The sequence below is a fragment of the Thermobia domestica genome, chromosome 5, assembly GCF_964235325.1.
Source record: "Thermobia domestica chromosome 5, izTheDome1.hap1.1, whole genome shotgun sequence".
NCBI lineage: Eukaryota > Metazoa > Arthropoda > Insecta > Zygentoma > Lepismatidae > Thermobia > Thermobia domestica.
The window spans coordinates 28,076,352-28,364,709 of NC_137458.1; the positions used below are offsets into that span (position 1 = coordinate 28,076,352).

At 36.1% G+C, this 288,358-nt stretch overlaps 5 protein-coding genes, 1 long non-coding RNA gene and 1 other non-coding gene across 9 annotated transcripts; 5 read left to right on the forward strand and 2 right to left on the reverse strand.

Annotated features, from left to right (window-relative positions):
- Window positions 1-6,476: 6,476 nt before the first annotated feature.
- mago (mago, exon junction complex subunit) lies at window positions 6,477-8,171 on the reverse strand. The gene has a single exon (XM_081758384.1). It carries the CDS (start codon window positions 7,759-7,761, stop codon window positions 7,318-7,320), a length of 444 nt encoding a protein of 147 aa, XP_081614510.1. The 5' UTR covers window positions 7,762-8,171; the 3' UTR covers window positions 6,477-7,317.
- A 10,684-nt stretch (window positions 8,172-18,855) lies between these two features.
- LOC145685016 (uncharacterized) lies at window positions 18,856-19,555 on the forward strand. Its single transcript, XR_014131443.1, has 2 exons — window positions 18,856-19,322; window positions 19,464-19,555. It is a non-coding gene; the product is annotated as an uncharacterized LOC145685016 (long non-coding RNA).
- Window positions 19,556-31,138: 11,583 nt separating this feature from the next.
- On the forward strand, window positions 31,139-197,461 carry LOC145685815 (endoribonuclease Dcr-1-like). 3 transcript variants are annotated; one of them, XM_081758387.1, is made up of 25 exons: window positions 31,139-31,287; window positions 81,753-81,818; window positions 86,932-87,047; window positions 91,809-91,986; window positions 94,116-94,241; window positions 98,020-98,189; window positions 100,337-100,572; window positions 104,256-104,382; window positions 111,338-112,373; window positions 113,304-113,434; window positions 115,852-116,083; window positions 119,959-120,110; window positions 124,847-124,988; window positions 141,501-141,722; window positions 142,828-143,007; window positions 144,483-144,696; window positions 150,050-150,222; window positions 152,321-152,499; window positions 154,816-155,069; window positions 162,472-164,351; window positions 166,790-167,021; window positions 168,593-168,813; window positions 173,687-173,852; window positions 177,998-178,073; window positions 182,511-197,461. In XM_081758387.1, exons 2-25 carry the CDS (start codon window positions 81,759-81,761, stop codon window positions 182,677-182,679), a joined length of 6,672 nt encoding a protein of 2,223 aa, XP_081614513.1. In that variant the 5' UTR covers window positions 31,139-31,287; window positions 81,753-81,758; the 3' UTR covers window positions 182,680-197,461. The 3 variants fall into 3 exon arrangements, with proteins under 3 accessions (XP_081614513.1, XP_081614512.1, XP_081614511.1); XM_081758386.1 differs by lacking the exon at window positions 31,139-31,287 and adding an exon at window positions 76,369-76,617; XM_081758385.1 differs by lacking the exon at window positions 31,139-31,287 and adding an exon at window positions 76,369-76,612.
- Window positions 197,462-220,069: 22,608 nt separating this feature from the next.
- On the reverse strand, window positions 220,070-220,149 carry TRNAL-UAG (transfer RNA leucine (anticodon UAG)). Its single transcript has one exon. It is a non-coding gene; the product is annotated as a tRNA-Leu (tRNA).
- A 48,378-nt stretch (window positions 220,150-268,527) lies between these two features.
- LOC145685017 (uncharacterized) lies at window positions 268,528-271,317 on the forward strand. Its single transcript, XM_081757357.1, has one exon. The coding sequence runs from the start codon at window positions 268,528-268,530 to the stop codon at window positions 271,315-271,317; it is 2,790 nt and encodes a 929-aa protein (XP_081613483.1).
- Window positions 271,318-271,431: 114 nt separating this feature from the next.
- Window positions 271,432-272,355, forward strand: LOC145685018 (uncharacterized). The gene has a single exon (XM_081757358.1). The coding sequence runs from the start codon at window positions 271,432-271,434 to the stop codon at window positions 272,353-272,355; it is 924 nt and encodes a 307-aa protein (XP_081613484.1).
- Window positions 272,356-272,451: 96 nt separating this feature from the next.
- On the forward strand, window positions 272,452-273,141 carry LOC145685019 (uncharacterized). Its single transcript, XM_081757359.1, has one exon. It carries the CDS (start codon window positions 272,452-272,454, stop codon window positions 273,139-273,141), a length of 690 nt encoding a protein of 229 aa, XP_081613485.1.
- The last annotated feature ends 15,217 nt before the right edge of the window (window positions 273,142-288,358 follow it).

The following is a 288,358-nucleotide window of genomic DNA, read 5'->3' on the forward strand; positions in this document are numbered from 1 at the left end:
GAAGATTCAATCAGCTCTTTCTCTTCCTAATGCAATAATCCATTATAATAGTAAATAATAAAATGAGAACGTGTGTGTGTGTCAGCAGCTTATCGCATAGGAAGGAATCAATGGAGCCAACAAATTTTATACACAGATAGAGGCAAAAGTGCACTTTGAGCAGAACATTCATTGGAACCGATTCTTCGGAACAGTTCCCAAGAACGATTCCATCGATCGGAACAATCAAAAAATAAAGTCGGGACGAGTTTGGGACACCACCTAATAAGCAATCTTAGTTGAGTTTAGTTGATTTTAGTTTAGCGTCCCTTTCAGCAGCGAGGCTATATGAGACGTGGACCTACTAACGTGGAATCCGAAACATATGAGCTCCCACCGGGAATCGAACCCGGGTCTCCCACGCCTATAAGCAATCTTAATCCAAGTTTGGGCCTGTAATGCAACCACATAATATAAAATTAATACACTCAAGTACATCATAACACCGACAAGTCGGTTATGATTGCTATGCTAACGAAATGATCTCCCACACTCACCCAGAATTTACTCTTCAATTACCTAAACTATTCCGAGAAAACAATTTACGTGAAACAGTAACTATCAATTTTCATATCTAAATGGGAGGCAGTAGCACAAAAAATAATTAATATCTGTAGCAGAAAACTCCAGAAACAGTCTGTTTAACTCCTGCACAATATCAAAGGAACGAACCAGCATCGAAACTAGTAACAGCACACTTGACCAATACAACATAGCACAGCACATAATATCAGTGCCACCTACCGCTATACTTCGAAACAATATTAACACCAGAAGCGAAAACACGATTCCGTACCTATGACGTACAGTCACGTCCAAAATCATTATGGCATATCTATAACTGTCTTGTTGTAGGAATATAATTTGATAATGATTTTGCAGGGTACTTTTAAAACTGATATTACGTGTGTAATCGGGAAATGTATATCTGAGATAAATTTCATAAAAAAAGAATTATAAATACGAAAATTAGAGTGAGTAAAACAAAATGTTGCTAAATGGACTAGAGAGTTTCATTTTCGTTTCATTGTCCTTATTTACATTTCTTTTGACATCAAATTTGCCACAAACATGTCTTTGCCAATTATATGCATACTAAAATTATAAGAAATACCGAGCGAATTCGTTATCAAATTATATTTGAACAACATATTTAAAGACATGCGACAGTAATTTTGGACACGAGTGTACAAATAACAGTGATTCTCTACCTCCAGAGCGACATCCTGTGACAAAATCACTTGTTTTGATCAAAGTACACTCTTACTCAGATAGATCTCCACCACATGAAATCATACGAACCAGTGTTTTCGACTTTCGGCTTGCCAAACTGAAGTTTAGAGGGTGAAAATGTACGTACGTTTCTACAGGTTTCCAAGAAGGCCGCCTCTGTGTCTAACGAACATTACGTCTTGGTTGTGCGGGATTACATAACAGCAGGGGATGAACATCCAGGAATACAATGAAGACGATCTTTTCCTTCCCTTTATTTTATCTAGGTTCTGAATTAAGATCCGGCAACAATGGGTGCTTTCAGCTAATTACACATATTGAACTTATCAGGGTTTGCCCAAGTCGGCCCAGCCCGACAAAAAAAAACGGTTTTTTTGGGGGTTGGACCCACCTGGGTTTTTGATCTTTCTGTTAGTATATTATTGGTACAACTAAGGTGATCACATTGAAAGTTATTTTTATCAGATTTTGAACTTTCTTTGGGCGAAATATATGCTTTCATGTTAAGGTAGTCAACAACATTCAACATAAGACCTTTATAAAGTTCTGAATGCACTGAATGAATGAATTTTAAAAACTCAGCTTGAGATAATTAGAGAACAAATTAATGTGTGGATTATGCTTATAGCCTATTTGAAGTAACATGAGCAATTTTGTATTTTAGAAAATACTTTCCGTGAATAATGTGCTTCCTGAATCTGCGCCGCCAAGGGACGTTATCCCTCATACGTTGACGGGTTTAAGGTCATAGGTGCCGGCACTAACAGTAAATATGTAAACACATTAGTAAAACTATTAGTATTATTTCTTACCTTTTACGGTAACAAAAATATTCAGTAAAATTAGGTTTTCCAACAACAGTTCAGTTGTTGCTACCCTTCAACTAAGCATTCTGTAGAATCAACACCAGCAATAGCGTAAAAATTCTTGTCAAAATTAAGAAACTTAATGCTCGGAGCTCCGAAGACTAGGTAACGCTTACTATTTTAAGTGCTGAATTCAAACTTCAGTATTAATGGAAGTTTCGATGTACAGTAAAGCAAGCTGCATTTTCAAGGAAAACCCCTCGTGAAAGAAGTGTTCGGGAAATTCCCGCAATTGAACCCACAAGGCATCGGAAGTGAATACTTCAACAATAAAACTATTTATTTTACGCTGGAAGATATTTAATTTCATTTGATATTTTGAAACATTTACTTTAATAAAATATGAATTATAGGTCTATCTTTGTTAATTGTTTTAAATTAATTTTCAGCGTCGAAAGTGAACTTCAACAATAAAACCATTTATTTTACGTTGAAAAATATTTATTTCATATAAGACATTTGGTGAATTATGTCTTAAATTAATATAGCTATTTGGTATTCATATTTGGCGAACGTCACAGGCTCCTGGGATGACTCGATCTACATTTGTTCGTTTGTGTGCCTGTGCCACACACTGTTCAACTTTTGGTCTTTTAAAATTCAGGATACAAGCTGGAGGCACTAAATTTTCTGTATAGATTTTTACGGCATACCAACGTAAAATTACAAAATGGCGCGCTTTCTTTCTTTCTTTTTTTTTTTTTTCCAAAATATCGGATATCCACACTACAAAGGGCAGTTTTCGATCTTTCAAGTTAAAATTTTCAAAGTAGAAGCAGAGAGATTAAATCAGCTGTATATATTTTGGCGGCATAAAATTTTAAAATGACGGCCATTATTCAAAATAGCGGGTATCCATGATACAGGGTGCAACTTTCGGACTTTATAAGTCGAAATTTTGAGGGTAGAAGCACAAGACATTCTAAATTTGCTTTATAGATTTTTTCGGCTATCAAATATAAAATTTCAAAATGGCGGACATTTTTTCAAAACAGCAGTGAATAGAAAATTGTTGCAAGTTGTGACAATGACAATCTTGAAATGTAAATCATATTTTAACATTTTTACCCCAAAGACATGGAAATATTTCGAAAAAAAAACAATTAAACCCGAAAAAACCCACATGAGCCCAGGTAGGTTGGGTTTCTTCAAAAATACCCGTTTTTCTTCAAATCCTGGAACTCATCCTTTCCGCTGGTATAGTAACCAGCGTGTCTCTCTATGGTGCACGTGGTCTCGGGTTCGATTTCCGATGGAAGAGCACAAGAAAATGAATTTCACAATCATGTTTCCTTAGTCTAAAGAACATAATCATGGGATGTTAAATCGAAGAAATAAAACATTTCAGTTACATATTGAACTTATTCGAATCCATTTAAATATACCGATGTATTGCATCTTCTTTAATGGAACTGTAAGGAACACCACCAAACTTACTACAACTCATTAGAAACTCCTCTCCTTACGTTGAACACCGATGCGTTACTAAAGAAACCAAAATTTTTGTCTATTAAGTTTGGTTACAGTTTCTTACAGTTCTATTGAAAACGATGTAACATGCTGGATATTTAAAGGAATTAAGGTGACTCCAATATGCGTAACGGATGATTGCATTGAGGACAAATGGCTCAACTGATGTTAGATTATTTTATTTTTAAAAATCTAAAAAATGTCACATATACTTTGAACTAGCTATCTCTGAAAGTGATACATCAGCTGTGTAACAGAAAAAGTCGTGAAGTTGAAGGTATTATATTTGCTACAAACTATTCTTCATGGTATGGTTTATGTATTTTGTTTTAAGAATGTTAAAGGTAAGGTTTAGGACCGAAAATGAAATGTTTTAATTATGTAATGGGAAATATGAGACGTGATTTCGCTAACAACGGTGAGGCTTTCCATTGAAAATTTCAGTATTATTAAATATTTTGACACATTCCTGGATTTAATTTGCTAGTTGTGGTCATGGATCAGATAGCATTAATTCCTTCAGTAGCTATAGCATTAATAGTTTAACACGTTAGCTGCCATGTGGGTCCGATCGGACCTACTGGAGTGATCTAAGAAAATGTCTTCGTAGATCCGATCGGACCCACGATTTTTAATTTGTCGAGTTGTCCTTACAGTACTTGTATTTTAAAGTGCTGCCTCTAGTGTTAATGATCTGTAGTGTTTCTATCACATACAATATAGGAGATATTTATGCTGTAATTTTTTTTTTTTTTGTTAGATGTTGCTGATTAACGCCGCTAGAGGCGCTGAATATCAATTAACAAGCATTTGCTGTTTCTGTAGGGCCGATCAGACCTACGTGTTGCTTTTTGAATGACTTACTCTAATTTATTTTAACAAGATGCCAGTATTGTGAAGTCCCCGTCAATTTGTTGAATTTTCAGAAAGGTCTAGATCACTATATTGTTACTTCAAATGACATTAAGTTCTGCACATATTTCTTCGTTTTTCATTACACAAAGAAACTACTTATTAGCACTAAAAGCAGCAGGAACTCACCAACTTCTTATACAAAGCTAGCTAGCTCCTTTATATAATAATGATCAAATGGCTATCAAACAGAGTTGCCAATTCAACTGTAATTTATCCCCTAGCTCATAAACAAAAAAATACACAAGTAGGTTCGATCGGACCCCCAAGTTTCACGCGCGCGAATTCAATACATCGCCTTAGGTTATATTTCAGGAGTACCATTATGTTTAAAAAATATGAACAAAACAAATATAATGTAAGTACGTACGTTTGGCACACTACCGGTAAACAACAAAATTCACCCCTGGCAGCTAACGTGTTAAACTCACACAAACGAACATATTATCCATTTCTCCCCGGTAAATTTTCAAAATTTTGCTAAAAACAGACGACCAACTTAGGAACTTAAAATGCTTGTAGGTGCACAACCGAAATCACTGTCCAGAAGGAATTAAATTACTACCGTACGTAAACAGGTAATTCTTCATACAAAGTAACAGTTACTCTTGTTTACAGCTAGTTATTTATGCATAAAAAGCCACGTTGGAGAAGAGTTGAATTGCAGGGTTGGCAAAAACCATGGTTTTTATTAAAAAAACCAAAAAAAACGGTTTTTTTGGTTTAAACCAGGTTTATTTGGTTTAAATAATTTGCTCTATATATTCATATCCTATATGGACAGAAATAAGTTTGTTTCGCCTTGATGTTATTATGCAACAGCCGGGTTATGCTGGAAGGGGTCACATAAGCTTAGAGCGGAATAGAAACTGCTTCTCGAGTTACATCCGAGAGAAATTGTCCTCCATTTGAACTCGGAACCAGGACTAATTGGCCACAAATGCGATATGTCTGCCGACTCACTCACGAAGGAATCCTGATAAAAATACGTCGTACTGATCTTTACATGCTTCTTAATATAGCTCTCAAGAGTCATTTCAGAAGGACAAAAAGATAAACAGTTGCACAAGTGAAACCATTATACTGAATTACATATGGACAATTTCAAAGTACTACGGAGTACAGAAGAACTAATTTAATTCAAGTTAGTTAACAACGACTTTTATTGGTCCAAATTAAAGAAATACAACGACTTAATTTGCATATCACAAAGATACGAATTATTTGAGTCTACTTTGGCTCAGACTCATTTATACATAAATAGATATCGAAAATACTTCTCATTTCACTAAATGCCTCTCGTGGGGTCTGTATGACCCTCTCCCCCACACACAAAGTACGGCATTTCGATGTATTTTATCAATAGTAAATATTGAAACAAAACAATATTTAGAATGTTTCTTTGATTGCAATTACATAACAATAATAACTACAAAAAAAAAATCACAAAACAAATATTTATAAACTTACATAAAAAAAAGTTGCTTCTGTAGTATAATCTTTTTGAGTAATGAATGGGGAATTTAGGTCCGAATATAATACGAATAATATGCGGGAGTGAAACGTGATAACCCACAAATGTGTGTTCATCAAGATTTTACAAACACTTACACTTTTACGAACATTTTCGTTTTTTGGTTTAAACCAGTTGGTTTTTTTGAAAAAACCAGCTGGTTTAAACCTTGGTTTAAACCATGGTTTAAACCAGCCAACCCTGTTGAATTGATTTTAAGTTTAACGTCCCGTTCAGCAGCGAGGCTATATGTGACGTGGACCTATTGATTAACGTGGAATCCGAACCACCTGAGCTCCACCGGGAATCGAACCCGGGTCTCCCACGCCAGACGTTGGAGAAGAATACAGTATAGCTAATTCATTCAAAAGAATAAGTTCATTAGAACCAGCTACTTAGGATAAAGACGTTGTTGTATCAGGGTAGTTCCGAAAATAAATGTATTTTTTAAATGAAATGGCTATACTTTATTGTGTTGGCAAAAATACAACTTATTGAATCGACACTTTATAGTGCTCCCTTTTCACGTAAAAATGAACATTTTCAATACATGCGTGTGTCCTAGAGAACCATACTGAGTGGAAGAATATAAACCACATCAGAACGTGACATACATTTTAACCACTACATTCACAAATCAAAGGTATACTTATAATCATTCCAAAATAAAAAATAAATAAATGTTACGAGTTAAACTGAACCTCTTCCCTCCCTCCTCCCCCCAAAAAAAGTTACATCAGCAAATAAACCGGTATCTTCATTGCATTCTATAGCGCAACTACGACGACAAAAAGTTAAATATACCAGCAAGATGATGATCGTTAGTATGCTGCCTTTATCTTATATTATATTTAAAACAAGTCAAACTTAAGATGTGGTGTTGAAAAGAGTGTATTATAAGCAATTCATTCAAATCAAGGAAGTAATCGAGTACTAGTTGTTTTAGACGATATAAGTTTTAATCCTATACGAAAAATATATTGTTCTGAAAATAAAATGGTTGAGTTACATTGTCTTAAAATACTAGTAAATAAACAGAATTAACAGGCAAATAGTATCACCTTTAAAAACACACTCAGGACAGAGCTCCTACAGTTTATTTCCGTGATAGTAATACCATTTCTGTAAACTAAAAAGTAACGCCAATACTCTTGAGTCAATCACTGTTAACCTTCGTTCTTTGCTTATATTTGTATGTCAGGAATCTAAACACGTAATTACAATTTCAATGATAATTTCAAGATACTCCTTAGTTCCAAAATTACTCACTCTGTCCTTTGACACTTAGATTGGCTTGATCTTAAAATGCAACCCAATCAGCGAGAACACTAAACATTTTAAATCTTGTACCAAATAGTAAAAGCACCGCAGGCCTTCTGGATCCCTCGACTGGTTAACATCAACAAGAGAACCAATTTTGGAAGTAGTAAAAGATATATGCTCATCCCCAATAACGATCTCCAATTCCTGTCTTCCAACTCGATCCGGTTGCGGCCAAACTGAGTCATCTTCTTGCATGATTTCTGAATCTTCAATTATTCGCTTCAACTCATCCATTACACACCTATGAACATATGCTTCCTTCCTGATCATAGTGTCGTTCTTGTAGTTGGAGTTGTTAGCATAACGCAACTTGCCATCGGGCCTGAATTCGAACTCCAAAAATTCATGTCCAAACTTGCCTTTATGGCCCACATAATATCGTATATAAAAATCACCAGAACTCATCTCGGTCGTCCTTTAAAGAAGTCAAGGAGGTTACAATTATAGGTCGCACTATCACTTAACAGTTCCACGCTCTATTTCACCGAATTTGTCTTCCTCACAACAACCACATAAATACAAAATAACGATCCAATAATGTGCACAGAATCTGTATTTCACATATGCAATGCCTCCACAAATGTTTTCAGAATAGAAAAGTTCTATATTTTGAAATTACACGTAAACAATCTTCCACTAGCTCAAAACGACTTCAGTGCAACTCGCCGTCCCGCATATATTCAAGTGGTTATTCATTAGCAATTCACTTTCTCAATCTTCTCAGAAACGTTATTCCCAGCAGGCAAATTTACAGACCACATTTCGTACCTGTCATCAGAAAATTGTAAGGACCGCAATGTAGCTGGAGAAAACAACACCACATGCTATAATGATTATCACATAGCTGGAGAAAACAATTCCACATGTTATAATGATTATCACAAACTAAAGAGCACATTTTGTGTTGCGATGAAATAAACTGCCAGGAATGAGGCAATACAGCTGAGATTCTCTAGAAGAAACAAATTTTGATGTAGCCCCTAAAATTTGTTTTTATTTCCCGTCCCGTGAGGAATTTCTCTAAGGCCGCACCTCCATTGCATCCGAATGCGTCTGCGAACGCGAAAGCGAACGCGAACTGCGAATTCATGTGTCTTTACAACATCCGAAGTTTTGTGAATGCGAATCAAGTTGCAATGTTTCTTTCAAACCTTCAATGTGATATATTTTTGCTTTAAAATTCATATCTTAATGTTTTCAGAGCAATAATAATAATAATAATAATAATAATAATAATAATAATAATAATAATAATAATAATAATAATAATAATAATAATAATAATAATAAAATTTCCTTTGTGTGCAAAATAGAGTGAATGTCGCTCCTATTATTATTATGCTTCTGTGGTAACCGCTATCTTCACTTTAAAATAAATTAATTAAATAAAATTAGAGATTGCAAAATCAACCAACTTTCTAAGAAAATTTTCTCCAGGAGTAAAAAACCCATTTTTGCTGTTTCACACATATTAGTGAATAATTACATGTATTCGTAAAATAATTATTTAAGAAACGAAGAGAAAATATAAATTGAATAAAAAGTTGCGGTTCGTGTATTAACTAAATCTTCATATTTTAAACAGAAAACAAAGAAAATTATATATATACATTGCAAACCAAGTTCTTTACTTACATCTACCCATAATTTGTTCACGATTTGTCGTTTTTGATAATCTGGATCAGCTTGGTTCACAATGGAACTTTCTCAAATACACAATTTGTTAAAGCATCAATATCTATTTCCATTTTTAGTTTTATTTTTTTCTCCGCACCTCGCAACGTCGTCTGCTTTCACCCAAAACAAACTTTCTTCTCTCACGTAGCGCTCAATTTCCCTCCAGACGACTCTCCGTTCGCAGGAGTTCGGTCGAACAATCCCAACATGTTGGGATCGTTCGCATTCGCATCTTTTCGTCGGTTTTCGCAATTCGCAGGTCGGAACTAGTCGAGGCACTCCTATTTATTTATACGTGCTGGGAAATTCGCATTCGCATTAGCAATCGCATTCGGAAGCAATGGAGGTGCGGCCTAAAGGTTAGATTCAACCGAACGCTAAATTTGCGATTTAGTTTGCGATTATTCCTATAGCAGTTATCAGTGGTGTATTTACGATTTTGTTTCGGTTGGGGCTTTGCTAACTTTAGTCCTGGAAATGTGAAAATTCTGCAAGATATTTCATTTACTTTAATATAGTATATAAAATTTCGAGAGGGCTTAAGCCCGGAATCCCCCTTAAATACGCCACTGGCGCTAATAATTTTATTCTTTTTTTTTTTTTTTTTAGTTGCAGTGCTGAGCGTAGAATAAAGCGAAGACTGGTACGGAATGTTGCACCTGGAGGAAAATTCTCTGTACAATAACGAAACGCCATAAATGCAAATAATCATTAGAACTGGTATGCCGTATAATTGCAAACTAAATTGTGTATTTCGAGTTTTATTGAAGCAAGGTATTACGTAATGTGTCCTAAGATGACAATTACTGGCCATTGAAAAGTAGTCCATTTAGATAAATACCCGATTTACAGAAAAATAACAAATTTTCGAATAAAGACTTCTTAGGCTATGATATATTTAGCATTAATGCGGTTATATATCGATTAAGAACATAGATAATCTTTATATTAAAGCAAGAAATGTTTTGAAAGACTCATGCCACGGCGTACATCATTTGTATTTTAGTAAGTGATATTTGATACCACATCTTGATTTAGTGAAATAGTTACAATAACGTCAATTTTGCATTTTGGAATCTACTCCGCAAATTTTTGCATCAGCACATTACTAAAAAGAATATTGCGTATTTTGCGTTGTCTTGTGGTAGCAAATTATGCTAAGACTAATACGGAACTAATAGTCCAGGAAAATTAGACAAAAAAAAAAGATCCAACCCGGATATTTTGATAAACAAGCTGAAAATTGGTGGAGATGTTCAGAATGTTATCCTATTCAACTCACTCAAAATTCCCAAATTCACTCAATTCCCAAAAAATCCCGCTTGGGGAAACCGAGATATAACGTCATCAATATGGCAACCAACCGAATTCATCTCTTAAACTTTAAAACGTATATCTACTTTGCATTTTAAGATAGGGACTTCGTTATTGCTTTATTTTGCAGAAAACACATTGAAAATTGTTATTTATAACGGCTACTTGTCTTACATCGGCATTGCTTTCAAATAGAGGACCTCAAAGTAAAAATAAAATAAATTCTTCTTCTGATTTTTGAGATTTAACTGTAAATAACTTGGAAAAGGGTACTACGAGAAAATATGTTCAAGTAATTGCTATTTGCCGCTTCAAGAGATTTACAACGAGTCCACTTACGTTCTTGTATCTCTAACGGAGATATTCAATTTTATGTCCAGCAAGCCGTAATCTCTTATTAAATTTATTGTGACGCTGTAGGGTTAAAGACGAGTCTGTAGGTGTAAAACTTTAGTGAAATATACAAAAAATTAATAAATTTTTGAAACTTGGTAGATAAGACCTTAACCAACATCCGTCAAAAGTCGTGGCAGCTCCAACGTTTGCACCATCCAATATGGCGGCCATTTCTAATATGGCTGCCGCATCTAAAGCTTCATAAATTAGGCCTTGATCCGTTCATTTCGAAAAAACATGTTGAAAGTTGGTGGAAATATCCTGAGAAGTGTTCTAATTAACATACTTAAGGTTCCAAGCATCCATTTTGGGGACAAGCTGCAATTTTGAAAAACTGACGCCATCTTGGCTATTAGCGTTTTGGAGTGTAGCTTTGAAAGTTGAAGTCCGATAAAGCTATTTCTCGGGCAAGTTATAATTTTTAGACGAGATTACATAACTGGAAGGTTAACTTAAAATAAAAGCATAATTTAGTTCTTCTTGTCCACTTAAATTGAATTATGTGCTATGATAGTGAGGTTAAAAGCAAAATTACAAGTTTTTGCAAACATCTTTACAGTAGAATAATTATAATTAAATATGTAGTTTGGATATACTAACTAAAACGGAGTTTACTGAAACTATATATTAGTAATGTCCTAAATTTGAGTCACACCATGACAGCCGAAAAACACACTGATAGTACATAGTATTTTGTTATAGAAATCAGAGCATTCACAACTACTGTTATTCTATAACATTGTTTTAAATATTTACATATTACACCAGCGTCTATTGTTTCATTGTCTATGTAGTTTGAACAATGAATATGTTCGGTTCTTGTATCCGTGGCTGGTTTCAGTATCCACACATATTAGTACAGCGTAGACTACTTCTCAGACAATTCAGTCTCCTTCGCATCCAGATTTACAAGTGTAGATGATAGGTAAGACATTATCTGTTGTTTCGTGTAGCTCGCTTGGGACGGGTTTGTAACAGCCGTTCTTCAGCATCCAACCCCATGTTTCCTTTACGCATTGCTAAACCATCGAAAAGTGAAGGTGGTCTAGCAGCCAGCTCGTACTTTAAGCAACCTGCTAGTTCCACTTCACTCCGTACAACGCACAAAAAACGATAGAAAAGCTGAAAAAATGAAAAATGAAATTTTTGAGTTTTACGTCCCATGATTATGCCGGATAAGCTAAAGGAAACGGTGATGAAGAGAAATGAATGAAACAGTGGAACGAAGAATGTGAGAGGAAACGGAAGAACCCCGAGGAAATCCACTCACGGTGTTTGTAGTAGTATTGGCCCCACTTTGCCTAACTTTTTGGCCCCTGGGTCCCTGCCTCAGGACCCATGGTCCCTGGCCGGGGTCAATGACCTAGGGGTACCTAGGACCACCCCCTAAATTTTGGCAGGGGTACATAGGACCACCCCCCAGGACCCATGGTCCCTGGCCCGTGTCAATGACCTAGGGGTACTTAGGACCACCCCTCTAGATTTTGGCAGGGGTACATAGGACCACCCCTTAAATTTTGGAAATTGCCAAATCTAAAAATTGGGTGTGGTAGCCTAGGACCACAGTATGTACCTCTATCAGTATTGGGTGTCTATGTCGTTCCCTTTTATGAGTAAAAAATTGCCAAAAATTCAAATTTCGGGGGTTTTTGACCTAATTTATCCCCTTTGATGAGGTATTATTATCCTATATGGTTATATGGGCATATACAGGGATTCATTACCTTTCATAAGACATGGGTATATTGGTGCACCCCTTGAAATTTTTGGGAGGTGTACCTTGGCCCACCCCTTCAATTTTTGGAAATTGCCCAATTTAAACATTTTGGTACAATAGTATAGAACCCTAGTATGTATTACTGTAAATTTGGGTGGTCCACTTCGTTCCCTTTTTAGGGGTACAAAATTGCCAAAATTTTAGTACAACCACATGTTTGGGTTTTGGCTCATTTTATTCCCTTGGATGAGGTCCTATTACCTTATATAGTTATATGGGTGTATACAGGTGTTTATTTTCTATTGTAAGACATAGGTACATTTGTGCACCCCTTTAAAAATTTGGCAGGAGTGCCTTGGCCCACCCCTTAAATTTTGGAAATTGACCAATTTAAACATTTGGTATAATAGTATAAAACCCTAATATAGATCACTATAAATTTCGGTGGTCCACTTCGTTCCCTTTTAGGGGTACAAAATTGTCAAAATTTTAGTACAACCACATGTTTGGGTTTTTGGCTCATTTTATTCCCTTGGATGAGGTCCTATTACCTTATATAGTTATATGGGTGTATACAGGTGTTTATTTTCTATTGTAAGACATAGGTACATTTGTGCACCCCGGCAGGAGTGCCTTGGCCCACCCCTTAAATTTTGGAAATTGCCCAATTTAAACATTTGGTATAATAGTATAAAACCCTAATATATATTACTACAAAATTTCGGTGGTCTATCTCGTTTCCTTCCAGGGGTACAAAATTGCCAAAATATAAACGTAAGCAATACGTTGTATCACGTGTTTGGGTTTTGACCTAATTCATTTCCTTGGATGAGATCCTATTACCTTATATGGTTATATGGCCATGTATAGGAGTCCATTCCCTATTATGAAACATGAGTACATATGTGCAACCCCGGGAATGGTACCTTGGCCCGCCCATTAAGTTTTAGAAATTGCCAAATTTAAACATTTGGTATCATAGTACTGGACCCTAATATATATATATATTACTACAAAATTTGGGTGGTCCACCTCGTTCCCTTTTAGGGGGCATTTTGTTCCGCTTTAGGAGTGAACCTTGCAATCGTCCCGAGTTTGATTCTTGGAAATGTTGAGTTTAACGTCCCCGCGAAAACGGTGAGAAATGATAGGACGAAACATGAACTTACTTGACTGAGGATTGAAGCAGTGACCTCATACACTAGAGACAATCGCTGAGCCATCGTACACGTGTGTTGATTACTATGCAATGGTCCCGAGTTTGATTCTTGGTGTTAGTTTCAGGAAATGTTATCGTCCCACTTGAAACGATGATGAGAAATGAGAAAACATCATAAACTTACTTGCTTGCGGATTGAAGCAGAGACCTCACACATCAGAAAAAAAAAACGCTGAGGCACCATGCCAATTTCAGTGCAAGCAATTTTTGCGTATGAAAAAGAACATGAACAGATTATGTTACATTACTACACATTTCTGCTCGTTGTTACGCATAGAAGCTTGTTATTGTGAAATTGCAGAATCTGCTTATACTACATCAGCATTTTTTTCTCAGCTGACGGACTTTTAAAGCTCAACTTTACATTTATGTCAAAGACAGTTTCGTAACATATCGATGAGTGTTACATTTTTTCAATCAAGTTTAAGAAAAATGAATCACATTTTAGATGTGGTAATTTGAATGTCGTAAGAAACTAACGAGTCAACGGTATGATGTCATTATCAAAATTGCGATACTAGATGTCGTAACGATTGATGTGTAAGGAGAAAAAACGTGAATAATGTCACAACCAATCAGATTGCTTCTTACATCACGTTTCGGCTCATGATACATGATGAAAGCTGTGTTTTCATTGGTTCTCCGTGATGTCATTGATTCATTTTCCTCGTTTCTGATTGGCTGATAGTGTTGTCACTTTATAGTTGAACCGTTTCAGACCTAAATAAAATTCTTAATTTCATTTTTGAAGTTCTACTTCCACGAAGATCTTGAATGAACGTAGGTGTACCTCTTGTGTCAGCGTGACTTTACTCCGTTCCTTGAATTTGAGGTAAGTATCAACCGCGTTTTCTTAATATCAATGGAGTGCTTTTGCATAAGGATAACATTGTTATCACTGTTTTTATTTTAACATGAAATATTTAGCAAATGGAAGAATAACTTGACCGGGGATCGAATTAGGAATCCCGCACATTAGAAGTAGGCGCGAGAAAATTGTTGATTTTGGTTTAGCGTCCCTTCAGTAGTGGGGTGCTAGGAATACAGCTTAATGTTGAATTTGAGCGCATACTGGGTGTTGAACCCGGGCCAGAGTTGCGTAACGCTAACCACTTAGCTCAGTTTCTGAAAGTAAACAAAGAAACTACGCACGAATTTGTTCCCTACAACGTGAGACGTGGACTTGCAGTTTAATGTGGGATCTGATCTCCCGCCGAGAAACGAATTCGAGTCTTTCTTGCCTTAGCTCGAGAAAAGCAAGCGCATGAGATTTTGTTTTCGTTTCATGTTCGTCATATGTTTTAAAGTTCAGTGTCAGAGGAAAAATGCTTACTACAATGATTCTTTCAGCACAGTTAGAAAAACAATTTCATTCATTCTTTGTTATCACTACAGAAACTTAGGTCATTTACATGTTAGTCCCGGGTTTGATTTCCAGTATGACGACAATAAAAATTTTAACAGTAAAACTATTTGAGATATGATAATTCTTTTAGGATTAATCGTGTAGTCATTTTGATAACGTAGTGATCTCTGAATTCATTTTTAATTCGTGCTTTTTTTTCTCTCTCGTTTTAGATATTTGTTTTCTTTGCCTATTCCTTTTTTGCTTACCTTACCTTTTTTCCCTATTTGAATATGGCTACTTCTGGCTTTACTGTCTTGCGAGAAATCAATAGACATTATCGGCGTTTTAATCTTGAAGGACGAATGCTGGAAATTCAAATTAATGCTCCGACCAGTGGCACCGATATTGTGGAGTGGGTTCAGGCCTCCTTTCAACAGATGTTGGATTACTTATTGGAAAACGTCGACGAATCATCGATGGTTGGATTATCGATTTTATCCCACGATGAGAAGAACAAGCCATTTTATTTATCTTTCCGGCATGCAAGTAATTTGACACTGGAGACTTTATGGGCTTCCTTTGATCGCATCCTTCAAAGTAACGATAGTTTTCTCATGAACGAACCGTTCATTGTCCATTTTCATCATGTGGATGTGCCCCGTGGATTTGGAAGAATGCGTCGAGGTCTTTTATCAAACGACGAATTATTAAAGTGCAAGAAAGGCATTCTACGAGTAAAAAACACCGACAAGAAATGTTTAGCGTATGCAATTGTGATTGCTATTGGCCTAAAGAAATATAAGGATACGAACAAGAAACTGTACAGACAATATCACAACCAGAGCAAGTGTGTTGTTATTCCAGCCGTACATGAACTTTTGTCCAGATCATCAGTGAATCTAGATCATGGGGGATCCGTGGAAGAATTACGACAATTGCAACGCTACTTGACAAATTATAAACTTACCGTATACACCAGCTTTTCCGGAGAAGATATTCTGTATGAAGGACCGGGTGGCGAAGACAAGATTCCAATCCTATTTAATGTGCATCAATTCACATTATGACATCATCACGTCATTAACAGCCGTTTTTTCTACTAAGTACTATTGTGCTGCATGCCACAAAAAATATGATCATCTTAATAGACACGTCAAGAACTGTTCGGCCATGTGCGAGAAATGTTTGCAGAAACCGCCATGCAGTAAGATCAATACGGAGAAGCAGTGCCTAGAATGCAATCGTGAATTTTATGGTGAAACATGTTATACAAATCATCTAACTGTACCATATCATAAAGGCCAGCCAATATGCAAGATGGTGAAACAGTGTGCCAAATGTCTACGCATTTATTCGTTTGTCCATACAGGGGAAAGAAAACATGATTGTAGAGATTATTTTTGTAATGTGTGCCGTAAACACGTTACGTCTACCCACCAATGCTACATGAAGCCTGATACGACTCAATTAAAACCTGGAGTTCCATCAGTGTTACATGCCAAGAAAGCTATGATTGTCTTCTATGATATCGAAGCCACACAGGATACTTTCTTCGATGAAGACACGTTCATTCATAAGCCCAATTTACTGGTGGCCCAACAAGTATGTTACAACTGTGTTCAAGATGAAGATATACATCATCCGTGTGAAGTTTGTGGACAGCGAGAACATATTTTTCAAGATGATCCGATCAATGCCTTTCTTGCGTATTTACGTCAACCAAGACCCAACATCAAACTTATTGTATCTTTGGCACATAACTGTAAGGGATATGATGGTCATTTTATTCTTAAATCTTTAGTGGAAGAACATGAATTGAAACCTACTTTGATCTTGAACGGAGCAAAAATTTTAAGCATGAAAGTGAATCACTTATCGTTTATTGACTCCTTAAATTTCATGCCAATGGCTTTAAGTAAATTATCCAAGGCATTTCATTTACCAGCGACCAAAGGATATTTTCCACACTTTTTTAATACTGCTGCAAATCAAACGTATGTGGGAAAATTACCGGACATCCATTAATATGGTGCAGATGAAATGAAAGTGGATGAACGAGAAAAATTCATGACATGGTATAACGAACACCAGAACGATACGTTTATTTTCCAAAAAGAATTGGTGAACTATTGTATCCAGGACGTCAACGTACTTCGATTGGCTTGTATATCTTTCATGACCACTTTTGAACAAGAAACTCACGTCAATCCTTTCCTGGAGGCTATCACTTTGGCGAGTGCGTGCAATTTAGTATTTCGACGAAATTTCTTAAAACCTAATACTATTAGCATTCTCCCTGCACGTGGATACCGTCACAGAAACAATCAGTCACGGATTGCTTTGCAGTGGCTTGCCTACATGGAGGAAAAAGAGGGTCATTCAATTCAACATGCTGCGAGAGGAAAAGAAGTTTATGTTGCTGGTTTTCATCTGGACGGTTACTACAAAGATCCTGACACTAAAGAGAAACACGTGTATGAATTTGAAGGGTGCAGATTCCACGGCTGTCCTCTATGTGTCCCTACAGGCCGTGATCAACCCATTTATGAGAACTCCGAAGAAACAATGAACTATCGCTACGAGAGAACACAGCGTAAAATGAAGTTATTACGATCCATGGGATATAAAGTACATGAAATGTGGGAATGTGAATTTCGTCAAGTGTTAAAATCCAATCCAGCATTGGCCTCTTCTTTAAGCACACATCCTTATACTAATAAGACACCATTAAATCCAAGAGACAGCTTCTATGGTGGCCGTGTTAATGCCATTAAATTGTACCACGTCGCAAATGAAAATGAAGGCGAAGAAATAAAATTCTTGGATATCGTCTCCCTGTATCCTTATGTGAATAAATGTGGACGGTATCCAATAGGGCATCCACGAATATATCTACAGGGAGATCCAGAAATGCCCGACATTCAAACTGTCAACGGATTGGTCAAGTTGAAGATCTTGCCTAGCAGAAATGTGTTTCATCCAGTGCTGCCATTTCGTTCAAATAAGAAGTTGTTGTTTCCACTTTGTGCTGCCTGTGCCACAGCATTAAATCAAGATTCTGAATGTACACATTCGGACAGTGAACGAAGCCTAACAGGAACATGGGTGTCCTATGAAATTCAAAAAGCCATTGAACTTGGGTATCAAGTCATTGAAATTTACGAAATTTGGGATTACGACATCACCGTATATGATCCAGAAACCAAGACTGGCGGATTATTCAGCGAATACATTAACACATTTTTGAAATCTAAGCTGGAAGCTTCTGGATGGCCTGCCAATTGCGTCACCGAAGAAGAAAAGCAGCAGTATATTCAAGTGGTACAACAACGGGAAGGCATAACTTTAGATGCAGCAAATATAATGACAAATTCAGCACGTCGTAGTCTTGCAAAACTCTGTTTGAATGCCTTCTGGGGACGACTCGCTATAAGAGACAATTTCAGCCAAACGACCATCATTAACGACCCCAAAGAACTGTATCAGAAATTAACTGCTCCAGATATAAAAGTCAACCAAATTTTACCTGTTAACGATTCGATGTTATACCTTTATTGGCAGTATGAAGATGATGTTCCAGTACAAAATCACAATGCTAATGTTGTCCTTGGGGCATTTACAACGTGTCAAGCTCGTCTGGAACTCTACAAATATTTAGAACTGCTGCAAGAAAGAGTACTATATTTCGATACAGATTCCGTAATATTCACGCAGCGACCATCACAGCCCACAATAGAACCAGAAGTATTTCTTGGTTCAATGTCAAATGAACTGGAATCAATTGGACCAAAAGCATACATTAAAAAATTCGTGTCTGGTGGCCCAAAACAGTACGCCTTGGAAATCTACAACCCCGACACGAAATCAACCAGTTATGTATGCAAAATTCGTGGATTCACACTCAATTATACTGCAAGTCTAAAGCTAAATTTTAACAGTCTGGAGCAAATGATCATAAATCAATCGAGTGAAAAAATCTCCATTAGCACGCCGCACAAAATTTACAGAACCCACGATCATCATCTTGTCACAAAACCTGAAGAAAAGAAGTACAGTTTCAACTATAAAAAACGCCGATTAATACCAGACACATACGAGACATTGCCCTATGGGTATAAAAAAGCCAGAACAGAATAACAGCCATATTTTTCCCTAATCCCACCAACATCACCTCCCAAAGACGGGGCAAAGAATCAACGCAACACGGGACATGCTTCAACGAGGCCACAGCGGAAACAAAAACTCAGATGACATCACCTTGCAGAAACCCGTGGAGAAAAAAAAAAGGAATTCAGGTACGTCACATTTGCGTTTCTTTTCTCACCTCACTCTCTCTTGATCAGTTAGTTCGATGTTAATAATCTGTTTTTCTTCTTTCACAGGAAACAAAATAAATATTACCATGTATATTCATATGTTTTATTTTCTCTTTACAGAATTTGTACCCGTCACGGACACGTCTTCCTTTGAAGAAAAAGAAATTCTGTATTCTACTTCACATGCTAAAAATAAATGTACAAAAACATGATTCTGTGTTTTTATTTCACATCCTAAAATCAAATTCTTTTTCCTGTACTGCGATTTCAATTTCTTTTTCTGAATCAGTTTACCGGTAAAATAAATCAATGTTTTGCGGGAAAAAAAAATCAAACTAAATTTTTGTTTCAGAAAATTTTTAGTGTACGAAAAAAAAACTGATTCAGAAAATTTTTGTGTACGAAAAAAAAATGTTTTCAGAAAAAATTTTTGTGTACGAAAACAAAATTCTTTCAGAAATTTTTTGTGTGTACAAAACAAAAACTGTTTCAGAAAAATTTTTATGTACAAACAAAATTCTGTTTCAGAAAAATTTTTATGTACAAACAAAATTCTGTTTCAGAAAAATTTTTGTGTGCAAAACAAAAATCAGTTTTCGTCACGAAACTGCTCCGACTAAATGAATCGATTCATTCTGATAGTGTTGGCAACACTGGAAAAATTTCGGTAAGTATCGCTCAGGCACTGAGTTACAGCGAACACAACTAGATTCGAACCAGCAACCTTACATGTCTGATTCATCTCTAAATACAGCCAACTAAACAATAAGATTATGTGTATACGTCAATGCTTTGCACTGAGTCAACAAGGTTTTCTTCAAGGTCAAAGTTGCACACGAAGTAAAAAGATGACAACGCAGATCTTCTATCTTTCTATATGAAACATAAACCTAGTATAAACTGCTCGCACTGAAATGTGTAATGTAACATAATCTGCTCGTCTTCTTTTCATACGCGAAACTGTTCGCACTGAATGGAGTACGGCGGCTCAGCGCTTCAATCCACAACGAAGTAAGTTCATGTTTCCTCCTATCATTTTTTCATCATCGTTTCAAGGGGACGTTAAACTCAACATTTCTTAAACTAACACAAAAATCGAACTCGGGACCATGACATAGTAATCAACAAACTGAACTTCTCAATGGGCCATGGTGACTCAGCTCTTATTTCTGATGTGTGAGATCTCTGCTTCAATCCGCAAGCAAGTAAGTTTATGATGTTTTCTCATTTCTCATCATCGTTTCAAGTGGGACGATAACATTTCCTGAAACTAACACCAAGAATCAAACTCGGGACCATTGCATAGTAATCAACACACGTGTACGATGGCTCAGCGATTGTCTCTAGTGTATGAGGTCACTGCTTCAATCCTCAGTCAAGTAAGTTCATGTTTCGTCCTATCATTTCTCACCGTTTTCGCGGGGACGTTAAACTCAACATTTCCAAGAATCAAACTCGGGACGATTGCAAGGTTCACTCCTAAAGCGGAACAAAATGCCCCCTAAAAGGGAACGAGGTGGACCACCCAAATTTTGTAGTAATATATATATATTAGGGTCCAGTACTATGATACCAAATGTTTAAATTTGGCAATTTCTAAAACTTAAGGGGCGGGCCAAGGTACCATTCCCGGGGTTGCACATATGTACTCATGTTTCATAATAGGGAATGGACTCCTATACATGGCCATATAACCATATAAGGTAATAGGATCTCATCCAAGGAAATGAATTAGGTCAAAACCCAAACACGTGATACAACGTATTGCTTACGTTTATATTTTGGCAATTTTGTACCCCTGGAAGGGAACGAGATAGACCACCGAAATTTTGTAGTAATATATATTAGGGTTCTATACTATTATACCAAATGTTTAAATTGGGCAATTTCCAAAATTTAAGGGGTGGGCCAAGGCACTCCTGCCGGGGTGCACAAATGTACCTATGTCTTACAATAGAAAATAAACACCTGTATACACCCATATAACTATATAAGGTAATAGGACCTCATCCAAGGGAATAAAATGAGCCAAAAACCCAAACATGTGGTTGTACTAAAATTTTGACAATTTTGTACCCCTAAAAGGGAACGAAGTGGACCACCGAAATTTATAGTGATCTATATTAGGGTTTTATACTATTATACCAAATGTTTAAATTGGTCAATTTCCAAAATTTAAGGGGTGGGCCAAGGCACTCCTGCCAAATTTTTAAAGGGGTGCACAAATGTACCTATGTCTTACAATAGAAAATAAACACCTGTATACACCCATATAACTATATAAGGTAATAGGACCTCATCCAAGGGAATAAAATGAGCCAAAACCCAAACATGTGGTTGTACTAAAATTTTGGCAATTTTGTACCCCTAAAAAGGGAACGAAGTGGACCACCCAAATTTACAGTAATACATACTAGGGTTCTATACTATTGTACCAAAATGTTTAAATTGGGCAATTTCCAAAAATTGAAGGGGTGGGCCAAGGTACACCTCCCAAAAATTTCAAGGGGTGCACCAATATACCCATGTCTTATGAAAGGTAATGAATCCCTGTATATGCCCATATAACCATATAGGATAATAATACCTCATCAAAGGGGATAAATTAGGTCAAAAACCCCCGAAATTTGAATTTTTGGCAATTTTTTACTCATAAAAGGGAACGACATAGACACCCAATACTGATAGAGGTACATACTGTGGTCCTAGGCTACCACACCCAATTTTTAGATTTGGCAATTTCCAAAATTTAAGGGGTGGTCCTATGTACCCCTGCCAAAATCTAGAGGGGTGGTCCTAAGTACCCCTAGGTCATTGACACGGGCCAGGGACCATGGGTCCTGGGGGGGGTCCTATGTACCCCTGCCAAAATTTAGGGGGTGGTCCTAGGTACCCCTAGGTCATTGACCCCGGCCAGGGACCATGGGTCTTGAGGCAGGGACCCAGGGGCCAAAAAGTTAGGCAAAGTGGGGCCAATACTACTGCCAAATTTTTAAAGGGGTGCACAAATGTACCTATGTCTTACAATAGAAAATAAACACCTGTATACACCCATATAACTATATAAGGTAATAGGACCTCATCCAAGGGAATAAAATGAGCCAAAACCCAAACATGTGGTTGTACTAAAATTTTGGCAATTTTGTACCCCTAAAAAGGGAACGAAGTGGACCACCCAAATTTACAGTAATACATACTAGGGTTCTATACTATTGTACCAAAATGTTTAAATTGGGCAATTTCCAAAAATTGAAGGGGTGGGCCAAGGTACACCTCCCAAAAATTTCAAGGGGTGCACCAATATACCCATGTCTTATGAAAGGTAATGAATCCCTGTATATGCCCATATAACCATATAGGATAATAATACCTCATCAAAGGGGATAAATTAGGTCAAAAACCCCCGAAATTTGAATTTTTGGCAATTTTTTACTCATAAAAGGGAACGACATAGACACCCAATACTGATAGAGGTACATACTGTGGTCCTAGGCTACCACACCCAATTTTTAGATTTGGCAATTTCCAAAATTTAAGGGGTGGTCCTATGTACCCCTGCCAAAATCTAGAGGGGTGGTCCTAAGTACCCCTAGGTCATTGACACGGGCCAGGGACCATGGGTCCTGGGGGGTGGTCCTATGTACCCCTGCCAAAATTTAGGGGGTGGTCCTAGGTACCCCTAGGTCATTGACCCCGGCCAGGGACCATGGGTCCTGAGGCAGGGACCCAGGGGCCAAAAAGTTAGGCAAAGTGGGGCCAATACTACTTTTGTCCACCACAAAGTTCACTTGGCGTGACCAGGGTTTGAACCCAGGACCCATGCAGGTTCGCATTTACTTCAACGGATGCGTCTTTTATGTTAATCGTTCTGGCTTCACTTGTAAATGACTGTACTTATCTCTTCGCTTAAGAAAAAAGTCACTGAAGCGCTAACCCACAATTGACTTCAATGCGCGTATACCACACTCATGGGTATCATCACAGTTGACGGTTTCATTAGCAACCAATCCAGTAGATAATGAAACACGATCTGATTGTCGTTTGAATGGACTATGAGTTACAATGCAACGTACTAGCTTTTCGACGTGCTTTTTGTTTTAGGCCCGTCGATATTCGCTAAGTTCTATATGTTGCCCGGACGTTTCGGAATAGATGCCACTAAAATCTTCAATTGCCTGAATAATGTTCAATGTGTAACAGACCGATTGATGGTCGTTACATTCTATTTGAATTGGCTCCCGGATTGTAATGTTTACCCGTATTGAAATGTTTACCGGTTGCTTATGCAGCGTTAAAGTTGGTTCGTGTATTTTAATACTGCACCTGAGTGCCTCCAAAGGTTCGTTTTGATGTTAATTTGTACAAAAGGGTTATTAGTTTTATATGCGATACGCAAAACACACGTAAACACACCAATAGTTTATCACAAAATTTCGAATTATTTTCTTTCTACAATGTTTTCGCGTTACTGTAATAATTCCATTTAGGTTATAGCTGGATATATTGAAAATTTGATTTATATTTTTTTTACTTTACTTCAATTTGCCTTAATTTACTTTACCTCATAATAATATCAATCCGAAACTTCGATCATAAGACAATTTTACTGATCAGGTCATTTTCCGCTGTTGCTTTTTGTCATTCTTTTGTTAAGAGCATAGCGATTATTCCGATTATGGCCACAAGAGGGCCTACGAATCGCTATACACGTAAAGCTAACATCGCCAAGATGGCGATGACTATTACAGAGCGGAAACGATAGTTGTCATAGTGATATCAACTAACTGCAAGAACTAACTAAGTGAATTGTAACACCTTTATTACAGGAGTAATTCTAATACCCGGGAGATATTATTTAAGAGGTAAAACGATTGCTTATTTATTTAGGGTTTTGTATAATAACAGAAATAATATAAATTTGTTGTTTGTTCGTAGTCGACTAGGCAATATTAAATCGCTATTGTTAAGGTCTGGTGACGCGATGATGAGGGCGCAGTGAAACGCCGTTTTACAACATAGAAAGAACGATGGCTTAAGTCGGTTCCTTAAAAAACAGAAATTTTGTAATCAAAAGTGTAAATTTTGGACGTTAACCTATTATAAATTATTTATTGGAAAACCTAACTTAGTTTGGGAGGAAAAGAAACACTGAGGAACCGACAGAAGTGAAAATTCATTGAAACAATTTTTGGCCAAAGCCATCGAATATCACTTCCGCCATTACAAGTAATATGAAGTAATGGGGCAGGAAGTGTAGCAGTCGGAGTTCATCTCGTCGAGTAAAGGGACCAAGTCCCATATTCAATAGGACGTGGAACGATTATCCGAAGAGATAAATTGCGACGTGTAATAAATAGGTTTGATAACCTATTCTGTCCTGTGAAGCCAAGGATCCAGGTGACAAGGACTGAGAGGAATATCTTATAGGAACCCCATCAATTTGGTAATCTTTATCCAATTTATCTTATTTCCTTCTTGTACCGAGCATAAACAGACTCACTAATTCACCAAATGGAGTGCTTTGACATAAATATGTGTAATTAAAGTAAAAGGCGTTACGCGTTTAGACAGCTCATCTCGTTACCACTCAATAGAATGATATTATAAGAATATGTGATCAACATCGAAATTTGTTGGTGAACTTTACTTTAAGCACACCGCTCGATATTAATATTTTCCATGTGAGAATTGATACGGTTTTCCTTTATTGTTAGATTAAGTAATATCTCCGCCCTGAAATGTTATTTTAATGTGTACCTTATTAAATAATGTGCTTAGGTTAGGTAAAATTCAGATTTTACGTGTCCGATAAGATACATTTATTTTGACTGTTAGGTTAGGAAATCAGATTGTGTGCTTACTGCCAGATAATGTATTTTTGCGGGGTCTTGTGATATATTTCAGGAAAATTTATATTTCAATTGCTTGTTTAGGTTAGTTAGATTGAACTTGTGTGCTGATGATTAAATAATGTGCTATTATTTTGTTTTGCGATATTGCGGGAAATACATGTTTTGATCGTTTGCTTAGGTTACGTAAATTGAACTTATGTGCTCACCGTGAATAATGTCCTGTTATTTTGTTTCGCGATATATTTTTTTCTCTCATGTATTTCAAATTGCGTAGGTTAGGGTTTTATGTAAGTTAAGGAATTATATTTTGAAATGATTTCGTCCATCGTTGTTTCGTGATATGAAAGTGCATACTTGATCTATGCAGATTTCAGATATATTTAAAATTCTGTTCGAATATGCTTCCGTGCAAGACTCTGTCTTGGGCATATATTCAGTTTAATGGTGCCAGTCACACGTTACGGGATTTCTTACATATTTGCCTCATCGAAAGTCGACGTGGTTAACTGATGTTCAACGTCACTGACGAGTAAATACGTATTTAAATTTATACAATTTGTCGATCTTAAACACAATTCTGAATTATGTTATGTGTCCATGGCTCTTGAAAATTAATGACATGATATTGTGAACTTAAGAGTGATAATAATGTTGATAATGACGTTCAACTTTAAATATTACGTAAACCCTGGCGTAGAGAAGTAGAAGTAGAGCATTTTTTTTTTCCTCATTCGTAAATATATCATTTCAGCAATAGTAGAAGTTTTTTTTGTAGATATATTATGTACGATTGATACATGCTACTTACCTGTGCTAGAGTGCAATGATAATGTAGTAGCAGTCGTGTAGACTTATGTTGTTGCCTAATTTCAGTAATATGGACAGGGTTATGAATAATGAACGTCTATTTAGTAATAATTTTAGTAATGATAATGTCATTTCGTTGAGTGAATATTTAGAGCATATGGACTGTTATATTTTTTTTTAAGTGATCACGAACTGAATATATATATACATTGTATAAATATGGAAATGTGAAAATCGATACAAGGTTGAAGTTAAGCCAATGTAATAACATAATATCGTAATTGTTTGAATGCACTGCGATGTAGGCAAATATTTAACAGACTTTATTCTGTTGCTCTTGTTAATTACAATGTAACTGTTGACTGATTGGCACAAATAAACAATCACGACCAAATCTCAATTTTATAATTTCGAATACTGCTCATAGAGTCAAGCATATGTAAGATTTAAATTTTTTTTCTCATTTAATGTAAGTTAATAACGTCGAGTCGTCTTTCATTTTGATTAGCCACTTAACAAGAATTTGGGATCTTTTGATAAAATTTGTTGCGCATGCTTGAACTGAAATTTTTTTTTTAGCTAACATAACCAAAGAAAACGGTTTGTTATAAATTATTTTATTTTTGATTTTTATGACCGTAAAACGGGATGTTTCAAATTGGCGACCTCAGCTTTAGGATTTTTGTTTATTTGATAATTTGTGTTAATATGTGAAGCTGATGTGTTATAAATTGGTGACTTAAGCTTCAGGATATTTGTTTACTTGATAGAGTATTCTGTTTTGTGTGCTAACCGAGATGAAAGTTAAATAATGAGTGGAGATAACGATGATGAGTTGCTAAACGCGTGACCCAATTAATATGATGTAAATAGATGATGTTAAGTGATTCTGTCAGTGACGATCAGGAATTTCAAGTTTGTGTTTATTGTAAAGAAAACCTAGATCGAAGTAACGTAAAAACGATGGCATGTGCGAATTGTAGCAAAGAAGTTCACTTTGACTGTTTGAAACTATCACAGCCCGGAGTTGAACAAAGTATTAAAGTAGATTCATGCTGGGTTTGTGTTCCATGCCAACAACGCATAGTCAGTACTATGGATGAGTTATTCGGTGAAGTAATTTCTGAGGTGAAAGCTCTTAAGCATGAATATTCATATGAGATGAAAGTGCTGAAAAATGAATTATCGTCTAATATGTTAGTTTTTCGAACAGAAATGTCACCAGTATCAACGGTTAAGAATGATGAAGTAATGGAACTCGCTACTACTAAACTAGAAATCAGAGCCATGGGGTTACGTGAACCTGATAGTGTTGAAGGCACAGATTTACAATTAGCACATAATAATTGTTATGATGTCTTAGATAAGATAAATAATAATTCACAAAATGATATGGCTGCATTAGAAGCGCCTGAACTTAGTTCTCATTTAAATGTTATTAATGATGATGTAACTAATGAGACTGAGGATTATGATGAAGTAGATGTAGACGTAGATTTAGATTTAGATTTAGTATTTAGTAGTAGGTATAGGATATGTGCCAATAAATATTTGTTATGTGAGCCCCAGATAATGCATGATAAGGCTAATGATAGCTCTTTCGGTTATGTTTATTGTGAAAGAAAGAAGTATGATAGGATAGCGAATAGTAGTCGAGTGAAGAATATAAAGCTTCATATGCTAAGTAGTGACAATGTTGATACTCCTTTTGATATTGATGACGAAAGAATGGATAGATTTCGAAAAGGGAGAAAAGAAATAAGAAACCTTAATGGGATACCTAGCGCAGATGCTAATGTAAACAAATCAAAGCTGTTTAGGTGGTTAATAGGGAATTGCTCTAGCCAGGGGCGGAGACATACGTTAATCGGAAAATACTGTTGCAAGTGGCTAGAAGCACTCCGTAGGATAAGACAGGCAAAGATATCACCGCCTGTATTAGCTCCTCCTACAACTGAATTTGTAACCCTTACTTTTGTTTTCTTTTCCTTTTGTTGTCTTTCTAGTAGTTTAATTTGTGTTCATGATGTTTTGTGAATAATGTAGGAGGTAAAAGATTATATAGATATTCAATAACAAAATGGGAATTTAGAATCTTGATCTATAAACTTCTCTTTTAGTCACTTTATTGAACCTAAGAACTGAAATTGTGTAAAAGAACGGCAAGTTGAGTCAAATTCGTTTAGTCAGTGGGAATGATGATTTCAGCTTAAAAAAAAATGGTTAAACTCGCGGAAAAGGATTTTTTTTTTTTTGAAAAGGGATTATTCGGACTAACTTTGAACATTCAGGATTTGTTTACGTATCAGTATAGTATGCAGTATCAGAAATGTATAATCTAACAGTATAACCTACCTGTCAATTAATTCCTTTTGGGTCCAGTGATTCCTCTGTTTTTTTTTCAAACGTACTAATAGGGACTACGATCACATATTCGTATATCGCCGTATTCTTTTGTTGCAGCGAAGCTGGTTAGTAACAATAATGATAATAACAACAAAGTTTCCCATTTTGTTAGCTATTTTGGTCGTAATGCGGGAAAGCAGATTAAGCAGTTGGTATTAAATGAAAGCGATAATTGCTTGACTGAACTTCTCTCCTCGAAATAATATTTTGAATGTAAAATGAATTCGTTTCGAGATGAAGTGAGTTGTACTGTCTTCCTTAAAAGTTTACTGACGTATTTTGGTCTGAAGGAAGAAGGAGGAAGTACAGCGAATCGAAATATAAGTAAAATGTATCTTGAACACAGGAGTCGAGCTGAACTTTCTAAATTATAATATTTGGAAAAAAACCTTTTTCAAAAAATTCTTTTCGTTCGGTTAAGATCGACCTGTGCTTAGTAATTGTACATTTAAAATGCGATTTCGGGAAAATGATAGTCTTCCTCTAGTATACCAGTATTTATAGTTAGAAATGAAAACTGAATTAAATAAGATGAGTAGTGAAATTTCGTCCTTGAAAGAATCTTTTGTGTCAGTAAAAGGGGAATTAAAAACCGAAATATCTAAGTTAAGAATGGAAATTGATGAGACAAAAACTAATTTAGGACAAACCGTAGAAAATGTACGCGATAGTTGTATGATGGAAGTAAATAATGTAAAACAGGATATGACTAGTCTTAGGTTAGATTTAGATAAAGTAACTGTAGATGTTAGTGAGTTTAATGAAAATGTGAATTGTAAATTAGAAGCTACTACTAAAGAAGTGTCAGTGTTGACAACCCAAATCGGGAATATAACTTCCAAATTTGAATCTGAATTGAAAGGTGTCAAAGAGCGACAAATTGATGACTATAGGAAATTCCGGGATGTAAACGAACATACCGTGAATATGATAAAGATGTTAGAACGTGACATGGTGGACGCATATCGTCAAAATCGGGAACGATGTGAGCGGAACACCGATACTTTAAAAAAAAAATACTCGAGTCGGGTGATATAAATGTAAATAATGAAAACTTTCCTCTTGAAGAGAATTTGATGGCTAGTAACCGAGGTCATCAAGATGATAGGGAACCTTCAGTTCCAAAATTAGATGAAAGTCGATTTAAAGAAATTATAAATATGACTGAGATGTCCTCCTCGTCCGATGTGGAAGAAATTAGGAATAAACCCCCACACAAACATAAGAAAATGAGACAAAGAAAGAAAGAATCGCGTTGTGAAACATGCACTGAGCGGTGTCCTCCGTTAGATCTTGTTATTAATAATCATGAAACCGAGGGTATACCTAAATTAGATTGTGAATATAGAAAAGATGACAACGGTCCTTCATATAAAAGGAGTGCAGGAACCTATCTGAAGGAATTGCATCATTTCCCAAAATTTGATGGGCAACTGACCCAGGGAATGGCAAAAATCTTCCTAAATGATCTTTTACATACAATGAACATGTATGTTCTCACGGATAGGGATAGGATGTATATAGTGGGACGAGTTTTAGAGAAATCTGCAAAGATCTGGTATCATAGTGTTGCTTCGCAGATAAAATCTTTCCCTGACTTTTTGCGGCTTTTCAAACTGCAATACATATCGGAGCGATTAGAGAGGGCACAGAAGCGCCACCTCTACTCGCTACGATATGACAAATCGAAACATTCTTCCTTGCTAGGGTTTGTGCGGCATATTGTCGAAAGATATAATTCAATAGTAACTTCACCTTCAGATCAGGAGTTGAAGGATCTGATTTTAGATTGCCTTCCTAAGGAAGAAGCGAAAATTTTGAAGTTAGGTTCAGTCAGCACAGTGCAAGACCTGATGCTACAAAAACCCATTTTCAATCGGATGCGTTTAAGAAAATCACACATAAGTATATGCCTGTATTCACAGGGCCCTTTGTTGCGACTCGAGTGCATCACAACTCTTGTTTCTTTAAAAGATTTGGAGGGGAGAGAAGTGCCAACTCAAAATCTATCGAATGTAAAATTGTTCAATTGCTCTCCAGAGAAGAGAGAAGAGTTGTTAAAAGACTTTAAGTAGTCATATATATATATAAAAAAAAATTTTTTTGAAAAAAAAATAAAAAAAATAAAAATAAAAAAAAGAGAAAAATATAATGTTGATGTTTTAAGTAGTTAAAAAAAAATTTTTTTTTCTAAAGCCGCCGGGAAAAATGTAACAGACCGATTGATGGTCGTTACATTCTATTTGAATTGGCTCCCGGATTGTAATGTTTACCCGTATTGAAATGTTTACCGGTTGCTTATGCAGCGTTAAAGTTGGTTCGTGTATTTTAATACTGCACCTGAGTGCCTCCAAAGGTTCGTTTTGATGTTAATTTGTACAAAAGGGTTATTAGTTTTATATGCGATACGCAAAACACACGTAAACACACCAATAGTTTATCACAAAATTTCGAATTATTTTCTTTCTACAATGTTTTCGCGTTACTGTAATAATTCCATTTAGGTTATAGCTGGATATATTGAAAATTTGATTTATATTTTTTTTACTTTACTTCAATTTGCCTTAATTTACTTTACCTCATAATAATATCAATCCGAAACTTCGATCATAAGACAATTTTACTGATCAGGTCATTTTCCGCTGTTGCTTTTTGTCATTCTTTTGTTAAGAGCATAGCGATTATTCCGATTATGGCCACAAGAGGGCCTACGAATCGCTATACACGTAAAGCTAACATCGCCAAGATGGCGATGACTATTACAGAGCGGAAACGATAGTTGTCATAGTGATATCAACTAACTGCAAGAACTAACTAAGTGAATTGTAACACCTTTATTACAGGAGTAATTCTAATACCCGGGAGATATTATTTAAGAGGTAAAACGATTGCTTATTTATTTAGGGTTTTGTATAATAACAGAAATAATATAAATTTGTTGTTTGTTCGTAGTCGACTAGGCAATATTAAATCGCTATTGTTAAGGTCTGGTGACGCGATGATGAGGGCGCAGTGAAACGCCGTTTTACAACATAGAAAGAACGATGGCTTAAGTCGGTTCCTTAAAAACAGAAATTTTGTAATCAAAAGTGTAAATTTTGGACGTTAACCTATTATAAATTATTTATTGGAAAACCTAACTTAGTTTGGGAGGAAAAGAAACACTGAGGAACCGACAGAAGTGAAAATTCATTGAAACAATTTTTGGCCAAAGCCATCGAATATCACTTCCGCCATTACAAGTAATATGAAGTAATGGGGCAGGAAGTGTAGCAGTCGGAGTTCATCTCGTCGAGTAAAGGGACCAAGTCCCATATTCAATAGGACGTGGAACGATTATCCGAAGAGATAAATTGCGACGTGTAATAAATAGGTTTGATAACCTATTCTGTCCTGTGAAGCCAAGGATCCAGGTGACAAGGACTGAGAGGAATATCTTATAGGAACCCCATCAATTTGGTAATCTTTATCCAATTTATCTTATTTCCTTCTTGTACCGAGCATAAACAGACTCACTAATTCACCAAATGGAGTGCTTTGACATAAATATGTGTAATTAAAGTAAAAGGCGTTACGCGTTTAGACAGCTCATCTCGTTACCACTCAATAGAATGATATTATAAGAATATGTGATCAACATCGAAATTTGTTGGTGAACTTTACTTTAAGCGCACCGCTCGATATTAATATTTTCCATGTGAGAATTGATACGGTTTTCCTTTATTGTTAGATTAAGTAATATCTCCGCCCTGAAATGTTATTTTAATGTGTACCTTATTAAATAATGTGCTTAGGTTAGGTAAAATTCAGATTTTACGTGTCCGATAAGATACATTTATTTTGACTGTTAGGTTAGGAAATCAGATTGTGTGCTTACTGCCAGATAATGTATTTTTGCGGGGTCTTGTGATATATTTCAGGAAAATTTATATTTCAATTGCTTGTTTAGGTTAGTTAGATTGAACTTGTGTGCTGATGATTAAATAATGTGCTATTATTTTGTTTTGCGATATTGCGGGAAATACATGTTTTGATCGTTTGCTTAGGTTACGTAAATTGAACTTATGTGCTCACCGTGAATAATGTCCTGTTATTTTGTTTCGCGATATATTTTTTCTCTCATGTATTTCAAATTGCGTAGGTTAGGGTTTTATGTAAGTTAAGGAATTATATTTTGAAATGATTTCGTCCATCGTTGTTTCGTGATATGAAAGTGCATACTTGATCTATGCAGATTTCAGATATATTTAAAATTCTGTTCGAATATGCTTCCGTGCAAGACTCTGTCTTGGGCATATATTCAGTTTAATGGTGCCAGTCACACGTTACGGGATTTCTTACATATTTGCCTCATCGAAAGTCGACGTGGTTAACTGATGTTCAACGTCACTGACGAGTAAATACGTATTTAAATTTATACAATTTGTCGATCTTAAACACAATTCTGAATTATGTTATGTGTCCATGGCTCTTGAAAATTAATGACATGATATTGTGAACTTAAGAGTGATAATAATGTTGATAATGACGTTCAACTTTAAATATTACGTAAACCCTGGCGTAGAGAAGTAGAAGTAGAGCATTTTTTTTTTCCTCATTCGTAAATATATCATTTCAGCAATAGTAGAAGTTTTTTTTTGTAGATATATTATGTACGATTGATACATGCTACTTACCTGTGCTAGAGTGCAATGATAATGTAGTAGCAGTCGTGTAGACTTATGTTGTTGCCTAATTTCAGTAATATGGACAGGGTTATGAATAATGAACGTCTATTTAGTAATAATTTTAGTAATGATAATGTCATTTCGTTGAGTGAATATTTAGAGCATATGGACTGTTATATTTTTTTTTAAGTGATCACGAACTGAATATATATATACATTGTATAAATATGGAAATGTGAAAATCGATACAAGGTTGAAGTTAAGCCAATGTAATAACATAATATCGTAATTGTTTGAATGCACTGCGATGTAGGCAAATATTTAACAGACTTTATTCTGTTGCTCTTGTTAATTACAATGTAACTGTTGACTGATTGGCACAAATAAACAATCACGACCAAATCTCAATTTTATAATTTCGAATACTGCTCATAGAGTCAAGCATATGTAAGATTTAATTTTTTTTTCTCATTTAATGTAAGTTAATAACGTCGAGTCGTCTTTCATTTTGATTAGCCACTTAACAAGAATTTGGGATCTTTTGATAAAATTTGTTGCGCATGCTTGAACTGAAATTTTTTTTTAGCTAACATAACCAAAGAAAACGGTTTGTTATAAATTATTTTATTTTTGATTTTTATGACCGTAAAACGGGATGTTTCAAATGAAGTGGTATTGCCCACACCCAATGAGCAATTTCTTCTTCACACAGTCCCCGTTCGTGTGTCAGTCCTCCAACAGTTTTCATAATCCGCATAAGTACTTGCTCGATGACCATGTTTGGCCAACCCCCTGACAAAAATTTATCCGATCTTCTAATACTGAAATAGCCTTGGATGGTGAACCGTTCGAATGCTGAGGTTATCATGGTTTCTTCTAATTTCATCATTTGCTGAAGATAAATCTGAGCAAACTTTGCGTAATTTAAGTGCCTTGCGGTGCACAAATACGGAATCATACTTTTTACACAGTAAAAGTGAATTTCCCAATCGTCAGAACGTTCTGCTCTAATGAAAAGACCATTTGAGAGTACTGCACCTACAATTTGGCAGTATGACTATATAACGAAACTTTTTCCAGTTTGACATATATGTATAACAGCATGGAAGCTTCATTCAAGTATTCAGACATGCAAAACGTTTTCAGCGAAACTTTTCCTTCCAGCATATCATACAGTAATGTCTTCAGTTGTTGAGTGAAGTCGGAATCCTTTTTCAGATCTTCCAAAAGGATTTGCAAGGAAACTTGCGTCAAGAAATTCACCCGAAGGGCTCGAGTGTAAGTATGACCTGTCATATGAACCAAAGATTCCCATAGATTCCCAAAGTTCTTCTAAATTGCTTTTAGCCATAGTGTTTACCACAGAGCCATAAAAGACATGATCAGATAGAAACCTTGTAGACGCAAGACTACATGCATGATAGCGGACTGTCTTCTTCAGCAAATGAAACCATGTCCAATGCCTTCGCGTAAAGTGGTTGATTAAACATTACTACACACAGCTGTTGATTTCTTCGCTTGCACTGATCCACCGAATTGAGAAGGCAAGTGTCGATCGTGGCAGGATTTGTCGGTGCAAGGTTGACAAATGGAAGGGGCAGTAGAGTTGATGTCTCGTATTCTGGTTGCTTCTGAACTGTCACCCGTTTATGAATCCGCTCCATTCGCAAACTGGCGGATCTTGAAGGAGATAACCTGCAAGTTACGTCTTGCGATCTTGCTAGAATAAGTTACAAATATTAAAGGTAAAATTAAATATTGCTCAATTGAATAATTATGTTTATTTATAAGGTAGATATCCAGGCCTGGAGTACATTAATCCACTGGTATATATTTATTCATATAAATTAATAATGGTGTATAGTAATACACTCTGTAAATTAAAAATAGCGACACCTCAATTCTCAAGGTAACTTACACAGAAAAACATAGTTGCAGCCGGCTAGAAGAGGAATAGAAGGAAATTATGAGTATGATAGTTCATTTGGTTTATCTATGACACCTATGGTGTACAACGGCGCTTATTAATTATTTATGTATGAGTAATATTCCCTCCAGATGACACCTAAAAGCGTCTCATAAGTTATTGGAGTGAGAATTCTGGATTTCATTTGTGATGTGTAAACCCAGGTAATTAGCATTTTGTGATTGTTCTCTGCTTTGTCATTGTTTGAACAGTGTCAAGTGGGAATATTGTTGTTGTGGAGCATTGTTTTTGTATGAAATTGTTGCTACATGTGGACTGTAAACAAGTATGATGGGTAAGAAATGTGACTTGTCGCCACGTGAACAAGACATAATTCTTGCTTTGCACAGCTAAATTACATCTCTAAGAGAGATGGCTGGAATACTCAAAATCTCCCATTCGACGGCAGAAACAGTAATTCACAAGCAAAAATTGTATAAGAAATCATCCCTTCGTCAACAGTGTGATAGAAAAATGAAAGCATCACCCAGTGCAGATCATAGATGGCCATTTTCCATTGGGCTCGCTCGGGCTCGCGCTCACCTGTCTCAACTGGGCTCGCGCTCACTCGCGCTCGCGCTCACTTCTCTCAACTGAGCTCGCACTCACTCGGGCTCGCGCTCATCTCTCTGGATTGGGCTCGCACTCACTCGGGCTCGCGCTCACTTCTCCTAACTGGGCTCGCGCTCACTCGCGCTCGCGATCACTTCTCTGAACTGGGCTCGCGCTCATTCGCACTCGCGCTCATTTCTCTTAATTGGGCTCGCGATCACTCGGGCTCGCGATCACTTCCCTCAACTGGGCTCGCGCTCACTTGAGCTCGCGATCACTTCTCCCAACTGGGCTCGCGCTCACTCGGGCTCGCGATCACTTCTCTGAACTGGGCTCGCGCTCACTCGCGCTCGCGATCACTTCCCTCAACTGGGCTCGCGCTCACTCGGGCTCGCACTTACTTCTCTTGATTGGGTTCCCGCTCACTGGGGCTCGCGCTCACTAATCTCAAGTGGGCTCGCGCTCACTCGGGCTCGCGCTCACTAATTTCATTGGGGCTCGGGCTCACTCGGGCTCGCGCTCAATTATTGAGCCCGATCCCGGTTGAGCGTGAGTGCCGAGCTCACGAGTGTCGGGCTCGCGAGTTTGGACACCTATGATACAGACACGGACAATGACACGGAGAACCAGTCGTATTAACAAATGCTGAAACAAATATTCAATTATGCGCTTATTCACCTAAAAATCACCTTCACTAACATGTCTGCTCACTAGGAGCGAATCCCCAGCGTGTACGTTAACATATACTTACGAGAGAATACCTATATCTCAGATTTTGAGTACAGTTTCAAAAGTTAATTTCCGTAAGCTGTAAAGGCAGTAATTGTTGTGCTAATTATCACAAATTAAATGCAACTTTTGAGTTGCATACACACAAACTACCAGGGAATGAAGAGCATGTACTAACAAAGAGTACACTGGAAAATGAAATAACATGTTATAACAAAAATTAAAATAAGATGATAATCGATACAAATGTAGAGGATAAATATGGCATGTCCGAACTTCGCCAAGTATGGTGGAAGAAGCTATTTGTTTACTTCTTCTTGACCAACCGCTAAGAACATTTATAAATCCATATGTGGCTTTGTTATACGCAATTAGTACATTCAAATGCACGAACGATAACGAACTGAAGGGTACGAAGGTACAGTTGCAAGTAACAACCATAGTCATAATAATATAGTTCAACTAAACAACGTTGAAAATAGTGGATAATTAGGTTGTAAGTAGAAATGACTAAAACTGAATAGTTTGCATCGATCATTCCGAAGAAATTTGGAGTTACACTGAGCATAGTTTGGGGGGGAAGCGAGCATCCCCGGTGGGTATACTTCAGCTGACTTCTTTGGGGGGAAAGAAAATGTGATTGAGGGGGAAAATCCCCCTCATCTCCCCCGGTAATTCGCACCCTATATATATATATATATATATATATATATATAGATAGATAGATAGATAGATAGATAGATAGATAGATAGATAGATAGATAGATAGATAGATAAATAGATAGATAGATAGATAGATAATTGGCTTAGGGCAATATAGTGCTAAGCCGCATTTGTAAAAACAAAATCTACCCGTTGCTGTTGACAAATTTGCAAAAATTGAGATTAGATGTCAGTAAATATCGTAAATGGTGTTCTTGCCTTCATTAATTTGTATTGTAGTGCAGCGATAAATTTCGTTTTTTTTTTTCGGAACAATACGTATAAATGTGGCTTAAAGTTATATTACTCCAAGCCCTTTATATATATGCAAATTAGTTGGAAACCTAGGGCCCGTAAAATAGTGTTTCTAATCAAGTCCCACGTCTTGTAAGTCCATTAGGTTATCTTTTCTCTCTCACTTGAAGAAAGAAAACTATAATTTTTTAACAGTGACTTCCCTCCGGAGCAGCCTCTACTTTTAATTATGTGTTTGCTGTTTGAAGGCATATTGTCCTGTTACAATACAGTAAATATGAACATTTCTTAATTTAAGTCAAATTTAAGATTATTAAAACTGAATTTTTGAAATTGTGCGTTGATTATAGCCTGTAATTTGTTAAAACAACACCTATCAAAGAAAATTACAAGTTAATGAAAGGTCAAGCAAGATGTTTGTGAATATGAAACTTACGTCATAATATCACTTTGAGTCAAGAAGTTATATATGATAAGCATAATGATCATGATAATGATAAGCATAGTGTGGTTCTAGTTTTCGATTCATCTTTACATTTCTTTATGTATATAAATGCCAGTTTTTAAATCGCATAACATAACGGAAAAAATAGTAGCTACATTATATAAAATGAGGTAATTTTACGAACTGCATTAAAACAAGAAATACAATTATGTTTAAATATTGAGGTAGTTTGGGATCTCTTGCCTGTCAGATGTCAATTAACAGATTAATAATTTCCTTCTATAACAAGCAAGACTTTATTTTACATGAATTAAAGACCAAATACAAATTCAATTTATGCTCTTTCGCAGGAGACCAATCCGACAAGCTTGGAGCCTTATATAAATGACAGTGAGTTGGTACAAATGAAAAATACAATTTACGGTATAAATGTTAATTTTCGACCCATGTTGTGTAGATGCTGGTCGATTACTCGACGAGATGCTGGTTGGTTGCTGAGATGATCCTTGGTCCTCTCCCTTACCTTTTTATATTGTATAAATTTCGTCAGTCAGACCCTGAGGTTCTCCATAACAGCCTTGTTTGTTCACTTTATTACCTTTTACGCTGCGTGACTGCCGGAGAACCTCATTAGTCCCCGATAAGTGTGACTGTTTATCCAAAATTCTTTTGTGACCTAATTTAAGTACACATACACATTTTTTTTACATATAATTACTAGAAAACAATGTTAGTTGTGCGACAAAAAACTTTTTTTGACATATTCCTTTTTGCAATATGTTGAGCTTTTTTTTTCTCAACTCATGTCATAGTTTCATTACACAACTGTGAGTTGGAAAAAAAGTGACACACACTACGGTGATGTTCAGGAACAGTTCCTCATCAGTGGGGGACTGTAATGAAACTATGACATGAGTTGAAAAAAAAGTTAGCTCAACATATTGCAAAAAGGAATATATCAAAAAAGTTTAGTGAAATAACTAACATTGTTTTCTAGTAATTATATGTAAAAAAATGTATGTGTACATAAATTAGGTTACAAAAGAATTTTTGAATAAACAGTCACACTTATCGTGGACTAATGAGGTTCTCCGGCAGTCACGTAGCGTAAAAAGTAATAAAGTGAACAAACAAGGCTGTTATGGAGAACCTCAGGGTCTGACTGACGAAATTTATACAATATAAAAAGGTAAGGGAGAGGACCAAGGATCATCTCAGCAACCAACCAGCATCTCGTCGAGTAATCGACCAGCATCTACACAACATGGGTCGAAAATTAACATTTATACCGTAAATTGTATTTTTCATTTGTACCAACTCACTGTCATTTATATAAGGCTCCAAGCTTGTCGAATTGGTCTCCTGCGAAAGAGCATAAATTGAATTTGTATTTGGTCTTTAATTCATGTAAAATAAAGTCTTGCTTGTTGTAGAAAAAAATTATTAATCTGTTAATTGACATCTGACAGGCAAGAGATCCCTAACTACCTTACTATTTAAACAATTATGTCAATTGACGAAGCTATCGTGAAATTTAGGATGTTTTGTGTTCTCTCTCTCTCCTTTTTTTTTTTTTTTTTTTTTTTAGCAATTAGTATATGATACCTCATTTGTCCGAAAGACGAGACTACATACCACTTAATCACATTAAATCAATATGAATATAAATGCCTGGTAACCCTTAGCTGTTTCGTTAGGTATGTGCTAAACTTCACTGTAATATGATCTGATAAATCCGTATGAAAATATTGTGACAAACAACACCAAAATCGAGTAGTGGCAAACTGAATGCTATCGTTTCTCCTTAGATGATGAATTGCAATCTTTTTCCCCCCATTGATTTATATGAGGATAATATATATATATATATATATATATATATTTTAGGGTGGTCCTTAATTTTTGATTTCCAAATTTCTTTGGACTCACCCCCTAAAATGGTTCCATAGGACTAAATTAATCCAGGAGAAAAAAATAGCTTCATTGAACAATATTAAATGGTGCCCCAAGCGACCTACAATTTTGAATCCGATTACAGTACATAGTATATGGGAAAAATCTAGAATAAACTCATGTAATTTAGAAACGGCTAAAGGGGATGCGAAGATACCCTGGATAATAGAAATAGAGGAAGGAACATACCTAATTTTGTATAGTACTGTCATAGTGGCCATCTTGAAATCCGCCATCTTGGATTCAGGTCAAAATTTTTAAATAGGAAGAGGGTCATATGACATATCATTTTGATGTAGCGTTTTACCAGAAGCACAAATCTGGCACTATTTTAAAGATAGCTTTAGTAATGTAAGAATTATTACCTGTGAAAAGATTTCTCTTTTTCACAGGTAGTAATTTTTACACGACTAAAAGTAAAGACATGAATTTGGCGCGAAAAGAACTAAAGGGATATGCACGGCTTCGCTAAGGAATGCGAAAGAAAATGCACTTCTGAAAAGTATTTCTTTTAACTTTATACACCAAAAGATATGGAGCAATTCAAGTAATGAAGAGGAAAACCCAGTTGAGAATGTTAGACGAAATGTAAATTTGGATGCGTCTGTGCCCGGACCCTCCAAGAAATGTAAAAGGGGAAAAACTAATTTTATTACTCAGAGACTGGTGTTGTTCTTGATCGATAAAGGGTCACTGATAGAGCAGCAATACATATTCTGACAGCGACGGCAGAAGCATTCGGCCATAATGCAGAGGAACTAGTAAAAAATGGGTCTTGCATTCACCGATGCTGAGAGAAAATCCATAGCGAAGTTGTACAGAACCACAAAAAACAATTTCAGAGTGTATCAAGTGCGTTAGTTGTGCATTGGAATGGATAACTACTGCCTTATTTGACTGGCAGAGAGACTGCCGACAGGTTATCAATAATTATTATAGGAGATGGTCATGAGAAGCTAAATGGTGTTCTCATTTTGTCATCATAAAGAGAAGAACATATTACTTCTACTATAGTACATTCGCTTGAAGAATGGAACTTGGTAAAGTTCGTGCAGTCAGTTTATGGTGACACTACTCCCTGTAATATGGGTCATGTCAACGGTGCTTGCATTCTGCTAGAGCAGTAGCTCCAAAATAACCTTCTATACCTTCCTTGTAGACACCACGTTTATGGATTAGTTTTAAAATGTGTATTTGATAAGTGAGGCGTTGGATGGCAAAGTGGCGTAAGTCATTTTTTTTTTTTTTTTTTTTTTAAGAAAATTGAGATGTAGTCATTTCTGTGAACTTCAAACCATAATCTATTGGATGGCAACTCTGTGTATCTCAGAGTTAAAAGAACAGGCCATAGGCCAAAAGATGGCAGAACAAAGAACCGATTTTATCCGCTTTTACTATATCGATTCTAATAAAAGTCTCAACATCTCACAATGTCTCAAAACTGACTTGCGCCACTTGGCCACCCAATGCCTCAAGCAGTGGCGTATTCACGATTTTGTTTCGGGAGGGGCTTTGCTAACTTTCGGGGGGGGGCTTTGCCTGAAAATATGAAAATTCTGCAAGATATTTCATATACTTTACTATAGTAAGTAAGATTTCGGGGGGGGGCTTAAGCCCGGAAGCCCCCCCCTAAATACGCCACTGGCCTCAAGTGTTGTGTTTCGTTTGCATCTGGACCAGATATTCTCCTATTGAAGTGTTTTCAGAACGAGTGGTCTAAAATAGACTGCACTACCTTTATTCCAGGAATTGATGGTGATGATGTAATGAACAATATTTCCGATGTAAGAAATGAAGTGTTGAATTTTGCTATCAAACTTGTAGAAGTAGGACACCGCAGAGAAGATTACTGGGAATTCTTAGAACTGACCATCATATTCTTGGGTGGCATACCTCCTAAGGTGGATGGGTAAAGAAATCTACTATTTAAAAACATTTCTCTTTCGCCAACAATTTCGTTTAACGAAGCAAATAGAAACGGGTCTTCGGAGAGTATTGACTTCTCCAATCAGGCGTAGATACTTTAGTTGAGGCACTTATTTTTACACCTTTGAGTAACATAAATAAACTATGTCATTTTTGAAGAATTTAGATTTAAATATTTATTTATAAAATAGACATAAAATCGTCAGAACATTTTTGAAAAATCTACAATTTTCAACTTTACCCATCCAGTAACCTACATTTTTTTTTTTTTTTTTTTTTTTTGAAGTAGAAAATTCTAGGAGACATCCTCCAAAACAGCATAAAAACTTACGTTTTAAATTAAATGTCGATTGGTAGCGATGGTCACTTCGCTAAATCACACGAACGGACATCGAAAAACAAATTTCTCGTCATGTAAGGGGCATAAAATGTTAAAAATCCGTCGAAATCTAGAATTCAAATAATTTCAGTAACACAATTCAATATAAAGCAATATAAAGTAGACATTAAACAATAAAAATGACAGTAGACAGTAAAAGTACGTTCTACACAAAATTTGAACTTCAAACTAATACGCTCATTTATTCTCAAAGTTGAGTTTTTAATAAATCCTACAACGAATCTTTCTTTACACCTAACATTCCCCACACCGAATTTTCTTACACCGAATTTTCTTACACCGAATTTTCCTACACCGAATTTTCCTGCTCCCAGATTTAACATATGAGGTTTAAAAGCATTAAGTAGTTCTTAGCTATGTTCCTAGGCATTTCTTTGCATCTTACACATAATATGTTAAAAAAAAAATAAAATCTGCAATATAAAAACATCGCATGAAGAAATATCCTTCTTAGTTTGTCATTCGTACATTGTGGTGTGATGTTCAAACTTAGTTACAAAACGCTACAACACATTCTTTTGTCTCTTTCATATAATAAAAATAGATACAGATAATATCTCATTTCTAGGAATTCTCCAAACATCCACGTTGTTCCACCCTCAAGTAGGAAAGGAAAGGAAGAAGGAAAACAACTCTTTCCCGCAGCTTGGTGACCTAAATATGGATAAAAATTGCCGCCAGCGAAAGTGAGTGGGGGGTGCTCAACACTGGTTAGTAACGAGCATTTTGCTTCCTGAATCAGACGGTCATTTGTTAAAAATTTCCGGTAATTTCTGCAAATGGGAGATTTTATAAATACGCAACAAATGGAAAAGGAATGTATAGTTCCATCTTTCAACCAAATGTCTTTCTATGTAGAAAATGAATGTTAGTGGTAGTAGCGCCGACCTTTGCATAGACACCAAGGTCAACGGCAGAAAAAAGAAAACTGTAATTTTCGAGAGGTTACATTGAATGGATAGATTCTTTCCCCTCCACCGCCGCCTCCTTTCATCTCCTAGATTTTTTGACTCATGGATATACCGGTTGTATATTTCTGTGAAAAACAAGTTGTATATTTACGTCTTGACCAGCCAATATCAAACCCGGTCCAAGCAGTACACTGATTGAGTGGCCAAGTAAATAACGGAATTTGAGACAACATATGTGGTCATATATCAGTAGCGTAGCCAAGATGTGTGTTGGGGGGGGGGAAGTGCTGTTATAGGTACATATAGAAAAATTACAAACAAAAAAATATATAAACATAAACATGTATAAAAAATTACAAACATCAAAGTACCAAAGTACATTGTCGGACCTCTTGGGGGGGGCCCTCCGGGCCCCCCTTCCCTACGCCACTGTCATATATAGATGCCGAAAGTTTGGAAAGACAATTTCACGCCAGCTCCCAAATATCTGGACGTGGGGAGACAATGGATAGGCAACGTAGGAGGCTCGATCGATATGTTGAATCTCGGTCTAGTTTCGATTTACTAAAGTCTGTCTCGTCTCGAAATTTAAAGAGGAGAAACATGATACTTAGAGTAATCTCGGTCTCGGTATCATCATTAGAATATGTTACGTATGTTCAAGTTTAATTCTAGAACGCTTGGAACAATTTCAACGAAGCTTGATACACATATGACATACAATCACAATAATATTGTAGGGGCAAGATATCTCCGGTCTCCCTAGCGGTGGATAGAAGGGTGACGTATAAATAATCGAGAACGACCTACATTCATGTGGAATACACATTTTTAAGAGTCTCTATACTGATTGTTGAGAGTCCAGATGACATTTAAGCTCAAGTTTAGTCTAATAGAACAATAGATCTCCGTAGAACCTTATGCTAACTGTTAGAAATGAATAGAACTATTGAACCTACCAGAAATTTTGAAAACAAATAAATTGCACGTCAAATATACATTTCAAATATTTTGAATAAACTTTTATTCTTCCGTGTATACAGTTCAAAGACTAAACCATATTCGATTACCCATTAAAGAAAGAAAAAAAAAAACGAAAAAAATCATAATTTAACGTCAAACCATTAAGGTCTTTCGGCTGAAGGAGATGAATGATTAATGAAAGTGAATGATGTAAAATTAAACTTTCTGCTCTCCTACCCTGAATCAAACCTGGAACCACGTACAACAAAGAAAATACGCGCTAGCCACTACACTAGCAGAGAAAATTGTTTCTTGCACTCGTTCGAAGCATGCCTTTGAGTACAAAGGCTATATGACACGGTGACCTTCAATTTAAGGTAGAACCATAACCACCGCAATACGATCAAATTTCAAGGCTCTCTTCATCAGGACTCCAACCCAGGACACGGTGTAAGGAAGGCGCACATGCATGATTGTAAATATTTTGCCGTAATTTAAATGTGTTATACGGAGTATTCATATAGTTTTTGGCCAAGAAGAAGAAAAGAAAAGTTGTAAGCTGTTGTAGTTTTATTCATTGCTTATAGCATTGTTTCAAATTCTTTAAAAATAAATAATAATAAAAATAAAAAACTTCCACTGAAATCTAGTTACATACATTAATTCATACTATCCTTCGATATGGACAACAAACTCATGTGCAAAAATCCTGCTGCTCTGTAACAATAGATAGCAATTTCCAAGAATTGTCTCACTTCCCTCTATGCTCTGTACCTTTAACCATAAAATATAAGCATCATATGATCTTTGCATCTTTCGGAATGATGGGAGAATTTTGAAAACGCTACGTCTCATTCAGAGCTTACGAAGCAGAGATGGGCATTTTTGCTAACTCTCACTCACACTTACCTACCAAAATGAGGGTAAGCGAGGGTGAGGGTGGCCCCCTTGAGAGCAAAAATGAGTGAGGGTGCCAATCTCTGGCTCAGACATCGTCAAGAATATGCTTTTCCTTCGTTTTGTAAAGTTTCTTCAATCTTCCTTTTCAATGCTGCACATGGAATGAGTAGTAGGCCCCGACGTATGGCTCGCCGAGTCAGCAAAAATTTTAGTGACGTCATAGGTCAAAGGTCAATGACCTTGGTCGGGGTCAATGACCTAGGGGTACCTAGGACCACCCCCTCTAAATTTTGGCAGGGGTACCTTGGCCCACCCCCTAAATTTTGGCAGGGGTACATAGGACCACCCCCCTTAAATTTTGGAAATTGCCAAATCTAAAAATTTGGTGTGGTAGCCTAGGACCATAGTATGTACCTCTATTAGTATTGGGTGTCTATGTCGTTCCCTTTCATGGGTAAAAAATTGCCAAAAATTCAAATTTCGGGGTTTTTTGACCTAATTTATCCCCTTTGATGAGGTATTATTACCCTATATAGTTATATGGGCGTATACAGGGGTCCATTACCTTTCATAACATATGGGTATATTAATGCACCCCTTGAAAAATTTGGGAGGGGTACCTTGGCCCACCACTTAAATTTTGGAAATTGACCAATTTAAACATTGGGTATTATAGTACAGGACCCTAATATCTATTATGATAAATTTGGGTGGTCCACCTCATTTCCTTCTAGGGGTACAAAATTGCCAAAAATATAAACGTAAGCAATACGTTATACCACGTGTTTGGTTTTTGGCTCAATTTATCCCCTTTGATGAGGTGTTATTACCTTATATGGTTATATGGTCATGTATAGGGGTCCATTCCCTTTCATAAGATATGGGTATATTTGTGCACCCCTTGAAAAATTTGGGAGGGGCACCTTGGCCCACCCCTTAAATTTTGGAAATTGACCAATTTAAACATTTGGTATTATAGTACTGCACCCTAACATGTATTATGATAAATTTGGGTGGTCCACCTTGTTCCCTTCTAGGAGTACAAATTTGCCAAAATATAAACGTAAGCAATACGTTGTACCACGTGTTTGGTATTTTGGCCCAATTTATTTCCTTGGATGAAGTCCTATTACCTTATATGGTTATGTATAGGGGTCTATTCCCTATCATAAGACATAGGTACATTTGTGCACCCCGGGAGGGGTACCTTGGCCCACCCCTTAAATTTTGGAAATTGATCATTTTATATATTTGGTATTATAGTACTGGACCCTAACATGTATTATGATAAATTTGGGTGGTCCACCTCGTTTCCTTCTAGGGGTACAAAATTGCCAAAATATAAACGTAAGCAATACGTTATACCATGTGTTTGGTTTTTGGTCGATTTTATCCCCTTTGATGAGGTGTTATTATCCTATTTAGTTATATGGTCATGTATAGGGGTCCATTACCTTTCATAAGATATGGGTATATTTGTGCACCTCGGGAGGGGTACTTTGGCCCACCCCTTAAATTTTGGAAATTGCCCAATTTAAACATTTGGTATTATAGTACAAGACCCTAATATGTATTATGATAAATTTGGGTGGTCCACCTCGTTCCCTTTTAGGGGTACAAAATTGACAAAATATAAACGTAAGCAATACGTTGTACCACGTGTTTGGTTTTTGGCCTAATTTATTCCTTTGGATGAGGTCCTATTACCTTATATGGTAATGTATAGGTGTTCATTCCCTATCATAAGACATAGGTACATTGATGCACCCCGGGAGGGGATTCGGTATCATAGTACATGACTCAACATGTATCATGATAAATTTGGGTGGTCCACATCGTTCTCTTTTAGGGGTACAAAATTGCTAAAATATAAACATAAGCAATATGTTGTACCATGTGTTTGGTTTTTGGCCCAATTTCTCCCCTTTGATGAGGTTTTATTACCTTATATGGTTATATGGTCATGTATATAGGTTCATTTCCTATCATAAGATATGGGTACATTGATGCATCCTTTAAAAATTTGGGAGGGGTATCTTGGCTCATACACTCGGTTTTAGAAATTGTTTAATATAAGCATTTGGTATCATAGTACAGGTCTCCAATATGTACCACTATAAATTTGGATGGTCCACATCGTTCCCTTTTCATAGGTAAAGAACTACCAAAAATCAAATTTCGGAGGTTATTGACCCCTATTTAGCATGTTATATGGATATGTACAGAGGTTTATTACCTTTATATGTTTATGTTCCCTTTTAAATTTGGGAATTATCAAATAACAAAATTCGGTAAACGTTTTCTAGGACCCATTGTAGATGTTGATGTTCCTCTTATGGCCAAATATTCAAAATTTAAATGTTATTGACCGGCTTTATTATTGAATAAGTACAGGATTTATTACTTTTTTCATAAGACACAGGTGTATTTGTGTACCAATCTTAAATTTTGGAAGGGGTACATTTCTTATTGTCGTATCAATAATTGGTAATTGGATAGTATCTCATTCATTGGGTAAATCATTGTCAAATATGAGTATGATCACGTGATCAGTTATTAACCTATGATGGGATTAGGAGTCCAGAACATTGGTACATTGAAACTTTGTAGGATAATTTGAGAATTGTCAAATGAAATTACGTCATTGGTTTTGATTATTCCCGCCAAATATAAACGTAAGCAAGACGTTGTACCACGTGATTGTCCTTGATGCGGTAGTGTACAGGGATTCATTTCCTTTGTTGTGGTACTTCTTAAGTTTGAGTACACACACTTTTAGAAAACAGTTGGTTCTACTCAGGTAAACAATTGACGGACATTATTGACCTTATTGAACATATAATGATATGATTAATTCTAAGACTTAGGTATATCAAGAGAAGTATTCTTTAAATTTGGGAATGGTGATAAACAGAATTTTAACATAAGGTGCGAAATTTGAAACAATACATTGAACTTTAGTCACAGCTCATAGTCTAAGATCATTGGTGGTGATTGATTTGAAATCTGATACTTAACCTTATTGAATCTTATGACTCATAGACGAAAGGCAATACATGCTACAACAGTTTGAAATTTAATCATAAGGTGATGTAATCTGACACTAGCAAAGTTATTGTTAATGCAATTTGATTGGATGATCACTATCTTTCCTGCAATCTGATTGGTTGATCACTATCTTTCGTGCAATCTGATTGGTTGATGAGTTTCAAATCTTTGCTGCATTCAGTTTTAAGTTTTGTTTAACATTTAAAAATCTTGGTTTCGTTCAACATTTTGCACTCACTGATAAATATGATCAAAACCGTTTATTTGTTAATCGAATAGTTAAAAACCGGATAAAGTTTGACGGTTAACCGTGAAACGTAAAATTTTTTGAAACTTTTTGTTTGAAAATTCTTGCTTTCAAATTTTTGATTGAATTTTTTGTTTGAAATTTTTTTCTGACAACTTTTGTTTCAAATTTTTTTTGTTTAAAAATTTTTCGTTTGAAATTTTAAAAAATTTTTCGTTTCAAAATTTTGTTTAAAATTTTTTGTTTGAAATTTTTTCGTTTCCAAATTTTTTGTTTGAAATTTTTTCGTTTCAAAATTTTGTTTGATTTTTTTTCGTTTGAAATTCTTTTGTTTGAATTTTTTTCGTTTCCAATTTTTTTCGTTTCAAATTTTTTTTCAAACTTTTGTTTCAAAGATTTTTGTTCGAAATTTTTGTTTGAAAATTTTCGTTTCAAATTTTTGTTTGACATTTTTAAAAGTTTGTGCACTCATTAGTAAAGAACCGGAACTGTTTAGAACTAAAACCTCTGGCAACATTGTGGTGCAATAGTACACATCAGAATATGGGGTTGTACTTGAAATGAAAAAACACAATTCATTGAAATGGATCATTTTATTACACTCCACATACCGGAACTGTTTAGAACTAAAACCTCTGGCAACATTGTGGTGCAATAGTCATTTGAGCAAGTGCTTTTCAGGAGGAAAGATGTGTACTTCTAACGATAAAGAGTTCGTCTTCGCAAGCTATTATCCAATAAATATATTTCAAACAAAACATGTGATGATTGGTATCAGTGCTAGAACATTTGAACCAGTGATTCGATTGGGCAAAGCAGAACAATTTGGTGTACAACTGACCATTGAAGAATGGCAAATATTATGTTCACGAATCGACCAAATGAACGATTATTTTCATGATGAGCTAAATGTGACCATAGTCAAATCATTAGGCTCAAATCATGAAGTGGTGCTGCGTACAGTCCTCGAAGAGAAGAAGGTGCTGTTACGTAAAAAGAGTACATTTCATGTCCCTCGCAACATGGTGTATCTAACACAAACTGAATGGAACAAATTCATCAGCGTATTCCAGTGTGTGAAACATGCAGTGGAAGTGTGCAACAAAACAAGTATATTCCTGAAAAAGTACTATTTTGAAAAATGTGTTATGCATATTGTTCAACATGTATCTAGATATTGTGATGGTTGTCATCATCGTTCGTGGGTGCATAACTGTATTGATAAACAGTTTATTTGTGATCAAATGGACATTGAGTTTCCACCAATTGATATCGCAATAGACCTTAAAAGACTTCAATTGGAATTAAAATTATACGCTAAAGACAAACTAGTGCAAGAAGTTCAAAATACATTGTATCGACAATATCCGGAACCACTATCTGGTATGGATGTATGTGGAGTGTAATAAAATGATCCATTTCAATGAATTGTTTTTTCATTTCAAGTACAACCCCAGGTTCTGACGTGTACTATTGCACCACAATGTTGTCAAAGGTTTTTGTTCTAAACAGTTCCAGTTCTTTACTAATAAGTGCACAAACTTTTAAAAATGTCAAACCAAACTTTGAAACAAAAATTTAGAACAAAAATCTTTGAAACAAAATTTTGAAACGAAAAAAAATTCAAACAAAAAATTTCAAACGAAAAAAAATTTCAAACAAAATTTTGAAACAAAAAATTTCAAACAAAAAATTTGGAAACGAAAAATTTCAAACAAAAAATTTTAAACAAAATTTTCGAACAAAAATTTTCAAACAAAAAATTTCAAACGAAAAAATTTTCAAACAAAAATTTCAAACGAAAAAATCCCAAACAAAATTTTGAAAATTTTCAAACAAAAAATTTGGAAACGAAAAAATGTCAAACCAAAGTTTCAAACAAAAAAAATTCAAAAACTTTTTAAATGTTAAAACAAAACTGAATGCAGAAAAAGATATAAAACTCATCAACCTATCAGATTGCACGAAAGATAGTATTCAACCAATCAGATTGCAGGAAAGATAGTGATCATCCAATCAAATTGCATTAACAATAACTTTGCTAGTGTCAGATTACATCACCTTATGATTAAATTTCAAACTGTTGTAGCATGTATTGCCTTTCGTCTATGAGTCATAAGATTCAATAAGGTTAGCTATCAGATTTCAAATCAATCACCACCAATGATCTTAGACTATGAGCTGTGACTAAAGTTCAATGTATTGTTTCAAATTTCGCACCTTATGTTAAAATTCTGTTTATCACCATTCCCAAATTTAAAGAATACTTCTCTTGATATACCTAAGTCTTAGAGTTAATCATATCATTATATGTTCAATAAGGTCAATAATGTCCGTCAATTGTTTACCTGAGTAGAACCAACTGTTTTCTAGAAGTGTGTGTGTACTCAAACTTAAGAAGTACCACAACAAAGGAAATGAATCCCTGTACACTACCTCATCAAGGACAATCACGTGGTACAACATCTTGCTTACGTTTATATTTGGCGGGAATAATCAAAACCAATGACGCATTATCAAATTATCCTACAAAGTTTCAATGTACCAATGTCCTGGACTCCTAATCCCATCATAGGTCAATAACCGATCACGTGATCATAATGATTTACCCAATGAATGAGATACTATCCAATTACCAATTATTGATACGACAATAAGAAATGTACCCCTTCCAAAATTTAAGATTGGTACACAAATACACCTGTGTCTTATGAAAAAAGTAATAAATCCTGTACTTATTCAATAATAAAGCCGGTCAATAACATTTAAATTTTGAATATTTGGCCATAAGAGGAACATCAACATCTACAATGGGTCCTAGAAAACGTTTACCGAATTTTGTTATTTGATAATTCCCAAATTTAAAAGGGAACATAAACATATAAAGGTAATAAACCTCTGTACATATCCATATAACATGCTAAATAGGGGTCAATAACCTCCGAAATTTGATTTTTGGTAGTTCTTTACCTATGAAAAGGGAACGATGTGGACCATCCAAATTTATAGTGGTACATATTGGAGACCTGTACTATGATACCAAATGCTTATATTAAACAATTTCTAAAACCGAGTGGATGAGCCAAGATACCCCTCCCAAATTTTTAAAGGATGCATCAATGTACCCATATCTTATGATAGGAAATGAACCTATATACATGACCATATAACCATATAAGGTAATAAAACCTCATCAAAGGGGAGAAATTGGGCCAAAAACCAAACACATGGTACAACATATTGCTTATGTTTATATTTTAGCAATTTTGTACCCCTAAAAGTGAACGATGTGGACCACCCAAATTTATCATGATACATGTTGAGTCATGTACTATGATACCGAATCCCCTCCCGGGGTGCATCAATGTACCTATGTCTTATGATAGGGAATGAACACCTATACATTACCATATAAGGTAATAGGACCTCATCCAAAGGAATAAATTAGGCCAAAAACCAAACACGTGGTACAACGTAATGCTTACGTTTATATTTTGTCAATTTTGTACCCCTAAAAGGGAACGAGGTGGACCACCCAAATTTATCATAATACATATTAGGGTCTTGTACTATAATACCAAATGTTTAAATTGGGCAATTTCCAAAATTTAAGGGGTGGGCCAAAGTACCCCTCCCGAGGTGCACAAATATACCCATATCTTATGAAAGGTAATGGACCCCTATACATGACCATATAACTAAATAGGATAATAACACCTCATCAAAGGGGATAAAATCGACCAAAAACCAAACACATGGTATAACGTATTGCTTACGTTTATATTTTGGCAATTTTGTACCCCTAGAAGGAAACGAGGTGGACCACCCAAATTTATCATAATACATGTTAGGGTCCAGTACTATAATACCAAATATATAAAATGATCAATTTCCAAAATTTAAGGGGTGGGCCAAGGTACCCCTCTCGGGGTGCACAAATGTACCTATGTCTTATGATAGGGAATAGACCCCTATACATAACCATATAAGGTAATAGGACTTCATCCAAGGAAATAAATTGGGCCAAAATACCAAACACGTGGTACAACGTATTGCTTACATTTATATTTTGGCAAATTTGTACCCCTAGAAAGGAACAAGGTGGACCACCCAAATTTATCATAATACATGTTAGGGTGCAGTACTATAATACCAAATGTTTAAATTGGTCAATTTCCAAAATTTAAGGGGTGGGCCAAGGTGCCCCTCCCAAATTTTTCAAGGGGTGCACAAATATACCCATATCTTATGAAAGGGAATGGACCCCTATACATGACCATATAACCATATAAGGTAATAACACCTCATCAAAGGGGATAAATTGAGCCAAAAACCAAACACGTGGTATAACGTATTGCTTACGTTTATATTTTTGGCAATTTTGTACCCCTAGAAGGAAATGAGGTGGACCACCCAAATTTATCATAATAGATATTAGGGTCCTGTACTATAATACCCAATGTTTAAATTGGTCAATTTCCAAAATTTAAGTGGTGGGCCAAGGTACCCCTCCCAAATTTTTCAAGGGGTGCATTAATATATCCATATGTTATGAAAGGTAATGGACCCCTGTATACGCCCATATAACTATATAGGGTAATAATACCTCATCAAAGGGGATAAATTAGGTCAAAAAACCCCGAAATTTGAATTTTTGGCAATTTTTTACCCATGAAAGGGAACGACATAGACACCCAATACTAATAGAGGTACATACTATGGTCCTAGGCTACCACACCAAATTTTTAGATTTGGCAATTTCCAAAATTTAAGGGGGGTGGTCCTATGTACCCCTGCCAAAATTTAGGGGGTGGGCCAAGGTACCCCTGCCAAAATTTAGAGGGGGTGGTCCTAGGTACCCCTAGGTCATTGACCCCGACCAAGGTCATTGACCTTTGACCTATGACGTCACTAAAATTTTTGCTGACTCGGCGAGCCATACGTCGGGGCCTACTACTGAATGCATTTCTTATGTTCTTGTCTCTGAAGCAAATGAGTCCACGTAAGCGCGAAGCGAGTGCGGGCTCCCGATCACACTCACTTCTCTCAACTGTGATCGCGCTCACTTGGGCTCGCGCTCACTTCTCTCAACTGGGCTGGAGCTCACTCGGGCTCGCGCTCAGTAATCTTAACTGCACTCGCGCTCGGTCGCACTCGCGCTCACTAATCGTAACTGGGCTCGCGCTCACTCGGGCTCGCGGTCACTTCTCTCTACTGGACTCGCGCTCACTCGCGCTCGCGCTCAGTTTTCCCAACAGAGCTCGCGCTCACGTTTTTCAACTGGGCTCGCGCTCACTTGAGCTCGCGATCATTTTTTTCAACTGGGCTCGCGCTCACTCGGGCTCGCGCTCACTAATCTCAAGTGGGCTCGCGCTCACTCGGGCTGGCGCTCACTTTTTTCAACTGGGCTCGGGCTCACTCGGGCTCGGGCTCAATTATTGAGCGCGAGCCCGGTTGAGTGCGAGTGCCGAGCTCACGAGCGCCGGGCTCGCGAGTTTGGACACCTATGGTGCAGATCGCCAAATAAAATCAATAGGACTGCAGAATTAAGGAATGACTTCCCCAAAAATAGTTTCTATAATTTGAGATGATCTCGGAAATGCAGTTACTCGAACGACTGTATTGTCTTAACTGTATGAAGAGGATATTACGAAGAAAAAACTGCCTGGAAAGTCGAAACTGACAAAAAAAAAAAAAAAAAACAGAAGACTTCAACACGTAGGTTTCTGAGGCGATATGCCACTTGGACTTATGACAACTGGAAGCATGTTGTTTTCTCCATTGAAAAAAGTTTAGAATAGTGGGAAACGATAGTGGGTGTGAAGTTGTGGTTAAGAATGAGCGAGGAACTTGATAGGGATTTTGTTTAAGAGATGCAAATATTCAGTTACTGAGTGATGGTATGGGCTTGCTTCACCGCCACAAAGGTCAGAACAATGGATATATGTGAAGTCATTTGATGCATAAAAACATCTTCAAATTCTGGTAGTAGCTGTAAAATTCTTACAACAGCTAAAGACAACTTTCCTCAAGAAAATATGGACTACTTCGTTTTCCAGGACGTTAATGCTTCATGTCACCGAGCGAAAATCGTTAATACGTGGTGCAAGAATATGACTATTCAAAGACTCATGTGGCCTCCAAACTCACCTGACATGAATCTAATTGTAAAGTTTGGGTCAATACGAGAAGAAGACTCAGTAGACAACTACCTCGGATAGAATTAAACTCATGGAACGGATAATCCGGGAGTGATTCCATGAAATCAAGGTTGCATTTTGCAATAGCCTGGTCACCAAAAGGCCTCGACGATTCCCCGCACTTCCTAAAGCCCATGGTCCACATACGATATCTAGTTTGATGTATTGTACCTCTCAAACTTTGTACACAATATATCCTACTCTTAAGAAATTACATTTTTTGTTTTGTGCTATTATTGCTGATCTTTCATACTTTTATGTATAACTCTTCCCCAGCCGTTTTTGCTGAAAACACACACAGCTACTAATATATGCATATAAATTCATTATATGCATATAAAAAACCTGAAACTGCGTTGCAAGTATTAAGAATGAACTGCTCATTAAGAATATGCATTGTAATATTATCAGTAATTCATGTAAAAACTCATATTGGATAATGTATGTTGTGAAAACCATATCCGAGCAAGTGTCGCTATTTTTTCTTTACGGAGTGTATTTGCTTAATTTATATTGTACATATAAGAGTAGTTGGCGCAAAAAAATTTTAAAGGAGTTTTTGTAGGTATTTTTTAGCAGGCCAAAACATATAAAAAGCCAGCCTTTTCCATTTATCGTCGCTGTGCGTCGTAGGAGTCGTTGAGTATAGGATCTCAGCCAACCAATCCGCTGCACTGGAAGTGAATAGTGCAGTTTGGAAAGAATCCCCTCCAGTTAGTTACTATGTAGTCAGATTAGGGATTCTGCTACATTACAGATGTCCGCTAAAGCAAATGGGCTTTGGCCGTGATATAGCTTAAACAATGTTAGGGAATTAGGAATTAAGTTTGTTTTTTAGAAGTTTGATCCTTCGCCTATAACAGAGGCTACTTGGATCATATATTGATTGGTTAGAATGGAAGTATGTAAGCTTCCTATGGGTTCTATGTCGGCGGTGAGTAACGCTCGAATACAATTAGGAGTTGGTTCCGTAGTATTGGTGGACGAAACTTTTATTTTAATCCGAATGCGTTTGGGTTCCATCCCCTGTGTATTTATTAGCACATTTAGGTGCTGTGAATGATTAGATTTTTTCACTGCAAGTTTCATGCAGGAAAGTGTAAGAGTGAATGTTGACCTAATTCCTCATTCCTTGAGTGCAAGCAACTTTAATCAGAGCCGTGGAGTAAAGGCTGACAACCTATCCCAAGATCAACCTATCCTACATATATAATTAGATAGATTCCTTATTGTGGACTTAATTTGGAGTCTCAGAATCAGGGTTAGGTCAGACTGTGTCCTCTGAGTCAAAGCCCAGTCTTTAAAAGGAGTACGGGCCCGGATTAACTGATTACTGTAACCCGTATTTCCACATGTCCCTTCTAAATTAGAGATTAAATAATTAATGAATTAGGAAAATTAGAAGTTAACTTGAATTCTTCCTTTCTCCATTAGTTATTAGGGAAAGGCAAGCAGAAGATTTGGATGCATATAGGGACGGAGTAGCGTCCTGAGGTTATAACCATTATGCCACCTCTTAAATTAGAATATTTATTTGTAATAAATAATTAATCTACACATTAATTCCTCGAACTTTCATTTAATTTCTTTGATATGAACCAATCCTAGGCACAACAAGCAGGTATTTATAAGTGGACGTATAGATATATAATTATTGAGCAGGTAGTTGTTGTACAAAGTTTTCGTAATTTAATTTTATTTTATTTGGAAAAAAATAATAGTATAATTTCTTGAGGGAAGTGAAGGTTATTCAGTAACTTCATCTCAAACGAGGGCTAAGCCAGATATCAAATATATATTAATTTTAGTTTTATAGCTTAGAGCTGTAGAGAGTTTTGTCAATTGAGACCAGAGAGATAAGAATGTTTACCGTACGGACACACGGTCGGACAGCCAAGGATTTTTTTTTACTTTTTGCTTCCAAAATTGTGGGTTCTCATCAGTAGGAAGGGGGCTATTTTCTCTCCTTTTTAATCCGCACTACGTATGTTAGTGAGACTAAGCCCGGATTACTGCCCTGTATTATCTTAATTTGCCAGGGAGCAAAGGGATTAACGCGGGATTAATTCGGATTAACGCTGATTAAGGCAACATTTCATCATATAGCATGATGTACATAGGGTAATTACATTTTAATTGAAGTAATAAGTATTTTCAATTACATTCTCAGTTGAAGTAATGCGATTTTGCAATTACAGTGGATCGGTAAAACTTCTTGTGTATGACGTGTGTAAGATGTTTCCGATGGCGCCATTACTGTTTTGTTTCGTCGCGACTTTTTCCTTTATAGACTTCCACTTGCTTTGTAAGACCTACCGCCAGGCCCGCTGCGCCACGTGCTTAATGCCATTTGCCGGCTCTTTTATACTTTAGCTCAATTAAAAAGAAAAAATTATTACATATCTTTTCACTTACCTTTGATGATTTACTCCGGTGCTACTCCGCTGCCCGCACTCCGATGCTGCCTATTTTCCTGGTTGTTTGTTGTCGTTCACTGGTTCATTGATGTTGGCAATTTTCTTTATGACATAGTAGAACTTCCCGCGCGAACCGAAATCAAAGTAATATTGCGATGGCGCAATTGAAATTTATGGTTTTTAGGGTGTACTAATAACTTCGATCGAGTATTTTGATTCAGATCATTACTGAATTTAATAAATAATAATTAATCGCGTTAATATATGAATTTAATATTCTATTTTTATGAAAACTATAAATATTGTGCAATATTTATTGAAGGAAATTTTTTAAAGTACGAAAACTACATTATTGCAATATGGATATTACTATGATACGTGTCAGACCTTTAGTATCCGTAACTAGGTATGTTTACAAGCTGACTTTTGCATGCTGGTATATGTATGTCGCTTTTTTACCGGAAGTATGGCTCATTTGACACTGATTGCGGGCACAACATTTGATTGTACCATATTTGCTCCTCCTTGCAAGTTTGAACTATGTTCTTTATACACAGAACTTTGCATTGTTAATACAGTTTGTATTGGGATTTCCCTTTATTTCCATTTATTATTATTATTATTATTATTATTATTATTATTATTATTATTATTATTATTATTCGAATTATGAAAATAAGTATTATCTTACGTAAATAGGAACTTAAGCTCTCTGAATTACTAGTCTGTCATGATATTTACTATCATGATATATATGGCTGGGAAAGAGTTAGTTTTTGTATGTTACAGGAAATTATTATAAATATGTTATTACATTTTTAGTATATAAAACTGGATATAGAAATAACAATACTTAACATGTAGATGCGATCGTTTTTATTGCATGCCCTATTATTTAAATGTGAAATTACACGTTACAACTCATTGATATATACAATACAGTTAATAATTTTTATTACTAATTGCGGAGAGCATATGATTTTAGTTTATTTGAGATTGTGTTATTTAGATTTTTAATGTTTAGTGTGTGTGTGTGTGTATTCTAACAGTTATATAACCGATAACAACGAACAAACAATTTGAAACTATGTAGAAGACTTCTTTACCAATCTAATGCCGTGCTGTTTAGATTTCATGTTGCATATGTATAGGAACTGACATTCCATACATACAATGCATATATTTGAAACTGAAATTGTATTGTAGGTATTCTGGAGAGCGGGGATTTTTTAGAGATATACACTTTTTGTTTCTTCAGATACTTATTTTTTTACGATTTAGTATACAAAGAACGCTGCATTTTTTATTTACTACCTTAATGCATATACATTTAAGGTAGAAGAACCGAATTTAATATTTTTATAACTAATTTAATACAACTTGCATTAAAAGTAATGGCTACAATACGAATTATGTCATGTTAAGCGTCAATTTTACTAATCAAACTTTGTATTTACGGTTGGCACTACTTTATAGGATGTGTGAAAGATATAGGAACGCACAACTCTTTTACTAGAACTTACACTAGTTTCAAGTTGTTTTGCTTGTATGAAATTAACATTCGTAATCATGTATGGTTTGATTTACATTAGAGTTATTTGGATTATGCTCTGAAAAGAGAATTCTTTTCTTTATAGTGGGAAACTTTATATTTGTGATTACTTGGAAATGTTGTCTCTGCGTCTGAACGGAATAAACGTTTATTTCATTATAATTATTGTTCTTGTAGATGAAATAGATAACTGTACACTGAATAAAAATATGAATACAGATATTTTAGTTTTACCATTACTTTCATTAGAAATTGCAGTAAGAATCTCATGCACTAGAGATTCCAGCCGAACACTTAATAATGTTTTTAATTAAACGTTCTATGATTCTAGGGTAAAGGACACGCTGATGATGAGAAATGAAAGAAACAGTGGAATGAGAATATGGAAACAAACGGTAGAACTGAGAAAATCCTCTATGCACGATGTTTATCAATTACAAACATACATGGTCCAGAATTGAACCAAGAGTATTGACGCTACTAATTAGGCAGTGTGTTCCCTATAAGTAAGAATAGAGGATGTTCTTTTGTTTGAAAATGATCGTTGATACTAGCAGGGCTGAAAAGTTACCCACTTTAAGTGATAGACGGTGTTGCAAAACTACTTATATATTATGTGGATTTAACACTTACAATTGACTACAGTGCTAAGAAAAGTTATAGTCTTCATATCATAAACTAAACAAAATGTATCAACCTCAGTGACTCCAGTTCAATGGACAAACAGTTCATCATTCACTTACGTTGGTAATGTTTGAAGAAAATCTAAACTAAAGTATTAAATATTTTCAGTTTCCTACCATATTGTTCGAAAAGAATTATTTTGTTTTCTAATGCGTTGCCTCTTAAACACCAGTTCCTTCATACAGCATACAAACAACTTAGATTATATTTCCTAATATTAATTTATTTCTTTTAAAAGAGAACAATACATTACTCTCACTGAGAATTCAGTTGCCAGTAATTCAGTATTTTAGCTATAAACTATTATTTACATTTGTTCGTTCAAATGTTTGTAACGTATTGAATTCTTAATGTTACAATACTACGGATTAATCCATTTATAAAATAATATTTACAGTTGACAGATCAATTCTTTGTAACCCTTTGTAATTTCACAACTTACATCAAAGTATTTAGCCCTATATATGAGGACAAACTATGTTCTTCTACTCATACACAATCGATTGCATATGCTACAGTGTCTCACTGCTCATATACACCACTAAATAGTTTTTTATCTTTCTCCGAAAACATTTCTACTAATTCTTTGATGTAACAATCATACTGTAATGTACTCATATACCAGATTATTTTTTTCTCCAGAACATAAGTGTTCTTAATATTAGTCTTTAAAATGCTTCTTTAAATAAAGTTTATAGACTTTTCTCTCTCATTTCACATTTAATTACGATCGTCTACATTTTTGTAATAATTCGTAATCATACTGCAGCAAACAATTGCGTTCTTTTTCATTTTCATTATGTTCAGAACATGGTTCACATAATAATACTGAATTTGGTGAGTACTCTTTAAATAACTGAATAAAACAGTATCACTAATACTTTACTAGTTCACTCGCACTCATTAGCTTCCACTTCAAAACAGTTAATATTTTGAAGATTGTCATCATCACTTTCTGATAGTGTTTCATCATTATATCTATTATAGCGCCTGAAATAGTACACTTCTATTTCTTGAGATGGATATATTATTCTCACTTTATCACGTAATTCATCTGGCAAATTGGAAATGAAATGAAATGAATTCTTTGAGTTTTACGTCCCACTTTATGCCGTTTAGGCTAAGGAAGACGGTGGTGAGTAATAAAAGATTTGGTGGAATGAAGAAAGTGGGAAAAACGGGAGAACCCACGTACAGGGTATTTGTCCACCACATCTGACAAATTGGAGTCAGACGGGTGAATTAACACTATAGGTTTTTCTTTTTGACGTTGAATTTCTTTTTCTGTAGGTGAAACATAAGCAATCTCCCTGCTAGTCATTTTTCTGCTCTTCAACAAAAACAAATTAAATACATTAATTTTTAAGTGTGATACACCTATTTATACACCTACAATAGAAACTTCTGCGCATGTGTGAAACACACTTTTCCTTACATATAACAAAGTATTCTATGAGTTCTCCGTCTTATATTGCAATCAAATAATATTTTATTCGAATTTCCTGTTTAATAATATGTTTCAAGGCGATACAAAATAAATCTTTCCCAAGAAAAATTCGTTAGTGATATCACAAGATATGTTCTATTACTTTCCAAATATACTCCAGAACTTATATTCCATGATAATAAAATACATAAATGTATAATAGTAAAATATAAAATTACATACTTGTCTTATTATTGTTATTTTCAATATGTTCTATACATAATGTACAAACTCTAATTCAAGATAAAAATCTTTTACTCACAATAAGGTTACTTTTAACATACTTTCCTACATTGTTTTTGTACATTTTACACCATATCAGTATATTTCCCAGTCTTTCTCTAGTAAACTTTTAACTAATAAAGGTCTATACACACACAAGATCTTGAAAATCACACACAAGATCTTGGAAACGTTCAATAAAGTTCCATGTAGTCACAGATGTCCATGCTTTTTTCTATAATTTAATAATAATTCTTTACGAACCTCAACTTTTGTTACATCTATAGCTTTCCGTTCAAGCGATTACGTATCCAACATCAATCATGCTCTAACTGTTCACCTTCCATAAAACAGCAGGCAATACAGATACATACATCGTCTGGTTTCCAGTATATTATACACTCTTTTATACAATCCAATGATGTACGTTCTACAGTACACTCACATGGTAACTTCAAAAATTCTTCCAACTCCCAATTCTGCACTGGGGAATTACTCACTATTGGTGAAGATGTAGGGGATATTCTTCTTTTAAATGATCCGCGCACAATAAATCGTGACGGAGTAACTTCTGTTTCCAGTGGCGGAGGTTACGGGCTCATCAACGGTTGGGTTGCAAAATAGGTTTCATTCTACAGTGTTTTATTGATTACATCAGTTCCTATTTGCTTCAGCATCTAAAAAAGAATGAAAAAGAAAAATGCAGTAGTAACTTACCGTATTACGACTTTTCAAAATACAAAAACATAAAATATGATATTCAAAGTAGCACTAATGTTCCCAACCATATTGGCTTTGCATATGAGAGATACAAATTCGATTCCCAGTGTGGATTTCTGTTCCTGTTCAACGAAAGTTTGTTCTTACACAGTAAAGTTTATACCACTTATAACTGAAAAATCCACAGTGCAAGCAAAAGTTTTAGCGTACGGTTCTTTAGGTGGAAACCCCTGGTTCAAATAACGGCAGTGTCATGGCTCCCTATCCAGTATACGTTTGTTCTTCCACAATAAAGTTAATAAATACCAGTTATACGTCTTACAGAATTCATAGCTACATATAAGTAACAAAATGTGCTAGGCAAAAGGTTTATCGTACGGTTTTTCACGTGGGAGAGCCCTCGTTCGCTTCCTGGTGCAATGAACAATCTAGATTTCCTGTAGCCTCCATGTTAGATTACACTATATCTTAGTTAATTTATAATTACATATAAGTACACCGAATAATTGGTTTTCAATGTCGGAAAATCCGAAATCAATTCCCGGTAAAACAAACACTTCCTTTCCCTTATACTCCCGACAATTACGAGTGTTTTACAAGTATTTCGTTTCCAATGTCACTTCCCGTATAAAAAAAAGATGAACAAGTATAAAACAAAAATAGAAATACTACAAAGTTAGTAACTACCAATAGTTTTTTCTTCGAGTGCCTTCTACATGTCGATTCCTTCTTCCAACACTATACTTCCGCTTCTTATCTCGTATACGTTGTATGGTTTATGCAAATGAGTCGGTATTTATATAACTCTAATAACCTTCAGAGCAATCTCGAAACAGCAAGATTCTTCTTTCCTCCATTCCAACGATAATAACCTTGAGAGCAATCTCGAAACTTCCAGATTCTTCTTTTCCCCATTCCAACGATAATAACCTTGAGAGCAATCTCCAAAATTTAATATTCTTTCCTCCATTCCAATGACCAACATCCGCTGCCGTGTTAAATGTCATGCGTATAATGAAACAAAACATATATCAACTTGTTATACGTGTGTGATTTGCATATTTCATTTCTAAAGGTGAGTTATATCATGCTTGTCAACTTAGCATTTCACAAGAGACAAAAGCGGAAATCATTCATTATAGGTCATATTCTCCTTTCCCTCTAAAACAGCCATAACCTTCGTAATTCATAGCTGCATATATTATCGTAGTTTTTATAATATGTTTCTGTGTCATTTACATATACAAAGTGATTAATCAATATATGCGAAAAATATACGTTTCATTCAAATTGTCATAATATAATAATAGGACTACCCGTAAGTACAATTATTATATATCATTAAGAACTGTCAAATGTCAAGAATATCCACGTAATACACCGTATATCATTAGGAACTGTTACAATGTCAAAAATATAGCCTAACTGCCTCATTAATATGGGCGAAAAAATGCCAAGAATCTACTCACCTTCATCACAGGCCTCTATTAATTTTCTGTGAATTGTCCTAGCATTTCGCTCTCGTGTCACCCGGAATTTGATAAACACACGCTGTTCTGCACGCGTGAATATTGCGTTAGGAGGATATTTCACACAACAATCACTTTAACTATGTCTACTCGCCACACACACCGTAATATGGGACCTTCATCGTTGAACTGACTCAAACATATCCAAGGAACACACTACATTCGTTATTTGTCTCCTGTCCACACGACACTTCAATCGTAGCAGTGTTGCCAGTTCGAGTTAAATGACCCTCATATATATGCCGTATGTGTTCTGCTTAATCTTAGTGACTAGAGTATATCTTCTGCTTCAAGGTATATAGTACAGATGTACATATTCAATTGGGTCATGACTCTACGGATAAAGTTATTATATCACTTATCTTAATCTTAACTGCTCTTCAAGTATATGTCTCATGCAAAGTAATCCGTTTTCTCACCTTGCTCCTCGACCACAAAAGAAACTAGGTAGATACAATTAGAACCATTGTCTTTTTTAGTAGAACCATTTAATAGAGTCTGCATGGGACGTGGATCTACACCTTAAAGTGGAATCCAAACATGAGTTTCCACCAGGAATCGAATCTAGGTTTCGACTACCGAAGACACGTTAATGATATTGACACGAGGGTTAAATCAAAAAGGATAAGATGAGAAGAGAGAAAGAGAATGGAATGATTAGGTGAGCTCTATCTTGTTCAAATTCACGCTGTTTTCATCTGTGAATATCAGTACAGAAGCTTTATTTCACTGTGATATTGTATTTCTTCCCTTCCCCTCACCACAATTTTCTTTATGTCTTACTTTTCTATTGGACGCAATTTTCTTTGTTCCTTCTCGCAGTTGATCGGTGTATTCTGTGTCTGCCCCAATTGATGCTGATTTATCTAAAGAAGAGGTTGTCAGTCTCAGTGGCGGCGGTTGGACGTTAAAAGTGGGGGACAAGACATGATCTGAATATTTGTATAAATGTTAGTTTTCCTGATTGTTTCTAACACTTTCATGGACAAAAGGTTGTATAAATAATAGGATACTATTTTTTAGTTAAAATACCGTATATCGTATTTCATATTTTATTAAGTAAATTGACACCATACTGATATTCCGGAACGGTGACACGCGCGAACGGTGCATCTTACCACTCTGGTTCGTTCAGTGTCGTGTTTTCTGCATCGACGCTATCGCTTGCACTCAAGTTCGAACAAATTCATGGGGAGATGAAATTGGGACTAAAGGCTAATTTTGTTGGCCGTACTCTTTGGTAATTATGGAACTACTGTTCTTACTCAATAACCATGGTGTGTTTGTACGATATTCAATTTACCACCTCATTGTTACAACAATTAAAATATTTGTAAATTAAATAACCATAATAGAATCGTAATTTAGTATACATACTTGGGTCCCTGCAAATCTGTTATGAATTGCTTAAACGTCTCTTAATTTTTTAGTAGTTTTAAACACAACGACAACCCTTTCAACCAATAAATAATGTAATTGTTAACAACCAAAAAACTTTAAAAACAAGGAGTTGGGGATAATGTCTAAAGAGAGCAGAGCAGAATTTAACATTTACTTTTGGCACTGTTGGTGACAATTAATATACTAGAAGCCTAATACATTACTTAGTTTGAAACTGATTAGTGACCGATTGATCACGGGCTTTTTCTTGTTTCAACAGTATCGCTATTGTACTTCTGAATGATAAATTTTAACGCAAATTGTCTATATCTACAGTGCTGGAACCATTCACAAGATTTTTCTTTTCATTAATTTTTCAGCCCGGTGTTCTGAACTGAGAAGTTTATTTTGTAGTGTTGTGAATGCTGTATTAACTTTGTAATTTCTTGTTTGTGTTAGTATGTGTGTGTGTGTGTGAAGTAAAATGGCAGTTTTTAGTCCAAAGAGAAAATTTATACTAAAGATTACATCAGGTATGGTTTTACTTACGTTCATTGAAAAAGCTTGTATTCAACTACCACAATAAGTTGTGTGTCATGTTGTCCTTAGCAATAATGCTCTCTTCCCCTCCGATTGGAACGAGTACATAAAGACCTCAAGACAAATTTTTAAAAAAAATATTGTGAGAGGAAACTTGCTGAAAGGTATGAATTTGGACTCCTCTGGAAGTTTTCACCAGTAAAATGAGAAGGTGGTAGCAGCATCATATGAACTTTTTCTTTTAATAACCAAAGATAGAAGACCTCATACTATTGGTGAGACTTATCACACCTTACATACTTCAGACTACAAAAATTTTACTTGGGGTAAAAACAGTGGCGTAGGGAAGGGAGGGCCCAGAGAGGTCGCCCCCCAAAGAGGTCCGACAATGTACTTTGGTACTTTGATGTTAGTAATTTTTTATATATTTTTATGTTTACATGTTTTTTTGTTTGTAATTTTTCTATATGTACCTATAACAGCACTTGGACCCCCCAATCATACATCCTGGCTAAGCTAGGGTAAAAAGTTAGAAAAAATTAACAAAATATATCTTGCAGACAATACTGGGAAACGTAGAACTATATAAGAATACGAAATGGCCTAGGATTTAAAATATCAAATAGTGGGAAAGGTAAAAAAACTCTACATTATTTTCCCTGCAGTATGATGATTCTGCGGACATATCTCGGTGTTATCATTTAATAGTCAGGCCCGAATCCAGCCACAGAGGTTGGGGGGCATGAATATGTTAGGGGAGCCAAGTCATTAAAAATTCTTTTACAAATACCTAAATTGTGCATTTTGTATTGAGGTCTGGAGGGACCACGAAATGATTAGGGGGTCAGGACCCCTAGCCCCCTCTGATTGCGGGCCTGACTAGAGTACTGTCGGTTCGTAAGTTAAAAAATGGTTACTAGTAGAAATATTGTTCTCAAAAAGTTTGAAAACATCGTGCAAAGGTTACATTGTTTTTCTGCTATCATTTTTCTTTTTTGTTGAAAATGATTTGTCTTTTGACAGAGTTGTAGGAATATGTACTGATAAAGTTTCAGCAATTTTAGATTCATAGTCCGTATTTATAATGCTGACAAAGGGCAGGATTCGTACAATTATTGGTTCACACTTAATTCATAAGCAAGCTTCAGCTACAAAAACGTTACTAGAGAACTTGAAACAGGAACTATCATCGGCTATTAAGTGTGTTAATTTTGTATAGTCAAGTGTTCTGAATGCTCGATTCTTTGAGGCTTTGTGTTACGACCTCAAAGTGCTGAACATGAAACTTTAGTTTTCCTTACAGAAGTTAGTTGCTTGTCGAAAAGTAATATGTTAAGTAGGCTATAAAAGCTTAAGTCAGATGGGGAAAGTTTTCCCCTAAGTGTAAGAAAATATGAACTCTATACTTGTGTTACTGATGACACAGCTATTTGTATTTTCTCTTTCATATCTTGTTGATATTTTTGAAATGTAATAATCTCAATCTCAAACTCCAAGGTATGAACACGAGAACATACTAATTTCTTGTGATGCGATAAGAACATTCATGGAAAAGACTCTACTATGGAAAAGCCGCCTGAATGCTTCTACGCCCAGCTTTTAATCTTTTTCTCAGTTAAATTAACTTCTTGACAATAAAGAGTGTAATTCAACCATATGGAGAGACAACATCAACTCGCACCTAGACTCAGTCTACGTATGATGAATTCAAGCGATATTTTCCTGATTTGTGTGAAGAAGATTTGCGGAGCAAATTAGCAAGAACATCTTCATCATCGATGTGGAGTTACTTCCACATGAAATTCAGCAGGAACCAGCTGAATTAAAATGCAATTCAAGTGCCAAAGAGCTATTTCAGTTGTAACCACTTACCGGATCTGCCTACCCCCTCCCGCTGTCCCATCAACGAGTACTTTCAGGAGACCTGAACTTACCTGGTTAAGATATCAAAGAACTTTTCCAAAAAGGAATAACAGAACTTTTCCCGGATTGCCCTCAGGTCTCAACAATGAGATGAAGCACCGAGAGGTTCGGATGTCTCGTCTCGAAATCCTGACGCACATCCAGATCATCACTCAGACCACGACACACAAAAATATCATTCACACATGCAACGAAAACACATTAAATAGAATACTACTATGCTTATTTATTAAATGCTCTATGTGTAAAAAGATAGAAGGAAAACAATCCCAACACCAAAACACTGATATGGGTATAGAAACTTGACTATTTCCACAAACAAAATTACACTTCACATTTCACGCGATAATAGCCCTTTGTATCACGCATATAGATGAATAAAAGGTTATATTTGGGGATATACCACAAACACTTTTTTCACATCACTCACTAATGCACGTGGGGGTTAACACTGTGAAGTAACACTAAAATAATCCCACGACGCAAGTTCCTAGCTGCTGCGAAAAGAATAAGTAAAAAGTTGACGGTTGTATCCAGCAGGATGAACACAGACAGTCGCACTATGTAAATTACGACATTGGAGGACCCGTTCACTACTTACGCACACGGGGTCAGCGGACCCGGGACCACTAAGTGGGGGCTAGCCGCTATACCAGTCCTTGAGTGGTCACTAGACGTGTGCCCCTTTACTTAATTCTGTAGCGAATTCCACAAGCGTGTAGACTATCTCCACACGCGGAGAAAAACTCCGAAAGTCCAGGTGTTGTAGTTATAAGTAGGATTGACCAACTGGTCAATGTTGGCAGTTATTTTTAAAGCCACCTGTATGGATACGCAAATTAAATTTTAAAACAATCTTTGTTAATCACTAAAATTGTCTCACGGTGAAAAAAAAACGTTTCAGATATATGTATGAGTGAACGATGAAAGACTCTTTTATTCTTGATTCTTGGGAAAGAAATTGAATTATTAGCAGTTCCCACAGAAGAAAATAAAATATAAATTGAAGAAGGATTTCTGTCTTTCCAAAATATTGTAAGGATCCCCACATCACGACAAAGGCACGTGTCAACACGTACTATTGATTGTAAACAACATAGCAGAAGAGAAGCCGACACGAAAAACACCGAGGATCGCCGAAAGAAAACGGACCTCACGGAAGAACCTGAAGAGGACAGATAAAAGCCAGACCACCGAGGGACCCAGCATCAGTTGGCCAACAGATCGCTTACTCTTTACCTTCCTATGTCGCTGTGGACTAGGAGCACCTCTTCGTTACTTTATGTCGCACTGAACTAGGGATCCCATCTTAAACTTATAATCCTAATGTAACCTACAACCTGCTAATGGTTCTGGAAACTGCCATGAGTGGAAGGGGCACGCGGCAAAACATTTAATATTCCTTCACTTGGTCATTGAAGAGGAGACTTGAATTAGAAACATGTGTATTTATTATATTTTGTAATAAAATTTGGTGAAAGGAAAAGTCGCCTGGACCATCATTTGACTCTACCTATAAAAACATTGCGTGGTGTAGGCACCGGAGTTTTGTATGGGGCGCTCTTTTTCTTAACTTTTTATCTAAGCACTGACGAGGTTAGTATCAAAATTAAACTAAATTTCATATAATTTCTTTCCCTCCCTCTTCTTACCTTCCTGAGTGCGATTTATGCCGGAAACTGGGTCAAGTAAACGAACATACATCAGGAGATAATAACAGAAATATATCTAACATATCTTTTAACATGACACATTTCACGAAGTATGGGGACACGTGCACGAGGATCTGGACAGGTTTTTCATGCTATTCGACCATATGGCAACCATGCAATCATAGTCACCAGCTAAGAAGGAAATTTTTTATATCTACAAGACACAGAATTGGATCTCGTGTTGCAGCTTTAAAACCAAAATCAATTTGGTACGATGTCCTATGACGATATAAAATCTAAATTGGTAGCATTAAGTAGGCCAAAGGTCCCATCTTATAAAGCAAAACAGAAATTATTCGACGTTCAACAAGGAATGGATGAGTCCATAGACTCATACTTTTTACGTAAACCCCGAGCAATCAGACAGTTACTACCAGAAGCGACAGAAGAGCAAAAAATCCATCATTTATCCTTGGGATTACAGAGGGATTTTCTTAATAAAATAACATTGGAAAGGTTTGTAACAGTAGACGCCCTACAGACTAAACTAAACACTTTGGAAGCCGCCAATGACCTTTTAAGGAAATGGGAACATGCAGAGCTATCACAAAAAATGCACATGCTATACGGCCAGAATCATATGCCTAAACCACAGAATACATCCTATGGCTTACCAACCGAACCAAAGACAATGTATAATGCATAACAGTTATATCACCATACCTATCCAATACAAACGGAACCTGTTACACAACCAATGAGTAGGTATGTACCTACATATCAACAGCGAATTAATCCTTACATAGCAATTTCTCAACTTAACTCTCAAGAATTTCAAATCTCAAGTCAAGAACCTAAGACCATTTCCCACAAAGAGCAAAATCCTCCACAAAATTACCACTCTACTTTGACCAATAAAATGGCAGAATTGTCGATGGTGATAGCACAGACGAGCTATAGAAACCAACCGAAGAATAGAAACCAGGGAAATAGAATGAGGAATAACAATAATAACGGAAAGAAAATGCGGGAACAAACCCAGAACAATCAGCAGGCTACACCTACGGAAGATCAAATTGTTGTATGCGCGATATGCCGAAAGCGGGGGCATGGTGCATCTGTTTGTTACAAGCGTCAAAAAGACGTGTGTGGTAGCCCCTTGACAAGGGGACCGACAATCAGTATCAGTCGGAAGAGGGAAACCAAAGAGAAATTAACAAGCACAAAAGCCTAAATTACGAAATTCCTATGATAAAGGAACAATCAGGAAAATAAGCAGAAAAACGGGAAAAGATTGCATTAGAGGTCGAAAATAAAAAGTCCCATTTAACAACTAAAACTAAAGCAGGCTCTCAGAATGCGATAATTGACACAGGAAGTGCGGTATCCTCTGGCCGGGAGACGTCGTACCCCCTGGAACAAGTCTAATTCCATTCCAGACAATAGTGAAAGATATTTCAGGAAATAATATTTATTTGAACCAAATAGCATTGATAAAATTTAAAATAGGCCAAACAACATTTACTTATTACTTTAGAGTAATTGACAGGACAATGCTAATAATTATAGTAATTGACTTTCTCCAACGATCGCATTCCACCATCGATCTAAACAAGAATACGATCTCCTTCTTTAAACGTCCAAGGAAGCCATAGCTACCACTTGAGAGCAAAGAAAATATGCTGTCAGCATTTACGACTGAGATAGTATCGCAGACAGACCTGAACTGTTTGTACGTGACTAAGCAAGTAACATTACCTCCTCGTTCTCATACATTCATACAAGTGGTAGGAAAGAAAGAAATAGCTGACAAGAAATTCTTGAATATAACATTGCTTCCTGGAATTTGCGAGAAACATAGGTTAAATGCTCTTGATCAGAAGATAGGAGTAAACAAAATTACAACAAATCCCAATGGCAATTGCGTCACTGTAAAAAGGAATACACCAGTGGCGGTTCTTGAGGAAGGGCACGAAATTTCTTTTAACGCCTTGGAAGAACCAATTTTTTTTTAGAAAAAGCGTATCAATTTAAGACAAAAGAGGAAACGGAAGAACGCTTAAAATACACATAGAAACTTTTCAATAAAGAGCTCTTTCACATTAACCCCGACCTGGACAAAACCCAAAAAACAAGCAGTTTATGACTTATTGTTTAAATATAGAGACGTTTTTACGTATGCTCCTAACGACATCGGACATTTTAGGGGATATGTTCATAAAATTAGGATTTCTAAGTCTGCTGTATTTCACGACCATTCCCCAGCTATTCCATTACATATCAGAAATCAGGTAGACAAACAGATTCAAGACCTTATCAAGACAAAAATAATCAGGCCTACAGACAATAATGAATTTTGTTCTCCACTTCTTGTGCTCAGAAAGTCTAATACGCAAGAATTTCGGATAGTTCTCTACCTACAGTAGTGTACCAATTACACCATTTATCAGTCCCATTTCAATCAACAAAGGACATTCTAAACTCTATAAACGAGAAAACCTTAATAACAACTATTGATCTCTCGAATTCGTACTTCCAAATTTTGTTGCATCCTAATAGCCAAAAATATATGAATTTCGAGTTCAATCATAAGAGAAAATCATAAGAAGTTTTGAGATGTACGATGGGGCATCGGACCTCGAGTCAGAGCTTGTCTATTGCGACGAGTATGATTTTGGAATTACTACCAGAGCGGATTACAAGTTTTGCAGATGACCTTGTCGCCACTGCGTATAATTTTCCACAGCACTTGCAGGATTTAGAATCACTATTTCAAAAAAGCTTAGAAAACACGATTTTCGAGCATACCCAAGAAGACACATCGGCTACCATGAGCTTAACGTGTTAGGACACCTCGTTAGTGGGGAATCCATTAAAATATCTCCAATGATAGCCAAGAAAATACGAAAGTTTAAGAGACCGAATACAAAGCGAATTCTCAAAAGCTTTATCGGCCTATGTTCATACCTTAGAGCACGCATAAAAACTTTACAATAAAAATTAAACCTTTCAAGCAATTAGTAACATCTAAATATAAATTTAAATGGACAGAGGACCACGATGTTCTCTTAGAACAATTGAAAGAAAACATACTAAACGCCCCATTATTCGCTCATTTTGACGATTCGTTAGAAATCCGCGTCTATAGCGATAGTAGTCGAATGCTAACAGGATGACTACTCGCTTGCTATGCCCCAAAAACCGACAATGAGAAGGTCGTTGCTTACTGTTCTCGAAGACTGACAAAAACCGAGGAGAAAGCTAGCATATGGCAAAAAGAGTTGTAAGCTCTCATATATACATTGAGCAAATTTCGCTACTTTCTATTAAATAGAAAATTCAATCTGTACTTAGACACAAATTATATAGCGACAATGAACACACAACCTGACAAAGTCGGGAAATACACAAGATATAAGTTATTTTTAGCTGATTATGATTTTAATATACAGTATCTACCTGGGTCCACACATCCAGCAGATATAATCCGTAGGCTCGAACAAACCCAGGATATGAAGAAGGAAAAGGAAGAAGAAGACAATGACGAACAAAAGGGTGAAGACTGCCATGCTTTTAAATCAAATAATCTTGAAGTTAATATTGTAGTAACAGGTGATAGCAACCATTTACCAAACATCGCAAGAGAGCAGCGTAAAGATGACAATTACAAAGACATTATTTCCATTTTACAAGGAAAGGAACCGGACAAGATCTTCACGGTTAGATCAGCAATATTTTTTGTCTCAAAAACGATATCTTATATAGAAAACAAAACCATCCTGATTATGGCTTAATATATCTCTTATGTATACCGAAGTCGCCAGCCAATTTGTGGTTCACAACTTTCCACCGCCAGGCGACCAACCCGCATTTTGGGTTTTTAAAATTGTACAAAACCGCCATAAAGAAATTTTATATGCCGCACCTCAAAAACTATCTCGCTCACAAAATACGTACGTGCCAGAATTGCCAACGCTTAAAGAAAACACAAAAGAAGCAGGCTGAACTACTACATCACCCAGTAGGAGAGATAGCAACAACATGGGTCTATGACGAATTCGGGCCTTTCCCAAGTAAAGAAGGAAGAAATAAATACATACTAGTAGCCACAGAATTAGCTACACGATATGTAATTGCAAAAACATTAGACGCCATAAACGCAGAAAATATAGAGAAATTTTTGGAACGATATCCGTAAATTCGGTGCATTTATAACGCTGTATTGGGATCAGCATCCAGTACATGGAGCAACTCGTTTACAAAATTAAGCGCAGAAGTACGATTTCGCCTATAAGTACTCACACGCATATAATCATGCTTCCATAGGATTAGTAGAAAAAACCAATAAAATCATACAGAATTGTCTCAAATGTTTCGTAGAAGAACACCATACGGAATGGGAAAGATAGTTACCGCACGTTATTTTTGGCATCAATACTTACGTACAAGGAGGGACCAAATATTCAGTAAGCTTCTTATTATTTGGGTACGAACCTAGGATCCCGACAGAATATACACTCGCATCAAATAACATATACAAATTGACCGAGATAAACTAGCGGCCATCAGGAAGAAAGTACGAAGTAATCTGGAACAGGCGTACAACAAACAAAAACAGTTTTACGTTAGACGCCATAGACAGACAGCTTATAATCCAGGTGACCTTGTTTTGGTATATTACCCCACAAGAAAAACTGGTTTTCTTGAAGACTTTACCCTTCACTACGAAGGACCAGCACGGATTATAGAGAAGCTTAATTCAAATTCATATTGAGTCGAATTACCATCTAAATTCAACCACATAATTCAAGACATCGCGGTGGACCGTTTGTAGCCATTCTACGCGGACCAAACTGAGGGAACACAAAATTAAGAAGAAAGAGGCACAAATATAAAAACAAGAATATTAACAAAAGTCCAAATACTTACCGGGAACAGAAGAAGAACCAACAACAGAAGAAACAAAAAAAAAAAAAAGAAGATGCACTGACATAAATGGCACTTCTTTATTTCAATTATAAACTGTATCTCATTCTGTTATTTAACTTAGTATTTCCGTTCTACTCGCAAACTGCAAGATCAATATTTTTTTCTCTCATTTTTTAATCTCAAAAGTCATTAATCCTTGCAAGGTCGATCCACAATGATTTCTCGTTTCTAGCATCGCTTCTACAATACGAAGTACCTGCATGCTTATCACGTTATTTTTTCTTCTTATACAGGATGTTCATAAAATCAGGCTCTTGACAACATTATACAGAGTGACGAAAAATTCACATTCTCTATTTTTTTAAAGAAAAGTTTCCCAATTCCAAAAATGATTATTCTTCTTGCATTAGTTCTAATAATCATCGTTAGCGCCTACTACTACTGAAGTGAGACTTAACCGATATAGACTACTGCTAACTGCAAGATTCAACCAATACAGATTATGGGTACCAGATGTGACGACAACTTACATACTGATGCCAATAGCAGGCATCATCACACAATACCCACAATTAGTGAACTAGTGTATATTTATTAATCACAGTGATAGCACTTCTGCCCACTTTGATGGAAATAATAGACTGCTTTGATCCTGCTTAGCTGGGACGGAACTAGAGTGTTATTACCATTTCATATATATATCGCACCAAGTGTTCTTATAGTGTTCATAGTGCTTATAGTGTCTAAACAGTGTTTCAAAATGTGTCATTGTTGTGATGCAGTTACCTGTCACTAATAACAATTGTGTTTTCTCCAAAATAATCTTCCAGATTATTTTTTTTTCATTGTGGGGGTGTAAGGATCCCCATTTCACGACAAAGGCACGCGTCAACACAACACGTGCTATTGATTGTAAACAACATAGCAGAAGAGAAGCCGACACGAAAAACACCGAGGATCGCCGAAAGAAGATTGACCTCACGGAAGGACCCGAAGAGGACAGATAAAAGCCGAACCACCGAGGGACCCAGCATCAGTCGACCAACTGATCGCTTAATCATTACCTTCTTATGTCGCTGGGGAATAAAAACAGCTCTTTCTTACCCTATGTCGCACTGTACTGGGGATCCCATCTTGAACTTATAATCCTAATGTAACCTAAGTGTTCTGGAAACTGCCATGAGTGGAAGGGGCATCCGGCAAAACATTTTATATTCCTTCACTTGGTCATTGAAAAGGAGACATTAATTAGAAACATGTGTATTTATTATATACTGTAATAAAATTTGGCGAAGTCAAAAGTCGTCAGGACTATCATTTGACTCTACCTATAAAAACATTGTGATATACAGAACGTCCAAAAAAATAACTTATATAACCTGGTGACGGTAATGCAGTCAACGTTTTTGGAAAATTTTGGGTTTGTTTTCTACCTGTTTACACAAGAGTACCAATAATTACTAATCTATATAACAAAGCTTTACCATTCTGTCTCATATGGAAGGATTTAGAGCAGGCATTCGATAAGGTCTTATTTAAGAAGCTGCAGTCATTCAAACTTCGCATCAGTGCTATCTCAGGCTGATATGTTACTTTATTTCTAATCGCATTGCTTATCTTACAGTTGGTACGGCACTCTTCTGGCCTATTTTTCCTCTTACTGGAGTATTACAAGGATCAGCTTTCAGTTCTTTATTATATATCCTTTATGCTTCCAATATTCCTTTTGTACCACACAATATCTTTATTTCTCAATATGCTGATAACACAATTTTCTTGTATTCGGCCAAACTGTGCGACAACTTAAATTGTACAAACAACACTCAATAATTTCAGTAAGTCGTGCAAGAAATTGTTGTAAACAATTAACTCAGAGAAAACGCTAGCTCTATTGTTCCTACTGCCTAAGCGACGTTCCAGAGTCCATTCAAGCCCACCTCTGTTACTTATTGTTGATGGGTACCAAGTGGGCCCTTTACTATTAATACCTACCTAGGCGTGATATTCGATTCGAAGCTTAACTGGACTACCCATTGAAGAACTAACAGATAAGCTTAGTATTAGATTGAATCTTTTGAAAGGTCTCACAGGAGGAACTTGGGGACTAAACGCTAATGTTCTGCTTCTTACTTATAAGACGTTTCTCCGTCCCATTCTCACTTTTGGACCTATGCAATGCTTCTGTTTCTTAGTACGGACATTGGCTCACTTCAACAACCGTTGCTTATCGTAGCATTTATTGTAACAAAAATCGTATAATCGATATCCTAGCGTATAAAGTAACAAATGCTATAGCATTTTCCATGCCATGGCATATCCTATGGCGTTGCTTGTTGATAGAACGTGCTCTATTTTTTTAAAGCATTTTGCCCAGCATTACTGGTCGAATTGCAGTGCCGTGGTATGTTAAAAGAAAGCGAAAGAGTTTGTGCCAAATATCCGTGCTCTTTGTTTTGCGTGTGAAATTGAATTGTAGTAAAGAAAATGAGTTGGAGTAGGGACGCTGTTTGTCCACATACTTCTTTGTGATTTTCGTTTTTTAATATAACCGGCGAGAACTGTAGCTTTAACTACCTCACACTTGTTTCGGAGCAATAATTACGCTTTTCTCCAGTGATTTGTTGTACGTCACAACAAGATGCTTATCAAAATGCTACCGTGTAAAAGAACCATATATTTTTGATGCTATAGAATATTATACGAGATTTTTTGGCAGGTACGAGAAATGCTTCCGTCTAAAACTAATCTTAATCTGCACGAACCAAATAATCCGCTTAGAGTGCCTATGACAACAGAAGATATCAGTACAAATATAGCAAAGAAATGAAATGTCGTACTCCATGAATGATTGTTTAAAATACAGATAGTAGATTTACTGGAAAAGGAGTACATATGCAACGAATGTATGTGTGGATTTTTACAATACATCTGCACTTTATTTTATTATTTTTTTATTTTTATTAATTTTTTGCAAATGGCTCCTCAGAAAAAGTGTTTCGCGCCAAAACAAATGATTGCATTTTAACTTCATTATCTGCTACCACTTGGAAGGAAGAAGAGGAAAATATTTTAGAATGTACTGTGTTGTTGCAGTTCTCACTCTCGGTTGGATTGTTTATATGAAGCAGGGAGCAAAGTAGAAGTACAAAATATGCAACAAAAGTTATTCCTATTTAAGTGATAGTTGTTAGTATGTTTCAAATGAAAGACACTGACACGCTTGAAATTACAAGTTGCTGACTACTGTGTATATATAAAAGAACTTGTGAAATTCTGATTCAGCTATTCTTTGCCTTTGTTGATACGGTAAGGTAAAGTCATCTGTACCACCCATACGTTCACTTTTTGTAAAATATTTTAAAGACAAGTACTAATAATAATATAATTTCTTGAGTAAGTTTTTAGAAGTTACAGAATTCTACCAAGTAAATTACTTTATATTCGTAAGTTAGTCTTGTCTATTTGGAAATTTTTAAACTTTATTTGCTCCCTGGGTGTTTTAGGGGTCCATAGATTTGTAAACTGTACAGTCCGCCAAAAGTTCTGTTTGATGAAATTAGTTTCGTAAATAACTTCAGAGTGGAAGGACAATTTGAGTACAGGTTTCAGTAAATTAAAAAGAGTGTAATATTCTGTACGTTTCATCTATAACCACAGTTTTACGTACCAGCCATACCCCTGTTATTCCAAAAGGTTAGTCTTCCGCAAATGGCGTCTCCGTGTTACACTCACATAAAGCTGTTTTCAACGTTTTATTACATTTTATATGTTGTTAATTTGGCATGTCTTACCTAGTGTAATTACTCTTTCATTTCCGTCATTCACTCTTAACTGTTAATCACAAATATTGTATAAACTGCCGCAGATGGCGGCCCCGGATAAGACCCATATAAACCTCTTTTCGGCTGCTTAGTCTTTCTTTAATGATGAGAATTCACTCTATCTTTTAGTCTCTCCTCCAATCTTGCACATGTAAGGTCTCCAGTGTTACTTAACAAAATATAGCTGAGCGAACGAAGTGGGTTTGGTTTCTACCTTTCATCACAATTTAGACAAAAACAAGATGTTCGGTTATAGAGCCATAAGACAGTTGGGGCAGATTTTAAATGTCATTCTTCACTTTCTTCTTATTCTCATGCTGACATTTCGTTAGATTCTGTTCATTTTTCCGTAAATTTTGTATTTCGGAGCCGCCATCTGCTGAAGTTAACTCCAAATATTTCTTATTTTTATGATTTCTTTTCTCTTAATACATATTTATTCGTATTGCATTACTCCGTAAACTTACCTTCCAATGGTTAAGTGTTCCAACTTACTCAGAAATAACGAAAACAATGAAATCCTTACCGTCTCATATTTCCATCCAGCTTACAAATAACACCCTACTACAGTGTCATATTAATAAACTTGTAGAGGGGGAAATTGGGACTGAGTCCTCTATCAAATACATGCCCATGGGCATAAAAAATTACAAAACTCATACGAAAATACTTCTTTCATATAGGGCCGCGGTGGCTCAGCGGTAGAGCGTTCGCCTCTGGTGCTTGGAGTCCGGAGTTCGATCCCAGCCTGCGTGGGTTTTCTCGGGGTTCTCCCGTTTCCTCCCATTTTATTCAGTCCACCATTTCATTCATTACTCATAATCACCGTCTACTTTAGCCTCACTGGCATAATTGTGGGACGTAAAACAAAGATTTCATTTCATTCTCATTTACTTCTTTTCTATGAAATAATCTGTAAAGGCATTGTTTTTCAATTCTGGGTCAAATCACTGTTCCTTTTTCTCGAGAATCCAAATGTGCAATAAGAAATGGGGTTTCCATTTAAAAGTTTAAAGTTACCCCTCGTACTCCCAAAAGGGGTGGGGATATGGGATTGCGCTTGCTATCATTGGATAGCTTTTTCAAAACTAACATGTGCTTTTGTTTGTTGTGCTGATCTGTATATTTCGCAAGATATTGGACCGTTCCGGAACTTCTACTGCACCCTGTATATCTGTGCAGATTATAATTACGAGATGTTTTCAAGTAAAACCTGTTAATTCAATGAGGAAGAGGAATATTAAAGTAACTTACTTATGTAGGCGGAGAAAATGTAAGTCATTTGTGAACATAGAAATAGCACTAAAAAGTGCGGTTCATTACTATTGTAATGTCAAAGTGATTTTATGTATGGAGACTGCTGGTTGACAGCTTCGTGTTCGTTGATTCTCCTGTTATCTTGCACATTTTCATTTCAACGCTTATTTCATCATCATTTATTTATATTTGTCATCCGTTTCAATTAAACGGCACAACCAGTACGTTAAATTAAAAGTTTTATTTTGTTTCTAGACCACCTAGCACAGGCTGGGTGCGTGTTTCTCGCACTTACCTTTTTCTATGTATGCATATATCCGTCTTCACTAGTGCGCTTCAGCGCCGTATAAGCCTACTGCTCTGCGCTCTGGTTTACCCGTTTTCTGAGCCAGAATATATATACAAAGCTGGCTTATATAGTGGCAACCTAGCACAGTTTGTGCATCGTTTTGTCAGGTTATTCGTTCTAATTACATATTTAACGGTAGTACATATGTAAAAATCTGTACACAGCTGGCATGCGTCGAGAAAATTAAGTGTAAAAGGCATTCGGAGAATTGTAATTTTTAAATAATTATTTCTGTTAGTACTACAAGACTTCACGTCTTCTAAGTTGGGTGTCGGCATTCAGTGACAGCGATTGGACGTTAATAGTGCGTGTGTGTGTTTGGAAGGGGGGAGGGGTTCCTGGGTGTTTCTTACACTTTGACGAAAGGTTGTATAACTAATAGGATACTATATTTTACAGTTAAAATACCGTGTATCTTATTTCATATTTCATTAAGTAAATTGACAAGAGAAACTCAAGTAGGTACTAGCCCTTTGTACTCTTAAACAACAAATAAATAAAATGGATAATATTAACCATAGTAATGAATAATGACATTTTAGGAACTGCCAATTTTTATGCAATTTTAGAATAACTTTTTTTTTTTTTTTTTTTTCGAAATGTTTTCCCAATTAATTGCAAAGCAGCTGACTAACATATCGAAATCCATCGTTAGCTGTGTCAGGTCCATTGGCCTAACGGCATGAGCAAGCAGTTCCTGCGGATTTTCCGCTCCTTATTGCACGCCACTGTCACGGAGTGCCTATTGATCAAGAAGTTTTGTGTTGAAGCAACTGACCCTAGAGCACAAAGCAAGGCGCACAGGGTCAGCATTGACATTTTTGCAACGATACAGCTGACGATGGATTTCAATCGGTGCTATGCCCTGTGCATTCAAAAACTTTATGACTGCTCGCACTTCACACGTGCGGGAGCTGGAATAGGAACATCCATCTTCAACCACTGCCACGACGCTACTGAGAGCACTATGGAAGTTCCGCTAGTGCATGTGCCATGCTAGGACCTTATTCTCTCACGTGCATGTAGTGGTTTTGCGCAACATACCGTTTCCTAGCTATGGGACGCGTGGGAAACTTACTTTCTGGATACGCCTCGTATAAGAAATATTAGACTCACCTTTCTTCCATTGTTTTTTTTTTTTTTTTTTCGAATCAATTCACTCTGTGTCGCTGAAAAATTATTAACTCACATTTTTTTGATTGAATTTGTGTATTGCCCAATAAAGAAAATTAAGATTCCTCAATACACTCAATTACATCGCTGTTAATCAAACTGTAGCTTGAATTTTATTTCTGGTAACTAACAACGTGAAGAGAACAGTGTATCATAAATAACGGTTTTTGTATTTCACATGCGATCTTGGTCCAAGTGTTATAATATAACACATGTACAAACACTTGTTACATCTAACTCTTCTTGTTTAATTCTTTATTCCGTTACAACAGTTTTTATTTACATCATAAAAGTAACTTCCGATTGGTTAAAAAAGAAACACCAAAGTAAATAAGAATAATTTGTTGTACAGATCTGAAAACTATTCCTTTGCTCTATTTTTCAGCATAGTTTCTATAAATATTCAAGTACTTATCATATCTTTGTACTAGCTTAGAAGTTCCATCAGCATAAAAATCTCCCGTCCGTGCCTTGAGCCAGCCTGTGACCGCATCTCTCAGCTCTAGGTCATCACCAAGCGCTGAGATCCTGGAAATTTGTGGAAATTCACCGGAAAGCTCTGAGATTGTGAAACGTTGATTTTCACGAACTTTTTCATAAACTTTCTGAATGAGTTGATCAGTGACCACTGATGGCCTGCCACTCCTCTCTTTTTCATGCATGTTTGTTCGTCCACATATAAATGAACGAATCCATTCACGAACAACTCGTTCACTCATCACACTTGGTCCATACACTGCACAAAGTTCCCGATGAATAGCTGCTGCCGAATAATTATTTTGCCGTAAGAAAACGTATGACAGCTCGCACTTCACGGTGATTTCTATTTCATCACAAGTGGTAGAGCGTTCACCTCTGGTGCTTGGGGTCCCGGGTTCAAACCCTGCTCCCGCCAAGTGAGCTTTGTGGTGGACAAACACCGTGTGCGTGGGTTTTCTCGGGGTTCTCCCGTTTCCTCCCACTTTCTTCATTCCACCATTTCATTCATCTCTCATAATCACCGTCTCCTTTAGCCTGACCGGCATAACCATGGGACGTAAAACTCAAAGATTTCATTTCATTTTTTCTATTTCATCACACATTTTGGGGCGCTACAAAAGTGGAACTAGTGATCCGACAATCTTCATTCTACCACGGCTGGATGGCTACCGCGCACGTCTATGCAAAGATAGTAGCGCGGCCCCCACTACTTCATGCGCAGTGACCAATCGAAAGTTACTTTCCGAACGCGCCTCGTATATAGTTTATGTACATTTTTTTTCCTTATAATCAATTAAAATAATATTCTTTTATTTTTTGTTGCATGAATCATAAGAAAAGTACAAATTAAATTACAGAGTTTTTATTTAACTTCGCACGTTACCTATTCGTCACAAGTCAATTCTAAATTGGTTTCAGATGATTGTCAAAGTCATAAAAGAATTATTTTAACTATGATTTGAAACAGTTACACTCACACACAGTGAATTTGATAGTCTCTTTGTATTATTGCTGGTGAATTTTCGAGGACAGAAAGTAAAGGAAATATTCGATTTGATTGTGGAGTGAGCGAGTGCCTTGTTACTTGTAGATACTTACGTGAGCAAAAAGGTTTGTTTAGTTAAAGTTAATCATCCTGCTGTCAATTTAAAACAATGAAAGATTAATTGTTGTTTATTCTCATTTATCTTATGTTAAGTTTTACGGTACAGGGTTCATCAGGTGGTAAAAATTAAACTTTCGAAAGAGGTTATGTTAACTTCTCTTAGCACTTGTGTCAGAAATTATTCTCTAGTGCATCATAAATCTAATATTTTTTTCTTTTTCTTTTACTACTTTGATATTTTTACCGCTCTTATTTTTTCAGGTGTAAATGGCCAATCACATGAATGACAATGTCCACACTAAAGCATTCACACCACGAGAGTATCAGGTAAGAGTAATATTGATTAAAATTGTTTCATGGTAACAATCCATTATAGTTCTTTTCAGTAGGAGTTAGTAATCACAGTTGAAAATAAAGTTAATTACTTTATGGATATATCTTGGTCAATGAGTTTCAAATTTCCAGATTCTTCTAATATGGTGGGAAACTTGAAATATACATTTTGAAAAGGTTATTTTTAATAGGGACAATCTTTCGTGGAGGAAGAATTGATTGATTTAAATTAAATGACTTTTTTAAAATCTGATTTAAATCAAATTTACTTTAGTTAAAACAGAAATAAAATGCAGTTTTCTAACCATTCTTGGACGCCATTTCAGTTTAAAACTAGCATCTTAATCCGTACAGTGTAATGGTATGATCTTAATAATGCAAGTTTAAAGAATACACCCATTTTCTTTTTAGATTAACGTTAATGGCCCTTGATTTTTTGACAGTGTACTTAATTTAATTGTGTGGGGCACGGTGGCCCAGTGGTATGGCGCTTACTTCTGGTACGTGGGCTCCCTTGTTCGATCCCCGGCCAAGTAAGTTCGTGGTGGACAACATCATGTGCGTAGGTTTTCTCGGGGTACTCTCATTTCCACCCACACGTTCATTCCACCAATTCTTTCATTCTTCATGCACTTGAATTAATTATTCGTCTCTCTTAGTCGTAAGAGCATAATCATGGCACGTTAAACTGAAAGATTTCATTTTTCATTTATTTTAATTATTTCGTATTCAAATGGCTATTTCAGAAGAAATTTTTGAATCTATTTATCATTCAGTTCTCATTAGTTTTACAGAGATTGTTCAGTCTACATTTGGTCAATTTTGACTTACCTAAAATTTAGAAGAATCAATGGCGCCAGGTCCGTAAGTGCTCGATGTGTTTCCCTTGGTTCCTAACAATAGCCCGACAGCGTAATTTTCACTGTAATAGGCTTCTCTGAAGAACTGGGAGGGAAATGTTGTTCCATTCCCTTTGCACAGCTTTCCAAAGTCCTTCCACAATTGTCACACGCCGTTTTCCCAAAGCCTGCTCCAGCAATTCAAATCCACAATACTACATAGGACTTGAATCTGGAGATTTAACAGGTACCTCATTGAAAGGTATCACCTGTATACCACTTGTCTCCTCCATCTTCCTGTAGAATGCGAGGGACAATCGTGAGGAATGTGATGAGGCCTTGTCCATGTGAATGCTCACCAGATTGGCGTCATTTCCGTACATTGTTGGAATCTCATGCTCGTAGATCGGCCGCATGATCTGCTCCTGAAAGTACTGCGAATTTATTTTTTAGTTCTTCGCCACCCTACGAATCTTCAGTTTACCTCGGTAACAGTAGCCAGCGTAGCAGTAACGACCATGAACCCTTTTGGGAAGGATCTTTACAGACACGGACCCACCTTCTGAAGTTCTTGTTTCCACCCATGGATCCACCTTTGTTTTGCCAGATGCCGTTCGTACAGCTTCCGGGCGTTACAGTTTCGTTCCTTTTGGTGGGCATCCGTGAGAAGATGGCCGCGAGCTTTCATGACTTTTACCAGCTTGAGTTGATGGTGTAACGTCCGGCTCACAATCTCCAAAGACACGTCAAGACGATTAGCCATACACCTTTGTGTTGGCGGATTTTCTTGCATTACCATTTTGTGAAGTTTCCTCTGCATGGTGGAGGTGGCCTTCGTGCATTCCCGCTTCCTAGGCAACTTTGTTGGTGATCCAAATGGTGGAGCTTTTTAATAACATTTTTTATTCCACTTAAACTGATGTTGCAACCATTCTTCTTGCACTGTTTTCTAATGACAGAAGCACTAAAGTGGGCGTCATAAAGAGCTGCAAGATAGCCTTCCCAAAACCGGCTTAGTTTGGGCGGCATTTTGGTCACAGAGCGAAAACCCACACACGGAAACAAATTTAACACAACAATGGTCCTGTTTTGTGCGTTATTGTCGTCCGCGCGGAAAAACAACTCCGTTCCCAGAAAGCCACTGCACAACACTGCAGGACGCCACGAGCCAGGTCTGGTGAGTCCATTCTGTCCGGGAGGGGAAGGAACAAAATCGGCCAAACGTAGGCTGAACAACCTCTGTAGTTTAGAATTTTACATATCATGGAAATGCATATGAGGCGGTCGGAACACAGGACTTAGGTTCAATCACAGAAGTTGTAAGAGTAAGACGTAAAGTGTGCACGCTTCGTTTAAATAGATGGAAAAATGAACACTTATTATTTTACAATATCTCGACGTGCACCTTTTAAGCACGAAAGGAGCATCAGGTAGAGATCTGAAATATGAAATACGTGCAAAACGAAAAACAGAAAGAAAATGATCCTTTTGTGTACTGAGTGCCCCATATCATACTGTAATTGAAAAGTGTGTATATATATATATATATATATATATATATATATATATATATATATATATATATATATATATATAATATACACTATATGATCAAAAGTATCCGGATACCTGGCTGAAAATGACTTACAAGTTCGTGGCGCCCTAGGTCGGTACTGCTGAAATTCAATATGGTGTTGGCTCACCCTTAGCCTTGATGGCAGCTTCCATTCTCGCAGGCATACTTTCAATCAGGTGCTGGAAGGTTTCTTAGGGAATGGCAGCCCATTCTTCACGGAGTGCTGAACTGAGGAGAGATATCGATGTAGGTCGGTGAGGCCTGGCACGAAGTCGGCGTTCCAAAACATCCCAAAGGTATTCTATAGGATTCAAGTCAGGACTCTGTGTAGTCCAGTCCACTATAGGGATGCTATGGTCGTGTAACCGTTCCGCACAGACGTAAAGTATGAACAGGTGCTCGATCGTGTTGAAAGATGCAATCGCCATCCTCGAATTGCTCTTCAACAATGGGAAGCAAGAAGGTGCTTAAAACATCAATGTAAGCCTGCGCTGTGAGAGTGCCACGCAAAACAACAAGAGGTGCAAGTCCCCTCCAAGAAAAACACGACCACACCATAACACCTCCACCTCCGAACTTTACTGTTGGCACTACACACGCTGACAGATGACGTTCACCGGGCATTCGCCATACCCACACTCTGCCATCGGATCGCCACATTGTGTACCGTGATTCGTCACTCCACACAACGTTTTTCCACTGTTCAATCGTCCAGTGTTTACGCTCCTTCCACCAAGCGAGGCGTCGTTTGACATTTACCTGCGTGATGTGTGACTTATGAACAGCCGCTCGACCATGAAATCCAAGTTTTTTCACCTCACGCTAACTGTCATAGTACTTGGAGTGAATCCTGATGCAGTTTGGAATTCCTTTGTGATGGTCTGGATAGATGTCTGTCTATTACACTTTACGATCCTTTTCAACTGTCGGCGGTCTCTGTCAGTCAATAGACGAGGTCGGCGTGTACGCTTTTGAGCTGTACGTATCCCTTCACGTTTCCACTTCACTATCACATCTGATACTGTGGACCTAGGGATGTTTAGGAGTGTGGAAATCTCGCTTACGGACTTATGACACAAGTGACACCCAATCACGTGACCACGTACGAAGTCCGTGAGTTCCGCGGATCGCCCCATTCTGCTTTTTCACGATGTCTAATGACTACTGAGGTCGCTGATAATGAGTACCTGGCAGTAGGTGGCAGCACAATGCACCTAATATGAAAAACGTATGTTTTTGGGGGTGTCCGGATACTTTTAATCACATAGTATATATATATATATATATATATATATATATATATATATATATATATATATATATATATATATATATATATATCACGAGCTGAACAGTGTAAAATGAATTTTTTTAGCATACTCAGTACCTACCTCAAGCTGTGTTTTTATTGTATAACTTTAATTAAAATGGGTTTTTAAGGGGAGGAAAGGGGGAATTTAAAAAAAAAAATGCCAAAAATAGAGGGTCTCAGAAGCCTTACAAGTTAGGAAGATAAAACTCAGTATATAAGCTTAACATTAAAAATAATTAGACTAATATTCAAGCACTTTCGAGAATTCCGCTTTTAAGGAAAGAGGAGAAACATTCGTACATATTATATGTCTTTCACCTTCAAATCCACGTTGTCTGTCTCGTCATCACGAGAAAACGATGAGTTTCAATAAATAAATGAATGAATGAATTGATTTGAATTAAAATGAGATAAGTGAATATTTTATTTTATTTTTATTATTTGTCATACGGCGTTATTTCATTTGTTTGCTTTTCCGACCAACGTCACAGATAAACTTTTTAGGTCCTGAATATGTATACGAAGTTTATCGGTTTATTACCAGATCATTCTGTATATGTGCTACAGCAATGAATACAACAAGGTTTTCAACATTAATAAGGTTTGTACTTACCACCTGAACGTGAAATTAATAATCTTGACGTTTCAGTGACGATTGTGGCCGTCATCAATACAATACAATTCAAGATATTTGTAAATTGCGTGGAAAATTTACTGTAAACGTATTTCGTTTCTTCAGAAGTAACATTTAAATTGTTAACCTTTTGATTACGGAGCCTTTTTAAAAAAAAAGCCTGGGATACGGCGCCAATTTCTGCAGTTGCCTAGTATGTCTCCTGAATAAAACACATGCAAGTGCATATATGTGATACCCAGAAAGTTAAAAAACAATTAGGTTTAGTGGGCAAACTGCAAGGTATCTATAAATAGTTACTTCGTATCCCAAGCCTTATTTTTAGGTAACTAAATATAGTTACTTCGTGTCCTAAAGGTTAATAAAACACTTCCGAGTTCCCTTCGTTCTAGATGTGTATTGCTTTCTTTTTAACTGTACTTAAACTCGAGGATAAAGAAACAACATTTGTTATATCTATGCCAAAACACCCAAAATTTATCAAATCAGTTTAGAACAGTACAGTTTAGAAAAACAATTATGTGATGCATAGCTCTTGTATTTCTTCTGAGGTAAGCGATCTCTTTATTAATATTCGATATGCATTATATTAGTTCATTAAGTAGTTAAGGTTTTTGATACTCATTTTTATATAAATATTTCTGTAGTTATGAATATATTCTTTGAATATTTGATATCAACTATGATTATCCGGTGTATGTATTATATTAACCATGACCAAGGATTGAAGAGTTTGTATATTCCAGGTGGAGTTGCTGGACGCGGCGAAAGAGAGAAACATTATTGTCTGCCTTGGTACGAACTCTGGGAAATCCTTCATAGCGATGAAATTAATTCAGGAAATGGCCAATGATCTTCGAAGGTATGTTAATATATACAAGTTGCGTCGACATATTAGTTAGAAATACGAAAATTAATTGCACTGAAATGTTTGCTTACATACGTATTTGTTAAATATTTAAGTACAGCTTGATTAATCTCTACTTGCCGAAATTAATATCAGAAGAAGAAAAATAATAATAAGTGTAGGTTAATTTGTTAATACAAATCGTTATATCTGGCAATCTTCACAAGTACGTGGAGTAGAAATGTAAAATACTAAGTGATAACTAACTAGCTAACTGTAAAACCTCTCCACTGACTTCTGTCCTTAGCCAACTGGATCCAGTTTCTACTTTGTATTCCTATTTCTGCGAGATCCATCTTAACATTATCCTCCCATCTACGCCTAGATCTTCCTAATGGCCGTTTTTCGATTGGATTTCCAGTTAAAACTTTGGAAACGTTTCTACTTCCTTCCATTCTGGCGGCTACATGATCTATACACCGGAGCCTCCTAATCTTGATGATCCTAACCATGTTTGGTAAACGTAGTAGTTGATAACTACTAAATTTAACATTTAATATTTTACAGAGAAACATAGATTACCATAGTTGAAAAGACCCATATTTAAGTACCCTTTAAATGTAAAGGTGAGTCTTTTCAAACTATTTAATATCTTAAAGGGATATGGCCATTATTTTATAGCACCTTGTATCTCGGCCTATTGCGTCCTGTAGATCTGGAAATAAAATTGGTTGTTGCGATTTATCCCACAGCGACAAGCCAAGGTATATCAACAAATACTATAAAGCAAATCTGCAGGACTTTCCTGTTAGATGAAACATAATGTATATATGTGTGAATTAACTATTCTAGTTCGCTATTGGTCAATAATGGCACCTGGCCTTAACCTAACTTTGTGATTGGCCGAAACTTTTACCCCTGCATGATAGGTATGGTACTGATGTGGAAGTACCTCGTCGAAACAGTTTTAAATAACCTAATTGATTACCGTATTTGCCGGCGTATAAGACGCACTTTTTTCCTCTGGAAATTGTCAGTAAAATTGGGGTGCGTCCTATACGCCGGTGCGTCTTATACGCCGGTGCGTCTTATGCAACTAACGGTATTTCGAAGACATTATATTTCACTGCCTCTGCTTCTCCTTTGTGTTGTTGAAATCAGGGTTCAAGAAAGTGCTGACATAAGGTTGAATATTTCAAAGGTACCAATAACATTGTTTTTCCGAAAGGAATATGCCTGCAAAACTTGTCGCCGTGGTTCTTATAAACCGCTGAATAAAGACCAAACAGTCCGTGTTCTTTGTAACCACCGATTGTTGTTTCACCACATTGCTTTTGAAAGGATGACGGTGTTCTTTTATTTAGTACTTGTAACCACAGATTTTATGTTTTGTATTGTTTACGAATAGATGACCAACAAAGGCTAAGAAAGATTCGCATCGTGTTCTGCCTCAGTTCATTAATCTTCGTTATCGTGGCAAGTTGTTAAAATGTCGCGGAGGCACAGCTACGACATAGCGTTTAAGCTGCAGGTTATAGAATATGCTAAAGCTAATGGGAATAGAGCCGCAGAACGTCATTTTGGCCCTCCTCCTACAGAAAAGATGATTCGCACCTGGCGAAAACAAGAAAATGAACTTACAGCAGCAAAGCGATCTAAGCATAATCTTCGCAGAGGAGTCGTCAAATGGCCACAACTCGAAGAGGATGTAAGAAAATGGGTTGAGAACCAAAGGAAGGACGGGATTGCAGTGTCTACAAAGATGATAATCCACAAAGCAAAATCTATGGCAGAGCGTACAGGTAACACTGATTTCATTGGTTCAACTACATGGTGTTCCCGATTCATGAAAAGAAATCGCCTTTCTATGCGTGTAAAAACTAAAATAGCACAGAGAATGCCAGCTGAATATGATGACAAAATTGTACAGTTTCACAGATATGTCTTAAAAATCAGAAAGCGTAAACAATTTCAACTTTTGCAAATAGCCAATATGGATGAGGTACCTCTCACATTTGATGTACCTTCAAATAAGACAGTGGACTAAAAGGGCAAAGAAACTGTTACTGTGAAAACCACTGATCATGAAAAAACGCGTTACACTGTTGTGCTATCATGTTGTGGAGATGGAACGAAATTGACGCCATTCTTGGTATTTAAAAGAAAAACATTACCAAAAGAACAAATACCAAATGGTGTAGTGATTCACGTTCATGAAAAGGGTTGGATGGATGAAAACGGAATTAAGATGTGGATAGAGAAGGTGTGGTCCATTGTATTTTTGTCATAAATGCATGTATTTTTTGTTGTCTTTTTACAGTATATCTGTTTACATTTTATGCTTAAAGTAAAATACCTACATTAAAGTAAAATAAAATATAACAAATACTTGAACAAAAAATAATGGAAATTAATAAAATTTTCACATATTATATTTTTCTCGAAAATCGTTTCCAAAAAAGGGGGTGCGTCCTATACGCCGGTGCGTCTTATACGCCGGCAAATACGGTATATTTTATTGATTATTAACGCGTCATAGTATGTACATGTATTTAGTAGTGTGAACAAATAGTCGTTTAAAATAAAAGTGTGATACATGGATAAAGCGAGACGTAATTTTACAGAACAGGAATAAACATTCATTGCCCTCTCTTAATGCTGTGTCATTTTTCTTAAAACATTTTCGTCCGACAGTATATATATATATATATATATATATATATATATATATATATATTTTTTTTCTAAAAACCTTTTATCCTCCAAAAGATCACTGTGATAGGGATCGACTATCAATTTCGAATAAAAGATGGAGATGTCAATATCAAATACTTGAGTATTTTAGGCTATGGACTAATCCCATTTACTGTCTACAGCTATAGAAAAGATGTTTGAAATTGAATCAAAAAAAAAAAAAACTGATAGCATAAGTAGTCAAAAGAGAAATACTGTGTGTGGTATCTTAGAGTATGTAATGAGATATATTTCAAGTTCTCTCAGGTGTACAGTTGAGAAATATGACATTAACGTTTATTCATTTGGACTAACCTTGGTATACTCCTGTTATTTAGTAAATGCTGAAATTTGTACTCCCATCTTCCTCAGCGGCGCGGCGTTTTCTTAAGGTGTCTATCAGCAGAAAACTCGCCACATCACATCACATGACAATAATCGTTGTGGAATAGATACGATTTTCATTTTAAAATTTCGTGAATTGTGTGAGATTGTATGTTTTGTTGCAAGTGTTTGTTTGTGTTAACCATCCCTGTTTAGCACCAAGGCTATATGAGACGGGTCTGCAGTTCCTTGTCGAATCCGAACCACATCCAAACGGGTTGACACGGGAATTTTTAGTGAAGATGAACTCAAATCATTCGCCATTTAGCACAGTATTAACTATTTAGTCACAAGGGAGCGTAATGTATGAAATTTCGACCGTCACCTTAACATAGAGTATAAACTATTTGCAGTTCCACTAGGAATCTCCGTATTTGTGGCAACATGAGCAAGCACACCATGCATTTTAGCGCATGTGCCTTTGGTGGTCCCGGGTTCGATTCCCGGTGGAAGAGATAAAAAATATTTTTTTAATCATTCGCGTGTATTAATCATCCGGATCCTTTATCCTAAAGGGCGTGACCATTGAGCGTTAAATATATATATATATATTGTAAGGATCCCTACCTTTCAGTGCAAGCACACTGAATGGTGTATTCATGCAACACGTGCTGTTCTTTACAAGCATCAGCACAGCAGACGATACACATAAAACCAGAAAGACATGAAGACAGCATGACGGGAACCGAAAAGGGACGAACCACCCAGAAGTGGTCTATAAAAACGAAGAGGACAGAAGTATCATTTGACTACTGATGACTTAACCTATATCTGCTCTTGAGGTCGACCTGGACGAAGTACTACTACCTTGCCTAAAATCGCTGGAGGCTGCCATGAGCTGAGGTGGTTACCAAAAAGTAATATATTCTGAAGTCGCTGCAAGACGCCCTGGAGGATGCTATGATTTAAAGGGTTCCCGTATAAAACATGTCCGTCCTTTACCTCACTGGCCATTTTAAAGAAGATTTTAAGATATTCACTTTGTAGATACAAAGACTATTTTGTATTATTTTTATCAAATAAATTAGGTGAAGGGCTAGAATGTCGAACTATCATTGTTTCTACCCACTTAAGCATTACAATATATTTACACTATTCATTTAGTTAAAATGGAAGCTTTTCTGGAGCTATGTAGTTAACATATATGCTTTTGGCGCGGTAGATCCAAGGTTTATTTTCGGTAAGAGTTCATGTTCGGATCCTAATTTAATCTGTAAGTTCACATCTCATAAGCTTAGTCCTAAAACGGGTATTAAATTCCGAACCAATTGCCATAAGAAGCTCGTTAAAAATGGAGGAAGATCGGATACCTAAAGATATGAAAACTGGTTATGGCAAGGCGTAGATAAGAACAAAAAATGTAAACGAGAATATATGTTATTCTTTAGCTAGATGTCCTGATTAGACGATTATTTCCAGAAGAAGACATAATCTATGAAAATATTCGATTGTGGTAATAAAGATTCATATTCAATGCTGTATTCGATTCTCTAGGTGCTATTTTTCTTTCTTAAGTCTTGTAAATGATAATGTAATATGCTAAGTCGTAATGTTTGTGATTAATTATATTATTATTATTATTATTATTATTATTATTATTATTATTATTATTTATTTATTACCTGGATTTTAGAAGTAAATGTGTCTTATTATTTTTAGGCCATTTCGTAAAGGAGGGAAAAGAACATTATATATAGTGGATACTGTTTCTTTGGTAACTCAACAGGCTTCCTTTATAAGGCATTTAACCGATCTCTCAGTAGGCGAATACACGTCTTTCAGTAAAGTAGAATCTTGGACCAAAGAAGAATGGGAAACTGAATTGCACAACAATCAGGTATGTATTTTTGGGGGGACTTTTTCGTCAATATGCATTGTTTATCTTATGTAATAAGATACTACCAGAAGTAAATTTCAGCGTGAATAACACCAGTGTCGTCTAATGGTCACCTATAAATCCTGTGCAGATATATTAAGTAAACTTTAGTAATAATTACTAATTCACCTAAGTAATTTTCTTTTCATGTGTTTTATAACCGATATTTCAAGTGTTGCCCGCGGGCACTTATCTTCAGAGCTTAGGCGTAGAATTTCTTCTATGCTGATCTTGACATAGTGTCCATAACAACAGTGGTGTATATTAAAATATGTATAATTAGAGAATACTCGTTCTGTGGAGGGGAGAATACGTTTCATTTTGGACATGAAGGGGTAAATTTGGATTTAAACGCCATTGGAAGTATTACTGGTCATCTCAGCGACCCCGAAAACTATAGATTCGACACTAATATTGGTGATTTTCGATCATTTATATATATATATCCCGCTCCACTAAGTTGCACTGTCAAAGTGAAATGATAAAAATCATTCCAGGCCCAAACCTCATCTATATTGAAATTTCGATCGAGATCAGTCTCGTGGTTCAAGAGTTATAAGTTTTATTTATTTTTCTATATCTCCCCCCTCCCCCGCTCGTACGTTGTACCGTCAAAGTGAAATGATAAATCCATCCCAGGCTATGTTGAAAATTTCATCGAGATCGGTCACGTGGTTCAAGAGTTATTAAGTCACAAATATAGTGACTTTCATTTATATATAGATAATATAGTATAATTTGGTAGTTCATTCGTTACTAATCAAACCTGTTTTTTGTATATTTTTGGAATCTTATCCTTGTAATCTTGTACGGTGTACATTGTCACGTCTTCCAATCAATGGATATTCAAATTCCTGTGTGTAATATGTAGCCAAATTGAACACTGTTACCAATTAATATTCAAATTCAATACTTTTTTTTCATGTCATATTTTGTCATTAACCAAATTATACAGGATGTTTCAAAATGAACATCAAGGTTTAAAAGGCTTTGTAGTATTTATTGCTCTAATACATCAAATGAAAGAGCAGCTCAAACAGTTTTTGCTACAAGTGTTCAATGTGAACACCATTCGTCACACTGCATATATCGAGCCGATAGGCGAGAAAACCCATAAAATTTTCGCCGGACTATGGCACAAAACATTTTCAATTTAGGGGAATCTTGTTGCAACTGTACCATCTCTTGGGGATTTGCTGACCCCTAGATGCGAACATTATGACTGTCCGTCACCATTTACGTGAAATGTCGATTCATCACTGAAAACGACACGATCCAGAAAATCTTTCGTCATGCAGCAACATTTCATTTGCAAAGTTAGCACGTAAACCGTAGTCTGTAGGTTATAGAGCTTGTAGCAACTGTAAACGGTAAGAGTAGTTGTAAGCGTCTTCTTAAAATTCTTCACACAGACAGTTGCACTGTAACTACAGATTCAGTCTTTGCAAAATGTAAAACACAAAAAGCTTTCTGCTGACTAGTCGCCGTGCTTTGCTACTAGCGCTTTCTACCGGCAGACAGAAGAAACAGTGCATGTGTGCGTACAAAACAATTTGACTTGCTCTTTCATTTGATATATTATTTATAATTGTAAATTAATTGTAATAAATACTACGAAACCTTAAAACGTTGATATTCATTTTAAAACACCCTGTATAGTAAATAGGTTAAACAATAATAATAATCAGACCTGCGGTGAATAGAATTCCTGTTGTCCGCTTGCTAGGCGAACACTATGGTTGTGCTATGAGAAGCAGAACAATTTCGTTCTGCATTTCTTACGTTTATTTACTTATTTATACCTGAACTTTAAATCTGGGTGCAGGTTCACAATGTAGCATTGATTTCGCAGGCTCTGTCTGGAAGTTGGTTAAATAAATAAATGTCTAAGGATGCAACTGAAATATTAGAATGTGCACAAAGGAACACTATAGAAGGTATTGAGATGATTTTTTAACTTACATCTTTACCTCAGTGCCTTGGTTTGTTAAAACGACTCTTCAAAAATAACAGGAATTAGGATTGAATTTTCAAAGAAACTAAATTTCTGAAGTAATGTATAAATGGTGATGTTTGATTTTCTTTTGCAGGTACTTGTGATGATAAGCCAAATCTGCCTGTACATGCTTGTAGAAAAATATTTGCATTTATCGGATGTTAATTTGATTGTGTTCGACGAGTGTCATAGGGCTGTGAAAGAACATCCAATGTGTCAGGTGAGTACGATTCTTGTGACACAATAAATTGAAGAAGTATTCAAAGCAAGTGAATAGAAAATAACCTACTCAGTATCATCGTTATTCATATTTTCAGTGACTTTTTGACCTGCTATCTTTTGAGCAATTAGAGAGAATAGGCTACGAAATTTCAGAAGGGGCCAGCTGAAATTGCGCTATCTACACAGCGCATCATTCACATATGAGCATGAATCTTCTCATTCCTCACAACATCTGTACATGTCCCTTTAGACACAAGTGCAGGACGTCTTGATAAAAATCGGTAAAGGATATCATAAAGGGGAGATTTTTTTCGATTAATTTTTCAATATCTCACTCCGTTTGCAAGATTTGAGCCTACTTCCGGTTAAGAGTTTCTAATTCATGTATGATCACTGTTTCCTCGATTCATATTCCTAGGTATTTATTTATTTAATTTTTGTTCCTATGTTATTTATTTTCAGGATCGGATTTCTTTTTCATGTTTGCCGCATTATCGTAAATTTTGTCTTATTCGAGGATAATCTTAGTTTATTATTTTTGCACTACTCGTTTACTATGTTTAGTATCTTGTCCCTTTCTGTTGTAAACCTCTTCTAAAGGATACAGCTGTCTGCATGCCCAGTCTTTTTGATTTTGTGAGTTTAGTATTTCAAGGCTGGGCAGGATTACTATGTCACATTATTCGTCCACTGACTGATCTTTGTGGGCATCTTTTGTTATCACTTTTTCTATGTCCAATTACTCGTATGGTGTTTTGTAACTTGCCTTTCTGTTCTCGCAGTGTTGAGTATAAATTTATATAACTTTCTGTCCACTCGTAAATTCTTGTACTCGTGTTTTGAATATTACGAGCCACCAAAGGTTGTCTAAAGCTCCGCTAATGTCCTGAAATATTATCATTTGAAATTTTTCAGTTTTTCTTGATTCTATATGTTGTATTAAAGCACTTATTGAGTCTTGCCTCTTTCATTTCCTAAACCTGTATGGTAACTTGCAAATTTTCTGTTCCTGTATTTGTTTAATATAGTTACTCGTTACTCGTTCGAATATTTTTCCTGTTGTATTCAGTGAGCAGATAGGCCGGTATGATTTTGAATCTTTTTTTATGTTTGGCCTTCTCTCTTCTTTAATATCACCAAATTTGGAAGTTGTCCAATGTATGCGAACTCTTTGTTGAAGAAGACGTTCATTACAGATTCTGGTTGGATAAGGTACCCACTTGTCTAACTGGTTTATAAAAAAATCAGGTTTCATGCAGTCTAGTCCTGGTGCTTTCTTTTCTTTTTCTTTACTCCTTTTTTATCTATATATTCTTGGATTTCTTGGTTTGTTCTTGGTATTTTACAATTTTTTTCAGGCATATTATTATCTCTTTCTTTTCTTTTCTTTTCTTTTCTTTTCTTTTATTTTTTATTGTGCAATGTATCCTTTCGTGAGTGAGTATCCTGCTTTACGAAATAGTGTTTTCAATTCCAGTTATAAATATTTCAGTATTGTTCGAGAAGCCTAAAACTTAAAAAAATTTGTAAGCCATCCTTCTTGATTGTTGTAATGAAGGTGACAGATCCGATCAATCAGTGAGCAGTGTGACATTGATATAAAGTACTGAGTTCAACTGTTAAGTTCTTCGCGTATTATAACGTAAGAAAATGGGTGGTTACCTTATTGTGCCATCGCCTTTACTTAATGACGGCGTAATTTCAATGGACGCTACCACCTTAAACAGATATATATATATATGTAAGATATTATATTTAAATACCATTAATTTTTTATTCATGAAAATAATTAATTTTTCATTATTAATTCTTGAGGTTTCTGTTGTACAGTATTTAGTGAAATAAATTTACAATACTAATTTATGATAAGTGAATTAGACGAATGTGAATAGGTTTTCCAGCTTCAGTTCAGTGGAACAATTTTAGATAGATAGCAAGGGAATAGTAGAAAATTGCGACTGAAGTGAAGAAACTGATTTAACATAGCAGGCATGTAAATAGTACCAAGTACCGAATGATTAAAGTAGTAGCACCGGTTGAAACACTCTAGGTAGAAATAAGGAGGAAGACGTAATAAAGTAAGTACCCATTTGCTTAATTTGTTAATATGCGTCAGTTGCGAACTCTGACCTTCTGTACTATAACGCATGTAGAAACTGGCTTATTTATCTCATTTTCTTATCGAATACTTTAGTGCATGAGGAACAAGATCTTGATACGTCTTTCAAATTGCATTTTAGATCATAAGAATCTGTGCTTGCAGTAAGATCTGTGCTTGCAGTTAAAAAAAAAAAAAATCATGAGCTTCTTAAGTTGTTATGAATTTCAATGAAAAGAACACCTTCACGTGATTTCAACCCATGGACTTTGTCAAATGGAGAGTTCGCAATTCTGAGGTTGATGCTATGGTAGTCCAACATGTAGATGGTATCTTGGAGAGAGAACAATTCCAACGGCTGCAGTAGATCCCCAAAGTAGAAGAGCTGATAAGGTCCATTTTAACCTAACCCCAGATTTTTAGATCCATGGTACGTACGTACACAATGACCGTCGTTATCAGGGTTAGAAGGATAAGGAAAAATTAGGTTAAAAGTGCTAAGTTTGGAGTCTCTGAAAAACCAAGCTGACAAATGTTCCTTTTTTCATAATATAGGGTCCGGCATGGTGATCTCCCTAGTTCGCAGTTATTTTAGTAGTTACGCTCGAGTGACATTTAAGGAGCACAAGACGTGCCACTTCAGTTACAACTATGGCGTGCACTAGTAAACACCCATTTATGTCGAATCATATTGAAAAATGGTCACTATGATTCCAAGGCAGCAGCTTATCGTACCCATTTTAGACCAGGTAGACACGGAAAAGTTTCTGACGCTGAAACCGTACTCCTATGATGTAAGAAATTTAAGACAAACAAGTTTAATTATGAAAGACCTACTCTCGTAAACATCAGAGTTCACCAAACGACGTTGCAGCGCAGCCAAATGAATTCATTGCAATTCGACGAAGAATGTTTCCAGGGCGCTTCATTTCACTATTTAGTAACATTAGATGACCAGGTCGCTTACCAGATATGCTCCCTTGTATTCTTTTCTTCTTTGGCAATGCCTAAACTGATGTCTTCAGACATAGGGCGCAGACAGTTAAGGAAATAAAAGATGTTTTCATACTAATACCTCGGCAATACTAGAGGCAGTGTGTATGCACACGTTGCAGAACTTTTTCATGAGGCTTCAGGAGTGTGCAACTCATCAGGACAAGCTTTGAACGATATTATCTTCAAAATAAATTGATGACAAAATGCTAACATGACTCTGTATGATGTGAAAATAAAGTTTAATACTGCCGGCCTATTTTACTCCTTTTATTTTTTTAATTTTTTTTTATTTTATTATTATTATTTTTTTTTTTATCGAGATATCTTTGTGCTGAATCCTGAACGTACATTTTATTTTTCCTTTCTTTCTGGTGTGTTTAAGTAAGTGACTATTGTGTAATTGCCATAGAAATGAGTGGCAGAAATATTCCGCTCTTTCAGTAGACGAAAATGTAAAATCTCGTTTTTCGTAGTTTTGGTTCCTTGAAGAAGAAGAAGAAAAAAAGCGAACAGCCGAGAGTTACCGAAAATTTGGGTAATCAAATAAAAGAAGGCCTACTCAGATAAATATTTTATTTTACTAGTAGAGTACATTAATCTAAGTAGGGTGTTCATCTTAGTTATATCTTCGCTTATTTAAATAATAATATTCATAATGATTCACTTTTGTTATTCATTTCAGATTATGAAGGAATTTAGAACGTGTTCCAAAACTCCGAGAGTGTTAGGACTTACAGCATCTCTTCTCAATACAAATTGTGATCCAGGAAGACTAGAAGGGGAAATACGGAGGCTAGAGTTAACATTAAATAGCTCAGCGGAAACTGCGAGTGATATAGTATCTGTATTACGGTAAGGATTTTCTTCACTTTTAAATATTTTAACATTGCAAGAAATAGTGAAAATGTAATTGAGGCAGTCTACGTAAAAAGGGCACATAGAAGAAAACTATATTTTGAGTAAACGCAAAAAGAAAGTGGTAGTACTGTATGCTGTTAACAAATAACAGTTACTGAGTTGGTAACAAACTCCATAGAAGATACATCCTTTGCCAAATATAATTAGCCAATAATACTATATTGCACTTATCTATTAATGAATAATGCATACAAATGTGCAGTATGGTTATGTGCCTTTTTTTTTTCCGCAGAACACTCGAAAGCCATATTACAGATTCAGAAACTATTTCTCTAAATGTATTGAAACTGAAAGTTAATGAGATCGTGATCTTCAGAATAGTCGCCAATAAATAAACACATCATGCTATCCAAAATTAGTTTTAGAACATAATAACGCACTATTATGTAATGATATTTCATTAACATATTAACATAAAAGGAACATTCATTTTTGAGAGTTTTTTTAAAAAAAGAAAGAAACTGTTTGGAAAAGGCCCCCAGTCATATAAAAGCTTTGCGTCATAACAACTTCAAAAGGTAATGGGTTCTGCTTACACATAACCATTGCAGTTAGATAAGGCTTTGGGTTACCAATCACCTCCTTTTATAGAATTTTTCTTTCTGATCAGTCCAAAGTTTTGTCGCACTGGGAGAAACTATGCCCTCTGACCGAAAAAGTTGAAGAACATCCTTTTATTAAAATCTTGCAAACCAAAGAGTAAACTTAGTCATCAGAAAATTTATATCTTGACCACCTGTGTTATCAGAAAGCAAAACAATCGTGGAAATATCAGGAAACTTCTGAAGTTTATTTTTCAGACAGTCATACAACAAACAAACAACAGGGTTTGGATTCCTTAAATCGTCACATACAGTAAATGTATAGCAATAACTCAAGTCGTCATTACATACATGTATATTAAAGCAATAAAGCCAGATATATATATGTATATACACATCCTTTTATAAACTTGGTTATTCTCATGTCGTATGGGAATGGGGCAGTTTTGGGAATAGTCAAATTCTGCTGTGTACTTTGAAGTGTTTCGTGTGCAAGTCTCAACCAAAATTAAAGTATTGATATGTCGCTGTGCGAGTAGACAGTGGCTAAGTTTTGGTGCGCTTCTCAGTCAAAGAACAACACAGTGAGAGTTGCCTGTTCCAATTTGCAGGCCAGGCTTAAGAAACACATTTCATTATAAGAAGGCCCTGCATATGACATGTCGACTTCAAAGAGGTGTACCACTGTCATTTTTTGAGAAAATTGCACCACTGAACCTTTAGGCGTAGAAGAACAAGAATATGTAATCTGCATAAAAAAAGCACAGAAGTTTATGGACCCTTTTTACGTAGACTGCCTCTTTTGGTAATTTCAAATAAATGAATCAGTTTTAGAAACTTTCTTTTTTTTTTTTTAAATTTATTTATGTAATGATCCGCACAATCAAACGATTTGTGTGCGGCCTTTGGTATACGTGATTCTATATCTGACTTCTGTGAAGATATAGATTTTCGTAGTCTAGCATCATTCAGTTTGTAATTACCGTAAGTAAGTAGGGACCTTCATTCTAGAATTCCAGAAATAATGGCGTTAGAAATAGTCGATAATGGTAGCCATACATCACACAGTGAAATATGCACTATCTGACCTTTGTCTGCTATTATAACACCGAGAAGTTGTAGTTTTACGTAATTATATATAATTGGGGTCCATTATTTTTCTATTTTCATCTTTTGCTTTGGTTGGACGCTGTGATGGTCTTCTAGTTTTTTTCTTAAGCGGTTCACTCTCTTTGATATATTCGCATGTCATTTCAGTCTTCATTAGGTCTTTTCCTACTTCGGTGACTCAGGTTCCTTTCGTTTTTTTCTTTTTTTCGTTCTTTGAAGAAGGTGAAGATCAATTGGGCAAAGGTGAATGTCCGAAGGTGAAGACATGTGCCCTTGAAGAAACAATTCTGGTTGTGCCGTCTTCTAAGTTCACTTTGTTAATTAGGCCCAAGATTTTTTTTTAAATCTTCCTTTTTTTCCTTCAGTTTCTCGATCATACTTTTCTTGTTCATTGTAAAGATTATTATCACTTTCTTTCTTTATTTTTAGATATTGCTGTAAACCAGAAGAAATAGTGATCCAGTGTAGGCTTCCATCACCAGGTACCTTAGAAGAGCGCCTAGAGTATTCTGTGTTCAGAGCAACTCATTTTTTGGATGACCATTGCTATGATCCAATTGAAATTTACGGGCAAGATTTTAAAGATGAATTAAAAAACATCCCTGACCCTAAAAAAGATCCTCAAAAAATAATTTCAGATTTTTTGGAAACTTTACGAACATTAGGTAAGTATATTTTGTTAACATTTGACCGTGAGAAGTGTCAAGTAATTTCATTTTTATTCAAACGTCTTTCTTATTTGGGTAAGACTTCGCAATAATTTTATTTCATCCACTTCTGCCGAACCATTTTATTTTCCAGCTTTTAACGAAATATCATGAAAACTCTTAGAGTATATTATTTTTGTAAAATAAATATATTTGAAGGGATTATCTAAAGTTATCGTAAATATTGTTATGTAGTATATGTGTACGCATGATTTTGCTTCAGATATTAAGTACATTTCCTAGCAAATGTAAATACATCTCCACTTTGTTAATAAGTTCGTAGGAGTCAATCGATACAAGTTATAGAAAGTTACCTTCTTTCTACTCCAAATAAAACTTCTGAAATTCGCATATGTATTCAATTTGTTTGCCATTTTCCACTTATAACTCGAGTACCGAAAATGTGGCTATGTGCAGAATGATAGTGGTTGTTGATGATAGTACTTATGAATAAATAAAACATCTCTGATTATTGATATGCTTGAGGAATAGTACCCGTAAAAGTTCGCCATTTGATTAATATTAGAAATTTCAATAAAAATAAGACCTGACCAAAGCATACAGTTTTTCTTACTAATCCGTGTTACAATTCCGGCAAAATAGCCCTTTCCGCTGGTTTAGTAGCTAGCACATGCGCCTTTGATGCACGGGCTTCCGGGTTCGATCCCGAAAGGAGGGCATTGAAAAACTGAACGCGTTACGTTGATACGAATTCCATCTTAAACTGTAGATCCACGTCTCATGTAGGCTCGATGCTGAAAATGAAAAATTAGGAACAGACAGTCAGATTTCGGCAATATATCATTGTCTTCATCAGACACATCAGATATAATATGTCTGATGAAAGCATTGGTATATATTGCCGAATATAATGTGTCTAATGAAGGCACCATAATATAGTGATATTTTGCCCAAACCGTAACATAGATCAGTAATAATGCGTGTGTGCTTTCGTCAGGTATTATTATATTATATAAGTTATAATGGGAAATATCGAAACAGAAAAGTCGCATGTAAAGACAAAAAGATTAGCTGAAGACTGTAGTTCGTAGAAGCTTCTCAGTTGCGACAAGTGACGTGCTGCCAATAATGGATGAATAGTGTTTATAAAATGGTATCTTTAACCTGTTTTATATGTAAGTTGTATTCATTTAATGTCTGTGAAGAATCAAGAGAGTAGCACATCTAAAGTGTAAGCATAAACAGTAAATTCATTGTTCGTTAATTGTGATTATTTGGTGTTCTACTGAACAGTGTTTTTGTACCAAGTGCAATAATAATAAAAAAAGTATTAATATATGTAATACGGTAGACCAAGGAAAGAAAGGGTTGACGCCAACACAGACACACACACAATGCTGTGGATTAAGATAGGTATTCTGGGAGAAATAACTTCCAGAAAATACTGAACTTTTGTATTATTTTATTTATTTATTTATTTTTTTTTTTTTCGGTTTTAACCTACTAGTTTCTGTTCATTCTTTCTACTAGAACTTTCACGAAGACTGCTTTTTCAGCATGTTTTATAAGTTGATAAATATCTCAGTTCAGCGTAGTATACTGGGTTTTTAGCAGAACACTGGAAATGCTGGAAATAGCCAAGTCAACTCCAATAGACATCCTGGTGCATTTTCTTGATATCTTATTTCTTTCACTGATAGGAAGTTTCATTATTAAAAGCATGTTTCTGAAAAATATAATTAAGAGTTCCCAACAATGAATAAAACAAAATTTTTAAAAAGAGCACAAATTATTCTCTAAATATGTACTCAATGTTTTTTGACAATGTTTCACTATAGATCTTTTGAATTTGAATGAATTAATATAAATATCGTCAGTCTTTCCAAAATTCATTAAAAATGTAGGTGGAAATGCTGCCATCTGTTGGTGATAGTCAAACCTTTACATTCACCTTAATTTTGCGTCTTACGGAGTTGGTAGGAGAACATGGAGCAAGCCTGTGGTTATGATTTTCTTGCTGGTGACTCTACGCTCCTTTTAATGTATTATTGGTATGTTACATATGAAGTGTGTAATCACGCACACAAAAGGCGAGAGCAAACCAATGCATAAAATATTTGTTCATTACAAAGCTCACGTAATACGAACGGAGAAAGAAAGTAAAATTTCACAAAACGATGCTAACTAAATTTCACAAATCTATGCTAACTAAATTTCACAAGACTAATGGCTATGGGAAACCCATTGTCACCATTGTTAGTTAATCTAGTACTTCATATGATTGAAAGCAGAATTTTGAAAGAACGGAAACTTGGTTCGATACGTTAATATAGATATGTTGATGTACTTTTCTTGTACAAGGACGATTCACAACTGAATTACTTACTAAAAGAATTAAGTAACATTCATAAGAATTTCAAATTCACGGTTGAGAAAGAAAAGGACGGTAATCTCACATACCTAGACCTTATTATAAGAAGGTGTAACAACAAATTCATTACCAGTGTCCACCACAATCCAACAGCAGATACACAGTACATTCCTTATAAATCTGTACATTCAGCAGGTACCAAAGCAAATATTTGGAAAAGATTCTTTTTGCGAGCGTCTCGATACGTCTTACTTCCTTAAAAACAGATTTACAATTAGAGACTGAATACCTGATGAAACTGGATAGTCTGAACGGATACCTAGCTTCATTATTAAATAAATGGTATAATCAGGTTAAAAGGAATGTAAGTTCCAATAAACCTGAAACCAACATGAAGGATAAAAGATGGATAGGATTGCCTATTTTTCCTAGATTGACAACTGCTTTAAATAGAATTTACACGCAATACGGTTTACGTACAGCTTTAAAACCACCTAAAACTTTAGAAAAAAACATCACTCAATTTAAGAGTTATTACACAGATCCTAGTGGGAAATCGGGTATTTACGAAATAAAATGCAGTTGCCAAGAGAGTTACATAGGGAAAAGGAAAAGAAATTTAAAAGTCCGAGTAAAGGAACACATTAGAGATTCGAAAGCGGAAAATCCGGTGTCAGGTTTATCGAAACATTTAAAAGAAACGCAACACAGGGTAGAAGATTCAAAAATTTTACTTGAAGCTACAACTGAAGTAGAGAGACTAATTTTTGAAAATGTATTTATTCAATTAAAAAAACAAAATTAAACCTAGACAAGGGAAGGTAAGTGACGAATGGGAGGTTGTTATCACAAAATTTTCACAGCATTGGTATGATAATAAAAATAACATGAGTTGGCAACCTTCCATGGCCACAAACTGGCTCCGCCATATTTTAATTGCTTCAAGAACATCTGCAGATTGCTGACGTACTTGGCAAAGTGTTTTCCACATAGCTCTTCCCCTTGGTAAGTCCGTTCCTTTTTAATCCTTGATGTTTCTGTTCTTTTTCTTCCTGTTTTTAACCTCCATGACCAAGACTCCAGGGGAGAGTCGAAAGCTTGGAAATTTAAAGATTCAGGAATTACAGAAATCTGTAAGTAGAATTATAGTTACAATTCCTGAGCGTGGTTTTGCAATGTCTGTATGCTGGTAAAAGTTTTTTTTTTTTTTTTTTTTTTTTCGTACAGAGAGAATATGTTTTACTAGTTATTAAATTTCTATCGGATTTAAGAGTTCTATTTTGAAGTTTAATTTTTATTTTATTTTCAGGTCCGTGGTGTGCAGATAGAGCAGCTTTAGTGTTGTTAATTCATATCGAGAAGCTCAAAGTGAAGACCCCTTACGAAAGGCATTTCTTGCTACTATGCATGGTATATAGCGTCATGTTGACTGTTAGGTGAGAATTTTGTTGGTGTTCTTATTAATCATATGTTGAATGACAACATTAGCGCTAATTTTGCAGCAGATCAAGCAAAATATTGCTACATTGTACACTGTCTGTTGTATATTTTTATAGTGTTGTATAAGGTTTGGATGATTCGAATGTGTGGATCATTCTTTATAGCAATATTGTTCTTTAAATCATACTTGAAACAAGCCCCAATTCCTGCCATAAATATAGTACAGTGAAACCTCTCTAAAGCGGACAGCCGTGGGGAATCAAAAATTGTCCGCTATAGAGAGGTGTCCGCCTTACAGAGGTTTCAATATTTTCTTACGTAAATTAATAAACAAGGTAATATGCAATTAGAAAAAAATATTTTTGCATGAATCACGTATTTATGAATATTACCAAAATGTTACTGTATTTGCATTATCTTGCGTCATCCAATTCCCTATGTTCGAGGCACAACATGGTAATAAAATGTTATAGTTCTCTACACTTTACATTTATCGCTACTTAATACGTTTTCGGTGTGTTGCTTTAATTTGTGAGTTAATTGCAGTCCAGTAATGACTTTTTTTAAAGACAATATGCGTACCCGTGGTCAAAAAATACCAAACTTGTCTTCTGCTTGGTTAGAGATTCCAGCGGGACACTAGAATGATGTGTCATCCCAAATAGTGGGCAACTGTCAATCACTTTTGTTTCTGAAACAGGTTTCTGAAAGGATATAAGGGTGTTGTGAAACATAGACCCTTCCTCAGAGTTGCTGGACAGACAGTTGAGGAGGCAAAATGTTGTCACACACTCATGTTCTTCCTTGGTGACATAGTATGAATTACTAAAAGTGTATTTTTACTATACTTTTCAACTTGTTTTTAGAGAAAGTGTCCGTAATAGGAGGTAAATAATACCTATAAAAGACAAGAAAGACTGTCCGTGTCCGTACTAGAGAGAGTCCGCTTTAGAGAGGTTTGCCAATATGTTTTTTCCTATTACGATGTTTGGGGATTACAAAATATGTCCGTTATGGGAGGTGTCCGTTAGTAGAGGTTTCACTGTAGTTACACCAGATAATTAATAATGCTTCACCATAAATATTAATTAATACATGTTTGGAGATGATAAATGTTGTTGAAGTGGATCGAAAATACTTTGATTGCAAGCACGTGCTGTTATAGAAAGATCGGAAGGAAGCGAAAATAAGTAAAGGAGTAAGGCAAGGATATGGACTGTTCAACGTGTACATAGCAGGGGCTATGAAAGAGTTCTTTGATAAATTTTAAAAACAAAAAAGGCGTAAAAGTAAATGGCTAGGTTTTCAGCACAATAAGGTTTGCTGATGAGATAGCACTGATAGCGGGGAACGAAAACGACTTACAGGAAGCACTTTTAACTTGAACGACCAACTGGAAGAAACATGCAAAATGAACATAAATACGAAGAAAACCAAACTGATAAAGTGTACAAGAGCAGGACAGGAACTGGAAAACGTATGGCTAGAGAGAGAGAAGATCGAAGACGTTAAGACTTTCCCTTATTTAGAAAGTCTAATATCCCCAAACACAAGAAGTGAAAAAGATGTAAGTTCAAGAATAGCTAAACAAGCATTCAATAGAAAAAGAGGCCTGCTAACATCAGGAAATGTGCCGTTGGACGTTCGAAAATGATTTTCTAAGACCTTGGTATCTAGGGTGGCGCTTTACTGATCAAGAGACATGGACTGAATTATCCAAGCTGGAACCATTTGAAATGTGTTGGCGCAGAATGCTGCACATATTGTGGACCGAAAGGAAAAGAAATGAAGACGTACTAAAGGAAGCTAATGAAGGGACGACAGATCATGAAGATGATAGGAAAAAGAAGGAACAGCATGCTTGGACATTTACTCGGTACTTCGATTAGATCACCGTGTTGATAGAGGGAAAGGCAAAAGGAAAGCTAGGAAGGGGAAGACCAAGGATAGAATATCTAGATGCAGTTACGAAGGAGAAACCTTATCAAAGTATAAAACAACTCTCCCAAGAGAGGAAAAAGTTTGAAAATTTCCATGTTGCCTATCAACCTATAGTTCAGGTGATATAATAATAATAATAATAATAATAATAATAATAATAATAATAATAATAATAATAATAATAATAATAATAATAATAATAATAATAGTTGTAGTAGTAGTAGTAGCAGCAGCAGCAGCACATGAAGCAAGCAAGCACATGCACAGGCGTGAAATGCAGCAGCGTTGTTTGTTTAATATAAAATATTCTTGAAATAAATGGAATTGGTATTAATATAATAATTAATGCATTTATTAAAGGTGTAAATTAAACAGTGAACTTTTGAACTATATTTGTGACGTATGATGTTCTGGAGGTATAAGCACTATGTCGTGTCAATAAAAATGAATGAAAAAAAAAATAGTTTGAGAATTATAGCTCCTTATATTGGTTAGCCGTAAGTTGTTGCTAAATGTAGCTGAAAGCCAGGTTTGAGCAATACATAAGAAGGAATTTCACGAACTTTGGCGTGTTTGTAGGGGAAGGATATACCTAAACCAGTAAGCAATAGGTGCCACTTTATCCGCATTTTGTTCTTACATTACATGATGTCCTGTACTTGTGTACTTGACTTGACTTATTTTCCGTTCGTACATTATTCTCTACTCCTTTTCCTCATCTTGTATCCAAAATTAAATAATATCTGAAAAGTTAATACTTCTAAAATGTCTTTAAGTGAACTAACAGAAGCTAAACGCATCATTACAACATTTAAAAATTATCGTTCCTTCAAGTCTACATTGATAATTAGTTAATGGTAGTATGAAATCATGGTTTGTCTACAGATAAGTTATCCGTTGATTTTATCGTGTTAAATTTTTAACTCTCGTAGATCCGAAATATTAAACCATTTGTCCAGATTACAGTTAATTTATTCATGACAGCAACATAATGCTAATATTGTGAAAATTTACTGTATGGAATGATAAAGTTGTTTCTAATGAACATATATCAACCATACTAAAGATAATTTAATCAACAGATTTTGTGCATAATACAGTGCGTTCCACGAATAACACTAAGGTCCACCTCCTGAAGAAACGAAGGCAGATAGAAACATGAAACCTTTTGGAACCTTCAAGGGACATAAAAGGCAACATTATGCTGAGAAGGAGAATCCCCCACAAGGGGGGCTAAAGGGGGCTACTGGGAGTAACTCAAAAATTTTAAATAGCAACCCACATCGTGTGGTGCCTCGTTTGAAAGGTAATCACGAGTAAAGACCACTTTTGAAAATTGTAAGTCGCTAGCATGTCCGTAGCCAACATGGCGGCCATCCGTAAAGGACGGTCGAAGTGCGTTCAACGAATAACACTAAAGCTCGTCTCCAGAAGAAACGAAGGCAGATAGAAACATGAAACCTTTTGGAACCTTCAAGGGACATAAAAGGCAACATTATGCTGAGAAGGAGAATCCTCTACAAGGGGGGATAAAGGAGGTTACTGGGGGTAACTCAAAAATTTTGAATAGCAACCCCCATCGTGTGGTACCTCGCTGGAAAAGTAATCGCGTATAGAGACCAGACCGTGTCCACAACAAACTCTAACGTAGGTCTTGTTCGGAACGAATGCACAATACACATACCACACAACTAACACTATAACAGTATTGCAAATACAAAACATGCAAATTGAACTGAAACCGATAGAAAGGAGAGTACCATAATATTATTGAAAAATCTGAACCCTCCGAGGCTCGAACCCCGGACCGCATGTGTACTGAACCAACACTTTACCATTGCGCTACTGTCAAACTGCTACTCTTACGGACGAGGAGATGTAGTTCATGACGACGAGTTGCCTGTGGTGGCGCTTTGGTGTTGGACACACGTACTTTAGCAAAGCTACTCTGTTTACTCGTGCACCACTATCGGATGTGCTTTTCCGACCAACAGTGCGCTACATTACAACCCGGAACAGTAGGTCTGAAGGACGTAGACGTTTGTTTGTGCTGGTGCGTTTGACCATCCTACATTGCATACATAATGTGGTCTCTTGAACAGAGAATTGAAATTGTGTTACTCTTTAGTGCTACGAATCGTTCGTACAGTGCAACAGCACGGTTGTTTGTACGCAACCCAATTAGTGTTTCTTCCGTACGCCATTTATTAATCAAATTCTTTACGACAGGCAGTGTGACCAATGCCCCAAAGCCTCGAAACCCTAGTGTTGCTACGGAAGAAACACAGATACAAGTGTTGGCGGAGCTGAATGTGCATCCTCAACAGTCCATAACAACTGTGGCTCAAACGTGTGGTGTGTCACGCACAACGACATACAGAATCTTAAAAAAAAAACATACCTTCCATCCATACAAACTACATATGGTCCAGGGGTCAAGTGAACATGATCCCGATATGCGTATCGAGTTTTGTGAGCAGATGTGTGAGGCATTGGCACGTGGGACCATTGTGCTGACAAACGTGTGTTTCAGCGATGAGAGTACGTTTTACTTGAATGGCAAGGTCAACAGGCATAACTGCCGATATAGGTGTGACACAAACACTCATGTATTTCGTGAAGGCAACACTCAACACCCAGAGTCGCTGAATGTCTGGGCGGGTATCTTAGGTAATCACATAATCGGGCCCCTCTTCATCGATGGAATATTAATGGATGAGAAGTACCTGGCGCTGCTGCAAGACTTTATTGCACCGTTGATTGTCGAGGCAATGGAAGAGAATCCGCAAGAATTTGGAGAGATTCCGCCCGTTTTTCAGCATGACGGCTGTCCTGCCCATTTTCACCGCCTTGTACGTGACTATTTAGATAGTGAGTTTCAGCGACGATGGATTGGTCGTCGCGGCACCATTGAATGGCCAGCCCGTTCGCCAGACCTTGCTCCACCCAACTTTTTTCTCTGGGGCTATTTGAAGACTATAGTGTTCCGCACGCAGCCGAACAGCATTGCGGAGTTGCGCCAACGCATATTTGATGCCTGTCATTCTATACCGGTAATGACTTTTACCCGTGTTCGAGAGGAGTTCGTCCAACGTTTACATTACTGCCAGGAAGTGGGCGGTGCACACTTCGAGCATCTCCTGCATTAATGAGGTATGTTCCAAATCATACTATGTTACTCTCTGCTTACAGGTTTGCAATGTTTTTTCGATCATAGTTTACGGATGGCAGCCATGTTGGCTACGGACATGCAATCAACATGCACTTTCCAGCACAGGTCAATACACGTGATACCTTTCAAACGAAGTACCACACGATGGGGGTTGCTATTTAAAATTTTTGAGTTACCCCCAGTAACCCCCTTTAGCCCCCCTTGTGGGGGATTCTCCTTCTCATCATAATGTTGCCTTTTATGTCCCTTGAAGGTTCCAAAAGGTTTCATGTTTCTATCTGCCTTCGTTTCTTCAGGAGGTGGACCTTAGTGTTATTCGTGGAACGCACTGTATAGTGTTTTCTCTGTGTTGAAAGCGGCTATATATTTAGATGCACATAAAATTAATTTGTACTTAAAGTTGACTAGATGAAACGATTGACCTCTATATACGAGGGGGTTAGATAAATTTATGCCCTCAGAGTGAACACGTGACGCCAGGTACACAGTAATAGCATTTTTAAGTTTTTAGGTTTTAGTTTTAGGTTTTAGGTTTTAAGTTTTAGGAAAAGATAATAGTTTGAGGGGAGCCAGATCTGGAGAATAAGGGGATGGTCAATGATATCGAACCTCAGTTCACACACTTTGTGCATTGCGATTGCCGCTTTGTGGCAAGGAGCATTGTCTTGCAGGAAGGCGATGCGTTTGGATAGTTTTCTTCGCCTCTTTTCCTTCAATACGGTATGCAACAATTTTTCCAGCAGTTTCACCTGTCTTTCAGCTCCGAGCAGATTTTTCTCTGCGACATTTTTTGTCGGCCTTGCTGACCCCCTATAGCAGCACTGTATAGACTGAGTTTTGGTCTCGGGATCACATATAATTAGGTTTCATCATCAGTAGCAATTTATTTAATAATGTTGGAAGCACTCACTGAAAAACGGCGCAACACATTCTGTGCACAGTCACATCTTGTCCGCTTCTGATCAGCTGTGAGGAGTTTGGGCTTGGGCAACCACTTTGCCGACCATTTTTTCATACCAGATTCCTCATGCACGATGTAATGCACGCGCTCCACACTGATCTCTAGGATCTCTGCAATACGTGACGGACCAGTTCGCTTGTCTGCAAGAATCATGTCGTGCACACGATCCACAGTTTCCATGGTCACCACTGCCTTGGGTCTTCCACACCTCTTCGCATCTTCAATGCTCCTCCTGCCTCTCTTGAACTCTGCTACCCACGATTTCATTGTGCTATATGAAGAACAGTCCGTGTCAATTCATCAAATATTTCATTCGCTCTCATATTCTCTAAAAAGAGGTATTTGATGACTACTCTCTTCTCACGTTTGGTAAAAATCACAATGTGCTGCGCCATTGTCACTTCAAACCTCGAACAAAAGAGAAGTATTTGAAATACACTTACGATTATTTTTATTTATTTATTTATTTATTTATTGCAAAACATCTTCTAAAATTTAGTTACATAACATACTATAAGTATTTTTAAATATGAATTCATTTACTGTGTTAGGCCGAAACTTATCTACCTCCCCCCCCCCTCCTCCTGGTAGTTTCCTTTACGTTAATTTTCTTTCAAGTTTATCAGCTCTTGTGCAGTTCTGATAGAAGATACACACATGTAAGTATTCTGAATGAATAAAGTATGTAAAAAGAAATAGAAACATGTAAAATTCTCTATCTGTTGCCAGAAGAACGAATAATATCGAAAATATTGGAGATGGTTATTCACAAATAGCTGTCCTCATCCTCAGTGGTAAAAAGTTACGGAGATGAGTTAAAAATATGTATTATTTTTCCTGTATTTCTATTATATTCTATTTTCCCTTTATTTTTCAGAGCACTTTGTGAAGAAGTATTTGAAGAATACGAAGAGAAGGATAGAATTTTGAAATTTTCTACGCCAAAAGTGTTACGTTTATTAGAAGTGTTAAGACAATTCAAGCCCGAAAGTGCAAAGCAGGCTGATAAGCCTGAAGTAGCTGGTTCTCAGAAAAGTGACATCGATAAACAAATTTGCATTCATACAAACACTATAAAACTTGAAAATGGTGAGCTCAATCCTAGTTTAGTGAACGGAGATTGTGATTCCTCGAATGAAATGTGCGAAATACGAAACGAAATCAACTCTAACTTTTCCAAAGAAATAGTTATTAGTGATCATGTTGCGTCCACGAAGGAAATTAATAACATAGTAGATAATCCCAGTGAGTGTTGCAATGGGGAACAAACAATTCTAGTTAATGGTGATTCTTTAGATGAATCAAAAGACGATACATCAAATGAAAGCGCGAAATCTTGTGCTCAAGCTCAAAATGAAAGTGCGTATGCCGAAAATAATTCAAGTGATAGAACAGATGGTTCGGATAATCAGAACGAATCTCAGGTATGTGTGTGTGGACTTACAATTCAAAATGCTGAAATGAATACTACAATAGAACAGTGTGATAATACAAGTGTGACGAACACAAATTCGATTAGTGATACAAGTTCTAGTCAAGATATGGTGAATGTAAACTCTCAGAGCGAAGAGGCAGACAATAATTCAGTTCACTCCAACTGCAATAATAAAGCTTGTACAAGTGAGTGTGATGCAAACTCGAATTGTGATTCTGTCGACAACTGTTCGCCTGCAAAGCCATCGTTAAGTTTGCAGTCGTTCACGTTAACAGTTTCTCATCAGCTTCCGTACTCGAGGACAAGGAACATGGGCAGTTCTCGTCAGAATTTTCACAATAGAGGCAAATCCGACTCTTTTAACAGACAGCTCAGATCAGGTGGTGGACCAGATGACCAGACAGACGGGGATACGTTGTGTGGCATTATATTCGTCGAGAAAGCGTTTACAGCGAAAATTCTGTATCACTTGTTAAACGTAAGTTGATTTTTTTTTAATTTTATGTACTCTATAGTGAAATTAATTCTTCTACGTAATGATCTAAGCTAAAAGAAACAAGGTAAATACAATGAATGATTATATGCATCATGGCAATGAATGAAAACCTTCTTTATGTGTATACAGCGCTAAAAAAAAAAAAAAAAAAAAAAAAAAAACCTTCGCCAGATCGCCATGGCAGTTATCTTGAAGGAAAAAAATAAATATATATATCACATGGATTTTAATTACTAATGTACGCGGTGGCTCAGTGGTAGAGCGTTCACTTCCGGTGCTTGGGGTCCCTGGTTCGATCCCAGCTCGCGCCGTGTGGACTTTGTGGTGGACAAACACCGTTCTCGTGGGTTTTCTCGGGGTTCTCCCGTTTCCTCCCACTTCATTCCACCATTTCATTCATTTCTCATCATCGTCTCCTTTAGCCTAACCGGCATAAACGTGGGACGTAAAACTAAAGATTTCATTTCATTTCATTTAATTACTAATGTAAATTACTTAGTTTTAGTACCGGTACATTCCCTTTTATTTGCCATGTACTTAACGAAATTTTAAATTTTGTTGTATACGATAGCAAGGAACTGTTCCTTTCCCCCCACTTATAATTGATTGTTTATAAGTCTCTACAGAAAATACAATGAATTATAAAGAAGCTTATTCGTAAAATTCCTCTGCGTTAATTCATTGTAATTTCTTGGGCTTCTCATATTTCCTCCGTCGCTCTCATTTTACAAGTTGTTCATAGTTCTTTACTTGCATTTAGCACTTTCTTCTTCAGAGGCTGATCATGTAATGAATAGAATGCATAGTTATCTGTAGAAGCGTACTAGCTTTGTCTGTGTTTTATGTGGTTCTTAATCTTAGTTTTTCTATATTTTCAGTTGTGTTTTTAAATTTAAATTTTTATAACTCTAGGACTTACGAAGATGTGACCCAGACTTTTCCCATTTGATGTCCCAATATACGGTAGGCAAAACGGCCAATCCAATCACAGATTCACGGGAAGCTGAAATTGAGCACAGGAAACAAGAGGAGGTACTGAAAAGGTAGGAGAAGATATTGGAAAAATATATTATCTTTCATTGGGTATGTGTTTCCTGTTAGCGAGTATGGATCACAGCTTAAATCATTATGCAATAAGGTTTTCAGTAAGGTGTCCTACATTTAGTCTAATAGGATTGGTTTTCAGTGCAGCAGAAAGACGTTATGCTGGTTGAAGGTAAACGTGAACTCCCGCCTCAATATGATAATGTGGATTGGTTATTTTAAATTTTTGTTTAAATAAGTAACTAAACTTTATATATCAAGCTCAGTAGAAGAGAGTTTACCTCTGGTGCATGGGGTTCCTCGTTCGATCCCCGTCCAAGTAAGTTTGTGGTGGACAACATCGTATCCGTGGGTTTTCTCGAGGGTACCCTCGTTTCCTCCCACATTCTCATTCCACTAATTCTTCATAAGCATTCACTTACTTTCATCATCGTCTCCCTTAGCCTAACAGGCATAATTGTGAGACTTCAAACTGAAAGATTTCATTTCGTTTCATCTTTTCTTTTAATGATCCTTAAAAAATGATGAATATAAAGTGTTTAGCAAAGGATTATATTAAAACGTAAATACCCTGGTGGGAACACATTGAGGAACACCCCTTATACCTCGTCCGTGCAAAAATTACGAGAAGTACAAGAGGAATTTAGATTTTGAAAATTCCCCAATAACATTATTTTCGAAGAAGCGGATCGTTGTGCTCCAAATTTAATGATTAATTTATACAAGGGTATTTTCTCCTGATTTTGCTTGAACAGTTTTCTTAATGTTACGCCACCTTTGTCAACAAGAAACTACAACTCAGCCTACTGCATTTCTTCGTAGATGGTATCAGTATTCTTGGGGTACTGAAATTAATAAACAGAAATTTAAAGTATCAGAAAACGCGGTGATGAATGTCTTAATAAGTCTCAAATGATGTATTCGTTGCGTTCTTGAATGAATATGGTGCTCATAATTAAACAGAAAACATGGTAAGATGAGAGATACATCGTTTTTATAGTAAATATATGAGGAGGGGTGCATAGTTTTAGTAGTAAAGGCTTTGTGACGGAGACCTTTGGTAGACTAAGAAAAGGGTGGACGGATAAAAAGAAGCAGGATTTTTAGAGAGATAAGTTACAACATTCTTGGTTGTGCTGAATTAATACAGAATAAAGATTTTTTTTTTTTTTTAAATAAAGCCTGGAAGTGAGTTAGCTTCTGTTATATTAGAGTAGACTTAAATTTTTACTTCATGCGTTCCCGTTTTTCCTTTACAAAGGCGGGAGAGAACTATAAGTCTTAAACTCAAAATAATATTCCAGCATTTGTCTGTGGTAAATAGAAAGTTACTACGAATTATGCACACGCCGGCTTGATTAAACTATAGATCATATATATAATGATTAGCTTTGTGATGATTGATGGGGTTATTAATTTGTTTTTGTGTTCGACCGTGGTGTTAGTTAAATATAGATAAATTGCTTAAGAGTATGAAATGTTGGTAATATTTCGTAGGAAAGTAATAAAGAGTTTAGTGTTCACGGAATTTATTATGTTCAGAGGTGTATGTAATGGTTTATGGAATTGTAAAATAAATATAGATACTTCTGAATAGGTTTCTTTATAAAATGTTGACTTAAATTAAGATAGTAGGACCTTACACAATGTATTATATTGATTAACATAGGAATTTGGAGTCTTGCTGATATGATGGTGCAGGTTAATTTGAAGTTGGACTATTTCGCAGTAAACAGCCACCGACAAAGATCCTGAGACGAATATTCGGACACAAGAGGAACGGGAATAGGGAATGGCGGAAACTTCATAACGAGGAACTACATAGTTTATACGGTTTACCAAACATTGTTAGGGTCATCAAGTCTAGGAGGCTTAGGTGGGCAGGTCATGTAGCTAGAATGGAAGAAAGTAGAAACGCTTTCAAAGTCTTGACTGGAACACCAATCGGAAAACGACCATTAGGAAGACCTAGGCGCAGATGGGAGGACAATATTAAGATGGATCTCGCAGAGATAGAAATACAATGTAGAAACTGGATCCAATTGGCTAAGGATAGAAGTCAGTGGAGAGCTTTTGTGAACGCGACAGAAATACAATGTAGAAACTGGATCCAATTGGCTAAGGATAGAAGTCAGTGGAGAGCTTTTGTGAACGCGACACTGAACCTCCGGGTTCCATAGGCCATAGTTAATTAGTTTAGTTAGTTATAAGTCTGCTAATAAACAGATGAAAATTGAGTCCAAGATATCTCGATTATAAGACAATATCCTACGATACTTCACGTATTCGATGAAACATAATGTTTTAATTTAAAATGTTATATATGTATTCATGTGCTGTTGTCTCCGTAAAATAATAATCTTCATTTACCGAATAAATACGGGATAATTGAAGTAATAATTGTTTGCCTTTTCAGGTTTCGAATGCATGAATGTAATTTATTGGTTGCGACGTCGGTGTTGGAAGAAGGTATTGATGTCCCGAAATGCAATTTGGTGGTTCGTTTCGATGTGCCTCAGGGATATCGATCATATGTGCAATCGAAAGGGAGAGCACGAGCGCAGGAAGCGTATTACATTCTAATGATAGAAGAAGATAAATCCGATCCATTCATTGAAGATTTGGCAAAGTATCATTCGATTGAACAGGTAATTAGCTAGTTACAGTTTCTTAAGAGGAAATAATATATATATCGTGTATTTATTTCTTATATTTTAAAAAGGAAGGGGAAAAAGGACCAAGTTTTAAGCTTCATAACAACTTAGTTTCACCAGTACCAGTATATATAATGTAAAGTATTGTATGCGTACATATATATATATAGCAGTATACATATGTATTGTAAAGTTTTCTTGTGCATATGGTAGAGCAAAACACGGCACGGGAGTTTGGATTTTCCCATCACCTTTTATTATAAAAGTTATAAATTTGAATACAATATATGACAAATAGTACAAGTTTCCTCCAATGTTTTGGAGATTTATTGGTGAAGTTTAGGGGAACGCAATGGCTATCGTCTTAGGGCGTATTGGATTGGTGCCTGTTAATGACTGAGCATCTTAGAGAGAAGAGTTCAGGGTGTCTATCGGTCACGAAAGTCACGAATGTCACGAAATCAGAAAACGGTCATGAAAGTCACGAAAAAGTCACGAAATTTAGCTTTTGAGTCACGATTTTTTTAAACTACAAACGTAAGTACAGATTGGAAAATTTTGTTTTCTGAAACGTCAAAATTCACCACCAAAAATGTCTGTGGTCGGCTTTAGACGCTACCAAATCGCAAACAAAGTATGTTTCTATCATATGGATGAAAATTCAGCCTAATTCGCACGCAAATTCGCTCTTGAAACTGTTAGGAAATTTTATGATTTGGTAAAGAAAAGGCCACGAAAAAGTCACGAAATTTCATTTTGGAATTTTAGTAGACACTCTCGAGTTGGAATTCTCAATGATTGTGCGTCTTAGAGAATTTGGTAATTAGATGCCTCTCAATGAGCGAGCGTCTTATAGAGGTAGAAAGGAGCTCAATGACCAAGCGTCTTAGAGAGTTGGTGGTTTGATACTGATGTCTTCTGTGATGTGCTCTCCTCTTATATCCTAAAATGTCGGCTACCTTTGTTGATCTTCGTCATTTGCCGACCGTTAGCGATGGTGGACGACGTTCTTCGAGGCTGTCGTCTGATGAGTGTTTATTTCAATCACATGTTGTAAAAACACATGGTCACATTCATCATGGTGTGAAAACACTAGGAATCTTTCAGTATATATAGTTGGAACAAAGGAATCACGAAGTGGGAATTGAAAATGAATTACTTACCGAAATACATTGAGCACTTTCACTGAAATATTCTATTAAATAGGAAAGGAAAGAAATAGAATGTCTAAAAAAATGAAAATCAAAGAACAGACTTAAAACTGAGAAACGTCCAGGCCACTTTTGTGTTATAATTTTGCAGCAGACTTCGAAATTTCAAACATTTTGACATGCATTGTAGTGTGAACCGCTTGAAGAACAGCCTTATCAATAAACTCAAAGGTACTCAATTTTACTCTTTCAAATTCCTATAGATCGTTCAATAAGTTATATTAAACTTCGAATTTTCGCTAACAATTGTCAGAATTTTCAAAATATGTCATGTGCGTGCAATTTTCACACGAAGAAGGTATGTAATTCTTTGGCATATTTTCCTGAGAAACTGTAATATGCCTTATAAGTAAAGATATACGTAAGAAGGGAGAGAACAACGTTACTTGTAGAGAAGAAAAAAATAATACTTCTTTAGCCGAAAACATTTCCAAAATCCTATGCCCGAGAACGTATTCGCTGATTTCGGATGTGGCACGTTCTAAACCATAGAAACGAGTTGATATGTTGAGTTTATAATAATTGGGTTGGAAGTTAAATAACGTTTTATGACGTCAGCGTGGAAACCTAATTTTACGAGAATCTATTGGAGCACAGTGGCTCAGTGGTAGAGCGCTTACCTCTGGTGCCTAGAGTCTCTGGTTCGATTCTCGGCCAAGGAAGTTTGTGGTTGACATCATCGTAGGGTTTTCTCGGGTGCTCCCGTTTCCTTCCAACATTTCTTCCATTATCATTCACTTGCCTTAACCCTTTTAAGATCTAGGGTTTTTTTGGGGGTATTTTTTAGACTTTCAGTCAAGCAGCTACTGCGTCGTCACTATTTATCCTCGAATCATGGTTCATACCTCATTCTCTTCAGAATAGAGCAGGCTTTCAAATGGTATCAATTACATGCCCATACCTTATACCAGAGAGGGGAAAGGGAAATTTCCGGGAATTTTTTTGGCACACTTTGGGCCCCCTCTGTAACAACCCTATGTAAACGTAGAGATCTGAAAAAAAAACTGATAAATACTACTCGGTAGACTGAATGTGTGTATCAAATTTCAAGCTTCTATCTTGAATAGTAAGGGCGGGAAAATATTTATCGTACCACAAAAGACCCTGATCTAAGGTAAAAAAATTTCCTGAGACATCCATATTCATCCTAGAATCATAGTTCGTCCATCATTCTCTTCAGAATAGAACTGCCTTTCAAACGGTATCATTCACATGTCTCCATCATGTATCTGAGGCGGGAAAATCGCAAAGAAAGGAATTTTTTGGTTAAAATATCCCTTTTAAAAACTTTTTGTCCCTCTGCACCCTTCCTGTGATAACGCAGAGATCTGAAAAAATATGATAAATACTACTCGGTGGACTGAATGTTTGTGCAAAATTTCAATCTTCTAGGTGCAAAAGTAAGCCCGCAAAAAAATAATGAAAATAGGCCTAACAAAAGAAAATATATTTCTTAAAGTTATGACGTCATCACCTCCTATGTCTCGACGCAGGAAGGCGTGAAACCGTAAGTAACGTGTTCTACATTGCCTCTAGACTAAAAAAAAAGTCTAAAAAGCTCAAATAGGAGAGTTATAACGTAAAGTTCCAGAAAACGCCCGTATGGTACAAATTGTACCATAAGACCGTAAAAGGGTTAAACATCTCTCTCCTTTAGCCTAAAGGACATAATCGTGGAACGTTAAACGGAAATATTTCATTTTTTTTTCCAGGAATATCTCATCTGCTAGCAACAATGAATACCAAAGTGCACCACAAGTTGCGTAGAAGATATTTGCACATTGCAAACGAAAAAAAAAAAAAATGAAAAAAAATGAAAAAGAAAGAAACGAAAATCAAGCTAATTCAATTTTAACATGTGAAGGAAGTACAGTTCATATGGATATTTGTATTGACTGTTGATTATCAGCACTCTCTTCATTGAGTCAACGCTGAAATTGAACTTTTTTAAGGCAGTACAAATCGGTGTTTGAGTGAGGTGGTACACGTACTGTTCTTATCTCCTGTGTGTTTGCGGTTCACGTTGTATTAAGACGTGTTACTCATTGCAAGAACGTGTTTATTATTAGTACTTTATTGAGAATAAATAGTTCTGAAGTGATTCGGGGACAATTTGTGCTGACAGTCCTATGTCACATAATTAACAATATATAATGACTTTGATTTTGGAGATGATTTTGGGCAACGAAAGTGTTAACATACGTAACATTTTTTCGTACAGGTAACACCATTTTCTCCTTTTTCATGTGTTTCTTTCGGTACGTGACATATTTCACTTTCTGAGAAAAATACGCCAAGGAATCACTTTCTTCATGTACTGTTTGCATTCATACAATACGTTTCATTCCCGAATTATAATAGTTCAAAGTTCATGGAACAGAGCTTTGTGAACACCCTGTACGAAAATTGATCAAGCGATTTCGAAGTTATAAGAATACTTAGAAGAATAATGGCATAAGAATACTTAGAAGAGAATACACTTTTGCTGTCGACTGTACAAAAGAGTCGGGTATAGAGTATAAGGCCCATCAAAGATACGTTAGAATTACAAAAGTTTTAAGTGTATTTTCATAAAGGTCTTTTATGTAGTAATTGTTATTATCTCTTAAAAAGATTTCTTATGGTGCATAAACAATTGTGTTTTTTATTCTCTTTCAGATGCTTCTCCGAAAATGCCATAACCGAGAACCGCCCATTGAAGAAGAGTTAGAAGCCGACCTGTATAACGATGTTATCACTCCGTATAGACCACTCAAAGATAATTCAACACCTTGCGTTACTCTAGCTTCGGCAGTAGCCTTAGTTAATAGGTAAGTGATCTGATTGTTAATTATGGGGTTACGCGCTTTTATTAGACCGAAAAATCGAATCTTCCAATGTAACCTTGTAGCCTGTGTTAGTGTTATGGCAGCCTTCCATGAATTTGCTTTTAAATAATTTACACTGAAATTCAAATTATGTTGATTATGAGAGATAATTTACCTTACAAACAATGTTGCCGCTATGAATCCCGAGCTAGTAACGGAAATTTGTACTCAGATTACTATCAATTAAGCTAATCTTCCGGACATTTTGACTCTGTCATTCAAGGTCCTAACAGGCATAATCATGGGACGTCAAATTGAAAGATTTCATTTCATTTGATTTTTTAAAATTTTTATATAAGTAACCAAGAAAGTTCTGTCGCGTTTTCACCTACTACCTTCGAACACCGATATGTCACCTAACATGCACGTGGAAGATCAAAAATAGTCCCCATCATCATCGACGACCTACTGCCAATGTTCTGGAAGGCCATGGATTCCATCGCGGTAGAATTTGGTGGGTCGCGAAGTGAAGAAGATATCAAGTGCATTTGGCACCTCTACTAGGGATTTGAACTGGCGTTCTATAAGGTGATTGTTCAAGGAATGGAACAAGTGATACTCGGATGGTGCAATGTCCGGGAAGTATGGCGGATGCAATAGTATTTCCCATCCAGGGCATAGAGTGGTGTTCGGGTCAATATAGCCACGTGGGGCTTAGCGATGTCCTGTAACAGGAGAACCTCTTTGCGATTCAGAAGTGCTGGCTCCAGAGTTTTGAGTTTTTCTTGAACACGGCTCAACTGCTGACAGTACACAGTTGCATTGATGCTCTGACCAGCTGGTAGCAGTTCCCAATGCACGATGCCGCGAGCAGTTCATCAAACGCACAGGACGACCTTCTTCTGGTGCAGTGCTAATTTCGGTTGTTTTGGAACCGGTTCATGGGATGCTAACCAATGATGATGACCCCGTGGAGCTTCTTACACGACCCACTTCTCATCACATGTCAGCACCATGTGCAGACATGGCTCCTTACTCAAACGAGACAGCAAAGAAACACAGGTATCTGCTCGCGTTGCCTTCTGGCCCGGAGTCAAATAATGTGTGACCCATCGACCCAACTTGTAGTGCTTCCCAAGTTGATTGACGTGCTGCCGAATGGTTTTTCCACTCACATTGAATTGTAGTTCCAGTTCCTCACATCTTTGGTCATTGTTCGCCTCAATTGCTGCCTGAACTTTTTAATTTTTACATGTGTTGGTCTTTCGGCACGTGGTGCGTCTACGAGTGTCTCGTCACCGTACTTAAACTTGTTAAGCCAGCGCTGCATTGTCCGCGTAGTCACAACACCCTCCCCAAAGGCCTGGCATATTTTCCTTCCCGCTGCAGCGGCGTTTGACCCCAGTTTGAACTCGTACAGTATACACGCCCTTATGACACTCGGTGGAGGTCCCATGTTCACTTTGTCCTTACGCAAGTTCACGGTGTAACTTGCACAACCAGGTAGTATGTTGGATATTCCACACCAACAACTGACCTTTGCCTTATCTCCATTCGCATTCAACTCACGGTGTGACGGTCATTTGAACAGACTTCCACAAAAAACGACAGAACTTTCTTGATTACCTTTATTTGATCTCTAAAAAATGGTGAATATCAAGTGTTTAACAGAGGATCATATTAAAACTTAAATATACTGGTGGAAATATGTTGAGGAACACCCCATGTACATCGTCCAATTCAAGCGAAGTTTACACCGCACACTGTGTCTGTAGAGATTGTGCTGAACTTGCTTTGTAAGTTCCAGTATATCGGAAATCATAGAGGGCAGGCTGATCGAGTATTTGTAGAGAACATTCTGCTTATGGTTTGTAGGTGCTTGGACAACAGACGATTGCTTTTATGTGTATTACAGTCTGTGCACTGTCAAGACGATACCAGTGAACGCCTAATGTACAGTTAAGTGACTTTGAGCATGCCCGTAGAGTGGAGCTGCAAGATGCCAAGTGGTTGCTCCACACTAGTGAGCCATGGCATGCCACTGGTCCATCGTTAGTGTACATGATGGAAGACATAACGTTCCTCACAGATGTACCCGCGATGCACCGGCTAGCTCCTGAATACAAGGATTGTTCTGGCCACCATAACTGAGAAAACGGAGCCCGCGAGTGTAAGCAGAGCCATTATGGCTCTATGTGTGAGCGCACGAACTGTTGTTCGAGGCAGGCCTACGTTCTCGCATTCCGTTTACACAACTACCCCTAGAGACTGCAATGGAAGGCAAGTGTAAGGTAGTCATACATGCGAGCGGGAAAACCCTGTGTCTGTTTGCACTCACTGTACAGGACCTGCAAGGGATTCTGGTATGGATGCAGTATGCTACACATTCTGGTCACTTCCGGTTTTCATTCAGGAGAGTGTGACTGGTGTGTTGCATATTTGGATGTCATCAGTTCTGTCCTCCAACCTTATTTTTTCGGCACGGAGGTTAAATGATATATTTACAGTTTAGCACAGGATCCCAACCACATATCTGCACTACGGGTCACATTTGGGACCCTTGGGAAATCAAGAACAATATAAAGTTCAGGCTGCGTAAGCTAATTGTTTGTTGCATTGCAATAGACTTCTCTGGTATTTTTCTTACTAGATAAAACTCAACTGTAAAGGGGAATTAGGGAACCCAACCTGCTCCTGTAGACTTGCCGTCTATATTTCAAATAAAATTTTAAAATTTTCAGAATCATTGTAGAATATGTAGATGTGAATTACATATGTAGCACCTATATACAAGTGCAGTAATTTTGTACATGTAAATAGACAACATGTAGAAAGCTATACTTCATGTCGGCATATGTTGTATGAGATATGACATTGCCATTTATGTCTTGTCTATGCTTAAGCTCTAATTTTTAAGCATTTTCCCGAAATGTTGCAAGGAATTTTTATACTTTAGAGAGCGAGAGAAAGAGAAAATAACGTCATTGTAGTTTTTCATGCTGAGAACAAAAACATGTTTAAAAAAAAAAAACGTTTTTTTAATGTTTAAAACGTTTTTTTTTGTTTAAAACGTTTTTAACGTTTAAACAAAAAAAACATGTTTAAAATGTTTATTTTGTTTAAAACAATAATCTAAATAGGCATATATATTACATTTTTACACTCTTAGGTACTGCTTGCCATCTATATTCAACCGCTAGATCAAATTTCGGGAACTTCCCTTATCTCTATCCGCCCAAATGTTCAATTCCGGAGAAAGAAATCGGGATTTTCCCTATCTCCGTTCACAGAATATGTAGTTTAGTTTCTTTGTGTTACGTTCTACTGGTCCTCTGCATTCTTAATCTTTAAACTCCCATTGACGCAACTGCTGTGTCAGGGCTTTAAACCTCAATGGCTCAGTCTTAGGAAGCAATGAAGTAGTCTCCTACATTATAGTAACCTGTATGTGTACTTGTTGTTTATAGAGGAAGAGGGGGTCAAATTTGGTTAATTTACATTTATTTTCGGGACGGTCCCATATAACACAAGATATATTTCACTGAAGTGGTCTAGAAGCATAATTCTTGTTCGTATACATGGTGTGTGCAGCAAAAATGATTTGCATATGGACATGGTACTATAGTGGGGGAGGGGAGAGAATGTCTAATTCAATGAATGTTTTTCTGCGCATTTTTTTTTATATATATTTTCTACATAAAACGAATTCATTACGCAATGGCAGCAATGGCTACCATTTCTTATATTATTGTCACAAGTATGTGGCCTACACATTAGCACCATTTTGTCAGCGTAGGGTGGCCGCAAGGGTTGTCAGGGCCCCGCAAAGTCAATATTTTCATATTTTTAATGATTTTTTATGTCTGTTCTTTTCCTACGAATACGGTGGGAATTTCACGAATGTTACCTCGTTGGAATTTGTGGTCTATAAGCTTTCCAATTGTGTATAACTCATGACTCTGTGATAATTAGGGGGGGTCACCAGAGCCCCGAACGTGAGAGTCTACCATTTTGTTAAAATCCCTGGCGGGTGTCTAGAGTTAATTGTGTTATTATGCCGTAGACACTAATCATTATTAGCTACCCATGTTGCAGATAGAGATGTATCTTGAAAACTGTTTAGTTAAAATGTCATTTGCTCCTTGTAGGCTAGGCACTGCTCTTTTCTATGAGTTGTATTGTATTTGTCAGAGCATTTCTTCTAGCTTATGACGTGAGAACTGTCATTATTATGGAAATGATAGTGTTCAAAAAAATACCCAATTTTTGAATTTATGAATTTGGATCTTAGAATAGAATAATGTATAGTGTGTTTAACCTCCGTTATTCTTGGAAATTAAGAAATGTTCAAATACTTCACTTGAATTTCTGTTGGTTTAGTTATACGCACACTGATGTGCAGAATTTCGTTGAGTAATTGCTGTTATAATAAGAATATAACTCTGCTTGTAATTTACTCCGTGCACAAATCCTGCGGAGGATGGGTTGTTTGTTAGAAAATTAAATTAGCTTCAATCTGATATTTTAGTTGTTTTAAACATGTCCAACCGGCATCGAAAAAAAAAAAAACGTTTAAAACAATTTGTTTAAAACGTTTAAAACAAACTGAATAAAACAACAGCCCTCGTTTTAAACATGTTTTAAACACTTGTTTTAAACATTTTGTTTTAAACATATCAACCCTGGCTGAGAATACGTCATTTTCTTGTTTATAAGTGATTTTTTCCTTTCATTTTCAGATACTGTGCTAAACTTCCTAGTGACACATTCACACGTCTTACTCCAAACTGGAGGATAGAAGAGAAAATCGTTAATGGCACCAGTTTATATCAGTGTATTCTTCAGCTGCCGATTAATTCACCTGTGAAACAAAACATTGTGGTAAGTTTAATTAGGTAGCCAGACAGGTAATTTAGTTTTTCTATCTTATTAGGATATTAAAATAAACAGTCCAATATTTCAATTGTTGCTTTTAAGAGGTCTAATCCACCTAGAAGCTTTCCGTTTGCAGTCATTTAGGAACGCGAAAATAAATGCCGATTTGTAAATGGCTGGAAATCGAAAGCAGATAAGTGAGTCGTGATAACGGTATTTCATGTAAAATAATATTGTCTAACGAGCTCTTTTTCCACTTTTCGTTTACCTTTTATCTATTTGAAGATATCACATAATTACTGTAAAATTAGCGGTATTTTAATTTCGCGGTGATGGAGCCTCAGAAATGTAATTACATTCGTTTATGAAACTAACCTACTTTATGTCCTAAGGATTACAGGTTAGTACCCTACCTGCTTGTCTAATGGCTGGTAAACGTGCCTCTGGTGCACGGGATCCGGTTTCAGCTCTCGGTGGGAGAACGTGGAGATGTGAACGCTTTACAATAATTTGGATTCCAACTAAAACTGTAGGTCCACGTCTCATGTATAGCCTTATTACTGTGGTGCTAAATTCCAACCAACGTACGTAGGTTAATTACTGCAGAAACGAAAATTTGCCACTGGATCCGATCCTGAGCCAGTGCAATTCAATCAGATATTTATTTGAAGAAAGTAATTGATGCATTTTTAATACTATTATTTATTTATTTATTTTTTTTTTTTAATAATAATAATAATGTGGATCTATCTATTTTGTTAAGTTGAATGTATGCTGTGTCGTTTCTCAACAGGTGAAGTCACTTACATGAAAGTCGAATCACTGTGAAAACATCTTGCTCTTTAGTTGCAACAGTTCTAAAATTGAAAAATAGCAATCCAATCAGGATTGCTATTCCTTTCCCTAAGATCCATCCTTTATTGTCATCTCATTATCATCATCTGGATCTGCCCAAAATCATCGTAACTATAGATCGTTATCAAAATAATGGTAACACTCATGTAACTGAACACGTAATTTTTGAGAGTTAACAACACTGAGCCTTCTTGTACTCTGGATATCTTGCGTTTGTGACGTGTTTTTGGTGATAATGAGTAGTACGGAAGGCTGTGTAGCACGGATTCTTGGATGCAATAGGTCAGATGTATTTAATGCTGTAAAATGGGTCTTTTGCGGTGTTGAAAGGACGTAAATTGTGGGTGCGTGGTAGTTGGAACAAGAGTATCTAAGACTGCCTTTATGTTGAGAGCAACAGTGTCCAAGATAATGATGGCACACAGAACTCTTGACAGTTATCGTCACAGAAGAGAAATAATGGACGGAAACCAGACTTAAGGCGGTCTCTAACCCTTGGAGCGCGCTGAGATTCTCCCTATCTAAAAGCATGTAAAATTTGGTCATGATTATTTCAGGAACTACTGTACTTAGAACATTGTAATTTTGGATAAGTGTTTTAATGACCAATCTCAAGAAAATGACTGAGTAATTTTATAGATATCTCGTTTGGTTTTGCAGTTGATTTTCATCGATTAAATTTGACAACCATGCAATGAGACTCGTCGCTGCTGGCCCGAGCAGACACATTTTTTTTTCCTCTTTGGTCACGTTCATTGTAACTCAAGAAACATTTCAACGCTCTGCGCTATACGTCCGCTTTCCTGGTATACAGTTACTGTGCGATGCCGACACACCACAGGTGGTTGAGGATGTCACCAAACTCAGTATAAGGACCTATTTATGGCTGGTCGAGGGAAAGTTGGTGAGGGTAACAGATCTATTGTTTCCGTTTTGTGTTATTTCTATATATACTTCTCAACACTTTTGTTCCATGCTTTTATGCTGTAGAATTCACCCACGCCAGTTATAGCTGTAGGTTTTGGTTTCACAAATGCGGTTCCTAAAAGAATCGACTGAAAAAAAAAAAAGTATTTCTTTCATAAAACAGTTCAACTGAATTTGTTTAGTTGTGCTGTGTGTTGTGAGGAGGTATGAGTTGAAATACTAACATTGGGTCTTTGAGACATTCTGTCGCCTTTTGTGCTGCTGTGATATTTTCTTCTTTTTTCTTTTTATTATTATGTATAATTCTGAGCGATTGTACTGGTTGTTTTTAGAGTTCGTGGACAAGTTTTCACTGTTACACCCGTATTGCTTTTGTAAGTCTCTGAGTTTCGGAGTAAAGAAAACAACGTATCTAGTATTGACTTTTGTGCATATTTACGTAAATACTAACCCATATTTGGCAAGATGAGCGATACAGAAGATTCGAAAGTAAGAAGACGGAGATGCTACTCTCGGCTTCCGAAAAAACGATCCCGTCAGGGATATTTTCTGAAGAAGTACTGAGAAAATCGACGAGAATCTGAAATGGAAATGTCTGCTTCTTTCAAGTATTGGATTGGTGCGATTGAGATGTCTATTGTCACTTTCAATGGCAATAAAATCAAATAGAAAGTATAATTACTAATTAGTTATTCAAACTAGTCTGCGGTTGCAGCCACATACTTTGCGTTCTCTCTGCCAACAATTAGATTCCATCAAGAAAAAGTCTGATATCTGCAGTGGCGGAAATCATGCCCGTATAAACGTGGGGTCTGGGGGACCTGCTCCCCTAAATTTTTACTGACCCTCCTAAAATTTTCACGGTATGTTTGCAAATGAACTATAATATGATGATGGACTATAATATGGTTGGATCGTCCCTCCTAATTTCTACCGTTCCCCCTACATTTGTGGGCTGGCTACCTGCCTGGCGGAAACGTAGAGAGATCAGGCCTCCCTTCTCAGTAGCGACCATGTTATTGCTTACTAAAATATAGAAAAACTTGTACAGGTCGGGTAAATACTTTTTGCTAACAAACATTCAAATGCAATACAAACTTCTGATAACCCTAAAAAACCACTAGAAAAATATCAGTAGTTTTGAGTTGTCCACAAGAAAAATATATGTGTAAGCCATATATGTCTCTAACTCTTCAGGACCCCGAGATATGAACATATAATCATTGTAATCCCCATCCATATTTCTTCCCATCCTTTTTCTTACCTTATAGACCATATATAAAAATACCGCTTATTGAGAAGACGAAATAGCAAATTGCATGTTTCTAATTTTCAGAGATTCTGACATAACTACATCTTTATAATAATTGCAATCCTCGCCCCTCATTTTCCTTTCTATTTCTTTCCTTATTCTTTTTATTAAAATACTGAAAATGCTGAAATACGTGTGAAATTATTTTAAATGTGAAGTCCAAATACCAAGTTTCTTGAAGTCTCTAAGGGTTTGTAATGATGATTGTATTATAATTCCCACTCATTTTTCTTTCCGCTCCTTTTCTTCCCTTCCAGACCATATTATGGGGGGGAAGAAAGCTGAAAATACGTATCTAATATGAGTTCAAATACCAAATTCCATGTTTCACAAATCCTATGTATTGTCCAAATTTCAAATTTCTGGTTGTGGTTTAGCCTTTGCTTAGTGTCAGCCAGTCACTCAGGACTTCAATATTTTATTTACTGAGATTCAAATAGTCTGTCTAATTAAAAAGTTTACATCTAGTGTGGCCGAAATTGTCGAAGGATTACTTCTCGTCTCGATTCCATTTTCCCCATCTCGTCTCGAAAATTTCCTTTTTTTTCTGTATAATGACTTGAACATCTTTAAACGTTAATAAGTGCTCTTCATTTTGTTCGCACAAAAACTTTGTCAACTTATAGGATTATATTATGCATCATTGAGATTTAATATTTGGATAAAATACTGTTTCCCACAGGACTCGAGAAATTTTTCGTTTTATCTAGATTGTCGTGTGGAAAACAAGGTGAGAATTGTCATGTTTCTTATCTTGTCTCGAATTTAAAAATTACTTGTTGCCTCGATTCAGAGACGAGACGAGACATCTTGTCTCGTGACAACACAACTTACCTCACCAGTGTAATATCCTTTCTGGGTCCTTCACAAAAAAAGAAAAAAATTGTACCCTATTACAGGGCCAATCATGAAATCTATTTTTATTCTAAAAATTCAATTTCTATAGCATTTATTCACAAAATTATAAGAACCATTCCATCACTAGAAAAGTCACTCAAATTCCGCTGATTCTATTTTGACAGAAATTATGCTATATTCTAGATTTACTAATGAAATAAACTCTGGAAACGACAGTATAGAGTATCAAGTGATATTTTCTAAATTAATATTGAAACCGAAAGTGATATTAGATTTATGCTGCTTCCGGTTTTAGAAGAGAGATTAGAGTGGACAATATATTTTTTCTTGACTACAGAAAACCGTTTTTATCTTGGTAATTATCTATTACAGTCTTTTGTCTACAGTGATTAACATTAAAATGTCAACATCAACATGAACTATGTAACATAGTATACATATGTAATATACGGAACACTGTTAGATATAAGATATCCTGCAGCGACATGATGTGATATCTAAGCGGAAAAAAGGCAGTACGTATGTAGCATATGGATAATGTGTGCTCCGTAAAGATTTACGTAGTAAACATATGGATTCAGTATATTTGTACAATATACCGATGTCCGGATAACGGGTTTTTCTCTGTGTATTGTCACTTGAAAAGATTGGCCACCCACTAGTCATTCAAAAGCCATATTTAATCAATTGAATTGTATGCATGAAATTATGATGCGACAGCTTGAAGAAACATCTCATTTGTCGAAAAGAGATGTTCTTGTGTTACTCCATGATGAATAAAATCGATGGATGTCAAAGAGTTAGGAGAGTGAATAGACATTTTTTGAACCAGACTGTACAAGACGAAATTAGTGATGGAACAAATGAATTCAGACTCCATAATATTGTATCCTGCTGTGCTTAGATTGAACACATTCTTCACTTCCTTTTACTGTGAACGGACTTAGCCTCAAACTTGAAAATATATATATATATAATATTTTCGAAAAGGAGTGTGGTTCAGTACTTTCTTATTCACTATAATTCTGAATATTAAAAATATTTTACGTTTTGCATTTTAAAAAGATATGTGAAAATTAGTACGGAGACAGTTTTGTTCTTTTTCCAATCACTTGACTGTTATGCTTCTGCTGTAAGAAAAGTTACATTATCTGTGCTCAACCTATTTTCAGATTCGAGGGAGAAAATGACAATAATAATAGTACTCCAATAAGATGTAAAGAAAATGAAACTTCTTATAAGCATTTCGTGTAGGGAGACAGGGCAACGCGAGGAAGAGGAAAGAGAAAAACAAGTCGATTGTTGTTTTCCTTGCGAGCAGCAGCCAGTCTTATTGCGCGGTTGTCAAATTTAAATGATCAAAGTCCACTGCAAAATGAAACGGGATATCTATAAAATTGCTCAGTCATTTTCTTGAGATTGGTCATTGAAACACTTATCCAAAATTACAATGTTCTAAGTACAGTAGTTCGTGAAATAATCATGACCAAATTTTACATGCTTTTAGATAGGGAGAATCTCAGCGCGCTCCATGGGTTAGAGACCGCCTTAAGTGAGAGGCATTGGGGAATATTGAAATGAATTGTGACAGAACCAGATAACTAATCTGCACAACTCATTGCAGAACTCGATCAGCATCAGAAACTTTTTTTTTTTTTTTAATAACCAGAGGCTGACGAAGGCTATACAATCTCAACGTTTGTGGTCTGGTTACACATTTTTAATTTAGCAGGTGCATTTGTACTGTAATCCTTGTCGCTTTTGTCGTGATTTATTACTCAAAAATAAAATGAAATTTCTAGTTTTGCGCCCTACAACTATAGTCGTTAGACTAAAGCAGACGGATGATTTAAAAAAAACAAAAAGAATTAGTGACATGATAATGTGGGAGGAAACGGAAGAACCTGAGAAAATTCATGGACACGATATTTCCACCACAAGCTAACGTGTCTTGGGATCGAACCAGGGGCCCTTCATACCAGACTTGAGCGCTTTACCACTGAGCCACGGTGCTCCCACTGTTCTACTGTTTCGTCCTTATGCAAGACCGAGGTGATAAAGGATGGGATCCATCGGGGAAAGGGAGGAGCAAGTGATAGACCATGATGGAAGATCAACTCCCACAGTATTAGACATTCCCTACCGCACTATCTTGCCTTAAGAGAGCTGGATTATATGACCCGCCAGCGGCCCCTGGTGAATTGCTCAATAGGAAAATGTTTTTGGAGTGATAAAGGTTTTTCTCCTGGAACATAATTTTTCGTAATCGAACCTGGCAGTACTTATTGATTTAATGATAAATCGTGTGTAAGTTCACTCAAGTCTATTTAGTTACCTTCTGCATTTTCTTTCAGTAATTATTTTAAGATTACGAGGTGTGACGAACACAAAACGAGACTCTTCCAATAAATCAGTGTACCTACAGAATTAATTTTCTTGTGATGTTATCACCTTCAAAGTAATCTCCTTCAGCATTAACACATTTGTTCATTCGGTGCTGTCATTGCTGGTAACATTCCTGGGACGAGATTTCTGAAAAGTCCTTCAGCAGATTTTCCGTTTTCAGTTGAACATCTTTAACTGAGGTAAAATGGGTTTCCTTTATGCAAGATTTAACTTTAGAAAATAAATAAAGAGCCAAATCTGATGAATAAGGTGGATGCTCCATCACAGTAATGTTTTTGCTGGTCAGGAACTGTGCCACTACACGTACACTTAAGCTTCGGTCACCCCGGATCACCTCACGGACTTTCGCGAAGTTTTGGTCAGCAATCGTAGATGACCAGAACTTTCATTATTTTCTATACTGTCCCTTCCCTCCGAAAACCGTTTATGCTATTCAAAGACGTTTCTGAGGCTGATTTCTTAAGTTTCACAAAAAACTTGATTTTGATTCGCGTCAGTTTTTACGTTAGATATGTTTCCGGTAGAATTCAGTTGCACGTGTTCACTCACTGATGCAGTACGCCTAACTGTCACGACCGGTTAAGTCGAAACTGGATAGAGAAGTACTGTGGAATTATGTAACCAAAACGGTTGTTACCAACTCCAGTCTTTGTTCAAGTTATGCATTTACTAGAGATGACTCCAGAGTTGAACCTTGAATCTGGGGATAACTTATATATTTCCTCAAAGGGTTAAGAAGCAAGTTCCAAAACCGGTTTCAATTCCTTGCCCGGAAGTGACACCACTCCTTCAGGGTTGAAAATATATGGAACAACTTGACGTATATATCCTATATATCAAAGTATTCCGCATGACTAGTAGATTAAGAATATAATATGCACTATCCAAATATGTCCTATATCAAGGTAATAAACCGCAAAAATTATTATTTCACTATAAATATCCTATATTAGTGAACCTCATTATCACGCCGTAGAGTGATCGTGAAACAGTGTGAGTTACGTGGCCCTCACACCTTAAAAACAAAGGCCAAGTCCTAACAGCACCATCTTGCCAGAACCGTGACGTGTGAGTTACATGAATCACACACATAGCCAAAAACTAAAGCCAAACTCCGGCAAACAACATCCAGCCGGAGCTTTCTTTTCTCTCATTACCCGGACCTTGTCGTGGCTAGAGAGCTTAAACCCTGAAGGGTGACCAATCAGGTTTATATAGAAAAAAAAAAAGAGTAAATTACCACTGCGATTAGTTTTTCCTAATTAGTAACTCAAAATCTGTTGAATGCTTTTGTACCGTGTGACTTATATCAAACAACTCTTCTAGATAAGCAGTTGAGAACTCACAACGTATATAGGTGAAATCATGGAAAATATAGAAATTAAAATGTTTCACATCTAGCCATAACAATGAGTTACATTAGTTGTGATACCAAATGACTTACTGTTGACGAGATATTATGGATATGCTTTCCTCAACTTTATAGGTCCACTAATATAAGATATTTATAGTGAAATAATCATGTTTTCTTGGTTTTATTCATTACTGTAGGATATGATTGAGTAGTGCGATCTATTAGTCATGTGGAGCACTTTAATATATAGGTCATATAGATCAAGTTGTTTTATATATTTCCAACCCTGAAGAGGTGGAGCCACTTCAGGGCAAGGAATTGAAACTTCTTTTGGAACTTAATCGACAAACACTTTCAGAAAATACATAGGATATCCCCAGATTTAAGGTTCAACTTTGGAGTTATCCCTAGTTATTTTTTTTTTCTTTTTTTGTCTCGCCTAGTTTTTCCAGTCATCAGCTCTTTATTTAGTGTAAAAGGAATATTTATGGAGCTTTAAACTACAAATTTCAGTTAACTTAAATTTTAGAATATCTCCTCTTGTTGTCTGTCTAATCTCAACTTTTCACTATAAAATGTTCGTAGTAGATATTTGACTTTTAAAATAGATACTCGAAATGTAAAAAGTCGACGCTCACGTGAGTAGTTAACTTTTAAAATAACTAACTAACTAACTAACTCTATGGCCTATGGAACCCGGAGGTTCAGTGCCGCGTTCACAAAAGCTCTCCACTGACTTCTATCCTTAGCTAATTGCATCCAGTTTCTACTTTGTATTCCTATCTCTGCGAGATCCATCTTAATATTATCCTCCCATCTGCGCCTAGGTCTTCCTAATGGTCGTTTTCCTATGGGTCTACCAGTCAAGACTTTGAAAGCGTTTCTACTTTCTTCCATTCTAGCTACATGACCTGCCCACCTAAGCCTCCTAGACTTGACGACCCTAACAATGTTGGGTAAACCGTATAAACTATGTAGTTCCTTGTTATGAAGCTTCCGCCATTCCTCATTCTCGTTCCTCTTGGGTCCGACTATTCTTCTCAGTGTAGCAATTTAGAGGTTGAAAGCGCCAAAAGAAAAAAAAAATGTTGCTCATACAAATTAAGTGGCGGCGGAATGAGAATTGCATGGAAATAATTTGGATATACACTATCTAGATTTAGTCCTCTATTTATTATAACTAATAACGAAATAATATACGTATAACAACAACAAGTAAGCAATATAATGAAAAATGTCCTTTGCCTATGTTTCAGTTTTTTTGCATAGGTTACGTTAATTTCAATTTCAAATTTCCCATACACAAAATATAGAAAATGTTTTTCGTATTAAGTTCAATTCAATGATTAATTTCACTTTCAAAAGTTCCTTTAAAGCAGTTCAATTGACAACCATTAAAGCTTATTGAAGCTAACCGATTAGCACATGTTCGCACTAGTTTCACATGAAACTTCTTAAGTATCAAAATTACTTTTCTTGAGTTATAAGCACAAAGAAACATACGTAAATACATAAGACATATATATACTAAGCATATTAAACATATTTGATATTAGTTATAGACATGAGGACCGAGAAAAATTAATTTATATAGATATAACATGGCACAAAATAAAGTTAAGAATAATATGAAAATTTTCCTCTCCTAATTTCTAATTGCCAAACGCATCGCCTGAAAAATAGTTTTCTTATTAACTAGCAAACCTGCTATCCAATATAACATAATTTTAGAGTATTTTCAAAGCCGAAAACAATATGAATTTAACATATTTAGGAGAGCCTACTTCTCCACCACTGTCAGTTGTCGAATCAAGAGCCGTAATGGCGATCCTCCCTTCCACATCTAAGAGGAAGGTTTGTACTTCGGAGAATCGCCACTAGAGGCGCTTGTATTAAATGCGTAACTGTCCTCATTCTATAACCTACCAAATTTTCTCTATTATTTACAATATTTTCATTTATGTGTCGATTACGTTACATAAAAATTCCCTGTCCCCGCTAAAATATATATGTATAAATACATATATATTTTGAACTACAGAAGTTAATCGGCACATAAAGGATAATAGACTATGACCATTGCAAAAGGAACAAAAATATGATACATACAGTAATTCCAGCGACGACCACTTACAACTTATGGACACACAACACTTAGATGGATGAAATACCGCGGTATTATGATAAGATGATACACCCTTTCACATCTCACTACACTAAGACACTATACACTTCACTGCCAGATATCTGGAAAATACAAAAATGAAAAACACACAAAATAACTGTACAGAATATTATTGTTACATTTTAAAAAAGAATTTTTAATTACATTTTACGTTTGGCTTACTGAATTATAAGGCTTAACGTGATTAACATTTCTCTTAACGATACGCTTAGGATTAGCAACATCTTGCAACGATAATGTATTTAAATTAGGTTTGCTCAAAACTTTAAAGGGACCTTCGAATAAAGGACTTAACTTAGGTGTAAAATGTTTGATAATTGAGGCCTTTTGGAACTTCTTTACCAAAACTAATTGGTCTCTATGATAATTTGGCAAGTCTCTGGTTTTAGAGTAACATTTCTGCTTCCTCTTCCAAGATCGATCAATATTTTCAACAAGTTTCGCCATTTTCTCTTCTTTATCAGGAGTACCATCTAGTTCTTCCAAATTTAATTCCCATAGAACATCCAAGGGTGAAGACAACTTACGACCAAGATAGATCTCCGCCGGCTCAAATCCAGTCGATTCTGAAGCACATGTTTAGCGTATACTGTATTTTCTTGATGTATTGGGCCCAATCTGATTGATGCTCATTAACATACGTTCTCAGAATGTTCTTAATCGATCGAATCTGTCTCTCCGCCTGGTTGCTGCTAGGTGAGTAGGGAGCTGTAGTTATGTCCTGAATACCAAGGCTAAAAAGATGTTGCTTCATGTAGAAACTTGTGAAGATCTGTGCACGATCGTGGACGACTTTATTAGGAATTCCCAGAAGAAAGTAAAGGTTTTCCAGCTTACTGCAAATAACTTTGGAGCTTAAAGATCTTAGTGGTTCTATCATCACAAACCTGGATGCAGCGTCACAAACAATAAATAGATGCCGAAACGGTCCTGAGTTCGGAAACGGCCCAGCGGTGTCAAAATACCAGCAGTGGTTAGGTCTAATTGTTTTCCGGGAGTAATAAACACCCTGTTTCTTCCTATTACCATCCTTGCACGTCTGACATCGCAAGCATCCTTGGACGTACTTGCGAACGTCGAGGAACAAATTCTTCCAACTGCATCTTTGGGCAATCTTGGCTGCTGTCCGTGAAAAGCCGGTGTGACATCCGCCCACTTCATCCTCGTGAAAGAATTTCATGATGCTGTGTTTCATGGCTTCAGGCACTAAAATCCTCCATCCTTGATTCTTCCTTCCTTTAGTTTTGACAAAAAGAATACCGTCATTTATTTTGTATTTGTCAGCAAGCTGGCCCTGCTTAACCTGCTCTATAATTCTTTTTATCTTTTGGTCTTCACTTTGTAACTCCTTAAGAGGACGACTGAACACAGGTGCATTCCAGAAATTAGCCAAAGATAAATTTACTGTTTGTCCTTTAAAATTTTGAATTTCGTTATATTGATCATCAAAATTATGAAACTCCACTCCATTGTTAACTCTAGACCAGAAATCTGCCAAAAAGTTCTGAGACGTCCTTAAATGAATAATTTTAAATTGAAATCGCGATATTTTCTCTATCAAGGTCCCATACTTCCTCATTCTTTTATGATTACGTAACAACCATGTTAAGGAAGAGTTGTCAGAAAATATAGTACAAGGTTTAATTAAATACATTTCAAATTTCTGGAGTGCCAAACAGAGAGATTTAAGTTCCAATTCAAAAATGTTCTTAGACCAATCGGACTCAGGAACAGCCTTAGAAAACAAAGCTACAGGTCTTAGAAGTTTTTCCTCATCATACTGCGAAAGAATTGCAGAAAATCTTTTGAATGAGCTGTCACAATGAATGACAAAGGGTTTATCCATATCAGGCACACGCAAAATTACATGATCTACAAAGGCCTGCTTTACTCGTTGCAAGGCTTCCTGTTCTTGTGGTCCCCAATGAAATTTATTTTTTACAGAACTTAATTTATGCAAAGGAGCCATAATTTCGGCGTAATCTGGTATGTATTTCTTATAATAATTGAAATAACCGCAAATGCGATTAACGCCCCTCCTGTTTTTAGGCTGTGGTAGATTTTGCACAGCTTCTACACGCTCGGGATCTATTCTAGAAAAGCCACCTTCAAATTCATATCCTAAAAATTTTATCTTTGTTTGAAATAGTGATAATTTCTTTTTCGAAACAGTTATACCCCATTTACGCAGTCTTTCTAACACTTCTAATATTTGCTTGTGCGTTTCAACATCTTTGGTGTGTATAAGAAAATCGTCACAAAACACTTCTAAGTTTTTACCTATCATTTCACCAAAGATCTTGTGCATAAAGCTAGTTAAAACGAATGTGCTACATCTGAACCCCATTGGGAGTTTACGATGAACAAGCAAGCGAGTGGGCGTGCAAATGGTAGTATATTTCTTGCTTTTTTCAGAGATGTTCATCTGAAAGAAACTTTTCCGAATGTCTAACCGAGAAAACAGAGTATCTTGGCCTAAGTTGGCTATAGTAGCCTCTACATGTGGGCTAGGAAAGCTGGTTACCCTAACCTTCTTATTAATTTCTGAGAAGGCAACAACTAAACGTTTAGATTTGTCGTTATTCGTCACCAAAAAACATGGAGACGAATAAGGAGAATAGGGGACCTCTTCTAAAACGCCCTCTTTTATTAACTCATCAATATGGGATTCCAGTTCTTTTAATTTACTTCCTGTAACTTGGTACGGTTGTAATCGAACAGGGGTGGGATCTTCCATTTCTATCTCATAAGTAAAATCCTTAATTTCGCCCAAGGAATTGGAGATAACATCTGAGTAAGAATTACATAAATTTTGGACATATTCTACCAATTCAGGATGCTTATCTTTTAAACCAGCTGAAATCTCAATATTATCTACCTCATTATTTTCATTCTCGACTAAATCGTAATTTTTATTGGTGTCCTTATATAATTCCCTGGAATTAAAAACATTATTAAAACAACAAAATTGATTAGGAATGGTGCTACCTGCGGTTTGTCCTCGGACTGGCTCCTCCTCCCTCCTTCCTTCCTTCCTAGGATCCTCATTACTCCGTATGGTACGACCAGGATAGTTCCTTTTCCTTTGGACAGGCGCCTTGGGTTTGGAATAGGTGGATTTTGATTGACTAAGCACAGGTATAAACTCACTGAAAGACATATCTGAATGTACAACTTTAGCAGGCACTAAATCTTCCCTCCAGTGTAAAGGTACTGTTAGGTTTAACGTGGTGATAACAAGTTTCTTTTGGGATATGTCTATAATAACCTTGTTGTCCAAGATGAACTGATTTCCCAATAGAAGATCAAAATGGGTTGAGTTTATTACGTAAAACCACAAGTGAAAGTCTGTATTACTAATTTTGATGGTAATTTTGACCTTTTGATGGAGCGTTACGACTGTCTCACCTATTCCCACCGTGGTGAAGTTGGTGGGTATAATGTTTACTTGTACCCTATTACGTATAAGGTTCAGAAATTTCCTACTTATCAGATTTACACAAGACGCTGAGTCCAATATACAGGAATTGGAAACACCATCCACTGTTACTGGAATAAATAGCACTTGTTTATCCCTTTCTAGATGATTTAACAAAGTTCGAGGTAAGAATTTTCCTTGAGATGTAACTTTTGGGTAAGGAAGGACAGGAGTTTTGAAAATGTCCATCTTGTTTGTACCGAAAGCACTTAATATTCCTTTCCATACGGGATTTTTGACGTGAAGAGTTTTTATCCGAAAAATCCATTGGTTTAGAAAAGTTCAAAATACTTTGAGCGAAATTTACTTTACTCTTTAATTTACAATAATCATTATTATACCTGATAAAGTGGTCGCAAGATTGAGCAATGGTCATAAGCTCGGGTACAGTAGTAGGAATCTGATTTGTGAAATATCTCGCATAAATATGCGGAGGTAGTAAATTGGTTACTATGTCGCAAAACACGTGATCGTCATAGTGAAGACCCAAAACATTGGCAATACTTAGTTTCTCTTGCAAGAAGGTATACATGTTTTCGTGCTCTAACATAATTCTGTAAAAATACTGACTGACAAATTGAGTTCTACTAATTGTAGATACGAATCTTGCAAGCAAACTAGAACAAATCTGTCCCCAATTGTTAGATATACTCAAGAAGGAATATAAGGTGCGGTTAAACTCACCACGAGTTTGCTCTAAACTCGCAACTAAAATTACCTCTACAGTCATTTCCTGCCGCCTAATTATCTCGTCTAGACGAACCAAAAATATGAAAGAAGAATGACTTTCAGTTCCGTCAACCACAGGTAAAGAATGAATTTGTTTCTGCAATGCGACATAGGCACTCTGGGATACATGCTTTCGAAAGTCACAAGCTAAGGCGGGTCTAGCCATAGTGAAACCTAAGTTATCATCACCTAAAATAGGCCTACCGGTTTCGAGATTATTACCCAAATGATTTTGAAATATATTAGTACTCTTAATATCAGCATAGGGCTGTTTTATGTGAGTTTCTTCAGTGTCACCCCTAAGTACATCTGTGCCACGAGGCATATTAACAGTTACATGTGAATCTAAATTTTGACTTCTTTCAAAGTTAGACCTAGGAAAATGCGGGTTAGATTCAGATAACATACAACCATGAAACTGAGTTTCGGGGTAATGAATATTTCTTACATGTGATTCCTCTATTGAACCTACTTTTCTTATGCTAATTCTCTGCCCTTGCAAAATATTAGAAGTTTGAGCATGAGCACCCATTTGCATTCGAGAAAAGGTAGACATTATTTTGTGCGGTTTAAATTGATTAGCTCGTAATAAATGCGGCGCAGAATCGCACCCGGTAATTTGAATTTCATTATAAGATGAAGAACTCCCTTCTGAATAATTACCTACACACTGATTTAAACAATTTAATGGTTCACACGCACCCCTTACTGGCACATGTTCCGTAATTGGCAGTGTGGTTTGAATTCCTATATTACAAGTACCTTCCATTTCATTTCTAAGGCGGCCTTCATCTTTACCTGCACTCAATTCAGATCCTTCTACTGTACTTTCATATTCAGACATATTCTCACTATCGTCAGAAAATTCTATAAGTAAATCCTCTCGTCGTGCCATGTTCCCTTATTTTTCAATAAATTTACCTTTTTACAAATAATTACTAAATTCTTTTTATTTCCATGCACGCACAATGTGTAGCCCTTTTCACCAAAGCTATCACAAGGCGATTACGGCTCTTGATTCTTAAAATATAATTTGTATGTAGCAATTTAGAGGTTGAAAGCGCCAAAAGAAAAAAAAAAAATGTTGCTCATACAAATTAAGTGGCGGCGGAATGAGAATTGCATGGAAATAATTTGGATATACACTATCTAGATTTAGTCCTCTATTTATTATAACTAATAACGAAATAATATACGTATAACAACAACAAGTAAGCAATATAATGAAAAATGTCCTTTGCCTATGTTTCAGTTTTTTTGCATAGGTTACGTTAATTTCAATTTCAAATTTCCCATACACAAAATATAGAAAATGTTTTTCGTATTAAGTTCAATTCAATGATTAATTTCACTTTCAAAAGTTCCTTTAAAGCAGTTCAATTGACAACCATTAAAGCTTATTGAAGCTAACCGATTAGCACATGTTCGCACTAGTTTCACATGAAACTTCTTAAGTATCAAAATTACTTTTCTTGAGTTATAAGCACAAAGAAACATACGTAAATACATAAGACATATATATACTAAGCATATTAAACATATTTGATATTAGTTATAGACATGAGGACCGAGAAAAATTAATTTATATAGATATAACATGGCACAAAATAAAGTTAAGAATAATATGAAAATTTTCCTCTCCTAATTTCTAATTGCCAAACGCATCGCCTGAAAAATAGTTTTCTTATTAACTAGCAAACCTGCTATCCAATATAACATAATTTTAGAGTATTTTCAAAGCCGAAAACAATATGAATTTAACATATTTAGGAGAGCCTACTTCTCCACCACTGTCAGTTGTCGAATCAAGAGCCGTAATGGCGATCCTCCCTTCCACATCTAAGAGGAAGGTTTGTACTTCGGAGAATCGCCACTAGAGGCGCTTGTATTAAATGCGTAACTGTCCTCATTCTATAACCTACCAAATTTTCTCTATTATTTACAATATTTTCATTTATGTGTCGATTACGTTACATCAGGATCCTGTTCTCAAATACCTTCAGTCTATGTTCTTCCCTCAGAGTAAGCGACCATGTTTCGCAACCATACAGAACAACAGGCATGATTATCGTTTTATATATTTTAAGCTTCAAATTCCTCGACAGAATTCGCGACGACAAGAGATTTTGAACCGAGTAGTAACACGAATTCCCTGCTTTTAGTCGACATTTAATTTCTTCGTGAATATGATTTTCGTCTGTTAATATTGATCCTAAATATTTGAAAGTATCCACTTTATCAAAAACATTATTTAATATTTTATAAAATAGATACTCGAAATGTAAAAAGTCGACGCTCACTTGAGTAGTTAAGTAAATAAATAAGAAAAGCATGATAAATGTATAAATTTAGGAAATAAGTATTCCATAACGCTACTTGACATTTACTAAGTTTCATTTGTTTCTCAATTCTAGGGACAGCCAATGCCCAGTAAAGTACTTGCTCGCCGGACGACAGCATTAAAAGCATGCATTGTGTTGCATCAAGCGAAAGAGCTGGACGATAACTTGCTTCCCATCGGAAAAGAGAGCTTCCAAGATGAAGAGGACCCTTTGATTATTTTGGACGAGGAAGAATGTCGAGATATGGAACCGCGTCCAGGAACCACGAAACGCCGCCAGTATTATTACAAAAGGGTTAGTTACTATGTCACAGTACTTTACAGTAGGATATATATACAGGGCGAACCACGTAAAGTGACCTCGCATTGTAACTTCTAAACTAATTGACAGAAATAGTTGAAATTTTGCACCAAGCAAATATCAGAAGGGGAAATAGTTTGACATACTCGACAGTATCATCAGATTAACAGTGTTGCTATCTCATTATAAAGTTTTACGTCAGGTTATTACATATTTCAAATCTACATAAGAAACGAAACATTAAAATATCATGCTTTTTTCAGTGTTTCCAACTAAGGGATACTACAGTATCAGAAATATCCAAATTTCGGAAGGCTCTACAACAGTAATAAAGCAGATGAGATAAACGAGGCGATGTGTATCTAAAGTAACTTAGTGGCGAATACCATGACCATGATAACGACATAGTTCAAATAAATAGAAAGAAAGTTGAAAGAAATTGAATGGAAATTTAAATATTTTTATACAGGCTTTATTTCGGAAAAAATGCTAAGGTAAGCGTCATTTCTAAGGAGTTATATGTTTCCAACAGACAAAACAATCATAATCCCGTTTACAGCTATTTGATATATCAAACCGTTCCGGAGATATGATAAATAGAGGTAAGATCTGCAACACTGCTTCAAATTATTGTAATTACAGCTACCAAATATTATAGCTGCAATGTTATACATAGATGCAAAAGCAGCGATCATTTTAAACATTCCTTATGAATTCCTCGTTTTAAGCAAGCATTGCTTTGTCTTGAGAATGGGCATAAAGATTGTTCAAAATACGTATAAAATAGCTAGTGTATGTCTTTAGGGAGAAATTAAGATCATTAAACTTTATAATGGAATTTAAATACAATAATAGCTTTTCAGTATCGAATTGAAAAATGTCAGTATAAATTCTGATTCACAACTTTTTAAAATCTTCTGAGCCATATCTTTACATACTTCTACTCCTGGGGCCTGAGAATACAGCGTGGAGGCTTTTGATACGTCGTGAACTAGAATTAAACGTTTCAATATTTTCTGAGTCTAATATTTTTCAGTTTGAAGATAAAATTTTATTTTATTGGATTTCGAAAATAAAATAAATATAATTTCATTTACAGATAGCAGATGCTTTAACTGACTGCCGACCTCAACCTGGAAAACCTACCTACCTCTATCATATTAACATGGTTCTCACGTGTCCCTTGCCAGAAGAGCAAAATACTAGAGGGAGAAAAATATATCCTCCAGAGGATTTCCCACAAGGATTTGGAATTCTGACGTCAAAGGAAATTCCTAAGGTAAGCCATTTTGAGTTGTAGTGTGTTGTTGGTAAGAGCTGTATGTTTATGAAATGTCTGTGAGTTTTAGAAAATTTTAGGAAAGTAAATTTATAAAGTGTTCATTGTTTCATGTCTTTCTCCTGAAACAAACAGTTGTATTACTTCCGCATAAAAAGACAATACCAAATTCTTTAGAAAATACTAGTCATCTTCAGTTGAGAATTTTCGGTCATGAACTCCGATAGATGATAGATTGCGTTGGTGTTAAGACAAGTTTTTCTAGTAATATTGGGACCACTAAAAAAAAAAATCAGCCAGCAATTACACCAATGAAATCGATCATAAATTTGTAAACATAGTATAATACTCCTAGTAAAGATACGAAGTTGGTTAAGGTAGATTGTTCTGTGCTTGACAAAAATTTGAAAACTATCCACTGACAATTAGTAAAAAATGTAGCATCCTACAGCGTCCAAATCCACTTTAATTGCATTGATTTGTGTCCGCAATCTCTGTTGCCGAAGGCAGTAATTTTAGGAACTCAAGTTTCTTTTTTTCTCGAAATTTCATTTTATACATTTTTCATGTACCCAGTTGAAAAATGAGATTTTAAATTCGAATTAGTACAAGTCCCCTGTACTCGAACAACGTTTCTTGTGAACGATTTCCTACTGCAAACACTTTGGCTTAGAACTTATTTTGTAATGAAACATGTAATGCAAAACTAATGTTCACCATTGAAAAGCACTTGTAAAGCTTTCTTCTAAGAAAGAAGTTCTGGAATTAAAATTTATGACCCTCTGGCACATTGAGAATACCTGGGACCTTTCGGCAAAGACGTGTTGCAAAGAAGGATGAATTTGATTTAATTTTTTATAATAGAAAATTGCGCTTAGTCTTACAACCAAAATAAATTCAAGTAAGTTCCTTTCAAAACGGAATCTATCCTGTCATGTGACACACACTCAATCGGATGATTTTATTCAGTGCATCGACATTTAACCCAATGTCTCTGTTTCTATCTGTCACTACTCACAGGATACTACTTCTTCACTACAGTGATAAGTCAAGACGAAAAATTTGACCTCAAGCGAATCAAACTCGCATGCTAATTCTACTGGCATCAAATTATATCTTTAAATAAGTGTCCACTCACGAGTTGAAACGCTGCTATCATATTCAAAGTAATTTGTGATGTAAGGTTGCCAAATTCTATGGCTGTTTTATTACCCTCTGAATTCTGAATATACGTTTTGTTACTCAGTATACATTATGCTAAGTGAAATGTATTTTTGGTCTGTATATTTTTACTTTTTCGTACTAATGAGATGACAATTAACAAGGCTTGGAACAGGTGTATTAAATCCTATAATTATGAACTTTTGTGTTACGCTTTGTCTTATATATATCATAGTTTCATAAGGATTCAATTTATATGTAAATTAAATCTCTTTTTAAATATATTAGAGTGTTTTATGGAATCGTCATTTCAGATTTGCCCTTTTCCTATCTTTACACGTTCGGGAGAAGTGAATGTGAAGCTTGATTTGTCTGGTTCATTTGTTGTGCTAACAGAAGAGCAACTGGAGAAAATCGTCACTTTTCTTAATTATACATTTACTAGTGTTCTTAGACTGCAAAAGTACCTGATGATGTTTGATCCTCAGACTTCCGAAAATTCCTATTTTATTGTTCCTACTAAAAGAGGTAAGGAGGGAGTTTGTGGATATCTTATAATACTAATTATAAAGTGTATGACTGTGATTTGTAACATATCAAGATTTGGAGAGTTTCCGTTGCATAATGGTATAAAATGAGTGGTAATACCAATAATAGCAGTAAAATATCAAGAACAGTAATATTAACATAGGATCATTATAAAGGCGTAAGACTAGCGCGCCTCCACCAAGTGGTTATGTTTTCGGTTTATCTGAAACTTTTATCTTGGGGTGCATTGCGAGAGGTTTTAGTAACCTAAACATAACTAAACTCTATACTGTACTTCTGACAGTAAAGTTTTTATGACATGATTTGAAACGATAGGCGTGAATAAAAGATAGAAGTAGTTTCAATGTGTAATTAGTTTAATGATTCTGATTGTTTGTTAAGTGGTATCTGTGAATTGTTTATGTACTGTGACATGCTAGGCAGTTTATAAATCTAATTAAACATATAACGCTCTTATTTCCGATTTAAGTGATTGTCCTATAACCTGGTCACCTAGAGCACAATTTCAGCACAAGTACATGATCTATTAGAAGTCCCCAGAGATGGCTGCTAGTTGATAGTAACTATCACTCTTGCGAGCTTTCACAGATGTAGACAAAAATGTTCGGAATTTAAAGTTGAGATATAATTCTAGTCTCAGAGTGACATAAAGACGACGTACAATACAGAATCCTGGAAGTATCTTAAAGTTTTATACCATTACCTTTGCGGAAGTTGTTACCGAAAGTTCCAGTGGTTATGACGTAGGGCCACGCGCTCGAAAGATTGACCCAGAAATCCGGGTTCATGTAAAAATAGGAATTTGGTTCAGACGCTGAAATGTACCAATACAAGATGTACATAATGAGGAGGTTCATTATGTAAGTTAAGCTGTCTTCAGCACATAAAGGCGAATTGACAAACGAGATTATATAATAGTTCTTAACATTTTACAATGCATTTTCGAACGTGAAATTATGTGTGGTAATGTTTTTCTTGTTCGATTTATCTTCTTTTTGACAAATGATATTAAATTTGAAACGAAAGTACAAGGATAAAAGTTTATAATTGGACGGTTACAGTATACACACACTCGTGATTAGACAGTATGGTTCAAAGCAGAAGGAAATCAATCGTTTCCTATGTGATTTACGTTTTGCACTAGCTCTCGAGGCCTTGAGGCACTGCGTGTGGTGATATGAAGAATGTCTTTATTTCGAGTTAAACAGTATTTAAAAATACTTTTTGTGTTCTTTATCCATTTTGGAAGCTGCGGTAGCGTAGTCAGTAAGACATCTACTTGCCAAATGGGTCACCCGAATGCGATTCCCAGTGCAAGTGGGAAATTTTTCTCGTTTGAATTTGGCTTTGAGGTTTACCCAGCCTCTTAAATTGAGTACCTAGGTGGGCCTGAGGAGGTAAAGAGGCATTAGCGTGGTACTGATTGTATCATCTGTATGAGTGCTGAACTCAAGAAAGTGTGGAGTCTTTGCCTTCACACGCTGCCCTTGGGCCTTCATAGCCCGTCCCGAAAAGGAACGATATTACTCATTGTGTCAAAGGAGAACGTATTTTATAATATCTTCCCACGTTCTTGTCACAAACATGTGTTTTATATAAACGTTTTCAAATTCATATTACGCCACCGACAGGTCTCACAACAGTAATGCATAAATCTGTTCCGAAAACAAACTATGCGAAACAATTTCCAAATAATTCCCACTGTTTGAAGTTGGCATTACAGAAAACCCAGTGGTCCACACAGTATCAACTATTACAACCCGTATAGAATGCCGGTAACCCATTCGAAAAAACAGTGACCTCCTTCGACGTTAGAGTGAAGCTTGAAGCTTTCTAAACTTAACCACTATAAATTATACAAATATATTTGTGTAAAAGAACCACATCTTGGTGCGAAGATTGTTACCATTTTTAAAATGTGTATTTAAGATTATCTAAGCTTCAACAGTGTCAAATTATTAGTACATGGTGTCCAATATACAATGCAACCCGGAGTTTGGGATAGTAGAACTTTTGAACCTGAAGTGATACACAAATAATGGCTATACCAAAATGAAGCCTTGTTCATGCATACATTTTTAACCTACGAAGCAACTATTGAAGTACACTAGGAACCACACAGTGTTGCCACATGTGACCGAAGGTGTAAATCAAGTTTTTTGCAAAACATGTAAATTGACTCATAACTCATACGTATGGATGTTCTGTCGTTAATTTTCAGTTTGTTTAGTTGGAGTAGCTTGGAAACTATGGAGCAGAAGAAAGAATTTTTCATTTCCACCGATAACTAATCGATGAGGCTTCTGTTAGGGGTAATTAGGGAAATCGTAGTTTTCATAAATTAACACTCTGAATTGGCAACTTTGCTGATGTTTCAGGGCATCAAAAGGTGTGTTAAGGATCTGTCTACATTATACAATTACTGAAAAGAATGAAAAACAAACTTTAAAATTATCATGATAAAATTTTTATTTACATGCACCCGGCAACACTGATATTCATTTCTGTGCGGCTATTTAAAGCAAGAGGTATACAAGAACAATTCTCGAACTATTCAAGACCTGGAAACGAACATTCGCAGTGCCATTGAGAATATTAACACTTCTAATCTTCGTAAAGTTACTGCCAACCTGGTGAAACGTGTGAACCAGTGTTTGAATCAAAACAGGGGATACTCGCAGCATCCGCTGTAGAGCTGGTAACTTATTTCTGATAGTAGCAGTGTTGCCGCGTGCATGTAAGTAAACGTTTTATCATGATAATTTCAAAGTTTGTTTTTCATTGTTTTCAGGAATTGTATAATGTAGACAGATCCTTAACACATCTTTTGATGCCCTGAAACATCAGCAAAGTTGCCAATTCGGAGTGTTAATTTATGAAAACTAAAATTTCCCTAGTTTCTCCTTACAGAGGCTTCATCCGATTAGTTATCGGTGGAAATGAAAAATTATTTTTTCTGCTCCATAGTTTCCAAGCCACTCCAACTAAACAAACTGAAAATTAACGACAGAACATTCATACGTATGAGTTATGAGTCAATTTACATGTTTTGGAAAAAAAAAATACACCTTCAGTTACACTGTATGGTTCCTAGTGTACTTCAATCGTTGCTTCGTAGTTTAAAAATATATGCATGAACAAGGCTTCATTTTGGTATAATCATTATTCGTGTATCACTTCAGGTTCAAAAGTTCTACTATCCTAAACTCCGGGTTGCATTGTATATTGGACACCCTGTAGAATGGTAAATTAGAAATCTAATTTTGAGTTGTACATTCCATGTATACAACTGAGCTAGGAGAAAGTAGATACCAGAGGAGGAAAACAATTCGAATAAAACAGAAGATATACTTGTACGTGGATTGCCTAAGAAAAATACTACTATTACAATGTGTCCATCGTCATGACGAATGCAGGAAAGTTAAAAACACATAGTTCAAATAATAATCAAATGTATAAAAAAATTAACCCAAAGGAATATCTAAAAATATTACCTGAACACTAGCTTTACTTGATTTTGTAAAGCAGTTGAGGTAAGATTTTTATTTTTTTTCTTTGTTTTTGTTCTAAAGAAATAATCGACGATAAAAATTTTTAAAGAGTGCTAAAAGTGCACTCGTATAGTCCTTGGACATAAATCTTCTTCACATTGTGCGTCTTAGAATCGAACTCACGACCCTTCATAGATGAATGCACATCAGTACGCGACTAAAGCAAGTCAGTTGATTTGTATAGACTGTTTTATCAATTGTGCTTAAGAGTTAAAAAAAAAAAAAAAAAAAAAAAAACCTACTGTTCAATTCTACAGTAAAAATAATAGTGCTTTATTTATATTTTTCTGTTTTATGATTAACTGTAATTCGTGCCTGAATACTAAAAATTCAGTATCCATTATGCATGAAAAAAATAAACCTTTAAAAGGTTTATATACAGGATGTTTCAAAATGAATATCGATGTTTTAAGCCATTGTAGTTATTACAATTAACTTACAATTATAAATAATGCATGAAATGAAAGAGCAACTCAAATTGTTCTGTACGCACACATGCACTGTTTCTTCTGTCTGCCGGTAGAAAGCGCTAGTAGGAAAGATGGCGACTAGTGAGCAGAAAGCTCTTTGTGTGTTACATTTTGCAAAGACTGAATCTGTAGTTACAGTACAACCGTTTGTATGGAGAATTTTAAGACATCCTTATCGTTTGCAGTTGCTACAAGCTCTAAAGCCTGCAGACTACGGTTTACGTGCCAACTTTGCAAATGAAATGTTGCTGCATGACGATGAAGATTTTCTGGATCGTGTCGTCTTCATTGATAAAACAACATTTTACATAAGTGGTGATGTGATCACTCACAATGTTCGCATTTGGGGTTCAACAAATCCCCAAGAGATGGTACAGTTGCAGCAAGACTCCCCTAAATTGAATGTGTTTTGTGCCATATCCCGGTGGAAAGTTTATGGCTATGTGTGCCGTGTGACGAATGGTTCTCATATTGAACACTTGTAGTAAAAACTGTTTGAGTTGTCCTTCCATTTTATGTGTTATTTATAATTGTACATTATTTGTAATAAATACTACAAAACCTTAAAACCCCGATATTCATTTTGAAACATAATATAAGTTGTAAATATAACAAAAATAACTTTTCAAGCGTCGTCTTGTTTGAATGTGCCAGCTTAATTTTCATTATCTTGTGTTACTATTTTCCTCTTTGCTCTGTTTGAACAAGAGTAAGTACTACGTTAAAATGAAAAGATTGTTTATTTACTTATACCTGAATATAAGAATTCAAGACTGTGTTGACGTAAGATAAAAGTCTTAAATTCGTGTTTTTATTTCCCATTTAGGTAAAAGTTCTTACATTTTGGTAAAATTAATTGAGCTACCTGTTTGGTATGAGCTACCAATTTATGACCCAAGTGCCAAACCTACTCGCACCAAGTGAACTTTGTGATGGATAAACACCGTGTGCGTGGGTTTTCTCGGGGTTTTCCCATTTCCTTCCACTTTCTTCATTCCAACATTTCATTCATTTCTCATCATCACCGTCTCCTTTAGCCTAACCGGCATAACCGTGGGACGTAAAACCCAAATATTTCATTTCATTTTTTCCAAGTGCCAAAGCTGATTCTAACAAAAGTCAAAGGAAGTAGCAGCCCAGGATATTAAAATTAAGATGCCACATTCAAAGAAGAAATCACTTGAAAGTTGCAATTTGTAATTACTTTTTTAAACGTGACCTTGATGTATAACAGCGTAATTGTTCATGCACTTGTTGCTGTGTATAATTGTGAATAATTACACCATGTATAACTGTTTTTCCCAAACTCAGATAAAGATAATGAGATCGAAGTAGATTGGGAGTTTCTAGACCTGATCTACGAAAACAGAGACCTTCATCCGCACCCTGTACCAGAAACGAAGAGGCAGGATTTCCATTTTGATCCTATCAAATACCATGATGCTGTTGTAATGCCGTGGTACCGCAATCAAGATCAACCTCAGGTACAAATATACGTTCAGTGTGTAGAATCTTCCTTGTTTATTGTAGTACTGTTTTCTGTTATAATATTAGTTGCTATAACTCCTAGCACGCTCAAATAATTTACTGGTAATCCCTTACTTAAAACTCTTTACATTTGCAAACACTTTCTATCCAATCTTCACGCTTGTCCTTGGACCATTAAAAATAAAGTCAGTGGACGAAGCTTTTGCAATAACACTTTTTATGGGTCCAGAATTTTTTATAATAAAGGAACTTAGTACATCAACGCAAATAGTGCTTGAAAAGAAAGAAATTAATTGAGACTCATTGAATTCAAAATGAAATATTAAAACCGTCTGGAATATTTTTCTCAGCCAAATGATATAAGAAGAACTAGAAGGAAATGCAGAGGTCTTATTAAACACTTGCATGGACATAGTGAATCCAGAGAAAACTAAATACATGAAAGTTCGTCGAAATCGTAATACTATAAATTATAGATGTGTTAAAATATCAAATATTACTTTCAACAAAGTAGATCTTTCATATATCCAGGATCAGTATTAACAGACCAAAACCATATTCACGAAGAAATTAAATGTCGACCAGAAGAGGCAATTCGTGTTATTGTTCAGTTCAAAATCTTTTGTTGTCGCGAATTCTTGCGAGTAATTTGAAGCTTAAAATATATAAAACAATAATCATGCCTGTTGTTCTGTATGGTTACGAAATATGGAGAGCTTTAGTGAACGCGACACTGAACCTCCGGGTTTTATAGGCCATAGAGTGAGTGAGTTAGTTAATGGTCCATTGAGAGTATGTTAATCCTTTCTAAACGCGTTGTTTTCACTCTGAATACAGTGAAACCTGTCTATGTTAACCACTATCACTTCCATTGAAAAGTTGCCAACTTACAGAAAATGTATTTTGTGAAGTAAAATTTAGTATAGACTGTAGTGTAAGGGCTTCTATGCAGTATCTACATATTAGTTTGTATTTTATAAACAATATATTGTAAAATTTATTTATACTGTATAAAGATAGTATCTTGAAACACCCGGCCGATCTCGATCAAATTTTCAACATAGATGAGGTTTGGGGCTGGGAAGTTTTTTTTTTTATCATTTCACTTTGACGGTACAGTGTAGGGGAATGAAAGGGGGAGATATATAAAAATAAATAAAACTTAACTCGTAAACCACGAGACTGATCTCGATCAGATTTGCCCCATATATTAGGTTCGGTTCTGGGATGGTTTTTATCATTTCACTTTGACGGTACAACTTAAGGGTGGGGGAGACACAGAAAAATACATAAAAATGAAAGTGACTGTATTTGTGACTTAATAACTCTTAAACCACCCGCCCCATCTCTATCAAATTTTGAACATAGATGAGGTTCGGACTTGGGATGTTTTTTATCATTTCACTTTAATAGTGTAACGTAGAGGAGGGGGAGGGAGGAGATATGTAAAAAATGATTGAAAATGACCGGTAACAGTGTCGATTCCATAGTTTTCGGGGTCGCTGAGACGAACAATGATACTTCCGATGCCGTTTAAATCCAAATTCTGGTCTCCAACTTGGGGAGATATAAAAATGATTGAAAGTGACCAATATTAGTGGCGAGTCCATAGTTTCGGGGTTGCTGAGACAAACAATGACACTTCCGATGCCGTTTAAATCCAAATTTACCCCTTTATGTCCAAAATGAAACGTATTCTCCCCCTGCAAAGATCTGTATTTTCCTAGTAATAAATATTATGCTAGTAGTTTGCCATTTGTATACTGTAATTTAAATGTTTCATTTCGGCATGCTAATTACCTACAAAATGCTCTGGCACATTGTTTATTCTTTTATCCCTTCCACCAGTAATGATAGAGACTGTAATTTAAGGACCTGCCTATTTACTTTAAGTTCTTTGTTTGTTTCTACCTAAAGGCATGCCTGCTACCATTAGAGTTGTGTTGAGCACTGAATATAGATGTTGAAAGAAATTTTTATAAGTCGTGGAAACTTTTTATTGTCATCTCATGTTATTTTCTAAATAAACAATATTAAAATATATTACTTTATAAATAAAAATTATTAAAATATATTTTTGTTCGATTATTTCAGTACTTCTACGTAGCCGAAATTTGTAATAATTTAAACCCAAAATCTTCGTTTCCTGGCTCAGAATACAAAACATTCGAGGAGTATTATTTTAAGAAGTATGGAATCCAGATACAAAACAGTAAGCAACCGCTGCTTGATGTGGATCACACGTCTGCTAGATTGAACTTCTTAACACCAAGGTAACAGCATATTGTGTATGCGTCATTTTCGTGTTATTGTTTTTTCTGTGCTGTTAGCTTTTATTACTGTTTCTTTTCAGAAATTAGCTCCTCATGAAGGTATACGAGAGTTGTTTCTGTTGTCATATAACTAGATAATATGCAATGAAATCAGTCCATTTTGTTTATTGTTGCCTCTACAGACGTTCTTTAGGTTGTGCGGGTAGCCATCTTAAGACACAGATACGAGAAATGTCGGAGACACGATCGCTCAGTGGTAGAGCACTCACGTCGTGCGAGGGCTCCCTGATTCAATTCCAGGTCAAGTAAGATTATAGTAGTCAACCATGGTTTTTCTGTTATTTTTCAGTATCCTCCTACATTGTCATTCTACCAATTCTTTCATACTCATTCACGTTCATTAATCATCTGTCTCCTTTAGCCCACAGGGCATCAGAGTATGTACTGGGACCAAGCATTTGATATGGTCTTTAGAACCGTTTTCAACGTTGGAGAACTGACTTTTTTTGCCTCCTTGATCGCAACCAACTTACATAAGTAGTAGTAATGATCTGCAGGTATGTTTCACCATATTCTTCAAACAGACGCTGAAGTTCTTTGCACACGCCCACTTCTTTCTTTTATACTCAGGAATCCCGATACTTTACATATCTCATGTGCATTGCTCAGTAAAGAAGGCAAAAGTATTGTCATCGGAGGTGTGTAACATGTTTGTGGAATGGTAAGTAGTGTCAGTAAAACTCAGTCAACAATGGTGGCTCCTGTACTAATCGTGATTCATTCACGTCTGTGGCGGGAACACTCTTTCGTCGAAATTGTGTTTCTTAAACTTTGTAAACTAAGTGCAGCTGATTGCGGTAGAACCTTTTCTTTAAGTCTATTACAACTATTGCCAGCTGACGTGGTCGAGTGGTGTAAGACGATAGACTGGGGACAGCGAAACCTGTCTGTTGCGAGTTCGAATCCCACTCAGGTCATGAATGTTATGTCACCTTTCACTATTCATTTCTTATCATCTTCTGTAGCCTAATTGGCAGAAACATTGGGCGTAAAGCCCAAAATTATAATACAACTATTTATATGCTTCCGTTACATGTTTGCAGTCCTTCACACTAGTGGAACTTTAGGGTATATTTTGAAAGCAGGGATTATTCTTTTTCATTTCACTTTTTTGTTATACATTTTGAAGGAGAAGGAAAGGAGCATTAGCTCCAGTTATTAGAGATCTTAGTTTCCAATATTTCATTTTGAGTAAGGAAATTTGTATGTATTATAAATAGAGGAAACAACTTTTTTTTTCACAGCATATTTTTTATGTATAATAGTCCTTTACAGACCCAAACTCCATTTACAGAGGAACATAGTTATTGCCATATAATTACATATGAAATACAAATATATATTGAAAGAGAGCAAAAGGATTTCATGTGTAAAGAAGGAAAAAAATACAAGTTAAATAATATAACCAAATTAAAATATTAGTAGTATAAATATTTAATGAAAATGAAAAATATGAAAAATGATAAAAATAGTCTCCAGTACAGGTTCTTACTTAATTGTTATTCCATACATATTGTCTCTTCAGAATATTTTTGAGAATACGCAAATATATAGGGATAGGAAACCAGAAGTCAAGATCCAGAACTGATGGAACCAACTGATTGATGAAATTTTTACAAGCTCTAACTATGAATGACTCCTGGTGGATTGTAATATAAGATCTTATTATGTTAAATACTAAATTCTTACCCAATGATCGTTTTGATATATTGAAATTAATATACAATTATCTGTCATTGAGTTTACTGTTTTGTACAAATATATTTGTCGAATAAGAAACCTTCTACTGTGAAGAGAGTGCATATCAAATTTAAGTAAAAGAGAAGAGTAAGAGATCTTATTTTTAGTTGTTGATATATGATACAATTTGAAATAAAGATGTTTTAAAAATTTAAATTGAACTCGTTCTATGTTATTTGCTTGTAATTTATGAATAAGATCCCAAAGAACACAACCGTATTCCAGTTTACTCCTAATCATCGCTACAAAGAGGTGCTTTAAAACTTGGATAATATGTAGGTCTCTTGTACTCTTTATTAAAAACCCTAGTCCCCTGCAGATTTGCTTTTATGTTCGAAAGAGTGAAGATGGCTGGCTGATTAGAAAGTAGAGTAAGTATCGTAATGGTTAAGCGCACCGACATGCTAAACCGGAGACCAAGATTCGATTTCTAGTTCAGCTGTTCATTTTTCACTCTTCAAATTTCTTTAAATTTGAATGTGGTTTGTTAATTAGACTTTTTTTTTCTTTCTTTAGGTACGTAAATCGTAAGGGTGTGGCGTTGCCTACAAGCAGTGAAGAAACAAAGAGGGCCAAGCGAGAGAATTTAGAGCAAAAGCAAATCCTTGTTCCTGAACTCTGTACTGTTCATCCATTCCCAGCATCTCTGTGGCGAAAGGCTGTGTGTTTGCCGTGCATTTTGTATCGAGTCAATGCTTTACTGTTAGCGGACCAAATACGTCAACAAGTTGCTTATGACATTGGTTTAGGCCAGCAGATACTTCCAGCAGGTAAGGAACAGTGATTCATCGGAGTTAACGATAAAATAAAAATATGGAAAGAAAATTTAAGGAATTTATTTTTGTTATAAAATAACCACTAGAGGCACAATTGACGCTGCAAATGTGCCCTTTCAACCGCACTGCTATGTGGCAGAAGCTCTCTTGTATGGCATTGTGTGCTATGAATGACGTTCGGTGTACGGGGTGAGGGGCCGCCCTGGCTTGTCAGTGGTAGAGCGCCAGGCTGAGTCAGTGGCTCAGTGGTAGAGCGTTGACGTCTGGTGCACGAAGTCCCTGGTTCGATCCCAACTCGCGCCAAGTGAACTTTGTTATGGACAAACACCGTGTGCGTGAGTTTTCTCGGGGTTCTCTCGTTTCCTCCCACTTTCTTCATTCCACTATTGCATTCATTTCTTATCATGACTGTCTCCTTTAGCCTAGCCGGCATAATCGTGGGACGTAAAACTAAAAGATTTCATTTCATTTCATTTTTCTGTACAGGGAGATTTAAAAGAAAAATTGATACACCGTTTTACGCTTAAGTCACACCTATATTTAAATATCTGAAAATTATTTATCTGCAAAAGTTCCAAGAATTTTGTTGTAATACCATACCATACCATAATATAAGCACAGGTGCCATATTACCATAATACAAGTACAGGTTACTTAATCGCCTTCAAAGTGGTCACCTTCGGAACACACACGCACACTTGTTCCATCGCTCCTGCGATTGGTGGAAACACTGACGAAAGGCCTCTTTTGGTATCTTCCGAAGTTCAGCCGTAGCGTTGGTTTTGATCTCTTGTGCGTCGGCGAAACGGAAAAGGACCATTTGTAGCTTTGGTAAGAGCCAAACATCCGATGGTGCTAAACTGTTTTTAAGGCTATCAAAACTCTCTGAGTCAGATTTTTCCCAATTTGCACATGAACTTGATGTTTGTGCGTTACCCGATCTGAGAAATTGCACAACTGATCATTATGCAGTCCTCCATTTAGCTACACTATTCGTACATTGCCTGTTAAGACATGTTCACACTTGTTAAATTCAGAATTAGGCAACTTAGGGAACGTACTGTAGAAGATTCATTGTGATTGCATCCTAAATGCCAAAACTACAACAACATTCGGAGAACTTTTTGACTGCCCTGGTATTTTAATGCGTAAAATTAGCGCTATTGTGGTCCACTAACTGGTTCCTCAACTGCAACGACCTGTTCAGTTCCCTCAAAAGCTGAAATTCGTATTATTTAAAATTTTAATCATACATAAAGGGATGTTTATAATTCTATAGAAAACTTCAACGCAATTGATAACTTATCTACAGAAGATTAGTGGCAGTAGCCATATTAAGCTGATAAATTATATCAATTGTAGAAAAAGTCACGTGTTGAATGTGTGGCTGCAGAAAGGAATAAATATGCTTCATATATGACCATTGTTTATTAGAGCATTTTTTAATACTCGCATGATGTGTATCAAAGGGCGTCCTTGATATATACGTATTTTCGATTGATTGATTGATTGGACTTCCAACTTTTATTCAGCTCCGAAACTATATGAGACGGGATCACGTGCTACAGTGGAATCCGAACCACTACTCGGGTTTGTATTGGAAGCAACCAATCCACAATGGATCAAACACAGAGCTCTTTCTCGGGCATATAATTAGCATTCTCGGCTTCGGCGCGGTAGACCCGGGTTCGATTACTGGTATGAGCTCATGTGTTTGGATCATATATTAAGCTGTAGATCCACGTCTCATATAGTTTGGCAACTGACACGGACGCTAAACTCAAATCCAATCGTAACCAAACACTTTGGCCACTTGATCCTAAAGATGAATATATCCAAGTACAATGAGTACTTTAATGTGTAGGTATCTTTTTGTTTTCAGTGTATTAATTCTTTATTTTACTGAAGTAACCTGTCACTGGAGTGAAAAATATAGTTGTAGATTGGTTTAATGTCTGTTAAAAACTATGATCTCGATATTTATTTCTATCAAGTGAAAATGTAACTTGGAATCAAATGTTCAGTTACGAATTATTCATTTATTCAAACTATATCATGTAAAGGAATAATTATAAACAGTAATGATTTCAAGGGGGAGAAAGATTGCCTCACGGAGCAAATAAATTCACCGAGGTATTTCTCAGTTCGGGCTCAGTTTTGTACTCTAAATGGCCATGCACTTGATAGTCAGTTTCCGGAAACCATGTATATTCATTAATCAAACTGGTATTTAAGGACCAGTCATATATATATATATATATATATATATATATATATTTAAATATATATACACATCAATCCCTACAATCAGTCATATCGGAAGAGACCTTCCTTCATGAACTCCCGTCCCAACTTCATTTTCTGATAGCCAAGACGCCAAAATACTGATTTCGTTTGGTTAATATGCCTCAAGGTATTTTTTCTCGTTATTCGTAATAATTGAATTACGAATAAGTACATTATAATTTTATAATTTTGGTGTGTTACTTCAGCGACGTAATTCATTTTCTGAACAAGATATAATTATTATTTAGGAACGGAGTCATTGTTAATTTGTATTTTTTTTTAGGGGGGGACTATACTGTATGATATATATATATTATTATTATTATTATTATTATCATGATTATTATTATTTACAAAGGGAGATTACTCCTCATTGCATGGGACGGGAAGTTTCGAGGGACGTCAAAATCTGTCATAACTATATTATTTAATATGAATACTTCGTGTTGGTTTGTAGTTTAATTTATTAAGCTGGCCTATTCGAATACTACATTCATAAATCATGTTTAGGTCTCGTTAGTTTAAAGTCACATGGACAGTGCTAAAACAAATGGTCAAACAAATCCCAGCATAAATTGTTTGATCGTTGTCAAATACAAGAACTCAGTTCTCGAACAGTAGCGAACACCTGTTCCATTTTAGTCAGTTATCACAGTTTTGGTATGAAAACTACTCTTGTCTTTATCACAAACAAGTTCCGTATCATTGAAGGTGGAATCAAGTTTTTTTTTTTATTTTTTTTAACAGATATAGAAGGAAAATCAAAAATAAGGACAAAAGAGCCAGTTGCATTCGAATTGCAAACTGAAATATCGAGATTGAAGCTCGATATTGAATTCTATAAAAAGGATTACCATCTTTACTCTGCAAGTGTGTTTGCTTTATCTTTCACTAACATAATAGATTATTATTGAAAGAGAAAAGATACAACCAGATGGTATCAAGCCTTTCTGAGTGCGAGTGCACCTTCCCTCCCCTTTGTTGTTAATGATGGGGTAGCATACTTAAAATTGTGTCTTTTAAGGGTTGTTCTTTCTGGAGAAAGGGGGCGATAAGTGGTGTCATTGCACGGGGCGGCAAATTGCGTAGGGCTGGCCCTGGTCAGAAATATTGTTGGGATCTTTACTTGATAACATCGCGTACCCACTGAAACAAATAGCAGGTGACTGCTTTTTGGCATACAACTAGAAAACAAATGACTGTTCAGTTGAAAACACCCTAGTAGTTGAAATCACATAAATAGTGGCGCCAATCGTACCTCTAGTGGTTAGTATAGTAACTATAGTCCCATTCTTCAGAACTTTGGTGTTGTATAAGGACGGAAAACACATTTTTTTTCCTGTAAAAAGTCGAAAATACAGAATATTTTGTACAAAAAGGCAGTTTTTTAAGTTCTTTTTTCAAGCCGTAGAAATAAATACGAGAGCTACCAGAAAGTAACAGATGTTTTGAAAAAAGAAAGTAACAGAATGAGCAAACCAAATTGTATTATATACATTTGAGATACACTCTTTAACACGCACATAAGGTACACTCTTTTTCCACTTAATCGCCATGCAAATTAAGGCAGTTATCATACCGTGGTACGAGTTTTTCAATATCGTCGCGGTTGAAATTTGCCGCCTGCGGTTTTAACCACTGCATTGTGTAGCGAGCCATGTCTTCATCCTGGGAAAAAGTAGTAGTCACTTGGCGCTAAATCCGAGCTGTGTGATGGGTGATCAAACAACTCTTATCCAAAACCATCGAAGAGCTCTCGGGTACGCTTGGCTGTGCGCGGACGTGCGTTGTCGTGAAAAAAAAAAAACGCCCTAAATTTTCCCCGGCGTTTGTTTTGAATCGCACGCCTTAACTTTATCAGTGTTTCAACTTGCCAACAAAAGCCCAATCACAGAACGCACCTCACAAGAGGCGGGATTTTCTATTGCAGCGCACATTGTAACACGTCACAGAAAGCACAGTAAGAGCGTCACAGTTCTCACGCTACCACAGCTGGATGCGTACTGAGTATGACAACGTTCTGACACCAAGATGGCAACTTCAGCCCCGCTCATTGCCGTGATAGGCTAAAACGTCTGAAACTTTCTGGAGAGCGCTCGTAAATTAAATAAGGAAAGGGAAAACAGAAATTTTACATGCTTTTGTAGCATTCTGAAATAGAATGTTCATTTTTTAAAATAGCTTTTCACTTTGCATTAATATATTTTGATCTATAGAATAGGAGTATGCCATTCACATGCACGAATTCAATCTGACGAACACTAGAGATACAAAAAGAAGAGAGTTACCAGTCCGTTTGTTTGTTAAAATTTAGAGTCTGAACCAAGTAATGTGTTAATTTTTTCAATGCTGTTCCACTGGGAATAGAACCCGAGATTTCGTGTACTAAATCAGTCCGTTTGTAAAGTGCACAATGACAGAAAATCTAATTAATAGATTTATTTTTTTTATTTTTTATATTTTATATATATATATTTTTTAAGGGAGGGTGGTGATTCGATGACGTTGTCATTGGAAGTTCGTTTTAATCTTGCCAAAATTTTGCGAATTGAAACTCGGACAGGAGTGAAAACTACTGTTTTTTTTACGTATTCCTTTGTGTGTCTAAATGTATACATATACAGTTCGGTACAGTGAGGTTGTTACTTCATAAAATATGTACCATCTGTATTTACAAATTCAGTACGGTTTAGGTAGAGAGAGAGGGATCCCAAATATTAACCGCAGTGAGTTACGACTGCATTTTCCAGTTGTTGGTAAAAGTACCTTTTGCGTCTTAGAACAAATTGTATAGAATCCAAGTTTGTTGAATTGAGTTGTGGTTTTCAGTCTTCTAGTATGTTAGGCCCAGCCTGGGAAAGAAATTGGGATGTTGGGGCCTATAATTAAAAAGTAAAAACATTTTTTCCATTTACCACATGATTTCGCAAGATAGCGTGGGCAAGCTTATCGCTAAATCTGTTCCTTATTGTATGAAACATAACTGCTTCTGCTAAGCAAACTTAGGAAAACAACAGAATTGTGTAAAAGTAACTTATTTGAAATAAATGTTTATAGATATCTAATTGTGATATACTATACCAGTGGCTCTCAACCTTTTTTGACTGACGGCACAGTTTACTGAACGTCTAGGACATCGCGACACGTTTGTTTGATATTTTTATTATAAATTAATAATATCTATTATAATAGTGAAACCTATTAAGTTTTATAATGTCTCTATATATAGCACTGAGCTTTATTAGTAACGCTGGAGTTGTTGACTGGTACAGTATATCTCAATTTTAACTAATTATTATTAAATTCTTCATGATTTTTAAATTCTAAAATTTAGCGACACAACTTAGGGGACTGCGTGATTCACAAGTGTGTCGCGACACATCGGCTGAGAACCACTGTACTATACATTAATCAATAGAGCAACACACATTATGCTTTTTTTGTGTATTATGCTTTATTCTTTTTTTCAAATTATGTTTTATTGTTAATTTCAATCATTGTTTTACATTAATCGTGTATAATGTATAATATTTACTATACATTAAATATTCTAAATATCTTGATCTATTTATTAATATTTTATGCAAGCGATTTCTTTCATATTTAATGAACTTTCTGAGTAATGCACTGTAAAGATATATGCTTTACTCGAGTCAGATTTTTCTATGACTTGTGTGCGCCTTAGTGGTACAGTCTGCAGCAAAAAACCTGCAACATGAGCATGTAAGTTTATTGTGAAACGACGAAGTTTATTGTTTCAAAATAAGTGTGCAGGGGAGGATGCCGAGGTTTTTCCTGGCGTGATTCGTACCACTTAAACATTATGTTGATCCCTGCGCTGTTAGGCGTAGTTTCACAATAAACTTACATGCTCATGTTGCAGGTTTTTTGCTGCGGACTGTACATATATAAAGAAAGATGCACCATAAAGTACAGAAGGTGCTTAAGTTCAAGAGATACACATAACAATATAGTGTGGAGTTTTTGTGTACTATTCATTGTTGGTGGAAAGTTTTCTTCTTTACCTTTTTTCTTTTCTCCACATCAGAGGACTACACCGAAAAATTTACAGAAATAAAAATAAGCTTTTCATTGTTGCATTGTTATGTTCTCAATGATTTTGCATTGTAAATATTGGTTTTAAAAAATATTAATACGGTATGTTAAACTTGCAGTTAAACAGAATTTTCCAAGAATTGCTCTATATATTTTAAATTATGCTTTATTATGCTTTTAAAATTAGTTTCTTCTGGACCCTCAGACAACCACAACCATGTTCAAGGTACCAACCATATGTCTAAATTGCTATTATGCTTTTAGGTTGCCCTATTAATTAAAATATGTGAGTGTGTTTTCCCCTATTATTCTGATTTGCGAAATTTCATAGAACTTCAGCCTTAGACGGTACACTAGAATTGCGTGGTAGAAAGTATTATTGAAACACTATTGACCACTATACTGAAAAATGTTTCTTTACAAAAACTTTGGATTTAAACTGTTGTAAATTCAAGACAGTCAAATGGTAAAGAATCCTAGTCTTACATAACGTTTCTACACTAAATACAGCACGTTCGAATCAGCAAGAGTGTAAGGATGTTTTCTTTTAATCTTAAAAACAAAATAATGCGACAAAACGTTGGATGTCAATGTAACAGTCCCCCGTCCTGTTAACAGATGGAACTGTTGAAGTTTAATTATCTACATATGTGTTTTGTTCCTATATACGTGTTCCCTCTTATTGTTGGTTCCGTAATATTAAAAAGAAGTCACATAGCACATGTAAGATATGTAAACGAAATCCTGATTAAAAATAAAAAATAACAAACAAGTTCGAATTACTGTGTATTTCTTCATATGAATGGCAATTACAACAATTTGTCGTTTTTTTTTTTTTTTCCCTCCAAAAGTCTAGGAAATCATTTACATTTTTGCTGTTAGGAACTGGAAAACATGCTTGAATTTTAGAAAGGTGCGTGTTTTCATGGTAAAAAAAAAATTAATAGGTCTGTCTGACTCAACATATTTCTATTGAAAATAATAAATAAATATCATTATGTAATTTTTCAGTTTTATTTATTATTATTTATTTTATTTATGTTTTTCTCCATAGATTTCAAATGGCCACCATTGGATTTTGGTTGGAGTCTGGCTGATGTGTTGAAAAAATCGAAAGAAAATAACGCTAAGAACGAAGAGGCAAACCAAAATAGTAAAAGCAAGTCAGTGGAAGGGTCAAAAGAGCAGAAAGTTCCTAAAAGTGCAGACGCAGAAGAAAGTGGAAGCGACGATGATGACAGTGATGATGAGGACGATGAGAGTGATTCGAAGAAACAGAAAGATGCAGAGAAAGAGCGTAAGAAAACTGCAAATGAGATCATTACTGAGGAAGAAAAGAAATTACGGGGTGGACGAGAGGAATCGTGGATGGAAATCGGAACGTGGTCGAATGAAATGGCTGATCAGTCGCCGCCGATGCAGTTTGAACTCGATGATTTTGATCCGAATGTCGCTCTGCCTGATAACCTCACTATGGTAGACAGCGCATATGACCCGGAACTCGTTGGATTTGGCAGCAGTGATTGGGGGACAGGTATCCAGGAGAGAAGAGATAGAATACGCTATGGGTCTCCAAGCAGCTGGATGGGTAGCAAGCGAGGATTTTATGGTTTGGAACAAGATCTGGAAGGAATGGAAACGGACTCTTGCAGTGAAGGTGATGAATACGAACGCTCGGATAGTGAAAGTGACCTCAGAAGTGGCCTTCGGATCGAATTTAAAAGTGATAATGTGGCAGAAGCAGTGGAAGAAAATGAATCACAAGATCATGGATTCCACAGTGGAGATGTTTCTCATTCATCGGATGAATTTCCATGGAACTGGGATGAAGAAGCGGATGATATTACAGTCAGTCATATAGAAAAATTCGAAGAATCGACCGTTCAGAACAAGCATAACATTTTGAATGGTAAAATGCTTCTGAAAGTGGACCAGGAATTCGTAATAAAGAAAAATGCTGATGTTGAAGTGGATAAGAGCTTAGTACAAGTAGACGAAGAACGAAAATCTCTGATTGTAAGTTTGCTTCAAAACCCTTCCCTAGACTCAATGTTCCAACCTGTTGACAATGTTCAGGAGGTGATATCAACTACCATAATTTCTGTAAACGGTACGTTCGATCCTTTCAGTGACATGGATATGGAAGAGGATATTATTAAGAAATTTAGCTTTGACGCCCAGCCAGATCTGGATGGACATCCAGGACCTAGTCCTGCAGTTATTCTGCAGGCACTTACAATGTCAAATGCGAACGATGGCATTAATTTAGAACGTCTTGAAACAATTGGAGATTCATTCCTTAAGTATGCGATTACGACTTATTTGTACTGCACATACGATAACATACATGAAGGAAAATTGAGTCATTTGAGGTCGAAGCAAGTAAGTAACTTAAACCTGTATCGATTGGGACGGCGTAAAGTGTTTGGTGAATGTATGATAGCTACAAAGTTTGAACCTCATGATAATTGGCTTCCACCATGCTATTATGTTCCGCGAGAACTGGAACAAGCTCTGATTGAAGCTGGAGTCCCAGCTAGCCACTGGAATAGGGCGGACTTACCTGCACTGAAAGACTTAAGCCGTGACGAAATTTGTCAGCTTGTCAAGGAGAGAGGTGAACGATTACGTGGGGAGATAAATTCTCCAACCCAGAGCCTAGAAGACTTACCATGCTTTATACCGTACAATTTAATAACGCAGCATAGTATTCCAGACAAAAGCATAGCAGATTGTGTGGAGGCTTTGATTGGTGCGTACCTGATATCATGTGGTCCAAGAGGAGCTCTTCTCTTCATGGCGTGGTTAGGCATTCGTGTCTTACCGCGCGAAGAGATAATCATTAGCAAAAACCAAACAGAAGCAGAGAATCGATCTGTTGGAAGTCTTCAACCATGTCCCAAAGGAGATGACGTGGAGGAGATATGGACGCAGGTACGTAAGTCTTTTTTCTCTTTTGTCTTATACTGGAAAACGTATTTTCTTTATTTGTTTCCTTTTCTCTAATCAACTTCATCTCTTTTCGCAGACCTTGATTACGGATTTAATTACAGCCTTTATTCACACCCGTCCACACGACTGAAGATGAGCGTAATGTAATTTCATTGCTACCGAAAGGGTTAAAGTCGGTCTTGTCCACACACACACACACTTAACATTGGGCGCATAAAATGTGTATAGCCCAAACGTCTCCTCCGATTTAAAAAATTCCTTCACTTTAGATTGAAAGCATTATATTTGAAGCCTATATAGATATATAAATACCTAGGTATATAAATATATATATTGTAATGTGTTTTTTAGTTGTAACAAATTTTCGAATAGTGAAGTTTATTATTAACAAGGAAACATAACTTTGTTTCCCAGGCGCCTGAAAAAACCTTGAAATCGGCACACTGTTTTACGCCTGAACAGTTATGTAATGTACCTACATGTGCATACAAAAAGTTTGTTCGCCCCCTCCCCTTCCCTACTGTAATCTGCGTGTCCAAGTTATAAATGAAAACAATGTATATAGTACATGGTTATAGCTCTTCTCCATAGATGTGACCTTTCCCTCGTTAGGAACATGATGTATACAGCACGTGTAAATGCTTTCCTTTATCTTTTGTACCCACTTGCCGGAAGTATGCCTTTTCGTGTTTTAAATGCAGGCAAAGTACAGTTCATGTTTATAACTCCCCTCCATAGAAGAGCAGTCTACATGGACATGACCTTTCCCTCTTTGAAAACATGCTGTGCACAGGCCATGTAAATGTCTTCTTTCATCCTTTGTACCCATTTTTCATTTATTAAAAATTTTTTTTATTTATTTAAGAATCACCAGACAGAGCTTAGAGGCCACTTTATACTGGATATCTAACAACAACAACAACAATGGAAAGGATTTGGGAAGGTATTGGCCAAGGCCTATTTAGTAGGTACTATCCCGGCATTTGCTTGGTAGGACTGAGGAAAACTTGGAAAACCCCAGTCAAGATGGACGTCAGCGGAGATCGATCCCACGACCTCCCGAATGCAAAGCCAACGCTCTACCACTTGAGCTGCCGCGATGATACTTCTACAAGTCAACACAGGCTCATCGAAAAAGAAAACAGGCACCTTTCCATGTAAAACTACATGTTCTTGTGTAAAAACATATGCTTTCCATGCGACTCATTATACATGCAGTTCCAGGCAATGTTTTCTTCAAACTTTTTACAAGAGTTACCAAATTTTTACACATTAATTCCATCCATTTCACAAGTTTAGTGCCTGATATTACCTTGAAAACTAGGGATAGAAACTAAATGTAATTTTGCTTTGATGTTGTTGCACGTGACTGAAGTTTTCGAGATTTGTTTATTCACTTAAGGCTAATTCCATAATAGTACTGCGAATATCTTATGGTATTAATTTTTCTCTTATAAAATATAAAAGATTTCATTTTACGCAAATTGTACTATATCTATCTATCTATCTATCTATATATATATGTAAATGTTACTTTATGTTTGTGTGGTTGTTGACTTTTCTAATGTTTTTAGGCACTTTCTTTTCTGCGGCCGTCCTCAGGGTAGTTCTACTTACAAAAAAATGTGACATAAGTTCGTTATATTCTCTTCTTTTCCTTGTGTACCTAATTAATGTTTTCATTTATTGGAAAACGCTGTATTTAAATTATAACCGCCTCTTCTCGACCATGCTAGCTCATTTTATTCACTGTTGCCAGGTTACATTTCCACAGTGATGCATAAGGTTATACGCACCAAACTTCTTTTACACTATTAGACAAAATATCTAACTTAATACTTCTGCATTTTTCTGATATTGGCGGATGGGTGTGTAAAGTGCTTTAAGTCAAAAGTTAGTGTTTTAGACAAGTCGCATTTGAAAGTTCAAATATAAATCCAAAAATCCGGTTTTGGGTTTCAGACATAAATCAAAAAAATAGTCCTATTAACATGAAGAGCTACAATAACTAATCATTTTCCCAAAACCAGATTTTGGATTTATGCCTGAACTTTCAAATGCCATTTCTCTAAAACACTATTTTTTGACTTCACGCACGTTACACCCCCCCTCCTCCTCCTCCATTTTTTAAAGCGAAAAACTTTATATGTGCCAAGTTGAAAGTGAGCTAATGAATCAACTTTTCATTTCTGTATGTGACAATATGGACATACGGAACCTGGCAACAATGAACAAATTAAGATTAGCATGTTCTAGAAAAGAGGATCATAATTTGTATATATTGGACTAGTCAAATAATGACACAAACGCAAGGTAACAAAATTTTATTTCTGATTAATTCTATGGAAACATGTATACATTGGAAGAGTAGGCAAATGAAAATTAAAATTCGACTGTCAAACTTTTTATTCTTATTCCAGATACGTTACGGGTGTTTAAAAGCGCCATCATCACCATTGTTGAGAAATGTGCCAAATCCTGAAGGAGAGTTGGAACGACTGCTGGATGGCTATGATGCATTTGAGAGAAAAATTGGATACAGATTCAGAGACAGAAGTTACCTTCTACAATCACTGACGCATGCTTCCTACTTTCCTAATAGACTTACCGATTGCTACCAAAGGCTGGAATTTCTTGGCGATGCTGTTTTAGGTAATCGTTACTTTACAAACGTACATATGTGAATTATTTAAAAAATGTAGTTGAAACCGTTCGTAGTCAGTCACTGTGCATTTCATAAGAGAAACTACCTGAAGTGATGGTTTGTCATGTTTAGCAGAAATGAAAAATAACACGTCAAGTATATGGTTTAGGAAGGTCATTACTGTGAATTCGAATCACATGAGTTTTGATATATTTCTCCTTCGAAAGTCGTCTCTGAGCGTATTTTTCCAAAACCTAGACATAGCATAATCACATCAAAATACTGTGGGTATAGTCTGTGCGGTAGAACCACCCCATCTCATGAATTTTAAAATGCGTAACACCTTTCCTTTATCCCTCACAGTATGTTCCACAAAACCGTTCCATCGCTTTTTTTCTTTCTTTCTTTTTTTTTTTTTTTTTCCTAAGTTCAGGAATTAAATCTTGGCATCCCACAGTTAAGCCAAAGTAGGCGGATGATTATTAAAATTGAACGATTGTGAAAGAATTGGTGAAATAAGAATATGATAGGTAATTGGAGAATCCCGAGAAAACCCATGGACACAGTGTTGTTCATTACAAACTTACTTAACCTGAAACCACATTGCCACGTTAAATAAATCTTGTAGCTGCCATAAAAAAAAAAAAAAAAAAAAAAAAAAAAAAAAAAAAAAAAAATGCAACCCGATCTTTCTATTTACTCTTTACATGTTACAACTTCTTGAAAGCAAGAAAGGTTTCTCCCCATATGCAGCACTGCACTCTAATGGACAAACAGTGGACCTCCTCATTAAAAACGTGTATTTTGGCGCACTTCCCCTCCCTGCCCAAAAGAATCCGTTGTTTCGGAAGCGGCGAAACTGGTTTTTCTTTTATGTCAGCGGGAGGGCGATAGCAAGTAGCAAGCAAGACGTCCCAGAAAGTTGCGCATCGTTCAACTCCTTGCAAGATGGAAAAAAATGTTTTATGACCCTTTCAAGACTATGTGTACACGGTGAAATATGGTAGGGTTTCAAGACTTTTTTTTTTTTTTTTATGACAGCTACAAGTTCTTCTAACGTGCCAATGTGGCTTGAGATCAAACCAGGAATTCCTCACACCAGAGTTATTAAGAGCTCTACCACTGAGCCACCGTGTCTTCCTTTGGATACTTCTAGAAATGGTTGTATATGAGCCTAGAAATGGTTGTATATGAGCCTAGAAATGGTTTTATATGAGCCTAAAAATGGTTGTATATGAGCCTAGAAATGGTTGTATATGAGCCTAGAAACGGTTGTAGATGAGCCTAGAAATGGCTGTATATGAGCCTAGAAATGGTTGTATATGAGCAGTGAAACATTTAGCCTTTAGGAGTCCTCTGTACTAAGTGATCGAGACTGACTTTACATCAATTCAGCAGTTATAGACTGGATTCGTGGATAAAAATTTCTAAACGGTATACCTGGGTAATAATTTTAATTTTTAACATAGAATCGTGGGAAGAAATAACTGTCTTCTGTGGGAACTAGAAACAAAGATATACTTTATTAACCTTTTTTTCTTTTCCTTTTTTCTATATGGTTGTAAATTTTCGATTTCAGATTACCTGATTACACGACACCTTTATGAAGACTCTCGACAGCATTCCCCAGGTGCTCTTACGGATTTACGATCAGCGTTGGTAAACAACACAATCTTTGCATCATTGGCTGTGAGATTCGGGTTTCACAAGTATTTCCGCCACCTTTCTCCAGGATTGAATGAAGTTGTCGATCGGTTTGTTCGCATTCAGGAAGAAAATGGACATTCCATAAGCGAAGAGGTTTGTAAGCTACATATTAAGAATCCATATTAATTGATTTCGTATTACGGTTGAGGGAAAACAGAAGCATACAGAGATGATTATTTGTAATAATTGGTGTTATTTATTGCACAACGTACGTCAAGTACGTAATGTTTGAAAATTAACTGTGAAGTGGCTGGAATATTATTTTTTTCTGACTATTTTATATATATATATATATATATCGGGTGTTCTAAAAATGGCGCCTACGAACCACAGAGCATTATTCTACAAGTCAAAATAAAGCAATATATATATATATATATATATATATATATATATATATATATATATATATTTGTATACCTTCCGAATCCTCGTCTGGAGACACGAATTGCACTATGTGACATCGTCGCAAATAAAGAACCATAGATTAGATCTACCAATCTATCAAATAGTTATATCGATTCTTTCCAGATAGCAGCTAAAATCGATATTGATTGACACTTGCATCACGTATTAGTGTAGCAATCGATTCAACTGCTTGTTGTATTCGTAGAGTAATATTAATGGCTCCAAGTTAATCTGTGACATTGCCACATTGTGAAATTTTGATTTCCCATAGCGGCTGAAGGAAGGCCCGGAGAGCATACCATCATATTACATTCTCGGTTTATTTTGGCCTGTAGATTAGTGCTCTGTGGTCCGTGGGCGCCATTTTTTAGAACCCCCGATATATATTATTTCATTATTTTGCAATAACAAAATAGAGCTCCATAGTTCTCTTCTTACAGATAGACCTCATTAGTTATCTCATTTTAGATCTGCAAGTACAGAAAATAAAAACATTGCATTTGTAAGTATCTAGCAACGATTGTCTTAATGAGACATAACGTAGTTTCTATTATGGCCCATTTCACCTTTAATTGTAGGTCCACGTTTCATATAGCATAGGTGCTGAAAAGGAACGCTAAACTTCAACAGACAATATGGCTTATCTTTACATTATGTAAATAGGAGAAAATTTGTTTAAGATGTAATACGAGCCAAGCCCGGGAAGTAGGTACAGGTTTAAAAATAAATACTAAAACAGATTTGTTCAAGCCAGAATTTATTTTTACGTGAAAGAGCACACCTTAAACTTTTTTTCGATGTAGTTTCCACCAATTCTTAAACACTTGTCATAGCTGGTGTCAAACTTGTCTAAACCTTCCTTAAAAAAAGCATCCTGCCCGTGAAGACAGCCATAAGTCCACAGCGTTTTTTTGGAGTTTTGACATTTGTCCCCACTTCATTGAACTCCTCACCCACTTTCACACCATTTCATCACTCACTGAATTTTCACCGTAAATCTATACAATTTGACGATGAATTTCGGCCGGCGCAAACAGTTCTTTCATTCAAAAGCCAGATAACAGACTGAATCTCAGAGTCAGTGGGTTCAGCATTTGTTTTAAACATAGTAAACAATCACAGGACACAGTATACTCGCGAGTAAGTCAACCGTACTGACATCAGGCAATGAACCACTGAAACTAGCACCCGTGCGTGGAGAGCTGACATTAGCACTGCGGTGGCGTTTAAACGAAACGGTGCATACCTGCCGGACACTGGGATGATGTTTTGTTGAGGAAGGTTTGGATAGGTTGGTCACCCGTTCTGATAAATGTTTGAACATTGGAGAAAACTATGTCGAAAAATAGTTGGTGTCCTCTTTCATGTAAAAATAAATTTGTCTTGAACAAACCTCTTTTAGTATTTTTTTTTTTTTCAAAACTGTATTTACTGTCCGGACACGCCTCGTACTATTACTTTTTTTTTTTTTTTAAATGTTCTTCCAGGACACACTTCGTCTAGCTATTCTATTTCGACTAAGCTTTTCCTGCTGGCTTTGTGGCTAGCGCGCGCGTCTTTAATGCATTAGGACCTTGGTTCGATTGTTGGTAGTAGAGCCTTGAAATTCGGACAAATTATGGTGGTTCGAGTTCCACCTTACACTGTAGGTCCATTTCTCGTATAACCTCCGGTGCTGAAAGGAAAGCTAAACTTCAATATCCATCCAGCTAACCAAATTCACTGAAACCAATTTGCTGTAGGTAACCCTCAAGATTACTCTATACAAGGCTAGAGTCAGACACTCCTTTCTTTTCCTCGGGAGTAGTGTACAAACTATGACGTCAGATGGCGACAACTAAACGGACACACACTTGTACACAAACACATAAAATGAGAAACATGTGTTGGTCGAAAAAAAGAAAAAAACAATTTGTGTTAGTTTATTTTGTGACTATGTTGTGAGCTGTGTTTTACTATGCTTATTGTTCTGATTATTTATTTATTTGTCAATACTGAGTGACGTCTATTAAATAAAATGCCGTCTGGGTGTGTAGTTGTAATTGTGAAAACAACAGCAGAAGTTGCAGTGAAAAAGCGTTACATTGTCTCTGCGGGATAGATATTAAGACGCAGACGTGAAGACAGTTTTAAACCTTAAAATACTTGAATTCGTTCTACTCATTAAGAAATTTAGTTTATCTGCAAGGTTCCTACTGGTCAAAGAAGTCAGGGAAAGCTCAGGGAAAATTGTACAGGTCAGGAAAGTTCAGGGTAAAAGACTACATCAGGGAAAGTCAGGGAAATTTCATAAAATATATGTTTTCTATCATTAATTGTATACCAATTTCCGTTTAGCCAACCATTATAATGCACGTTATTCAGATTTTTATGAAAGGTAAGTAGAATGTACGTATGAGCAATCGATTACTATTTGTCTCTATAGAATAAATGTTCTCTCATAAATATTCACTGTTATTTATTCCTTATTTATGTGGCAACGTCATCCGACACCTGTCTTGGAAGTCAGAAAATTTCCTGCCAAAGGTCAGGGAAAATCAGGGAGAAGTCATGGAAATAGATTTCCCCAGATCAGTAGGAACCCTGATCTAACTCCTTTATATATTTTTGCTGCCTGTCCGTCCGACAAACAAACAAACAAAACAAAAAAAAAAAAAAAAAAGAATTAAATTGAATTAGATTAGACTACGCTGGAGTAGATTAGACCATTTAATAGATCACTGTCAATTTTGGCCAGGATGTAGAGGGTCAAAACTTAATAACCGAATTCAATAATAGAAGTGATATTCAAACCGGAAGTGACGGAAATAAACCATTTCCGGTTTTAATGTGTTCGTTATGGAGAAAAAAACGGTAATAGATAACGAGAAGCGGTTTCTTGTAATGCATTAAGCATCCTAAGAATACATTTCAGCTTCATCTTTAACTTTCTACTAAAACCGGAAGTAATACAAATCCACTACAACTTCCGGTTTCAATATTAATCTACATAGGACAAAAACGATAAGCGATAGTGAGTTTTTTTTTATGAGTCGATGTAGCGTTCTAAGGATAGGTCTATTTTTTTCTCTTAAATACTCTTTTCAAGCCGGAAGTAGTCGAAATCAACCACTTCAGGTGTTATCGTCAATTCCTGTAGAGTAAAAACGGTAATAGTGAGAAGCGTTTTTCTGTAATCAAGCCATAAAATACATACCATCTCCATCCTTAACTTTCTACTAAAACTAGAAGTGATGGAAATCTGTTATCACTTCCCGTTTCAATATTGAGAAAACATTCGATATACACCAAACTCTGTTACGTGGTGTACACGTGACATTGTTACTCGTTTCTGTAATGATGATTATGACCTAGGTATGTGGCTTTCTTTGGAAGGTTTAAGAAATTCTGAATTATTGTATGTTCAAGAAACAAAAGAGTATGATGAAGCTTCGTGGCCGTCATTTCTGCTTAGAAGTTTTCCTGTACACCCTTGAAATTAATTTTATGAAAATATAACGGTAATGTTCATTAACGAATTTTTGCAATGTGATGACCCGACATCATGTTGACAAGGAGAAAATATGTAATAATGCTGTCTGAATTGATATCACTCCACTTACTGCATGTGCCTTTTTTGTGTAATCGAGAGTTTTCTATGGTAAAAACTATTATTAGAACTAGGGTTTGGCACATTGACAAGGTTAGTTCATCAGTCCACGCTCAACAAAAGTAAACGATGAAAGTTACTTAAGTAATCATGCAATGAGGCCTACATATCAGGCATTGAGGGAGAGGGTAACTTCCGTAGTTTATTTTCTCACACAAGAGTATTGGTCTTTAGTAAAATAGTTCTTTAATCTTAGGTATTTTTTGTAAGTGTAATGTGATTCATGTTTCTTACACAAACTACTTTCTTAGAGATTTGTTAATTACTTGTCATTTATTCATATGATAGAATATGTATAGAACTGTTTAAATAAAACAGTTGATGGAGGGTAACCATCGTCTCCGTCGTCCCCTAGCATATCGTATCCAGTAGTTTAATAAAAATTAAACTAAATATGGTGAAATAAATAAATATTGTTATAATACTCAAAATAAGAAGTTTTTTGTTTTCTCCCCACTACTTTTCTTTCACCCAGAATCTTAGTTCTTTTCATTCCCCCCATAGAATTGTAAAAGATTACAAAACAAAACCTATACGTTATTGTAGTCGCGGGAAATATATTCCGCAAAAAACTGTGTATCAAAGATCTTTGCCAAAGACTGCAATGCGGATCTCCCTGTTGTCTTGTCGCCATACAGCGTCACGAATACGTCGGTCACGTGACAGAGTATATCCCCAACCTCTTGTAGAATAATCTTGAGTGATCCTATGGTACAAAGCCTTGGGCTATTTAAAGGGAGGGGAAGAACAATGTTCGCTAGAAACATTAGCTAGTTTTGATTTCCAAACACCAATTTAAGATTTAACATACATTTAATAATATAGTTTCAAGATAATGATAAATGATAACCAGTTAAACAGAATACTGAATAATTGTAAATAATTGAATATCTGCTTTTTGTATTTCAGTATTATTTAATCGAAGAGGAAGAATGCGAAGAAGCCGAAGACGTTGAAGTTCCAAAAGCTTTAGGTGATGTATTTGAATCGGTGGCAGGAGCTATTTTCCTGGACAGTGGAATGTCGTTGGATGCTGTGTGGAGAGTATATTATCGAATGATGAAGAATGAAATAGGTAAGTGAAGTCTAGTCTGAAGTACATGTGCTACGCGTCTAATATATGTTGCGAACGGCAAGGTTGCTGTGTTTAAAAGTAACGTCAGTTTTATGATAGTGTTGGTGAAAAAGTTGAACTTATAGGTGCTACATGGGTTGACATGACTCCCAAAGATCACTGTTTGGAGGTATGCAATTCTTTGTGTATATGGAATAACTTGGAAGATTTCCAGCATCAGATTGTCACTTCTAATAACATATAGATCTTCTGCGACAATGGTCAGGACAGTGTGTGGCTCATGATCAATGTCCAGAACAGTGTCCCAAGCCCCCCCCCTCCCCCTCACAGAAGTTGTTGTTGCTATTATGGGGAGTGTGATCCATTCTCTGTCGAAACAAAACCATCAGTGTGGATCGTTGTAGTCCTGAACTCCATGAAATGCTTTCCAAACTTGTCTACAAGCATCCAGAAATATTTAAAAGACATGTTATTGTCGTGTTACATTACATGTAACTGCACACGGGTGTCTGGGGTGGACTTTTATAGCTCAAAATTCAAGCCCCTTAAAATAACGATGGACGTGTTTTTGCGTTTTCTCATATTCGCAATCGTTTCGAAGATACAGGGGGTGGCAAATTTTAAATGCACCACCCTGTATATATTCATTTAAAATTTTTACCGAACGGTCCAAATGCAAACGAAACACAACACTTGTCAAATACACATTTTAAAACCAATTTCATAAATGTGGTATCTACAAGAAAATATAGATTTTTTTTATTGTTTTATTTTTTTATTTTATTTTTATTTTTATTTTTATTTTTTTTTAAGCTTCTGCTCTAACAGAATGCAAGCACCGTTGATATGACCCATATTGTAGGGTGTAGTGTCACAACAAATTGCCTGCACGAATATTACCAAGTTCCATTCTTCAAGCGAATGAACTATAATAGAAGCAATATGTTCTACTCTTGATGATGACAAAATGGGAACACCAATTAGCCTCTCGTGACCATCTCCTGTAATAATTATTGTTAATCTGTCGACAGTCTCTCTGTCAGTCAAATTCGGCAGTAGTTTTCCGTCCCATTGCACAACTAACGCACTTGATGCACTCCGAAATTGATTTTTGTGGTCCTGTGTAACTTTGCTAAGCATCGGCATGAAAAACCTATTTATCACTAATTCCTCTACATTACGGCCTAATGGTTCTGCCGTCGCTGTCAGAATATGTATTGCTGCTCTATCGGTGAGCTTGTATCGATCAAGATCAGCAACTAGTCTTGGAGTAATAAAATTAGTTTCTCCTTTTTACATCTCTTTCAGGGTCCGGGCACACACGCATCCATTTTTACATTTTCTCTAACATTCTCAATTGGGTTTTCGTCTTCATTACTTGAACTGCTTATCTCCATGTCTTTTGGTGTATAAAGTACAAACAAATCATTTTCAGAAGTGCATTTTCTTTTGTGTTCCTCCTTCTTTTGAAGCCGTGCATATCCCTTTTTGTTCTTTTCGCGCCAAACTCATGTCTTTACCAAGCGTGTTACTAGGTCGTCCCTTCTGTCTGAGACAAAAGAAACTATTTTCCTTGATTTTAATAATATCTAGAGCATTAGCATGGGCTATATCAAATAAATCAGGCAAGATATTTGAGAAGGTTTCTTCTTTTTGCCTTTGCATTTCACTCGACCTTTTATTGTTCTTCTGTAATGTTCGCTATTTCTCATACAATGCAATTAGCTTGTCTACACTGCGTTGAGTATCCTTTACCGGGATCCTTGCCTTTTGCCAAAATACCTCAGTATCTTTAACAGCTAATCGTGCACTTTCCCTCACTGTCAGATTTACCGTTTTTAAGTTGTAGAAAAAGACACTCAACACTTGCTTGTTTGATGGTAACTTACTTCCCATAATCTGTTCACTGGCACTACCAATTAAATAAATTCATTTTCTACTCATGGTTGTATCCGCAGCTTGCATTTTTACATTAAAACTCGCTAGAAAATTGACATATTCAGCTGTTAACCCTGAAAAATGAACTTAAATAACCCTTTCCTCTGTAGCATGCAAATACTCAAATAGAGGCAGCAAAAATACTGCAAGCAAACAAAACTCTTTGCCTACAAAATTGAAGCACGTTAAACAAAATTGAAGCACAAATTTACACGTTAAACAACTAAAAAAAAAAAAAAAAAAAAAAAAACTTACAAAGTATAAACACAGCATTTGCTGCTGCCATTTCGTGACCAACAGAAACCAAACTAGGAAGTAATTACATTGTACTGAATATGACAGAAATAAATATGCTAGTCCAAGAATTAAATGCATTAATACAATTATCATTGTTGTGGTATTTACTAAGGTTAATATATGATTGAATTATAGTGCCAGAAGCACAAATCTGGTACTATTTTAAAGATTCTTACACGACTAAAGCTATCTTTAAAATAGTGTTAGATTTGTGCTTCTGGTGAAACGCTACCTCAAAACGATATGCTACATGATCCTCTTAGATCTTCCTATGCAAACATTTTGACCTGAATTCAAAATGGCGGACTTCAAGATGGCCGCCATGACAACACTATACAAAATTCGGTGCGTCTCTTCCTCTAGTTCCATTATCCAGGGTATCTTCGCATTCCCTTAAGCCGTTTCTAAATAATAAGAGTTTATTCCAGATTCTTCCCATATAGTATGTTTTGTAATCGGATTCAAAACTGTAGGTCACTTGAGGCACCATTTAATATTATTCACTGGAGCTAATTTTTCTCTTGGCTTAATTTAGTCCCATATGGAACCATTTTAGGGGGTTCGTCCTAAGAAATTCGGAAATCAAAAATTTAAAACCACCCTAATATATATATATATATATATATATATATATATATGGGAAAGTGGGGTACAGTGAGACATTTTTTCCGTAGGTAATAACTCTTGTATTATATATGATATTAAAACAAAACAAAAACTGAACAGAAGGTTGGAGTCTAGGCTATCATATAATATTGGTTATTTTGGTTTAATGTTAATCTTACCTGGTTTACGTACTTTTAAACAAAATATGACAATTTTTCTCACCGTACTCCACTTTTGGGGTAGAGTGAGACATACACATACTGAAATGTTTTGTTCTCTATTACGAAGTTCAACGCATATCCAAAAGATGAAAATCAACAGAAAATGATAAGAATGACATTTTACGTTTAGTTTTACAATGTGTTAGCGGTTATAGATAATTCAGTTGATGTCATTTGCGTTTACAGTTGTAATATGCTGAACAACTGCAAAAATAAATTTTCCGTACATTTTCCCACTTTTACACAGAAAAGTAACTAAATAGTTATTGTTATTACTATTCAGTTTCAAAACCTTCCCAATATAATAAATGTCCTTTTTACAATGAAATTCTACCAGAACATAATCATCCTCATCTATGTTTCCATGGTAGTCTTTAAAATCATTGGGCCAGTTCGAGTAATAATTCAATTTCCTCATCTGATGAGAACAATTCGACCAATTCTTCCTCTATATCTGGATCGACTTCATAGTCAAAAAGGCGTTTTTGTACTCGTTTCCTCTTTGTTGTTTTTTTGATGTTTCTTTTCCCAGCCAATAATTTCTTCTCTGTACACATCTCTATTTTGTTTGAAGGAAGCGTCTCACTGTACCCCAATAGTATATTATCGATGTCACTCGTATTTCCTCAGGACCACAAAAAAGTTCAACTATTAACAATTTGTGATAAATATCGACAAATAATAAAGAATCTCATGCTCTGAAATTAACCTCCAGTTATTTGATTTACTTTGATTTTTTCAGACATAAAGAAAATACAGAAAATTTACTGTGCTTAATTGAAAATCACTGAATTCTCTCACAGCCTGTATCCTTCGCATCAGCCATTTTCCTACTAAGGCAACAGAGAAAGGTCAACAGCCGCATGTCTGTACATCCATCGTTCCCAACTTCATGCAACAAATAATCAAGAAAAGCTCTTGTCTCACTGTACTCCACTTTCCCCTATATAATGGGAATTTCGCATTTCGAAATTAACTGATAAATAAGTTCCTTTTATTTATTTATTAAATGTGCTTTTTTGTATATTTAATGTTTATTACTTAGTGCTGGGAGTCTAACTGTTATTTTCTTCTATTTTTCAGAGCAATTCAGCACGAACGTTCCGAAGTCACCAATTCGAGAACTTCTAGAGTTGGAACCGGAAACTGCTAAATTTGGGTTAGTACTTCTTTTGCTTATATTTATTTGTAATTAGGAATTTTGCTTGATAATAGGACAAGGAGTTTACTTCATGATACTTGCCAGTACAACTAGTCTACTTAGCCCGGAAAGCTCCCTCTATTCTGGCACTCAATCGAGCCAGGTAGTTTGGTGGTGTCTTGGAGCCAACTAGCTTTATTTATTTACTTTATTTAAAAAAATAAATAAATAACTGCGTACTGTTTCAGCAATAATTTATGTCGCTTTCGTCAGTTGTTCTGGGAAATTCATATGATAGTTTTTCACTTCTCGGAATGTCGTTTGCACTTTTCCCATGGAAAAGATGAAGTTTAAACTCTGATTAATGTAAATCCCTTGTATTGCAACAATTCTTCTTTCGAACAATGTACTACCTCACACACAACATTTGAACTTCTTTTATAAATGCATACGTAATGTAGAACTAATTTTTGTACAATTCGGTTTACCATTGGAAAAACTTGCAGTGTTATTGTTGTGCTTATAAACTTACAAGTCTACATGCTTTTCCAATGTACCACTTACTTGAAATTCCTGTTAAGTAATAGCTGCATATCTATTTATATTTTCTTAGTGATTTTAGATTCAAACCATGAATCCTCTTAACACCTTCTTGATCTGCATTAGCATTAAACCGCTGTAAGGGAAAAAATCATTCTTTTAGCCATTTTAGGTGTTATTGTTTTCTATTTTGTTCTTCATTCTTTTAGGTTCTTTCACGACTTCTTCCAAGTGGGTACTCTATATTTCATCGAGCTTTTATCCCATTTTCTCTATTTTACTATTATTCCTTTTATGAGCAGTATATGGGAGCCGTAGTGGCTCAGTGGTAGAGCGTTCATCTCTGGTGCATGGGGTCCCTGGTTTGATCCCAACTCGCGTCAAATGAACTTTATGGTGGACAAACACTATGTGCATGGGTTTTCTCGGTTTTTTTCCGTTTCCTCTCACTTTATTCATTTCACCATTCCATTTATCTCTCATTATCACCGTCTCCTTTAGCCTAACCAGCATAACCGTGGGTCGTAAAACTGAAAGATTTCATTTCACTTTCACGAGCAGCATATGTACTCTATTGGGCTTTTCGTGACTGGGAAAAATGGTCTCACCGCTCATGTCTCAATTAAACTACCCAATCGATAAATCAACTGTGCTGGCACAAGAAAATATTAGTAAAGGTTGCTGGCTACTAGATTCGAACCTAGGCGTCCTGATTGCGAAGCAAGAACACGAGCCGTTCGTCTATTTCTGTGATAATATAATGAGGAGTGGAGGTTATCAACGATAGAACATTCATCTACAGACGAGAATAACCCCGTGTTTGATCCTAGGCCCTCTCTAGGTTTTCCCGTTTCATCTTATAATCTTTACTGCAATTCTTTCATTATCCAAATTCTTAAGGACATAAAAAGGGGCACTGTGGCTCAGTGGTAGAGCGCTTATATCTGGTACAAGGAGTCTTGTTCGATCCCAGGCCGTGTCAGTTTGTGATAGAGAATGTCGTGTTCTGTGAGTTTTCTCAGTATTTCCACATTTTCATTCCACCGTTTATTTCAGAGTCATTCACATCCGTTTCTTTTAGGCCAAAGGGCATTTTTGTGGGCCATTAAACAAGAAATTTCATTTCATTTCTGTCAGGAACACTTACTTTGATTGCAGCTGTCTGTATAAAATCGGTTCACGGCACTAAATTCTTTGAACTAAAAGTTTTCGCCGTAGTCTTTTTGTAACAACTCAATCTTCTCTGGTAGTATTCATTAACTCACTTATTGGTTGACTTCAGAAAATTGAAGATTCACCTACACAGAAATAAAATCCTGTCATTGGATTCTACCCAAATTCAGTTAGAATTGTTATTACGTATTTTCCTATGATCTACTATATATTATCGTGCCTGTTTATTTGTTTTCGGCTTTCGGAAAAATCTCTTTCCCATAGGTTTCCTAACTGTAATTTGCCGTCTGTGTTTCCTCCCTATGTGAGTGACTTTGTATAACGTTTGTTTCTTCTTATTCCAGATTTTTTTTTTTTTTTTTTTTTTTTTTCGGAGAGCCCGTAGCCTCTTTTCATCCTTCGATTTAACGTCCAACTTTAATGTTATTTACGGTTTTGTTAGAACTGGCACATGTTTCTTCGTTGACGAAAGCAAATCTGTTTCTCATTCACCAACCCATCTACTTGCCTACCCACCACAAGAAAGGGTGAAGAACAGAAGGGAAGATTTTATTTGATTTTTAGTTTAGCGTCCCTTTCTGCAGTGAGGCTATGTGACACGTGGATCTACAGCTTAACATGGGATCCGAACCACATGAGATCCCACCGGCAATCGAACCCGGGCCTCCATCGCCAAAGACGCGTACGTCAACCGGTTAGATACGATGGAACTCAAACAAAAGGGGGGAAAAAAGAGGAGGATGAAGGAAGATTTATTGTTTGAAAAACAAAAGAAGGAAAAGAATTTTCGTTCTTTTCTCTTGGGCATAGTAGATGAGATAAGGAACAGAGAAGGAAGAAAAAGTAAAGATAAAATGTGTATAATTATATCCTCATATCTAGAAGTATTGAGATTTGCTTTTTTTTTTCCCAAACTGCGAGACACCGTGGCCTAAAATGTGAATTGTGAATGCCAGAAAATAGCACGTCATGCTTCATAGAATTGATGTAAATTGTATCCTCGTGGTCGACATAAGTGCCCTCTACGAGTGTGATTAATTATCGGTGGGTGGTACATGCAAGGACAGTTTGGTTGTGAAGTTTCCAGTACGGCATGTTTCGTTGGATAGATACACATCAAATACGATGCATAGGAAGCATAGATGATGGCACACAGAAGTATTATTACGATATTACGCTTGAGCGTATCATTGGAAGACTAGAAATAGGGCTAAAGTTAGCAACCTGCGGGTGCAGAATACAATGTAGCTTCCAATGTAATTTCCCAGCTGTGGATAGGATTTCAGGAGAGCGGAAAATATTGGAAGGTAATATGGGGCATGTCGCCTATATGCCACAACTCATCGCGAGGACTGCTATCTAATATTAAATGCCAGATGAAGTCCAACCAGCATTGCATTTGCATTAGCTCGAAACCTTGTATCCGTCTCCGTGACCCATGTCTCTGAACAAACTGAGAGGCGTTTTACTCACTACAACACCGTCAGGACCACTTAACATGGTGTCTCGCCCACCGTGAGTGAGTAGGCCCAAGAGCAAGGGGGTTACGTATTCTTCACTGATTAATCCCGGTTTAGTCTGGCGTGTGATTCGCGACATCTGTACATCTGGTGGGGATTAGGGACGCGCAATAACCCTGCTAGTAGAACGAGATTATTATGGTGATGCCATGTGTATGGTGTGAGGTATCATCATGTTAGGAACATACCTCTGCATGTTCCCGCAAGGTACTCTGAAATTACGATCCATCGGAACGTTATCCTACAACAATATGTGCGACTCTTCCATGGTGCATATGACCCTATGTTTCATGTAATGGATGATAAAGCCCGTCCACCCGTGGCGTAAGTAATGGAGGAATACCTGGAACACGAGGATGTCACGCGTTTGGAGGGCCAACACGCTCTCCGGATCTTACCTCTATTGAACATGTCTGGAACGCCCCTGGACATCGGTTTGCAACCCGAAATCCACCAGCCCGGACCCTGGATGATCTCCGACGGGTGCTTGTGCAAGACTAGATGCATTATCTTCTGCTGAATGACCTCATCCATAGTTTGGGGACACGCTGTGCAAACTGATAGCCATCTGCGGGTTATCACACCTGTTCAATTTTTTTTAATTGTTTTATCTTTTTTTTTTTTTTCTTTTTTTGTGACGTCAAAGGTACTAATGTGCAATCGAGAAAATGAACTGTCACAGGTTAGGTAGCTTACAGTCGCCATTGTTGGTATTTCTGTTTCATTTGAGCTTCAGTGAATTCCTTGAGTACCTCTCTCTCTTACAACCGCTTCTGCAAATTGAGAACAATCATCAACCTTCATTCATGCGTCATTTTGCCGTGGTACCCCTTAACTTCTGGATACGAATGTATATTAGTTTTCTTCTTCTAATGTACTTCTTTTTAAACAAAGTCTCCAACTTATCACTGAGCGAAACAAAATTAACTTATCGTTAGTGTGATTTATGTTTCTGTTCATACCTAGTGGCTGAAAATGTGAAGTAATTGCACAGTTGATGTTTATAATTGCCAGCTAATTACATGAATTTGAGGAAACAAATGATCACTTTTCCATTGATCGTATGTTAAATAACCCTTATTTTTTAACATCAACTCAGACTCTACTTTCTTATTACCCAGTAGTTTGTAGAGTTGTTACTTAGATTAATAAGAATAATATAAAGAAATGAATATTTTTATTCTTTTTTTTTTTTTTTTTTTAATATATTTTCTTTTTATAGGAAACCAGAGAAGCTGGCTGATGGACGCCGTGTTCGAGTTACTGTCGAGGTGTTCGGCAAAGGCACATTTAAAGGAATAGGGCGAAACTATAGAATAGCTAAGTGCACGGCAGCTAAATGTGCACTCAAACAGCTGAAAAAGAAAGGTTTACTCTCAAAAAAGGCCTGATCGAAAAGGTCTTTAGTTAATATGTAGTAAATTTATCAAATTAAGTGCCTGATTGGAATATTCTTATCACTGAATTTTACGCTTTTTAAAATAATAACAATAATAATAATAATAAATAATTGACTCCGTTTTAGTCCCATTCATCGTAATATGCAGCTTGTTCAAAAGAATGAGTTTTGTTTTGTGCATGTATGAGAGAATATATATATGAGCATATATATATTACGTGTGTGGATGTGTATTTCATATGTCATAAGTATGAGTATTGTAAATTTTAATTTGTAAATATTTTGTACCCAATATAAACACTATTTAATAGTAATTATGAATGACACAATTCAAATCATATCATCTTATACAAGTTTTGCATTGTTCTTAACTAAGTTTCTATGTACTTTTGTTATCAATGCATCATATGCATTTTGGTATAAACCGAACTCAATATATATATACATGCAAGTTAAATGAAGGAAAGCTTTAATAGTACAAATAAATGTTCGTTTATGTTCCAGACATAATTTTGTTCCAAAAGTACTTACATATTATAATGTTTCTTCTGTTTCGTATCATGTATGGAAACGTTTTGTAATGTCTCAATTGCAATGTCCAGAGTTTAAATATTGAAGTAATTATCACCATAATAAATTAGTGATAATAATTATAATAGTTAAAGATTTTTAAAAAACTGGGAAAACGTATTAGTTTCATGATTCAATTTTAAAATACTTAATCAGGATTTTATTTACATAAAATAGAATGTTTCGGAATGTACTGTCCGAAGTTTACGGTAACATAGAAGTTGATCTTGCACTTGGCCGAGAGACGTATAATTCCGGTGCTACAACTATTGTAGGAACAGTATCTAGAATGGAGTTTTAATTAATGAAATTCTTTTAAGACATTTGTTTGATTTTGTGTCTGTTCTTGTGTATCTCACGAATGCTGGTAAAAGTATTCTATTAATTCTGATTCCGTAATTCGAATATTCGTTATTCGAGTAAATAATTGTTTCTTTGACGTATTATTCAGCGGCTGGTGTGATCAGTCTTACGGCAGCGGACTGGTAGTCTTAAGACCAGTGTTGTTTCGCGGGTTCGAATCCCTATCAAAATATTAATCTAAGACATTGGTTTTTCCTTATCATTATTCATTTCTCATTGTGTCCTTAAGCCTAAAGGGCAGAACCGTGGGATATAAGGCTTAAAAAATAAATAAGTAAAACTAATTCGAATTATTATTCGAACCGACGTTTGTTTTTCAAATAATTGTTCGACCAATTGTTCATTATTCAAATAACTATGATCATATAGCCTACTTCCTCATATATTTGCGCATTGGAGCTCCCTCGTGGCTAAGCGGTTAGCGTACGCACCTTTAGCGTAGGAGACCCGGCGTCGATTCCCGCCGGGAATCTCATGTGTTTCGAATCCCACGTTAAGCTGTAGGTCAACGTCTGATATAGCCTTGCTGCTGAACGGACGCTAAACTAAACTAAAATCAATTCAAATATTCACACATTGTATTAGTGGGTGCTTGATGGTTCAGTTGTAGAACGCTTACCTGTGACGTAAGGAATCCCTGTTTTAATCCTAGATCATATGAGTTTATTGTAGAACACATCGTTTCTACATACGGATTTTTTTTTTCTCCCACTTTCTCGTTTTAACAGTTTCTTCGTACTCATTCACCATCATTAATGATCCGTTTCCTTTGGCCTAAAAAGCATTCTCATAGGAGGTAAAACTATTTTTCTTTTTCCACACGTTATATTAGAAATTTGTTGTAAAGAAGGAATGAACTTCGAAGGAGTTGTGTAATATACAAGGTGGCCCATTTTAATCTTTCCACGGAAATATCTCGAAAACGATTGAACATAAAGGAACTGAACAAAAACTCAAATAAAAAAATTCGATGGGGGGACATCGAATGGTGTTGTCGTGGTGACCCCCAGGGCCGCCTTTCATGGGATCCCAGAGCCCAACTTTAAAATTTTAAATGGAAACATGGGGCGAGCGATACCTCGTTCGATAGATGTTTAACAGCTATAAAGCATTGTGGCAAAAGATTTTTCATATCGGTCACCGTATTCAAAATGGCCGCCAAAACATGGTGCCTGTATCAGATAAAAGGTCCACAACACTAATATGAAAATGGTTGAACATAAATGAACCGAACAAATACTCAAATAGGCAATGCCAGGGAGCACATCGAATCGTATTGTCGCGGTGCCCCCAGGGCCGCCCTTCATGGGGGCCCAGAACCTAACTTCAAAATTTTAAATAGAAACATTGGGCGAGTGATACCACGTTCGATAGATGCTCAAAAACTAAAAAGCGCTGTGGCAAAAGATTTTTCATATGGGTCACCGTTTTCGAAATGACCATCAAGACAGAGTGCCTGTATCAGATAACACGTCCAGTGCCCATAGAATGAAAACGGTTAAAGATAAATGAACAGAACAAAAATCACAAAGGGTATTTATCATTCCACGGCTCGAAAATGTTACAACAGAGGAAAAGATGGTTAGAATAAAAGTGCCATAACGCAAAGAAAGTTTAATTCCTACAAAATTATCGCTCCAACCTCTCTCCTTAAGTGGGTGAAGCAGGAAGGAACGGTGAAATTGTAAATGAGAACCTTAGTTTTTGCAAATTGAATCTATGCAACAAAATTGTCTGAAACTTGTTTTTACAAGAGAAAGATGTCTCTATAATGAGAAAAAGTAGTTAAAATTCGTGTTAAATAGTACCTTTCATTTTTATTGCAGGCAATGATTTGATGCAAAAATTAATCAACTGAAATGCAAAACAAAATTGTCGAACAATGCAGTTTTTTAGAACAGTGTGTACAAACGTTGGTTTTGTTCAACTGTCATCTGCACGATGTTGTTGCGATTCTTTTCCTTCTATGTCTTCTTGCATGTCATGTCCAGGGATTTTTCTTCGTGAGACTCCTCAGCTCACGTCCGGGGTGTTTTTCTTCGTAAGTTCCTTCGCCTCGCATGTCCGGGATGACTTTCTTCGTGTCGTGAATTCCCTCGCCTCGCACGTCCGGAATGACTTTCTTCGTGTCGTGAGTCCCCTCGCCTCTCAGGTACCAACAAATTGGGGGAATCTTCTCACACTGTGTTCAATGACATCTCCATTTTCCTGTAATCCTTCAGGGAAAATGCATGACAGTTTGTAATAAAACGTTACGTGGGATTTGAGCACAAGCTACTCTAATTCGTTCCATCATATCTTCCCTAGTTATTGGTTCAAGTTCATATACAACATTTCTCAAATATCCCTACAAATAAATATCTGGTGAGGATAAATCTGGGGATTGTGCAGGACATAGTATTGACCCGTTTCTTCCAATTCATTTTCCATTATATCGCGTGTGCAAATACTCCATCAACCCAGAGTGATTGCCAAAGGGCCAGAGTGAGCTGCCGCTCCATTTAATTCAACCCACATCCTCAGTTTTGTCTCTAGGTCCATCTCCTCCAGTAGCAACGGCAAATGATATTTAAAAAAATAAAAATAAAAACACCAGTCACATTTCCATCGAAAATATGTGGACCAATGAAGTTTATTCTTTTTTTCATCTCAAACCATTTCATCTGTATCATTTATCTTTATTTTTTCATATTAGTGGTTCTGGATGTTTTATCTGTTACAGGCACCACGTTTCGGCATCCATTTTGAAAACTGTGACCTATATGAACAATCTTTTGCCAGACAAAACTCTTTAGTTCTTGAAGGTCTATCGAACGAGGTATCCACTCACCCCATGGTACTATTTAAAATTTTGAAGTTGAGCCCTGGGCCCCCATGAAGAGTGGATCTGGGGGTACCGCGACAATACGATTCGATGTGCTCCCTGGTATTGCCTATTTGAGTATTTGTTCGGTTCATTTATGTTCAGCCATTTTCATATTAGTGTTGTGGACCTTTTATCTGATACAGGCACTATGTTTTGGCGGCCACTTTGAATACGGTGACCGATATGAAAAATCTTTTGCCACAACGCTTTATAGTTTTTAAAGATCTATCGAACGAGGTATCACTCGCCCCATGTTTCCATTTAAAATTTTAAAGCTGGGCTCTGGGCCTCCATGAAGGGCGACCCTGGGGTTATCGCGATCACACCATCGATGTTTCCCATCGAATTTTCTATTTGAGTTTTTGCTCGGTTCATTTATGTTCAACCGTTTTCGAGATATTTCCGTGGAAAGAATAAAATGGGCCACCCTGTATAATAAAAATAGAGGATTTGTTACGGAAATAAAACGAATTACTGAATCACGAAAGAGATTAAGAGGAAAGAGTAGGAAATGGATCAGTTGCGAAATTCTCTTAATTATATCTAGTTTTCGTTTTTGTCAAATTAGAGAGAGAAATGTTATGTCTGGACCAAAAATTTGCATTATTATGGTCGTCTTATGCTTTTCGACTATTTTAAGTTGTAATTTTGTAGTTTGTATTCTATTGAAACTAGTGCAATATATATATATTAATATGTATGTATATACTGTAGATAATTCTTGCATTCGGTTTTCTTTTTATATGTATTCTCTTATTATTATTTATCGCCCTGTTTCGATAGTAAGAATTGAAAGAGTGGTATTAGGGTACCTGTTGTGCAGTACGTTGTGCATTCTTTCATTCTTATATGTTTTTGTATACCGTTCTCACTCACTCAATTTTTCCTTTGGTATTTCTGTTGGTGTATAAGTGCCAAAACATTATCACTTCATCTATTGTTAAATAAAAATTTAAAAAATCGATAAGTATTCTAATGCAAACACTTCTCGTGCATTATCTGCTTTAAAGTGTTTTTCCTGATACTGTCAGCAGTATAACTGTAGATTAGGGATGGCCAAAATTATCCGGACAGGAATAGGAAATTCTACTTTACGGGTTTCGGAAAAATTCAAAATAATCCGGAATTCGGAATTTAGAAAATTCGGAAAATCCAGAAATTGGAATTTGTCCGAAATCCAGAATTTTTCCTCCGAGTACCGGAATTTTCCGAATTCTGGATTTTTTCCGATTTTACTTTCCGAAATTGACCATCCCTACTGTAGATGCTCATTTTAATGTTAAATAATTTGATTGAAGTGTTGTTATTTATAATTTGTATTTTTTAGAAGCTTTTTTATTGTCGGAAATATTCAAAAATATTTTAAAGTTGCATCTGTATAAGTGACATATGTGAGCATTTCATTAGAAATATACATTGTTTTCTTTGTTTAATTTTTCGCCTAAAATTCATTGTAATACAGAGTAATTTGCGTATGAATGTTATTAAAATATGTAATACTCCCGACATTTTGCAAGTAGACTGATACATGACCTCAATAATTTCTGCATATTAGAAGAATATACATTATACAGAGGAAAGCATTGTGAACTGTAAATAAATGTGTGTGTATCTAACTTGAGCGAGAATAACACCATAACTTACAGGGACGGAAAAGAATACTTAACTATTCCCCCACCTGGTTTTTAATTCCTGCGAACCTGTGTAGCAACGTGAGTACAGTAAATTACGATATATACAATAAATTACACCGTGGTTAAGCACTTTTTTAAATTACAAAAGAAGATGTTTCAATATTACCGTATTTTACGGACTATAAACGCACCTTAATTTTTAAGCATTTAAAAAAATATCGTAACATTTTTTTATTAAATTGCAAAACCAGACTAAAAAATTCTTAGTTTATAAAACCGAACTGACTTTTTAAAATCCCTGAAAATAGTTATCTAAATTTCTTCTTCCTCTTCGTCGTCATCGATTTTCCGTAGTCTTCACTGCTAGTTAAATCCAATGTTGCCAGATAGAGATAGGTTTCCTGCGGCATCGAATATATGGCCATTTTTAAGACTGGCGGGAATTTTAAATCAAACACTGGACATTTTTATATTAATTTTAAGTATAAGACACACCTGAATTTTCGAGGCAATTTTTCGAAGAAAGAAGAGCATTTTATAGTCCGTAAAATACGGTACATAATAATGTTGCCCCCTGATTAAAAAAAAAGAGGATTTCCTAGACCGGAGAGGTATAAGAAAATACTCAGTAGGCTTGCGTATAGCAAATTAATAAGAGAAACTGGAGCAGGGAGTAGTGCAAGAGATCAGGCTTAAACTAACGGTTTAATTTCTTATTTTCAAACTTGCTTACTATTAGTATTAAAGAAGGTAACGTAACTTGTGAGTACTTACAAAATACTGTACTATATATATATTTTATGGATTTCAAATAGTCATTGTTTCAAGAAGTGTCCCTTTGTTGAACAGTACATTAGACAGCTGTGACACCATACTTGACATACTATTTATGCAGCGATAAAGAACACCTTGAAAAGAGCGACTACTTGAGAATATAGTATTTTGTAACGTACTAAAAACAGTCATTTTTTGTTGTTTTATTATTTATTTGCTTGACTTTTTATTTTTATGTATTTTCCTTATCTTCGTAGTGTTTTGAAAGATGTGACAATAGGTTGTGAAATTGAATGTCTTAAATTTCTCCTAGTCTAAGCTGATATGTTCTAATTCCCACAGTCAGTCATCCTAACCGTGGTTCTTTGCAAACTTTTCTCTCAGTTTTATGAGACGAGTACAGGAATGGTGTCCTCAAACAAGGCCCCGACCAACTTCCTTCCATGTTTTGTCGTTACCATTGTAAAATCTCTGACATCCGTATTGGAAACTTAATTGATAAATAAGTATATTAGCTTTGTATGATTAGATCATGAAGGAAGTTTGCCGAGGGCAGGGTGAGGCTTATAGTTTATTATTTACATTAATCGCTCAAAAAATACAATATTAACTTTAATAATACAAGAATAATGTTAAGTTGATACTCAAGTTTTGCCAGTCGGGATGCACCAATTCTTTTAAAACACCAAATTGCTTAATTGTGACAAATATTTTGAACGTATTTCAGTTTGTAGTTTGGGAATATGTGTATGATAGCTATGTATAACGGTCAATACCTCTGTTGTTTCAGTGAAAACCACGTTGTCCAATTTTTCTTTGGTGCAACAATTTATCCTGCTTGTAAGTCATATGTTTCTTGTACAAAACCATGAAAAATAATTGAATCCTTCAAGTAACTCCTACCCGACATAATATTTTAATCAATGATACATATTATCTTAAATATTTAGAGTATATTTACATTTTTTAATGATTTCAAACCTTACAGGAGTATCTAAGTAGATAATGGCAAACGTTTCAAGTCCCAGTGAAAACTAGATGGTAGTAAACATACACAAAAAGAAAAGTGTTCTTTTTCCTAGTACAGTTATAAGTGACAATTACATTGTATGTTAAACAAAAGATAAAAGTATTGCAGAGCTTATAGCAGATAAGTTTTTTAATTTTTTTTTATTGGTGAATGTATATAGATATTTATTGCGTAAATATGTACGTAAAGTTCACAACATAATTGGTCTATAGTGTGTTTGTTCTAAGAATATAATTGTATTTTCATTATATGCATTTACGGATAGCATATCAAACACTATATGCATTACTATAGATACGAAACTATAATATATTAAGGAATTGGCTTTTGTGACAGTGCAATTTAAGTGTATAATACAAATTATGCTGACGTGCTTACAAGGTGCTTCTGAGTTTTAGTTTGATAATGTTAACGAGAATGAAATGTTATAATTTCAGAGTTACTTTAATTACTTGATTACTGTCTTTAATTACTTGAACATGCGCTTAAAGCCTACGGATAATATTGGTGTTTACAATGTCTGTGTGTGTGTGTGTGTTAGTCCATGTAATAAGTCATTCAAAATATATTTCCTCATACAAAATATATTTTCTCAAGGTTTTTGAATGAATTGGCTAGTCAGAGTACAGTGTTACTGTCTTCGTTGCTGCTCAAACAGGGAACAGAGTTGTTCTCGATTTCTTGCCTGTTCCTCTTTTCTTGCCTCTTACGTACAAATACCAGTCTGTTATACATCTAATCTAGGTTCAGTATCATTAACCGTTTCCACTTCCAGTTATGGATTAGCGCTTCGTCTTCTTTTGAATCTTGACTAATGAGCGCTTGTGATTTGTCTTTAATTGCAGTATTCCACTGTTGTATTCGTTTCCTTTAAGTTGCGGAAAATTTAGCGTAAGTCTTGTTTATCAATTCCAAAGTTATTGGGGAGGTAAAAATCCCTTTCGAACGGGACGAGATCAGCTGTCTAAAACTAAACCAAATAAAGAACATTGTTATTTCGTATTTAGTATAAGGAATATACGGTAGCTTTCATCATTACATATCACACAAAAAAATATTTTATTTCTTGTTATGGCGATGGATCAGAAAAAAAAATTCTTAAATTTATTTTGTGGAGAGGAATTGTGAACTGTATATAAACCGTTTTTATATATACACAAAGTAGATATTGCCAGTACTAATGTTTGTCATTCTACGCGGAACATATGACTTGTTTGCCTATTACAGAAGTTTAGTGAAGAAAATTCTTTGCAGCCAGAACGGAACAGTATACAGCAGTAAAGATCAGACAGGAAATTAAATAGAGAGCAGTAGCTGTATATAATATATAGGAAATATTAGGATGATCTTAATGAAAATTATCATCTTACCTTGCTCCTTCCATTTGCCCTTTGCGGTTACGGCCAGCTTAGTTATTATTTTGAAGATATTGATCATCATCATCATAGGTATTCTGCCATTATTGCAACTTGCCGCAACTGAAAAGCCTCCATGCTCCACGGTCTTCTGCTAATTTCTCCCGTTTTCACGTACGATTTTTCCGTTTTGATATCGTTCATTAATTGTCTTCACCCCCTCCCTCTTTTACCTGCCATAATATCATCTAGCACTTCCCTCATGATATAGTTCCTTCTTAGCCAATGTCGCAACCAGTTTCTCTTACTCTTCTTAATAATATCTAAAATTGTTATTTTCTCTTCTACCATTTCTCGGGGTTCTCCCGTTTCCTCCCACTTTCTTCATTCCACCATTTCATTCATTACTCATCATCACCGTCTCCTTTAGCCTAACCGGCATAACCGTGGGACGTAAAACTCAAAGATTTCATTTCATTTTTCATTTTCTTCTACCATTTCTCACACCCTCTTATTCGTTTTCCGATCGACCCCAGCTAATTTTCTCCATTCTTCTTCACACCTACATTTCGAAAGCTTATTTTCTTCTTCGCCATTTAACAAAACAATATTTATTTATTTGTGTCAAAATTACTTCTAGAACTCCTTAAAACTTCATTTTATTTCCACAATTGTCAGTTGATATCTACTTTATTCAATAAATGCATTCCATATCATTTTCAAATTTACTTTAATTTGAAGTGTCTAATTTAGTAATTTCTGACTAGTCTATGCGTGGTGCCAGATTATATGAAAAGGGAGAAGCATCTACAGCCAAGAATGAAGGAACGTCGGGTGGAAGGTATACTGCTGTGTTGAGAATATACGTACGTATATAATAATCTCTTCCGCGAGTGGTGTCTCTCTTAAGACCATTGACTGTTATCTATGTTCTTATATACGAGGCAGCTCACCCTGCTACCTTTATTTGCTTGAGGTGCTGGGAAAAAAAACTGTGACATCATTAAGTATCCAGTTGGAAGTGATTGGTCTAACATTGAAACTTTTTTTCTGTTTGTTTACATTTTATACGTCAAATCATTCATGACATATGGATATTTTGCCGTCTTATTATTATTATTATTATTATTATTATTATTATTATTATTATTATTATTATTATTATTATTATTATTATTATTATTATTACTATTTTAATTCTCAATTCCCCTCGAAATTAAAATTAATGAAGCATTTTTCATTAATTCGAAATTCCTGTATTATTAAAGATCATCGTGTGTAACATGAGGTGCTTGTTAATATCTAAAGTTGCCAATACACTATTGAATTTTATTGACATGAGATTAGGTGTAAACTTATTTAATTTTCGGCTTACGTGGCCGTAATATCATTTCAGTATCAACTATCATCTGCTTAGTACAAATTATTATTACAATGACATTATATTGAAGTATTCTTTTATTAATGAATGTTATAATAAGTAATTAATAGTATTTTCAACTTTAAAGTATATGATTTTTTTTTTTTTTTCATTTATGCATTGTAGCTTGAAAAGCATTACGAAATAGTAATTTATTACCTGATACATGAGGAAAGTTTACGATTCCGTATAAGTAAGCACATACAGTATTCAAGATTGCTCTGGGTATTAGAAACATTACAGCACCCTCAGCAATTGTCTTTGATAGTTGCTTATTTAAACCCACTTCTGATAAACTTTGTGAAAGTGGGTGGAAGGAGGTGGGCTTCTTATTTCATTGATTTTCACATTACTTTTATTCAGTCTGCCAGACAAGTGGAAGTTGGTTTCATCACCAAATACTAATGATTCAGTGAAACTGTCGGTTTCGATTGGATTTGGGTGTTTGGCATTTTTTGTCCTTTTTTCAGCATCGAGGCTATCTGGAAATGGATCTACAGTTTAAGGTGAAACAAAGCACCGTAATGCGTTCAGATTTCAAGGCCGTCGTACCGGAAATCGAACCCGAAACCCCTGCGCGCTAGCCAATAGACTAGCAGGGACGACAATTTTCATTAGTTATTTAGCATACTCTCACAGAAAAAAAAAAAAGATCGCTTCATTGTGTCGGCCAGTTTGAGGGCCTGCAACAATTGCAATCGTTGGGATAAAAACGAGAGCATTTCCCCAGAATCTTTCTTTATAGTGTTGGCTGCGAGATGTCAAATTTGTTGCTACTTTTGATGGGGAATTTTTGTAAACTTTACGAAAGTTCACGAAGAGCTACACTGTTTTAATGATTAATAATGACAGGTCTGGTGACTTCAGTTTTTTCCTTAAAATTGCAACACCTCTTACGAACTGTAATCTACTGGATAGGTTTTCTCCAGACTTCCTTCAAGAACTTCGTTTGAACATATTAATAGAATGGTTAACTTGAAAATCACAGAGACAAAATCTTTTCTATAGGCAGCTTTTTTCATCCATTCATATCGCCTCTAGTAGCAAATTACGTTAACTACACGACAGTTTTATCGATCAGTGAAAACCTCTTTGAGTTTTCTTTTTCATTTATACTATTTTTATGTAACTGAGCTGAGTGTCATTTAAATGTGAGGTATGAATGATTCTGTTGGGCATTTGAGATAGTTTTGAATAATTTAAGTGATACTCTGTTCACGATTTTTAAAGTAAGAAATGAACTGAATGTCAGTAATAGTGGAATGATAAGGACATAAGGACCAATTTCAAATGTCGGATTACTAAGGGAGTACGAAATCTTCTTTCATGGCGTGACAATAACTTATTTAAGTGTTTCGGCCTATTACAAGTGGTTAGTAAAACAAGTATCAATATACTTATTTAAGGGTATTATTTGACGCATATTTATATGATTAGTTACTGCGTCTAAATGCACTAAAATGTTTCAGCAATATCTGTTGCCTTCATCAGTAATTTTGAGAAATTCACATAAACGTTTTTTCACTTTTCAGAATTTCACTTTGCGCTTTCTTCATGTGTTCAATTGAAAAATAATGAGGTTTAAACTTTTCCTATGTAAATCCCTTGTATTCGAACAGCTCTTCTTTTGAATTGACGAAGCAAACAGAATAAATGCTGAAGTTGTTTATAAATCAAGAAAGAAAGAAAAAAAAGTGCTAAGGTAGTTTAACCTAATCAAAGTTGTTAAATTCTGGAAAAATGTTTGGGACACATTATTCTGGTGATCTTCAGAAAATAGAAAGATAGCAATGTTCGAAGCGCACTATTGTTGCACTGTGGGAAATGAATTTAGCACACACCCAAATTATACCCGTATTTCCTTTTAAAATATGCTGTGAGAGTACATATTATATTTTGAGTTGTGGTACATAGATTTATTGAAATACACCAATAATGGAATTGCACAAGTCTACCAGAATTAGATATTAACAGTGGGAAAAATCTTAAAAAAGTTTTGCCCAGGCACATTCCATTTCGTGAGTAAAGCGATTCCCTTTATCTCTAAAGTGCATTTTGAAGTATATTCAATGTACTGACACCAAAGATATAAATAAACAATAATTTTCAAGATAATATAAATTTGCATATCATTTTTCGATAAATATAATATCATTATGTACATATGTGCCAAACAAGATAATGGTACACGTTGTCTAAATAAATATTCAATGAAAATGCGTAACTATATAAAATTTCTGTTTTTGTGGTATTTTTCTTGGATAGAATCTTATGATACGTATGCGTTGAATGTTATTATTATTATGTGATGTTGCATGTAAATATATAAATCTGATATGCAGACATTGGTAAATTTGATTTTTTTTTTTTTTTTCTGATTCAGTTATACCAGATGATGTGTTCAATGTAAGAAAAAAGTCACTGTGATTTGTTTTTCTCTGTGTCATGTAATCAGTGATCGTAAAACCTGTTACCCGTCATTACCTTGCTTCAGGTTTCAGGTTTTATCCTGATTATGGTCAGAAAACAGAAGCGATACACGTAACTGTCTTTTAAACAACAACGGGCAACGGAATTTGAATGTCATTGGTTCTGCTTGGCCAATGAAAGCTCTCACCAACATCAGCCAAGGTTGGGGTCAGTTTTCACCTCGGGCTGTGACGTTCATTTTCGTTTCTTTAAATGCTAACAGTGATGCCAACCTGGAGTGGAAATTTTCCCCAAGATCATATCTCTGAATCTCCGTAAATTTCATTAAATATCACAAAATTTTAGAATAGTCATTTTCAGTCCGAAATATTGCTTTAAAAACGAGGTCTGTAATATACTTGGAACGTTTTGCGTATTACAGATAAAATAAATTTTGGTATGGATAGGATAAAACTGTGGATGGGTTAAGTGAGAAACTTTTAGGTAAGGTAAACTCTCAACCTCAAAGATACGTGAGATTAAAAGTATATATTTAGGAAAATAATTAAAAAAAACCTTTCCTCAAATTGTCATAGGGGAAAATCCGCAAGTTGGCAGCACTGAATACCTGTCCACATTGTGGATAATGTGGGAAAAGCCTTTCTATGACCATCAGAGGTCAAAGTTAGGCTTTAAGCATGCTACAGTGTTGGAATTTCAATTGTAAGTAATTAGTAGAGATTATTGGTGTCCTTCCGTTTGTGATAAGGACAGTAAATTGTTAGTAATTTTACTATTAGTATGTATATATAGATATATATTTCTTGGTAATTGTTCTCTCCTATAGAAACTAAGGTAATTGTACTTTTTATTGGATAAGCGTGTTAGTAGATCTTTGGTTGCTGTTCAGTAAGGAAAACTTAACTGTTTCACCCACTCAGTGGTTATATTGTTAAAGGTATAGTTTTAGTAGTATAAAAACAATAACAGAAGTATGACGTTGTATATTTTGTTGGAAAACGCTGAGTATGAGTAACTTGTTTGTGTGAATATTATCAAGTGGCTATTGAAGGGGCTAGTAGAAATTCGTTAGCAGATGCACATGTAGCGTCGTTTTATGTTTGAAGCTAGTCTTCAGATTTTTTTATTGGCATACCAACATAAGTTTTAGTAAAATTTTATCTTAGCTCCATCATCAGTTAGTAGTAAGGCTACACCCACTTGTAATGTATTGTATCAGTAATTTTGCCGTGGATTGACTGTATTTTCTGTAAATTAAGAAAATGTATTGGAAAAAATATTAACAAGCGAGATAGGTTAAGTGTCCCAGTCACTCATATTCTTTTCGTATATTAACTGTTATGCATACCCCTGAAATTCCATGGATTGTTCCTGCTCCTGTCTTGAATTCTGTCCAAGTTGGATTTGGAAATTGAAGTATTAAGGTTGAGACAAATTTGACCAGAGGCATTTTAACCGTATAGAATATTTCGTGAATAAACGAGATCGTGTCGTTTTCGTAAGCCCCGCTTTACAGTTCATAAATATTACGATTATATCGCGTTGCTAATCAAAGAAGTTGCATGTGACATTTCAATAAGTGTATGTGTCATTTCAATCATGTTATTGACATGCGTTGACACTATGCTGGAAATCAGCTCCATTTGTTACGAGAACTGTGCGTGAGTGGAAAAAAATTTTAAAAAATAAAAAAATTCTTGGCGTTTAGTTTAAATGACCTTCGTGTTCCGAGCGTTAGCTCAACTTCCGGACAGTTTACTCGTAACTAAGTCAGCATTCTTGCCGTTAGTACGTGGGACCTGAATTTAATCCGTGGTGGATGTTTTCTGTTTATGATTTGGATCTCAATTTAAACTCTGGGTACAAGATTTATGAGCCTTGGTGCTGAAAAGGATGTTAAACTAAGAGAAAAATCTTGTTTTGGACATATTTATAGATCTGCTAATGTATTTCTATTATTTCCCATGATAATAGACAAATGAAGATAAAGGTTAAATGATAGTTCAATTCTAAGTTCAGTAGATTTCATTTTTATAGTAGATTTCCCTTCTTTTGGGTAAATATCCTGAAGCATGCATTGGATTTTTAGAAAAGCTTTTAAATGCAACATTATAATGTGTTGGTCTGAAATGAAAATATTGTGTTAAAAATTAGTTCAATTGTGTGTTCAATAATTGACAGTTTGTCAAAAGAAAGTACTCTTTCCTTGTTTTTTTTTTATTTTTGTGATGGAAAAATGAAATATTGTAATGTGTTCAGTGGTCAGCGTTATTGTTGCTATTCATTTTTTTTTCTTTTCGTAATAAAAGTTAATCAGAAATGAATCTCTTAATTGTTGTATTGTTGTCATTGTTGTTATTTTGTAATCTGGGGATGGGAAGCGGAGCAAAGAAATAATGGAATTCGAAGCACTGACGTGCCATAAAAAAAATACGCTTATTATATTCTATACATAGCCTACGTCGCATCGTTTCCGCATAGATTATGTGGGCAACGTAAGTTTATCATAAAAAAAAAAATTGTCTTATGGCAGAAACGTAATTCAAGAAGTGATTATTTGATAATATTAATTATATGATTTTCAGGTTCAAAGGTTGAAATCATCCAATTATCGAGAAAAGAGGTATTTGTTTTGATGAAAGACCATTTGAAAAGAGATCTACAAATCATAATTGAAAATTTGGGAAATCTCCTATCTTCAAGGAGTGGTCGTTGTATTAAAATATGTGATGATATTGATGACACGTATCGCATCATTAGAGGAACAAATATCAAGAGACCAATGGAAAGGATGACAGAATTTTTTTTACAAGAGTAATGAATGTCTAAGTGTTATGTTATCGTTTTGTGTATCTGATAATACTGCGATGATACCGAGGAAACCTTCTGAATTTTTATTTTTAAGTGGACATTCAAAACAAAGAAGAACTGAAGAAATTACCAATAATAATGACGTTAATACATTGGCATACGCTACGCAAATGAGTCTTCGCTCTTCCGAAAAATTGAGCGCTTCAAAAGTTCTGAAAGAAGTTTTATCTTTAAATCCATCGTAACAAAGAAATATACGAGGTGTGGCAATTAAATAACGAGACTGCCCACCTCCTGTTGCGCAGGATCGTGGGGAAGGTACCTAATGATGTGTTGTTGATCTTGAACCTTCATGAGTAGCCACTGTTTGTTTCATGATTCTGAAAGTTTTTCTTTTCTTTGCAGGCTTGCATGAAGAGGACAGTGTTTTGTAGTAGTGCCGGAATCATGGTGAACAGTAAAGTTGAGCAGCGCATTAACATCAAATTTCTGATGAAATTAAAAAAAAAAAAAAAGACGGAATGTTGTGCAATGTTAAAAGAGGTGTATGGTGATAATGCTATGACACGTGCACAAACGATTTTCAGAAGGTAGGGAGGAGGTTGAAGATGAACAACCCAGCCGCCCTTTGAGTTCAAGAACGGACGAAAATGTTCAAAAAATTAATGAACTTATGTGGAAAGATAGACGTCTGAGCATTCGGATGATTGCAGACATGACGAACATTAACAAAAAGACAGTAAGACAAATTTTGCATGACAATTTAAACATAACATAAAAGTTTGTGCAAAAATTGTCCTGAAAAACCTCTCTCAGGAACAAAAAGACATTCGAAAGACCATTTGCTGGGACGACTTAAAGCAGAACCAGACTTGCTAACACGTGTCATCACGTGTGATGAAACATGGATTTTCCAGTATGACCCCGAGACTAAGCGTCAATCCATACACTGGAAGACTCCCACATCATCCAAGAATGAAAAAAGCACGAATGAGCAAGTCGAAAGTGAAGTCAATGCTCATCGTTCTTTTCGATATCAGGGGTATCATCATGACTGAATTGATGCCTCAGGGTCAAATGATGAATCAGACCTACTACAAAGAAGTCCTAATCAAGCTGCGGGAAAGAATAAGGAAGAAGAGACCGGATTTGTGGAAGAACGATGCATGGATCCTCCACGAAGACAATCCGCCTGCCCATAATGCCCTTTCTGTGAAGCAGCCAAGCGCATTTCTGTGCTCGACCATCCGTGTTCTCCAGACGTGGCTTCCTGTGACTTTTATCCATTCCCAAAAGTGAAAAGTGCAGTGAAGGGAACACATTTTCAGATTGTGGAAGAGGTGAAACGAAAAACGGCAGAGTTGTTGAACAGGGTGACATCTGATGACCAACAGTATTGCTTTGAACAATGGAAGGCACGTATGCAGCGGTGTATAGATAAGGGAGGGGAGTATATTGGAGGAGATAACAGTTGCCACACCTCGTATAAAAGATGTGATATCAGTGTCTTTACACACGGACATGCATACCAATGATTAGAGACGAAACTTTTCGCTAATGCGATAGGTGCGAAACGTTAAAAAAATGCGTGTATGTTTCAGTAAACCTCGAACTTTTCGTTTCAGAGCCAGAATTCACATTTATATTATCGCGAATTTTTGCGAAAGTCGGCATTATTTGCGATAAATGCGAATAAAAGCGAAAAAGTGGAATTCTTGCTAATAATAACTAAAAAGCGCATTTCCAATATTATTTTTAACTTAAAAATCGTTGTATTTTGTCGAAAACGTGTACGACGCTAAGTTAAGTTCATAAAATCCGTAAGCTTGCATGGCGTGATGTCACTGTCTGGGATTTTCAACGCCTCTTTGTGCATCACTAAGACCAGCCGGGACCCATATGCTCACCTTATTGTCGGAAAAACGAAATCTTGCAGAATAAATTAAAGTTAGCTCAAACAGAAAAATTTTGGTCTACTGCTGCAGAGTTAATTAAAAAGGGTAGTACTTATTACCAGGCTGAAGTTGATGTAAAGTTGAAAACCTGCGTGTCAAAAACATTGATAAAGCTGCAAATTACACGCAAGCAAGTGACGACAATTCTGTGTCGAAAGTACGAAAAGCTCTGCAACTTATTTGATCCAGAAACTGTTTCACTTCATCAGAAGATGTAGACATGAACAAAACTGAACTGTTGTTTAAATCCTTGACTGTATTTTGTGGTGAAAGTGTTCATGATCTGTTAGTTGCTTACCGTGAATTTAAGAGTAAGGTTATTGAAGTTCTCAAGAGTGAGGATAAGTAAGTTGACATTGTTAAACAGTTTAAAAGTTAATCACAGGTCTCTTGCTGTCTCAACTTATGTTCAATATGGTTGCCAGTCTCAAGTGTTGATGCCGAGAGATTCTTTTCCAAGTATAATATAATTGTTGCTGACAGGAGAACAAACTTAAAAGAAGAATTGGTGATGTCTTACTGCATATTATTCTTTAACTAAGGATGAGGTTAGAGGAAGTGTTTAAAATTTTGCATTAATTTCTACATTTCAGTGAATACATTAGCTAGAGTGTGCACCTAATCAAGGTATATCCTCATTTTTGTATTAGATATACATCTTACTACCAAAAACGTACTGTTTACAAGTACCATATTTAAAAAAAAAAGCTTTTGCTACATTTGAAAAAATAAATGCGAAAATTGTAATAATTAATGCTACAAATTATCAAAATTGTTGCGAAAAAGTTTCGTCTCTACCAATGATGAAGCGCTAGTTCTTTTTCTTGATATGGGAATATCAAGAAGAAAATATCAAACGTTCAGAAACAGGGCACTAGCAAAAGGTTCTACATTGTACTCACCATATTTAAATGTATTAATTTGATCCGCCATATTGGAGCCACCATTTTCAATTTTTCCATTTCGATATCCAATTAGGTGAAAAGCACCAATAACAAATTTTTGTTACGTTATTCCACTTTTTTTTTCAAAATTGGATCCGCCATTTTGAAGTTTTCAATTTTGATATCAAGTTCGTGATCAGTGAGGTCAAAAACTGCAGCACACTCATTTTTGTACACTTTGAAAAGATTTTGAATTTTGGCCACGTTTTAAGGATTTCGTACCACTGCACCAGTGTATGCAGGCACGTAGCCAGGATTTCAAAATAGGGGGGTCCGTGACGAAATACTGTGGTTATCTCACCAGGGGCTCGATCATTCTAAATTATTTTAGTGGCAACATATATTCGTTCGTTTAGCCAGGATTTCGTAATCGGCGGGGGGGGGGGGACATGAAATACTATGGTTAGACACCAGGGGATCGAGCAATCTAAACTATTTTACTGACAACATACCCATATTGGTCTTTTAGGACAATAAAATGAGGACATGTTAGTAAGTATTTTAAGAAGAAAAACTATGAAGAAATCTTGAGTAAAAGAAAATAAAAAAGTATTGAAAAAGATATAGACTTCCGAGGTCATTCGAACTCGGTTCTACTTGTCTTCTTTCTTCTTCTTTTTCTTATCTTCGTTTAATGCCATCAAGGATAGCAACGAGATACTCTTTCGGGAGTAAAGACATCCTATAAAACGGATTAGTGTTGCCGCGAAATTCAAAATGGCTCATATTATTGGTGATTCTGGGCATTTCTTAAGTTCTACCTGAGAGTCTATGTTATCTATGCAGATAGATGGTATTCGAAATGCTTCGTCACAATAATAGCAATTTTCAACTCCCCCTCCGGTTTCCTCCACACAAAACTCCTCATAAGAAAGAGTAACCAAACACTTGCTGTAGCTTTCTTTTTGTTTCATCCTTCCTTAATATTTTTCAATTCTTGATCCGAAGGGGGGGGGGGTCCGGACCCACCCCTTGGCTACGTGACTGGTGTATGGGATAGGAGCAGGCTTTTACCATTGGAGCCAGGAGAGACCAGATTGAGTAAAAAGGGGAGGGAACAGAGATCGGTGGAATGGAATGAAGGAATTGTTGACAGTGTTCGATTGGATGTGAGTCCACGAGCAAGTGCATCTGCAAAACGATTGACTACACTGTATTTGCCTATCATTAATGTTTCCTATCTATGGTGGACTTCTTGCTGTGTCCGTGTGAGAACACGACAGGAATCTGTTACGTCACCGTTAGAAATCCCTGCTCCTTACATGTTAGTTTAAAGTAACTTTGGCTTTTCCTCTCTGAGCAATGGCTAGCACTTCAGTTGGTTGTATTGCACATAGAAAATTAATTCAGAAGTCGCAAAATCAGCTCAAATTAATCAATTTGTAACATTCCTTTTGTTCTGGGAGGGGGAGAAGAATGACCTTAAAATCATCCATAATGGATAATGGATGAATGAATTTGAGTCCCTTTCAGCAGCGAGACTATACGAGACGTGGACCTACAGATTAACGTAGGAATCCTGACCACATGAACTGCTACCGGGAGTCGAACCCACGTATCCCGCCCCAAAGTTTCAGTTTTTGTGTTTTGTGTTCTTATTTAACACCGAGGTTACGAAGAACGGAATCTGCTATTACGGTGTGTTCTGAACCACGAGCAAGGCTTCAATCCGATACAGTGGCGGGTGCACAGCCCACCATGCAAGAAGATCCTGTTCTACAGTACACTCTCTTGAATCGCTTGTCTCTTTGAATTCATGTTTTTTATGACTGTTTTTTGTATAAGGTCTGGTTATAGTGGTGTTAATGAAATATTTATTTATAAAATATAAACAAAATTGGCTGAGTCGTTTTTTGAGGCAATCGCCCTCCAAAAAAAAAAAAAAAAAAGAAAAGAAAAAAAGTAAACAACTGGTACGGATAACTACCCCTACCCCTCTTGGATATTTTTTTCTAGACAAATAACTTACAGGGTATTATAGGGTTGTTAATGACATATTGATTTATGAAATGTAAACAAAATTGTTGGAGCCGTTTTCGAGAAAAATCGCAAATTTTGATTTTTATCCTTCAGTAAATCACTCTTATTTTGGGACAGTGACTTCGATTCCCGGTGGGTACACTCGGTAGAAAATATTTAACAGCTTTTTCAGACCAGTCATCCTTAGAGGCTTTTCCTGGGTTTTCCTCATTCACACCAGACAAATGCCGGTATGGTACCTAACAATAGTACCAGACCCCTTCCTTCCTTCTTCATTCCTTTCTTTCTCTCCAATTCCTCGGATAATGTGATCGCCGAAGGACGTCATCCTAATATGGCCATAGATACTAAAAACCCAAAATTCCTAATCCTAATCCTTTGGAACAGGAAGAAAATCGAAAAATGCCTCTGGAGGATCTTATAAAAACCTAAAGTTTAAAATTCGGTCCGGATACGTTTAACAAAATAGCCTCTAAGCGAGTCTGTATAAATCGGGATGAATAAACATACAGACGTTCTCGTTTTCGAGATGTAGGAGCCACAACACGTGTAAATATGTTGAGATCCCGAATTCGATTATTTTCACGACCACCATGCTTGTGTTCTCTCCTATCGTAGCTCCAAAGTAAGAATATACAGAAATAAAATAGTATACAAGAGAATATTGGACATACAAAAGGAATGTGAAAACTCCACTCTTATTTATTTTATAAAAGAAATAAGGGAAGCACATATTGCATAACCTTTCCGAGATCATATATTCATATTCATTTCAACCCGCATACTGCAGTGCAGTAGTACTATTTCTTGGTAAAGTAAATAAATAAATAAATGAAATAAATAATCTAAAACTCAATAATATTAGTTTTCCTGTCCTATAGAAAGTAATAAAATAAAATTACTTACACCAGCGCTTTCTGAATATAGGCTATGTATATATACTGAAACTGACTTAACTGCCCTTTTCTAAATAGGCAGAAAGTGATGTAGCGATTCTAACGGCGACACAACATTCCGCTTACTACGATTATTTACATTCCAGTCATAATGTTTTATCTTTGTTGCTATCGAAGGATTGCCGAAAAATTTGTGTACGAATTTTGGTAAAATGACATATATTCTCCCTACCTATATCGTTTGTTCCTTAAAGCATCTCTTATAAATATCTTAATTGTCCTTTTGTTATTAACACATATCTGGGCGACGAGGATAATTTAAGGGACCTGTACTCTCCTTCCCCAGTTGCAGGCCTGACACTAATAACTTTCTTCGTATCACTAAATGGACTACCAATAACATATTAATTCAATCTGATGAAGAAATCATTAATAATAAATAGAATAGATAAAATACTCAGCTATACATCTTATCTTATTGTCTAATATTTAAACGTACTATATTCAATTTGTCATTCAATGTGCAAGATTCTTCGTACCGTACATTATTACGCACGGAAATTGGATGGTGCTTCCCACGTATATAGAATATTGTTTCTGCTGCCATCTAGCAGCAATTCGGAAAACTACAACGTAGAGCCAGGAAAGCAAATCGTTCAATAAACAAGAGATGTAGGTGGGTTCGAGAACCTCTTGCATGAGCAAGAAAAAGCGTGAATTGCAATTCGTTTATCTCGATAATTTAAGATAATTAATTAAGTTGTAACTTTAATATTTCATAAGTGAGAAGAATCATTGGCAACTCACAGATGATTTTTATTTTATTTTATTTTATTTTTTTTTATTATTTTGATACATTATGAAATACTGGTTTTACAATAATTAATATTTCCCCAATTTTCAATGATGAATTACTGGAAAGTTTCTGATCCCCCCCCCCCCAAGAGTGTCTTTCAATAAACCCGATTTTAAAAATTAAAAAAATAAAAAAAAACGAATAACAGGTTGTTTTAGATTCCTGTTTCCTGGTAAATGATATGCTATGTTTGTCTGGTATTCGTTGCAATGATGAGATAAATTTCAAGTCTTTGATTAGGGTTGCTAGGTTGAACTGGAGACCAGTGCATTTGCCAGTGACTGTTCTAGAAGGTAAAAACGGGAGGTAGCCAGATCTCATACAATGATAGGTATATTTTGAGTTCACTATACACATTCAAAAAATTATAATTAATAACTTAAATTATTTTTGCCACTAAACAACTGGAAGGTCTAGGCCCCCCGGTTCCGGGCTTGAACCTCCACTGGCATTTGCGTATTGGGGGATACAAGTTTCAAATTAGCAGCATCATTTCAGATTTTTTGCTTGGGAAGGAGCGGGGAAGGGGGGAATTCTCCATCGACAAGAATTTCGTTTTTTTTTTTATTAGTATGTAATTGATTAAAAAGATGTATTTCTCAAACTCAACGGGGGACAATTTCTCCTCTATCCTCCTCAAATAACGCCCCATTTAAAATTGAAGCTTTTTTGTATCTTTCCCGTCAGTGACGTACGCAGAATTTCATCACGGAGGAGATTCAATCACTCACTTTCATATTCTGTCAAGATACGCGTGATTTTTGCATACAGCTCTATGTCTTATTGTAGTAAATGTCTATTTCCCCCTAATATCTTGCTTAACTAATTAACTCTATGGCCTATGGAATCCGGATGTTCAATACCGCGTTCACCAAAGCTCTCCATTAGCTTCTATCCTTAGCCAACTGGAACCAGTTTCTACTTTGTATTCCTATCTCTGTGAGATCCATCTTAATATTGTCCTCCCATCTGCGCTTACGTCTTCCTAATGGTCGTTTTCCGATTAATGTCTTGCTCAACAGAGATTAAAACACCGAAACCCCCTCCTTGCGTGCGCCACTGTTTACTGTAATACCACTGTTAGTTTTAACATTTATAATCACTATTACTAACACCATCATTACTACTAACCAAAGAATACCGAACTAAACCATATTAAAATAAATTAGTGATTATAGAGGGTGGATGAAAAATAACTAGGTATGAAAAAAACTTGTGAATCCTGTAATATTGATTCTTATTAGAAAACCATGACATATCCTTCGATAGATCAAATAAAAGAATATATTAAATCTCAACATAGGCATCTGCGTTGTTAACTATCTTCCTCAAACGGTCAGGGATACAATGGATACTTTTCTGAAGCAAGTCAATTGGAATGTTTGAAATAACCTCTTGTATCCGTGCCTCCAATCCCTTTACTGTGCAAGGTTTGGACTTCTTCGTGTTTACATGCCCCACAAAAAAAAAAAAAAGAAAAAAAAGAAAAAAGAAAAGAAAAGAAAGAAAGAAAGAAAGAAAAGAAGAAATCACGCGGAGTTAGAACTGGATTTCTTGCTGGCCGTTTGCGAGATCCAGCGCAGCGATCTAAGCTCGCTCATACATAGATAAATGCCTTGTTTATTTACATTGTATACGTGCTGCTTCCACCCAGTCAATGATTGAACTAAGTGAATGGCACTGTCTTCAATATGAAATCAGTAATATTATAATTTTTATATCGTTAAAAAATACGTAGTTATCTTTCACCCATCCAGTAGTTTTCTACCTTATGCGGTTATTTAATATTCTTGGTGTTCCTGGCTGCTTCAAGAAGAATCTTGTTTTCCAGAACTGTTTGATGGGAATCTTCACACACCATTCTCAAATTCATCTTATCACACACATTTCGATCATTAGAAGTTTTGTTGACATATTCTTTCTATCACCTGTTCATAAAGCTTTGATTACGCTAAACAGGCAACATGTGTATTACTGACTGACATAGCGAAGGTATATTGCATTATTTTGACTAGATCTTATGCATCTGCTATTTCATAAAATGTAATAAATGTGCATATTACAGATTTCAAAATAGATAACTCACTGTACCCCAGTTCACTTCCACTCTTAAGTTACATCACTACCTGTGCCAAGTCAATAAATGAAAATAATATTGGTGCTACGCGATGATACAGGTGCAACCATAGAAAGAACTAAAAAATAAATAAATAACTTTCTGTTACAATTAGGTATAAATGGTATACGTAATTAACTATAGATAATTTTAATATTAAGCCTGTAGATTTAATTGTTCCGTAGACCCCTAGAATGTATTTCGAAACCGGGCACTCCAGGCAGTGTCCACAGATCAAGCAAACTCTAGGTATTGTCATAGCGACCATTCTCCATAGGCTGAAGGAGATTATATTAAATTTAGTGAGCTATAAGAAATATTGATAAGATAACGAAATAACTCATAAATCCCTTCAGAATTTAGGACCTAACCAATTCAAACAAAGATGATTTTGGGTTGAATTAACGTCTTGCACTTCAAAGGTAAGCGCTCTAACACTGACGTCAATATCTTTGCAATTTTATCGATATCATTTTAGGTTGAAACATTTGGGATTTTTTTTCTTGTGCTCACATGAATGAAAACTAACTTCCTGATAAAAGATAACGAGTAGGTAGTTCATTTCCATTAGTCATTCTCTATGTTCATAGGAAGATAGAAGACCAAAATTCAGTTTTATAAATGTCAAATGTTCTGAGTTCTTGATCACTTCAGTCATATTCCGATTGGTTGCTTGGAAGTTTAGTGTACCTTTCAACACCGAGGCTATATAAGATATCGAACTACAGCTTAACTGGGGACACGGACCACATAAACTCCCAGTGGGAATCAAACACTGGTTTCCCAAAAGGCGTACGCAATCATATGATCAAGATGGATAATTGGGCTGTGTTGTGCAACAACCAGTCAACCCACAAAATAATAATAATAAAAAAAAAAAGAGTTAATCCTGCTGTAGGGTTCGAAGAACATATCTAAGGAACATACTAAAAAATCCTGGTAACACATTTGTGATCTGTCTGCCATCTATGAAGAGAAAAGTCAACCCACATACGGTAATATCTTATGGGGTCGAGAAACCTATAACTGCGATTACCTCAAAACTGACTCGTTGTGGGTTGAATGGTTGTTGCTTAACACCACCCAATTATGCTTACATACATTTATGTTATTTTTGAAACTTCATCCAGTTTCTTTTATGATTCATAAGTTTTGTATATATATATATATATATATATATATATATAATTTCAAACTCGTATTATATGTTACGTTTCCTTGATCAAATATTAAGAAACGATTCGTATAGAACCGCCATTATCGGCAAGATTTCAACAGGGACCGTTTTCTTGGTATCACCAGTCGAATATCACACTGTAAGAAATAAAACATAATTTAAACACTTTGAGGGGAAAATTGATGAAATAGTGTTTATAAAATGTGCTTCGTGTTTTCAAAAGCGTAAATTCTCTAAAAACAGTATCTAGTATGACATATTTAAAACACTTTTTCACGGCAAGTAGTTCGAAAACAAAGTGATGACTAGAGACCGGATGTTTAGGCATTAAAAACCTAGAAAATAGGCAGGCAAATAGGCACTTAAAATTTAAAAAATAGGCAGTAAAATAGGCACTAAAGTGTAACTCGAAATAACGAAGATAAATACTCAATAAAATTAAAAAATAAATTCAAGTCATAGATATTGTTCAAAGAATATAGAAACATACCTGTTTGTTAATATTTTTTTAATGTATATATAAAAACGAAGGTTGACATGTATTCCATGTGTATTTTGTAAATACATTCTATACAGCGCTTTATCACTACATATAACAGTCCAAATTCTATACATTTTAATCAGTACACACAACAGTCCAAAGTTTTACAGCACTTTATTAGTACACATAGCAGCCCAAAGTTTTATTGCATCTTATTACTACAAAAGCATTTATTTCTCGAAGAGGCAGAATCCTTTCTTGAGATACTAAATTATATATTTTTACCAATAAATCCTTATTTCGAAGAAAATGCATAGAATATGCAACATTAGGCACTAAAGAATTATTTAGACAGGAAGGAGCCAAATAGGCAAAATAGGAAAAATAAAATTGGCATAAATTGAAACTATAACAACCTATAAAAACTTTAAAACGTTATTTTTGACCATATCTTTAATATTAAAGAATGGGCATTTTGCCTAACATCCGGTCTCTAGTGATGACGTACCGGCACATTTTGTACATAGTCTACAGCTGGGACATACTTGGACAACACAGTATCTAAAAGGGGTGGATATGTTTAATCTGGAGATGTTTAAAGGGTATCGGTAATGTGTAAAGTGTCCTACTGTATCTAAAAGTAGTTTCTGTATTTTTTTTTTCAGTGCGAGATTACTGTTCTCAGATAAAATGCTGTTGCGTCTGCATCTTGAAATTTGTTTACAAGTAAATAAGAACTATTATTATTATTATTATTATTATTATTATTATTATTATTATTATTATTATTATTATTATTATTATTATTATTATTATTATTATTATTATTATACACAGTTGCGTCAGAAAAATCTAACATTTATTGAGGCTTGTCTTAAATTAGAAATTATTGACGAATCTATAAGCCAATATTTAATTTCTTATTTTAAATAATCATGTAAATGCAATATTTCTATTGTGCTTGATGTGATTATCTTAATATATTCATCTTTTTCACCTTATTTGTTACTAAAGCGGAAATGCTTTTTACATTTCTAACATCAGCATCTATACAGAACGTAGGTGATTGGATTAGATTGTAGCGTTCCTTTTAGCAGCGAGGCTATATGAGACTTGGTCCTACAGCTTAACGTGGAATCCGAACTACACGAGTCCTACCGTAATCGAATTCGGATCTTCCACTCCGAAGACGCGTACGCTAACCATATAGCCAAAAGGGACTTCTGGAGTGGATGGGATCATTATTACATTGATCATTATGCTCTCTTTCTAAGAATATACGGAGTAAATACTTTTGCATAGACATTACTTGCACGAGGGAGGTATAATAAGGAACTTTGTTCAGATACAGTAAAACTTGTCAACTTGGCCACCTGCTCATATTGGCCTGGTTCATCTTGAAACTGTCTTTTCCTATAAGACATTCGTTACTTATTACTCTATAAGTGTGCCACTTGTCTATCTTGGAAATGGGCCGTATTGAAGCAATGTTTACCATATGATGATAATGATAAATTTACCTGCTTATCTTCGCTACGCAAAATATCGTTTTGTTAGTTTTTAACTCTTTCGTATTATCATATCAGAGACAGATGTTCCATATTTGTGACTGAAGACAAAGAAGCATGGATTCCCACGATTTGTTCTTGAGGTCAATGGGTAGGACACTACTCTGATAAATGAGTGGCGAATGAAGATATGAATAAGAAAAAGCACGTACAGAAATTCAGGAAATGGTTGTACGTATTTATTTACCTTGTCTGTTTTGGTAAAACCATCAGCTATATCGGCTTCTTTCATCAGTGGAGAGCTTTAGTAATTCCGGAAATTTCTGAATGTTAAAGCTAACCATCTCAAATGTCAAGTACTGGCACCAGGGTAAAAGTGAGGGGGAACGCGGGGGGACGTCTTCCTCCTACTTCCAGAAAATATCTGTGGCGACTCCCTACTTTCTAAAAGAATTACAATGGGGAAATATATATACGGGGCACGGCGTGTCGTTAAGCGTAGCGTTCCCCTACCTTTTCAAATCCACTTTTACCCCTGGGGCACCTGACGGCTTGTCAAAAGGTAGCGGATGTTTTGAGATATGAATTCCCTTAAGATTTTCTTAAAACATCTTTTGCTCCGAGGGAAACACTTGTAGCTAATTAACAAGAGGTAGTAACTACATATGATGTATGATTACTCTATACACATTATTTAAAAGTAGCGGTCGGGTCATTGCTTATTAAAATTTTACAATGAAGTAGTACCAGAAATTGTATTCTAGAAAGAAACCAATCACACTTATTTTCTGTAAGTTGGCCACTTTTCAATGGAACCGATGGTGGTCAACATAGACAGGTTTCATTGTACTAATAAATTGCGCGAACACCATATATATATATATATATATATATATATATATATATATATATATATATATATATATATATATATATATAGTCTAGTATAGTAGTGTACAGGCGCGGATCCAAAGGAGGGCTATAGGTGCGATAGCCCCCCCCCTTGATGCTCAGATATACACTGGATAAAATGGGCTTCAATCCTGCTTTACACTGGATAAAGCGGCAAACTATGATTTAGCCCTTCTTTTAATCATATACTGGATCCGCCACTGGTAGTGTATGTAGATAATCTGTGAATAAAGCCATTCTGACAGTAATTCATTGTTTCACAGTTGTTTAAACAGAAATTTTTCAAATAACATAGAGAAATGAATAAAATTGGAATTCGTGATGCGATTATATATTTTTTTTTTTTTCTGGAAGGAAAAACAACGAAGGAAATCCATCGGAAAAATTTACCTATATTGGGTGATTCATGTCCTTCTTGAGAAAATTGTTCGACGTTGGGTCAATTAATTTAAGCGTGGCAGAATAAGTATTGAAGATACACCATATCCTGGAGTTCCGAAATCAGCTCACACCAGAAATCATCGATAAAGTCCATGATTTAGTTTAGCCGACAGACGAGTGAAAGTGTGAGAGTTAGCAGAAGCCACAATTATTATCTCAACTGATTGAGTTTCATTTAACTTTGCATAATGAATTGCACATGCAAAAACTTTAAAAGGTCCCACGTTTACTCATTCCAGAGCAGAGAAAAAGCCGTGCTGCTGAGCAAAGATTGGCCAAGCTGTGATTTGAATTGCTCCCGCATCCAATGGCGGATTTAGAAGATAAAAACTGGGAGGGGGAGAGCCAAAACCCAGACTATAATTGGTATATCATGAGTTTATTATAAACTTTCAAAAATAATATAAATAATAGCTTAAATTATTTTTGTCACTCAAAAAACTGGGGGCCTAAGCCCCCTGGTCCTGGGCTAAATCAGCCACTGTCCGCATCCACTCCCTTGGACTACCGTTTATGCCCGAAACTCAAAATTTCCCTGGCAGGACGAAAATTTGAGTCAAATGAAGGGATCACACTATAAGAAGTAAACGAGTGTTTTGAAAGTCTTGAAGAAACTCATTTCCGCGAAGATATCGCTAAACTAGAGAAACGTTGTGAAAAGTGGGTTGAATTTTCAGGGAACTATGTCGAAAAATAAATCAATTTATAAAACTAAAATTTTCTTTAATATCAAACCAAGTTATTCATCGGAACTATTCTCGTATATATCAGCTCATATTATTTTGTAATCATCATCATCATCATAGGTATTCTGCTCTTATTGGCAGGTCACTTGCCACAACTGAGAAGCTTCCACGCTCCACGGTCCTCCGCTAAACTCTTCGTCTTCACGTATGATCTTTCTGTTTTTATATCGTCCATTAATTGTAGTCTCCTTCGCCCTCTCTCTCTCTCTCTTCCGCCATCATACCCTCTAGCACGTCCCTCATGATACAATTTCTTCTTAGGCAATGTCTCAAACAATTTCGCTTCCTCTTCTCAATAATACCTAAAAATTTCTTTCTCCCCCCCCCATTTCTAACCCCCTTGATTTTTGAAGCACCTCAATTGCAATTGAAAACGTTCCATGACGGGAAAATGAATTCAATACCGCGTCTTCTAGCTTAATTACTTAAGTATGTTTCTCTTTCTAATAATTTAGTGCTACTAAACAAATATAATATGTACACTCATGTCCAAAATTATTGTCGCATGTCTATAAATATGTTGTTGTAGGAATACAATTTGAGAACGAATTCTCCAATATTTCTTATAATGTTATATGTGTATAATCGACAAAGATAGGTATGTGGAAAATTTCATGTCAAAACAGCAATAAATAAGAACAATAAAACGAAAATAAAACTTTCTTGTCCATTTAGCAACATTTTGTTTTGCTCATTCTAATTTTCGTATTTATAGTTCTTTTCCTATGAAATTTACCACAAATACACATTTCCAGATTGTACACCTAGTAACAATATTAGAAGTATCCGGCAAAATCATTATCATATTATATTCTTACAAGAAAGCAGTTATAGATATGCGACAATCATTTTGGACATGAGTGTACATTAACATTTATTAGGTCTACCTTGTATATATTTTTGTTATGCCTGTTTGTAGATAACTCGTATGTATACAGGGTGGCACAAAAGTATGGGGTCTACGTATACAGTACCATGCTGATCAGCTCATTGCATTTTATGTAATTGCTTATTGTTATCCATCAGGTTAGTTTCTTTATTATTTGTTCTTAATATGTTTTTACTTACATCTGAAGCTTGTAAGAGCTGAAGCAAATAAACCCATAAACTAGAATGTTATATTTGATCAACACAGGGGTGTATAGCTACTTTTGGGCCACCCTATATAGTTCATATCGGTAAATATTAAACCAAGGATAAGCAGTGAGATTTTAGGAGTGTAAATTGGCAACACTGCGACTGCACATGACACCGTAGCAGAATGGTTTCGTCCAAGCCGGGGCACTGACTTCTTCCGGTGTGATGTAGCAATCTCTCATACACCGAGCAATTTTGGTGCAGGCAGACCCAATTTTATCGCTTGTAATTAGATTTAAAAGAAAGGAAACATAAAAAGAATTACTGTGTGCATTTTAAAATGAAGAATTACCGATAATTAGGTTAAAACGTAAAAAATACAAGGTAAAAGGAAGTAATCTCTACTGAATCGTTTACTGGAATAAAATAAATATCATAAATGTAATCAGTGGCGTATGTAGAATTTTATTACGGGGGTTCAAGTAGTCAATCTCATATCCTTTTAGGACAAGTAAGATTTATAAGTATAGTAGCGTCAATTACCCCCTTCGCTGGGTTGAAATAAGAAAAAAATAGTAATATGGTTCGTTAGTCAGTCACTTTTTAGTATTACTAAAGCGCTCTCTGATACCGATCATTTTCGAGCATTTAAGTTATATCTTCCTCTCCCCCTAGTTGCGGGGCTGAATTTGGATTTAAACGGCATCGGAACTGTCAGTGTCCATTTGAGCGACCCCGAAAACTGGATTCGACACTGATATTGGTAATTTTCTATCATTATTATATATCTTCTCCTCTCCCTTCCCAAGTTGCGGAGCTGAATTTTGATTTAAACGGCATCGGAATTGTCACTGTTCATCTCAATGACCCTGAAAACTATGAATTCGGCACTGATATTGGTCATTTTCGATCATTTTTATACATCTCCTCCCTTCCCCTTCTCCAAGTTGCGGGGCTGAATTTGGATTCAAACGGGATCGAAAGTGTCACTGTTCAACTCAGCGACTCCGAAAACCATGATTCGACACTAATATTGGTCATTTTTATCATTTCTATGTATCTCCTCCTCCTCCTTCCCCTCCTCCAAGTTGCGGGATCGAGTTTGAATTTAAACGGTTTCGGAAGTGTCACTGGTTTTCTCAGCGATTCTGAAAACTATAGATTCGACAATAATATCGGTCATTTTCCATTATTTTTAAATGTCTCCCCCTCCCCTTCCTTAAGTTACACCGTCAAAAGGATATGATTAAAAAAAAAAGCATTTCAGGTCCGAACCTTATCAATGTTGAAAATTTGTTTGAGATCGGTCGAGTGGTTCAAGAGTTATTAAGTTTTATTTATTTTTATATATCACTCCCCTCCTCTCAGTTGCACTGTCAAAGTGAAATTATGAAAACCATCCTAGACCCAAAGTGACCATGTTGAATATTTGATGGAGATCGGTCGAGTGGTTCAAGAGTTATTAAGTCACAAACACAGTTACTCACTTTCAATTTTATAATATAGATAGTAAATGTTTATTTTTCCATAATGTCTTGCTGAAGGGGTGGGTTAACCCCTGAAACCTACCCCTTGGGTATGTCACTGAGTGTAGAGACCAGAGCTCGTGTGGTTTGGCCCCGAATCTTCCATTAAACTGTGGATCCAAGTCATACAGCCTCGGTGTTGAAAAGAGTGTTAATCCAACTAATCAAGCCACTGAGTGTAATAATAATAATAATAATAATAATAATAATAATAATAATAATAATAATAATAATAATAATAATAATAATAATAATAGTTATGGCCTTAATAGATTTGAATAATACTCCTTGTTTTAGAAATTTCAAATAATTTTCTCTTAGAAAATCACGTAAGTTATCTTCTAATGGAAAACAATTGCCTATGTTTGAGAAAAGAAAAAATATATTAAATTTGTTTAGCTTTCCTTTCATGTCATTGAATCAACTTGCTCTACCAAACGTAGCGTAGTTTTTATTCTTATTCATACTTCCGGGGAGCCCTCTTCCCTTTCAGAGCTGGCAATCCTCCTTTGCCACGGAGCTAAGATAAATTGTGATTACATGACATCCTTATCCAGGACATGTTCTTTAACAAATAGTGCCCCAGCGCACCCCCCCCCCACACACACACATTTCATTTTATCCCTTCCCCCGGATAAAAAGTTCTGGAAGAAATGGTGCCTACTCATAATGTGGCAAAAGCTCATAAAAGAGATTTTTCTAAAATTATTTTTCCTTAGACTCATTAGCTGCCAATACCTGTATAGGTTGGTTTAAAATTTTTAAAAAGAAAGAAAGAAAGAAAGAAAATCAGAACTCAAGAATTGCCGTTACAGGATTTCTACGTAACAGGATTTTCATTCATTCTACTTTTGTACTTCCTTATGTCTTCTCGTTCATTCCAAGGTTAAAAATCACTCAGGGGTGCGCACAGTGGCGGATCTGAAAGGTAAACACTGGAGTATGGAGCAGTAAGAACCCAGAATATGATAGGTATATCATGACTTTATTATAAACTTCAAAAATATATAAATAAAATCTTAAATTATTTTTGTCAGTCAAAAAACTGGGGGGAACTAGGCCCCACGACCCTGGGCTGGACCCGCCACTGCCGTGCACATGAAAAACCTCTACCATGTAGGTGTAAAAATTTGCACCCTGTGAACCCAGATCCCAAAATATCTAACAAACACTACCTAGCCCGTTCACGTTCTTGTTATGTAAATCGATAGCAAGCGGAGATGCATTCCTATGTATTATTCTTCTTGAGGACGCAGATAACATTGGATCAGTTGAAAATGATGATGGTTATGCTGAAGATATGCTATTTGATACAAAGAAGTACGTAGAGCTGCGCTTGATCTCATGGAGAATAGTACTAAATATTTTAATAAATTGTTCACGTTTTTTTAAATTAATAGTTTTGAAAACATCGCTTTCATTTCATAATATATTTTGTTACCTTATTATTTTTTTATTATTTTTTTATCGATGCAGACATGTTCATTTCAATTTTGCTTCAAGAACTAAGTACGTATGCCTCATTACCTACATGAATATGTGACTTGTTATGACAACATTGGTTTAACATCTGCGAATACGTATTTATGATTTTCTTTAAAGAGAAGTGTAAATATTTTTCTTAATATTTATTTTTTGGGGGGCTCAGTGGTAGAGTCCTTATCTCTGGTGTTTGGGATTTCTAGTTCGATCCCCGGCCAAGTAATTTTGTCATGGACAACATCGTGTCAATGGTTATTCTAGGGGTACTCTCGTTTCCTTCCACTTGGGGTCCCTGGTTCGATCCCAGCTCGCGCCGCGAGGACTTTGTGGTTGGACAAACACTGTGCTCGTGGGTTTTCTCGAGGTTCTCCCGTTTCCTCTTACTTTGTTCATTCCACCATTTCATTCATTTCTTATCTTCACCGTCTCCTTTAGCCTCACCGGCATAACCGTGGGACGTAAAACTTAAAGATTTAATGTTTATTTTGACACATGTAAACATATTTCTCAGGGGCAAAAAAAAAAAAAAGTTTTGTTAGACAGACAGCTTTTCAATTGTAATATGCCTTAGAGGCATTACAACATCAAAAGTGTTAATTTTCAAACAAATGTCTATTTCCATTATTTTCCACAATTTTTAAATTATTTTTTAAAAAATCTTTTAAAATGATCAAATTAGCTTGACAGTTTAAACCATTATCTCTTTGGGTGAAACTAGTGAGTGTGCAATTTTTATAATTTTGAGTACAGTTTTCCCCAAAGTTATGTATTTATGAGCACCTTTTCCCGTTTTTACCCCACTATGCTCCGTAATTCATTATAATTATTCTAAATTTTCATAGTAACTAAAATACACATCACTTTTTTTAAAGAAAAATGATGTCAATAACTGCTTAAAATCCAAGTAAATATATTGTGCTTAAGTATCATAACATTTCTGAAATTACTTATCAAAATTAGTAAACTTCCATGCTCTACGTTTACGTTCTTCGGCTAAGCTGTTTATCTCGAAGTAGGAGTTTGGCGCTAACACTAATTGCAGTCTTCTGTCATTTTCGTTTTTATTCCATTCTACGTTCCAATAATGGAATGGTCACATAGGTCATGACTTGTCTCCGGATTAGGTTTGGGTCTCGCTTGTCACACCCGACCCGAAAACTGCCAAAACATCAGTTCTGTAGCATTTACTGCAGAATGTTGTAATGAATTAATGATAGTCAGTACTTGAGCTCAAATATTTACTTCAGTGGGATTCCTGGTGTGACATTTCTTAATCAAGATAACACGTCTTGACTGTCACCAATGTGATTTCACGTTTGTTGTTCGTCTTCCTAGTATGAAAAATAATACAATTGTTTTAATTTTTTAAAAACAAAACATTAAAAAGCATAAAAAACATTTGAGGCGTATGGTTTCTAAATCCGCCATCTCCAATTTTCAAAAAAAATGAGGTAAGTAGATTTACTGGTATTCCTTTCCATGCCCTACATGATGATGAAAAGAGTTGTTTGAAATGTCACCACCTCCACCCTCAATTACTGCTTTAAAGTTCAGGGTATTTTTCAAAAGCCGCCATCTCCACTCAGCAGTGTGTTTGTAAACCCGCCATCTCGATTCTATTCTATGCTATGCTATGAATTGAAAACCGACGTTAATGAAAAAAAGTTGCAAGATGTTGTTCAACTCGTAACAAAACACTTCGGGGAGAATTGGCGTGCTAATTCAAACTTAGCCATTTAAGTTGATGCTGAAAAGAGACTGACTGCGTCAACAGAAGAAAGTGTAGATGAGGATTAGGCTGAATGCCAGTGTTCCGAAAATGATTCTGATGAGATCTATATCTGACAACAGTGTAAAAATCACTTTCAATCCTTTTCTTGTTGGTAAAGGTGGCATTTATTCCGAAGTTCCCATCCTGTTATGTAAAGCTATGTTAGATTAGGTCAGGTTAGGTTAGGTTAGGTCCCAATAGGTTAGATTAGGTTAGTGAGGTGAGGTTAAGTTAGCTTATGTTATGCTAGGAGACGATATTTCTAAACGGGCTGGGAACTTCGGAACTTGACCCGTAAATGTAGCTAACGTACTATGATTAGAGCTTCATTTTTTTCCTTGTTTGTGCACATTATAATGTCACCCAACAAGTTAATATCGTTGTTTAGATTCAGTTTATCTCCATCTACTGTTCTGTTCTGAAATAGTTATCCGAAAGTATAATAGTAATGATTTGGAAGCAAATAAACCCCAAAAATAACTTAGGTACGTTTGTTTCAAAGTCCTCCATCTCCAAAAGTTGTTTACAAAATCCGCCATCTCCAAACTGCTTTCTGCAATAACCGAGAAATGGAATGAGAGAGATTTTTGTCATTTGGTAGTCATAGTAAATTTCCAGAAAGCAGTAAAGTATTTCTAAAAAGAAAATTTTATCTCACATAATCTCTGAGTTACCAGTTTTTTCTGTTTTTCTCGAAACCGTTTATGAAGGAGATGGCGGATTTAGAAACTATACGCCTCATTTAAAGAAAGTATTTTTCACGTTCTTGAAACATATTTCAAATTATATTGTAAAAACTCAATCTTACAATAATCTTATTTGTGCTTGCCTCACAATTAAAACATTTTTTAAACAATGTTTTAGAAATGAAACAAGTTTTATGTCCCACGCAGGCTAGGCTAAAGGAGACGGTGATGATGAGAAATGAATGAAATGGTGGAATGAAGAAAGTGATAGAAATCGGGAGAACTCCGAGAAAACCCACGCATACGATGTTTGTTCACCACAAAGCTTACTTGACGCGAGGTGGGATCGAACCGAGATCCCATGCACCAGAGGTGAATGCTGTACCACAGTGCCACTGCGGTAGATTTAGATTTTAACGTTTCGTTCACCACAACAGCTATATGAGACGTGGAGTTACAGTTTAACGTGGGATGCGAATCACATGCTATCAGCGGGAATCGAACCCGGGACTTCCAAACCAGTGATGATTTCAGAATATTTCCACCCGCTGTGGAAGGTGAATTTCAATAGATTGCGGTGAAAATAGCACAGTGAAAATACCGGGAATCCCCATTGGGCACAGTAGGATATATGACACCGGGAAAGGGGGAATTTCGTAGATCCGATCGAGAATTTCCTTCCTCCGGGCCATTTTCTGGAATCATCACTGGTTGAGTTGATTTTGAGATTAACGTCCCTTTCAGCAGCGAGGCTGTATGACACGGGACCTACTGATTAACGTGTAGAATCCGAACCACATGAGCTTCTGCCGAGAATCAAACCCGGGTCTCCCACGCCAACATCCATACAGTATAGCACAAGGAAGTTATTCCTTGGTATTGTGACTGATGTGGGTTGAATGCTGCAGTAATATGAAAATAGTAAGTAAATAATAGCAAACAGTGTGAACTGATACATTATTCGCCCGAATATAATTTTCGAGAGTTAATTTTATAACTTTTTTTTCTCGGCCATTCCCCGTATCGAGTTTTGGAGAAGGCTTATATTCTGATATTTTTCTTTCTTTTTCTTCTTTGAATTTTAAAGGCAGTTTTTCTTTTTTCGTTTTCCTTTTTTTCTAGATATTACTATTCACTCATTCTACTTGTCTAAGACTGGTTTACTTTTATAAATTATACTAGTACAGCCAGGCACTTCCCTAGGAATTTGTTCGGGGGGGTTCAAATTCAATATGGGGATAAATTATATTAAAATTTGTAAATTTATCCCTAAAATTAGATTAAATTTACAGAATAATCGGGAATTCGAGGGTCCGGACCCCCAGGACCCACTTTCTGTGTATGTCCCTGACTATAGCTAACTGGTGTCCCTTTTGAATAAATAAAAACATATTATTATATCCTACTGACTTTTTTCTGACCGAAAGTTACACATATAATAAGCTATAGATGCGTTAGAATAGTTCTACATTCTCGAAAAAGCGTTATCCTTGCTAGTTAAGAAGTCAAAATTAATTATATATAGATAATTCATGGATTAACAATTATTGTAAAAGTGAAGTAAAAAAATTATATTGGCAGCGGTGGGATTCGAACCCACGCCCTTTCGGACTGGTGCCTAAAACCAGCGCCTTAGACCGCTCGGCCACGCTACCTTACGATCAGCTGTGTGCTTAGAAACGGGCTTGCCTCTGCTTGGCTACCAGTCCGTGCCGAACCGCGCTGGGTTTTGCTGATCAGCTGATGCTTCTTACCTTTAAACTAATAGTCAACGTTCATTCATTTTCCTCGTATTATGATTGAATACACGTATCCCGTGATTTAGTAACTGTGCTCAACATTTTCAATGATTAATATCTTAAATTAGGTTTGTTGTTAGGCCCACAAACACAGGACCTATAAATACATTTTAACGTTTTATGCGAACCATAAGCATGTACTCACACATCCAGGTCAGAGCTACTATTAATAACCGAAATTGTAAGACAAATAAAACGTTATACACTGGTTTCCTTCTTCAGTTTAGGAAGTATAATGGAGGATGAATCGTAAAGAGTGTGAATAGATTGTGTATAATAATGAATAATTGACGTTAATAAGCACTCCATAATAACAAAATGAAAGGGTGTGGTTATCGAGCTATCTCAATTGTGTTACTTCTCTGGTAACACGTTACGCCTTTAACTTCGTTCCAGAAATGTGATTTATTTTTAGGCTATTGTTTAACGTGTCTTTTCAACGCTGGTCTAAGACGTAATCTAGATTTAACATAAAATCCGATATATAAATTATCCTAACCGGAATATTAATTTGTGTACATGGACAGGTATGTGTGTAGGAGGGAACTCATTGTATGTGTGTGTGTGTGTCGAAAATTTTTCCAAAAAATTCAGTTCCTTTCATCTATCACTAGCACTGTCAGAGGAGTGAATAGGGGGATCTTGACTTTGTCTCAAAAATGAAATAATATTGTAAAATCAGTACTTATATTCTCCTTAACTCAGGGATGCAAATAACCACTCGCCCGGGGCGAGTGGTTCATTGGTGTGCGCGAGTAGTTAATACATTATTTATTTCAAACTATAAAGACTGGGATGTTGGCTAGTAGCTTTTTTCTTGGGCTAGTAACATTTTGTTGCTTATTTGCATCCCTACCTTAACTGCTTCCTATCAGGTTTCACAATTTAAATGAATAACATAAATACTGTAATATTTAAAAAAAAAAATCATTTGATTGATTAGTTGGTTAAAGTTTAATAGGGATATGAGGAGCAAGACTATTTGTCTCCGTCACGATCGAGTGGTAATGAAGTGAACCAGATCATACCTACAAAGTTCACTTAAAGAAACTAATAATTCAGTGGCGGTTCTCTTAAGAGAATTAATATCGGTAAAACCAATGGAAGAGCAATTGAATCTTCAGTTTTAAAAAGAAAATTAAGTTCAGAATCAAAGAAAACATGTGTAAGTTTTCATTCAATAACCAGCAAGTTCGTACAGGAGCTTGAGAACTACATCATTCACGTGTAGAGCTCCCTTTAGGAAACATGGCCTGGAAGACTTGGGTTCGATTCCCGGCAAGAGCTCATGTAGTTCGGATCAGGCCCGTGTCCAGAGGGTCTAGAGGGCTGCCCCCTAAAATTTTGACGGTAGGAAAAAATGAAATCTTTAAGTTTAACGTCCCACGGTCATGCCGGGTAGACTAAAGTTGACGGTCATAATGAAAGATGAATGAAATGCTGGAATGAAGAAAGTGGGAGGAAACGGGAGAACCCCGAGAAAGCACACGAGCGCGGTATTTGTCCACCACAAAGTCCACACGGCGCGAGCTGGGATCGTACCAGGGACTCCAAGCACCGGAGGATTTTCACGGTAGGCTTGCAAATGAACTATAATTTGGTGATGAACTATAATATGGTTGGATCGGGCCCCCCTAACTTCAGCCGGTCGCCCTACATTTTTGGGCTGGCTACCGGCCTGGTTCGGATCCCACGTTGAGCTATAAATCCATGTATCGCTAACCTCACTGCTGTAAGGAACGCTAAAACTTACAATGAAATCAAACCACTCACGTGTAGTGAAGCTGGGAAATACTGTAGAATACAAAAAGTCATTTTGCCAATTTTTGGTCTTTATTCCTTTCTTAAAACTGACAATTGAAATTAATTTAATTATGGTGATTCGGCTTCCACTGCGATTATTTTAGGGAATAGCGACCAGCGATTATCTCAGACTTCCCCTGGTGGGAATTTTAATAGATAGGAGCAGGGACGCCCGCAGTATTTTTTTTTTTTTTTTTCAGGAGAAAGACCAACACATAAGTACAATCGCAAATATACACACACTTTGATGCAGGCGTCCACCATAGACGCACTCACGGGGGTTCTACCGGGTCTGGAACCCCAAATCTTCGCAATTCGACATGCATTTATATACTTTCTTGATACAACTTTACTTCTTTATTAGAAAATAGTTGAAATACCATAAAGATTTGACCTTCCATTTCATCTGCATTCTTTTCTTGTGAAAATAATCTATCACTTTTTTTCTGAGAATATAGGTGATAGTTACTTTTCTTTTCAGGTGTAGAATAACACAGATTTAATACTACATAGACGTAGTCTTGTAGTATTGAATCCCTCCCCTCAAAAATTGAAACCCCCAAAAGATTTGAATCCCTGTCAAAATTTGTGGGCGCGCCCGTGGGATAAACACAATATTTCATATAAAAGAAGTTATTTATGCACATATTCTTATAACTACAGTAAATATAGTAATATAGTATTCAACATAAATATATTAAGTTCAATAGTGTGTGAGGAAGCAAATTAGTATGTCTTGACATGTATTTCCAAGAACTAAACATTTTTCGAAAATCAAGGGGGGCAACTACTCCCTTTGATCCCCGCGGACATGCGACAGGGGGAGGGGTAAAGTAGTAGGGTCTACTTCGAAAATCTGCAAAGCCATCGACTACATCGTGTTGCCTGTCACCACCGTCTTATCAGCACTAGGTGTTCTCCCTCCTTACTCTCTGGGTGTTGTTACTCTGAAAATACAAGGGTGCTCAAAGAGTTTGTATAATACGCCATAATTAGGGTTGCCAGACGTCCGGATTTTAGACGAATCGTCCGGCTTTTGGACATAAAAATTGATTTCCGGCTTTGTACCCAAACCGGACGCGCTTTTGTCCTCCTTTTCGAGTGTGGAGACTAATTAATTAAACAAGTCAACAAAGTTTCAAGATGAATAAAATATTGCTAGAATGAAGATATGATAAATAAGTTATTAGTAGCTAGCATGACTTTATTAAAATACTTGATCGTGGGACACTACAGTACGGTGAACCCAATGTATATTTTTGAAAACAGTAGTGACAACATTGAAACAATATCGATTGACATTTGTCATTTGTTCGTATAAGACATTCATTGATGATTAATTTACTTAAACAGTTCGGCTTTGATCCGAAAACCTGTAATTGTCGCTCAAATGCATCTATGAACTGTGATCCAGAATATAATTTTAGTCCTATTTTTTAATAAGGAGAAAGAAAGATGATTATGGTCAACTTTGTCATATATTTTTATGCTCAAGAAATCGAATTTTAACGAAAAGAATTTGACGACTTCCCGAAAAGAGCTTACTTCGAAGAATTTGGAGACATTTTTTTCCTAGAAAGTTTTCTCAGAAAAGTGAAAAAATTACTTCCACAGAATTGTATTACTTTACTTTAATGCTTTATTACTGTATTAGTTTAATAATGTATTACTTTCTATATTATTTTTTTCTTTTTCTTTAAAATGTGCTGTTTGATAGAATCTGGAAGCTATCTTAAGTTTCGATAAAAGCAAATTTTTTAGTGATTTTTTAAAGTGAAAGTGTCCTTCTTTCTGATTTTACAAATCTGGCAACCCTAGCCATAATATTTTTTTAATAGTTGCACTAGAAGCATGAAATGTTGTGTGCGCGTACTTGTGTTCTTTATGTACAGTATATACACATGTTAATCAATGCATCAACAATCCCCTGTGACACATTTAGATAACTATGCACCGTAAATGAACTTTGGTAAAACCCTGGAACCTAGCTATTACATCACTGTTTCACATACACAATGAGTTCTTGGTTACTGAGAAACTGCCTTCAGACGACCAAACAGAAAGAAATCGGACGAGGTCAGATTGAGAAACCACTTCCCTTCCCAAACTTCTGATTTTTTGCTGTGGGTGATTGGCAAAAGGAATTTGGTTCTGTTCGTGTGGCACCCAACGATCACAAAGTTTTCTTTAACTTTAAGACCATATTAATGTTAGAATAATACCCATAGATAGCTCAATCGCTTCAACAAGCTGTCATGTGGTTTACACATTTGTTAATGTGGTCTTTGTTAATGTTGTTCACTGCAGCTGATGATATGCCGAACCGTGTTGATCCAGCAGATCGAAATCACCAATGTGGAACCTTTGTACCCATTACTGAATATTGCTGCAGTACAATGTTTCATCCCCATATACACAAAGCAATTTATGTCGAATGGATATGGCTAAGTAATTGCCGGTTTTGTACAGGAATTCGATGACCGACCACTAGCGGGTGCGGCTGTCTACTTCTTTCTCCATTGTGGGCGTATCTGCATATAGAGGAAGACAATTTGCTACACAACTTCAGCATAAAGGACACAGATATACACACACAAATTTTCATCTTCCTAGTGAAACCATTAAAACGTTAGGTCTATTGTGCAAAACTTTTTGAACGTCCTTTGTACAAGGAGCAAAATGTGACCTCACAGTGCATTTAGTTAGAAATGATTGGTTGATCGTTCAACTTAGCTAAATTCCTCCATTCTTCTCTACATACAAATGTCGTTAACAGGGACACATTCACAACTAGACCCAGGCCCAGGGACGAACGTTGGACGAAAATTTAATAACCAAGAGAAAAAAAATGCAAAACTTGAATAAACATGATAATAATAATAGACATGATTTAAAATAATAATAAATTTTCTTATACTGTTTCATAATACACATTTCCTCCAGTTCCAATTACTTCTATAATTTCAGTGTGGATAAAAAGAAGGTAATATTGAAAAAAGTTGTTTTATTTTTTGAATCAAAATAATGATTTTGTATTACATTAGAAACATATATCAACAATTAAACCAATTATTCTATTCGTTTTAATGATGTTTTTTTAGTGTTTGAATATTCAGAATATTAATGTGGGCAAAAATTCAAAGTGAATTTTATTATTGCACTAGTGCATATTGTAAAAGTGGAACTAAGAATTCTGTGTTTATTTTCAAAACCGTAAATTTGTAACAATTCCAATCTTTCTTTGGAAATGAAAATTATTGTCAAAGTTTAAAAAAAAAACTGTTAAAATTAAAGTATGCACAAAGTTCCTTTCTTTTTCAGATTGAAAGGTGGTCATGAAGGATCGAGTTCTTTAGGATAATAGTGGTTTCGCCTTTTCCGTTCGGCGTGAATGATTGTGTAGTTGGTGATTCTGAAGATGATGTTTATTATTATCTTTTTTTTTTTTTATTATTGTTAATGTTTGCGTCCTTGGCATAGGGTGTTTATTTTGGTAAGGTACCGTATGGTACGTTTCTATACTACTAGGGTATATTAAAATTTAGTTTCCTATGCGTTACTACATACATTAAAAAACATTTTTTTAAAAGAATTACTACCGAATATTACTACCGCTCCGCTAATAAGAGGGAGACAGATTGAGGATACCAAACACCCCTACCGTTGATTGAGAAATATTTAGGTGTCGACACTGATGAGCAACATCTACATATGAATTTGAATGTTTTATGGGCTTTAGACAATTGATTCAGACCGGGAAACATGGGGGACAGAATGTTGGAAGCAAGTAGTCCAGTCCCTAGTTTGAATGCCTGGAATGAGTAAGGACTCTTTCCCCCGTGGTAAAACCTGCCGAAATTGGAAGCAATATCAAAGAAGCACTGCTTCGAAAAAAGAGGGAGCAAACATGCATAAATAGTCAGAGTCGGATTTAGGTTTAGTGAGGCCCCAAGCTGTTGAAGGTAATGGGGTCCTTTATGTGTCCAGATGAACATACGCACCCTACATACAGCAATGAAGAAACTAGAGATAATTTAGGAAGCAGACTGGTAGAAGGAGCCCTATTAATTACACGAACGTAGGCTACACAGCAGGAAGCACTGTTGCTACGTATATATAAATTTTACTTTATTTTTTTAAATTTTCTTATATTTTAGAAATCCAATTTTTCTTTAGATTTTGGGGCCCCAAGAGAGCGGGGCCCTAAGCTATAGCTCGTTTCGCTTACACGTAACTCCGGCACTGTAAATAGTATACATATACAGGCGCGGATCCAAGGGTGGCTATAGAGGCTATAGCCCCCCCCCCTTGACGCTCAGGTATACACTGGATAAAATGGGCTTCAATCCTGTTTACTCTGGATAAAGAGGCAAACTATGGTTTACCTCCTCCCTTGATCATATCCTGGATCCGCCATTATATATATATATATATATATATATATATATATATATATATATATATATATATATATATATATATATATATATATATCCGTGTAACGTGGGTTCCTGTCACCACGGCATGGCGCGTCCTCAGGTTGCGGATCGAGGAGAAGGCCTCTAGATATAGAGGTTAGCTGCGAATATACTGAATAAGCAGTCGCGGACAGACGACTAGGAGTGGTCCTCCAGCTTGGGGGTTTGGGTAAGGCTAACACCCTCATCCTGTAAAAAAAGGTACTTGTTCAGAAACATTCACAAAAGCCTCGGACAAGGACTGATAACTTGGCACGACATCAGCAAAAGAAAATGGACATGAGATTTGGAACATGGAATATTAGAAGTCTTTATAGGGCAGGCGCGTTAAAATCTGTAACGAGTGAGTTAGAGAAATACAGGATGGACTTAGTAGGAGTTCAGGAAGTTAGGTGGGAAGGAAATGGATCTGAGAATTCCGGAAATTTTACGTTCTTTTACGGGGAAGGAAATAAAAATCACCAGTTAGGAACAGGGTTTTTCGTTCACAAACGAATATTACCTGCAATTAAACGGGTTGAATTTGTTACTGACAGACTTTCTTTTATTACCCTTAAGGGACGGTGGTGTGATATTATTGTTTTAAATGTACATGCTCCAACTGAAGATAAGGGTGACGATATAAAAGATAGTTTTTACGAAGAAGTGGAACGGATATTTGACCAACTCCCGCGATACCATATGAAGATTCTATTAGGGGATTTCAATGCGAAGGTAGGACGAGAGGATATTTTCAAACCGATTATAGGGAACGAAAGTTTGCACAAGGAAAGTAATGACAACGGTGTTAGACTCGTGAACTTTGCAACATCCAAAAACCTAATCGTGAAGAGTACAAAATTCCCACATCGCGACGTTCATAAATACCCTTGGACATCACCAGACGGAAAAACACATAATCAAATTGATCACGTTTTAGTAGATAGAAGAAGACAATCTAGCATAATTGACGTCCGGTCGTTTAGAGGGGCTGATTGTGACACTGATCACTACTTGCTAGTAGCGATAATACGGGAGAGATTATCGTTGAATAAAGGTAATATTCAATGTCCGAAAACGGAGAGATTCAATTTAAAGAAATTAGAAGAGAGCAAGGTAAGAGAGGAATACCAGATTGAAGTTTCGAATAGATTCGCGGTTTTAGAAGACTCGGAGTGCACTAGTGTTGAGGATACTTGGATTGAAATTAGAGATAGCTTTAAAAGTTCAGCAATAGAAAAATTGGGACACGCGGAAATACGTAGGAACAAACCATGGTTCGACCAAGAATGCATTAAACTAGCGGAGAAGAGAAAACAGGCAAAATTACGGTGGCTACAAAATCCGAATGAAACAACTACACAAAATTTCGCAGATATCAGGCGGGAAACTTCCAAAACTTTTAGAACAAAGAAACGGGATTTTTTGAAAGCTAAAATTAAGGAACTTGAAGATAATAGTAAAAATAAAATTATTCGGGACTTGTATAAGGGGATCAGCGAATTTAAGAAAGGCTATCAACCTCGTGCTTATATATTAAAGAAATCTGACGGAACAGTTCTCACCGATACGGATAGCCTCTTAAATAGATGGAAAGATTTCTTTGACGATTTGCTGAACACGCAGCCAAAAACTAATGTGCGTGGAGAAAAGGAGATACACACCGCAGAACCGTATATTCCAGAACCCAATCGAATAGAAGTGGAAGTCGCTATAAAGAAATTGAAGAAACACAAATCTCCGGGTGTAGATGAAATTCCGGCTGAGTTAATTTTAGCTGGAGGCGAAAAATTGTGGAACAAGATACACAAACTCATTCTCCTTATCTGGAACAAGGAAGAATTGACACAAGAGTGGAAAGAATCAATCATTGTTCCAATTCACAAGAAAGGCGACAAAACTGACTGTAATAATTATCGAGGCATTTCTCTTCTGTCAACATCCTATAAAATCCTTTCAAATATTCTGTTAGCAAGATTGACCCCATACGCAGATGAAATTATTGGAGATTATCAGTGCGGATTTAGACGAAATCGATCAACTATCGACCAAATATTTACCATTCGCCAAATACTCGAAAAGAAGTGGGAATACAATACCCCGGTACATCAACTATTTATTGATTTTAGAAAGGCTTACGACTCGGTTAGGAGAGAAACATTATACATCGTTCTTACAGAACTTGGAATACCGAGAAAGCTTATTAGATTAATTAAGATATGTTTAAGTGAATCCCAAAGCAAAGTCCGGGTAGGAAAATTTTTGTCCACGAGCTTCCACGTCGAAAATGGCCTGAAACAAGGAGATGCGTTGTCGCCATTATTATTTAACTTTGTGCTGGAATACGCCATAAGGGAAATCAAAGATAGCAACCAGGGCCTAGAGTTGAACGGCATTCACCAGGTTATGGCATATGCTGATGATGTAAATTTAATAGGGGATGATAGGAGAACAGTAGAAATAAATGCAGAGATCTTATTAAACGCTTGCAGGGACATGGGTTTAGAAGTAAATGCAGAGAAAACTAAATACATGGAAGTGCGTCGGGACCGTAATACGGCAAATTGTGGAGGCGTTAAAATATTAAATAATGCTTTTGATAAAGTGGATACTTTCAAATATTTAGGATCAATATTAACAGACGAAAATCATATTCACGAAGAAATTAAATGTCGACTAAAAGCAGGGAATTTGTGTGTTACTATTCGGTTCAAAATCTCTTGTCGTCGCGAATTCTGTCGAGGAATTTGAAGCTTAAAATATATAAAACGATAATCATGCCTGTTGTTGTGTATGGTTGTGAAACATGGTCGCTTACTCTGAGGGAAGAACATAGACTGAAAGTATTTGAGTGCAAGATCCTGAGAAGAATATTCGGACCCAAGAATAACGAGAATGGGGAATGGCGGAAGCTTCATAACGAGGAACTACATAGTTTATACGGTTTACCCAACATTGTTAGGGTCGTCAAGTCTAAGAGGCTTAGGTGGGCAGGTCATGTAGCTAGAATGGAAGAAGGTAGAAACGCTTTCAAAGTCTTGACTGGTACACCCATAGGAAAACGACCATTAGGAAGACCTAGGCGCAGATGGGAGGACAATATTAAGATGGATCTCGCAGAGATAGGAATACAAAGTAGAAACTGGATGCAATTAGCTAAGGATAGAAGTCAGTGGAGAGCTTTTGTGAACGCGGCACTGAACCTCCGGGTTCCATAGGCCATAGAGTTATATATATATATATATATATATATATATATATATATATATATATATATATATATATATATATATATATATATATATATATATGTACATGTATGTATGTATATAAATGTGTGTGTCTAGTTGTACGATGGAAGCTGATGAAAGAGCTTTATACCATATTATTCTTGATTTTTTGACAGGTAAACAAAGAATATTTCCGGAATTAATCTATCCTAAAGATTATAATAATGTATCTTATTTTTTCTCTTGCATGTATATTCTTAGCCTGCAGGAAGTTTTCATTTCTTTTTTGGAATAGATAAACGAAGACTTTGGTTCGGCTTCTCCTTCACAAATTTTTGTCGAAAGGTTGACTTTATCGCTACAAACACAAATTACTTCTTCTCACAGAAACCATCTACAAAAACATTGTACTGCTGAAACAGAAACCATCAACCAAAGAGGTCATAAATTTTGCCATTCCTCGTGTTTGAAGTTCCCGTTCTTTACAATGATTTCCTTCCTCCCGCCCCTGTTAAGAAGTTCAAAGTAGATTTTCAAAAGGACTGGCTCCCGCTGAGAAGGAAAGGGGGATGAGGAATGACTATAGTGCCATCTAGCAGTTACACGGCCAAGTACGTGAACACGAAAAAATCCGATTTCTGATTTCTGTAGATTCAATTATGAAGGATATAATTTCTCATCGATTGTGAAATGGATGTCTTTGGAAACAGCGAAAAAATAGTACAGTAGCGCACAAATACAAAGATTGTACTCCATTCTCAAAAAAGTCCGGAGTTTTTAGCTCTTTTCCTTACTGTAAAAAAACAGAAGACTTTTCCGTCTGATTTTGATCATTTTCTTATGGGAATTTGGATTATAATTATCTGTATTTATAAGAAGAAAATATCACGCACAGCGTTCAAATTGCACCTTTAAAATGAGATGCATCATATTTAGTGCGCTACTGAGACATTTTTGCGAAAGAACGAAATGAAACCGTGATTTGCCTAAAAAATGGTTGAGATCCCATGTTAAATTGAACACCAATATTCCGGCCGCTGTGGCGCACTCCTTCTCCCTCTTAAGGTGCGTTTCTGAGAGTAGGACAACGTCTATTGCTGCTCGTTGGAAAAAGTCTTCTAGGGATTACATCATTAATTGCTGAGTCTGACCGCGTTTCAATGGGGGACCTTGAAGTCACGAGATATATCATCTGGTCCAAATTTGGTATACAAGAAGGTAATGGTAGATGGTAGTGATAATAACATAGCTGACGTAGAACATTCTAAGCGTATCTGTGATATTTAACCACTGGAGTTGCTTACGAGTCAGTAGTTAAGTCTATTCCGTACGAAAAAAAATGCCATTAAAGTGATATCTCGGAACGTTCATGTTTCTATTGGAAAAACTCTACCTCGTCGCATCTTGTGGGTAATCTATTGGATACACACAGCATTCACTTTAGTCAGTGGCGGCGGTTGGACGTTAAAAGTGAGGGGGCAAGACATGATCTGAATATTTGTATATAAATGTTAGTTTCCCTGGTTGTTTCTAACATTTTGTTTGACGAAAGGTTGTATAACTAATAGGATACTATATTTTCAGTTAAAATACCGTATATCGTATATAATAGTTTATTAAGTAAATTGAGAAGAACAACGCAAGTAGATACTAGCCCTTTGTACTCTTAAACAACGAAAGTGTAAGAAGAGATTTGATTCCTTGCTCACGAACATCTTAAAATTCTGTCTGGAAAATTGTGTGATCAGATTATTTAATAAATTTGCAAAACAAATAAATAGAAAGGATAATATTAATCATAGTAATGAATAATGATGCTTGTTTTGCAAAAGTTATATTGAAACTGAGGATTAATGAAAAACTTAATATTCAATTCCACACATGCTATTAAATGTATGTTATTACTCTTAGAAAATGAAAGGCAGTAAATACTACAAGCATATGCTACGACATTTAAAGAAATATTTGCTTTTGCAACTTCTTGAAATATGTTCGTTGCCATTAGGTGCAGATTTCACTTTCTTGGAACACATCAAAACACAACAATACTTACAATCCACACTTCAGTTATACAAAATAAACTTAAAACCTAGAATTATGTTCAATTTACTAAATTTCATTGTATATACACTCGTACATCCTTAAACACAACACTTCACTCGTATATTACACTACAAAACAATGGAAAAGGTAGAAGTTGTTTCTTATCACGCTCTTTTTAATCGATATTCCTTACTTTAGAAAGAAGAAAAGACATTTTAGGAACTGTCAATTTTTGTGCAATTAAAGAATAACTTGTGAAATAGGCCCTACTTTTTTGCATGATGTTCTTTCGATTAGCTTCAAGGCGGCTCACTAACATATCGAGCCCTTGTAAGAAGAAATGAAAGTATGCTGAAATTGTGCTCCAATAGGTTATTTTTTGGGGTTATTTTCTGTGGCGATTAAAACGCAATTACTGTAGCTTTCTTTACTCCACGGGAAGACAACCAATACGTATTCACGCAACAGCAAATATTATATGGCAGCATTTTTTCCTATTAATCAGTAACACATACAAAATCGTTACATTTCCAAATGAAACTATATACATTAATTGGTTACTTAAAAAAAAGTGCGGGGGCAACTGCCCCCCTTTGCCCCCCCTAATCGCCGCCCATGACTTTAGTAGCACATGTAACCATCCCGATTAGTCAAATAGAAGCTGTTCCGACAGGTAGCCGGCGGAACAGAATTTGCTGCACATCTTGACATAGCTGGGCGACGGTGATTTTAAGAGCACGAATGGCAGTAAGACGCTTTCTCACCATATCCTACATAGCTATGCCCAATAGGGCTTACGTAGGGAAACCTAGTAGACAAAAGTAGAAGACATATACGGAGTAAAGCAGGCTGGGTTGCCTTGGCTGTATGGAGACGCATGTTATCATGGTAGAAGATGAGTCCTGGAAGCAGTGTCCATGAAGGACAGGATTAACAATGTCCCAAGTATAAGACGCACTAATCACACTATCTTGAGCAAACAGCGGAGACGAGAGGAATATATAGTTAATTGTCCCTTTGCCATATCACAGTGAGAACTTTCCCGTATCTGTAAGGATGAACACGTGTATAGAAGATTTTCTCGCTCATGAGTACGTCTAAGGATGAATACAGAGTTATCAGTGTTTCCGAGATAGAAAAGATTCATCGCTAATTATCACCGCCCTCCATTTATCTCAACACTATAGTCTTACTCCCTATATTATTGAAGACATTTTTGGCCATGAATAGTGTCGGTGTTAATCTAGTCAGAGGAAACCGGGATTGTAGATCTACCTATAAGAATCAATCGTTTAGTACTTATGAGCTCACATAGGAGGTCACAGTTACTCTGATTGCACTGCGGTCACCATTAAATAGTTAAGGTGACCTCAACGAGAGTTCCAAAACAAGTAAGAAAGTGAAATTTAATAAACGGAGATACTGACGACGCGACATGTTTTAATGGTATTGTCATAGGAATGCAGCTAGAGCTTAAATGCTATAATATTTAGTATCATAAAGATACACATACTTTAGCAATCTCGTATTGGTAATTTTATTTTTTTCGAAGAAATGAATTGCTTGACACGGAAGTATGTTTTATATCTTAGTTTAATAGTTTAGGAAATGTAGTGTGTTTAATGAAAAAAATGAAATGAAATCTTTGAGTTTTACGTCCCACAGTTATGCTAAAGGAGACAGTGATTATGAGAAATAAATGAAATGGTGAAATGAAGAAAGTGGGAGGAAACGGGAGAACCCCGAGAAAACTCGGGTACACGGTGTTTGTCCACCACAAAGTTCACTTGGCAGGAGCAGGGTTTCAACCCGAGACCCCATGCACTAGAGGTGAACGCTCTACCACTGAGCCACTGCGGCTCCCAGTGCTTAATGTAGTGTGTTTGTGTATACTAATAGTGAAAAAATGAAATCTTTGTTTTACGTCCCACAGATATGCAGGTGAGACTAAGGGAGACGGTGATGATGACAAATGAGTGAGCTAGTGCATGCTAGAAACTTTTTTTTTTGTATTAACCTGTGAGATTTGGAAAATAGATCTCGAAGAGTGAACTTAGTGTTCTATGGCGTCGAGGAAAGTGAAAGTGAATCGTGGGACGAAACAGAAACCAAAGTGCGGAATGTGATTAAAGATAGATTAAAAATCGATTTGGCGGATGATGATATTCAAAGAAGTCACCGTGTAGGAAGAAAAGTCAGTGGTCAAAGTCGTCCTATAGTGTGCAAGTTCTTGCTAGATAAAACGAAGGAAGCAATTCTTAAATCTAGGAATAAATTAAGGGGCACCAAAATTTATATTAGTGAGAATTTCTCTTTTAAAGTTAGACAAGAACGCAAAGCCCTTCAAACGGGAGCAAGAAAATTCAGTGTAGGAAATTTCGGTGTAGGAAAATTCGGTGTAAGAAAATTCGGTGTAGGAAAATTCGGTGTACAGAAAATTCGGTGTACGGAAAACTCGGTGTGGGGAATGTTAGGTGTACGGAAAACTCGGTGTGGGGAATGTTAGGTGTAAAGAAAGATTCGTTGTAGTAGGCCGTAGGATTTATTTAAAACTCAACTTTGAGGATAAATGAGCGTATTAGTTTTAAGTTCAAACTGAAGTATACCGTAGGATTTATTAAAAACTCAACTTTGAGGATAAATGAGTGTATTAGTTTGAAGTTCAAATTTTGTATAGAACGTACTTTTACTGTCTGCTTTATTTTGCTTTATATTGAATTGTGTTCCTGAAATTATTGGAATTCTAGATTTCGAGGGATTTTAACATTTTATGGCCCTTACATGACGAGAAATGAGTCCTCCAATCAGACACATTAGTCCTCAAAGTCCTCCAATGAGACACTTTAGTTTGTTTACCTTAAGGCCAACAAACTAAAGTGTCTGATTGGAGGAGAAGTCAACTATTTATACAACTATTATCTGATAAAACCATCCTGCTTTATATTGCCCTTTCCACTAAGACTTTTTTGATCAATATATTTTTGCATCTTACATATGTATATACAGAGTGATTCTTTGGAAACTCACGGATTTCATTTGGTTCTAGAATTTCTAACGGAAGTCAGATTTTCATGCGGTTTGCTGCATATCATCAAGGAGGGATGGGAGATTTATGGGACTATGTTTATTGGTTTAAATTCATCCGGGGTAATATAGAGCAGGCCGCAAGAAAAACAGTACATATTCGCCATTGTACGTTACAGTTCGAATGAGATGTTGGATATTTGAAGCGAAATCACATGTTGAATAGAGATTTCTTGGGTGACTTAGAGTCGGTACCTGACATCTTTCACAACATCCGCCAGCGAGGTCCAATGCTTCCCTGTCTTCCTCAGAAGCGATCCTGTTTCCTGCAATTTATTCACTAACGACCATATTATGTTCCTGTCTGGGGCAGAACGTGAGACAAAGTTGCGTGTAAATGCCCTTTGCGTAGCAACAACAGATCCCGTTCTCCAGAAACTTTTTAACGATAAAATCACGTTGCTCCAAAGAGTACATTATTATAACTGTGTCTGATCATATTGATACAGTAGCACAGCATAATTCTCAATACAACGGCCCAGTTTCTTGTTTCTTATTGACCGTCGCGAGGTTGCCATCTAACGAAGAAACTCAAATCTCCACACCGCACCTCACCTAATTCCAATTCGATACAGTGGCGAATATTTGCTGTTTTTCTAGAGGCGTGGCCGATATTACCCCAAATGAATTTAAACCAGTAAACATAGTTCCATAAATCTTCCAACGTTTCTTGATCATTTGCCACAAACCGCATGAAAATCGGACTTCAGTTAGAAATTCTAGACCCAAATGAAATCCGTGGGTTTTAAAAGAATCACCTTGTATATGTTCTATGATGTACTATAGGAAAGGTGTTTTTAGTGGTTCCTATAACTATTCTCTGAACTTATAGTTGTTTTATTTCTGAAAAAAGTGTCAGCTTCATTGTGTGATGAAAAGTAGTTTATAGTAATACCCCGCGAAAGACATGCAAGAGGTAGTGGACTGAAGGCAAAAAAAAAATAAATTTGCTTTTCTTGAAATAGGAAATAACATTTTATTCGTTACATTTTATGGTTTTCGTTTTCAGAATATGAAGTGTCGTAAATTATCGTTAGTGGTAATATTCAATATGTATTACACCGAATATACCTTACACCTAAATTTCCCCACACCGTTTTTTCCGTACACCGAATTTTCTGTACACCGAATTTTCCTACACCGAGTTTTCTTACACCGAATTTTCATACACCGAAATTTCCTACACCGAATTTTCCTAGACCCCCTTCAAACGTATGTTAACGAAGCTAGACAACGAGGGTGTTATGCTTATTTGCAATTCCGGTATGCGTGCATCGATGGGAAGAAGTTTTCACTACAGGAAATGACAAATAGCGATAAAAATCTTTCCAACGTGCCAAACAACCCTTCTGCCGCCGAAGAGCCTGGGGCAGGTCTGGACGAAGATGTCAGTGTACAGAGAAGTACTCCCCCCTTCACTACCCCAGGGAGTAGCCGTACCAAGCAGATCCCATTGAAGCGGAACTCGAATTTCAATCGCTGAGAAACAGGTTTCCAGGAACTGCAACTAGTAAGTACAACACAGTTTTCTGCTAATGAAAATAAAAATAGATTTCTCGTGTCAAACAATGTAAACTTGACAAGCGCCGTGAAAAGTTCAAGGTCAGACTCAACTATGAAAACTGATGTATTAAATTGTGATATAACAGTACCATATAACCAGCATCGCACTATTAAACTTTCAGTGTATTACCAGAATGTTTGTGGTCTCAGAGGTTTAAAAAGTCAAGAGTTCTTTACAAGTATTGTATCGAATACATACGATATAGTAGTCATTAGTGAAAGTTCCCTAACTGCTAGTTACTCAGACTCTGAAATATTTGATGATCGATATTTTGCTTTCCGTCAGGACAGAAATTTTGAGCTGGTTAACAAGAGTAAAGGGGGTGGGGTAATAATAGCTGTTCTTAAAAAATATAATGTGTACTATGTAAGTTCCTGCGATACAAATCTAGAGTGTGTTCTTCTTAAATTAGTATTACATTCTTTAGATGTATTTGTCTGTGCCATTTATATTCCACCGGATTCAAATTTAAAAATTTACGAAGAGTTTTATCAATTTATCGAGAGTAACTGTCCACCAGGAAGCACAATTCTCTGCATCGGAGATTTTAATATTGCAGAAATTACAAATTCTTGTTTTGATCTTGTCCTCAACAACCAAGTGTAAAGATGTGTATAACTTTATGTCCTTATACAATTTATCATCATTCAACGACATACAAAACACAAATGGCCGCACATTAGACCTAGTACTTTCTAATATCAAAGATGTAGTTGTTTCTAAAGAGTATCCACTTGTTCGAGAGGATAGACATCACCCAGCAATCCTAGTGTCTTTAACTCTTAATCATATTACTAAATTAAAGCAAGTTCCTAAACTAACTGGTTTCAACTTTAAAAGGGCTGATTTCATAAAATTATATATAGAATTGTCAAACTTATCTTGGGATTGCCTTTCTCAAAATGATTATGTTAATTGTACTGTTTCAAAATTCTACGAAATGATTTATAACGTATTCAGCCGATGCGTCCCTGCTAAAAAGCACGTCAATGCCAGTTATCCGTGCTGGTTTACCTATGATATAATCAAAAAAATCAAACGGAAATCTTACCATCGTAAAAAGTGGAAAGAGGGGCTAAATAATATTTCATACCATCGTGAACAGTTCCTGAAACTACGAAAAGAAATTAAATCAGAAATTTCGAGAGCGTACAAGGCATTTATTTCACATTCTGAATTTACTGTAGAAAAAGACCCACGGCAGTTCTGGTATTTTATTAAAAGTAAAACCAAGCATCTTTCGTCAGATTCTCTAACATATAATGGTAACGAATTAAAACATAACAAAGAAATTTCTGAGGCATTCGCGCATTATTTTCAGTCGGTATATAGTTGTGTACCCGCTAAATACGACACAGATTATCTAATAACAAATAATTCGGAATGTAGTATATTAGACACCTTTCATATAAAGGAAATAGAATTAGAAGAAATTGAGCAGGCTATTAAAGCGCTGAAACCCAAAACATCTTGTAGTATAGATGATATTCCACCGTATGTGGTGAAGGGCTGTTTAGATATATTCAAGCATCCACTCCACATTATCTTTAATATGTCCATTAAAACCAATATATTTCCGAATAAATGGAAAGAAGGTCTCATTTGCCCTATTCCTAAATCTGGAAACAGGAATGAGATAGAGATCTTCAGACCCGTAGCCATCCTATCTCCCTTTGCAAAAGTTCTTGAAACCATATTATACAACAGAATTTTAAACCATGTTAAGCCTGTCATATCTGAACATCAACACGGATTTTTAAGGAATAAATCCACAACAACCAATCTAGCAATAATAACGGATTACATAGCAAGAGAGTTAGACAAAGGCGGTCAAGTGGACGTCATTTATACGGATTTCAGTAAGGCTTTCGACAGAGTTGACCATGACGTGCTACTACAGAAATTGGTATCTTTCAATTTTTCTAAACGAGCAATAGAGTACTTCGCTTCCTACTTGTGCGATCGAGAGCAAGCTGTCTCTTACAAGGGATATATTACCATGAAATTTACCACATTATCAGGTGTTCCTCAAGGATCCCATTTAGGTCCGCTATTATTTCTTCTTGTAATTAATGATATCTCAACCTATGTTAAAAACTCTCACTTTCTGTTGTTTGCCGATGATCTCAAATTATATTCTAAAATAAGCACAATAGATGACTGCACACAACTCGAGCAGGATTTACAGGGTGTTGGGCAATGGTGTGCCAAAAACAAACTTTCATTGAATATCTCCAAATGCAAGTCTTTATCGTTCTCAAGGAAAGAAAATCCCATCAATCATCTGTATATAATTAATGGCATATCTCTGTGTAAACCAAATTCAGTTAAAGATTTAGGAGTAATTTCTGATTCAAAATTAACCTTCTCTCATCACATTGATGCAATCTCTAACGCTGCATTCAGAAACCTCGGTTTTATCTATAGAATGGGTAAAGAGTTTAGAAACGAGTCAACATTCATTAAACTTTATAATTTGTACGTAAGGTCCCGATTAGAATATGCGTGCGTTATTTGGACACCGAATGTAAATAAATACTTACAAGCAATAGAAAACATACAATTTAAATTTCTAAAAATGCTTACGTACAAGAAAACAGCTTTCTATCCCAAACAGATTCCCTACGTGAACTTAGTAAGAAGTTTGAATTTCCTAACGTTGACGAATCGACGAAAGATGTTTGATTTACTATTTTTATATAAAGTATTAAATAATAAAATTGACTGTCCAGAGCTACTCACGAAAATATATCTGAGCGTTCCAACAGGCAGAACAAGACCAGGGAATACTGGTATATTTTTCTGTGAAAGGACACGAACAAATATTCTCAATAAATCTCCGCTGTGGAGAATGTGTGACTCCTACAATGAATTAAGTCATAAAACTGATGTATTAGATATATTCAGTGGGAGCAGGAAAATTCGGTGTAGGAAATTTCGGTGTAGGAAAATTCGGTGTAAGAAAACTCGGTGTAGGAAAATTCGGTGTACAGAAAATTCGGTGTACGGAAAACTCGGTGTGGGGAATGTTCGGCGTAAAGAAAGATTCGTTGTAGTAGACAGTAGTATTTATTAAAAACTTAACTTTGAGCATAAATGAGCGTATTAGTTTTAAGTTCAAACTTTGTGTAGAACGTACTTTTACTGTCTGCTATACCAAATTTTGAAAAATTGTGATCGTGAAATAATTTGAATTCTAGATTTCGAGGGATTTTAACATTTCATGGCCCTTACATGACGAGAAATTTGTTTATTGATGTCCGTTTGTGTGATTTAGCGAAGCGATCATCGATACCAATCGACATTTCATTTAAAACTTAAGTTTTTATGCTGTTTTGGAGGATGTCTCCTAGAATTTTATATTTCAAAAAAAAAAAAAAAAAAAAAAAAGTAGGTTACTAGACGGGTAAAGTTGAAAATTGTAGATTTTTCAAAAATGTTCTGACGATTTTATGTATATTTTATAAATAAATATTTAAATTTAAATTCTTCAAAAACAACATAGTTTATTTATGTTACTCAAAGGTGTAAAAATAAATGCTTCAACTAAAGTATCTACGCCTGATTGGAGGAGAAGTCAATAAGGAGTCAATAGGGTTGCAGTACTTGTTTACCTTAAGGCAAACAAACTAAAGTGTCTGATTGGAGGAGAATTAAACTATTTGTACAAATATTATATGATAAAACCATCCTGCTTTATATTGCCCTTTCCACTAAGACTTTTTTGATCAATATATTTTTGCATCTTACATATGTATATGCAGAGTGATACTCCCGGATTCATTAGGCTCTAGAATTTCCAACTAAAGTCCGGTTTTCATGCGGTTTGTTGCAAATTATCAAGGGAGAATGGGAGGTTTATGGGACTATGTTTACTGGTTTAAATTCATCCGGGGTAATATCGAGCAGGCCACAAAAAAAAAAAAAAAAAAAAAAAAAAAAAAAAAACAGCAAATATTCGTCATTGTACGTTACAGTTCGAATGAGATATTGGATATTTGAAGCGAAATTGAAGAATACAATTTAAGTGTTAGTGAGAATACAAATTAAGTGTTAGTGAAATGAAATGAAATCATTAAGTTTTATGTCCAACAACATCCGCCAGCGGTGTCCGATGCTTCCCTGCCTTACTCAGAAGAGATCCTGTTTCCTGCAATTTATTCACTAGCGACCATATTATGTTCCTGTTTGGGGCAGAACGTGAGGCAAAGTTGCGTGTAGCTGCCCTTTGTGTAGCAACAACAGATCCCGGCCTCTAAAATCTTTTTAACGATAAAATCACGTTGCTCCAAAGAGTACATTATTGTAACTGCGTCCTGATCATATTGGTACAGTAGCACAGCATAATTCTCAATACGAAGGCCCAGTTTCCTGTTTCTTATTGACCGTCGCGAGGGGGTCTAGGAAAATTCGGTGTAAGAAAATTCGGTGTAGGAAAATTCGGTGTAAGAAAACTCGGTGTAGGAAAATTCGGTGTACAGAAAATTCGGTGTACGGAAAACTCGGTGTGGGGAAAATTAGGTGTAAGGTAGATTCGGTGTAATACATATTGAATATTACCACTTACGATAATTTACGACACTTCATATTGTGTAAAAACGAAAACTATAAAATGTAACGAATAAAATGTTATTACCTATTTCAAAAAAAGGAAATTATTATTATTATTATTATTATTATTATTATTATTATTATTATTATTATTATTATTATTATTATTATTATTATTATTGCCTTGAGTCCAATACCTCTTGCATTACTATAAACTACTTTTCATCACACAATGAAGCTGACACTTTTTGTCAGAAATAAAACAATTATAAGTTCAGAAAATAGTTATAGGAACAACTAAAAACATCTTTCATATAGTACATCATAGAACATATACAAGGTGATTCTTTTAAAACTCACGGATTTCATTTCGGTCTAGAATTTCTAACTGAAGTCCGATTTTCATGCGGTTTGTGGCAAATGATCAAAGAACGTTGGGAGATTTATGGAACTATGTTTACTGGTTTAAATTCATTTGGAGTAATATCGGCCACGCCTCTAGAAAAGCAGCAAATATTCGCCACTGTACCGAATTGGAATTAGATGAGGTGCGATGTGGAGATTTGAGTTTCTTCGTTAGATGGCAACTTCGCGGCGGTCAATAAGAAACAGGAAACTGGGCCGTTGTATTGAGAATTATGCTGTGCTACTGTACCAATATCATCAGGACACAGTTACAATAATGTACTCTTTGGAGCAAAGTGATCTTATCGTTAAAAATATTTTGGAGACCGGGATCTGTTGTTGCTACGCAAAGGGCAACTTTGCCTCACGTTCTGCCCCAGACAGGAACATAATATGGTCGTTAGTGTATAAATTGCAGGAAACAGGATCCTTCTGAGTAAGACAGGGAAGCATCGGATCCCGCTGGCGGATGTTGTGGAAGATATCAGTTACCGACTCTTTAAGTCGCCCAAGAAATCTCTCTGTCGTTTGTAGCGAGAAACCGGCTATTCAACATGTGATTTATGTGTGTTACCACTAATACTTAATTTGTATTCTCACTAACACTTAATTTGTATTCTTCAATTTCGCTTCAAATATCCAATATCTCATTCGAACTGTAACGTACAATGGCGAATATTTGCTGTTTTTCTTGCGGCCTGCTCGATATTACCCCGGATGAATTTAAACCAGTAAACATAGTCCAATAAATTTCCCCTCCTCCCTTGATGATTTGCAACAAACCGCATGAAAACCGGACTTCAGTTAGAAATTCTAGAGCCAAATGAAATCCGTGAGTTTTGAAAGAATCACTCTGCATATACATACGTAAGATGCAAATATATATTGATCAAAAAAGTCTTAGTGAAAAGGGAAATATAAAGCGGGATGGTTTTATCAGATAATATTTGTACAAATAGTTGACTTCTCCTCCAATCAGACACTTTAGTTTGTTTGCCTTAAGTTAAGGTAAACAAGCACTGCAACCCTATTGACTCCTTATTGACTTCTCCTCCAATCAGGCGTGGGTACTTTAGTTGAGGCATTTATTTTTACACCTTTGAGTAACATAAATAAACTATGTCGTTTTTGAAGAATTTAGAATTTATAAAATAGACATAAATTCGTCAGAATATTTTTGAAAAATCTACAATTTTCAACTTTACCCGTTCTGTAACCTACTTTTTTTCTTTTTGAAGTAGAAAATTCTAGGAGACATCCTCCAAAACAACATAAAAACATAAAGTTTTAAATTAAATGTCGATTAGTAGCGATGGTCGCTTCGCTAAATCACACGAACGGACATCAAAAAACAAATTTCTCGTCATGTAAGCTCCATGAAATGTTAAAATCCGTCGAAATCTAGAATTCAAATTATTTCACGATCACAATTTTTTAAAATTTGGTATAGTAGACAGTAAAAGTATGTTCTACACAAAGTTTGAACTTAAAACTAATACGCTCATTTATCCTCAGTTGAGTTTTTAATAAATCCTACGCTCTACTACAACGGATCTTTCTTTACACCTAACATTCCCCACACCGAGTTTTCCGTACACCGAATTTTCTGTACACCGAATTTTCCTACACCGAATTTTCTTACACCGAATTTTCCTACACCGAAATTTCCTACACCGAATTTTCCTGCTCCCCGTCGCGAGGTTACCATCTAACGAAGAAACTCAAATCTCCATACCGCACCTCACCTAATTCCAATTCGGTACAGTGGCGAATATTTGCTGCTTTTCTAGAGGCGCGGCCTATATTACCCCAAATGAATGTAAACCAGTAAGCATAGTTCCATAAATCTTCCAACGTTTCTTGATCATTTGCCACAAACCGCATGAAAATCGGACTTCAGTTAGAAAATCTAGACCCCCAAATGAAATCCGTGGGTTTTAAAAGAATCACCTTGTATATGTTCTATGATGTACTATATAGGAAAGGTGTTTTTAGTTGTTCCTATAACTATTCTCTGAACTTATAGTTGTAATTGTTTTATTTCTGACAAAAAGTGTCAGCTTCATTGTGTGATGAAAAGTAGTTTATAGTAATATCCCACAAAAGACATGCAAGAGGTATTGGACTCAAGGCAGAAAAATAAATTTGCTTTTCTTGAAATAGGTAATAACATTTTATTCGTTACATTATATGGTTTTCGTTTTCACAATATGAAATGTCGTAAATTATTGTAAGTAGTAATATTCAATATGTATTACACCGAATCTACCGTACACCAAAATTTCCCCACACCGATTTTTCCGTACGCCGAATTTTCTGTACACCGAGTTTTCTTACACCGAATTTTCTTACACCGAATTTTCCTACACCGAATTTTCCTAGACCCATATTCAGTATGTCAGAATATGTATTTAGAAACAGGATTATTACCGAGTACCTGACACTCGAAGTGCATTGATTAATCGTACGGGTAAAAGTATATATGTATATGTATGTATTATACGACACTATAATTAGGCATTAAGCCTGTTGTGTTGTTTTCTAAATAAATAAATAAATAAATAAATAGATGGTTTCCCTCTTATGAACTTGAAAATGACTTGTTTTTGTAGATCGATGTTTACTGCGATGTTTACGTGAAGTTTACCGGATTTAGTACTTATTTAGTACAACATAGAATAAGGAAAGATGGTACTTGACAAGTGTTATTTTTTATAGAATTGGTTGAGTTTAGATTTAGCGTTGCGGATTGAGTTGTTTCTTTTTAAAAGGTGAAAGTGTTAGTTTGCTAGTTATGAGTAACTCTCGTACTAGAGATTGAATTGCTTAAAAGTAGGAAGTTTTTAGTTTATAAACTACGGAAGAGATAGCATTGAAACGTGGAACCTGTGGCGTCTCAAATTTAAGGTTTGACGTGTGCAGAAAAATGTCAGTTTGAGAAAAATACGTTTATCAGCATAAATAATTAGGATTTTTTTAAACGTTTGCTACAATTTGTCGCAAACACAGTTTTACATGACATGGAAGTTATATAATGGAGACATATAATAGAATTTATATATATTGTGAAATATCTGTGAAGTGACCAGGAGATAATTGTGTAAACACTTAACTTAATTCGCTAAATTCAATTACTATATTAATTTACATTTATCAACGACAGAATTATGAACATTTAAAATCCAACGAAACAAAACTTTTATTAATGTTGTACATTGCCAGACAGCTTGTATAAGCATGTATTTGATAAATGTCACTTTTGAAATTGTCAATAAACGCGACTAGTTTCCTTCTTCGTTTTTCGCGTTCCTTTCCGTCTAGCCTGACACTTCATAAATCACTGAATGTCAGACTCAGTGGTGTATTTAGGGGAGGGGCTTCCGGGTTTAAGCCCCCCCCGAAATCTTACTATAGTAAAGTATGAAATATCTTGCAGAATTTTCACATTTTCAGGCAAAGCCCCCCGAAACAAAATCGTAAATACGCCACTGGTCAGATTCATCGTTTTTCGGAGTACACATCGACAAGTGGTATTCGCCACAAGGTTTGGTAATGTGCAGGATCGTCGTGAGGGGCACGTCGCTCCATTGGAGAACAGCCAACTCCTTGTCTTTGGAGTACCATTCTGTTGGTTCATCGCCACAGATTCAATAGAGTCCAATATCTGACTAGTGGAATAAAGGTGTTGGAGAACATCATTGGAGACGCATCAAGACGAGAGAACTCGACGCCCCTGGCAGTCCAGCAGGATTGAGTTCCAGTTGTTGGCTGACTCCAGTACATCCAGGCTCCTCCAGAGAAAACCATTCATCATCCAGATCACCATGACGACACCAATTTAATCGGATCTGTCAGACTAGTGCTCATCCTTTATCTCTTACTCATAACCTATCTCTCTCTCTCAAACACCTTTTTCCCAACTAGTCATTTTCAAAATTAAAACATTTGAATTTTATTTAAATTCAATCATAACACAGTTAGAGATGGTTTAAAGGAGTTGGCACATTTAGAAATTTAATATAGTGGATGTTTTTCTTTTTTCAGCAAGAAAATAAACATTTAAACGCTTTACAGCGTTGAGTTCGACATCTAATGCAGTATCTAATCTTAACTGCATAACAAACAATTAATATATAGGGTTATTTTAAACTAGCTAAATATACCCATTCTTGGTATGTGACAGATAAAATATCTATGTAAACAAACTGAACGAAAGAAATATAGGTCATTTTCTTCTACTTTTACATATCCCGGTAAAAGCCCTTGAGAACCCCTGGTTCGAATTTTTTTTAAAAATGCATCTGACCCCCAGCCGATGGGGGCTGTATTTGGAAGTCAGCGCCTGTGGGAGTATCACCGTTCATCTCAGCGACCGCGAAAACTATGGATTTGACACTAATACTGGTCATTTTGCATTATTTTTACATGTCTCGGCATTCCCCCCCCCCCCAGTGACCCCAGGCCCGCAGCTGAATTGGTGAATGCGGTTGGAGTTTCATCATTAACCTCAGCGATTCCGAAAACTATGGATTTGAAACTAATATAGGTCATTTTGGATAATTTTTACAGGTCTCAATATCCCCCCTGCAGGTGACCGCCGGCCCGCATAAAATGCTAGCTGAATTTGCAAGTCATCACTAATGAAAGTGTCACCATTGATCTCAGCGATCGCGAAAATTATGGATTTGACACTAATATCGGTCATTTTGGATTATTTTTACATGTCTCTGTATCTACCCCCCCCCCCATCTTCTTTGGTGAGCCGTGGCCCACAGCCGAATAGGGTGAGTGCAATCGGAGTTTCACCACTGATCTCAGGGACAGCGAAAACTATGAATTCGGCACTAACATTGGTCATTTTATACTACTTTTACATGTCCGAGTAAACGCTCTCCCCGAGACTCCCCTGTTTCGAATTTTGAAGAAAACGCTTCGTCTTGGTCTGGGGCCTGGACCAAGGTACCCGTGAACAAAATTTGGTAACTCTCGGTCCACTCGTCTGGTTTCCAGGCCGCACACAGATAGACAAACACACGAGCAAACTCTTTATTTTATTTATAGACCCTATTAGATGATTGGAGCGATTTCACAGCTCTATAATAATTGTATTACTGTATATATTCCGATAATTTTTTCACATACATAGAAAAACTCAAAAAGTTTCTGTTAACAATTACAAATGTTAACAATATGTGCCCCCTTAGTGATTCGACAGACATCAAGCCGAAAATCAAGTTCTTCTCACATTCGGCGCAGCATGTCCGTATCAATGAGTTCAAAAGCATTGTTGATGCGGGTTCGCAGTTTTGGCAGGTTTTCTGGTAGAAGAGGTATGAACACTGAATCTTTCACATAAGCCCACACAGAAGAAACAAAGGTCTACACATGGGGTTAGGTCAGGAGAGCGTGGAGGCCATGACATGAAATGCTTTCTCGGCACCTGTTGCCGTCCTGCCTCACTGCTCACTGCTGCGCTCTTGTGGGAGAAACCTGAAGTACACGTGCAACAAACAAAACTTTTTTGAGTTTTTCTACGTTACTGTTGAGTTTTGTTACAATATCTCAGTTACTAGAGCTACAGTAAATTTATGAAATCGTTTCAATCATCTATAATAACCCATTACTCACTCAATACTAAAGCAATTACAATTGAGTTAAATAATAGAAATATGCTGAATATTTGAGTTTGCAAATTTGCCTATCACTTTAGAGACTTCCGACAATCATGTGATATGCAAATAGATAATTTATTGGTTTTGAATGTCATATTTGATCTGATACAGTTGACTTGAATTGTTGGTACAGCTAATGTTTGATCAGGCAGTGGTCTCTCGATACTTATAGTGTTTTTTTTTAATTATTATTATTCATGGTTAGATTTAGAGACTTCTTCATTGTCACTTTGAAGCTCTGGGACTCGGTGCTCGAAAACTAAGTGAAGGATGACATTTTGTTTGAAAACCTGGTCTTTTTATATGAGACACCGGCCCTGTTTATCTCAAGTACTTTATCTTTCTAATTAGCTAAAAGATCGTTTTGCTATATTTTGATATTTACCAAATTTGAGGAAAATCCAAGTGACATTTTCAGAGAAATATTGTGATTATCCTCAGGACAAAGAAATAAATGTTTCTGGAGTGTAATTTACCACAAAGTGTTTGCTATCAATTTTTCATAATCCTAACAGAAATTTTAATTAGTTTTATCTACCGAGAAACATATTGTTCCATCATCACAGATGCTGGTTTTGAATATTCCCAAGCGCTTTTCTCTCGACACAGAAAATCTTAATGACATATTTTCTGCTTCGAACAAAAGTATAAATGACAAGTTCTGTCCTTGTGATTTAAAAAATAATGCTATGTATGCCCTGATTTCTACCGAAATTAAGATGTTACAAAAATGTTAGTTTAGTTTCGAGAACCAAATTAACATTTAATTTTTATGAATAAATTTAATGATGAGTTTTTTTTTATAATCCGTGTTTTCATTACACCATAAATCATCATTAGGACTCGAAAATTGAAGACCTAAAAATTGCCTAAAAAGGAACTATAAAAAGACCTAAAAATATCTTTTAAAAAAAGGACCTAAAAACTGGAAAAAAGAACGTAAAAATAAGACCGAATTTAATTAGAATTACATATTTAATGAATATAATGCTCATAGGTTAAGGGTCTGTCCTTCCAGAAACTGAAGTACAAACTAAAATATGAAACTCTCCCCCACCTTGCTCGAGGAAATTGTTACGCCTCCTTATCTGCCTTGTGATTGTTGCAGATCTGGTCTTATCAATCCAGTCGTTGAAGAATGTTTTATCTTTTGAATTTTCTTTACTAAAGAAAAGATGTTTAAAAGGTGGTGGTGATTCTTGTTAAGGCCAGTAAATTTATTGTCGAAAGATGAAGTCCAAAAAAGACGTTAAGACCTATGGAAAGCTTAAAAAAAAGACCAATAAGCAAAAAAAAAAAAAAAAAAAAAACCGCCGAAAAAGGCAATAATAATAATAATAATAATAATAATAATAAAAATAAAAAAAATACAATCCACCATTTTCTGGCCTACAATGACCCAAAATGAACATATATTATGTTAAGCCTCGTCTTCGGGCACTCGTAAAAAAGAGGATTTTTCCTCAACTTCCGGGCCCTAATCATCACAATTCCACTATCCTGTTATGAAATACGGTGGCATGTCAGAATGTGGGGTACAATTTGAAAGAATGTGTGTAGTAATCTTTTTTTTTTTTTTTTTTTGCAATGGACATACGTAGCAATGCTGGATCGAGGTATTGTAAGATAGATTGCTACAGTGCTACAGTCCTTACCTCCGGTGCGTGAGTTCCTGGTTTGATCACCGTCCAAGTAAGTTTGTGGTGGACAACATCGTGTTCGTGAGTTTTCTCGGAGTACTCACGTTTCCTCACAGATTCTCATTCCACCGATTCTTCCATCATCCTTGCCTTAATCATCCGTCTCTCTTAGCCTAAAGGGCATAGTCGTGAGACGTTCAACTCAAAGATTTCATTTCATAATTCAAGTATGAATTTATGAGTAATAAAAATCGTATTTTCGTGTCCACAAGAATCAAAGATGTGTTTATTGTATTTAACCAGCGGCGCAAATCTGTCTTGAACATTGGGGGAAGGGGGAGGAGTTTGATCGTTCCCATATTTTTTAAAGCGATGTCCAAGATATTTATGAAGTTGAAAAACAACGTAACGACCAATTATATTACACATTTTACATGATGGAAAGCCATAAGCGACGCAAATGGTGCTTACGTCTTTACGTAAAATAACAATCCATACAAGAGTGTCGTTTACGTCAGTTGAACATTTCTCACTGGAGAAAAACTATTAGAGATAGAGTAACGCCACTTCGTCAGATGATAGAGTAAGATTTGAAAAGTCCCCAGTTAAAATATCTCATTAAAAAAAAAAAAAAAAAAAAAAAAATTGGCGCTTACGTCTCTACATCATATAAGCGACGATATTTGGTCGATAGTTGATCGATTTCGTCTAAATCCGCACTGATAATCTCCAATAATTTCATCTGCGTATGGGGTTAATCTTGCTAATAGAATATTTGAAAGGATTTTATAGGATGTTGAGAGAAGAGAAATGCCTCGATAATTATTACAGTCAGTTTTGTCACCTTTGTTGTGCATTGGAACTAGGGATGCGTACGAGACAAGATTTGTGGCTGTCTCGACTCGAAAATATGCTGTAAAAGTGATGTCTCGACTCGAAAAATGTATATTTCACTATTGGAAGAGCCCAAGGGCGCCGATTTCTCTGTAAATTTTGGGGGGGGGGGCATTCAGATGCAGAAGTCATATATGAGGATTTTAAGACAAATTGCATTCAAATTAAGCCAAATATTGTATATTCTTAAATACAATAAGGGGGCCCACCTGAGTTTTTTGGGGGGGGCCCTCGCCCCCCCACAATCGGCGCCCTTGGAAGAGCCGTGTCTTGACTCCAATTTTGTCAGGAAAATCCTGTCTCGACTCGTCTCGTGCGCATAATTGGAACAATGATTCATTCTTTCCACTCTTGTGGCAATTCTTCCTTGTTCCAGATAAGGATAATGAGTTTGTGTATCTTGTTCCACAATTTTTCGCCTCCAGCTAAAATTAACTCAGCCGGAATTTCGTCTACACCCGGAGATTTGTGTTTCTTTAATTTCTTTATATCGGTTTCTACTTCTATTCGGTTGGGTACTGGAATATACGGCTCTGCGGTGTGTATCTCCTTTTCTCCATGCACATTAGTTATTGGCTGCGTGTTCAGCAAATCGTCAAAGAAATCTTTCCATCTATTTGAGATGCTATCCGTATCAGTGAGAATTGTTCCGTCAGCTTTCTTTAATATATAAGCACGAGGTTGATAGCCTTTCTTAAATTCGCTGATCCCCTTATTCATGTCCCGGATGTTTTTATTTTTACTATTATCTTCAAGTTCCTTAATTTTAGCTTTGAAAAAATTGCGTTTCTTTGTTCTAATTGTTTTGGGAGTTTCCCGCCTGATGTCTGCGAAATTTTGTGTAGTTATTTCATTCGGATTTTGTAGTCACCGTAATTTTGCCTGTTTTCTCTTCTCTGCTAGTTTAATGCATTCCTGGTCGAACCATGGTTTGTTCCTACGTATTTCCGCGTGTCCCAGTTTCTCTTTTGCTGAAATTTTAATGCTATCTCTAACTTCAATCCAGGTATCCTCAACACTAGTGCACTCCGAATCTTCTAAAACCGAGAATCTATTCGAAACTTCAATTTGGTATTTCTCTCTTATCTGGCTCTCTTATAATTTCTTTAAATTAAATCTCTCCGTTTTCGGACATTAAATATTTCCTTTATTCAACGATAATCTCTCTCTTATTATCGCTGCTACCAGGTAGTGGTCAGTGTCACAATCAGCCCCTCTAAACGACCGGACATCAATTATGCTAGATTGCCTTCTTCTATCTACTAAAACGTGATCAATTAGATTATGTGTTTTTCGGTCTGGTGAGGTCCACGTGTATTTATGAACGTCGCAATGTGGGAATTTTGTACTCTTCACGATTAGGGTTTTGAATGTTGCACAGTTCACGAGTCTAATACCGTTGTAAATACTTTCTTTATGCAGACTTCCGTTCCCTATAACTGCTTGAAAATATCCTCTCTTCCTACATTCGCATAGAAATACCCTAATAGAATTTTCATATGGTATCGCGGGATTTGGTCAAATATCCGTTCCACTTCTTCGTAAAAACTGTCTTTTATATCGTCATCCCTATCTTCTGTTGGGGCATGTACATTTAAAACAATATCACACCACCGACTCTTAAGAGTAATAAAAGAAAGTCTGTCAGTAATAAATGCAACCTGCTTAATTGCTGGTAATATTCGTTTTGTGAACGAAAAACCCTGTTCCTAATTGGTGGTTTTTATTTCCTTCCCCATAAAAGAACGTAAAATTTCCGGAATTCACAGATCCATTTCCTTCCCACCTAACTTCCTGAACTCCTACTAGGTCAATCCTGTATTTCTCTAACTCACTCGTTACAGATTTTAACGCGCCTGCCCTATAAAGACTTCTAATATTCCATGTTCCAAATCTCATTTCCATTTTCTTTTGCTGAAGTCGTGCCAAGTTATCAGTTCTTGTCCGAGGCTTTTGTGAATGTTTCTGAACAAGTACTTTTTTTATTATTATTTACAGGATGAGGTTGTTAGCCTTACCCAAACCCCCAAGCTGGAGGACCACTCCTAGTCGTCTGTCCGCGAGTGCTTATTCAGTATATTCGCAGCTAACCTCTATATCTAGAGGCCTCCTGAGAAAGGAATGCAGATATTGCAAAATATTTTACAAGATATTATTGGATCTGTACACTTTTTAGAATTGTTGAGGTTATAATGAGAGGAAAATTGTTATATTTGAATGAACAGAGTTAGGAACGTAGATATTGTAAAATGTTTTTCAATACTTCAAAATGAGACAATAATGCCTTACCCTCCCCCAACACATAAATATGATATGACATTTGTAATAACTATTCTATCAGGCCTTGTTTCCATTTTGTACTAATACACAGTATCACGTAAGAGTTTCAACACAATAACTGTGTCTTTATCAGACTTCCAGAGAAGGAGTGTAAGTCTGATGAAGACACAGTTATTGTGTTGAAACTGTTACATGATACTGTTTTTTTTTACATATTATCACATAGCCTTGCTCAGTGTGTTATTGTGTATCTGTAATAAATGAGAGATTTATTAATTCAGTAAATCTACCGACCATAACTAGGCTATGTATATATTTTTGACATGCTTATACCACACCTAACCTTTTTGAACGTGTTTAAATGTTGTACTCACTCATGTGCTTGTAGCTCTCTAAGGTTTATTTACTTAATAATTCGGCCCGAGCGATAGTCATGATCAGAAACATGTTAAATTTTCCGCTCATATTGAAACTTTCAATTTGGTTATTACACACAGTCTTGTAAAAGAAAACCTACTTCAGTATTTTGAAAACCCTAAAATTATCAGTTAAACTGGACTTACTTTTAAAAGAAAATCTACGTATTAGTCGATCATACGAGAAATGGATTGTTGCTGCTCCCAATTTCTGGCATCAATGTCAAATCGAAGGCCAAATATTTAAAAACTCTCAATTCAAATTTCGAGCTTGCACTTCTGTTCCCTAATAATACTGTGCTCCCCACGCTTTTTTTAAAAAAAAATATTAATTCCGTGATGGAGCTGAGAAAGTCAACACTTACAATTACTTTACTGTTAAGTTGCAGATGAGATGATTCACTATGGGCTAGGAAAGTAAAACATTATTCAAATAAAGTAAAACATTACGTTGAAGTTTTCCTGGCAATATTATTGGCGTGGACAGCAAACTGTTCAGCGAAAACAAAGATGGAGAAATAGAGGGTAAACTTTAAAAAGCCTGCTCCAGTTGAAATGCTTATACAGACATGGACAATGACACGGAGAACCAGTTGTGTTAGTAAATGCTGAAACAAATTTTTAATTATGTGTTTATTCACTTTCACTAACGTGTTTGCTCACTACGGACACATTCTCAGCGTGTATGTTAACATATAGCCACGAGAGTCTATATAACGCAGATTTTGAGTACAGTTTCAAAAATTCATTTCCATAAATTCTAAAAGGCAGTGATGACCAGGCAATAATATACTAGGGGCGTCATACCCATTTACTTTCCTAGCCGTATGCGTCGACGTTACTCAATTTGTGTATTAGTTTGCGGTAGTCGGCATCGCAATTATTATTATTATTATTATTATTTTTTTTTTTTTTTTTTTTTGCGTTGCTTTGCTGTACGCAACGTTTGTGGAGATGTAGATCGGAATATGCCTCTAGAAATAGTTAAATACTTCATTAAATATATTAAACAAAGAAAAAAAAATTGGCACAGATATCACTCCGAACTGCCTGAACAAGATGATTGTGATATATGGGCACATTCCATATCGGTGTCCGTAAAATTTGAGTATCGCAACGCAACACAAAAAAATACGGATTTGTCATAATTACTTGGTCAATTCCTACAAATTAAATGCAATGAAATATAACAAAAATTAAAACAAGATGATAATCAATACAAATGTAGGGAATGAATGTGACATGTCCAACCTTCGCCAAATATGGTGGAAGAATATAAGTTTACTTCTTCTTGGCCAACTGCTAAAAGCATTTATAAATCCATATGTGACTTTGTTATGCGAAATTAGTACGTTCAAATTCACGAACGACGTTGAACTGAAGGGTACGAGGATACGGCTGCATGTAACAACTGTAGTCATAATAATAAAGTTCAACTAAACAACGGTAAAAATACTCAGGAAAATGAAAATGACCAAAACTGAATATTTTACGTCGCTCATTTCGAAATACAGCTAGCAGATTAATCTTACAGGAAATAACAAAAATCAGTGAAATTTGGCGTTATACTAAGCTTGGTTTGGGGGGGGGGGAGGCGAGCATCCCCGGTGGGGATACTTCAGTTGACTTCTTTGGGGAGGAACAAAATGTGATTGGGAGGGAAAATCCCCCCAGTAATTCGTACCCTGATATAGGGTGTTTCAAAACAACACTGTCAACATTTGGGAGGTGATTCCTGACACCAAGATAAGACAAAAAGTATAGACCAACCTGGGTGCAGAAATCCGTCATTTCGGAGTTACAGGCTGCCGAAAAAAAAAATAAAAAAATGAACTTTAAAGGTTCATAGCTCCAATACTGTGGGATCTACCTTAGTCGAGTGAAAACTTCCGCTATCCAAAAATACATGTCTCACAATCCTGCGGTACTCATGCAACAATTTTTTTTTTATAAAAGGAAGTTCGGGTACGGGCATATGATTTGAAGTACTCACCAACTAGCTCTATAAAAGATGTTGCGGAAATACCGCAGGATTCTGAAACATGGATATTTGAATAGGGCACATACTAGTTCCTAAGTGAAGTCTTGATCCGACTACGGTAGATGCTAGAATATTGGAACTATATAAACCTTTAAAGCTAACTTTTTCATGTTTTCGGCAGCCTATAACTCTGAAATGACGGATTTCTGCACACAGGCTAGTCTATACTTTTTGTCTTGTCTTGATGTCAGGAATCACCTCTCAAACACTTGTCGGTGTTGTTTTTTAACACGTAAGGCCGGCCCTGTTGCTTCTCCTTTGCAAAATCGTGTTTTTATGAAAGCAATACCAGTCGACCAGATTGGTCAAACAAATCATTCCTCATTTTATTACTGACAAGGAACGGACATGAACGTGTCATCCGGAGGTCCGAATCAAACCTAGTCCATTCGATAAACATAACAAAGATATGTTCATGCACAAAAAATTAGGTGTCATGGGCAACGTCCCTGGGGCCCATTAAACCTGTTTGTATAAAGAAGATCGTGGACTCGCAGTGAAATAGCTATTACATCAACACTGTTCATTGGAAAGTCATGGTTTATGATTCATTCTCTTCTGCATGAAACAAACTTTCCGGAGGTGCTATGTAATGGGGCCCATAATGTACTTGAACAGGAAAAATTGGGAGAATGTTTGGAAAATTCCATCCAAAAATTCCTTCCTAAACTTTGGTCCCCTTTGGAGTGGCCCCGGGTAAAAGCACACAATCCAAATGAATCTTTAAAAAAAAAAAAAAAAAAAAAAAAAACTATATCTAGCGGTTAAGAAATGAGTGTACCAAGTTTCGTTTTGATAAACGGAATAGGTATGAAAGGAAAGATTGTATACCAATACAGTCTGTACATTCAAAACTGAACCTATGACGACCTATAAAGAGAACATAATATAAAAATATAAACGAAGTACTATTTATCCTGATATAAAAAAAAATTACCACATTCTCTGTAGAATGAAGCAAGCGTTTCAATAGTTATCACTAAGGCCCGGGAGTTTACGTTATAACATATATTTATTTTACATGGAAATCAGATAATGGGATGAGATCTTCACGTATCAGGCGAAAACCAGCTGAAATAAGCAAAGTTGATAGGACATATTTTGACATATTTTCTACATTTTCCAATTTGGAAACATATTTTTTCACTTTCTAATTATAAGACATATTTCTATATATATATATATATATTTTGCACAGTTTCATTAACTTCGGTCCGTTTCTCCTTCCCTTTCGCTCGTCAATTTTCAAATTTTGGGTGGGGGCTTTTGGCCCCTAAAACCATTTTCCCTCAGAAAATAAGAAATACGTATTCGTTTATTTCATGTGTAGTATCTACCTGCAAAATTGTATCAAAATCAGAGTATTACACTTGGGAAGTGTTACATGTCAGAATCACACGACGAAATGCCACGTACGATACTTCACACTTAATAAACTTACAGTACAAAAATTCTCCAAGTAAGAAAAAAAGTTTGAAAACCTACTGTATAAACAAACCTCTCAATACAGGGGCAAATAAATATACACTTGGATACAACCCAAACTGCAGCCACTAGCGAAACTATTTTGCTTAATCACACATAAGCCAGGACACAGTAAGTAGATAGCATTATCTGAATATTGGTCTGAAGCGGAAAAAGCCCACTTTGACTACCAACCTTTTAATTTCGAGATTAACACATTTAAAAAACCTTTGTTTTCGTGTTAAACTTTTGCAGCAGATAACAAGTATTAATACACAAAAGTACTTGCGCTCGGGAAACTGACAGTGGTGAACTTTATGCGGTATTAGCAACATTGATCCAGATAGCGCTTGGAACTTGTAGTTAAATGAATTGCTAACAGATGGCAGGAGAGCTCAGTTCACGAGTTCTGCGGAAAAGGAAAATCACTTTCTTCGCAAGAACGAAAAGACCAATCGTTTTTAAAAACATTATTTTATTTGGTTTGTATTATATCAATACTTGACGACAAGACATCGTTTTTATTATCATTTAAAAATAATAAAATATAAGTAATAAAACTATAAACTATTTTCACATTGACGCGGTTTCAATATCGTATGTATACCCTGGTTTCAAGGTAATCGACCTGAAGTTTATTGTACTAGTATAATAAATAATATATATTTTAGTATTGGCTGTAATAAATTTATTATGATTATTTTTTTTTTAGATGAGTGCACCATGTAAAATTAAGATGCTTTGTAAAATTACTTTCTTTTCTTCATCGAGTGCATACAGATGGTCTACATACAACTTTGAGGAATTTATATGTAAGTTGAAATAACGATACTTATTCAAATGTATGTAAAATATTACATTTTGCATCATATTTACGATAACCTCGTTTATCATAATTGTGTTATTTGAATCATGCTCCATTCCCCCTTTCGTTTCATTTATGAATAGAAACAAAATAACAAAAAAAAAAAAAAAAAAACATTATTCTCCCTAAATGTGGATGAAAGGATCACACTTCGCTTTTTGTTACAGATCCTTCAAAATTTCATTTGTACGCTATGAAATTACGGCGTTCTTTCGTTCCATGATTGAACATGATTGAACATTACGTTCACGTAGACACTTCTTTTACGTCGATGAAAAGCATTCCGTAACACAAATTACTGAACTTTAGTTTTATTAACAGTAGATTCCTATTCATGCTGAACTAGTTGAAGTAGAATATAATTTTTTTAAAAAAAACTCAGTTTAGCGTCTCACAATTATGCCTTTAAGGATAAGGAAGACAGATGATTAAGGTAAGTGAATGATAATAACAGAATTGGTGGAATGAGCATGTGGGAGGAAACGGGATGATCCCGAGTAAACCCATGGACACAATGTTGTCCATCACAAATTTACTTGTCCGGGGATCAAACCAGTGACCCTATTCACCAGAGGTAAGTGCTTTACCATTGAGCCACCGTGCCAAATTAGGGGAACCCGATCCAACCATATTATAGTTCATTTGGAAGCCTATCGTGAAAATTTTAGGGGGGCAGCCCCAGGCTCGTAGCCAGTCCAAAAATGTAGGGGGATCCGGTAGAAGTTAGGGGGCCATATTATAGTTCATTTGCAAGTCTACCGTGAAAATTTTAAGGGGGCCAGTGAAAATTTAGTGGGCCGGCCCCCCGTGGATACGGGCCTGGTCTCCAATGCTAACAGAATTGTCAAAATTGGTTGAATAATTTCGAATACTATACTGAATAAACATTATGTTTATTCCAACAGAGGAACTTTTAAAACAATATGAAACAAATAAATAAGCACCCTTTCGTATTAACTATTCATGATTCAAATTTTGTATACTATTGTAACTATTGTGTTACATGTATAACATTGTAACTATTTGCGTCTCAATGGTCAAGTCAGGGTGTCAATTTACCATTCCAGAGAGGAGATGTGGGGCGTCCAGTTCTCTGCTTTTTGCCCATATATATCTATATCTCTATATATTAGAACGTAAATAGATCTAATATATATATATATATATATATATATATATATATATATATATATATATATATATATATATATATAAGATCTCTCTCTGTTCTAACGTACTTCAAAGTAAATACATCTGTTAGAGAAGAGATGTTCCCAGCTCCCAGGTAAGGATGCTCTAGAATTCTGGAATTCTTCAGAATGAAATTCTTAATTCCGGAATCGGAATTAAATATTTAATCATTCCGGAAGTTCACCCCGAAATTTCGAGTTCTTGGAATTCTGGGAATTCCGCCGATATTTCGGAATTCCGGGAATTCCGCCGACATTTCGGAATTTCGGAACTTCAGTCCGAAATTTCGGAGGATCGAAAACTCGGAATTTCGGAATCTTGGAACCTCAGCTAGAAATTTCGAAACTCCGAAACTCGACAATCTCGAAACTTCAGCTAGAAATTTCGCAATTCCAGAATATGAAAACTTCGGTTCAGCAATTCCGAATATTTGAAAATCTGAATGCTCAATGTCGATACGTTGATCCAGTACCGAAATCTCAGAATGTTGGAATTTCGGACTCATGGTCCTCGAAATTGGAGAACCGAGTAACTTTGGATTTTGAAATTTTAGAATTTCTTGATTTCATAACTACAAAAGTTCGGAATCTGGAATCTTCAAGCAACGTGATTATGGGATAGACATCAACACCGAGACAAATGTAATGATGAGACTAATTCCTTTCACCCACTGTCAGTGGCAACAGTGCTCCGTCTTTCTGCAGACCGGAAATTGCTTAGCCAAGGGACTCACTGAATAAAATTTAAACACTTCATTTACTGGTTCTTATCTTGTTCTAAAGTTGTACTCAAAGCAGGTTACTCCATCGTATTCATACATCGTTGCTAGCTGGGCCAGTAGAGGAACACGGAAAGAGTATCGACCAGTTTCTTCTCTGTCTGGTTTCTAAATGACATTTAGAAAATGGGAAATTTAGAACCATGGTGAAGGCATAGATTGCGAGTTTCATGTTTGATACCCAGATGTTTACTTGTACACTTCAGCTAATATTCCTTTGCTATTATTCCACCCTTGTACTCCTTAATGTTCAGAAGTCAGGTTCCGGATACATAGCTGAAATGCTTGTTCTTCGCACCTAGAGATTAAATTTATGAAAAATATTTTAACCCCCCAAGTTCCCTTACGATACACATTTCAATGATTGATTACGCGGTTTATCCCGAAAACTATGGATTCGACACTAATATCGGTAGTTTCCAATTATTTTTAGACGTCACCTCTTCCCACTACAACCATAATGGTACTAGGAGCTCTTGAGAGCTAACTTCAACTTAAACGGCATCGAGAGTGTCAGTGTTCATGTCAGCGACATCGAAAAACTATGAATTCGACACTAATCGGTCCTTTTTCATTATTTTTGCATATCACCCCGTTTCAACCCACCTCCTTGTGGAGCTGTGTGTTAGAGTCTTGCACGGGCCGAATTTTCCGGCCCGAGCCCAATCCAGCCCGAATGTACCTAGGCCCGGCCCGGCCCGGGCCCGAAAAATTTTAAAAGTCTCATTTTGTAACATTTTTCACGGGCACACTTCTTCAACATTTGCCTTTATTCTACTTATTGTTTAACGAAAGTCAATAATTATTAAAGAATTGCAATTAATCGGCCCTAGCCCGGCCCAACTTGAAGAGAAATCAGTGTCGGCCCGCCCAAGCCCGGCCCGGTCCAAAGAAATAACAGAGTCGGCCCGCGGGCCGGGCCGGGCCGGGCTTCGGTCCTCGGGCTGAGCCCAGCCCGTGCAGGTCTCTACTGTGTGTATCAAGTGTGGTTGAAATTGCTTCAGGCGTTCCAAAGTCATGTTAGAACAAACAACAAATCCATTTTTATAAGATAAAGCATTTAATTCTCCTCCCTCATAAGTTTCTTAGTTTTAATTTCTTATATTTGGAAAATGGTAACTTTTCAATAAAATCTTGTGGTTCGGAGCTCACATACATAGTTGATCCCGTAACTAACTGACAGTAAATAGTTTATCACAACGTAGGTTTTGCATACTGCTGTAACGAAGAATTGGAAATAGAATATAAGTAACATTCATATACAGTATTTATAATAACTGTAATTAATACTTGTAAAAAAAACAGGGAAGAAATATACAATCAATCTACATTTCAACACAAAGTAATAATGAAATGCCATATCAATAAAATTTTAATCCTCTCATATTTCTTTAATTTAATGAAAAGCTACAATTTTAGTTTCTATCTTATTTTTTTAATCATAATCGCACAGCTTTACATACTAGCGAATTGTTACTGTTATAACTTACCTGTTCATAAGATTAACAAAATATACCTTTTGTGTTTAATGATATTGCTAATTAAATTTCGTATAAATTTTCATTGATTAGAATGTATATTATTACATTATTACAATTTATATATATATATATATATATATATATATATATATATATATATATATATATATATATATATATATATATATATATATATATATATATAAAGTACCGTGGAAAAACGGAAAAGCACTAGCGTGGGATTTCACATGCTCCGATGCATTTGCTCCTTCCAATTCAGGCAGGTTTCTTAGCCGCTCACAGAGGATTCAACAAAAGACTAAAATACACAAACCTATTGGACAAATATTGGTTTGTAACAGTAGCAATAGAAACCAGTCGGTCCTGGGGTCACGAAGGAGCTAATTTCATTAATGAAGCTGGTCATGGAATAGTGATCAAAACTGGTGATCCTACGAGCTACTGCATTCCTTTTCCAACGTAAAAGCATCGCATGAATGTGTCATCGATCTTAGGCACATTACCTCCTGGTAAAGAACTGGACGAGATTTTTCTTCTATAACCCACAATAAGACGGAAGTACAGACGTCCTAGAAGGCTGACAACCACTTTGACGATGTTCTGAAGAATATTTTGATCCCAGAAACGGAAAATACCTGTAAAGAGACAAGCCAAGCGAAGTGTTTCACAATTTTATTTTAAAATTTGTTGAACCTTAGAATTATAATTATTACTCATATCGTAAGGTCATTGATAGAAAAATTTAGAACTTGTAACCTGATAATTTTAAGTTTACTTATGTCATCGTCGCTATACCGTATTAGGAAGTTGATGATATTTTTTTTTCTAAGTCCATTTGACAAAAAAGTACCACGTACAATTTGCAGTGGAAAGATAACCTATCAACTATGTAAATTATTGTGAACTATATATATATATATATATATATATATATATATATATATATATATATATATATATATATATATATATATCTTTACATATACAATATGTATTACCTCAAATCCAATACTATAATTGTTTAACATATTTAATGCTTATCGAAACATAGTAGTCAGTGATAGAACAACTCTTATGATGGACATAATCAGTTTTTCGATTAAGACTCATGAAAAGTACACTGAGAGGATAGTTATGTTCGTGACAATTTTCGAAAGAATAAATATTTTAAAAATTAGAAATAATATCCTATATATTTGATAGATGCAATTAAACCTGATTGTACATGGAAATTATTTCTACTACAAATTTTTACTTTTTTTAAAATTCTTTTATCATTTCATAGCATTTTTGAGTCTGATTAATCTTACTTGGACATATATAAAAGGCAGAAAGTGGTAATGCAACACATAAGAAACGCAGATCACGGCACACATATTGGAGTGTGAATACAACATGATCTGGGTTTCCTGTGTGTTCTATTACCACTCGTACATGATATATAATCATTTCTGTAGGTAGTGCAACAGTAAAAAGTATACACGCGCACAAGAGATGAGAAGGTCGTTGAAATTTGCTAATTGTTTCACTGCCAATTTGAGTGTACCCAAAACATACTTTTGTCCAGTTCTCTTCCTTGAAGTCAGAACTAAGCAGTAATTTTTGAAAAATCCAATTATTATTATTATATTATTTGTATAATATTTCCTTATGTTTCATAATGATAAGTATGGTAATAGTTTACAAGATTAAAAATATAAATTATCTAGCACATTTGTAACTTAAAATTATCATAATTTTCTGTATTATAAGTTTGTCTACATCGAAATTATCATATGCATACTGTAATTATTGTTCAGTTGCCACCCTTGACTGTGGGAAAAATCCAGGTAAAAGAACCAGATCTAAAGGGAATTCGTAAGGATCTAGGGTTATTTTTCCAGACTTTGTTTCTGGAAGACACTTTATGTGACCAGAACTGTACATGGAACAATTTATTAAGAAAAATAGAAAGAAAAACATATATTCATGATTCAAATTTTAATTCAACGTTCTTAGCGTCAGCTTGTTGGTACTTACTTGAACAAAAGTTATGAACCGGTACCAGAGGTGTCATTTAGAGGGGCCAGAAGGGGCAATTGTACCCCTAAGAGTTTACTAATATACTAGTACAAAACGTGAAAATCTTGTGTTGGTGGTGCTCTTGCTTCCCTGAAGTGAAGTTTGAAATGACGCTCCTGCGTATCGGTACAAATAAAGAACATTATTGATGGTAATTTTTCTGCTGCTAATAAGTGTTGGTAGTTTGAGGGAAATTTCCCTAATGTGATCTAATGAAGGGAAATTTCGTAGGTAAATTTAGCAAAAAAAAAGAAAAAGAAAGAAAGAAAAGAAAAAGAAAAGGGACTTTTTCGATAAAACATGAAAATCCAGAGAAATTCTCACGCTGACTCTTTGGCCAATGTACAACCTTAAATATTTCTTTGTTCTTCAGAAATAAACAAATACTATAGTATATATATATATATATATATATATATATATATATATATATATATATATATATATATATATATATATATATATATATATATATATATGTGTGTGTGTGTGTGTGTGTGTGTGTGCCTGTGCAAAGTAGCATCAGTGATACCAACCTGAAATGTTTCAAAATCCCATCTCGTGACGTAAAAATTCCCATTTTGTACCGAAAATTCCCATATTGCACTAATTACGAAATTTGTATTTAAAAAGTCCAAATATAACACTCATCTTTCTCAATGTAAGTCTAAATGTTCCCAAAAGTTCCAATTCTTCCATAGTAATAACAGATTAAACAAAAATTGAGCAGTCAGGACTTCGAGGACGCGCTCTTTTGTGTAACATGGGAAATAGACGAAAGAACACTTGTTGAGCGGACGCGCTTGAACATAACATTACCTCTCTTGACCTTTCATCCCCGATCTCTGTAGTTGAGTTTTCTACTCCTAAACAAATGCATTACATGTAGATGTGTTCTTCTGGCGGAGAATTGCGACAGCGTGTGGTTGCAACAGCTAGTCAAAACTGTTGTGAAAATAGGACAATACAAGGAACAACCACATTCATGTTTCCATAATTTGAGAAATGTGTTGTAGGTGAGGGAAAAATCCCATATATGTGGTTAATTTCATGAAAAATCTCTTTATCCCATTCTTGAAAATTAAGGCCCAAAAATCCCAGGAAAATGATTTTTCCCACGGGTTGGCATCACTGAGTAGCATTACTTGCACTCATTGGTGGCTGGGTGTATTTGTGTATGTCTTTTTTTAAAAAAAAAAGTCAAGGAAAATGTTTTAAAAAATAATAGAAACAGAAAGCAAATGAATAAAACAAATGAAATTAGCAGTTCCTTTAATATAACTAAATCAATCTTATCACACTTCTGTCATAGGTATTGGACACTCAACAAATAAGGGAAAATTTTGTGTCAGTCAAGGGAAATTTACTTATGGAAACCTACGAACACTGCTGCCAACACTAAAAATTTCAACGACAAGATCATATTGATACATCAATAATCATAGGTACACATTAGTGCTGTTCACATTTCAATTCATGACAATTTCGGTTCTCGGTCTTTTGGAAAATCGAATATCTGAAAATTCGATTTCAAAAACTGAAACTGATATTTTGGTTATGAAAACTAAAAGAAGATTTTTTTTTGGTTTCCAAAACCAAAACTGAATATCAGTTTTGGAAATGGGAAACCGAGAACCAAAAATCGTGTTTGAAAACGGAAAACGGAAAATCGATTTTCCAAGCCGAAATTGAAAATCGATGTTTTTAAATTTCAACTTTCTCAAAAGCTGATTTTCAGTTTCCCGAAAAGTCTTTTTGGACAGCACTAGTACACATCGTGGGTCGAAATATCACTTAAGAATTTCGATCGCGAAATTTGGGATGTCCGGCCTAATTCGGGACATGTGGTAACCGTAGTTCGATTCCCGGAAGGAGCTCATGTGGTTGAGATTCAAGGAGTAAAATATATATCACGTCCTATAACATCTCAATGCTGAATAGCATAACTTTAAATTCAAAACTAACAAATCATAGAGATAACGATCAGTAAATAGCGATCTAAAATCTAAGTATTTACTTTCAGGAATGCTGAATGTTGATGTCGTTCGAAGTGTTTTTCGATAGTTCCTTTGGTTTGATATTTATGTATTTATTAAGCTAGCGAAGGAGTTAACAGCAAACGAGGCCGCCAAGCCTACAAGCTCGCACTCCTTCAAAAAGTAAAAGAGAAAATCTAGAAAATGATGGATGTTGATGCACAAGATGTGAGACGTTACTTACAATTTTAACATTAATTTCGCAGACTTTTTCAGTGTAATTAGTTAAGCTTAAGTATGAAACTTAGTCCGGTAAGCAATGATTGAAAACATTTCAAGTGTATGGAATATTCTGCATTATGAAGGAATATATACTCGCATTATTGTCTGAAAACGATGCAACATTTTTTAAATTGTTTAAATAATATTGTCTAATAATCACTGCCATCTACTATCATTTTATTTTAAGAATATCAAAGAAGAGTGTATGGAATATATTTCTATTAGTTGAATGTAAGAGAAATAGATCACAACGCTACAAAACAAGTTCTTTTCTAGTCTTACTAGTTATATATATATAGGGTGTTTCAGATAAAACGTCCAGGTAAATCCGAAACGGCTGAGAATAAAAAGATGAAACAAAAACTGAGATAGGAAAATGTCATAGGGCGCATCACATGGTGTTGTGGTGACCCCCAGGGCCCTCCTTCAAGGGGGCCCAGGGGCCAACTTCAAATTTTCAATAGGAACATGTATTGAATCATACCTCATTTAATAGTACTTGAAAAACGAAACAACTTTTGTAGGAAACAATTTTCGATTTGGGCCACCGTTTTTAAATGGCCGCAAAAAGTGGGTATTGTGTGAGATAAAACATCCAGTGCTTATAAATCCGAAATGGCTGAGAATAAAAGGATGAAACAAAAACTGATATAGGAGAATGTCATAGGGCGCATCACATGGTGTTGTCGTGGTGACCCCAAGGGCCCTCCTTCAAGGGAGCCCAGGGGCCAACTTCAAATTTTCAAATGGGAACATGTATTGAATCATACCTCATTCAATAGTCCTTGAAATACGAAACACCTTTTGTAGGAAACAATTTTCGATTTGGGGCACCGTTTTTGAAATGGCCGCAAAAGTCCTGTTCAGTTTGAAGTTGGCACCTGGGCCCCCTTCACGGAGTTTCCTGAGGGTTACCACAACAACACCACTTGATATGCTTTATCATCGTTTCTATCTCAGTTTTTGTTTCATCTCTCTATTCTTAGCCGTTTCTGATTTAGGCTTATAAGCACTGGACGTTTTATCTGATGTAGGACTCACTTTTTGCGGCCATTTTGAAAACGGTGGCCCAAATCGAAAATTGTTTCCTACAAAAGTTGTTTCGTTATTCAAGTACTATTGAATGAGGTATGATTCAATACGTATTCGAATTTAAAAATTTGAAGTTGGCCCCTGGGCCCCCTTGAAGGAGGGCCCTGGAGGTCTCCACAACAACACCATGTGATGTGCCCTATGACATTTTCCTATATCAGTTTTTGTTTCATCTTTTTATTCTCAGCCATTTCGGATTTATAAGCACTGGATGTTTTATCTGATATAGGACCCCCTTTTTGCAACCATTTAAAAACGGTGGCCCAAATCGAAAATTGTTTCCTACAAAAGTTGTTTCGTTTTTTAAGTACTATTGAATGAGGTATGATTCAATACATGTTCCTATTTGAAAATTTGAAGTTGGCCCCTGGGCCTCCTTGAAGGAGGGCCCTCGGGGTCACCACAGCAACACCATGTGATGCGCCCTATGACATTTTCCTATCTCCGTTTTTGTTTCATCTTTTTATTCTCAGCCGTTTCAAATTTATAAGCACTGGACGTTTTATCTGAAACACCCTGTATATATATATATCGGGTGTCAAAAAATTCCACCGACAAACTTTGGGAGGTAAATCCTCTCATACGAAGAAAAAAAAGTCTTAGTAAACATGGGTCCGGAAACGCGTTGTTTCGGAGATATAAGGCGCCGAAACCGTGGAAAATGAATCTTCAAATGCGTATATTTCAGAAACTATTCAACGTAGACGGTGCGGTTTAAAAACTCACCAACGAAGTCATACCTGCTCTTGTTAAACATGCATGTTTCATAATCTTGCAATGCCTGCGGAAGGGATTCCCCAAAGGAGCATAGGGATTCCCGGATAATCTGCCGAGTGAAGATGGCTCGAAAGGGGTATGAATGGACGACTTCCTCACCCGTTAACAGTACTTCCTGGTACCAAGACGATAACTCAAACGGATACAAAATAATGGACACTTGTATACCTGCTGTGTGTGGTTGCATAACCGCCACATACGGATGATGCCCAATAATGAATTTCGGAATATGAAGTACTGTGAATATGCAGTCGAAGGTTCGTAGTGAGGCACGTGCGGTGTTGCTACAGCATAACACACGAAGCAGAGTGATTGAGAGCTGTTGAAACTAGATGCAAACCCGCTATCAAAATGTACATAAATTATCGTGGACAAATGTATGTTAAATATGCAGCATTGTGGAGTATAGTATTAACATACGTAAAAAGCAGCTGACAAATGACCTCCTGGGAATAGCGATAATGTGATTCACATATTAGTAGCATAGTTGGTGCCGTGCAATGCTGTAAAGCATAACCTCCAGTCACACAAATAAAATACACAAAGCACAAAGACAGAAGAAGACGAGTCAATGCAGGAAATGGTGTTTGTAATTCACTTGTACCTTACAACGTCACGAAATCTACTAAAAATGTGAACCGTTGACTTCAATACACAAGAGATAGCGTCGAAGCCCTTCGTCTCGCACACTAGGTAAAACGTCGTGGTTAACACGAATTCTTGCGGAAGCCTCGACAATGTGGCCCACAAGGTCCAATTCATTCTCCACTGGTGTCTGGTAGATCAACTCCTTCATGTGTCCCCATAGGTAAAAGTCGATAGGTGTCATATCCGGTGATCTAGGAGGCCATGCTACAGGACCAGCATGCCCGATCCTTCGATTCCCAAACATATCAGAAAGTACATTTTGAACACGCCGCGGCCGATGGGGTGGACCTCCGTCATGCTGGAACCACATTTGTCGCCGGACTGCAAGGGGGACATTTCTAGGAGTTCCGGGAGTACCTATGAAAGAAACACACTGTAAGTATGCATGTTCAGTCGTGGAGGTAATACAGAAGATCCTACTAAGACATTATTCACTATACCGGCCCACACATTAACTGTGAATCGTTCTTGATGACCTCGGCGAAACATTGCATGCGGATTGTTTGCTGCCCACATATGCCTATTATGAGCATTGTAACATCCGTCACCGAGTAAAACTACTCTCATCTGTGAACAAAACATGCCGCGCGAACTGCGGATTCTCCACACACTGCCGCAGGTATCATCGGGCAAATCGCACACGTGTGGGATATGGATAGAAATGTTCTTTATGTAGGACGTTCCACATTTGCTGGTGCTGAACATGCAACACATGTCCAACGACCCGCGTGCTTTTTCAGGGATTTTGTTCAAATTGGTCCAACACATTCTCTTCGAATGCTGGTGTTCTCACTGTTCGTGGTCTTCCTGCATCAGGCCGGTGTATATGTAAGGAACCTTATTCTCGCAGCTGCCGATCAATTGACGTAAATGTAGTGTGATGGGGGCACCGTCGTTCTGGAAACGTTCCCTATACAGTCTTTGTGCCTCCCTTGCATTTCCCAAAGCTGCACCATATGCCAGATGCATATCACTTAGTTCTGCCCAAGTAAACTCCATTTCCCACTACGGTGTTTTATAAAGCACAGACAGTAAGCACTGCGCACAAGCACTGTTAAGTTTGTAGCAAGAGGTGAAAAACTTGTCTGTGTAGTAGTCTGTGGTTTTAGTAGAGAATAAAGGAGGCAAAATCGCAACAGTTTTAGAGGAAGATTAAACGGGTAGTTTAATTCTGTTCCTAACATTTTGGTGACCTCGAGACGTAATAGAAACTTGCAAGAAAGTACAAATTATTGTCTCAGTAATTTTGTGTGAATACAAAGAAAGAAAATATGGAATCCTTGGTACAAAAAAGAAAAGTAGTACGGGCATCTTTCACCCGTGCACACAATGCCTTGTTAGTAGTGCTCAAAGAAGAAACTGTTTCAGAAAAATCTGTAAGGACAAAGTTCGCTACATTAGAAAGATTATCTGGTGAACTAGAAGAGTTAACCGGGAAAGTGACTGAATTGATTTTGCAAGATTCTACGAAAACAGAGGAGGACTTCGGTAAGGCAGAAGAGAATAGAGAAAAGATGGATGCCGCTCGTATCGAGGTTGAAATGTTTTTTTAGTGCTCGTGCAGTGTCAAACAAAGGTAGTGGAGTGTCAGTGGTGTCTTCGCCTACTTCAAGGAGAAAGTTGAAGCTGCCAAAAATTGAACTAATAAAATATGGAGGTGAAGTTAAAAACTGGTTGAGTTTCTGGAGCCAGTTTAAAAGAATTCATGAGGATAGATTGATGGAAGAAGAAGACAAGTTCCAGTACTTGATCCAAGCCACGGTACAAGAATCCAGAGCTCGTGAAATAGTGGATAGTTTCCCGCCTACAGCAGAGAATTATTCTAAGGTTATTGAATGTTTGAAAAATAGGTTTGGTAGGGAAGAATTATTAATAGAATTTTATGTGAGGGAACTGCTTGGATTAGTCATTAAAAACGCTACAAGTACAAAGTGCAAGGTTGATACGTCACAGTTGTATGATAAACTTGAATCGTACTTGAGAGCACTAGAATCCATAGGAATGACTACTGATAAGTATGCTGCGATGTTATTTCCATTGGTTGAATCGTGCATACCAGAGGACATTTTAAGAGTGTGGTTGAGAAATGCTAGTGTCACAATAAGTAGCGAGGATGGGCAAGAAAGAACATATGGTGACAAGTTAAACCAGTTGTTGGCGTTCTTGAGAGCAGAAGTTGAAGGTGAGGAAAGAATGTCACTTGCAAAAACGGGTTTCAAGTTAATGGAAGCTTCCAATAAGAGGGAGAAAAGGAAGAGAGAAGAGGAGCACGTTATGACCGCGAGTGAATTGTTTGTGGGTGAACAAAATAAAAATTCTGTTAGTTGTATTTTTTGTGATAAGCATCACGAAAGTAAGGAATGTTTTCATGCTTCAAAGCTTTCTTTGAACAAGAAGCAAGAAGTCGTAAAAAAGAAAAAAGCGTGTTTTGTTTGCTTAAAAGTTGGGCATTTTTCAAAGGCGTGCAAAGCAAAAGTGCAGTGTGTTATTTGTAAACAAAAACATTGGGTGATTATGTGCGCGGAGCTACCTTCCGAACGTAAGGATACTAGCGAGTCGGAAAAGGAGGAAGAGAAACCTAAAGCTACCCTATCTAATCAGTGTTGCACACAAGAGGTTGTGTTACAAACTTTATCTGTAGTGTTGGAAGCTAACGGTAAAAGGCGCATTGTAAGGGCGCTCATTGATTCAGGTTCTCAGCGATCCTACATTTTGTCTAGTACTGCTAAAAAGATGTGTTACACACCAGTGAAAACTGAACAAGTAATACATGCGTTATTCGGAGGTGGTTCTTCGAAGAAAACAGAACATAAATGTTACAATATAATGTGGAAAAGTAAGGTAGGTAATGGTGCAGTTGAAATACAGGTTTTGGATCAAACTGTTATTTGTAATCCCATACCAAAACTAAAACCAGTTCCTTGGCTTGAAGAGTTGAAGGCAAATAATATAATTGTCTCAGATATTGGTGTCGGTTCTCTAAAAATCGAAATATTGTTAGGTGCTGATGTTATGGGTAAACTTTATACTGGAACTTTGCATCACTTAGATTGTGGTCTAACTGCTATTCAAACTGTGCTAGGTTGGGTAGTAGTCGGAAAATTGGTCGAGCATATGAGTGAAAGTGTTCATTCTATGGTGACTCTTACTCTTTTGAATCAAAATACACGTTTAGCAGATTTGTGGAATTTAGAAGCCATAGGAATTTCTGACCCATGTGAAACCTTGAGAAAAAGTGAAATAGACGCAGCGGTTTTAGATCATTTTGAGAAAACTGTAACTGTTAACGAAGAGGGAAGATATGAGACTTGTTTACCTTGGCTAGATGGCAACAGTGATATTCCCGATAACCGAGATCTATCGGAGAAGCGACTAAGAAAAGCAACTGAGAAATTAATAGCGGATGGAAAGTTTGATGAGTATAGCTCAATTTTTGAAGACTGGAAAAATGAGGGAATTATAGAAGAAGTTCCAGAAGAAGAGTTAGGTAATCGAGGGCATTATTTACCTAATCGGGGAGTTTTTAAAGTAAATTCCACTACAAATGTTAGACCTGTTTTTGACGCTTCGTGTAAAGAAAAGGGATCTCGTTCCTTAAATGATTGTCTAGCAAAGGGACCTAATTTGTTGGAACTTATTCCTGCCATTCTCATGAATTTCAGAAAGAAAGGAATAGGTGTTGTTTCGGACATAAGAAGAGCTTTTTTACAAATCTCTATTACTCCAGCAGATCGCGATTACTTACGTTTTTTGTGGTGGCAAGATTATAATGAACAGGTGATTAAAGTGTTTCGACACCGCAGGGTAGTTTTTGGAGGTAACTGCAGTCCCTTTCTTTTGCATGCTGTGATAGACCACCACTTGAAACAATACAATTATCCTTATAGTAGTGTAACTGAAAAGCTTAAAACTTCCATGTATGTTGATAATTGTGTAACATCCGTTGATTCTGAAAATGAATTGAAAGAGTTTATTGAACAAGCAACGAACATTATGGCTGAAGGAAAATCTGAGTTAAGAGGGTGGGAGCATACTACGTTGTGCAAGGAAAAACAGAAATGTGTACCAATATCTGTTCTAGGTTTATTGTGGGACAAGCAAGATGATGTTTTATTTTGTGATCTAAAATTAAGTGAGAAACCTCCTGAACAAGTAACGAGAAGAGTTGTTTTGTCCTTTGCACAACGAGTGTTTGATCCAATTGGTTACAGTTGTCCTGTTACTCTTTTTCCAAAACTCTGGTTACAGGAAACGTGGAAAGAAAAGTTGAGTTGGGATACTGAATTACCGGAAGAAACAAGCAAATAGTTTCTTAAATGGTTAGAAGAACTTACTTTGTTAAGGACTGTGAAAATACCCAGGTGTGTTTCGTTTGTAGACATAAAATCTTCTAGTTTACACATATTCTGTGATTCATCTAAAATGTCCTATGCTGCAGTAGTGTTTTTGAGAACTGAGGTTAATGGCACTGTTTCAGTACAATTATTGCAAGCTAAATCGAGAATCGCGCCACTGAAGGGTATCACTATACCTAGATTAGAATTACTGGCATGTTTCATAGGAGCTCGTTTAGCGAATTTTGTGAAAACAGCAATGGGTTTTGAAAAGATCAAAGAATATTTTTGGACGGATTCGACTACAGCTTTGTGTTGGATACAGAGTGAAGGACCATGGGCAACATTTGTTAATAATAGAGTGAAGGAAATACGCAATTTAACAAATGTAGAAGATTGGCGTCATATTTCAGGGCAGCATAACCCGGCGGACCTGCCTTCACGAGGATGTTCAGTTAGTAAACTATTAGAATCGCAATGGTGGGAGGGTCCCCAGTGGCTCAAGCAAGAAGAAACAGACTGGCCTCGATCTACTGTCATGACAAATAAAGAAGAAGTAAGTGCTGAAAGAAAAAAGGGATTGGTGATGAGCATGTATGTTGCGAGTAAAGAAGATCCATGGTACTGTACCTATTTTTCGAAGTATTCCAAGATAGTAAGAATGGTTGCTTGGATTATTCGATTTTGTCACAATGCAAAGAAATCAAACGAACGAGTTTGCGGAGAGCTGACAGCTATTGAGCTTAATTCAGCAGAACGTATTTTAATCAGGAACGTACAAGACGAAAGTTTTTCAACTGACAGGAAGTCCGAATTAAAGTCTCTTGATATTTTCCAGGATAAGGAAGGTATTTACCGAGTAAAGACGAAGCTAATAGAACGTCAGGATGAAGAAGATTTTAAGTTCCCTATGATTCTACCTAGTAAACATAAATTGGTGGAATTGCTTATTTTTGAGCAACATGTCAGTGTGAATCATGCTGGTGTAAGTGTAGTATTGACTTCTCTCTGAGAAAGATTTTGGATTCTCAAAGGTAGAAGAACGGTAAAAAGGATTCTTGCTCAATGTGTTAGATGTAAACGACATGAGACAATAGGGATTCAGTGCATGCCCGCTCCGCTACCTGAAGAGCGAATACGAGATGCTTCTCCATTTGAAGTAACCGGTGTTGATTTAAGTGGCCCTCTTATTTTGAAAGATGGTACAAAGGCTTGGATTATCCTATTTACGTGTGCTGTGATAAGAGCTGTCCACCTTGATCTCACTACATCTTTGTCCACTAAGAGTTTCCTGCTTGGATTTAGAAGGTTCATTGCTCGGCGAGGACGTCCGAAAATTGTGTTTAGTGACAATGGAACAAATTTCGTAGGCGCAAGTAATTTTCTCAATGAAGTGGATTGGAATGAAATACAAAGAGAAGCCTCAGTAAGAAGAATCGAATGGAAATTCAATCCGCCTACAGCGGCATGGTGGGCTGGTTTCTGGGAGAGACTTATACAGGTTGTCAAAAGGCTTCTAAGAAGAGTATTGGGACGTGCATCTCTACAGTATGAGGAGTTACTGACCATTGTATGTGATTGTGAGGCGACCGTAAATTCAAGTCCTCTGACTTATGTTTCTGATGATCCACATGATCCCATTCCTATTACACCTGCAATGTTCTTGCAAGATATTTCTAATGTAGGTGTACCAGATTTAGATAATCTGGATCGTTTCTATTTTGACAAGAAATTTCGACATCAACAGAATTTGAGAGATACTTTAAGGAAACGCTTCCGGAGTGAATATTTAAGCTAATTAATACAACGGCCTGGGAAGACAGATACTTCTCAAAACATCAAGAAAGGTGATGTAGTTCTGTTAGAACTAGAGGATAAGAAGAGAGTGGCTTGGCCCTTGGATAGAGTCATAGATGTGTATCCTGGTAGAGACGGACTGTACAGAGTTGTTCATTTGAAAACTTCATCAGGGGAGATGATTCGACCCATTCAACGTGTTTCCTTTGGAAGTAACTTCTGGTGAGGAATTACCTGCAAAGAAAGTTAAAATGATTTCAAATGTAACTAAAGTTGAAAAGACTGTAACCACAAGGAGTGGTAGGCAAGTGAAATTCCCTAAGAAATTTTTAGATTAAGACTGTACCTTATGTAATATATATTTTTTGTTTGATTAATGTATTAATCAAAGGTGGGAGGATGTTAAGTTTGTAGCAAGAGGTGAGAAACTGTTGTAGCAAGAGGTGAAAAACTTGTCTGTGGTTTTAGTAGAGAATAAAGGAGGCAAAATCGCAACAGTTTTAGAGGAAGATTAAACGGGTAGTTTAATTCTGTTCCTAACAAGCACGTCGCTTCCAGAATACACGTTAGTCTTCGGTAGACTAGCTTCTTTAGGTACTCGTCTGTCATATGGCTTAGAGTCGAATCCCACTAACAGCATGACTCTGTTAATCAATGTTTATTTTATCTCTTCTATCGTATTTTTGTTCCTATAAACAGTTTTGGACGTAAGACAAACGCTATGTACTGTCATTTCAAGGACAATGTCTTTTTGTTGAATATTCTGGACTCAGTTAAAATTATCGTGTGAAGCTGAAATACCTCTTACATGTTTTAATATTTAAAGAAGACCAGAAACCAATTTCCTTACACACAGTAAAATGATAATCAATGTTGTTTTTGTTTTTCAAGGTCGACAATACCCTACAGAGTTCGACTGCGTGTGCATTTAAGTGCAGAATAAATCTGTTTACATTATGAGAGTTAATGACATCCGACGACTAAAGTTCAGACACAAACGCAGGTGGTCTTGCGGCCAGAGCGTTTATAGAGGTACCATCTTGGCATTCGACTTGTGAAACTGAAGAAAGCCACTCAGAATGGTTGAACAAAGAGTGGCGAATCTAGGGTGGGGTCGGGGGGCCTTGGTCCCCCAATTTTGGTGCGTTACTAGAAAATCACTAATGTCATAAATACCAAAACGCAGTCCAAATTACGTATTTTACATAGCAAAATACTGACACCCCCTCCCCCGCCAGTTTTTACTTTCAAGATCGGCTACTGAACACAATGATTGTACCCGGTTCTCTCTACACTTAATCTACTGTGGTTGCTAAATTGGAATAGGCGTATAGATTTGAGGATCCAGCAGTTGCATTGTAAGCAAAAATAAACATGAGAAGTGTATGACGTTATGATTATTAATTTGTAATAACGTCCCCGCCTTATAGACCTAACAAAATGGACACGAAGGCAATCTTGATGTAACTTTAAATGGAGGAATAAAGACAAGATATAAAATATGAAGGTGGTTTATTGTTCTGTTTACATATTTTGGAATCCGTTAACACGAGCGGCTTGGGTACCCGAAGAGAAAACGAAACCGTAGCAGGACTTACGTTTAATTTAACGAGCTAAACCAATTCATTTAGATATCACATTCGCGCACTACAGTATCATTCAATTGTACGTTTATAACGATTGTTTATTGTTTGATTGTTTATTTGTTAAGATGTTCAACGTCCCTTTTCAGCAGCGGCGCTATATGGAGACGGGACCCAAAGTTTCAAATGCGATCCGATCCATCTCTTAGTTGTTGAGTCCAAAGCTTGGACTCTTAGTGGGGATTGACCCCGCGACACGGCGCGCCAACGTGCAACCTTGCTTTCTGTTGCTTCCTTGCTTATCCACGTAACGATGTAACAACTGAAAGGAACAAGTACCATTGAAATCAGGTGGATGGTTGCAGACTTATTAAGATAATGCATATGATTTCAAATCACAAATCTCTTATACATTTAATCAGATCATTCATGTAATGTACTTAACATTGGGTCTCGTTCATTAGTGACATTCACTCAGTTCACTAGACATAACGATATTTGTAGCCATTGCTAAACATTACGCATATCTGGAAATGTGCTGACTGTATTCGCTATCGTGCTATTTGGGGGTTTCCTTTGCATCAAGTGTTTTCACAATTTTAAGCACTCTGCTTCTTGTTATGCTGTAGCAACACCGCACGTGCCTCACTACGAACCTTCGACTGCATATTCACAGTACTTCATATTCCGAAATTCATTATTGGGCATCATCCGTATGTGGCGGTTATGCAACCACACACAGCAGGTATACAAGTGTCCATTATTTTGTATCCGTTTGAGTTATCGTCTTGGTACCAGGAAGTACTGTTAACGGGTGAGGAAGTCGTCCATCCATACCCCTTTCGAGCCATCTTCACTCGGCAGATTATCCGGGAATCCCTATGCTCCTTTGTGGAATCCCTTCCGCAGGCATTGCAAGATTATGAAACATGCATGTTTAACAAGAACAGGTATGACTTCGTTGGTGAGTTTTTAAACCACACCCTCTACGTTGAATAGTTTCTGAAATATACGCCTTTGAAGATACATTTCCCACGGTTTCGGTGCCTTATATCTCCGAAACAACGCGTTTCCGGACCCATGTTTACTAAGACTTTTTGTTTCTTCGTATGAGAGGATTTACCTCCCAAAGTTTGTCGGTGGAACTTTTTGACACCCTATATATATATATATATATATATATATATATATATATATATATATATATATATATATATATATATATATACAGTGGGATCCAGGATATGATCAAGGGAGGGGCTAAACCATAATTTTCCGCTTTATCCAGCGTAAGGCAGGATTGAAGCCCTTTTTATCCAGTGTATACCTGAGCGTCAAGGAGAAGCTATAGCCTCCTTGGATCCACGCCTGTATATATATAACTCTATGGCCTATGGAACGCGGAGGTTCAATGCTGCGTTCGCAAAAGCTCTCCACTGACTTCTATCCTTAGCCTGCTGAATCCAGTTTCTACTTTGGATTCCTATTTCTACGAGATTCATCCTAATATTTTTCTCCCATCTGCGCCTAGGTCTTCGTAATGGTCGTTTTCCGATTGGTCTTCCAGTCAAGACTTTGAAAGCGTTCCTACTTTCTTCCATTCTAGCTACATGACTCGCCCATCTAAGCCTCCTAGACTTGATGACCCTAACAATGTTGGGTAAACCGTATAAATTATGTAGTTCCTCGTTATAAAGTTTCCGCCATTCCCCATTCCCGTTCCTCTTGGGTCCGATAAATATATATATATATATATATATATATATATATATATATATATATATATATATATATATATATATATATATATATATATATATATATATATATATATATATATATATATATAATTCTCTTCTGCAATAAAGACAAACACAGAGAAAGAAAGAGAGAAGACAATATCAGGGGCGGCTTTAGGATTTTAATTTTGGGTAGGCCCACTCCCTCGCTTTTGGATACATATGCACATTTGATTGATTAATGACAGTAGGAAATTACTTTTACAGTAGTGGTTGATGCTATTTATTATATAATTATCTACCATTAATATAAATAGTGGAAAATATATTTACTCTTTATGTATCTTTTAGCGTTTATATATTTTTCAAAATTTTTGGGCAGGCCCGTGCCTACCCGGCCTACCCGCTAAAGCCGCAACTGCACAATATTCTTATTAAATTTATTCATTTAGGGTAAAATTCGTTTTTTTTTCTTTGTCTTCACTTTACTTTACAGTATCCACCAAAATTCTAATTACCGGAATGAACATTTTAATTTTGGAATCGAAAAAAAAAAAATGAAATCTTTGAGTTTTACGTCCCACGGTTATGCCGGTAAGGCTAAAGGAGACGGTGATGATGAGTAATGAATGAAATGGTGGAATGAAGAAAGTGGGAGGAAACGGGAGAACCCCGAGAAAACCCACGCACACGGTGTTTGTCCACCACAAAGTTCACTTGGCGGGGGCTGGGATCGAACCCGGGACCCCTAGCACCAGAGGTGAACGCTCTACCACTGAGCCACCGCGGCCCCCAATTTTGGAATCGAGATTAATATTCTAGTCATTCGGGAATCTCGAATCCTCATCGGAAATTTCGGAAGATCGGAATTTCGGAGTTTCGAAACTAATCCAAAATTTCGGAAGATTGGTATTCCGAAGTCTCGAAACATCGGAAATTTCGGAATATCATAATTCCGGTACCTCGAAACATGATCAAAAATTTCGGAATATCGTAATTCCGGAATCTCTGAACACGACCCGAAATTTCGGAAGATCGGAATTCCGGAATCCGAAACATGATACGGAATTTCGGAAGATCGGAATTCCAGGATCTCGAAATTTTAAAATTCCGGAATTCCGAAAGTACAGAATTCCAAAAATTCCGGAATTAAATATATTCCGAATTCCGAAATGAAATTGCAATTCTGAACACCCCTACACCCTGCCAACCACAACCACTATTTGTTTACATTTCGGCATGTGAAAATCTAAGCAATCAGAGTTCCTCGAATTTGGCAGAACAGATGTTCCTATACGGCATCAAGAAAAGATCAAAAATATGCTACAAAGTGCTTGAGAGTCATTCGGCAGAACAGGAAGAACAAGCGGATCTTTAGGCAGAACAGGAAAGAATCAGCGAATCATTAGGAAGAAGAGGAGGGAATCAGTGGTTCATTATGCAGAGCAGGAAGGAATCAGTGGATAACTAGGCAGAACAGGAAGAAATTGGCAGATCATTAGGGAGAACAGAATGGACTCACCATTAATATAAATCCTAATGATCATTAGGCAAAACAGGGAGGAATCAGCAGATTATTAGGCAGAACAGGAAGAAATCAGTGGATCATTAGGAAGAACAGGAAGGAATCAACAAATCATTATGCAGAACAGGAAGGAATCTACGCATAATTAGGCAGAACAAACAGGAACCAACGAGTCATTAGGCAGAACAGGAATAACTCAGTGGATCATTATGCAGAACAGGAAGCAATCAGTGGATAATTAGGCACAACAGGAAGGAATCAGTGGATAATTAGACAGAACAGGAAAGAATTGGCAGATCATTAGGCCGAACAGAATGGACTCAGTGGATCATTAGTTAAAACAGCGTGGAACAGGCAGAACAGGAAGGAATCTGCGGGTCATTAAGCAGAACAGGAAGGAATCAGCATGTCAATTTGTTCCTCTTGGCATGATCTGTTGATGTTTTTATTTTCTTTAAACACTAATAATACTTACTTGTATAAGGGTGTACTTGAGCATAAATCTCACCTCAGTAGATGGCGTGGTTGTCGTTCAGCATGAATTTTTGGGTTTACACGAAGTATTTTTTTTTTTTATTTCTCGCAAGCTACGGATGAGATATGAGATTTTACAAAGATGCATATAATTCTACTGAATGAGATCTTCCAATTGGTATATCTTTGATTTCTGTACAATATTTTAAATGTTAAACACTAATAAATATTGTAGAATTGTTAATATTTTCTGACAAAGGTTATGTATCGGAAGAAAAATTTCTTTTCCTGAGAAATAAACTGTGTATTTCCGATGGCACATTCACAAAGAAATACGGCTTATGAAAATCTATATTTTATATTCTCTTCGAGCCGCGTAACAACATGTCGAATATAGGAGGGGGCAAGTCTTTTTGTTGCGCCCCTCTCTCAACAGCGCCCCCCATCAGAGCGCGTAATTTCCACTAATTTTTACAGTATTACTGTTAAGTATTTTTTTCGTGTGTGTGGGAAAATAATTGTAATTTTACGAAAACAGCTAATTTGAAAAAGTAAAATATTAGACTTAGTTGAAGTAAAGACAGCTTCTTCACCCATCCAATGTATTCATTCAACACAAGAGTCGTACATTAGTAAAACTAGTAGGCCTCATTTGATTTGCGTCGGGATACGTATGAAGTACAGTTTACTATTAATTAATCACTAAATAGTACGACATGTTTGTTCCGTATACGTTCGGCACTGAAGCCACATTCACACTCTCCAGAACTCATAGGCTGAAGACATATCACAACGACAAAAATTTTTTTCTAAAGTCATCAAGTGATTCTCACAATACACTTACACTCACACTTTTCTTATTTTACTTTCACACCAAATTAATCTTCAAGTGTTTCAGTACATAGATTGAACTGCACTTTGTATTGATATACAGGCCCGTATCCAGTATCTCATAAGTCCCAGACGCAACTAGTATCTCATAAGTCCCACGTTGATTGCGTAACCATGATATCAAGTTCTTGAAATTTATACATCTTGAAATGTGTTGTTCGGGTTGCTTAAAGTCAAACTGACAGACAAGAAAAAAGTATCACCGCCGTTCCAGAAACACTATTGTTTCAGATACTCTTCAATACCTAATATTAAAGCTGAAAAGGTTTCATAATTTTGTTCATATTTCAGAAGAAAATGTTTCACTAATAGCAGCAGCATAATATGATTAGTTTAAGGAACTGGAGCAACAAAGCTTAATGCGGTGGCTCTTACCTTTCATTTTTCTTCAGAATACAGTATTTTTTTTAAAGTTCGACTATGATGGGAAAAGAAAGTTGGAACACGCTGTTGTTTCTTCGCTAAATATGAAATATTAAAAGAAAAAGAATCCCAAGCCAAAAAAGCATGGAAAAGATATTCGTTTTTTTTTAAAAAAGCAGTTTTTTTTCGAGACCTTCAAGCACTATTCAGAACAGTTATTGTTCCCACCACTAACTTTTCACTAGAACTTTTTTGTCGTTAAACATTGTTCTAAGAACTGTACAAACAATTCATTCGAACTAGAAAACCCTATAAATTAACCCTTTTGAGATTTCCACTTTTTAAGGTAAATTCTAGACTTTCAGTCAAGCAGCTATTGCGTCGAGATTATTTATCGTAGAATCATGGTTTATACCACGTTTTATTTGGAATGAAACAGTGTTTTCCTAATTTGTAAATTTCCTTAATATGTACCTAACGCAATAAAATTCCTGTCCAAATTGGGAAAAAATGATTTTTTTAGAAGTCCCCATTTCCTGCGAATTTCTTCCCTCCGGCACACAACATGGACATGCAAATGTTACCAAAAAAAAAACTTTGCTTCATTCTAAACAAAACGAGGTATGAACCATGATACTGGAGTAAATAGTCTTGGTGCTAAAATTCATTTACTATTTTTTCCTAATATCTAACTAACTAACTAACTCTATGGCCTATGGAACTCGGAGGTTCATTGCCGCGTTTACAAAAGCTCTCCACTGACTTCTATCCTTAGCTAACTGCATCCAGTTTCTACTTTGTATTCCATCTTAATATTGTCCTCCCATCTGCGCCTAGGTCTTCCTAATGGTCGTTTTCCGATTGGTCTTCCAGTCAAGACTTTAAAAGCGTTTCTACTTTCTTCCATTCTAGCTACATGACCTGCCCATCTAAGCTTCCTAGACTTTACGATCCTAACAATGTTGGGTAAACCGTATAAATTATGTAGTTCCTCGTTATGAAGTTTCCTCCATCCCCGTTCCTCTCGGGTCCGAATATTCGTTTCAGGATCTTGTTCTCAAATACTTTCAGTCTATGCTCTTCCCTCAGTGTAAGTGACCATGTTTCGCAACCATACATAACAACAGGCATGATTATCGATTTATATATTTTAAGCTTCAAATTCCTCGACAGAATTCGCGACGATTAGAGATTTTGAACCGAATAGTAACACGTATTCCCTGCTTTTAGTCGACATTTAATTTCTTCGTGAATATGATTTTTCTCTGTTAATATTGATTCTAGATATTTGAAACTATCCACTTTATCAAAAGTATTATTTAATATTTTAACGCATTCATAATTTGCTGTGTCCCGGTCGCGACGCACTTCATGTATTTAGTTTTCTCTGCATTTACTTCTAAACTTATGTCCCTGCAAGCGTTTAATAAGATCTCTGCATTTCTTTCTATTGTTCTCCTATCATCCCCTATTAAATTTACATCATCAGCATATGCCATAACCTGGTGAATACTGTTCAACTCTAGGCCCTGGTTGCTATCTTTGATTTTCCTTATAGCGTATTCTAGAACGAACTTAAATAATAATGGCAACAACGCGTCTCCTTGTTTCAGGCCATTTTCGACGTGAAAGCTCGTAGACAAAAAATTTCCTACTCGGACTTTATATCTACTATTGTTATTCAACAAGCTCTAGAGTCAAGACTCTTTATCGTAGGATCATAGTTCGTAACTCTTTGTATTTGTAATGAAGGAATGTTTCAAATTGTACCATTCAAATTTCCCCATTATGTACCAGATGTGAAAAAATCCCGCTCAAATTGGGGAAAAGATTTTTTATCAGGAAAAAATAACCTTTTTGAGAATTTCTTCCCCCATATACATGCTAGCGCCACGGCAGTGGTACAGTTCGAAAAGTTACTTTATTACAAACAAAATGAGGTACGAACCATAGTCCTACAATGAACACTCTTGACGCTAAAGCTTATTGAATTACAATACATTAGTAACTATTACCCAAAAATGGGGAGGGAAATTTAGTAAATCAACTCTAGCACCAAGACTATTTATTCTAGGATTATGTGCCTTTGTGCTGTATGACTATGGTTTGTGCCTTTTTGTTTGTAATGAACCAGTGTTTTAAATCGTATCACTTTCATATCCCTATCATGTACCTGAGGGGAAAAATTCCCGCCCAAAATGTATAAAGAAAAGTGGGGAATTCAAATTTTCAAAAATTAACTTTCTCGGAATCTTATCTCCTCAGGTACATGACAGTGCAATGGTAGTGGTACCGTTGGAAACGTTGCATCATTACGAACAAAATGAGGTGCAAACCATGATCCTACGACAAATAGGGATGACCTGTAGCTACTTTACTAAACACGTTGACTAAAAATGTGTAATAGGGAAAAAATTCAGATAGACGATAGCTGACGATATTTTAGTTAGAAAAGAGTCTACCTATCATCAACACGAAAGCCCGATTTCGATCTTTAAAGAACGGAGTTTATTTTCCCGTTTTACATGGGTTCAAACGCGTCTCAGAGGGCGATCCAATCTTTGTCAAATGGACACCTAAAGAAACCTGAAGGTAAATGTATAGATGAAGAAACTATTATTTCCTTAATCTATGATAAAGGCAACTGGAGTGTGGTACTGACCACATGAGGCACATACGCATCAATTCTTTCTCAAATGGCCATCTTGAGATACCTAGATAAAGGTAGAGGTAAATGCATAGATTAAGGAACTATTAGCTCCTTATTCTAGATACATGAGGTCCCTGGTTCGATCCCCTGCCACATAAGCTTGTGATGGGCAACATCGTGTCCGTGAATTTCCTCGGGTTACTCCTGTTTCCTCCTGTCACCGTCGCATTTACGCTCGAGCAAATGTGAGGGTGCATATTCCTTAGTTGCGCAGATGGCGCGTGGAGTGGTGAGGTGGTATCCAATATTATTTTTAAATAAGAATCAAGGTTTAAAGATTTCCTATATATTTTATAAAAATATTTATGAGTATCGGATACAGACTGTGCAGGTATAATGAGGTAGATAGGATACTTATCATGACATCCAGCTGTCCATTGCACTTCACAAAAAATAATTGAGTCTATAATTCTCGTCGCACTTGGTTTCACTCCATGCACTTCACCTTCCAGAGCCTGGTCTCCGGTGCCCCCTCGGTACGGGTTCCGACCCTTCCGCTGCTGCCACTGTTGATGTTCTCTACTCGGGTCCCACGTGAAGAAGAAGGGCTCTTCTCACTCTGATGTATACAGCCCCCTTGGCCGAATCCTGCACTGCCACCTGGCGAGAAAACTGGGAACCATCCAGAGACGTTTCAAAAGCATGGGACGATGTGGTGGCGCTGACTACCACATGTGGTGCTCCGGTGAGACTTTTGGTGACGAACTCACGAAGGCAGGGAATTCCAGCTGAAATGCGCATGAAAGTAAACAAGGATTAGAAATATGATGCCTAATGGTGCTGTGACACACAGCGAGATCGTGTTATGCTCTTGATTAATTTTGGTGCGTGCTCCTTTTTTTTACCCAAGGTCTGAGAAGCACTTGCACCTTCACAAATAGGTCCAGTTCATCAGCAACTGAAGAACAATGAAATACAGAACCACACAATATATACACTTGATGGTAATCTCAGTTCGATGTTAATTTTAGTTTGAAGAGGCAGTCCAATGAAGCATGTGTGGACTGGTTAATAAACAGCATTTCTATTCACATAATATATACACTTAATAGTAATTCCAGTTCAAAAAAATAGTGAAGGCTTCAAAACTTGTTAATATACAGTACTTTCATCCACCCACAGTATACACTGTAAAAGATAATTCCAGTCCAACTAGGCAATTCAGAGGAGCGTTCCTGAACTAGTTATTACACAGTACTTCTATTTACACAGAATATGCACTTAGGAAGGGCACTTCTAGTTCAAAGAGGAACTTATGTGTTTTAATAAAAACAACTACGTTTTTTTTAACCACATCTCTGCTCGGGAAGCTGGATGTTTGAGGAAATCTAGGGTGTAGGAGAACAGGAAGGCGCGTCTGTTCCGGTAAAATCTATCAAAGTGACGTTATTAGTAGGTTCTAAATGTGGTGACGACACTAATCTACTTACTTTCTTCCACACTGTTTCATCAATAATGCTTACGTCGGAACCACTATCTAATAGAGCCACGTATTCATTGTCAAGCAACTGAATTCTAATGCGTGCCGAACAGTTACGTTTCATAAATTCTAGAACGTGCCCGTCATTGTCACTGATAATTGAATCATGAGCACTGTCTAGCCCTACGGAATCATTAGCTAATGAACAATTGTTAGATGGCAGATGGACAGATCTAACTTGATATGCTGTGTCTTGTACAGAGAAAGATTCAGTTTCTGAGGGATTGACACTATTATTGCAAGCTTCAACTCTAGTACCCCTATAACTAGAGTGTGAAATCAGTTTAAAGAATCGTTAGATTCGTTAGAGTCAGCTTCGATTCGATTCACTTGTGTAGTTTGCGCATTCGAAGAACTACAACCAGACCTATCGTCCCGACGTACATTAAATTGCCGTGAACCACGAGACCTTCCTCGAGCATTACCTGAACGGTTGTAGTCATGATCGCGGGAATGACTGTTACGATCGAACCGGTTTCTGCAACGGTCGTACAAGCTATCAGACTGGGTACCTAACATTGTCGCGTGGTTGGGCACGATCAGAATACCTAATATTAGCGGATCTACGTTCCTGGGGGCCAGGCCTGTATGACTGATTGTTGTTTCTACGTGAATAATTGTTCCTTTGATTTGCCTGATTCCCGTCACTAAACAAATTCGGAATCGATTCCAGTCGCTGAACAGAAGCAAGAAAGTCAGAGAATTTTGAGTGATGGGTGGCCGCAAGGTAATTCTGGAAACGCGAAGGTAACAGTGGAATCAAACACGTGATTATTTCGACTTCAGATATGTTAGGTGAAAGGGCCTTCATTTGCTGGAAACGATTAACAATGAATGACTCCACTGAACCGTGCTTAGATGGTGAGAATTTCTCCGTGCGTAACATCGTAAGTTTATTAGCTACTACATACGAATTCTGATAGTGATTAACGAGCGTGTCACAAAAATCACGGAACTTGTTCCTATTAAGAGTGAACCATTTTAAGGCGTTTTCTTCGAGTACGAATTCTACAACATCAAGATAATCCGAGGGATGAACACCTAACAATTTCATTTCCCACTCCGCGCGAAACCAGGCATAAGTATATACTTGTCTTAAAAAAAAAAACATTCCTAATGAAACTGGAAACACTCCATGAGTCTCATAATCTGTATGTCACCGTCGCATTTACGCTCGAGCAAATGTGAGGGTGCATATTCCTTAGTTGCGCAGATGGCGCGTGGGGTGGTGAGGTGGTATCCAATATTATTTTTAAACAAGAATCAAGGTTTAAATATTTCCTATATATTTTATAAAAATATTTATGAGTATCGGATACAGACTGTGCAGGTATACTAAGGTAGATAGGATACTTATCATGACATCCAGCTGTCCATTACACTTCACAAATAAACTGAGTCTATAATTCTCGTCGCACTCGTGTTTCATTCCATGCACTTCATCTTCCAGAGCCTGGTCTCCGGTGCCCCCTCGGTACGGGTTCCGACCCTTCCGCTGCTGCCACTGTTGATGTTCTCTACTCGGGTCCCACGTGAAAAAGAAGGCTCTCCTCACTCTGATGTATACAGTCCCCTTGGCCGGATCCTGCGCTGCCACCTGGCGAGAAAACTGGGAACCATCCAGTGACGTTTCAAAAGCATGGGACGATGTGGTGGCGCTGACTACCACATTCACATATTCTCATTCCACCAATTCTTCCATCATAATTCACTTGCCTCAATTATCCGTCTTCCTTAGCTTTAAAGGGCATAAACGTAGGACGTTAAACTGAAAAATGTAATTTTTTTCTTTAATCTATGACAAAGGCAGCTGGAGAGTGGTACTGGTCAATCAGACCCCTACGGATGAATTTATTTCGAGAGGGGAGCAAAGCTTTTGGGGCGTTCAAACTCAACATAAGGACAAATAACATTAAAAGTTGTAAAACCACCCCTAAAATTAGATTAAATTTCGAGAAAATTCGGAATTTCCAGGATCTGGACCCCCCAAGATCATCCCTTGCTTACGCCCTTGGACAACATCACTTCTCAATACCGAGGTCATAGAAGCATAAAGTAATGCCTTCACACCACCCATAGGGTATATTGGTTTGACCCGAATGAGTGTCTTAAATACATCAGGATTAAAATTGGCAATTAAGGATGTAGCAGAGTAAGTATCAGGTATATTTTTCAATATTTCATTGATCTAGGTAAGTACCAGTGAGGTAACACTAATTTAACATATTTTGTTTTTACACATTTAGTTTTCACATATTTAGTTTAGCTGAAGTTAAGTTCATCTTTAAAATTCTATAACCATAAAAAGAAAGAGGAAAAAAGAATGGTAGGTTGGCTATAGTGGAAAAATTGACACCCAAGTTGGGCTATCCAATATTTTAGCTCATAGTATTTTGAATTTTTGTTGAAAAGGTAGGGAAGTTAAAAAAATGAAGCTAAGAACTATCAATTATCCTGGCTATTATCCTATGCCTGTGGCAAGTAAGGTCATATGTGTCAAGGATTAATTTAATGTGTTTAAAAATTATAGTATTCCTGGGTGTAGAACTGGCAATGCTGTTTGTTTTGATGTTCTTTGATTTTTTTTTTTTTTTTTTTTTTTTACATGCTGACCCTACATCTGGCGGGTTTCAAGGTTTGCTTTCCAGAACGTATGACATTGATAAGCGTTGTTTCGCCTCATGTGGAAGTAAATTGTGTTCATCGTGCATTGCGTAACAACCAAGACGGATGACTTGGAATGTAGTTTTTTTTTCTTTTACGCATATATGTGTGTGTTGATGTATGAATATGTGAGATTCGGAATTCATATACTAGTACCTCTTTTGTATCAGCTGTTTTAGTTATTAGTTATTAGATTTAATTTTATTTGTGTGTGCTTTAATTCTGTAAATAACCGACAAATTCTGAATGAATTGTATACCATGACTTCTGTAAATAACTTACAAAAAAAATTCAGCTTACAACTGAGGAAAAACTTGCAATTAAGGCTTAGACAAAACAAGCAAAGGGCAATTCAGGAGAGTGTTCGAAAAAAAAAATCCAGTTTAAATTTACAGGACATCCTATGGCAGTAATGTTGTTTGCACTAGCTACAATTCCACAATTTATTTTAAATTTTCCTAGATAAACTGTGAATAAAGTGTGTTCAATGTACATTTTTTTATAACACTGATCTCTGCTACGAACTCTCTTCAGTCTATGTTGAAGAGGAATTTCGATCACTGTCAGGGACTGAGTTTGCTAGAATGAATTGTTTACAATAATCTAGAAAAAATATTTAGTGAATCTACAAAGCTTCTGAAATTAATATTAACTGTACCTGTGGAGTCAGCAAAAAAGGAAAGTTTTTTTCCACATCAAAAAGAATTGACACTTTCAAGAAATTGAATGTCCCAAGAAAGGTTATCACCATTAGTTATGCTTTCCAGAGAAAAAGATCAGATAATAAGAGTATTAGAGTTCAACCAGCATGTATTAGGCAGATTTGCTCCAATCAAAAGAGGAGAATGAACTTACTAATTAAATAAGGTGATTAATTGGATAAAAAGTTCTGCATTTTTTATTTTTTTGAACACAGAATTTTATTTAATTCCACATGTCACATAGCATTTTAAAGTTATGCTGATTAGTCAATGTGTCCACTTTATATCTTCTGTCTCCGATCGTTCGTACTGCAACACCCGAAACCACAATCCACCGGCCGCCACTGGCATTCAGAGCTTGATTTGTTAATCACTCTCACGCAGCAGCGTATACAATATAATATTAATATCTTAAATTTGAGCAAGAAGGGGGAAATTAGCCCTTCTCCCCCATTCCATCTACACCCTCGTCTAGCGGTTCTTATATATATATATATATATATATATATATATATATATATATATATATATATATATATATATATATATATATATATATATATATATATATATATATAACTCTAGTCCATACCCTTTCACGCGGTTTTTGTTTCATTTATTTCGTATCCTTGGCTACGTTTGCTGAGCAAAAATGAACCTTTCTGAAAATGGACTTGGATCCCTTGTGCTCTGAATGGCCCATATCTAAAAATAGTTTATAAAAACTGAGTTGGAGCCAAATTTATCCTGCAATCCAAGTTTGTTCGAAACGCATAAAATTAGTTTGTTTAGTTTGATTGATTACAGTCTTGCATCAAGCAAGGCTATATGAAACAGGGCTTTTTGTTTAAAGTGGGATCCGAACCACTAAGTATGAAATTTTACGTCGGATCGCAGTCAAAATCTATACAGCAAATTCCAACATCTCGTGCCTCTACCCTTAAAATTTAATGTTAAAAGACCGAAAATTGCGCCCTGTAGCGTGGTACATACATAGAGACAGACGAGCAAATTGAGATAAAATTGTCCCAGACACTGACGTTCGGCACTGATGTTACGATAAGTATCACGCTTTAATGGTTAATTAC

What these genes read in the sequence shown, in the direction of transcription:
- mago (XM_081758384.1), bottom strand. Translation starts at nt 7,761, where the DNA reads ATGAGTTCTGGTGATTTTTATATACGATATTATGTGGGCCATAAAGGC.
- LOC145685815 (XM_081758387.1), top strand. Translation starts at nt 81,759, where the DNA reads ATGGCCAATCACATGAATGACAATGTCCACACTAAAGCATTCACACCA. An exon ending in CTGTGAAACAAAACATTGTG is followed by an intron (nt 124,989 to 141,500) that starts GTAAGTTTAATT and finishes TCTCAATTCTAG; the next exon opens with GGACAGCCAATGCCCAGTAA. An exon ending in CCAGCAGATACTTCCAGCAG is followed by an intron (nt 155,070 to 162,471) that starts GTAAGGAACAGT and finishes TTTTCTCCATAG; the next exon opens with ATTTCAAATGGCCACCATTG.
- LOC145685017 (XM_081757357.1), top strand. Translation starts at nt 268,528, where the DNA reads ATGCCGCTCGTATCGAGGTTGAAATGTTTTTTTAGTGCTCGTGCAGTG.
- LOC145685018 (XM_081757358.1), top strand. Translation starts at nt 271,432, where the DNA reads ATGTCCTATGCTGCAGTAGTGTTTTTGAGAACTGAGGTTAATGGCACT.
- LOC145685019 (XM_081757359.1), top strand. Translation starts at nt 272,452, where the DNA reads ATGCCCGCTCCGCTACCTGAAGAGCGAATACGAGATGCTTCTCCATTT.